The sequence below is a fragment of the Pezoporus flaviventris genome, unplaced genomic scaffold (genome assembly GCF_033815535.1).
Source record: "Pezoporus flaviventris isolate CSIRO_AGI_PZ_B2104156 unplaced genomic scaffold, CSIRO_AGI_Pfla_v1 ptg000002l, whole genome shotgun sequence".
NCBI classification, from domain to species: Eukaryota; Metazoa; Chordata; class Aves; order Psittaciformes; family Psittacidae; genus Pezoporus; species Pezoporus flaviventris.
The window spans coordinates 38,707,293-38,939,477 of record NW_026892550.1 but is presented as its reverse complement, the minus strand read 5'-3'; the positions used below and the strand labels follow the sequence as shown (position 1 = coordinate 38,939,477).

Here is a 232,185-nt window from a genome sequence, read left to right as displayed (position 1 = left end):
TCTTCCTCCAGAGTCTCTCCCTTCCAAAGTGTCCACTTTTCCATTCAGTTTGCATCATCAGGAACTTTATCAGGATACGCTTGATCCCATCATCTAGATTAATTACAAAGACACTAAACAGTGTTAGGCCCAATATTGATCCCTGAGGAACCCCAGTAGTGATGAATCACTAGTTTGAAAAGGAGCTATTTACCATCACCCTCAGGGTGCACCCTGTCAGCCAGTTCCCCACCCACCACACAAACCACTTGTCTAAACTGTAATGCATCGTCTTCTCTAGGAGGAGGCTGTGGGAAACCATACCAAAAGCCTAAAGAAATCCAGGTAGATAGTGTCCACCACTCACCTCGCATCAACTGAGCAGGTTACTTTATTGTAGAAGGTTTTATTAGCATGCACAAGGCACTTTGTAAGTTGTCAAAGATATTTCTGGTCCATTCTAGTTATATATTTTGTGAAGAAACACATTTTCTTTAAAACCTGCCTACTGCTAATTTCATTTTATAATCCCTTGTTCTCACACTGAGAGAGACTATGGCCGCTCATGGATGTCTGCCTTATTACTCCTTGACAACCTTTTGTAAGCTGAGTACTACTTAGTTATTCTTTGGTAAAGTTTTTTAGATTCTCTGATCTTTTTCAGCTATATCCTTTCTGAAACTGTAAGGATCATGACATAGTGTTCAAGCGTGTGCATAATATTAGTTTATAAGGGAGCATATTTATTACCTGTTATGCTCTGTTCATCTGCTTAATGTTTCTCAACCTTCTGTTTGTTCTACTTGACCATCCCTGAGCCTTGACCAGATGTTAGTGAGGACACTGAAGAGGACCAAAGCTGGGCTTGAAAGACAGCAAGACTGTATCATCTCCAGATTGAAATTATTCTTCATGTACTATTTAAGAGTAGCCAGGACTGTCATCCTGAACAGCTGGTATAGCTCTGCCTCTTTGAAAGAGTGCAGAAGTGGCAAGGGGTGAAAGCTGAGGTCTGGCCTTCTTCAGCCTGTCCAAGTTTTTCACGTGTTTCTGTGACTTCTCTTGGTTATCTTTTTGTAGAAAAACACACAACTGAAACCTTCCACCCAGAGCATTTACATTCATCACTTCTGTTCATTTGTTCTAGTTTTACATAGATACAAACATTCAACAGACTGGGTGACTACCTTAAATGAAAAACAAGCCTTGAATTTATTGGCTTCAGTAAGATTAAATCCACCTCCTGTGGCAAGAGCCTGCTCAGTTCCAGTTTCTCAGCCCAAATGTTCTTTTTGTTTCTTCCTTATGCTTCCTCTTTTTTCCTTCCTCACAAGAACACAAATCCTACTAATTGGCAGCCAGAGCGCACAGGTTTTCTGTGACAGTGAAGTGAGGCCACAGTACTCTGGTTGCCGTTCAGATTATTGGTATTACTTTTGTAAGGTGCTCTGGCTTGCCAGGTAGTTAGCTTGGCAGGGGTGCTCTACATTTACACAGATCTAATAACCATCACGGGTAAGGGAAGTTCAATAGATCCGTCTGAAACTTGATCATGCAATTTTCATGAGGATGCTGTGTGACTGCCAGAACTTCTCATTTCTTTGTACAATAACAAAATCTACCTGTGTAGTGCCTTTGTCCAACTTTTGCTCAGCTTGAAAAGCATGAAGCCTTTACCTTTTGTTTGTTTTGCAAGGAGCAACAATGTCTGTGTTCTGATGAACACATCTGTTCTGGAATAACCAGAAATGCTACTGTGCAGTGCATTGTACCTGGTCCCACAGCCAAGAAGCTAATAGCAGTGCCAGTTAATGACAATGACTAGAATATATTTTTACTATAAATACACTTATATTGATTAAAAATACTTTATAGTTGTTTATTTCTAAAAAGAATTAAAATAAAACTAAACTTTTTTAAGAAAAAAAAAAAAACAACACCCCAAAACCAATTAAAAAGTCTTACAAAAAATAGTTTTTTATCATCCCATGCTCTTGATTTCATTTATGACCAAATAAAATGCCTAACTGCACATTTCTTCGTATTGTTTCTCCTCATTCTGTTTGCTTGCTTACCTTCAGTCTCAGGAATGTACACATGTTTTTGGCCTTTAATCTGGAAGGTTTGGATTCTGAATTTGGCCGGGATAGTATCTGACAGGAAACAGTAGGGAGGAAAGAGAGATAATTTAAAAAAAAAAAAAAAAAAAAAGGAAGTAGTTATTTAGAACAGTTGGTCAAAGACTTAGGAACCAAGAAGCCTAACATCAAGATTTGATTCATTACTCGGGTGCACAAGCTCAAGTAACTACCCCTTTTTATTAGCATAATTTCAGTTGCGAAAGTGCTTCTCCTCCTGTTGCCAGTCTCCGCCAAACAGGCTAACTATAATCTTGGTGTTAGCTTGTTTCTTCAGATGTTCAATACAGACAGGTCAACATTGTATCAGCAGCATACTATTTAAAAAGTGAACACAATCGCTACTAAGTAGTTGCCATTTCTCCGTTCAGAGATTTAGAAATTTGGTCCATTACTGCAGGTTGCTGTATACTTAGAAGCCACCTCTCTCCAATGGCTTGCATAGATATATGCAGTGTGAATAATACATGCTATTAGACAAGTATTTGAGATAAAATCACATAAATAAATTCTTGTATGCATAATTTTTGAATCTTAAGGTCCCAGGAAGTTTACATTTATTAGCATTCTTTTGAATATGTATAATTTTATATAAATGCACACATATATATAAAATTGTAAGTATTGTTTCTACTGAATGGTAAATGAAGTATTCTCAACAGGTATACTGAAAAGCACACTTGGAGAAAATCACAAGTTTAAATATTTGAAGTGCATAAATATTTACTGTACTATTTAGAAATACATGACTGTGAATTTCTACTAGTCTACTTAAAATATGTATATAATCTTTATAGCAGTAGTCTACTTTTGTTCTCCTAGATTACACAATCTTTGGTTTGGTTTTTGATGTATTGTTCTAATTACTAGATTTACAGGTAATTTTTATAGTGAGAGGTTTTAATGATATAAGGAATGTTTTAATGAAGTAAGATTCTCTTCTGTTCCATCTCTGGAAGTTTTTCAGACATTGCCATTTTAGTGCTTGTGACTTGAATCTGCTTCTGAGGGCTGATCCAGTGCTGAGGAGTCTAAACCAGATTAAGATATGGCCTGTTCTTAGATTACTTCCTCTGCAACTCCATCAGTAATGGTAAAGGTATTAAATGAGGGTAAGGTAAACAGATGTGGTATGGCCCAATAATGTCATGCTATACTACCTTATTTGCCAGCTGCCCTTAAGCAAAGCTAACGTGGATTAGATACCCAAGATTAAAATCCTATACTTAAAGGCATAACCTTTTCTGTATCAGTAGGCCTAATACCTACTTTTCTTCCTCTCAGATTTATTTAAAATCTGGCATGAAGGGAAACAGGATTGGGCTCACAACCGTTTTCACATTCAACCACAAGGTGTAATTATTATTACTGTTTCTTATTCATATTGCAGGTACAATTAGTACTTAAACTATATTCATCTCTATGTAAAGAACACGCTCTCTGATCTGAGAATATGGGGTTGTGACAGATTCCCACATGACTAAAAATACATCTGGGAAGTGAAAAGGTAGAAATAACAGTAAAGAGAGTTTGATTTGCATTAATTGGTTGTAAGAGTTCTGACAGTCATACTGCATAAAAGCAGTCTGTATTCTAGCCTCAAATAACAGACACTTCACATGTACTTACTTGATTTCAAGCTTCTGTAAGTTTTTAAAATCCTATGGAGATTAAAAACCAGTTCACTGCTGAATACATTTAAAATAAAGGAACCTTAATCTTTCTCTCCACATATGGTTTCAGATTTTCACATTATGCAAGTGTAAGCTTTTTGTGGTGAGCAGCATGGGGCTGTTTGTACATGGTAATCATGTAATCAAAACCTGCCACTTGCTATGAACTTCGGCTTTCTAAGTAAAATTTCCATGAAAAATTCTGTGGCCTTTAAGTGCAAGCTATTGAAGAGAGAAGAGCATTACACTGGGATAAAATCCTCTCTAGGTCTTTCACCAATTAATGTACAAATTTGAATGCTGGAGACAGTGTGGCCATTGGTTAATTCAGCTAATCTATTAGTACAAATCATTTGGCAAAATCATAGAATCATAGAATAGTTAGGGTTGGAAAGAACCTTAAGATTATCTAGTTCCAACCCCCCTGCCATGGGCAGGGACACCTCACACTAAACCATCTTACCCAAGGCTTCATCCAACCTGGCCTGGAACACTGCCAGGGATGGAGCATTCACAGCCTCCCTGGGCAACCCATTCCAGTGCTTCACAACCCTAACAGGAAAGAATTTCCTCCTTATATCCAATCTAAACTTCCCCTGTTTAAGATTTAACCCGCTACCCCTTGTCCTGTCACTACAGTCCCTAATGAAGAGTCCTTCCCCAGCATCCCTATAGGCCCCCTTCAGATACTGGAAGGCTCCTATGAGGTCTCCACGCAGCCTTCTCTTCTCCAGCCTGAACAGCCCCAACTTTCTCAGCCTGTCTTCATACAGAAGGTGCTCCAGTCCCCTGATCATCCTCGTGGCCCTTCTCTGGACTTGTTCCAACAGTTCCATGTCCTTTATATGCTGAGGACACCAGAACTGCACACAATACTCCAAGTGAGGTCTCACGAGAGCAGAGTAGAGGGGCAGGATCACCTCCTTCAACCTGCTGGTCACGCTCCTTTTGATGCAGCCCAGGATACGGTTGGCTTTTTGGGCTGCAAGTGCACACTGGCGGCTCATGTCATTTTCTTATCGACCAGCACCCCCAAGTCCTTCTACACAGAACTGCTCTGAATCTCTTCTTTGCCCAAACTGTAGCTGTGCCTGGGATGGCTCCGACCCAGGTGTAGGACCTTGGATTTGTCAAGGTTAAACTTCATGAGGTTGGCATCAGCCCACCTCACAAGCATGTCAAGATCCCTCTGGATGGCATTCCTTCCCTCCAGCGTACCAAGTGAACCACAGAGCTTGGTGTCATCGGCAAACTTGCTGAGTGCGAACTCAATCCCGCTGTCCGTGTCTAATGTGTCCATAACAAAGTCCAGAGATAGGACTGATGAAAACAGATAGATAAAAGTTAGTACAGCTGTGTGTTAGTACAGATGAATTTTGGCTGCTTAATGCAGATGAGACAAAGGATGTAATGTAACACTGAATGGAAGAATTGTGAACAACCCAACGGGCACTCTTATATTCAAAACCAAATAAAATTACATTAAAGAAGGGATAAAATTCATCAATTTCATTTTTATTTTTATAAATATACATTAAAAGGATAAATCAACCACTGGAACTAAGCATCATGATATATCTTATTCACTTTGTGCTAAAGAAGAGTTTTAGAGTTTTAAATGGTTTAGGGCTTAAGCAAATACCTAATTTGCAGGGTGAAAAGTATTTCTTCTGAAGAATAATTTTAACTATGGATTTTTTTAACTTTCTTCTGATTTTTCAAATTTACATTTCTGTTTAGATTGTATTATAAAGTCATCACACTGTGACAAGCATTTACTTATATAAAGGGAAATGCAGAGATGTTTCAGAAAATGTTTGGGTTTAGGTTATATACTATCTAGGATAATTTTCATTAAAAAGGAGGAATGTTTGATAATTTAGCTCAAGAAAACTACTGATAAAATAAAGACAGAGAATGAAATTTGAAGGAAAAAATAGTTTTTTCCCTCTACCATTTTTTTTTCTCCATTTTTTCATTTACTATTTTGTCTGAAAAATCATATAATGGACTTGATGAGAACTAGCTGGAATAAGTTAACTTTTTAGCCTGTATGGTTAAATATTAGCACTCTGACAAGGTAGTCTTTTCAATATTTTAGATTCTGATGGTACCTATTTTTTTTCTCCCAGTATATTAGACTGGATCACAGTATTCTTCTTTCACATATTAAAACTGGCTTTTCCTGATACCAATGAAAATTGTTTTCCGGGAACACCGTAACAAACTACTCATTTTATGAGCATCTACTTGTAGCAGAATTATTGGACTAAACCTTTTCATGCTTTTGTCTTTGCAAATTTCCTCTTCATTTTTTTTTTTTAATTTAAATAAGTCCAATTTTAATCGACATTCTGAAGAGCTGTGTAGTGATCCTGAGCTCTTTCCTTAATCTTTACAATGAGTTCACAATACATTCTAGTCTTCCTTACACACAAGCCCCCCCAAAACACGCAACGAAACACCACTATTCCAAAAGAGGATTTATTCTATTTCTTGAACAGCAGCTTGTTATGCTTTTCACTTTTGATGAACAACCTGTCTGTGCAAAATTATATGCAGTAACTACGCCTCTGTGATTGTTATTGCTGTGACTCCCTGAATATAATCTTTAAATATTTTAATGTCTTTGATTTCATTGCCTCTTGGTACAGCAAAAGATTTTGTACAATGCATGAACTATACTCCACTTGCTTTTTCCCTGTCTACACCATACTTAATTTTTGCTGAATGCCCCCTCCACTGCTGTAGATTGCAAATACTTTTCCTCCAGTGTGGTTTATATGCATATGAAACAATACATATTCAGATTGATTCTTTCAGCATCATTTTCAGAGTGTAAATTGCCCCCAGTTATTGTTCTTAGGTAAGATCACTACATGCATGACTACATGCAAATTGGTGAGTTTAACTGTTGGTTTGCTGTAGGCCAATCATAGACCCCAAGAACTACTGCAGTCAGTAAACTGCTCAGTATGATTGTGCATTCAGTAAGCACTAGATGGCAGCATATCAATTGTTTAGTTTTAATGAATGAGCTGTATCTCTTTTACTGTCAAAAGGCTGTGTATTAGTTGATTGACTTAGTTAGGACTACTTTACAGAATTGCTGTTTGAGTGGAGAATGTGATGAAGAAGTGATGGAGGATGCTCCATCCCTGGCAGTGTTCAAGGCTAGACTGGATGGGTCTTTTGAGCAATCTGGTCTACTGGAAGGTGTCCCTGCCCACGACAGGGGGCTGGAACTAGGTGAGCTTCAAGGTCCCTTCCAACCCAAACTATTCTATGACTCTACGTGGACTTTGATGGCATTGTATTTGATATAGAATCATAGAATAATATAATAGTTAAGGTTGGAAAGGACCTTAAGATTATCTAGTTCCAACCCCCCTGCCATGGGCAGGGACACCTCACCCTAGACCATGTTGGCCAAGGCTCTGTCCAACTCAGCCTTGAACACTGCTAGGGATGGAGCATTCACCACTTCTTTGGGCAACCTGTTCCAGTGCCTCACCACCCTCACAATAAATAATTTCTTCCTTGTATCTAACCTGAACTTCCCCTGTTTAAGTTTAAACCCATTACCCCTTGTCCTATCTCTAGAGTCCCTAATGAACAGTCCCTCTCTGATATCCTGGTAGGCCCCCTTCAGATACTGGAAGGCTGCTATGAGGTCTCCACACAGACTTCTCTTCCCCAGGCTGAACAGCCCCAACTTTCTCAGCCTGTCCATACAGAAGGTACTAAGCCCTCTTACCATCCTCGTTGGCCATCTTCTGGACTTGCTCCATGCTGTTCATATGTTGAGGACACCAGAACTGCACACAATACTCCAAGTGAGGTCTCACGAGAGCAGAGTAGAGGGGCAGGATCCCCTCCTTCGACCTGCTGGTCACACTTCTTTTGATGCAGACCAGGATACGGTTGGCTTTCTGGGCTGTGCGATATAGTAGCTTCCAGTTCATACCTATGATGAAAACTACTTTTGCTTCCTTTTTTCAAGAAAATAATGTTTTAACAAGTGAAGTATGAATGAACAAAATAATAATTTACACTCTTTAAAAGTAAAATGATCAAGAAAAGAGAAAAAAAGCCAAACAAAAACCAGTGACTGAGATGACCTCTGTGAAAAAGGAGCCTACTGCAATGGTCCTGCTTATCTGCATGGTATGTTCTGTTAAAGACGGAATGTTGCAAATATTTTTTTTTTTTTTTGTGTGTGTGTTGTGTAGGCTGTACCCAAAGACTGTGCAGAATGTATTTATTAAGGTATCTGTGTTGAAGGGTGGAGCTCCACCATGAGCTTTGCCTGCTGTTGATTGGGATGGTGCAGCTTTCCCCAAGAAATCCCTGCTGCAAGTTTCTGCCGCTACGTTTGCATCATGATCACATGGCTACAAGGTGAAATCTATTTTTGATGGGTCTTCTGCTTCTTTCTGCTGGTTCAGTGAATGGAACCCACTCAGTATAGAGACATGATTGCCTTATCCAGTGCACAGGAAGCAACGCAAGTCTACAGGTTTTAGAGTAGGAGTTGGTCCACTTCTTTCATAGTCATCTCAGAGACACACCGCATGTGAAATCCAGACCTTCACATCACTGGGCCTTGGATCTGCTCATCAAGATCTCTGCTTTGCATCTCTGTAGTTTGAAGTACTAATATGAATCAAGGCCATGACCAACACTTGTTTCCATTCATAATGCTTACTCGAGCTAGAACTTCCTTTTTCTCTGGCACTAAAATGAACTTGTCATCTACCAGGAGCTCTGCACTGTTCAGAACTGACAAGAAGCACCTGACTTCTCCACTAAGTGGGACTCAGAAGTGTCACACCATTTGGTCCTTCTTTTCCAAAACTGTTTAAAGCCTGTTTACTAGACTGTGTGACACATCAAGTCTTTCTGGAAATTACACCATGTCTGGTTTTGAACACTGAAAAAACAGTTCTAAGTTACTAATTTCCATCATCATCATTATAAGGTCCGTGAATTTCACAGAGTATTCTGTGAAATTCACCTATTGTCATTAAGTGTGTATCATTCTTAGTGCTGCAGCAATTTCTTACACAGAAGAATAATGATAGAAAAGGATAAATATTTTTATCCATGCTTAATTGTATTTAAATGGTTTTGATCACTGTACAATTTATTTTTGATAGCAGCTGCTTTGCTATTCCTTATTTCACATTCCCAATTTACACGTCTTATTTTTTCTCTCACTGCCTACTCTCCAGTACATATTCCTCTGCAATCTGGTCCCTATCTCAATCTGCTGCATACATTTTCTTGCTTTTCCTTTTCACATTACTTTTCAGTGTAGTTCTTCTCAACTGCATTCATGTCCTTAGCTCAGTGGTCCTCTGAAATTTTAAAACAATCCACTCTTTTGGGGAAGCAGAAGTCTTTTCCACTAGAGTGAGGTCTTTCAAGATTAGTTAATGCTGGGTTAATGCTGATATTCTTATAGGTGTCTTAGACAAAAAATGCAGTAATACCTAATGTCTGTGTTGACCTCAAGTCCTGTCATGAATTCCACAAGGTCCTTGTGGATGAATTTAGATTCAGGGGCCTTAGCTATTTGCAAGTCTGTTGCTGGATGTAATGTTACTGAGGGTGAAACGCACAGGGAAAAATGGATGTGTGCCCTGAAATATTTTGGATAAGTACGTACTTATTTTTTAAGACATTATATAAACAAATTACCCACAACTAAATTCAGTAAGATGCAAATATAATGGATAATCTAAGAGCTAATAAAGTGACAACCTTATTTTTTTGTTTGAAGCAACAGGAGTAGAGTGCAGAGAGGTACTTACACCTTCAGTTCTGGCCCCTTCCTGTCTTCTTCCTCTTGCATGAGAAGAATCGCAGCCTTAGCAGCATCTTCTCATAAGCATTCTGCCCACATCATTAAGAAGGCATGACTTCTTAGTATCTGAAGAAAGAGTAAATGTTCATACAAATGTATTTTTGCCCTTTTTGGAGTGGTCTTTCTAACCTGCAATTGTCAAAAATACTAGTAAGAACTTATTCCAGTGTTCTGTGTGGCTAAATCTAATTCAGATTTCTTTTAACGTGATCACGTCGGCAAGGCACGTGATCCCTTAAAGATGCTTATGAACCACTGTGTATACATGCAATTACATTCGTTTTTACCAGAACTGTTTATTCTTTTTGTAGGACTGTGTAACTTGTGAAACTCTTGCTGAAAAGCAGAACTTTGCTGGCATAGCTTAATTTTCAGTAGATGTACTTCACTGACCTGTAGCATCAGGATTTCAATAGTAAAGTATTTCTAGTGTCAATATATCCAAAGAACCATGCAATCATAAGTAAGTGTTGGCAGCATTCCTTTGGAACTCTCTAAACAAGTGGGAAAGTACCAACAGTTGTTACAGTGGCACTCCTAAACATGACAAGGAATTTCCTCAGTAAATGCAGTGATCTGAATTGCTGCAGCATAAACAAAAATGGCAGGTGTTTCATCATAGTTAAGAAATGTAGCTTATTTCCTTTCAAAACTACATAGATACACACCCACACACATATGTAAATGTGTTTTTTCTTTGAAAGTTCTTTTCTAAGAAAAGGTGTTGGATCAGTCAGAAACCTGTAAAAATCCAAGCATTGTATTTAAAGGATGTGTTTTTTCATGGGTAGGTATAGAAGTTGTTTTGCCATAAATACATAACACAGTTTGGCTTCAGCCTTTTTTTGTTTGAGCTGTTCATGATTCTTTTCAGTGTTATTGAAGTACAAGGACATAATTTTAGAAAAAAAAACAGAACCCTGCCCTATTTTGATGTTCTCCATCACAGAGGTTGCTTCAACTGACATTAAACATTTGGCTCAAAAGTCAAAACAACACTGCAAGAAAACAAAAGAAGTCTCAGGTTGAAAATGCTTAATGTTTATTTAAGAATGAATGTTATTAAACAGTTCTACCATGTTAACAAGGGCTAGAATCTGCAGCTGCCTATGTGCCTGTAGGAGCTATATGCGAGTAGTGAACAAAAAAAACCCTCAATAGGTTCCAGACAAGTTTAAGATGGCCTCATAATCTAATGCAAACCTTTAAACACTGTTAGTAGTAGGATTCACTTGGGTCTTATGGATCAGTAAAAGCTAGGATCTTTGTCTTACAAAGTAACAGGCACTTACTGTAGGGCACAGAAAACTGAAATAGTGATGTGACAGTTGTCAGCAACTCTCTGATCTATCCAGGCTAGACCTGCTTAGGAACTCAGAATTTGCTGACAGGATGCCACACGGAGCCAGCTGAATTTTAAACCTCCATTTTGGAGTGCATTATTGCTAGCTGGCCCCTTTGGAGCAGACTGCCCTGCAAGCAGTTGCATCTTTCAAATCTTTAACAAATACTCTGTCTTCTCCAATACAACCTAGAGATAAATCTAATGGTCTCTTGAGAAGAGACAAATTTAGCAGTTACGAAGCACAGACTTTGTAAAAAGAGGCACTGACAATTAACAGTTATTTAATTTAAAAAAACCTCCAGTGGAAACCCATTGAAATAATGCTGAAGTGTTCCCAGATCAAACATCACAATGTATTGAAAGAAGATTGTTAAACTGAGAAAAATAAAATGACATTTTTCAAGGAAGGGATATTATTACATTGGCAAACATGAAAACGACAAATTAAAATACATTCAGTTTTAATAGCTTGTGACTTTATTAGAAACACTGGGGAAGGGTTTACATATTCGTCTGTAATATTTCTCACCTAGAACACACCCACCATTTTCTGTTTTGCCCTCTACTTAAATTTGTTGTTCTTAAACTCCTCTCACTCTTAGAAAAATAGTGTTGGTCTATTCGTGACAGATTCATTAGTTTCAGAGCTACTTTGTCAACATAAAATCTCTTATTCCAGTGAAGACACATTTTATTTTCACAAGGGCTATCAGATTTAAATGCCTGAATTGCATTCAGCTTGCTAAACACATCTTCCACTACACAACCCTGTAAGATTTAGAAAGTAACTTACAGAGGTTTAAGTACATTAAATTCTTCTTGAATGCCACAAGTCAGAAGTTGCTTAAGTAGTATTTTTTATTACTGCTTGAATTAGTGTTGCTTATAAAGGCACACATTTGAAATCCTGTTGTTTGTTTTTGCCATTCTGCATCACAGAGGATACTGAATTAAACATTAAAACACAACTCAAGTACTTAATGCTCAACGTCAGCAACGTTTGTGATAGTATGAATACAGACAGAAGGGCTGCTGTTCTGAGTGGCACAGGTGCTGTTCTGCTGGACAGGATAGAATAAAAACAGATGAGATCTAACAGGTCATTGCGAAGTCGAGCACCAGAGATGCAGCCTATTCAACTGCAGCATCCTTCCTCACCTCAATGCACGTTCAGGCTTTGCTTTGGCTTTGCCCCCTGCTCAAGCTGCAGCCATCTGCATGATCCGGTGTCAGATCAACTCCACGGCTGGCCTGAGACGAAGCTCAAGACAGTTCCTTCACAGTGTGCACCTGGGGATGGGTCTTGTCACAGAGGCCTGTGTCGTTTATAGAAAAGCACACGCCGCTGTTCCAGGGACTTAAGCATCCCTGCATTCCCACGAGAGTGCCCCGAGTCACCCACCCCGGACCGAGGTCCTTCTGGCCTGGGCACCCGGTGAGCCGTGGCCCCGAGTGAGATAGTGGGGTGCTCCCTGCCCGGCCGGAGCCTCTGCTGTCCCGGGCGGTGGGAGATGGGCCCTCATCTGTCTTAGGGTCGAGAAGGGCATCACTCCCAGGTTCCTGCCACTTGAAAGCCATGCTTCTCCCAACAAAGAGCAGCAGCACCTCATCCTCCTCTTCCTAAAGACCCCGGGACGCACCCGCCCCACAGAGGGGCAGCAAGCCACAGTCCCTAGGACACCCAGCGCAGCCCCCTGGCGGGAGGCTCCGGCGCAAAGCAGCCTGCCCACTCGGGACCAAGGTGACCAACACCACCTGAGCTGCAGCCACCCTCACAGAACCCGCGCACCTCCACTGTCCCCCACCGCCGCGCCTGCGCGCCGCGGCCCGTCCCCGCCGCCGCCCTCCCGCGGGCGGGAACCCGGAAGTGGGCAGCGCTGGCGGCTCCCGGCGGGTAGTGGGGGCTACGCCGGTCGGGCGCAGCCGGCACCCCGCAGCGGGGCAGCGGCAGCTGGCATGGTGCTGGTGGCAGCGCGCCGCGCCCGCGTTGCACGGAAGAAGTCTGAGCGGATCCGCGATGGAGATGTTGCTGCCGCCCGTGTGAGTGCTGCGGCGGGGTTGGGGGGCAGGCTGCGGGGCTCCCGGAGCCCGCCGGGACAGCCGTGTGGAGCACAGCGCTGTGCAGTGCCGTTGGGTTAGCGGGCGGGGCCGGGCCGGGCCCAGCCGCCTAACAGCGAGCACCGTGGCGTGGCCGGGCCGCCCGGGTCCCTCGGTACTGGGGGCGGGGGGAGCGATGCCAGCAGGCGGGAGCTGGCGGGAGAGTCGTGTCGTGTTGTATCGTGTCACGGCCCGGTGCCGGAGCCGGTGTGTCGTCCCAGCGGGACAGGGCGCTCCAGGGCTGGCACGGCCGCCGGGTGGTTTGCGATGTCCCGTCGTGCCGCTACGGTGCCCGGGCGGTGGGTGCGGAGCGGGCATCGGGGGACTGGGCCGGGGCCGGGGCCGCAGGCGCTGTGGCCCCCGCGGGCGGGCAGGCAAGGCTGCGGATCCCCCTTCGCCCCGCCGCTTTCCCGGGCGGCTTCCAGCGTGCGGGGACGCGCTGCTTTTTTTCTCTCCTCCCCCTCACTCCTTCTGCTTCCTCCATATGTGGTCCCGAATTACTCCCTGTTTGACTCAGCAGTCATGTTCATCGTGCTCTCGGTTTTCTGGTTATCTAGTTAAGCATCTTTTTTAGTAGCAGTGAGCTATGCAAGCCACGTATTTATAGCTGCATTTCAGTTGGGTCCATCCAGTGTTTTGTATGTTACTGTTCAGCGTAGCTTCATCCTGCGCCTTTGGGAGGCAGTTTTCAGGTATGCTGTGGGTTGAGGTGCTTGAGAACAAACCAGCTGCAGACAGCTTTGACCCAGCTGGTGAAATGGTAAGAGAGATTGCAATAATTTAAGGCAGACTAGCAGTTCTCTAAACAGAAGGCCTATGACTGATGGTCTAGTAGGCTTCATTACCTTAAGACAAAGTCATCCTTTGTGACCGACTAATGAAACTTCATCAAATGAATTTATGCTTCATAGGAGCTTCTCCAGCTATAGGTTGCTTGACAGCTCTTTACAGGGAACTCTGACCACTTTTTTTCCTTGCATATCTGAATGTGTTGTGTATATAGTCTGTATACATATGCAGATAGTATACATTAGTATCTGATGCATTGCTCTGGGATGTAAAAAGGTGCCACAGAAAATGTGAATTGAAAAGTCCATGGTATAAATAAAAGCTGGATCTCTTGCTCACAGTCTTAGTTTTGAATGTTTCCTGAAGTTATTAATTTCAGTATATAATTTATTTGAATGCTAGTTGCTAGATATGTCACATAATTAGAACAGTAATATTCAGTCTAAAGGTGTTTGCTAGATAGGTTGTGGGTTTGGTTTTGTTTTCAACCTCTGTAGTAGCATGTGTATGTGCTCTATAACATGTAACTTAATTTTTTTTTTCCTGATTGATGCAAAAATGCTGTTACTTGCACCCTTTCAGTAATGAGTTGTACAATTTTCAAAATTCAGCATGAAACTTTAATTCATAGCAGTTTCATAGTGCAATATTGTAAGTTGGTGGTACTTTGAGTTCTGTAGTTGGACCTTACTTTGTTAGCTGGTGTTTTACAGAGACTTTTTTCTATTCCTTTGTTGCTTGATGCAGTTTCGTGGTGTTTTGCTCCAGAACTTTGTAGATAGTTTTGGCATCGCAAAAAGTAGAACCAACAACTTTGCACGGGGTTCTATGTTAAAATCTTAATGTATTGTTGACTTTTTCTTTTAAGTTTCTTTAAGCATTCCCAAATAAAGTGGTTTAGGTATGGTAGAAGAGAGACTGGAATTATGGGAGCCAATGCATACGTTCAATTTGACTAGTCTTGCCTAAAGCAAGTAAGGTTGAGTTTTCATTTGGATTCAGATCTCTGATGTACTAAGAATCGGTTGCCAAGTCACCAAGTGACTTTAGAGACTTCCAGTTCACAGGTTCAGGAATAGAATTACAATACTGTAAGTGAAAACATCACTGATGTTTCCTTCTAAGTACTACAACAATGCATTTTGCCTTGTTAAGAATAACATTGTGATTGGAAACACGAAACTCACTGGCTTGGCATGAAAAGCCCGCTTGCTGTTTGGACAATCCTAGAGATGGAGGGGTGCACATAATCATTTTTCTATAGGAGTTAGTGTCTGTAGAACTTGGGTATTTCTTACAGAAAGTGGTACCTGTAGATAGAGATCATTATTTTTCACAGTGCTAATTTTTTCTCTTGGTATTTTGAGTGGGTTTTAGAGAGTAAGAAAAATTAAGAGATTGGTCACTTGCCTTTCAAAACATCAAGTGGATCTGCAAAACTACCCGGTTTTTCTTCTACTCGCCTGTCTTATGCTGCTGCTAGGGAAAGCCTGGAGAATTATAGTAGTCATCATGTGGTGTTCCTGTCAGAAATGAGCTAGGAGCTGCGTGAACTGGTAAGGAAGGTCCTGCTGTAAGAGTAGAGAGCAGCTTTCTTCTTGCAGGTAGTGAAGGCTGGGGTGATGGATGCTGTGTTCTGCCATCTATCTGTGTGGGCATCAGGCTAAAACTTCCCAAATCTCTGTTTCTGCTCTCACGTAATGGCTTGTTGGACATATTCTAGGGCATCATCTTCATGTTTTCCTTACTGGAGGTTACTGTTAGCCCTGAGTGCCTCTGTCAACCTCACTTGTGTTTTTTCCAGCTTATAATAATAGGGAAACCAAGATTGCTTGGAGTAAAGAATAAGTTGAAGCGTAAATCTTTTCCTCCTCCCCAAGATGAAGCTGGAGAAAATGGGTGACAGAACTGGAGATTAACAGAAGCATTAACTTACTACTTTATTTTTTTTCCCCTCTTTTTTTTTTTTTTTTCTCCAGATGTACCAAACTTTGCCATCAGAAGCCCTTGGATTTGAAAGATGATAACACTGAAATTCACTGTCCTGTTACAGTAAATCCATGGCACATGAAGAAAGCTTTTAAAGTTATGAATGAATTAAGAAGGTATTACTTCACTGCATTCATCTACCTGGAGTCTGTAATACATTTTTACTGTCATTTGCATTTGTTAATAATAATAGTTTGTTTATTAAGAGCATTCAGTTCCAGAAGTGTAGGTGATGAGATGGCTTGCATATACAATGAAGTGATAGCTGAATGATACTCATGTGATGATAGCGTTAATGCATGCAGTATGTTTTTGCCACTCATAAATTAATCAAAACCTCGTTTGTGAGACTTGAAAAATACTTTGAGGTTGTATTCAAGGAGTTACAGTCACTGATCATGCCTTGTAGTTGATCCTGGACAGATGAAAAGTGACTCTGTAGTTGAGCCTAAGGCTCTGTGTGCCTGTTGCTGATTTTTGTGGTAGGCTGCTAACTGGAAAACGTTAAAATTTTGTAGTCTAGAGACATAGGTCAGAGTCTAACAAATGTAAAACAGCCAACAGTACAGTATCATAGAATCATAGAATGGTTTTGGTTGGAAGGGACCTTAAATATCATCTAGTTCCAACCCCCCTGCCATGGACAGGGACACCTTCCACTAGACCAGATTGCTCAAAGCCCCGTCCAACCTGACCTTGAACGCTTCCAGGGATGGGGCAACCTGTTCCAGTGTCTCACCACGCTCATAGTGAAGAATTTTCCCCTAATATCTAACCTAAATCTACCCTCTTTCAGCTTTCTTAGTTATCCTTTGCTTGCCCCCTGACAGAAATTGATGAATTCCCAAGTCAAATATTGGAAACAATTTTTCTCAATAAAGTTTTATAAGACCTTGACTGATACTACCATCGGTTTCAGCAAAACTTGGGAGACTGGTGCTGATGCTGTTCTCCTAGCGCCCATATTGATTTATTTTCTACATATGAGTAGGTGAGATGGTGTTGAAAACTGTGACAGGTGGTAATTAGAGCTCAGTTGTGAGCTCTGGTAATTAGGACTCACAACTATTACTGACAATAATTCAGCTTTATAACTAACAGCAACAATTGAGAAATTAAATAAATAAAACACTTCAGCATGGATAGTACTAGAGGCTGTGAAAATCCCATAGTCCTCTGTTATTTCCCATATAAGATTAAAAATGGGAGAGGCTGAAAAAAAAGACAGTAACTGATACTCTGTTAAAGTATGCCTCTGCCTTTGATCTTCGCTCTTCCATACAGGTAAATCTTTAGATACTGTGATCAGATCAATGTATTTATCTGCCTGACAGTTTTTATTGTACTGGAAGATTGAAGAAAATTATATGCTGAATATAAATGACTGAAATCCAGCTTAAAGACTTCCACAGTGTGAGGCTAATGAGACAAGAGCAGAGTCTATTTGTCTAGTATGTTATCAGCCTAGTTACCTTGTGTTAAAAGGACTGATACTTGTTGCTTAATCTTACTTACTCCCTTGGTTTTTCAAGGGTCCCAGTAACCAGAATCAGGAGTGCAGTAGAGCCTGGCTAAAGCCAATAGCCATGACTTCCAAAGGGTAGGCAAGATTTTAGATGAAGAAACAATTTGCCAGAATGAATCTTGCAAGTTTTGGAAGTCAGAAACCTTAATCCACATTTTGTTGTGTTGTGAGTATAAGAGATTTACGGTCTTCCAAAAGAGTGTATTGTTGAAGGCTGTGGATTATTTTCAGAATATATTTTAGTTTCCATGGTTACTTAAATTTGAATTGCTGTAAAAGCAATTTGAGCAATTTTGTCTTACATGTGTAAGTAGTTAAAGTTGGAACAGGAGCAGTGCCATGCAAACCTTAACTCTAGTTCTTAGCAAGGTAGTTGATGCAGAAGTGTTTACTGTTTAAGCTGAGTACAGCTTTTAAAATAGTAAGTGCTAATTAGATAATATGATAAACATATTAAATACTTGCTTTTATCTTTTGGAAATAAACTGAAATATTTTAGGCTTCATTACTCTAAAAGAAGACCCAAAACTAATAAAGTAAATTATATTTTCAATTATGCTGACTACATTTTTAAAGTGGTTTCTCAGTTCTCTTCATTACTGTAGCACAAGCAGGTATTTGGCAGAGGTATACTCTCCAGAAAGTAGTTAACTAGTGAAGAAATCATCTGCTTAAGCATCTAAAATACATTTGTTTTGGAACGCTTAAGTCTGTGAGTTTATATTACGTTTTTGACAGCTGTCAAGTTGGCTGGTTCTGTGAGGTCATAAGAGGGTTTTTCTGTGCCTTCAAATTTGGACAAATTTGAGTAATTTTGTCCTGGGTAGTTTTTGTCATTTTGTTACTCACCATCACCTCAACACTGAGTCAGAGAGATCGTTAGGATAGCTAATTAATTCTTGACATATGATGAAATTACCCTCTGCCTATCTTTCCTCTTCATTCTAAATTGCTTTTATCACAATGAATTTGAGCCTACCTGTATTTGTTAAAATCCTCACTCTTGCAAACAGCGCTTTAACAAAATCTTCTGAAGATGTAGGTAATGACCTTTCTCTAGATAAACCAATAAAGAATAACCCAAAAGCTGGTAAAGTTTTTCTTAAACCTGTATTTTTTCTATCCTCCTTCCCATTTTCTCATTTCCTTTACCAACATGGTGTACCCCCTGTAGCTCTGTTCATTTAGTTGCTCTAAACAAATTACTACAATATCACTTCAGAACTCAAGGTTTGCTAAAATAAATAGGTATGCCCTCTTGAAATGAAGGTGCTGAGTTGCTGTGGAAGCTACAAGATGCTTGGAGCAGAGCACATGTTTAAGTTTATAAGCTTGTTTCTTTAGTAGTTCATTTAGCTTGCCAGCTTTGTAGTAACAGAGCATATTCATTCGCCTAATACAGTTCCAGACTAGAGATGTATCCGAACTGCATCTAAGTTACTATGTCTGTACCTGCACAGTGTAATTAAATAGCTGGAGTGTTTTGTCGATGTAGTTCTTTTGCTTCTGGCTTCATTGTTATCTTTGGTATTTCTGTGCAGCTAAGTATAGAACCTTTTGTTCCTGCTGTCAGGATAAGTGCAGGTGTCTGAAAAAGCTGGGTATCTGATGACCTCTAATGTGCAGCTTTCTATTTCAATTTCTGTATAATAAATGTAATGGTTGTTTCTAAGCTCCTCTGAATTGTGTGTTTCATTTGGGTATGGTCATTGCCTTTATAATATACATCTTTTTTGATAACCATATTGCAGGCTAAATGTAGATAGTTGCTGTAGGGATTAAGAACTGAAAGGGTGAAAACATTCTAATGCCAGAATTGCAGTACAGTCCCAAAGGTTACTTGTGGCCACCAGAATTGTTGGTGTGTGACCTCTGCAAGGCCAGTTTACTTGGGACTGCAATCAAAGAAACTGGGTGATTGCAGAGGCTGAGAGATCACAGAGTTTTCTTTGGACTGAGGTGAATATCTGAGCAGTTTTATCTAGATCTGTCAGAGCAAAATGCAGCTGCTCATCCCAGTCTCTGCTGCAACTCTGTGTAGTGTTGCAAACTCTCAGTAGTTGCACTCCAAGGGCAAAAGATATTCAGGAAAGGTAAAAACGTATCTTTTCAGAATTACGAGAATAAAAATTACTGTATTGATGTACAGCTGTGACTCCATCCTTAAGGAGTATGTTCTGTTAAATCATACTTTCCCCTTTTTGCTTTTTGTCCTGGCTGTGAGTTTTGCGATATGTATGCTGCTTCTACAGAGACAGTGCTAGCATGAGAAGGAAATAAAAGACAACTGTGACTATGGCTATTTCGATGCTGGGGAATCGCAGCCTTCTGGTGTTGTGTTGTGGTTTGTCTGTTTCCTGTCCCATGCCCATAAATTGGATCATAGACAGTACATGGTATGGTGGGTTTAAGTGGATGTAAACTGCACTGGAAACACCTGTATTATGAATGATTATAAAGGAGATATTACCTTATTGCAACAGAATAGGCAGGAAAAATGTATTACAGTCACAAAGAACAAGAATGCAAAGGATGCAATGAAGACAAAAAGTCAGGCAAGATATGAAGTTAACCACAATAAATTCTAAACTGGTCAGAGTAGAAAAAATAATTGCTATTGTGTGCATGGCCTGTGTATGAAAAATGCTTGGAAAACAGTAAACACAGAGTTGATCAAGTAATGATTTTGAACAATTAAGTAGGCATGAGCTTGCAGTGTAATGTGATACAGGCACACTTTAAGTTTGGCTTCTTTGTTATCTGTGAAATCTTATTTTTTTATCTCAATTTTTTAATGTTTGCATATATAAAATTCTTTTTTCTATTCTAGTTATTTAAAGAAGCCTAGACTTCCAGTGAGAAAAGCTTATAAATTGCACTGATAACAAATTTTGATTATTCAATGCAGAGAACTTCTGTGCAAGAAATCACAATTCAGTTGTTTGATGTTGAGAAACTTCTGTGTACCCAAGCACCATCTGTAATCTGAGTAATAGCCATGTGATTGTGTAACATCATTTAAAAACAATGCTTCATCAACATTGTCTGCCTGCCTCTTTTAGCGCATGGGGAAAGAAATTGTGTGTGATATTATATACTTTTCTGTTGTAGTTCACTTACGTGAAATTGCCTTCTCTGATATTTCTAAATAGTCAAAACTTGCTGTGTGATGTGACGATAGTAGCTGAAGACATGGAAATTGCAGCGCATAGAGTTGTGTTAGCCGCCTGCAGCCCCTACTTCCATGCCATGTTTACAGGTACCAAATGTTTCAATGCTTACTATGTTCTAATACAATCCAACTGTATAAAGCACAAAAATCAAATGACTTTTGGTTTTTAGGATTTCATTTAATTTTTTGGTAAGCCAATAGGAATATTTGGGTTTCTTAATTATTTTTTTTATTTCAGTCTAAGGATGTACTGGCAACCTATTCTTTGTTAGCATGATGAATGCTTTAAAAAGTCTCTTTGATTTAAACAAGTTGATCTCTTAAGCCAGGAAAAGTAGGGGGTTTATATCCTTTAGGGCTCTAGTAATCTCATGTGTCCAAATGAAGGTTAAAATAACTTTTGTGCGTTGTATAAATTATGTCCTTTAACAACTACTGCTGCTGTGTTCTTCAGACCCTGAGTACTCTAGGCTGTTAGATAAAAAAGCTTTCTGTGGCTTTGGCAGCCCATAGCTGGAGTGCATGTTTTGGTATTTTTAGGGCAATTCTCCCTGACAGATGTACTCTGCATCATTGCCACAGCTTTTCTGTGCAGGCTTGATTCTGCCTCTGCTTGCTGCATGCTGGCCAAATTACTGCTTTGCTGCTACAACAGGAATGCTGAGGGCTTGCAAGGCTGAGATAAGTTCAGGTTCATAGAAGCCTCCAGCTGAATTCCTGTGCTGTGGGTTTAGTTCCATAACAGTTATAAATCATACTGGAATCATGTGGAATTTGATGTCAAAGTGAGAATGCTACTAAATGCATGTTAAAATTAACTTCTCGAATTTTGTCTGCTCCTTTTCAAATGTTGTGCTGATTTGGAAGTTAATGTTAGCTGTCTGAAATTGAAAGAATTCTCTGCAACATATTTCTTCTGATCATCAGCTCAGGTGGAGGCAGAAATGTGACTCTTAGCCTGCCAGTACACAAACAAATTGGAATTTGAATAACTTCCACTGTATGCAACTGGAAAATTGATGAAATTTGAAATACTGCTGTGTCCTGGGGAAGCAGCTGATTATTCTTCATTTTACATGTAAATATATTGACTCAACCAAAGCTAGAAGTGGAGTCACTACCAGCAGCAGCAATGCTTTTAAAGTTGTATGTGAAATTAAATATCTATTCCTCTAGTACTTCAAGTTTGTTTTTGAGGCAAACATTCCAGGTGACTGATACATTTCCTTAATTTTTACTGCTGTCCTTAAAGTTAGAATGAAAACAGCTGCTTCTACAGTTCCTTTTCATCACCTTAGTAACTGAGACACACAAGTCTCTTTCATTATCTGCGTATTAAAGATTAGCTGTTGTTTACTGTCATATTGAAAATACTCTTTACTCACAGTATATATTGTGCTTTCTGTGGTTAAGACATTTCTGCTTGCCCTGACTGCCCTTTCTGTGGAGAAGTTTGTTACCCCTTAGGAGTGCCAGTGCAGCAGTGTTTGTGGCTACTCTCCAGATGAAATTGCTGAAATCTTGGTTCTTTCCTATCTTCAGTCCCTTTAAATTTTTTTTGCTTGTTTTATGTTTTTAAATGTAGGTCATCTTTGACCCCCAGCGATGTGGGAGGTGGGAAGGTTCAAAGTGTTTAATCCATCCATCTGTGGCGATGTTTGGGTAATTGGTGAACCAAACTGGTGGGAGTTTTAAATAGAAATCAGCTGTGGCTTCAAGATTTATCAACGGATCTTACACTGCTCTCACAGGTTGCTTTCAGCAAGGCCCAACTGTGGTTTTGGTGTATTTCAGCTATTCCTCACAGAAGAAAATCCTGAAGTTCATCATAATTGTTATCTCCGTGAACCTTCAGTTCACACTTCTTAGGTGGATTTGTATTCTCATCCAGTAATCTGCAAGTTCAAATAAGCAAGTTTGATCTCTTTACCATCTACAACCAAATGGAAAAGTATCTTTCTCCATTCAGAATAAAACAGTGACTGAAAAGACAGTAAAAAACACTGCAGTTTTATGCTTCAGGGTTACTTCTTAACTAGAAATTAGAAGCGTAAATTTAGACACGTTTGGAAGTTACTTCCATCTTTCTCTGAGTCATTAGGTACTGACTGCTGTGCAGGCTGGCATACAGCATTAACTGAGATCAAACCGTCTGCCTGGGTTTTTTTTCCCTGCTTGCACTTGTAATGGTAGAAGTGGCCTTATTAAATATCCAGAAAGTTACTGCTTTTAAAGTCACAAAATTTACTAAGTTAGTAAAAATTATCCTGGGAAGATGAAACTTCTGGGACTGTGTTACTAAGAATAATTCTTCCTTCTGTATACAGTAGAATTCTTGAGAAATATGTATTGTGATCTGAATTAAATATCCTTAAATGTTTAGAGGAAAGGATTATAAAACATCACTGAAGGGACACTTCTCTGGCTGTAGGGCCTGGCTTGGGACAAGGGTGACCTTGTTAAATAAATTTCTCCACCCTAGGTATCCTGTAGAAGAGTCTTCGGCTTTAAGCTCAATAAGGTAATTTAAGTGACACAGAGGTAGAAACAGCACCTGAGTTTAATTTTCTCTTATGTGAAGGCAGTTATCCATAGGGAATTGCCTGTTTTCCTTGCTTCCATTCTCCATTTGTAAAATTCTGTTTAAAAAAAAAAAAAAGAAGCCTCCTTACATTACTTTGCAATACTTTGTGTGAGGAACCATATAAGCCTTTTAGATAGCCTTCTAGGAACTTCAACTCAACTAGTACTCTGCTGCTCCTGCTTGGGAGGTTGGATCAGCTCAGTGCTTTCCTTTCTGCTCATTATATGCTTTTCATTCTGTTCATTATATGGTTTCCTGTCCCTAACAACTCTGTGGAGATATGGTGGTGCAAATTCCCAGTCAAGAGCTGAGATTTTCAGCAGGTTGTCTCTAGACTGAGACAGTGTTGCAAGTGAATCTGTGGTTTCCTTTCTTTGATCCGTCAAACAAGTTTGGATCACAAGAGGACTCCTCTAGAATTATAGTAAGATGGCATTTCTGTTTAGCATGGAAGGTAGAAACAAGGGGGGTGTTATTTTTTTTTTTATTTTTCTATTATTTATTTTACTTTTTAATATAGATTTCGGGTACTGTTGTTAAATGGAGAAGGTGCCTCTCCATGGCTCTAGAAGCCTTGACACAAATCTGGAAACAAACCTAATGTGCTTGCAGAATATCAAACTCTGCTCTCCCCCACACACAATTTTCCCAAAGGACCACCTCCACAGCAGCTTGCATAATAAATAACTTGCAGCATACATACTCTGAAGATCAATAGGTTTAATATGTGTCAAACTAGAAGTAGAAACTTGGAATACAGGGCCCTGCAGAGGACATGCAGCAATCATCCTTCAGAGGTGTGGGGAAATGTTTCAGAACAGCAGGTGAAAAGAGAAAATTCTGCAGGGGCTGGATTTTGCTGTTTTGATGTGGTCGTTCATCAGTGTTTTCTAGAATGCTAGCAGCCTCTGCTGCCGTTAAGTAGTATATGGCTGTAGATGGTCTTCTGCAATTCCTACCACTTAAAATGTTGATTTAAAATGCCATTCCTTACTTTTCAGCTCAAAAAAAGTCATAAATAATGCAACAAATTTCTCAGTGATGATCTCTTTGCCAAAAGTGTTGGGTGAAACGGTAACATTTGGGTAAAATTGGGTAAAATGGTAACGTTTGACACCAATCCTAGAGACCACAAGGTAACAAAAAATGAAAATGCATATGTACTTCATAAAGAAATATCAGCAGCGATCAGCATCTTCTTGCTCACTTTCCCATCCTGCCTGCTTCTGTTGTTGTATACATTAAATTTACTACCTTAGTAATACCTTTATTTCTGGATGCCTAGGGTAAAGAAATAAGAATACATCTGATATAGAAGAATGAGAAATTGATGTATCTAGAGACTGGGATATATTCTTCCAAAATCAAAGTTTATGTATCTAACAACATAACCAGTGTAGTTTGTGTTTCACTTCCCAGTGCAAGTCAGTGCAAAAAGGGTTAAAGGTCTGAGGTGAGCAGATGTGTTGTTGATAGTCATGGAGAAGGTTATAACCATTACTTCAAAATGTATCTTTGTGCAATTATTTCAGATTTAAACAAAATGTTTCAGTTTGAGAAACATCACATTTTAGAAGGCAGAAGCTATTTTGCAGTCCTTTCTGTGAAGATCAGTTGTGGCATATGGCCAATATGTCAGCCTCCACAAAATGAGATCCAACAAGTTTTCCCTTGCTTACCATTTTATCTTAGCTTGAGTTTTAACTGTGAAATCAGATCTGTAACAGAGGTGAAATTGCAAAGGGAATAATAAGTAGGCAGGCAAAGAAATATGTATGTTAATTCTTCTGTGGGAATATATTTTTTTCTTATTTAAATAAAATTACTCCAGACTGCATTTGGTGTGCTCATTCGATTAAGAAGTTAATAGAGTATTTTAGTAGCTCGCTTTTCCAGCAAATGTTTTTGGACACATTTGAAGAGTCTTCTTTATGTCGAATAACAATATTTTCCTAATATTGTACATTGGAGAAAATAGGTTGCCTGCAGTAAAAGTATTAACTCAGGTAGCAATTGCATAATGGAAACAAAGTCTTCCTTTCTCATGGGAGGGAGAAAGGAAAGAAATTGGATTATTATTGAAGTTGTTTTACTATCACAACTGATCATACACAGAGTTTGCTGTTATTAAACTTCTATTTTTTTATATAATTTACTTGACTAATAAACTGTATTTCTAGGTGAGATGAGTGAAAGCCGAGCTAAGAGAGTTCGCATAAAGGAAGTTGATGGCTGGACTCTAAGGATGCTTATTGATTATATTTACACTGCTGAAATTCAAGTTACAGAAGAAAATGTGCAGGTAAGTGAGAGTATTTTCTGCAGTGAAAGGGATGTAATGTGCAGGGTCATTTATTTTGTCATTGTGGTTCAACTTCAGCATGGCAAATCTCATCTGCAAACTGGAATTTTTTCAGACCTTTTGCTTACAAAGCAAGTAGTCATGCTGTTTAAATTCTGGGTCAAATTCAAAGACTAGTGAAGTAAATGAAGAGTCAGTTGGCTTTTAATGGGCTTTGCTACCAAACCTTATGTAATACAATAAAATAGATTTCCTACTCTGCCTAAAATTAATGCTGTCAGCCACCTCTTTACCACCCCCTCTCTGGTACTTCATTGCAATTTACAAAAACAAGGTAGATTTGCTCCTAAGTGTGAAATCATATTCTCTAATTGAGCTGTTCTGTTTGTTTTAATGTATTTTTTTTCTGCTTGCTTTTAGAATAAAGTACTTTCTTCTGCTCAGCCTATGTACCTTGCTGGTGGCTAGTTGTGCAGAAGATTTTAGTTACTGCTGTTTTTTCTTAGATCAGCCAGTATCTAATGTGAAGGTTTTGCCCATCCCACACAGAACTAATCATTTTTTATAATAGGCTGTATGTTAAGATGAAACTTCAATTAGAATAAACCAAACACAGGCTTAGAAAATGTAGATTCCTGCCCTTAATATTTTCTAACCACAGGTCCTGGAGATGGACACAGTAGAGTCTCCTTTTGCTATCTTTTAAGATTTGGTATAGATATTTGGTAAGTTTAAAGCTAGTTGCATAACGTGATATATTTAATTCTCATGCTTTTCTTCTTGCTTCTTTTCCCCTTGTTTGTGCTCTCTGCCAGTGCCAGATTACTAGCAGTTATTCTGCTACTTTTGCAGGGCATAAAACCATGTTGCATGTTTGGCATTGAAAACATCTGTTTTATTGGGCATTAGGCTTTTTGGGCATTAGGCTTTTTGTTGGCTGTTGAATCCAGTGGGTCACTGTTAGTTTTAGCTATGCTTGATTGAAGACCTAGAATGAGAAATATTACCAACTTGAAACAAAATATCCTACTACTAAACCTTTCATAGGTTAGATAATAGCATAAGTCTTTTAGTTCTGCAATATTCCCTTTGTAAGGAATTATTTCTCATCTGATGATGAGTGTACATAGTGGGAAAAAAACTTATGTTGTATCTTGTCAATCTGGTGGTTACACAGATCTGTGTATCCCTGTGAAAGACCTTGGGCAAAATCCCAGAGGTGTCAGAGTTTCCCTGATAGATCTCTTCTTGGTTGATAATGCTATTTTTTTCATCCTTAAAGCAGAATATTCTGTCTGGCTGACATACCCTAATGACCTTAATCTTGTACTTTTGATCCATAATATCAGAGCGGACTCAACAGGCAGCATACTGTGTTTTGGCTGTAGGTGCTGCCTAGGAAGGTGCATTTTAGCCCATTGTTATTAATGATTCTTCTATATTTATGTGGAAGAAAAGTCAGTGTTATTTTTCTTCCTCATACAGGACTCATTAAAGGCCCAAAATATCCAGATTTAAAGCTCCTGAGGCTGTTAGGGCTTTCATTTTCACAGCTCCAGATTATCTGTCTGAAGATAAATCTGATGGTGTTGGGAATTGTGATATAAATAATGTGGCTTGGTGAGTGATATTACAAGTTTGTGGTTACTTGAGTACTAAGAAGACAGTCAAGCTTTTAAGTAGATTTTGATTTATTGCAATATACTTGCACTTTAATGTTAATAATTAATATAATTTTAATATGACTGGTAATGAATGTAAGTGTAAAGCTATTCTTCCTTTGTCACTTTAATCCTTTTTGCATTACTACCAGTGCATATGTAGTGTTTATTTGCATTACAGCGCAATTGAATGCTGTAGATAAAAATGAATACACTGATGCAGGTACTTTTCCTTAAGTTTGAAAACCAAGGTGGGAAAACTGTTATTGTGAATTTCTGGAAACTTAAAAACCTAGCACAGACTGTCAGGCCTTAGTTAAAATGTTTTCTCTGCATAAATGTGTTGCATGCTCTTGAGATTAATTTAAACTCTCAATTTCCTGTCTATATGACAGGAATAAATATTGCTAGAAGGTATTGTGGAATTTTGGTAATGGTTAAGTTTTGATCTTGTAGGAATACAGAGCCATGAAATCCTAAGATGCTGTGTAACATTGTCTCGGTCAACTTTTTTTGTTTTTATATTTGGGCTAATGTGATAAAGTGGAGCTTCAGTTTCTCGGTAGCTTGTTATGATTCTCATTCTGGTACTCTGCATTGGAATTTGAGTGCATTCTTCTGCCTTTTCAGGTTATACATTGTAAAAATAAGTATAAAGTTAATTTTATTAAATAATTTTTAACGTGATGCAGTGTTTGAAAAGGGTGTGCGCACTTCATGTTTAAGTAATGTAGAATTGCTAAGTACTCTTTGGTATTAAAATAGTCACATTGTATATTTATGAAAGCTATTTACAAGTGAACACTTAGTCGTATAGCCAAGCTCACTGGTCTTTCTCAAGGGGAAAGTTGACTAAGAGTTTCTTTCATTAGTATCTTACTTGATCTAGATGTGGACAGGAGAATGCTTCCTTACCTTTGCAGCTTCTGAGTAAGAGCTGTTAATTTCTGCTCCCCACTGTTGTGATCTCACTTATATTTTATTTCTTGTTCTTTTTTTTGCGGGGGGAGTGAGTGGTGAGGAGAAGTAAACAAGTCACGTGTAATCAGTGATTGAGGAGAAAAACACATTAGTGCATAAACTGTTTGTTATCATTACATTAGTTAACTACAAAAGAACATTTGGTCTTTTCTTCAGTTCTTGGTTCATTAGGTTCCCCACCAGCCCCCAAGAGTAAGGCAGCTGGTATATGAATGTGTACATTCTTGGATTTCTTCTGGTATTTTTCCCTCATTTAGAATGAGTTATTTTATCATTCATCTCTAATGGCACACACTTCGCGTAATGCTGTACCAGTGTTTCTGTTGTATTTGCGTATGTCACGTTCTCCTGTGTTCTCAACTCTCTGCTCTTCCTTTCTCTCTTTTATTTTTTTTTTTTCCCCCAGAAATGCAATTAAATGCCAGACTTAATGGAATATCACATTTTTCATGTTTCAAGAAAGGAACATTAAAGTTAATGTTTTCAGAAGGCAAAGGAACTTTACTGCGCATCAGATTTTTTTCAATTTTCATATAGGTATTAACTACATGCAGTGCTCAATGTGGGAGAGTTAGTTACTATAAGAAGCTCATGCATGAGTAACTCTCCCACACTATGCGTGTGCAGTTCAGCACGTATTTAGTCAGCAGTATACCTAGACCTCTACTGAGCACAAATACATTGGAGAAAAAATTCCTGCAGTTGTTTGAAGACTGTGGATTTGTTATGGGCTTTAGAGGTCAGGCTGATAGAGGGAGAGATATGATTGCAGTAAACACCAGATAAAGATGGTTGTGTTCCTTTCTGATTCCCTGCTACAGTCCTCTGTTCCTGTAGTTGCGCTGATACAAGTGTTTGCTGTACTACTTTATAAACCAGGTCACTGAACGTATGTAAAAATAAAACCAACAGAAAAACATTCCTCCCTGCCCCCCAGCATTTTTTTTTGTTGTTGTTTGAGTTATTAATGGGATCACTTCAAGGATCTGGTTTGTAACGTGCTGCTACTGGTTGTTATGTTCACACAGTACTTTGGGTTAGTCTATTGAAGGGTCAGGAGCCAACACGTCCTTGTTGCTTCGGGAAGACATTACACATAGCTTCAGTTTGGACTTACTGATAAACATGGTGTCTTGCTTTTGTACAAGCAGAAGCTAAAAATCACAAATAATGGTATTTTTGCAAAGCTCTGTCCTGGCATATTTTTCCTTTTAAAGAATTGTGGTAGGTACAGCCAACACAAAGTCCGAAATCCTGAACAGAATCCTTTTTAATATATATAACTTTTTGTGTTCATTTTCTGAAATTATTCAAGAACAGTGTGTGTGTAGGACAAAGCGTATTATAAACACACAAGTGCACAACATGCATCTTTCCTTTGTAACTCATGCTGTTCATGCAGATTGCCATCTGAAGTATAACAGACATGCTTCTATTTGCATGGTATCTTGGGGTGACGGCTTAAGAGTTCACAGCACATTCAATTTGGGGTGCTGTCAAAACAAGATCTGAAAAAGCAGCTGATTTCTCTAAGGCATCTGCAAAAAAGAGGATGCTTATGTTGTCCAAACTTTTTACTAAGGCAGTCATTCTACTGTATAGTATTTGGTAACATGGGCTTTGACTATTTGTGGTGTATCTCTTCTGGCTCAAAAACTTTGCATGGTTGTGGAATCCTAAAATGTCCTCTAGCTTGAAAATGAACAGGTATCTCACACCAAACCCCAAAGAAGTCCTAAAGCTTATGGAAACAGATGTGTGCTTTTCAAGTTGGCCAGCTTCTGAATTTTGTTTGTGGCATGACCCACAAACAGTTGGACAGAGAGGACCGAGGGTATGTTAAGAGAGTAAAAAGGAGGAAGAGTGGGAGGTTATAAGGCTACCATAAAAGATAATTGCTATTGAACTCTGTGAAGTGAAAGTGACTGAATGTATCTAGTCTTGGCAGAGCATATTTAATCTAGTGAAAAGCGAAAACTTTGTAACAATCCTCATGTACTTTGTTGCAGTTGCTTTAATAGCTTCCCTAGTTTCCTTGGTCTGTTCTAGACCTTCTGATGTCTTGTAAAGCAATTTGTTGCTACTTTTGCTGTAACAGTCTTAAGTACTGAAAGACATTCATGTAATTTAATTTTTCTCCTTAGACTGCACATCATAGATTTCTCCTTGGAGGTAATGTTTTCTAAATCTTTTACCATTCATCTTGCTCTTCTAGACTCTTTCCATTTCACCTATTGTCTACATGCTTAACATGTAATGACCAAAACTGGACCCAGTAATCTACTGAGGCCTTGTTAATGCAGACTAGAGTGAAATTATTATCCTGTGAATAAATTATAGAGGTTGTTTCTTTATGTCATTGAGTGGGCTCTCTTTTCCAGTAACATGACATTGTTTCTAGCAGTCTCTCTTTATACTGGTAGAGAGAGAAGGAATGAAAATGTGAATATGATCATCATGCACTGGGAGAAGGAATTTGTGGTACCTCTTATTTTTGGTAAATGCCAATTTGAGTGGTGTTTTAAATACCTATCCTTATTAGCATAATACTTTTAATAAACTAAAATCACAGCCGGCAAAAGTCGTTACCTGGCTTATAGTAGTAGAGTATCTTTTAGTAAGTTTAGAGGGCGAGACTTTGTTTTTGCACCAGGAACGATCTGTTAGGAAAAGGTGCCAATTTGCAAGTCTGTTTCCAGAGTACAGCCACATATTAAAGCTGGTTTCAATAAAAAGTGAAAGAAATTGAACATTTCTCCAAAATTAAAGTAGTTAATTACCTTTTAAAACTTGGCAAGAAAAGAAAAGAATGGCCTACTGAAAATCCTGTAAACTTACATCTGTTTTGGCAGTGGAGGGCAGGGAAGGAGAAGAAAGGTGCATACAAGTCATTTAAAAAATACTTGGAGTATCTTTTGAGGATACTATTACACAGAATAGAACTCAGAAGAATTAATAAGCCAGGCTTGTTTCTGTTGTGGAGGACAGAAGAAAACCAAGAAACCACCAAGGAGTAGATATTAGTTCCAGTAAAGTGTAGTAAAAATATGTGCTATCAGTAACATGAAGCCCATGTAAACCTAAGGTCAACGTTTACCATGCTGAGTACACATTTAAAGGCAAAAATAAAATTCTGCACAACATGCGACATTCCTTATTTGTTCCTCTGCTGAACACTGGGATAAACTTGGATCAAAATATTCAGAATAAATTGTTATATTTAGAAGTGGTCTGCTTAAGATGCATCACAAGCAGTTTTATGTGGGTGTGATATGTGAAATGACCGCTATTTAGGTGTCACCAGCTTCGTATGAAACTTGTAATACTAGAATATCAGATTTGGTAACAAAGTTGTGTTGTTATTTTGTTTGTTTATGTCCTGGGTTCAGCTGTAACAGTTGTTTTTCTCCTTAGTAGCTGGTCCAGTGCTGTCTTTTCAACTTTAGTCTGAGAACAGTGGGTTGTTGTTATTTTTCCTTTTCCTCTTTAAACTCATGTCTGTTCCCTTCTTCAGTACCCCTTCTACTAAGTACACCAGTATACAGGAGCTTAATTAAAAAGTGAGTTCAGGATCACAATGGAATTCCCAGTTTAACAACTTACTGTTGCACATCACCAGAATAACAGCAGCTGTTTGTGTGTGCTTTTAGCTTGAAGAAAATGTAAAATGACTTTGTATAAATCAGTTGGTAAGACTCATCACTTAGTATTTGCTACAGTCTTTGAGCACTTACATGATCAAATTACTATAGCTTAAATTCCAGTAATCTTCAGAGCCATACTGTCTTTGTATCTGAGCTGAGAGTCAAAATTTTGATGCTTTCCAAGCTTTATCCTCAAAAGAAATAGATTGTGTATATGAACTGGTGACTAAACTAAAAGTCTTTATATGAGTTAGCAACAAATACTGTGATGTACAAAGAGCATAAAGCATGTGTTTTGTTTTTTTTTTAAACTAGTTTCATTTTAGATACCTTAGAGTGTTTTTCAAGAGTTTCTAAGCCTACCAATCAATTATTCCTTTGAAAACTAAAGAGCATCTCTTTTTTTTCCCCTTATTGGATGAAAAGATGTCCCTCACCTTTCAAAGGTTATATTCAGTTTTCTTTATGAACACAGGAAATTTTCTGTTTTCAAGGGGGTATTTTAAAGGACTTTTCCTTTTTAGAACTGAAGGCTTGACTGTCCTTTACAGATGTATGATTGGACATCGTAAGAGGAGAGAGTTCATTTCAGTACTTGAACAGACGTGCGTTCTGTGTCCTGGAAGTATGCCTGCTGCTGTGTAAGTGGGTGGGAGAGATAAAAGAAATATTTATTCAACTGAACTGAATGTTGTGAAGCTTTCACTAAATCCTATGATAAAGTAGGTCCTGTTTTAAATATAACATTGTATGTATATTATATACATATACAACTGCTCTGAGACAAAATAATGCTGAAATTGCTTCCATGGGAACTTGACTGTTCTCCTTAGGAGAGCCTATGAAAGACATGTCTGGAAAAAAAATGCTGCACTTGATTTAGGAACCTAATAAGGGCAGGAAGGGAACAAGTTTGATCTTGATGCATTTACAGATGTACCTCTGTACATGCTGAGGTACAGAGGTACATGTAAAGGACTTTTTGATAACCGGGGAAAATGAAACAGCTTACATGAAAGTGTATCTTGAGAAGAGGAGTACTGGGAAGGCTGGATCTAGGCAATAACAGCCCTACTGGTCATGATTAATGCCTTGCATATCATTTAGAGACCAACAGATAATTAATAGAAGTACAGTACCTCCCCAGTTGTGCACTCTACTGAAATGCTGGGCTCCTTAAGAAGAGTTTATCCTGAATTAACTGTAGTCACTGAATGTCTTTCAGAGTATTATACATAGACAGTGCAGTTTGGTGATGATAATATAGGTAATGATAGCAATTTTTCTGGGTGGAAGCAGTCACAATCTTCTAGCAGATGCAGGTAACTTAATAAAACTATTACTGCTGTACCGCAGGTTAAATTTGACATCCCTTAAGTTTGCAGGCTTGTGATAAAGACCTTTTATTCATTTGCATTTGTCTTTATTTACTGACCACAATTGCCTGATGACAGCATTTGAAAAACGTTCTTCAGAGAATAGTTATGTTTCCACCAGAATTCTTCACTATATTAGTTACTAATGGAATATAATTTTGAATTCCTAGGTGTCTGTTTTAAGCCAGTGGGGTTTTCCCCCCTCAGTTCTTTGTACATCAGTCATCTTGCCTCTCCATGGTACCTGCACAGCCACTTCCACAATCTTTTCTGCAACACATGGCTGCTTGCATATCTGGGGCTGGAGACAGAGCATTAAGCCATATGAGTACCTTCCAGGCTGGTTTCTTGCTAAACTCTGCATATTCCTAAAGAAAAATGAACAGACAACACCACTCCTAGAGATAATTTCTTGGAGTGAATGAGGTGAATGAGTTTAAGTTCTCTTACTGTCCTTAAGTAAAAAGAGCAATATTACACTGATTTCCCTGTCAGTAGCTGCAGTGTGGGTTTTTTTTTTTTTTTTTGGTTTGGTTTTTCCTTTTTTTTTTTTTTTTTTTGGTTTGGTTTTAATTAAAATAGCTCTGACTTTATGCTAAAGTTTATAAATATCATTGATGGCATCTTTAGAGCTGAAATCTGTGAATTTGTATTTCTTGTGACTTAAATTTAACTTGCCAGCAACTCAGCAAAGTATCCTGCTGCAGTTCATAGCTTTTTTAGACAGATTGTTAGGCCGAATCTTCATTAAAACTGTATAGCTATCTTTCAAGCTGTTCATTTTTTTTTTTTTTTTTCTGAGCTGATACTCACTCTGATGCCCAAATCATCTCCTTTAAGCTTAACATTTTGGACAGATTTGGCTGACAGCAATTGATACAGCTGCTCAAAAAATGGATTTTCTTTTCACATAATGTTAAATAACATGAAATGTTGAATTGTCATACTGCATAATTTGTCAGCGCTATTGAAAAAAACAAAAATGGTCTCTTTGCTGTGTTCTGATGCCTCAAATAGGTACACATGGAGTCTTGCTTTGATGTTTTTACCTGTTAAGACTTAATAATCATCTTGCATGCCACAACAACTTGTCATACCTGCCCCTGCAGCTAGTACATGTGTTTCAAATTTTTTTTAGCTGAAGGACCAAGTGTTAAGCCATATACCTGCTCTCTTTTTTTAACTTCTGTAGGTAGGGGATAATTTGTCAAGATATGACTTTTACAAATGAGCTACATTTTTCATCAGGCAAAAGCAGTTATGCAGTGACAGACTAAACTGTCAGCTGCATTAATTTTTAGATGAAATACCAGTTGTCAAAAACCAAGTAATTAACACTGTTGTCTGTAACTTGCTTTAAATATTGGACTAGACATTTAGAATAAGGGTTAAGATTCAGGAACACCAATGCAAAATGCTCTCTCTTAAGTGCACTGAAGCATTTAAAGACTATCTGGTGTGTCCCAGCATGAAGAGCCATGCAGCTTCGCTGGTGATTCTCTTCACTGTGGTTTACGGGTTATGCCCTTGTGAGAATGTTTTATGAGGAGAGACAGGTGTATATGTAGAGATTTTAAGGACATAGGGTATCTCAACTGATGCTTTAAACTTTCTAATTGATGTGATGGTTTCAGCGTCCTTTTAACAAGGCCCTCCCCCCCCCCCCCCCTTTAATATATGATGAGTAAGATGCTAATTATTGAACCTTGACGTGACAGATTACAAGCCTGCTTGTTTCTGAGGGAATTAAAATATTTGTTGCGATCTTCGGTTCCCTCATCTTCCATATCCTACACCAGTGGGTCTTTGTTGGACTCAGCTTGATCTTGGAAACCACTGTGTTTCCACTATCATATTTCACCTTTACCATCGCTTTTTACATGGCCTTCATGGAGACCTAAAACTTCCTATCCATAAACTCATTTTTTTTCTCTGCTAATAGGTTTCGGGTAACTGCACTAATTCTTGAAACCATTTTTCTTTACAAACTGTTTTATGTAATACAGATGTTGAGTGTCAAAAGCTATTGGTGGTCAGTGATCTTATTTCCTTGACACAGATTAAAGCTGTAGGAGGAAATGGAGTTCTTCACTGGATTGTCTTATAGAGGTTTAAAAATAAACAGGCCTTTGGTCTTTCTGCTGAACTCCATCATGGCTGCAGTGGCATAGCTACTAAATTCTGGAACTGTTTGCAAATTCTGAAGTTGTATTAAGAGTCATTCAGATTGAAATGTTTTATAAAACTGGCTCATCCTAATGATTTCATGATTAAAACTGAATTAAAAAATTTGGTTAATCTTGATGTGTATTTAAACCACTTCCTATATGGTAAACCAAACTTTCACTTTTATTCTTCTGTGCCAGCACAGATCTAATACTGTTAGGGTCTTGCTGACACTGCAGAGAGGTACCTAAATCCAGGCTCACGTCAGTTTTATTATAAACCCTATTCATAGAAACATGTTTAGTCTTTACTAGTAAAGAATTTAGTGTTGGACTAAACAGCCTGTTTAGTCCAATTCGTTTGATGTATAGCTAGTATGCTGTTTGATTATATGCTGAATGAGTACCGGTGAAGTACCACTGTTTAGCTATTGTACGTATTTTATACATTAGGCCTCAAGCAACCATCTGGTTACCTCCTTTGACCCATTTTTTTGTATTTGTGACAACAGCTTTGAAGATTTTAATAATGTGAAGGCACAACTAATATGGCTTAGCTGGAGGAGAGACAGTGGCACACTTCTTGAATTATTATGCATTGTAAGACATGTCAGGCAACAGCAAATGCTTTACTTTTTCCAGTGAAATAACCCTACTATGCAATCTTCATTTGCTTATACATGCTTGCCTGTCATGAGAGGGAGTATAGAAGGGAAGGGAACAGAGGAACGTGATCTTTCTACAGGTGTATTGTATTACCAATGCAAGATTCATTAATTTGCACTTTAAATGAGTAAGCTTCACATACAAGAGCTGCTGACCAAAATACTAAGCAAAAGCTTTGTGGGGAAACTAATATTTTCCTCTCTGTCAGTTTTTAAATGCAAAAATGGTGGTAGGGCCATCAGAATGAGGAAAAGCACAGTTTGCACAGATAAGGCAACTATTCCTGAGGTATTCACATTTTTAAATTCCTCCCTTTTTTCTTCCTTTTCCTCTTTTCTGAAGATACCTTGCTGTTTTCTCTCCATCTTCCAAGTGATGCTTTATTTGCATTTTGCTGGCATTTTCCAGTTCTCCAGGCAAGGAGTCTTGTTATAACATCTTTTTGTTTTTTTCTTTTACTATGGTCTTGCTGAATGGGCGATCCCAGAACTTTGTTCCTAGAGAAAATTGGGTAGGCAGAAGGCTATGAGCCTTGTAAAAATGAAAAGATACCTGAATGGAAATTTGAGCTGTTGTACACTGGCTTCTAGTTGCTAAAGAGAAATAACGGAGAAACAGAACTGAGATTGAGCACAAGAGATAAGGTATATCTAAAATGTGGATCAAAAGGTATGAGGAATGAATGAAAATTGTGGTGAGGCTGTAAAAGACTGTCTTGGACTATCAAACACCAGTGTGTGTGGGAGGTAGAGAGTCTTGAATCTCTTCTGGAGGGAGACTGAGGTCTTATGGACTGAATCACAGATTTACCCTATTTCAGAATTTTTGTTCCTTAAGAAGATATTTTGAAGGGGCGTAAAACCCACTCAATTTTGTATATTTAGAAGAGACACTTCTGGGCAAAGGCAGTAAAGAGTCTTGTAGCTTGGCTGTGTCAGCATGGTCTAAGCAAGAGCCAAGGAATGAATCAGAAACTCATGGAGGAGGTGATGGGGTGAGACAGAAGTGAGGTTGAGGCAGGAGTACATTATAGAAGAGATACTGATCTGTAATCCTTCGCTTCAGAAGCATGTGATTCTGATTGCTGTGGGAGGTGAATGGGAAGTCACTGAAGGATTTAAACAGGCACGTTTAATTTAAATGATAAAAAGAATAAAACACTTTCACTCAGCACTACAGCTCTAAATATAACAGCTGTTCATTTCCTGCATATTGTTTCTTTAATGAGTGATTTAGGAGAGAGTGTAGGCTGCCAAAGCCATGCATGAGCAAGGTGCCAAAAAATAAGTAAGGTAGAAAGTCCCAGTTATGCCGATGGACATATGTAAGAAGATGCAAAGTGCATCTTCTTACAGATCAAAGATGAGGCACTGAAGTAAATGAATAGGAATAATTCATCACTAGGGAAATAGGATTTTATAGACATATATATAAAAATAATTCTTGCATACCTATGGACAAGAAACTTAAAGTGAGGTGGCTGAGTCTATGAAAAAAATGTTAAATTCTCTAGGTGGCTATTCCCTGCAGTTTCGAATCATATTTTAGTAAATCAGTACAATGTTATTTGGTGATCCTGAGCATCAGAGATACTATAAAGAATTTTTTCTGTTGTTAGTGTCAGGTAACATAAGGGAAGCTCAAACTTTCCATATGTTTTAGAATTCTATTTGAGTTGTGCATAGCTCCTAAAAACCTCCTGTAATTCTTTGAGTGGTCCAGAAATAACCGTATCAAAGGCTTTTGAAAGTCAAGTTAGTTATAGTCCCTCCTATATTGTCACATGATGAGCAATAAATAGATCAAAAATCCCTAGGGAGCACAGGAACAAATAGGAATAAATAGTTGGCTTTCACTGTATCTGAATGGTTGTAATCTGTCACAAGCTTCCAAAGAACAGATTTTCTTTAGTTTTGAAAAGTAGGTAGCAAAAGATGTAGGTGATAAACTGATTTAGGGACTTTTTTCAATACCAGATAAAAATAGAAAATCTTACTGCTTTCTAGCTAAGCTAGATGTCGGGCTAGCAGACCAAATTTAATGTTGGAATGTGTAAAGCAATGCATGAAAAGAAAAATCTGAATTACTCCTACGTATTGCTATGTTTTACATTAACAGCTTTTCCCAGAATAGAATAACATACTGTAGTCACCTTAGGAAAACTTCTGCTCATTGTGAAATAGATGTTTTAAAAAGGAGTGTGAAAAAAGGCACAGCAGCATCTGTATGTCATTGTAGAAATCTGTGTTCTCACCTGTAACACTCTGCTGGATGATCTAAAATATGACGTGAATAGCACACTTTGGGGAAAGGCTTAAAGCTGTTAAAGGCATGGAAAAGCTATCATTTAAGAGAGGGAGAAGATTAAGGCCTTTTTTGGCTTGACTCTGAGATGACTAAACAAGGAGTCTATTTTTCTTCCAAAATTTATTTGTTTCAGAGACTCCGCATACCCTTTTATGGGTAAAAGAGTTATGTACTTATGCCTAAAGATAGTAAGTTTTTCTTTAAGATACTTATAGAGGATTGCACAAAGCCATACCTGTACATATGTATTATTGTTATTACACTTAGAGTGTATGCCTAATGAATAAAGTATGTTGCTGCAAAATGCATGAAAGGAGCTGTATAGGATGCAGAAGGTGAGCAGTGCGCTTTTTCCAGCTGTGCTGGTTAATTTGGAAATGACTATGTGAGAACCCTAGGTTACTATTAGATAGACTGTCTTTCAAAGCAGGTGTTTTCACCCTGTAAGGTTTACCTCCCTAATTAGGTGAGATCATATGAGGTCTAGGTCTGGGTTGGGTTCATCTGTTCTGCTTTCCTCCATCCTAGGTTTCCTCTTCCCCTTTTCTTTCGAAAGGGGGAAAGACAGAGGAAGACACAGTGCTGACAGAAGCATAGCCATGCTGTGAAGCTTTATTTCAGTGAATACTAGGTTTGACCACATACTGGGAAAGGGAGGATGATGTAACAGATTCTGTCTCGAGCCGGATGCCAAACTTGCTTCCAGCATGGCTGAGAGCATGGAGGGGATCCCTATCTGGTTACAGCAGAGCTAAACAAAAACAGTTCTAGGGGCAAAACTTTTGCAATTTCTTCCATTTTATCTTCTACCCTTCTACTCCCAAAAGAAGCCTGCATCCATGACCTACCAACCAGAACTGTAGCCTCCACCACCATGTTTTACTGCTCCCTTTCAAACCTGGAAGACCAGGCTCTTGTCCTGTTGCAGCCCTTACATTTATTTACCTCCAAAGCACTGGACACTGCCGATTTTTCTTAACTGAAGTTTGGTTTTAACATGCAAATGGAAGAGCCTGTAGAAGGAAATTTGGAAATTGTTTTTTTCATGCTGTTAGCTAGGGAGGCATGCATTGTTTTTTCTTGTTAGAAGACAGGGAATTTACCCATTTATTTGAATATATACTTAGGTGAAAAACTGTGAAGTTCTACGCTAGCCTGGAAAATATTTTTAACCCTTTGTTTTATGGGCCACCTGGGATTGGGGACTCCATTATGAGAGGTATTACAGCAACATGCTATAAGGATGATGTGGTCCAAAAGAGCTTACAGTCTTGAATAGACTATTTGAAAGAAAAAAAAGGGAAACTGAGATATGATGACCAACAGGTGAGTCACAAGTAATCAGGACTGAGATCACAAGTTTTCTGATTCTAAAACCTGATGCCTTCATCTTGCCTTGCAAGGATGTGGTTGCCCTTTACTAGACATTAATGAATAAGAACTTTTGTATGTAAACTGCCTTCCTAGACTGAGCAGCTTGTGCAACTTTTCTGAGTCTGTGATCTTTAAAATCATCATGCTGCTAGGCTGTGTTAGAGACTCTACTCTGTCAAGTCTGATGAAAGCAGCTCCTTTTGTCTCAGCTATGACCTTTACCATAGTCATCTATGTATCTATGTGTATGACTAAAAGGCTACCTGTAGCAAAACCTGAAAGACAGCCCTTTGCCAACTTAAAGTGCAGAGGTCATTTGCTCAAATAAAAGTGTGTGTGCCTGCCTACCTCCCTGTAAAATTCAAGGTGCTTATTACAAGTAAATTAAGCCACTTAAAGAAGAGACTCTCTGACGTCTCTTACTTGCAACTAGGTTCAGCAATATGTTGCCACATTAGATGAAACTGAATAAAGGCTTTCTTGAAAATGTTTGTGTTTTCTGGATACTGGTCATGCTTTAAATCATGAAACATAGGTATTAAACCTTCATCTGAAAGAAAAAATAATCAAATGGGAGCCTAGAGATGTATTTGTGTTGGGAATTCTGTTCCTATATACCCAAATTTTATAAGCACAGTATCTAGATTAGTGATTATGAAATCTGTCACTAAGCCTAATGCCCCCTTTTCCCTCCCCCTCCTTTTTTTTTTTCTTGAGGAGGAGGTATTCCTCTGACATTTCTAGGAGAATATAATTATGGTCTGCTCTACGAAACTGAGTAAGTAAAAGATTACAGAATCATTAGGGTTGAAAGGGACTTCTAGAGACCATCTAGTCCAACCTCCCCTGCCAAGGCAGGGCCACCTAGAGGAGGTTACATGGGAATGTGTCCAGGCAGGTTTTGAACGTCTCCACAGACATTATCTCAGTAAAATATAAAAACATAACTGTAACACTAAACGCCTGGAGTAATTGAATGTCTGAGTTTACTGAAGGGCCATTTATTGCACATTAGATGGTAATCTTGACAAAATTTTTGTACTGAAGGTAAGCACACAAAGTATTTCTATTTCATGCTTTTTCTATTGCACTTAGTTCTCAGGTTTGTATTACTATAAAACTCAGTAGTATGGATGCAGAGAATGGGATAACAGAGAAAACAGGTTCATAATCTACTATCCCAGTTATGCCACTATTTCCAGCACAGGATTTAAGGCTTTGCAAATGGTGTTTCAATCCTTCTCTTTAAGATTGCCAGAAAACATGCAGTTATACTATGAGAAAAATACTTGTTTGTTACAAAGCAGTCAGTTTGTAATATAGAAAAAAAACCCAGAAAACAATTTCTTCCTCAATGCCCTTCCCCTCAATCCCCCCAAAGTTGTATTTTATACTTTAGGAAACACAGAACATGAACATTTTTATCCTTTGTCAGTCTTTTACTTCTTTAGTTTTAGGGACTATTTGTAAAATATTTCTATCACAGTCATCTTTGGTGTAACCAAAGTGTATCTATCAGTGAGGTTTGAGACTGAGGGTGGTCTTGGTAGTGAAGGTGTGAGATGTTATAGGTAGATCTTAAAGCTGAAGTACATTAGCTAAAAGTATCAGCTGATGCAGCGATTCTTTGTGTGGGTCAGCCTTTACAGAAAGATTGAAGACCATATAGAGTTATGTTATCCTGCCTACTTAGTGTTTCCAGCTTCTTTTAATCCTTCTGCAGAGGAGCTTTGTGGATTAATTTGACTGGCTAGCACTTCAGCTCCCGTAGTTAAAGACTAAATTGTCCAGTTTCTGAGTGACAGACTATCACCAGCAATTGGCTTTGTTCAAACTAGTTAGTCTTGTTTAAATTATTCCAGCCCTAAGAAAATATAAGGTATTTTTATGCAGCTGTGTTATCTTTTAAGCACTGAATTACAGTATGATGAAGGATTTTGAGCTTTTATTTTAGATGATTTACTGAGCATGTACTTAAATTCAGTGATCAAACTTCATATCAAAACCTCTGTTTCTAACAAAGCAAACTGCCATTCTTTCACTGAAAAAAAAATCTAAAATTTTGAAGAAAATTATTTTAGGTTCAAGAGTGTTCCACTCCAAATGAGACAATGTTTCATTTCTATTTTCAGTATCTTTTAACAGCAGCAGAGGATATGAAAGGCTCATGACTTAAAAAAAATAACCATCAGAATAGAAAATCAACCTGTCTCTTTTGTGTGGAGGCTTAAGCCAAAATGCACTGTTACGTGGTGGTTAAGACATTGTTCTGATAGAGAAGAGTAGGAGAATCTTCAAGCCAATGAGGGTGGTTCAAGCATGGTTCTCCCTTTTAGAACAGATGGATACCATTAAGTGTAGTGTATTATGTGATTAAAGTGATCCTTCTGTTACTTTGTTTGCTTCATTAATCTTATTTCTGCAGTTCAGGAACCCCTAACTGCATCCCGAAACCTCCCAGAACTTCCACACCTAGCCCCTTCAGAAAAACCCAAGAAAATAACAACAACAAAAACCCATCTGCACCCCAAAGGTTTTAATTAAAATTAGTAGCTCATTCAGAATAATCTTTTATAGTGGTGTCTCTTCTAAAGCCAGTTTTTGAGCAAATCAGTTACTTCCCAGAAATTGCATCTCACTAACTGAAATAGACGCTTAAGTACAGATTATGAGCTGGTTAAAAAGCAGGTATGTAACCCAGTTGCTTCTTCCTTACAGTCCATTTTAATGTCACACTTCTTTCCAAGTTGGGAGCTACTTAGTTTTTTGCAGAATGTGTCAGTCATTCAAAATATTACATTTTCACAAGTATTTCATTCTTTCCAGCTGAAACGGTTCTCTACCAATTTTTGTCTAGTACTAAGGGGATGTGAAGGAATAGGACTGTATCTTGTTCAGCAGTCTGATTCTTTCCTCTTGACTATAAAACTGCCACCTGCAGCTGATTTTTAATTGGATGGGGCTCATTAAGCTAAAGGACAAATTTATATATTCACATCTTCACTGTGCTATAGCATATAAAGTTAAGGATGTTAAGATACCCAGAAGGTATGTTTTATGAGATACATGGTATCATGTTCAAAACTTGCAGCTCATGTGCATCTTTAAATTCAGTACAGTATCTTACTTACATATTTTAACACTGGAGCAGGGCAATTAACTTGCAAATGTGGTTCATATAGAAATGCTAACAAGGCTGAATTTTCCAAAATTGGAATGTCTACATTTTATTCCACAGATGCAAGTGTTAAAATGTTTGTATCTATTTTAGTGGGTTTGTATGCATACTCCCAAATAGCATAATTTCTATACAGTGCTGAATGATTTCACTAGAACTTAGACTACACTTCAGTTACAAGCTACAGTTTTAATTACAGCACAGATGCATGCAGATGATAATAAAAAAAAAAAAGAAAATGTAGATTATCTTTGACCATTATTTTAATTTCCTTCTTCCTTATGCCATGGTAGTATAAACAGTAAGTGAAGGAGTTCAGTTTGATTAAATGGTTATTTAAACCTCAGAAACAGAGGTTAAACTCTATTTACTCAAGATTTGTTTTATGATAGGCATTGACATAACTGCTGCTTTCTGAAATTTATTTCATTTTAATGTTGTAACTGCAAATATGGAATCTTTGCAGTTAGCAAGGATGTAACTTGCTTTCCTGTGCGCTTCTGTATTGCATTGCTGTGTTAGGATTTGCATACATCTATTTTCCTAGGTTAGACTCTTTTCTAATGTTACAGATTAGTTTTCTTCCCCCTCCATGTGATAAAGAATGAAATCTTTTGCTTTTAGACAGCACATTATTCAGTTCTCTAGGCATACACCGCTTTGATTTTTATTGGCTTATCTGCTTGCCGAGTACTTTCATGCTCTGAGAAATTTTGGGTTTGTTTATGCTGTGGGATGTTTTATTCCTAAACCCTGCAATATGTTGTTCATTATTTTCAAATGGGCCTTATACTGATAGTAATGTATTGTTGGTGGGTATCAATTTGAATTTGTGCAAGAATTCATGGCTGAAATCTTAAAGAAATCCAGGGAATGTAAAAAATAGTGCAGATCAAAAAATTGCCTTAGGCATCTTCATACTGCAGGTAGCACAATATGTTAGGAGAATCAGTCGGTACAAAGAGGAGTGGAAAGATGATAGCATTATTGATATAAAATGACTGAAACAAATTGACTTAAATCAGCAGGCAGAAGGCTTTAATAAATTTAAATTTTACTTTGAACTTTTCAAAATCAGATCCAGTGAAAGCAGGTTGAGGGGCCTGTCTGCTGAATTTTGAATATCTCCAAGTGTGGAGATTCTGCAAATTCTTGGGGAAACATCTTCCTGGGCTTAACCACTCTCATGGTATAAAGAAAATAAAATACACAAAATAAAATGCCAAACCAACATAAAATAACAAAAAACAACCTTCCTTTTTTTTTTCCAGTCAGATTTTCCTGTTTTCCTACTTGTGTCTTGTCGCACTGCATCTCCAAAGACAGTCCAGCTCACTCTTCTCTACCCTCCTATTAGATAGTTGTGGATGGTAAAAAAACCTCTCCTTTGTCTTCTTTTATGGATGAACAAATTCAGTTTTTTTAGCCTCTTCTTGTAATATCACATGCTCCTGCCCTCTGATCATCTTGGTGTCTGTTTTCACTGGACTTGTTCCTCCATTCTCAGCTAGCCGGACCGTTACTAAAAGCTTATGTGTGGTACCGATTTGTGGGAGTTGTGTCAAGACAATTGCAGCAATGAACTTTAGGAAGCGAATATACTGTCAGGGGATGCCTGTTAGGTCAACTAGCAGCCTTTGGAGAGGAGGAACCTCCTTGTCTGATGTGGAGGCACTCCAGGGTAGCTTCTTTGACTAGCTTCAGAGGTCAAACCCACAAGGAGGGTTTAATGTTTGATGTAAAATTTACTGACTTGAAGAGACCTGGTGCTGCATAGTGTTATGCTTTGATTTAGAGAAATAGAGCAATCTACTGAAATCACAACACAAGCACAATAAAACTATTGCAATATACATTTGAATTGCCATGCAAAAGTGATTCCCATTACTGGTCTCTGCCCACTGTCAGGATGTTGGGCATCCCCAGTTCACTGGGCTAAAACCAGCTCAAGCCCATTGTTCTCTTCAGAGCTCCTTCTGTTGGTTGGTCAGATTTAATAGTTAATGTTGGGCTGATCTGCATATATACCTCCCCCCCTCACTGGTTTGGCTAGCTGGGGAAAATTCTACACTCTACTGATAATCCTGGAGAAGGCTGTTTACACAACCTGATTGACTCGCTGGTACAGCCATATATCTAAAACAAAGGTTACCCTCCAGTCCTCTTGTATTGAGGTAAGTTGAGCTTTCTGTACACCACTTGGTGCTCATTCATTACATTCTTTCCTGAGTTCGTCACCTTTGCCCATCTCCTTTGAGCCTTCTTCCATTGTAGCAGCTTGTTGGTCACACAAGCTGTATCTCCCCAAGACTGTTGTGAATCTGTTCTTTGTGCATTGACAGGAGAGATGCCTGCCTGTACTGGCTGCTCCTTGCCTCGGAGCTCAATGCATATATGCTTTGGTCACATAAAGTAAATATGTCTGGCTGCACAAGAGTAAACAGAGTCATGATGCTGTCTGGATAAAAAGAGGGAAAAAAGCTGTAGGCAACATTAGTACCCTCAGCGCTCAACATACTCCTGGCATGTACCTGAAGGGCCCACAAGAGAGGACAGCAGTCTCAGATACAGGTTGATGGTCTAGCTGAATCATTTTGAAGGGCTTGAATCTACTCCAGTGAAAACAGGCACCCGATTTTAGGGCCTTAACTGGATCTCTCCTGACTATACAGGTGACACTGCAGGTGGATTTTAAAACAAATACTTGTACCTGGTCACAGTCCTTTTTGTTTCAGTGGGTTTGGAAAGGCATATTTCGCATGACAGGTGTACACAGCTTTGGGAAGAGGAGTATCACTGCAGAACCAGGAGGAGATAACCAGGGAATTGTCTTCAGAGACTTGTAAGGGTTAAATGATCTGTTCTAGGAAATCTAGCAGTCACTCCACAATTCATCATCACAATTTTGACACACACAAGAGTTCTTACTTGCCATCTGTAATTATAATCTGTTCAGTTTCTTTGATTATAAAAACAACAACCTCTGTGATGAGGATACATTTTCATAGAATAAGCAATTGGAGGTTATTTCCACCAGCACTGCTCCCCCCTGCATTCCTTGCAGTACAAAGCGGTATGCATATTAGTCTTTTTGATCTTTAAAGGAAAGTTAGGATACCCTCTACTGGCTATTTTTGGGAATAAATCTGAGCTATAGCCTACCAGTTTAGAGTCAGCAGCAGCTAAACTTAATCTGTACTGCAGTTTTAATAAAGCTTTTTATAATGTGTTTGAGAGGAGTTTGGGTTGTTCTGGTCTTTTTTCTCCTTTGTAGTTCAGCCCCTGGCTTCAGTAGAGTGAATCTGCCTGTGATGAAACTCTATTTTTGAATGTTGCAGCTTCGAGGCAAACAGTTCTATAGGTACAAATGAAGATAGCTCGATGTCATCCCAGCTCTTGTTGCCTAGTAACCAAAGCCCAATGTGTAATTTCAGTGGGATAAATTTCATGCACTTTGCCTCTCTTTTCTTTTTTAGTAATGATATACACATAACTATATTTAGATTTAAATGTATTATTGTCTGATAATTAAAATGTGTTGAAATCTGTAGCTGTACAAATTCAGTTACAATGATTTAAGAATTTCCCATAATGAAGAGTGGTCTTCTAGTCCTTGTAACACTGCTTCATTGTTCATATGAGTGAGCAAGTGTCTCAGTGTGACTGTGCATACAAATCTTAAATCCTTCTGCATACCCTTCTCATATTTCACCTTTCCATTTTGCTTACTGATTTGATCATGATTTTACATATTTTTGTAATGGATACATTACTGAATCCATTTAAGCAGTCAAGGAGTGTTCTCAGAATTATTTGCTAAACTATACAGATAAAATGCCTAAAATTACCTAGGACTGTTCTTCAATTAATTACCTGATTTGTAAGCAAACTGGGGCTAGTTCTATAAATAAATGCTTGTGTTAGATTTCTAGCCTTGATTTTTGGTATTTAATTTCATGATCCTATTTTATCCTAGAATTCACTACAAAAGGAATTATTTACTCACTGTTATAACTATTGATACTTTAGTTGTAATAGAAATTGTTTTACTGATATTATCTTTACATTTGCATAAACATATGCTAAAATAAAATTACTTCACTGCACTGTTTTAACCTTGTCATTAGTAACCTTTAAGCTTACTAATGTTGTTTTGAATTGTGTGCCTTTATGTGACATTTATGCTTATTACTTACAAATCTTCTCCATTTATTTTGTTAGACTGATTTGATATTTTCAAGGATTATCTAAGATTTAAACTAATTTTCAGGTATTTTGCTTAGGAGCAGTCTGTATGTCAGTGCAATCACATTTGTGTGTTTCCTTCATTTCTCTTTCATTAGCATTTGATACTCAAAGCAAACTTTTGTTAAACGTATGATCTTTCCTTTTTGCTGTCCACATTGATAGCCAAATATGCAAAATATACACTATAGTGGATTATTGCTTCAAATTAGGGATTAATATGTTGAGGAACAGAAAGATGGTTTTCAAGGAGGCTTCATATATGGCAAGCTCAATAGAGAACAGCCATAAATCACAGAAACAGGATCAAAAGTGAAGTGTAAAGCAGACATTCACTTTACAAGGGTTCATTACAAGGTATTATTTCACCTGATGTCCTTTTTGTTTTAGTTTGGGTCATAATTTTTAGTTTTATTTCAAGAAGAAAGTCTAAAGAGTAAACAATAATATTAGCTCTTTAGACACAGAGAAGATAGACGCTTACAAAGACGATAGCAAATATTTGATTCTACACAGTTACTAAAACATCTTCCAAAGAGTAATAAAGAAGTATATTCTGCTGCTTACATGTAGTGTCATATAGGTTTCTAAATTGTTTTATTCTGCTCTTCCAGACCTCGTTATTCTTCCAGTTTTCTTGTTTGACTCTCTTTAATTCTTGCCAAGTAATTGCTTAAATGAAAAGCAAATATTAATGAGTAATACGCCCATTTGGTGGTGTCTGGTGTGTTTTTTATTTCTTGCTTATTATTGATGCAGCCCTATAATATATGTTTTCTGTATATTTAAGTGAACAGCTGCAAGATTTCCATGTTAAAATCTTGCGTGTTGTCATCCACTAAAGATGCAGGCTAACATCAATTTCACACCTGAATGTTCTAAAATAAAAGTCTCATTAAAGTAACTGTTAAAGGCACAGAAATAAAAATATTATGAAGAAGAAATTGTAGATGGCAGTATGGGATTTTGCTCAAAGCACAATTATAGTTCACCTAAATCCCATAAAGTTTTAGTGGGTAAATGAAGTGTATGTTATAGGATTTTTTTTAATTATTCTTTAATTTTTACTTGCTTTGTGGAAGTTGAAGGGCAGTATGTAATTTACACTAATTCCTTATTAATATGGGTTTTTAATGAGTTAGAGAATGTTTTATATGTGCAGGCTTTTAAATGCCATTCTTCCAAAAAAAGTCCCATATAATGCTTATTATTGATGCTGAAAAATTGCAGAATATCCAGTACTTGCATGTAAACAAGATTTACGTACTCTGTCATGGTCTAGAAAACTTTGATTTTAAGAAATATCTAAACTGAAAATTTGGAATTGAGATTAATTATGGACTGTTTGGAACAGTAAGAAGGGAACTTGTGAAAGGATATTTGGAAAAGTTAACATGAAGTGTGAGAATTATAATCTATGGAATGATTTTACAGTGAACGTGGTGGTAAAGATTTGCTCATTATTTTAAATCTTAACTGGTATTTGCAAAATCATGTTAATATTGAATTTTAAGTTCTTCAGTCACATAGGGCTGCAGTTTTCCTCCCTGCTTCAGTCCTAGTTTTTTAATGGGTTATTTTGTTTTCTTTATTAATATTGAGAATAATACTCTTGTATAATCTCAGAATTGAATGGGGATGGTAACCACCTGTTGCTTCTTACAGGTACTGCTCCCAGCAGCTGGTCTCTTGCAACTGCAGGATGTGAAAAGGACTTGCTGTGAATTTTTGGAATCCCAGCTTCACCCTATCAACTGCTTGGGAATTCGTGCTTTTGCTGATATGCATGCATGCGCAGATCTCTTGAACAAGGCCAACACATATGCAGGCAAGTTATCATTAGTATAGCATATAGCTTGGTATCCTTGTGTGTGTAGGTACACACACAGGTTCCATTCCCATCTAACCCCACCCAGATGGAATTGAATTTTATCCAGGGTATTGCAGATATATCTTCTGATGAAGAGATATGAATGTCTCTAAAAGAAATAGTCTTCTGGCTGTAACGTAGTTATAATAAGCGCAAACAGGCAGCATCTTCATGGCCTATCAGGGCCATACACGGTTCAAGCAACTAGTAACCTAGAAAGAAGCTAGCTTGCTGTTTAAAATTTGCACTGTCATTTAGGGGAAGGTATCAGGAAAGAAGAATTAAAATTTTGTCAGCTGCCACAAGCCAAAGTCTGTAGGAAGTACATGGGGGAGGAAAGAAGACAAGTGCATGGAAGGATGGGCTGTCTGTAGTCCGTGCATTGGCTAAGAAACGAGGAATGTACCATGAGTTTTTTGTTACCGACTTGTCTTCTGAAAATCCTACTCATCTAGCCCAAGACTTGAAATTTCCTACTATAAAGGTCACCTGTAGTCTCATTCTTTTACCTTGACACAAAGTATATGGAGGTGCATCTTCTAACTAACCGTATAGCTCAACCAACAAAATTCTACTTTGCTTGTAAAGGTTCATGGAATTCTTAATTGTATTACTAAAAGTACATTGTCATGGTCATCTTAGAAGTTGTTATTCATATCTGTAAGAGGACTGTCTCAAATCAAGTCTTGACATATTTGAAAATAACGTTCTCATTTTGCTTGCTGTTGTGAATCTAAAGCAATTCTCATTTGGTGCTGAAGTAACAGTAGTGTTGTATGGGGGGTCAAGGAAGAACAATTATTCCCTTTTTCTTGATGCTGGTGAAAAAATGAACTGAACTGTAATATAAATGCACACAGGCTAAAGTGAATCCAGCAAAGTTTAACATGAACATATTAAGAAAACTGACTGACCTGTGACAAAGACTGTGAAAGAATATAGTCTTTTCAATCAAGAACTAAATGTTGAGGAGGATGAGGGGGAATGCAGATCTTCCTGTGCATAAAAATGACTGAGAGTGAGCAAGCTTGTGAGGTACCTTTAAAGTAATTTCAGTTACTAAGCAAAAAATCCAACTAAAAGTAGCACAGATTACGCAAGCTATCTGTGGAAGTTATGGACTCCCTGCTGTTAGCCAGCTGTAAAATACCCAGTTAGAGTAACTTGTCATTTAGGTTGATCTTAATCATGTTTGTGTGCAAAATTAGATGATTTGAAGTTCTTTCTAGCTAACATTTCTACAGTTCTGTGAAGGTTAAAATATTTGGGTTCTTCTTCTTTGTATTCCAAATACATTTTCTGCTGTTGGAAACTCTTATATACATGTAGTTTTCAGATAGTAAATCGGTAATTGTTAACAAACTGGATTAAAACCTTATTTGACTGCCCTTGATACCATTAAAGGTTGCAAAATGTAGATTACTAAAAAGTAAACAAAACATTGTATAAGCTTGTAGGTTTGTAACATAATACTGTAATCAAAACTAAGGCTTTTCATTTGTTCAAGTAGCAGTGATTTTACTGCTCTTTTGTGTGTACAGTGCCCTGGGGTCTTGATGTTTGAGTCGAGACTGAAGATGCTACACTGAGGAATTACTTTTGAATGGAAGCTTTTTGTAATGAACAAAACCACTCTTTTATAAGATTTACTTGCTAGCCACTGTAGTAGTATATTTTGATTAGAGCTTTGGCAGTGAATATTCAGAGAGTAGGATGAATTCATTTGGCAATACGGAAGTCATGGGCTGTCAGAGGTTGAGAGTGATTCTCAGGTATGCCTTCTTACACGCAGCTTGCACTAGCTGCCCAGTCACAGATCTTTTCCTGTCTTTTCAGTGTCTCTTGGATGTTTCATTTCTACTTCAGGTTCAGCAAAACTGAAGTGCTTTCCATCTAAACATCTTTCCCTTTTACCTGTCTTCCTCTGTCCCTGGTGACTTCAGTGTTCTCCCAGTCATTCAGGTTTGTAAACTTGACAACTTTAACTCTCCTCTGCCATTTTCTCTCTACTGCTTAGTTGTGTGTTCCTCTATTTTGTTTTTAACTTCCTTACCAAATCTGCTCTACATCATGTTTCACTTTTACTGCAATGTAAATCTCCCTCTGCCATAACTTCCTCTCTCTTTGCTAAGGTCAGTTACTGCTCTTGTGATACTCCTTTCCCCCCTAGATCAAATTCTAACCTCTCATCCTTGGCTTTTCCAGTTCTGCAGAATTACTTGAATTTTTTTTCTTACATATCTATTGCTTTTGTGCCTGGAACTAATGTTCTCTTTCCACTGTAATCAGCCACTTTCCATTTTTGTCAGATTCCTCCAGAAAGCAGTTTTCCTCATCTGTGCTTCCCTTTCTGTCTTCATATTATTGGAGTCCTGATGGCCTGTACCAGAAGCCGCCAGCTCAACTCCTACTATGTTTTTGCTATATCTGTGTGCTGAATTTTAAAGCAATGCACACTCTGTTCTTACTCTTGATATAAATATGCTGTGCATAGTCAGGATGTGAGCTACTTCATTGCATTGCAGACTCTGTGCTGCTTTCCTTAATCCTTAGCACTCTGTCATACAATAGCAATATACAGAAGAAAATTTAAAAATAAATATACTGAAAAGGCTGCAAAAAAACCCCAAACATGTGATTGTATTGCTTTTCATAACAATTCTAAAATATACAGTGACCAATTAGCATCATTAACAGTTAGTACAGAGTTAAAACTGAACATTTTCCTGAAATGGAGCACTAAGTGCTCCAATTCATATGTCTAGGTACAAGTAACAGGTTTTTTTATTGCCTTGAGTAATTTTAGACCTCATTAAAAGCAGGGTTTTGATGAATGCTTTAAGTGGACTAAGTCTGTAGAAAATCTTTATTCTGGTATAGAGTTTTTAGGTTTTGGGGGTTTTTTACCCCACTTCCAGGAGATTATAGTATTTTCTATCAAGACTAAATGATTCAGGAAAAAAAAGAAATGCAGTAAATTCATATGGTTAGATGTCTGTCAACAGAACCCTTGGTTGCTACCTTAAGTGTGAAACTGAGTATACAAATCAGGCATACTCGGAAGTTTTTAGTCCAGTGAAATTTTACTCAAATCACTTATGTATCAACTAAAAACAATTTCAAAAGCTATTCAGGTTGTTTTGAAAGTACTAGCTTTTGTAAAGCATACCTTACTTGAGAAGTTTTAATGTGTATGTGACTGAATGACTTTGTGATAAATGCATTTAGACTATTATGCCGAAAGTTTTAATTAAATTGATTTGTCTTTGAGCAATATAATATCAAATCCAGAAAGCTATTATATTTTTGACCTTTTATGCAATAGGAAGCAAGGCATACATTTATTAATAGACTTAATGTTCAGATATTTAATGTTTTAGGGAACACATTTTGATGTAGCTGTTGCCTAATTTTGAATTTTAGGGTTTTGTTCCACTTTCTATTCTGACTGTGCCTTAGTTACTTCTAAACTACTTCAGTTACTTCTAAACATCCTTTGTTCCATTTAGTAGTTGAAGCTAATACGTGTACAGATTACTTTCTAGAAATACAAGATCTAAGACCCTGTCAAGACCTTAAGTGCACTTTTGATTAAGTGTGTTTGAGAGCAGAAGAACTGTGTCCAACTTGTAGCCCTCCCTCTCTGGGTCATTTTGGTAAGGCATCCTTTGCTGTTCCAGGAAGCTATTTTTTGGTCCTAGCTGGGACTTGCAACCTATTAAGGAGAGCACTGGCATGTTCAGTATTTCTGGTAAAAGCAGGGAGGAAGGACTGGCTTCCATTTCCCCTTGCAATAGGCTGTTCATCAGCCTTGTTGGATTTCTGTCAAACTCCATGGTTTTGTTCTGTACTATTTCATACCTATTCAGGTCAATGCTTTTGCTCTTGAATTTTCAAGCTGCTTACTGCTGCATCTGAGCCATCATAGCTTCTTTCCCCCCAACCTCCCTTTCTTATCTCAAATGGCTGTTTTTACTTTGTCAAGGCTCTTTCTTACAACTGAAAACATTTTATCAAAAGTTTAAGCCAAATATGTGTGGCTTTGCTATTTCAGAATTAGGCCTTGTATCACAGACAGCTGAACTCCCAGGATCAGATATTTCGGGATTAAGGCTCCACAAACTAGAATGAGTACAGAAGAGGATTATTAGATTGAAAAGGCAGTGGAAATTTTTCCCTGCTAGAAAAAAAACGAAAGGCATTTGGTTTGGATGTTTAACTTCTTCCAGTCTTTATTACATTTGTTATTTAATATGTAGGAAAAAGAGGCAGGGAGATACTCTGCTAATAGACAATGACAGCATAAAAATAAATTAATGACAATGTAGACCAGAAGTTATTGGAAAAGTGAGACTCTGGAACTTCCTTCCAGTGGGAGAAAAACCCCAACTTTCATCAAAATTAGAACTTCATAGTCCCATGGTGGAGTTTGTTATCCTGTAGCAGAGTGTGAGATTTCTGTAATTCAGGAGATACATTTGTATGTATCTGTGTTGCCTGTAGGGACATCTGAAACTAGTGGACAGTTGATACAGATTACTTGGAATGAGCTTCTGTTGCAATTAAACTTTGAGATGTGACTTGTTCTCATGGTGTTCTAGAAAGCAGTCCTGCTCTGGCACTTGTCGCACTTCCACAGCCAGGGACTGCATTCAGCTGAGGCCTCTCATCCTTCTTGTGTGAGGATTCCTGCAAAGAGATTCTGGCATGAGCGCTGCTAGTCTGTCCTCAGTTTTAGTCTGATATACGTCTTACTTAGTCTTAGAGGATGCTCATGAAATAAGTTTTTCCTGAAAATATGGTGTATTTTATAGTTGTAACATTATGTACAACCTGAAGATAGATGCCTTTTAATGAAGAGGGGTATGCCATTTGGACCAGAGAGACACTTGCTTGGTGCTTAGGCCCTGCCCTGACATATTTCTTAGTCATAACCAGTGAATAATAGTGTACTTCCTCTCACAGCATAGGCAGATATGGGGTTTGGAAACATTGGATTACCTGTGGAAGTGTCTTTTGAGGACTAGTTTTACACAGCAAACCTTCTTGGCTTTTAGTATCATTGCTGAGGAGATGCTGAAGAAAGTTTTGTAAGGGAATCTTAGCATCCTGCATTGTATTTCACTGTGGGATACAGTGTTCTTGATTCTGGTGCTCTAAGACTTTGAGCCCCAACTAGACTTGGAAGCATGCATGTCTTAGGCTATTCTATGTACATTTGTATGCGTGAGATTGGAAGGATGTAGTTAGGAGACTCGTTCTTACGATTCTATTCTGAGTAGCAACGTCTGTTGCTATGCTGCTGTTACCTTGGCTGCTATGAATTTCATAGTGTTCTCAAAAGCAGTTATTTGAGCATAAAATTGACAAGTAAATCAGATTTTAAAAAAAGGGGGGGGGGGGGGAGAAGATTCTGCAGTGTTTAGCTTCTGCTGGTTCTCCAACTGGCAGAGCTTGTGTCTGTCTCACCATAGTAAGGCTGGGGTTCCTGCTTCACCAGTGCCTTATATTAGGCCACTAGCAAAGACCTTTCATCCCAAGCCAAAAAAAAACAAAAAAAAAGAAAAATCACAATCTGACATGGTGAATTGAAACAATAGTTTAAAAAACTAATTCTTGCTAATGTGCTAAGATATTTGTTTGAGAAATTGTCATTGTTCTCTTAAGTGAACATAAAACTTAGATCTTTCCAAGCTCCCATGCGCTGCATTGCTGTAAACCAAGAGGTTATCATTTCATTTCTGGAAGGTTCCAGCTGGTTTTGTACCATTGTCACATCAGAAGGATGCAGGTACTCACTCCATTTTGCAAAAAATATCATCGTCTGTTTTGTGGAATAGAAATAAATTGGCCTAAACCAGATGAAAGACACTTCTGAGACATGATATATTATGATTTTTTTTTTCCACACACTAATATACACTGGATTACTGTAATGAAAACATCTAGGGAATATGAAGGGGTTTTCCTTTTTCCCAGCTGCAGCCTCTGGCACTGATAAGCTCTGGCTATGTTTTTCATACGTGTTACTGTGGTTTCGGTAGGATCTTTAGAAGACTTCTGAAAGTGCACAAAACGTTAAAAAGATTTCTAGAAATTAAGTGTCATGAGCTGCTGGAACACCTCAGGAAAATGTTAACAAATGAGTAAAGCCAATTAGTGATGCAACAGAAATTTAGGCAGTTTTCAACGGTGTCATACACAGAGGCCAACACTGACAACAGCCACCACTGTCATGAAATGGAGTTACAGGCTTTTAGCTTTGTCCACTGTGATTCTCTGAAAAATTTTCAGTCTGAGGGAACTTCAATAGACCTTTGTTTATATACTTGTTTATTCCATTTAGTAAAGTTATGCCAGAAGAGGTCTGATTGTAGACATAGGGTTTGTGAATCAATCCACAAATGTTTATAGCAAAAATGCCCTGTGCAGACTTCAGATTAGTTATCCTTAATATGTAATTGAAAAAAATCAGTGTCAGTATCCTTCTGGCCAGTAAGACTATGTGCCCTTTAGGTAGAAGAGATAGGTCAAATTCTTAATGCCACTGTGTGTGTATAATACAGGTCTCCAGACTCATAATGAAACATACCAAAAAATGGTACTTTTACAGCTCCTATTGTGGTGCTGTGCTCTCTTCTGGCATTGTTTATTGTACTTACAAACATTTTATTACTAGCCCCTTTCATGTTGTTAAGAACTTCCTTTTTGTCCTTTTAATCTGTCACTAAAGCTGAAGTCCTGTCCTACTAGTACAGGGCAGACAAGGACAGATCTTTTAGCTATTCAGATAGAAACTGTCTCTATCAGTTGTGAAAATTTGTTTAACATGTGCAATTGGAACAGATATTTTAGAAATGTCCTAAAATGGAAGGGATTTTTTTTTTTTTAAGGCAGATTTTAGTTTTGAGAATAAAGAAGTAGGATTCTACTTGCTTAGGAAGTGGGAATTTGTGAGCCAAGCCTCGGCAGCTTTGAAGCCGGCTTGTTCCAGGCTGCTTGAATCTGGAGCCAGCTGGCTTCAGTGTCTGGGTAAAGTGGCAAGAAGTGAGGCAGGATTCCAATATAAATTTGTCAAAGTTGCACACTCGGTGGTTTGGAGGAAAAAAAACCTTTATGCTTTCATGAAAAAAATCCATCCAGATAGAACTATCTGTTTGGAGATGTTCATGAAGAAAGAATTATGTTACCTAATGCAACAAATGAAAACCAAGCTAATGTGAGATTTTGCAGGGAACGCATGCATGAAATATTTAATAATGTTATAAGTTTCTTTAATCATGTCTTCAGTTTTGTGATGTTTGATGTTAATATCTCCAGATTATCAAAGCTTTCAGGATGTGAGCAATTATATGGGATAATACAAATACTAACCCAGAAGGCAAAAAAACTGCACACCCCTCCTCAATATTATTTGGAAAGAGAGGCTCTAAGTGGGATTTTTGGAACACTCAATACTGGGTAATATTATTTTAAAGATAGTGATATCCTTTGTATTAAAAGGAGACAAAAAGTTTGAATTTCACAAGCATTATTTTAATATATAATAAAATAATGCCTTCTGCCTTCAGCACTTGATCAGCTTTTGGTAAATTGCTGTCAGCAGATTTAATTGGTGGTTTTGCATTTCCTTGTTCTTTTCCAGTTTCTAATTATTTTGAATAATCCATTTAATGGTAATTTCCATTGGTTTCTGTGAAAAGGTTAGCTATCCATCAGTTAAGATGGTCTCCTTGACAACAAGAGATGTGGTTCTTAAGAGACAAGTGATTTCACCTTACCTCTTTCTTTTAGATGACTAAAACTTATATATCAATCTACTCTCCTACTTCTCTTTTTATTGTAATTCATTCAGCTGAGGATTTGTTTCCAGGTATTGCTGGAGAACCTGAGCCTGTAGCTGTTGACTGAGTAGTTTGTATTAATTTCTCCTTTTTGTCACTCTTCTTTCTTCTGTTGGCCATGTGCCTTTTTTTATACTTTAAGCACAGAGGCTGACATCCAGTGAAATAAGTCTTATGCTTTGTTAAAGTACTGTCTATTTTATTTTTATTTCCTTTCACAATTCTATTTATAGCATGAAAACAGGAGACAGCCTCACATTCGTTGTATTACTTTGAAAATTCCCAACTTTTTTCTGGTTTAGAGGCTGTGTCCTTCCTATTTAGAACATGTCTTAAATCTATATCAACTTAAAAAGCAAGACTTTACATATGAATCTATAAAATCAACTGGGTTTTTCTAGTTTACAAAGAGTATCCTGTTGGATGCGATCCACTGTTGCATAGGTTTTTTCAGGGAAGATGAATAAGGCTTCTGAACCTCAGATTTGCTTGAGATCCCCTTTCTGCTTGCTTGCTTCCTAACTTGGCTTCTGAGTACAGTCGGGCATGCTGTTTTGTGGTGCTGTCACTTGAAATTTGGAGTTTATCATAAGACTAATAAATGCAAATTACCTTTCTCAACGTCTATTTGCCATATACAAATAGTAAAATTCATCAGATACTTCTTTCAGTAAGTGCACCTCAGAAAATTTTACTTCAGCTTAAGAAACTCTGTATTTGTAGTCTGAAAAGCAAACAAACATAAAGATTTGTAAAGAGTAGAAAAGTAATGGTGGTGTTACAAAAATCAATGCTATTTTTCTTCATCCTTTCTCTCCTATTGCCTGAAGTACTACAGAAAATACAACCCTCTCATCTAAGAGAATGCTGTGGAATTGGAGGAACTTAAGTGATGATGATTGCATTATCTAAAAAGGCTGGTAGGATGAGGGACTGAAAAGGCAAGGACTGTACTTAGAGATGAAGGCTAAAAAGGAATATAGCATGATGAATGATTTTAAGTAGACAGGTTGCAGTTTTGCCTGTCATCGTATTCAGCATTAGAACATGGGGATACTAATTGAAAACTGATTAATGGTAAAGTGGGTGTTAAATTTAGATGTGGAGCTTTTTGTTCAATGAGGATTGTTACTATAAGAAAGTATTAAAGTCAAGAATTTAACAGGATTCAAGGGGACTGGACTATATCTTACTAAACATTGTTTAGTAAAATGTGGCTATGGTAAAATATTATCCTTCTGGTTAGCAGTCTCTAAACTTTCATGGTTATAGTGAGACCTTTATGAGAGGAGGTTTTATTCTCATACTTTTCATATAAATTCTTGGACTTTTGTCTGGAGCAATTTATGCTGCCTGTCTCAAGGAACAGGATGCTGAACTACATAAAGGACCAGAATTATATTGTGTTAGATTCATCTTTTTATGCTTTCTAGTCTTCAGTACAGTGCAAAAAAGCTGTTTAACCCTGAAAAGTTGACCTGAAAAATTCAGACTTCTTGAGCTGGAAGCATTCAGCATTCTTTAGCTTTTTTTAGCAGCTTAAGACAGTTTGTCAAGCATGGAGTCTTAACTATAGTAGCACTAGTGGAGGGGTAAAAAAGGCTTAAAAAGTTCTTTAGTTTGAATATGTTTGATGGCCTTTTTCTACTTGTTCTAATTTTGAGTGAATTCTTAAATTCCCACGTAACAGTTGTCCCTGCTAACTTCTGTTAAGAATAGCTGAAGAGGGGAAAAATAACAGTCAACTGGATAGAGCCTAAAGAGCAGTTTTAGGAAGGGAGAGGACAACTGAACAACTTGATAAAGATACATGCTCTATATTAAAATAAAATGTCTGGTTCTACAACTAAAACATTAAATTTCATCAGTTTCTTTTATTTCAAGTTGAGGCATTTAAAAAAAATCTACACATTGTAGAGATAGTGATATGGAATGTTTTTCTGACCTTGGAGAAGCTCTGAGAGACACGAACAGTATCCAGACTTGTTTGTTTGACACTGCTGGTTAGGTCTAATGAACCAGCCATTGTTCATGTTGAATTACAGGTTTAAAATGTTTATCAACCACATACAGAGCATGTTCTTTTCTAGACTCTTTTTTTTTTTTTCTGTATTTGTAAATTTAAGTAATTGTCAAAGGCAAGTACTAAGATGAAGCAATATTGAAAGTGTTAAATTGCTGATTACTACTTCTAGTATAATGTGTTTTAATATTTCCACTATTTTCAAGATTTTTTAAATATAAAAGCAATTTGTGAGACTAGTCTTTATATCAAATATTTTAAGTTAAGGTATTGTTAAGGTATTGTTTCTAGATACGACAAAATAGCTTGAATATTGAATCATTTTCCTCTGTTTTTCTTCAGCTGCTTTAATGCTTGTTGTGGGATACACTTTGCACTGTATATTAGAGTATTTCTGTTTATCCAAACAGAACAGCACTTTTCTGATGTCGTTCTTAGCGAAGAATACCTCAATCTTGGTGTAGAGCAAGTGTGCAGTCTTATATCCAGTGACAAACTCACAATTGCCTCAGAAGAGAAGGTAAGAACATCTGTATCCCAATATTTGGTTTATTCTTTTGAGTGAGAGAGTGAGCTTGTTCTTACCGCTCTAGTACACTTGTTTGGATGTGTTCTTTGTTTCAGTGCAATGAAGCATGTATTCTGCTCTTGTTTAAAGGATTTTTTTTTCCTGAAAGTGTTAAGGATTTTCCCCCAAAATGTTGTCAGTCTGATGCTGAAAATTAATCTGAACTCTTAAAAATCCTAAAAATGTATTCAATTACTTAACATTTTGTTCTTTGAAAAAATGGATACTAAATTAAATGGCTATGCCTTCTCCTTTTTAAGCAAGACAAACAGAATACATGCTGTGAATCACATGCATAAGAGTTTGGTTTACCAAGGGATAAATAACTCCAAAATAGTAGGCTGAAGAGCAAGTGTATGCCATCTACTAAGTTTAACATCAGCAGTCCCACAAATGCATTAAACCTCTGTATGTATATGTGGGCTGTTTAGCCTAACTGAACAAATGTGGTTTGCAAAGGAGATGCCTAGGTAGCATAGTATAACCAAACTTCAGTTTAAATACGTGTTGGCTTATCTTCAGCAAGAACTTGCTCTTTTAAAGCCATTTTTGAAACTCTGTGATCTCAGTGAGCCCAATGCATCGCTTTGAACCTCTAATGGTTTTCAGATTGTAGATATAGATGGTTTTTGACCTTTTGAATTCAGTTGTGATCAATTTAAAATATCTTGGTTTTCTTTTTTTCCAAGGAGTATATAGTTATACTAACACCTCTGTTCAAATGAAGCTAAATTGTATTCAAAGGCATGTTTGAATACTGATTTGCATGGCTAGGTAGTGTTTTGTATTAAGACCTTTTTGGAACTTTGAATCTAGGAACTATCTGTTTAAACTGCAACTAGCTAAGTCACGTTGCTGTCCCCATAATACCCTGAAGGTCAGGATCTCTCACTTTGATACATGTGGTGCTGCTTCTGTGGAGTATAATTAAGGTTTTAATGCTTTAGATGTATGATCAGCTGCTGTGCAACCGAGGAGAAACTAGACATGGGATCGCTCCTCCTAGTAGGACCCAGTGATGCTAAGTCGTTTGAATGATCATGTGTCTGGTCAATTCTCCAAGAAAAGAAGAAAAGTATGAGGATTGTAGTATCATTGTTGCTGTGTTGTTTGTTTACCTAGTTTGATTGGATTTTCAGTATCAATGAAATTACTGTGTGCATTTTGTCAATGTAGCACAGCTAGCCTTGAAACACCAGTAGAGGAGTGATATAAAAAGAGACCGGTTAATGCATCTTGGGAATTTTATAGTGGATAAATAAGAAAATAATAGGAGTTGTAACTGCTGTCATCTTTTCTTACATTAGGATTTTAGTATAAGCAAAAGCTCTTTTTGGAGGCATGCTGATATATTCATACTTATGAACTTGTAAGCCAAGGGACTTGCATTTGTTTGTTTTCTGGAAGGTATTTGAAGCAGTGATAGCGTGGGTAAACCATGACAAAGATGTAAGGCAGGAGCTAATGGCACGCCTGATGGAGCATGTGCGGCTGCCTTTGCTGTCCCGGGAATATTTAGTTCAGGTAAGCAAAAAGGAACACTAATTCTTCTGCATGTGAAAATTTGTCTGTTTGAAGTTTTTTTTAATGCCTGAGTGATAATTTGGAATTTAAACAGTGGAGTGTAGTATGTTAGTGATAGTAAAAGTAAACAACCACTACCTCATATGCATGTGCACACAGACGCACAGAACCAAGTGAGGGATTGCCACATAGAAGATGACATATATAAGTAATTTATCCATTCGGTTGACTACTTATTATACCACACTAGTAATTCAGATTATTTCGTTCACTAAAATCAGGTTAGCTTTCATTTGTAATATGATCTTTGACACAAGATTTGTTTTTGTAAGTGAATTTTCAATTTCTGAATTGTATCTACTGTATAATTTGATTAGGAACTAATGACAAAGGAAACATTCCTTTACCTGGCTCAGATATAATACATCTTTTGAAATTTTATAAGCTCATTTTGAATATTTTTGTGTCAGCACAAGTATTTAAGGTTGAAAATGTGAGTTCACTTAACATTGGATAGTAGGTGTAGTAATAGATTGGTAGATATTTATTTTTAAAATTCTGGTTTATTATATAAATTTCCTCTACTTTGTGGTTTGTTTTTTTTTTGGCATTTTTTTCTGTTTTGGGTTTTGTTGTGTGGGGTTGATTGTATTTATTTATTTATTTTTATTGTTGAGGGGTGGCTTTACTAGTTTGTTAAATTAGTCTCCAGTGATCTCCCCCTTAAAGTGTTCTGTACTCTCTGTATTTGAAAAGTTGAGAAATGTGCCTGATTGTAAGAGAACTGATTTACCTTGCGTAACACTGCTTCGTCCCCTTACTAATTGAGAATCAACATCTTTCAATTTCTTTTTTTCTTTTTAGGGACTGCATATTGTAATCACATAAACTTGTGTTTAACTGGTTGAATGACAATCTAAAAAATATGATTAATCTGCATTTGTGTGATATAACAAGTGCTTTATTACACTTCAGATTGTGATTTGTATTTTACTTCCATAACATGCTCAGACCTTGTTAAACTTCTATTAATAGAGAGTTGAAGAAGAAATATTGGTTAAGAACAGCAGTGCTTGTAAAGATTACCTCATTGAAGCTATGAAGTATCACTTGCTGCCAACTGAGCAACGAGCATTGATGAAAAGCACTCGAACAAAATTGAGAACACCCGCTAGCCTTCCAAAAGTAAGACCCTTAGTTTTCTAATATACTTATTTCTTCTAACTCCACTTCAAAAGATGAGAGCATTACTGTCACGTGGGGTGTTCCAGTAAAAAAATTTATACCAGAGTTATTTATCACAAAAATACTTATCACAAACATGTAACAAGTGATTAGCTTTATGCTGTTATGATGCAGGTATTTTAGTCTCCCACCTACACACACCACTACCAATACCTTCCCTCCCCATATATCTATTTTCAATATGTGCTTCAGCATCAGAGAAATATACAGCTGTGGGAAAATAAGCCTGTTTTTAAAAAAACAATCACAACAAAACAAAGACTAAAGCTTCTGAGCTGAGACATTTTACTCAATTTTTACCTAAACATTGACTTTCATTCATTTTAGAAGAAAACAAACCAAACATTAGATATTATCTTGTTACCAGTGGAGTAAAGAAGTTTTCTCATAGTACTATTATAGCAACTGCAACAATGGAATAGGAGATTCTGTTCAGGAGATTTAGCACATTTCTCCCAAGGGAACCAGATAAGGCTGTTCTGTGATGGACAGTTACAATTCCATCGAATATCACAGGCACTGAACTCCCATACCTGACGTCAGAGTAGGAGGTGAAGACACAGCAGGATCTGCCTCATTCGTGGGAGCCTTACCTAGATTCTAATTGCTTCCTGCTTTTCTACCTCAGATATTTATTCTGAACACAATAATTACAAATTGCATGTGTATTGCACGTGTTTTGCCTGGCTTGGAAGACTACCAATTTCTTATTTAGGAGCCCTTTAATTATTTCTTGTATAGAAGCTTTCTTTATTTTTTCACATTTTTTGATCTTTCAGGTGCTTTTATATATGCAAATAACTAAAAAGTAGTATTCTCTTTCTTTTAGTTGATGATGGTAGTTGGAGGACAGGCACCAAAGGCAATTCGCAGTGTTGAATGCTATGATTTTAAAGAAGAACGCTGGCATCAGGTGGCTGAATTGCCTTCCAGAAGATGTAGAGCAGGTAAATGATGCCTAATTTTTCATTGCAGTTGGAAATACTGCAGAATGTAGGTGCCTGTATAAAGCATTGTATGTTCTTTGGAACAGTACTTCAGATGTTTACCTGACAAGGCCTAAGCCTTGACTTCAGTGTTCATTCTTAATGTCTGAATTATTTGCTAATCTGAAACAATATAAATTTGATAGCTTGATCTTAATTTGTGCTTCAGTTTGTAATCTCTAGAACAGACTGCTTTATTACCTCCTATAAATACAAAGGATAATGAAATTTAAATTTTATTGCCTTACATTATGAATAATTTTACTATTAAAATATGTTGAGACGAAGAATGAGAAGATTGAGATTAAAAATGTGAAGAAGTGACAGCTACTAAAAATGTGAAAATGTGATCTTAAAGCAGCTGAGATATCTAAGCAAGAAGAAATTCAGCAGGCATGATATTCAGAAGTGTAAGTTTACTAGTAACAAAAAGTGTAAGAACTTCTGGTGTTTAATCTGAATGAAGTGTGGTGCTAGGACACTGTCAAAAGCCTGATACTCTAGTGAGTACTGTAAATTGTATCAAGTATCTGCATACTTAGGACACTATACAATAAAATAAGTTGACAAAGAGACTAAAATGCTCATGCTTCCTCCCTGTTTCCCTGCTCTAGGAATGGTGTACATGGGAGGCATGGTTTATGCTGTTGGTGGTTTCAATGGTTCTCTGAGAGTTCGCACAGTAGATTCCTATGATCCAGTGAAGGACCAGTGGACAAGTGTTGCTAACATGCAAGACAGGAGAAGCACGCTGGGAGCAGCTGTATTAAATGGCCTTCTTTATGCTGTGGGAGGATTTGATGGGAGTACAGGTATTAGATTTGCCTTTATACAGTGTTGATTAGCTTTGACTACTTTTGATATAATTGTATCAAATTTGAATGTCTCTTTTCTGGTAGCAGTGATGAAACCAAGCATGAAGGTAGCTTGGCATCTTGAAGTGTGGAATGTGCTTTAGTGATCATATCTTTCTACCTGAACAGTGGACGGTCTTCTCCCATCTAGGATTTTAGGCTTAACGACTAGTGAATCTTTGACAAGTTGCCTTTCAGTATTCCTTTTATAGTCAGAGTCCTTAACTTATGGAAGATGTGAGCATAAAAATTACAGCTCCTTTGTCCTCTTTGCATATGAAGTTTATTTCTGCATTTTCAGGTAGCGTAAGGATTATAAACAGCCTTTTCTGACCTGTGGGAAGGCTTTGGACATGCAATTTTTATTCTCTTCACAGATCCATTAAAGCATTTGTGCAGAGATGATCCTGTTCCTCAATAACTATTACAGAAGCACATATAGGGTGAACGTTGTGACTTAATTAAAAAGAAAGAAAAAAGAAAGTAAATCCAGGGAAGAATTTCTCCAAGTTCCATAAAAGCTTTTATTAATTTGCCCATTTTCAGACACCCCATTTTCAGACACCAAGAATGGGTTGACTGTAACTGGTTATCTAAAGGTTACGCTTTTTGCACAGTAATAGTCCTTAAAATGAAATAATCTGAATTTTCAGATATGAAGAATTCTCTGGAACTTAGAGAGTTTGTGGCATCTAGATTTATAGAGAAAATAATGTTATATTATTTTCATAGGTTTATCATCAGTTGAAGTTTACAACTTAAAGACTAATGAGTGGTTTCATGTAGCTCCAATGAACACAAGAAGAAGTAGTGTTGGTGTAGGTGTTGTTGGAGGTGAGTTGACAAATTATATTAAAAAAAAGGGGGGAGGGGAATGCAATAATTTACCCTCATGACTTTACTCACTTTTGAAAACATACTTTCCATTTGTTTTTGCTCAATGTTGTAATTCAGATGGTATGAACAATACATAATTGTTCTACTTGGTTTTGACTAGCTCTTAGCATAGATGTTTTAAATTGTTTTCAGAGCTTCAACTGTGTCTGAGGCCAGCTGAGAAAAAGCTGGCTAAGCATGCATACTCTAAGTTATGCATGTCAGCAAAGCTAGAGAGCCTGATTACTGAAGTGGTGACCTTATAAATTGGTCTCTAGTGATGCAGCACTGCAACTGACAACTCTGTTAGCTGTGGCTGACCTTGCTGGTTGCATGCTGGCAATGATCTCGAGGACAGTGCCAGGAAAACTGCTGGCTTTTGAGTCAGCTTGGCGGTGAATAGCCTGGATGTCACTAGCACAGTGCAGACGTGGACCAGTACTTGGGTCTTAAAACAGCATTAGTTGTGTGTTTTAACTGCATAGGAACCACTGATGTTTCTGATCTGAAAATTCAGACTGTACAAGTAATTTTCAACTGAATTTTTGACATTTCTAGGAAGTCTATTTGTGAGCTTCCAGTATTGGACATACTTAAATTAGCTGGCTTTTGAACAGTTCTTGAACCAGGGTAAAGTACCTTTGTATTTTAGCTAGGCAATTTAAACTGACCCACATTGTTCTTGTTAGATGCTGACTGCCTTTTACATCCTTAGAGTGACAAGAACTATAGTGTACTATCTTGAACAATATAAGAAATAGAAACTCAATAACTGATTGACAAAAGGGACTGATTAGTAGCTAATTCTGAGAATGATGACTTCCCTTCAGCCTCTGTACCAACACAGTCTGTGTGGATTAGGAGTGTGTTTCTGCTGTTTACCCTTCTAGGTAAACTGTATGCTGTTGGTGGCTACGATGGGGCGTCACGTCAGTGCCTTAGTTCAGTAGAATGCTATGATGCTAATACAAATGAGTGGAGTTATGTCGCAGAAATGAGCACTAGACGGAGTGGTGCAGGTGAGTGGACAAGAATCAGCTATCCTTGTAAAAATGAAACATTTGTGGTTTTCAAATGTATCTAAAAATATCTAAGGTAAGGTAAAGTCTGAGTTTAATGGAATATGTTAGTCTCGAATGGCTGATATATTGCACGTTATAAATACAAAACTGTCCTATAGCCTAAGATTCAGTCTGTTAATAGTAAATATCTTTCCTTCCTTTTTCATACTTTTCATATTCTTCCTTTTCCCGTAACTTCTGATGTTTTTAACATACACACTAATATGCATGGATAGTGACAATCAATTTAATGTCACCTAAATACTGAAGTATCAAAATCTACATGGTCAGGATGAAAAAATGCCATTTCTTCAAAGATGTCTCTTTACCAGTGTACGGCTGATTTTTCTAATAGCATTTTCAGATTGACTACATATGTGAACTGTGAATAGATTTCCACCCCTTTGAAGGACTTGTTCTGCATTCTGGTTCACTACAGGAAATGTTATCCTTGCTCATTCTTAAGTTGTATTACTGGTTTTGTCCTGTTACTTCCATTTATGTACCCTTTGCTTCATCTTCATTAATTCTTCTCATCGCCTGGTGTTTACATCTTTTGCATACGTATAAGCTACTATATGTTACCCTTCCTTATCATTTAGACAAGGTATATCCATTTATATCCATTTATAATCCTAAAAGTCCCTTCTTTATTTTTCCTATGGATTTTTTTTCCTTCTTATGATTCTGAGGATGTATCTTTCTCTTTAAAGACATCAAAAGTGCCTGCAATATTTGGGTTTTATTTAATGAAATACTTCCACAGCTTCAAACTGACTTTAGCATTTTCATTATCTATTTATATTACAGACTGAAATCTCGTTTACTGTTCGCTGTCCTCTATTTGTCTTTTGTTATTTCAGGTTTTTTCAACTCGCAGAAGTTGTTTTATTTCTCTAGATGCATTGCCATGGACTTTTTCAAGTAAAATTACATGATATTAGTTTTCTACTTTTATTTTTTTAGTTGTTTAAGTCACCTTTTTGCCAAGTACTCAATGGTGCTTTTTAGCAACACTCCTGAAATATCTACTGGTGATCACATTAATGTGCTTCATAACTGGAAGAGATGTTCTTACAAATACAACTGGATGGATTTCTAGTATGCTTAGTAGATGATTAATAGTTATCCCAACTTTTCATCTTGCCTTCCATTGTTTCTTACAAACTCTGAATAGTTTTTGATCTGTTTAAATGATGTTTAAATTATGTCCAAATTATTTCAAAAGAAATATATATTAAAGTCATTGCTAAAATTAAGATACTTAGTTTCTGATACTTTCAGTATACACTTAGAAAAATCAGCAAGTTGATATGTCTCTTAATGCTAAAAGTAATGTTTTTGCTTGTGTTTGTAAACTAAAACTGTGATGCTCATGAAAGAAACATGATAACATGGTATTTCAAGAAAACATGGTTCTCTTGTGAAATTTCTAGTTACTGAGCCTGTGCATCTTTAAAGTAAACTCTGGATTAAAAACTGTCCAGAGTTGCAGAAAGGGTACTGTTAAATACTCCCATCTAATATTGGCAAGTTTGGAGAAAAATATTTATAAAAATGGGCAAATTACAAGTATTATAAAGACAAATAGTGTTGATGGGTTGTGACAAAGCTTCATTTTGCAATCTGCCCGCACACCCATTTTATCTCAGCATTTTTTTAAGTAGTCTGTTTTTAGTCTTTGTGCTTGTAGCCTGTTTATACACTAGGTATTTTAAAATTTTAAAGAAAGTTGAATTAACTTCTGCAACTTTGGTATTTAGTGCCTTTAGGTACACTAACTACTGGGATCTTTCTGCCCCTCCTCTCCCTCCCGTTGTACAGAGTTCAGGACTTGTGTTTGTTTACTGAGCTCTCTGCTGCCTTTTACCTTGTCCTCTGATTACAACAACAACAAAAGAAACAGTAAATGTAGTCAGTTATTTCAGATTCATATAATTGAGTAAAATAATTAACATTCTTCTGTGCCATTCTGTTAAATACATAGAAAATTATATTTGTGAGTGGGGGAGGAGTGGCTGGTAATGTGGAAATCACAACTATTAATTGATCTTGGCTGTACTGGCCAAATGTCCAAAACCACCAGAATTGTTTCAACTGGCCATCAGTCCTGGTAGTGGTGTTATGGATGTTAACTAAAGAGAATTTTGTTCCTGTATTAAACCTTTGGATCTCTGGTCATATCAAAGAACTTTAGCCTGTCTCTTCTGTGCCTACTGCTTCAGCTTCATTCAAAAGCAACTTCAGAGGTTTACCCTCAGTTACTTTTCTTTACTATCAATTGCTTCTTAGTTGATCAATATGGGGACAGATCTGATCCCAGCAATATATTGGGATGAGGAACTTCAGACCCAGATATAGGCCATTTGGGGGGGGGGGGGGGGGATAAGAGATAAAGGCAGGGTCCTGAAAAATGGGCAGGAAAGAAAAATAACAAAGAAAGGAGAACTCAGAAGATGGCAACAAGAGGATATAGATGGAAAGAGCAAAAAATAAGGTAGGACTTGGAAACTGGGTGTGGGATTAAGGGAAAAGGAAGCACCAAAGAGGAACTGAGGACATTATTAAAAATAAGGAGCTAAAGAAAAAATGGCAGTATGGCAGAGGGAAAACCTACGCACTGAATAGGAAGGTCGGTAACTATACAGAAAACCTGGGTGGAGGATGAATATCACATCACATTTTTAAATTAAAAATCTTAGCCCTCCTTCTAGCTCTGTAATGTTTAATTCCACAAAAGATGAATATTATATTATCCTGTCTAATAAAGTGTGATCAGAGTGGGAGAAAGAAAAGCTGTCACACTATACTGTGACATGATAGCTAGAATTAATAGTAACAAAAGAGGAATTAAATTAACTGGAAAGGATATGGGGAAATGTTAGTAGTGAATATCACTGATAAAGCATTAGATAGCATGATTTATAAAACAGTGTCCTATTAAGAAGCTATTTTTCAGATCTACAGTACCAATTAACTCTTCCATGTTTCCTTCCCCTCTTCCTTTCATTATTAAAATCTGTCTTTTTAATAAGCAAATGTAGTTATTTCAGCAGGAGTTGTCTCTCACCCTCTATAAGAATGGCTCTTACATACAAATAACTGATATGTTGTCAAAGATATTTCAGCTGGCTGTCAAGGTCTCAGGGTTCTCTTTTTTAACCCAGCTTGGCTGGGTTTTTTTTCACTCTGAAGGACTTAACTAATCTTTTTCATTCATATTTGCTGTTTCCCTTTAATAAAGATTGTAAGCTGTGCTCTTCCCATGGAGCCATTTAAAGACTATATTCACAAATCTGTATCTTAGCTTTGAGTTTCATAATCTTAAATGTGACATATATTAGATTTCCCAATGTACTTACATAGAAGTGTTTTTCAGTTGTATTTATGGTCCATCGCTCACAAGTTTTAATGCAGAAAAACACCTACGTTTCTGAAATCTGGTATGTTGGGTTCTAATACTGCATTATAAAGTGAAGAATGAACAACAGGCCTTCCTTTCTGCTTTCCTTATTACCATCCTTTCAATATGTGAAGCCTAAATAGCAACTAGATATAGACTAGCTTTATTTATTCCTTCATCCGAAGCTTATAGATGGATAAACTTTTTGTAAAGTAAAGGAAACCCTATAATATCCTTCTGGATATTTTGATAACTGAAGCTTGGTGTTTGGTTATGTGGTTCAGTTGACATGCTGGAGGGAAGGGATGCCATCTAGAGGGACCTTGACACACTTGAGAGGTGAGCCAATGCCAACCTCATGAAGTTCAGCAATGCAAAGTGCAAGGTCCTGCTCCTGGGTCGGGCAATCCCAGGCACAGCTACAGGTTGGGCAGAGAAGAGATTCAGAGCAGCCCTGCGGAGAAGGACTTGGGGGTGTAGGTCAGCGAGAAAATGAACATGAGCTGGCTGCAGTGTGCACTGTCAGCCCAGAAAGCCAAAACTATATCCTGGGCTGCATCAAAAAGAATGTGACCAGAAGGTCAAAGGAGGTGATCCTGCCCCTCTACTCTGCTCTCGTGAGATCTCACTTGGAGTATTGTGTGCAGTTCTGGTGTCCTCAACATAAAAAGGACATGGAACTGTTGGAACAAGTCCAGAGGAGGGCCACGAGGATGATCAGGGGACTGGAGCACCTCCTGTATGAAGACAGGCTGAGAAAGTTGGGGCTGTTCAGCCTGGAGAAGAGAAGGCTGCGTGGAGACCTCATAGCAGCCTTCCAGTATCTGAAGGGGCCTACAAGGATGCTGGGGAGGGACTCTTCATTAGGGACTGTAGTTGATAGGACAAGGGGTAGTGGATTTAAACTTAAACAGAAAGTTCAGGTTCAGTATAAGGAAGAAGTTCTTTACTGTGAGGGTCGTAAGGCACTGGAATGGGTTGCCCAAGGAAGTTGTGAATGCTCCATCCCTGGCAGTGTTCAAGGCCAGGCTGGACAGAGCCTTGGGTGACACAGTCTAGATTGAGGCATCCCTGCTCATGATGGGGGGTTTGGAGCCAGATGATCTTAAGGTGCTTTCCAACACTAACTAGTCTATGATTCTCCTCCAAATCCTGGAGGAGGAAGGTGCACACTCTTGTTTACTTTTATTTCATATATATGTTTACATGGCATTCCAACACTTCAGTGGAAACATCCCTGTTGTATAATGTCTATCCATTCAGCTTTTATCCTCCATTCTGAACAGTTTTTACTTTCTAAAAATTCACACTTTGTCATCTTGTCAGATTTCTGTTATGCTGGACAAGCACTCTGTCTCATTTACTGTCACTTCTAATTAGTCCTAAATTTCAACAGTCCTCATTTTCCTGCACATCACGTTTCATCCCAGATTTTCTAAATCTTCAGTTGCAGAACAGCTCTGGTCTTTGTATGCTGCAGTACAGTAGATGGGCATGTGAGACATTTTATCAGCTTCTTGATGTAGCTACCGTCTCTCTGCTTTAATGCATCCTGACCCAAATGTTGTTGGGTGGATTGGATGAAAGATTGGCTGGATGAAAGATTCATGTTAGTAGATGTAATACTTGTTGGTTTTGCTTTGTATCAGTCAAACTGTTCTCTGGTTAATTTTGAATATTTTCCTATGTTCACAGGTGTTGGTGTGTTAAACAATTTATTGTATGCGGTAGGCGGTCATGATGGTCCTTTGGTAAGAAAAAGTGTTGAAGTCTTTGACCCCGTCGCCAGTACGTGGAAGCAGGTTTCAGACATGAACATGTGCAGAAGGAATGCAGGTAGACACAACAAGTAGCTTAAAATGGTAGTAATACCATTTGGTATGAATGGCACATTCCTGTATTTCTGCTGCTTTTGTGATGTGTCAGAATAGAAATCATGCTTTTATGGGGTGAACAAGCCAATTGCTAATTTTCAGATTGGTTTCCTGTCTTTTTTTTTAGGTGTTTGTGCTGTAAATGGTCTCTTGTATGTGGTTGGAGGAGATGACGGTTCCTGTAATTTATCAACAGTGGAATATTATAATCCAACAACTGATAAATGGACAGTTGTGTCATCTTGTATGAGTACAGGAAGGAGCTATGCAGGTAATGTGTGTAGATATATTTTTAACTGACTTCTTGCAGTATAACTACTAGCATAAGAAATTTGTCAAAGCATCAAAATCAAGTCCTAAGGTAAAGCATAAGATACCAGAATAGATGTGAAGAAACTGATGGGTATGTTTTGAATGATGACTTCAAATAATTAGTCAGTACAATCTAAAAGGTGGTATTAAACTGTACTCAATAGGGATTTTGCACATAAGTGGTGAGTCAGAAAGACGATTCTGGTATGACCAGTCCTTTTTTATAACAAGATATTTGTGTTGCAATCTACAAAGGTCCAATTCTGAAGTTCTTTAAGATCTGGTATTTAGAAAACAAGAACTGATTCAGGAACCTTTTCGCTCAATAATTGCAATTTCTCAAACGAATTAAGTGGATGTTAATGATGTATTTCACAGATAAAATTAAACTTGAGTAATGGCAAATTTTTTCAAGTCACAAAAACTTTGAGAACTTTGTACTGATTCAGACAACATTCTGTCAGAAAAATTAGGGAAAACATCAACATTGATGCTACTGCAGTTTATGCTACTTGCAAGGTATTATATAAAAACTTTATTTTCATATTCTTGAATTTTTGTAAAATACTACCTAAAGATTTCTGCCTTTTTTTTTTTCTCTTCACTCCAGGTGTTACAGTTATTGACAAACCATTATGATCAGTAAAGAGATTTTCAACTTGATTATGCACTAGAAGCAGTCTTCAACAAGTGTATTTGAAGTGACTGAGTATCTAAGCACTTCTCTACTTGTAGCTGCACCTTGAGTCACAGAGGAAGATGTGACTGTCTACATTACAGATGACAAATGAAGATTACTCTAGGTAGAGTGTGTAGGGTCATTCTGCAGTTGTGCAGAAGCTGATTGAATTTTTGAAGTCTGGTGGACAATTTTTTTTATTGCAAGGTCTTCAAAAAGAAACAAAAAAGGCCACTTTCATAAGGACCGACTTATGTCAGTCACGACTGAGAAATGGATTGTCAGTGAAGAATGGTGTGTATTCTGGTGAAAGTAAATTTTTGTCTTATTTTTTCCAGAGACTAATGAATATATTTAAAGAAATGAACTGTCAGTCTTCATAGTAAGTATTGGATCCCACCTCAGTAATTCAAGCTGGCATGGGGTAAATTTGTTTCCTTTTATAAGACTTTTGTTACATAACTATACTATGTGCATATGTTTATGTGAGCATAACTTGCTTTCTATTGGAATTCTTCAAAACCTGATTTTACTATTTATAATTTGGCACAGTACTTTGAATATGTCGGTACTATGTTGTAAAACAGAGTTGTATTTTTTGATATGTAACAATGCTTAACTACTACTAATTCCCACTGAAGGAGATCAGAGATGGTATTAACATTGAACAGGTGTAATTTTGAGATCTTTTTAATAAAAATGTTGTCTGTACTTTTCATTTCTTTTTTCTGTTCAATTTTGGTCACATTTAGATGTTAATTCTTTCTTACCTTTTTATCCAAAAGGTGATTTGGCATGAAAATAACTGAAAATTTATAATGAATGTATGAAATTGCGTCGAACTTGCATGGTACTAAGGCCTATTTATGCGTGTAACCTTAGCTTCTATTAGCTAATATCTGAATATACTGTACGTGGCCATGCTTATAAAGCAGCTCATTTTTATTCGTTCTTGGATGGCCTCCTTTTAACATGACCAAAGTCATTGTCATATTTGAGATTTTCTTCAAATAAAAGTTTGTATATTGGTTTCCTAGTGCCAACAGGTGGCTTAAAACTTGTGTTTCTCAATACAAGTCTCAAACCAAAAGATCTTGATAGAAGTGAAGGGAGATTTATTCTTGGGGGGGAGGTGGGGGAAGGGGTGGGGGAGAGAGATATAGGGGCAGGCTAATGTTCTAAGGAACCAATGTGAGCCAATTGAAAAGAGCTATTAAGGTTTAGGAGCTGGTTATGTAATTATCACTGGTTTGCTGCAGGTCTTTCTGAAAGCTTTGGTTTTTGATCGGTTTAAGGTAACATCCACCTCATATAGTTTCACTGGAACTTAAGAGCTGTGACATTAGTGTAATAGCTGAGAATAACATTGGGGGGGGGGGGGGGGGCAGACGCTTGAATTAAATGAATGATTACATGTTGATGGAGATATTGTATGATGTATTGTGGGTCGAGGTAGTGGGTTGCACTACAAAACATTGTACATTTGTACTTATGTTATTTTACCTGCATTTACCAGCATCAGTGAATGGGGTTAGGGTCCATTGCTCTTACGCTGTACCCTTGTATTTCAGCCCTTTTACTGACTTCATCAGGGCATCAGGCTGCCGCCCGTCCCCGCAGGCACCGCTCTAATGGCAGCGCGGGTGGAGGTAACGGGCTGCGCGGTCTCCCCTAGGGAACGGACGCTTCCATCGCCCCGGCCGCCCCCGCCCCTTGGTCTGCGACCCGACTCCCCTTCTCCTCCTCCTCCTTTGCCACAGTGTTTCCAGGCAGCTCCCGCAGCCGGCCACGCCCGGCTCGTACGTGCAGCGAGCGGCAGCAGACTCCGGAGCAAGGATCGGACCGCGCCCTCCCCACCCACCTCTGCCCACCTGAAGCATAGCTCTCCGCTTCATCACGTCGTTTACGTCACCCAGCCTCCCTCCCTCATCATTGGCTGCTAGCCGAGGTCTCACTATCCTCACTCCACCCCTTCAGCCAATCGGTACGCAGGAGCCGCAGCTTCGACCGGCCTTCCTCACGCCTGACTCTCCGCCGCCGCATGCAGCCAGCCAATGGGCGCCGCGCCGGGAGTTTCTGCACGGCCAATGGGAGGGCGCACTTGAAGAGCCGGCGGTCCTGGCTGTTGTTGTCCGTGCGACGGGCGCTGCCGCTGCTACCCTGCTGAGGTGAGGGGCGCGCGGGCCTCGCCGAGGGGGAGGGCCTGACAGACGCAGCCTAGCCCGACCCGACCCGACCCGACCCGACCCGACCCGGGGTGCCGGGGACCAGGCGCCCGGTTTGTCGGTCGGTCGGGCACATCCTGGTAAGTGCGTTGCGCAGGGCCGCGCTGGGTGGAGGGCAGGCAGTGCGCGGGTGCCGTGACTGGCCGCCTCTCCTGGGCATTCCCCCCAGTCGCCGTCCCGCGGTGAGCGGTTTGTGCCAGCTGCCCACCGGCGGCGTGCGTATACCGCGGCCTCCGCTTCCTCGGAGGGCCCTTGTTCGGCTAGACGGGGTGGAGGAGCCCGACCTAGGCACAGGCTGGCCTCTGGCACCTCGGCTAGCCCGTGCTTCTCGGGAGGGTGAGTAGTCCGGTGTGCCTGTCGGGTTGGGAGCTTGGGTGGTAAGCCTCCCTAGCATTTGCTATGATATGTTTACATTAATAAAATGATATCTAAGATTAGGTTAAGTGATAATGAAATTTAGGGTGGATATAAGGAAGAAATTCTTTACTGTGAGGGTGGTGAGGCACTGGCACAGGCTGCCCAGAGAAGCTGTGGCTGCCCCATCCCTAGCAGTGTTCAAGGCCAGGTTGGACAGGGCTTTGACCAACCTGGTCTAGTGGAAGGCATCCCTGCCCATGGCATGGGGGTTGGAATTAGATTATCTTAAGGTCCTTTCTAACCTAAGCTATTCTGTGATCTGCTTTTAAAAAACAGTAGCATCTTTATGCTTTTGCTAAGAAAGAAAAATGGTAACTACTGTTGTTGGATACCAAGCTTGGCGAACGCTTTGTGTTGGACCTAGTCTGAACATATCAACTGAGGGCTAACTGGCATCCTCTGGCCTATGAATTGCACACGTGTTCTAGAGTGAAAGATGGGTGTGTTAGAGGGGGTGCAGAGGAGGCCCACGAAAATGAGCAGAGGGCACATTGCCCGCAGAGAGAGGCAGAGAGGGTTGGGATTGTTCAGGACAGGGAAAAGAAGGCTTAGTATATAAAGGACTTGTAAGAAAGATGGAGAAAGACTTTTTGCGAAGGCCTGTAATGACAAGACAAGGGGTAGTGGCTTTGAACTTGAAGAAAGTAGATTTAGATTAGTTCTTACGAAGAAATTCTTCACTGTGTGGGTGGTGAGGCACTGGAATAGGGTGTCCAGAGAAGCTGTGACTGCCACATCCCTGGCAGTGTTCAAGGCCGGGTTGTACCAGGGCTTGGACCAAGCTGGTCTAAGAGGTTGGCTGTCTGTCCCATGGCAGACGGTTTGAACTAGATTGTTGTTAAAGGTCCTTTTCAACCCAAACCAAGAAGGGACCTACTCTGTTCAAGTGGCAAAAGTTCAGAGCACCTGCAGGAATGCTGCCTCTATGCTTTTGGGAGCTGTGATGAAATCTCCATTAGTTACAAAAGGCTGATTATCTCAGTCCTGCTGCTGTTTAAAGGTAGTCTGCTGGGTTGATATATTTTCCATGGGTTCTGGCTCACAGCTACAAGAAGAATTAGGCTGGGTAATCAAGACACGACAATTAATGTCTAAATCTGTTTTGAACCTTTTTGTGGAGAATACAACTATCTTGCAGAAAACTTGGTATAAAATTGGGTAATAATTAACATTTATTTATCCTCTTGCTCCCTTGATGTAATGCCAAAACTTGAGAGCTGATTCCCTTCCTTTCCTTTTCCTTTCCTGTTTTTACTTTAAAACTAGGCAACAACTAAGGTAGGTAATGTTCTGTTTTGTTTTACTGAAAACTAACTCCTGCTTATTCAATTGTTTCTTAGATTTTCAGGTTACTTACAGACAACTGCAGAAGAGCGGTAATTGTGATGCTTGATATTTGAACGATGGCAGTGAACGACAGCGTTAACGTTTTGAACTCTGCTTATCTGGCAGTGGAATATATAGACTCTTTCTTGCCTGACAATCCCCTGCAGCAGCCATTTAAAAATGCCTGGAATTACATGCTGGATAACTACACAAAGTTCCAGATTGCAACCTGGGGATCGCTTCTAGTTCATGAAGTTTCGTACTTCTTGCTCTGTGTACCTGGGTTTGTCTTTCAGTTCATACCATACATGCAAAAGTACAAAATCCAGCAGGTAAGAAAAAGTTGTGCCACACACATTTCCTGATATTTTTTTTGAATGTGTAAGGTAGAAAATATAACTGCAGTTTCATAGTTTCCAGTTTATATGACCCCATTTTCTCTGTCACACGGACGCCCTGGAAGTGGCAGAGAAAAACTGCTATATGTATGAGGAGAAAGACAAGTGGTTTTTGGGGAAGGAAACGAGGTTTTGTTTTGTTTGTTTCTTTTTTGAGGGAGGATATCCTTTCCACCACGGTGGTATATGGAGAAAAGGGTCAATCTGACAGCAAAGGTATATACAGGAAGGTGTAATAAAACCATAGCATCTGGTGGTAGAGGTCTGGCTTAGTATTATAAAAGAAGTATGTGGTGTGCTTACTTACTAGCAGGTGTTTCTTTCAAAGTACCTGTAGGCACATCCAGTATCTAAAGATGATTAGTTTTCCCCCAGTTCATTGTAATATGAATTGGAAACTAGTAATTTCAGGAACTGGTATTATTAGAGGGATTGATGAAATGTCTCTCTGCAAAAACTGGGTGTTTTCAAGACAACTTATTTCTTCACAAGCTTCCGTCTTCAGTTTCTCTTTGTGTTATTTTAGCTATGGGAAGTACATTCTGTGGCGTGAAGAACAAAAACTTCGATTTGTGTTAAAATGTTGAATGTCAAATGTTCCTGCTAATGGCAAACACTGGAATAACAGGAATAATTTGGGGCAGCAGGCAAAGACAGCCAACCTCTGTTAAGGAGGCTTTAAGTTTTATGGAAAGCTAGCTTAGAAAAACAAGAGGTTTTGATGAAACTGAATCTAATACTATGTAATTTGTATTGCCTGATTCGATTTGTATTATTGAAGGACCTGCTATCTGTCTTCCAAGGGGAAATGAAACTGCCTCCAAAGTAATTTTTGCAGCATCTCAGTTACCTGCCGTAGAAATATGTAACGTAACTGTTTCTTTCTGCTTCTTCTTAGGATAAACCAGAAACGTGGGAAAAACAGTGGAAGTGTTTCAAAACACTCCTCTTCAATCACTTTTTCATTCAACTTCCTCTGATTTGTGGCACCTATTACTTCACGGAGTATTTTAACATTCCATATGGATGGGAAGAGATGCCTAGATGGTAGGCACATTTTTCTCTTGTGTTGATACTGAGTTGCATGTAGTTGGGGGCAGAATATTTAACAGATAGTGTCATCAAATCTAATACACAATGACTTTTGATGATGTAAACTACATTTGTTGATCTTGCTTTTGTTGATGCTTAACTGCTATTAGAACTTTCTAGATCTATCTTTTTAATGGCCCCAAATTGTTCTGATACTCAGAAGAAGGGATATTAGAAGGAATTTATGGGAGCAGTGCAAGATTCATGATGGCATGGGTTACATATTGGACATTGTGGGGGGGTGTTATCCAGATTTTTTTTATTTTTCCTGTTTCTTCCTTCTGCCCTGTTTTATACCATAGCAGCAAGGTGTTTGTCGAAAGAAAGGAGGTACCACCTTGTTCACATTCTTCTACTTCTTTTCACTAAACTGACATACAGGGGGAGGAGGTGCACTTAGAACTAATACAGTTTTGTTTTAAAGTATGTCAGTGTTCTGACAATAGCAGTTTTTTACAACAGAAGGTCATCTTTCTTGGAAAGCTATTTTCTATCTGGTTTGATAGCTGATGCAGCTGTATATGTTTATATTTAGGTCTTGCATTCTATGGATGTTCTCTATAGATGGTGTGTTTAACGTTGGAATGACAGGCTGTTGTATTGCATGCTAACTCACTTTGCATATGAACATATAAACATATGAGCTGATAAGCTCAATAGCTCTTCTATATAGTAATTAATACTTCCAGTATGTTAAAAAGGTAATGTCAATGTCAGTCAGTAATAGCCATAAACATTTCCCACCCTTACTAGCATAAAAATTATTTTCTCTTTCAAGATTATGCATCTGCTAGTGTATTCTATAACTAATATCTCTTCTGCTTTTTAAAGGTATGTCCTGGTTGGCCAGTGTTTTGGATGTGCGGTGATTGAGGATGCCTGGCACTATTTCCTGCATAGATTGCTGCATCACAAGAGAATATACAAATATATCCATAAGGTTCACCATGAGTTTGTTGTATGTACTCCTTGATTTTTTTTTTTTAATATTTTTTAGTATATGCAGTTTTATACAACTTATTTGAAAGTCTTTTTTCAAAGAATCATGGAATCATCTAGGTTAGAAAAGACCTTTAAGGTCATCAAGTTTCCCCCAGTCCTGCCAAGTCCACCACAAAACCATGTCACTGGGCCGTCTGAATGGTTTCTGAATGCTTCCAGGGATGGTGGTTCCACCACTTCCTGTGGAAGCCTGTTCCAGTGCCTGATCATCCTGTTTCTGAAACACCTCCTGTGATTCTGTTTCTTTTAATGGGAATGAAAGATTGCGTTCTTGCTAAAGTTTGATCTTATCTGTTGGGTCAGGTTTTTAAAAGTGTATTTATATGTCTCATTGCTAGGGGAGGGGAAGTGGTAGGTTTCTGGTTTTGATTGTTTGTTAGCTCTCCACCACCTATTATGTTATGAAAAGCATACTAATCCCCAGAACACAATCCAGCCAGGTGGCTCCTGCATGGCCTTCTGTGTTCATCATATATGTGGCATACTTGATTCAGGGAAGGATTATAACTTTGGATGTGGGCTTCTGGAAGCAGTATAGCCAGTTGCGTCATAATGCATTGAGAGCACAGTGTAGTACAGAGAGACTTGGGATGGTTCTGCATTGAGCACAAGGCTATGAGCCATGCTTGGCTGGTGATGGCACTGTTCTGAGCCAGGCAGGGTGCAGCAGTGCTTACACCTTAACAGTTGGTGTAGCTTACCTACTTGCTTACGGTTGGTATAACTGTGTTTAGATGGCACTGTCTCTGAGTCACAGAAGTCAGTGCTATTATGTTTGTGCACTGCTGTGTTTCAGTGTATAACCTATAGTGTGCCTAAGGAGAACTGCAAGCTACTGTGTCGCAGATGGTTTATATGGGCTGCAAATAGTAGAGAGGCTTGGTATTGACTAATGTGTTCAGATCTGTGTACACCTGCAGCAGCAGCTGCTGTTTTCCTCTTGCTTTTGGCAGCCACTCAGGTCTCCAGCAGGAATAGCTTTTATATGTTATTCTTGAGAGTGCTTAGCAGTTCACACATAAGTGATCTCTAGTCTAATGGGTGTTTCACTGAAGACTTTACCTGGTAGTAAAAAGTGATGATTTTAAAAATTGCCCTTATGCCAAATATTTTTTCTGTATAACAGAAATAATTTCCTAATAATCAAACTTAGAACCTTCAGCATTAGGTTAAATTTTTTTAAGCTGTTCTTTTTATACTACTTTTGAAAACTCTCTGTGGAATGTCATTTTTTGGTAAACTAGATGTAGGAATGACTGGTGTGAGTGTAGGAAAGAATATCTTATTTCAATCTCAAAATAGCATTTGAACAGTATTTTAAAATATCATCAAAGATGAGGGGTTTTTGAGTTTTTTATTTTTAAAATAAATTTCCAAGTGAATCCTGATTCTGAGAATATTTTGGCTTCCTTCTTTCTTCTGAGACTGGATGCATACCAAGGCTGATAGGAGCTTGCCAAATACTTTCATATTCCTGAAATAATGCTTTGGTCTGGGGTAGTGGTAAGCCTAAATAAAAGTTTCAAACTTTTCAATTAGTAGTGAAGTGTTTGGAATTGCTAATGGAATGATAATCCTCATGAGCTCGGAATACTTTTTTCTGTTTTCCCAACAGGGAGCTTAACACCTGTGTTAGGGCCCTTGCTCAATCAGTACTATTGCCTATAACATCATTCTATTTGTCCTATTGTAGTCTTGTGGGGTAATGGGAAGGGGAGAGTACCACAGAATGGTGATTCTGATTTGGAGCTATATAAGATTGAAAACGGTGACTGTTTCCCTGTTATCTCTTTCTAGTCTCCATTTGGAATGCAAGCAGAATACGCACATCCTCTAGAAACGCTTATCCTTGGAGCTGGCTTTTTTATTGGAATTGTTGTTTTCTGTAACCATGTGATTCTTCTGTGGGCATGGGTAATCTGTCGCTTGATGGAAACCATTGATGTACACAGGTGAAATCTTCATTACTTTCTCATCATTACTTTTTCTCTCTCCCTGAGTCTGTCTCAAACTTACCTGTCTGTTTCACTGACATTTACTATTTATTTTGCACTGATGTGCTTTTATGCATCTTACAGAGAATGATGTAAACTGCACACCTACCACTGGTTTATGTTTTGAGGTAGTATTAGTAATAAGCCTTGCTAATTAAGAGAGTGTAGACTGTCAGCTAGAGCACCTCAAGGAGGGTTTCAGAAGCTAGGTGCTTTAGGATGTCTGGCTCTTGATGTTTGGTATACAAGTGATCTTACACATATTAGAACACTGAAAATCAATTGCAAAAAGTGAAATTCCAGTCAAGAGTTCTTTCCATTTAATGCTTTGTCAGACATTTTTCCCAGAAAAGAAAATTCAGACTATACAACCACTGACTGTCTCTAAAATAAATATATAAATTGCTTTTATTGAAGATACAAAGGGCAAGACTCTTCTCTCTGTTGTAAAACTGACTTCCTTCAAATTTGGATCCAAAATGCTAGTGCAAATCTCAGTAGGCTCAGTTGAGTTCACCTGCAAATGAACGAGATTTTCCTTCCTATGCTCAAGAGGATGAGGACAGTAAGAGTTAATTTTTGAAATGCCTAGTATTATGCTTGACCTTGTATCTGTAAATTTATGTATTATAAGCGTATAGTGTCTTTTTGTAAGCTGAGTGTTAAGTGCTCTAGTGGAACAAAATCATTGTACAAATCATTGCTGGCTTAGTTACATATTGCTTGCAGACTGAGAAGTGTATGTTGTGACATATCATAAAGTAATTGATGCAAAATATGAATCTCCTTTGATAATTACTATTTTAGTTTGTGGTCCACATGAGATATTTATAACAAACTACCTTGTGCTTTCCCCACTAGGTGGTGGTAAGATGCTTTCCAGTACTATTAAGCTGAAGAGTTGAAATCCTAAAGCAAAATGTTCTGATTTTAATATTATCTTAATCACACATTTTGAATGTTAAACATTTGAAGAACTTGCAGTAAGCTGAAAATAAGAGTAGAAATACAACTGTAGTTGATTTGAGATACTGTTTCATGAGCACCTGAGCTGATGTTCATAGCTTGTTACTAAAAGATAGTGTAATTTCTTGTTCCTCCTCCCTAACATCACGCAATTGAATCAGTTAAAGCTGTGATTTTAGTTAGTTATTTATTTTTGGTGACTTGCTTAAATGTTTTTGTACTGTGTAGTAAACTGAGCTGAAAAGGTCAACGAGTGCCAAAGCCACTTCGGGATAGTTGACAGAAGCATTTGGCTAGGCTAGGAGGGATTTTGGTTTCATATTAAGCTAGTATTTCAATGAATACCTCAAAGCCTTACAATACCAGAGGATTCTTTATTTCATAAAAATCAAAAGTTAGTGTCTCTATTTTGTCGTTTATGTCTGGAAAAAATCCTTACTATATTTGCTTTTTTCTCTGCTGTAGTGGCTACGATGTTCCACTGAACCCTCTTCATTTGATACCTTTCTATGCTGGGGCCCGTTTTCATGACTTCCATCACATGAACTTCATTGGCAATTACGCTTCAACCTTCACGTGGTGGGACAGAATCTTTGGTACAGACTCTCAATTCATTGCCTATAAAGAAAAAGAAAAGAAGCAACAACTCATAACAAAGAAGAAGGTTAACTAAATTTCCAGTGTAAAAACTCTGATGCTAATACTGGTAGTCAACTTTTGCTTTTCTGTAAAGCAAAATAGTGATTGGGTGTTAAGCATAAATCTTGTTCCTTGGCTACTAAGTGGTAGGGAAAAATGGCTAATTACACTGCAGTATCTTCCTAATGGAATGCTTTCTATTTTATACGCAAGTACTGCATATATTTTAACTACAGATCTAAAGATGATGCAAAAATCTGAGAAGACTTGTGTCTATCCTTTTTTTTAATTATTATTTTTATTTTTTAAAAAGATAAATTCAATTTTATCTTTAATGTTGCCCACTTTGGATCAAGGTAGAATTGTATAGGAACACTGAAATTGGACTTAGTTTTATTGTATAGGAACACTGAAATTGGACTTAGTTTTTTAAATATATATTCTTAAATTTGTAATATCAAATAGCAGAACATATTAACTAGTATCAGCACTGTATTATTTAAATATTGGGTAAAAGTTGCTTAAAACCAAAATGTCTGTTAATAGGAAGCTTGGACAGGCCTTTTGCACACTGGATAATGCAACCTGTTAATAACAGAATATGTGGCTAAACATGAATTAGCAGAGACATTCCTGATCTAGATTATTATGTTATTTTAGATTCTAAGTAAAAAGAATAGAAGTTCTTATTTGAAGAAACTGGTTTTTTGCTGCTCTTTTGAAGTTGGTCTGTCAGTGTACTTAGCATTTACATTACATTCTTCTCTATGTGTTGTAATTTGCTGGACTGACTTGTTGCTATATTTGCACTTGTGACTGATGAAATAAATGTGGTTTGGTTTGATGAGTGTATTATACCTTTCATGTTTTCTAATACAATGTTGTGATAAAAACCATGTAGGATACAGCGTCTTACTCTGTTCATCTCTTCGATGAAGAAGCATTTTTTCTGTTAGTATAGTCTTAAAACAGTTCCATCTGTTGAACTACTTACAGAGACAGCAGTAAGAAATGGAGCACATCTTGTAAATTCTGCTGGTTTGTGTATTGAAGGACTTGGGATACAAGTGACAACTTCTGCACCAAGTACATTTTCAAGTTAAGCTGCAGCTTTTGCAAACTCGAGTCTCAAAATACACTACTTGAGTTGTACTAGTAATAGGGACAGACTAATATTGTTGAGTCTACTCTAAATGTTTGTCTGTTGCACAGGAAATAATTGGAAGTATTTGAGAAGGGCTTAAACCCTTATAAAGATCTTGCACTTTGTATTTGAATGTTAGCTGCTTTTCAGACTTAAAATACCACTTCATCTACCCTTTAAGTCCTTTAGAGATGCTTACCGAGTTTAAGACCACCTGAATTTTGATGCTGCTTCATATGTAGTCTTGTGTAATACCCAAAACAGGACTTCCTGTGAAAGTGCAGATGAAGGCCTGCTTCTAACAAAACCCCTAGGTGTTAATGACATTCAGAGTGATTCAAATGTTACTTGAGATGTGGGAGTGGCTCAGATTCCTCTTCTGCATGTGTTTTGTAGAAGCTTTTACTTCTCTCTCTGTATCCCTGTTGAAATCTGGTGTTCTTGCAGTTCCCCTTGCTTCTAAAAGGAAGTAAAACCGCTTGACTGTGGCAGGTGAATGGAAGCTGAAATCCCTGTATTGTTCATTTTTCAATAGAGTCTGGTATTTAAGACTTGTGACTCCATATGCACTGCCAGCCTGAACTCTCCATGGTGGAAGTGACCTCTAAGCAGATTTCAAAGATGGCCATTAATCTCTTTGCTTTGCCAGCTCCCACTCATCCTGTAGCTGCAGCTATACTTAGCTTTATTTTACTGAACCCGTAGCCTAAAAACACAAGGGGCTTTCAGTGCTTCAGATCTTCTCTGTGTACATGATCTTACTCACTATTTCTCAGTCTCCTGGCTGATGCCTGTGCGCACAGTTGCAAAATTGTGTACAACTGTGAGCCGATTGTTTAAATGCTCTAGTAAAGGAATTTGTAGAAGCTTGGTGTCTCCTCAGCTCCTGGAGAGCTTCATCAGAGCACTAAAAGCTTGATAGATGACTTAACAAAGTTGCAATGTTTATTCCATTCTTCAAGAGGTTTTGAAAATAAGGAATGTAATTTTAACACATTCCTTAGGCCATCTTTTCAGGTGGTGTGCATGGGGTGTTTGTTTTTTTTTTTTCTAATACCCATTGCTAATTCTTTTTTTTTGTTTGTTTGTTATTTTATTTACATCTTGAAGTGTACGATGTGCTTTTGATTCTCTTTTACAAATCCCTGGAGAATTATGCAAGCTGTGATTTATAGATTTATTATTTTCTGAAAAAATGTGTCCTCTGGACCGCTCTTAACACAGGTACTCACATTAGAAAACTACTAGCTTGTTTTGCTGCAGGACTCAAGTAGACCTATGTTTTTTTACCACCTTTTCAAATGCAGAACCTTGCATTCAGTATTGAAGATGATGCTGGCAAGTAAATGACCTGCCTCATTAATATGCATCTTTTGTGCATATGAGGAACTGAGTCAGGCAATTCTATTTTTTGATGGTTTAGGCCTTTATTAAATGACAAGGTTTTTTTTTCCATATTTAGTGAAAGTGACTATGGAATAAGTGTAGTTCTGAAAACTAAGAGTGTTTTGTGCAATGGAAAAAAATGAAAGCAAGATCTGGGTAACAGGTTTTGGCTCTTCACAAGGCACAACAGAACCTTACACAATCTCTTCTCCTTTATCCTTTTTAGCAAGGAGACAGATTTAACTCTTGAAAGTGGTAGGGTAGGAGAATAAGAGGGGGAGCAACATTTTCCACAACTTAATATTCTTGAAAGTCCAGTTTAATTTAAGTAAGGGTCGTTTGCTGGAAATAACAGCTTGTACTGTCCCTTATGATATGACAATAATTAAGTCCTATGGAAGCAATGAATTAATTTCATGGACTTTGTGTCAAAAACGCATGGAAACTTGAAAAGTATCATGAATTCTTAAGATTAGGATTGAAAAATAATCAACTGGTTTTGGCTGCTGCTATGACGTACTAAATAAGGAGGTTTACATTGCACTACAACACAGCTTGCCAGAAAATATTAATAATGATTGATACTATAATTATATTGGTAGATTAAGAGACTCCATTTGTTTTCCTCAGTGAGTTTATAATAAATGACTGCTGAGTGTTTAAAGGTATTTTTTAAGAAAATATATTTATAAATTTTTAACATTCATTTTTATTGAAAAATTATATTACTGAAACCTACATTATAGCTACAGGCAGTTATTGCTAACTACAGTCTGCTTCATTGGCCTCCTCTCTGTCAGCTGAAGCCTCCTGGTAAATCTCAGCCATTGGAATGTGCAACTGTCAGGTCCAGGGAGAAGGCAACCTCTCATCATTGGTTCTTGCTATGATTTTCTATATGTCAAGGTAATAAATACAGCAGCCAAATGGCTTTTCAATTGTATTTTTCACTGTCTAACTGGATTATATCATGTCCTGTTCAGTAAGGCATATCCTCTATTTCTCAGATCACTTCTGTGCCTTGTCTCTGAATTCTCAATGTCTTGTCAGCTGTATGTCTACACTATTCTCTCTAATACCACTTTGGTATAATCACATCCTTCCTCTTTAAATATTGTCTTCTGTCAACATTCAAAGACAAAATTAGCTGTTCTGCAGCATTATGCTGGAAAATATTGTCAAGTTACCTATCTATTGGGATCTCTCAATGTGTCTAGCAATACTGCCTGACAGACTATTGCAGAGTGGTTTATATTTCTTGCTTTTAAGTGTAATTTGCAATTTTATGCTCTGAAATATTTAAATGTGCTCAACTTACTAAGTAACCTAAGTCACATTCCAGAGCTTCTATATCCTTATTATTCACCATTCTTTGTCATCCATAAATTTTAATCAGTTTTGATCCACATGTTTGTAATCACTGAGTAAATTAACCCCTTGATTTGAAATACCAGTCCCTTTGGAAGACCACTGCTGTTAGATAATGACTCACCACTTTTAGAAACCCTCTCAGCCAGTTTTATAAACCCTCACAATGATCCTGCATAGTAGTTTCAATGTATGAGAGTGTTTGGCACTATAGCCACGCCATCGCTTAGAAGCAGCATTGCAGTTCAATGCCTCGGCCCCAGCATCATGCTAGGAGCTGTGGTTACTCCTGCAAACTGAAACAAGGGGCAGCAATGAGCCATCTGTGTAGGTATGGAGTATGTAAGTGCAAATGTCAGGTACATTTTGTATGAAATGTAAGTTGCAGGCTATAAAGAGGCTTTATGTACATGTGTAGGATGCTCAGCACCCCCACAAGAGCACAGTAAACTCTTAAATACCTGATTGGGTTGAGTTTCAGTAACATGGGTGAGTCATTTAAAAGGCGGAGACAATAAAATATTCAGACTTGCAACTGGAAGGTGGGGTGTTTTTTTCCCTTTCCCTTCCTGTAACCTTCTATGTAACTGCCTCATCTGTGTTTGGATTTTTAAAAAATAATTATTTTTAGTTTATATTTCCTTTGGCATGCCTTATGTGAAACCTGTTCTCTAGGTACTGGAAAAGCTGCAGCTTTCCATATCTCAACCCTGTTTTGCAAGCATCACGGAAATAGAGCCACTGAGTTGTGCAAGACATCTTGGAAGCTGGTAACAGAAAATTCTGTCTTGAAGACGTAGCTTCGAGTGACCAGAGCTGCCAGGTATGATATGGCTGTATAATCAGCATGCAGATAAGTTTTGTAAAAGCTTCTTAAAACTCACAAGTTATCTCTACCTAATTGTCCAGTAATCTGTCAACACAGATCAACTGTTCTCTTGTTGAAATTGATTTGAGCTATTCCTATCGATTTCTTGATCAAAATGCTTACCAGTTTTTACCTGGTCTCTGAGGACATACATGGTCTAGAGCTGTTTTTTGTGAATAGCTGTTCTGTGTTAATACCCTAATCAGTCTTTCAGAACTTTCCAAGCCTTGAAAATGTGATATAACTGGATATTAGGCCAAAAATAGCCCTTCTTAGAGGGGGCCTTAAAGACCACCCTAGTGATTTGGTTTTGCTGATCTGAACACACTTCTCCCTTGCACATTATGTTCAGTTTATTTGTATATTAGAAAGCGCTGTCTTCTTTATGCAGTGTTGTGCAAGCTCACAGTCTTTCCAAACATAAACCAGAGAAGTTTACCGAGTATTTCCACGGCACAATTATTAACAGTACTTTGTTATTAATAATGGAAGTAGTTTAAATATAATTTAAATATCTGACCTCCATCATAGAGTGTTTTGAGGTTTCTGTTGTTGCTAATGTAATGCTATTGTTTCTAATGGACATTTTGGGGTTTGGCTTTTTTTATTTTTGGGTTATAAAAGAAAATAGTTGCCTCAGCCTGCTTGCTGCACACAAAAAAAGTGCAGAGTTACTCAAGTCTTGTAAGCAGAAATCTGTGAGTGGGAGGGTTTGGTTGGTTTGGATTTTTTTTTTAAGATTTATTTATATACTTGCTGTTGAATCATGACTTGCTGAAAAAGACAAATTCAGGCAAGTCAAAAGTATGTGAACATTTGAATCACATTCAGCAAGTTGTTTTGGCCAAAAGAATTGAGTGATATGTAATTATGTATGAATGTTATATATATGTTTGTGTATATTTTTATATTAATTTGTCTATAAAAAAGTATTTTTTGGAAATGTCAATGAAATTTTCTTCAGCATTACAGAATTATTTAGGCTGGTTGTTAACAAAATACAGTATATTATTCTGTGTCATATACGGACATAAGAAAGAGATAATTCAGTTTTGAAATCTGCTGATCAGGACATTATTTGGACAGGGAGCACTTGGGCTCCACTCCCTGCTCTAATTAGTATAGCTTACAAGGCCATACCTAGGAGCATGGTTATGATATAGGCTGAGAATGCACTTGCGGTTAGGGTATTCTTCTGAGACTAAAGCAAATGCAAAACCTTTTTCAAAACCTGTTACAAGGACATTTGTGCTTTGCATGTGATGATAGTCATCATCACTGAACTATGAAAAAGTAGAGGAGGGATTGGTTACAAAGGAAGTCATCAGTTTATTCCTCCTGCTCAGTTCTGCAAATGCGCCTAAGATCTCTGAGAATCTAAGCAGTCTTTTATAATCCCTTATTAAAAAGAAATTAGTACATGCAAACTAAAAATGAAATATTTGATAGTATATGAAGTGCTCTGTTTTACACAAGATAAATACACGCATGTGTTTTTACAAGCACTCATTCTCTTAATTTTTTAGGAGTGGGGAGTTAATAAGGAAATTAATGTGATACCATTCAGATCTAGTTGTTAGACTAATTTTGTGTAGTGAATAATGATTTACTGCTTGCACAGATGAAAGAAATAGATGATTTCTGAGCCTACTTGTACCTTTCAGTGGTGTATTTTGGGAAAAATAAACTGAAGGGAAGCCAATGAGAATTGCTGCACTGCACAAAGGTTTTTTTCTGTCTGATCAGAAAGTTCTTCCAGAAAATGACAGTGTAAGTCTAAAATCACAGCATTAGCAGATTTGTTTACTTTGTGTATAAGGCGCAAGGGAAAGTGATGAAGAAAACAAGGAATATTTAGCCTGTGATGACTGTAGCCAACAAAAGTGATAAATCATGTAAATCTTTTGAATGCTAGGTCAGCTGCCTTTAGTTGCAGTTCATCTTGGAGCTCTGAGAGTGCTGCACATATTGCACATAATTCTAAAGTGGTGTGAAGCTGTAAACAAATTTATGATACCATTCCTGTCATTAGGAGGAGAGAAGCCAGAGGGATGGCATGCCTGTCATCCTAAGTCTGAGCAGTGATCTTGGGGAGAGAAAACCACATACCAGAAAGTCTCTGTACACCCAAATCTTGCAAAATCCTTAGAGTAAATTTGCATTTGTATTGCCATAACCCCAGAGCTAATGTGACATGATATGATAGGCATCTCCCAGTGTTTTCTAGCAGTAAGAACGGAGAGTTGAAGGCTCCACAAAGTGCTCTGAAGGTGCCTTTGCACATGGTTGCATTCTTGTAACCCTGGAATTAAACTAGACAGAGAAGCCTCTGAACTCCGCTGGCATTGAAAGATGTGAGAGCTGGGTAAACTGACCTTTGATTCTTGTTCCAAATAATGCGGTATGTATTTATATATAGTAGTTGCATTTTCAGGTTTGAGTTGCGTATGCTGGATGGGTTTCCAAGCTGGTTGGTGTATCATGAAGTGTCAATGAAGATGTTCTCTTAGAAGGCATTATTTTCATTATCTTATTGGTTGGAACTAGATGGCCCAGAATTTAGGAAAATATCCATATAATCACAAGGGATTATGAACAGATCTTCCTGAAAATTGATTCAGTATAAACTGGTGATGGAAGGGGATACAGGTTCACTCTTTTCAATTAGAAGAGTAAGGTAAAACTTGTATTAAATTATTGAGGACAAGAATCTATTTGTATAATTATGAGTTGGAGGTGTGATTTTCTGACTTTTCAAAATGTTGAACCTCTCAAAATTTTGCAGTGAGGCTTTGTGTCCTTTCAAAGTAATAAAAACTATTGATATGGAAGTTGCTCTTTAGCATTTGGCCTTGTTTTTTTATCAGGTGCCCTCTATGGGCTGTTTCAACATAGTCTAAACTCCTATGCCTATAAAAATAGGTTGAAAAAAACAGATGGTTTCAGAGGTCCTCTGGTATCTGCAGTCTAGAAGAGACTGTGATTTATTAGTGTATTGCAAATAGTTTCTCACATGAGCATTCGTTCCCATCGAACACAGTGGGATGTGCTAAATCAGTATTCTCAGTAACACTAAGTCTTGCTTTATCCTTTGCTGTGATGCAGCAAAGCTACCTCACAGATGATGAGCAAAGCAACCTTATAGACGATTATTTATAGTGTTCCTTGCGAGGCCAGATACATTTGTGTTATTCTGCAGTGGTGCTGAGTCTTTCACGGAGCACTCAGGTTTGTGACCGGGTGAGACTGTCTGCATGCCCCGCATGATAGAAAAATAAAACCATGAAGCAATGTGGAAAACGCGCTCCCGAATTCTTGCAATGCATTATTATGATGAGGACGGCTTCAGAGGCTTCCGCCCGCATCGTGCGGCTCCGGTACCGCGGAGAGGGGCGGAGCGGCCGGTCACTCCCTGTCCCTCCCCATCGCCTCCGCCCGCCCTCCGCTCCCTCCCTTCTTGCTTCCCTCCCTCCCGTCGGGACGGGCGGCAGCTGCGCGGCCGCGGGCAGCCGTGCGGGATGGCGGTGCGGGTGCTGGCGCTGCTGCTGGCGCTCTGCGGGCTGCTGGCTGCCTGCCGGGCAGCGGAGACATCGGACGGGGCGGGGGGCAGCAGCCGGCGGCGGCGGCTGAGTTCCGAGGAGGGCATCTCCTTCGAGTACCACCGGTACGCCGAGCTGCGGGAGGCGCTGGTGGCCGTGTGGCTGCAGTGCCCCGCCATCACCAGGATTTACACGGTGGGGCGCAGCGCCGAGGGTCGAGAGCTCCTGGTCATCGAGGTGTCCGACCGCCCCGGCGAGCATGAGCCCGGTAAGAAGGGGGGGGGGGGGGGGGGGGAAGGACGGCGGTTGGCGGCCCTCGGCGATTCCCGCACCTGACGGCTGGTAGCGGCGGGGCGGAGATGCCCGAGGCTGCCGCCTTGGGAACGGGTCCAGCGGCAGCGGGCAGGCGTTGTCCCTTAAAGACGCGCTCCGGTAACGGTACCTGCTGTCAGCGACAGCCTGCGCTCAACGCAAAGCGTCTGTGTGTCCCTGCCGTTGGACTCAACGCCCTGTTAAAGAGAGAAACACGCTGAATTCCCTACAATAGATGAGGAGATTCAGCAGTGGGGAACGAACGCGCTCCCGAGGTCACTTCGCAGGCGCGCACCTGGTGCGGCGGTGCTGGGAGGCCGCGGCCACGGCTTCCCACTGCCCCGACGCGAACCGAGCCGCCGGGATTACGACGGTAGGTGTGAGTGTGCCTGGGGGAGCCTTGTGGCACGGGCAGACTGCAGGCATTTGCACAGCCTCCTCGGAACGTGCAGTCATGTGTACCTGGGGTTCAGGGCGGTTTTGGTAAAAGGGGATGTGATTTGTGCTGTCCATTTGTTTCACGCCTCTCGGTGCGCATTCTTCATGTTTTCCAATCTCTCAATTGTTAGTATCACATCTCTGTGTGAAAAGGCTTAATCTTGCAAGGTGCTCAGCACCAGAGGCCCAGCTGTAGGCCACATACAGTTATGTTTTCACATTTCTCTTTATAGGTTACATATCTGGACTGGAAAGCTGTGATTTTTAGGTGGAGATGTGAGTCCTGGGGATTTGGCCTATACAATTAGGGCTTAACATTCTGCTTCATGACCTGACTATAACCTTGCTTGCATCCTCAAGGGATTTACATTTTTTTTACTCACTACATTAGGACTACCAATAAAACGTAGAGGTTATAGGATACTGGACATTAGGCAGACGAGAAAGGCAGGGTAGCAAAAGCATTGTCTGAAATAAAAATGTAGGAATTGCAGTGGAATTTGAAAAAATTCCTTGTGGGATGTTGCCATCTTGTTATGAGGGGTGATCCTGATGCTAAGAATTAACCTATTGCCACTATGTAATTTGCATGCTAGAATGATACACAATTATTATTGGGACTTCGCATTACTGTCAGGGGACAGTAGCAACAGCTCATTTATTTGGTACTTGTGTCAAGCCAGCTGAAACAAGGACAAAAGAGCACCCTGTGCAGTATGAGATGGAGCCGTAGCTCTTCCTAGAGATGCACTGCTTCTCCTGATGGTGTCAATGATGTGAGAAAGTGTTTGTCATTGAGCCCAAGCAAATGAGAATCCAAACATGTATTGATGAGCAATAACAAACTGCAGGAAAAAAAAATCCTGTGGATTGCATCCACATATAAGCCACAGTGAATGTCAGGCATTTCCTAGAACTAGAACGTGCTTGGTCCCTCACAAAGGGAGCCCTATACATGAAAATGCCACATGCTGTAACATCCAAATCGCATGTTAGGGAATGTGATGAGTCCTGGCAATCTTTAGTGCTGGATGCTGAAAATGCCCTTTTTTTTTTTTTTTTTTTTTTTTTTAAAGGATTAACCAGGGTTTGAACCAGAGAAAATTCTTTGGTTTATTTCAGTCCTCAGTTTCATTCTGTGATGTACTGAGTGTTTCTCACAAAGTGCAGAGCTACTGCAGCTTTTGCCATCTGCAGTGGCACATGAGAGAAACTCGGGATCTTTTTAGGAAGGGCAGAGAGCCAGATCCCGCACCTAGTTATGTTTTGCTCCTTTGGAAGAATTGCAAATAACATCCCTACTGCTTTGTTGCAGAGCCTAAGCACATACGTGTTATCCTAACCGTTGCATTAGAGGTGTTTTCTTCTTAATAATCATGCCCTTTATTCTACTGTGTAGTAAAAGGTAGCACTGTTTATTTTTCTATGCGAGCTTTTTTGAGCTGTGCAGTAAATGAAGTGGAGCCTTGTACCAGCACTGGCAGGAACTATGAGGCTGATTCTGCAGCTGAGGGGGGATCCTTGTTCATGCTGAACATCCACAGCAACAATAAGAATAGTGACATTTTGTGCGATTAAAGCTTGCAGGATCAGGATCTGATTTACTATCACCTAGTATTAAAAAGTGATAGAGATTCACAAACAAACACATGCATATGCTTATTTTTAATTTTTTTCATGACAGGCTAAGAAGTTGTTATTCCTGAGCATAATCTGTCCTACAAGCTACCCTGAGTGTCACAAGGTTTAAGCTGAAACATATATATATAAGTATAAACAAAATATATGCTGTGGCTAATAGGTTTATGGTCTATAGAGAGCTCATGCTTCTAGAAGCCTGGTGAGTATGCAGGGATCATGACTGAATTATCTAGTGAGCCACTGTGAAAACAAAAAGAAGTTTCTGTTCACTTAGTGAGCAAGCTGATGACAAAATAAATCAGGAAAGTGTCAGCAGAGCATCAATAAAGACTCTTTGTGCTGAATAAAGAGGCTTTGTACTGAGTAAATCAAATACTGCACGTACATGCATACATTGATAATCACGCATATTGCATGGCTGTGCAGTGTTGTGTGAATGCATTTAGTCGTACGTAAGCGTATAAACTTTAGAGTATCAGCTATTTCTTTATTGAATTTGTAATATATGTGCAATATTTGGAAAAAAAAAACATGCATGAGAAGTAGGAAAATTTGAGAAATATGCTTTAGACTTCCAAAGCAATTGGAATAAATCCTCAGTGAGCGAAGCAATTGGAATGAATCGTTAAGGCCTCATCTTTGGCTGGGATAAATATACTTTATGAGGATTTTTCTTTTTAAAATCCTGATACTGTATTGGAAACCAGAATGACTCTGTATGAGCCAGTCTGGTTTCTTGTATAAACACACAAAGAGTCTTGGTAAATCTTGGAAACCTGGATCAGTAACTTGAAGGATGCGAACTGAGCCCTCCCTGAGCGTTTCTTTCCCAGGGACATGCTAACCACCATAAGTGTGACTGCCTGGCAGTCTGATCCTGCATGAAAGACGCAGAGAATGTGCTGCCTTCTCTGCAAACTTAATCGCCATGCTATCTGTGCTTCCCTTGTGCTTCATCCCAAACAGAGTTTGGTCTAATATTTTGCAGTTTTGTTTTTTTTTTGTGACAGCAATTTCTTTAGGCCGATACTGCACCCAAATGGGAGATTAGAGCCTGCAATCACTGATGGAAAAGAAGCCTTTGAATAAGGGGAAGCAAAACCCAGAGATGGAGACATTTAAACTTTGACAGTTTTATACTGAGGCACCTGTTCCATGCAGATAATCTCACTTTGACTCGGTGGGGACTAGACGGTTAAGGCAGAAGAAGACTTGAATATCAGTGGTCAGGCGTGGAAGGTATCGCATGAACCTAGACTGGAAGTGATCAAAATGTTTTGAAGTAGGTTTGACTACCTGAGAAAATACAGTTTTGTCCCTGTGCTTGCCAGAAATTAGCAAATGTGGTGGGTGGCAAGGTGAGATAAAGTGAGGAATCTGTGGGAAGCTGATGAACCAAGGAAAGCAGAGGACAGTTGATAGTGAAGCACAGATTATTTCTGGGACAAATTAACAATATTTTGCCTTAAATCAGATGAGGAATACTGACTACTCCTGAGAGAGGAAATAGCTCTTGCTTTGGATATCTCATGTTCTACTGAACAAACACCCAATGGATGCTATCTTTTGAGGCTTCTTTTTTATTACCATAACTCAGCTTATTTTGAGCATAAGTTTGTATTCTTTAACAGCGATGATATATATTTAGAATTGATTAATGCCAAAAGCAGTTCCTCCACCGTTAATGTTCAGCCACTTGTCTAGGCATGCTGCCGCTTCTGACTCATTTGTACCATTGCTTTTGGTGGTGCAAGATCGGTCGCCTCTATTACCGCTTCACTTTGAATGTGACAATGAAACATTCTGACACTTTCAAGATTCCTAGGTTGATTTTCTTTTTCCTGTTTATGTGAAAAAAATGCAGATAAAAAATTTCTTCTAATTCATACCTTTTTTTTTTTCAGCTGACTGAGATTTTTATAGTGGTTATTTTCCATGTTTGGTTTTGTGAAGAAATCCTCAAAGCAAGGCTTATTAATTGACTGGTTACATATGTTACAGATACACACCCTGAAAATTACTTTGGCATCAGATGAAGGGGGGAGAGGCTGGATGAAAATACAGATTTTTGTGACAACAAAATGATCTGCAAATCCGTGACATTTTCATCAAATTGTTCATGCTAGACAAAAGGAAACAGGAATGCTAAAAATATCAGAATAATGGCATTTTGGAACCAAAATATTTAATTTTTTTTTTTAAAGCAGCATTGAATTTAGAAGTTCTTTTCAATTTTAATGAGTTTATTGTTCATCCTTCTCCCCACAAGCATCTTTAAAAATACTTCAAACAGAAGAAGAAGCTTTATTTGCAGTTGAGTGAGACATCTGATTGTCTAGAAAATGACATACTTTGTACTTTAGAGAATCAACCAAAAACCAAGGCGCTGTGAGCTGGTGAGGCAGGAGCACATCGTGCGTGGGGCAGGCAGCCCAGTTGCAACTCGGAGTATTTACAGGACCTCACGGGTGTGACTTTGGTTGATTTTTATGAGCTGAGCTCAGCTACATTTATCCTTAGACCCCTCACTTTATCAAAGACCCCATTTGGCACAGTGAGGAAATGGGCCGGGTGGGTCAGTGCTGGCACTGAGCCTAAATAAGCTACTTGATTTCCCAAATTGCAGCTCCTGTACTGGCCCCCCCCCCCGGAGTCACTCAATGTTAGGCTCTCAGTTTCTCACACTTCAGCCCTGCAGTGTTGGAGCTGTTTCCTCCTGCAAAAACATAATTAAAGGGTGACTGAAAGAGAAGTGAAAATCATGCCCCTGCTGTATATTAATGAATGGGGAAATCCAAGACCTGTCCACTAATACAGAAACCATACCTAGTTTTTTTTCCTGTCATTGAAGTGCTCCCTCGCTCAGCAGTGACACCTGCCATGTGAGCTGATACTTTCTATGATAAGAAATTCTGATAAGTAAAGCTGACAAAATCAGTGGGGGGGAAATGTTGTTTGTAATGTTTGAATTTCACCATTGCACAAAACTGCAACAGCACTTGTCAGGCCACACCTGGAGTACTGTGTTCAGTTTTGGTCCCTGCTATACAGAAAAGATGCGGACAGGCTGGAGAGAAAGCCACAAAGATGGTCAAAGGACTGGGAATCCTGCTGTATGAGGAAAGGCTGAGAGAGCTGGGGTTGTTCAGCCTTGAGAAAAGAAGGCTCAGGGGAGACTTTAATCACCATGTTCCAGTATTTAAAGGGTGGCTACAAAGAAAATGGAGACTCCCTTTTTAGAAGGAGTCGCATGGAAAAAACAAGGGGTGATGGGCACAAGTTACTCTGTGGGAAATTCCAGCTGGACACAAGAGGAAAATTTTTCACAGTGAGAGCAATCATCCATTGGAATCATCTCCTCAGGGAAGTGGCGGATTCCCCAACACTGACCACATTGAGGATCTGTCTGGACAGGGTGCTGGGATATCTAGTCTTGGTCATGCTTTTTCCAAGAAAGGTTGGAGCAGATGATCCTTGAGGTCCCTCCCAACCTGGCATTCTATGATTCTATGAAACATTTTTTAAATCACTGTCATTTAAATGACTCTGCAGCCATTCCAGAGAGCCATGAGCCAGTGCTGCTCTTTGACAAAGAGAAACAACTGCAGCAAGAAGAGACAAATGTGTAAGAGGCTGCTGTGATTTCAGCTTGGAATGGGCAGGAATCTGCTGTGCTGCCTTAGTGTCGTAGCCCAGGATGGGAGGGACCACTCCGTATAACCTGTGGGTCATGTGTGCTGCCCTGCTTCAGAGGGGTGAATGCAGCACTTGGGTCAGTGGCAGGGCGTTTCAGCAGGGGTGATGTCAGAAAGCACTAGGCCTGTCTCTTGGTTAAGGTGATGTCACCAGGTGCAGCTGTTCTAATTTTATCACAGTTAACTGCACTCGATTTTCTAGAGCTTCTTTTCCTTACACTTGGAATTTGGAAGTAGAAATCTTCTGAGCAACTTGGGCCCTAATAATATTTCCCAGTTTTGCAGAGCATTGATGCAACTTGTATACATCAAAAGCTTGTTAACAAATCTAGATATTAGAGAGCAAACCTGATTTTGGTATGCCTGAGGTTTAAGCAAACACCAGTTTTTATCAATGGCTGCTTGTTTAGCATTCCCTTTCTGAAGGGAGGTGTTGAAGCCTATGGGGGTGGTTGCTGGTAAGCTTGAGCGCACCAAGTTCATCTTTATCCAACTGCACTACATAAAGGTAGGGGCTCTAAATGAATGGTTGTAAGCAAAACACGTACCAGGAGATGCTGTGCTGACCACACTATGTCATTTTTTGGTCAGCTGTGGCTTAGCTTCTCTGCTCTCATGGCTTACATTTGCAATCCTCTTTAGAGGTGAGCTGCTCTTTACGTAGCAGAGCAACAAAAGCACCCATCACACTAAACTAAGAGAATAAGCAGGGCAGCAAAGGCATATATAAAATAAAAGGCAGAACAAACCGTGGTGGAACCTCTTATTCATGTAGCAGCCTGCATTTGGATTTTTTCTTTCCTTTGTGCATCAGGGACCAGCTTTTCTTTCAGAGCTTGCGAGGACATTCTGGCTTTCCCATCAAACACTGCAGGGGATATGCTACTGACTTGCCTTCTGGGAGGGCAAATCTGGGGCTGGTTATACCTCACTCATTTTGCAGAAGACTGAGAGGCTGTAATTAACTTTTCAGCCATATCCCTTATGGGCTGTAGTGCCACTTAGAGCAGTCCCCCAGGAGTCTCCCATCCAGGATTTGGCCTGGGGTAGTCTCTGGCAGGATGATTTTAACGCTGCCTGTGTATGGAGTGCATGTCCAGTGTCCTTCACGGATTGTGCAGGTCTCAGGAGGGCTGTAGGATTTGCTGGCAATAAGATGGCTGTCTTTATGTGCTGAGGGAGTTTTTAAAATGCATTTATTTTGTTGTTAGGAGCCTTGAATAACTTCATGTTGTTTTTTTTTTTTTAGAATGTACTTTGTAGCATGCAAGTTTTTGAAAAAAGATTTCTTTCTTAAATAAATATTTCCTTAATATTTTTTATTTCATCCTATCTCAGTTTTAATGTTCAGCTAAAAATAGAGGTGCAGAATACCAAGAGAAAATGTGTTTGCAAAACTGGTGAAAATCAAAGAGAGGTAGGCATGTTTATAGATCTCATTTGCAGCTAGTTGTTAATGCCATCCACGTTCCCATTGAAGTCAATGGAAATTCACAGTCAGTGTGGTTAGGCAGCTGTGCTAGGCGGTCTCTGCAGTGCTTCCTAGAGATGTAATACCCTTACTCCAAATTGCTTCACTGACTGAGGTATTTAAAGGCTTCCCTTTTTGTTAGACTGTTAAGAGAGGCTGCGTGCTACCTGTGAAAACACTGTAGATCCCAGCTACTTTGTCTCAGGAGTGTCTCTTTTATTTGCTGGAGCGACACAAAGAGTAAATAAGCTGTGGTGAAAAGGGTTGTAATCATTAAGAATAAACATGACTCCAGAAGGCAGTTTTATTTTTCAGGCTTAAAATTAGTCTGAGTATGCAGAACTTTCAGAGTTTGTTGATCTGACCCAGGCTGGTTTTGACAATCCCACTCTTTTCGAAAGAGTTGATTAATTTCTTTTCAAGAGAGGGGTTGTCATCACCTCCCACATCTGTAGAATGCCTTAACAGTTCCCAGTGAAAGCAGGAGGAGAGCCTGTTTTATTGTTGGCTTGGATTAAAGGGATGTTTTATTATGGTGACATCAGTGTGAACTCCAGAGAATTAGCGAGAAGTCTATAAAGCGCAGGGATTTCCTAAGATTTTGTGAGACATTTTGTTAAAGGCACTAAATTGTAATTGTGGTTTATCAAAAAGTGACCTCATTATTATATTAAGTCTTAATTTACTTTATTTATTTTATTTTTCTGTAATTTAGTGATCAATATCTCAAGCCTTTAAATTACAGAGGGTGAAAAGTGCAAGACAGGTCTTTGTATTTCAGAAGAAACACAGATTTTTGGTTGTAACAATGGAGGTGCTACTAGGCTCAGCCAATAATTATTAAAACTATTTAGCGTTAGTTCTGTGTCTATTCAACCTAATTTTTGTTTTCAAAGGTGGTACGTGATTTTGAAGCCTACGTGCTATGCATGCGTATTCATGCTATAATCTTCCTTTGCTGGATAGCAGGCAGGTATTTTGGTTGGGCTACAGCGCATAATGAAGATGTCTGTTTTCTCTGCTCTCTAAAAGGAGCTGACATTGGGTGGATTTCTGACTTAGAAACAGGTGCAAAGCTTATGATTAAGACCCAATGAACCCCAGCCTTTGTATGTCATCATCTGAAGTACCTTGGGCTTTACATGCTTACTTTGTGAAACATACTAGAAACATACTTGCAAACACTACCTGATCTTTTCTCAGCAAGTTAATTTATATTGTCAAGTTTTCATAATTATTTTAATTCATGTTCCTCCTAAAACATAATGTTGTGTCATGTTATTTTTTTGTCTATATTTTCTTTTTAAACAAAAGTCTCATGCATGTATTAACGCTTTTTTTTTCCATTGAGTTGGGAATTAAACTGAAAAGAAGGTTTATAGGTGAGTTCTCTTAACATTGTGTGGAATCAAGGAAAAGTGAAAACGGCAGTGTGTACTTTAAGGCTTCTGGGTCAGTTAATTGATAGGTAGGGTTACAAGCAGTAAAAGGGTCTTTACTTCATACACTTTGTTTTGGAGTAAGTTGCACATCAAAAGCCAAGGGTCAGTGAATTCACTGGGATCAGGATGTTATATTTGAAGCTTACTTTTTAGTATGCTGAAGCTAAATGAAGACACCAAAGGTCTTTGTAGTTAAAAGGCTGAAAAAAAATATCCTTATCAGTAAAATGGTAGCAGAGTGGGCAGGTTTGTTTTGCCGTGTGACATGAATCTGAGCTCCTTTGGCTGCCATAGATGTGCATATATTATCTCAGGTTTAAGGCTGAAAGCTGTTGCTGTATTGCAGTGTTTTAGGAGTTCTGCAAAACAGCAGTGCTGGAAAAAGCAGCTCGTCTTGCTATGGTTTGGGATTTTGGAACTGGAGTTCTGACAGATATATGAAGAAACTACCGCATGTGCCATGATGTGATAGCCACCCTGTGGCACTGAAGTTGTCACCTCACTTGCTGCTTTCAGGGGCACTGTTGGGGATGAGGACGCTAGACTAAAAACGTGGTCTTGGTCCAGAGTGACGTTCCCTTTGCAGTGCAGGTTTCTTGCAGTGTGCTAACGTTGTGCTGGTTAAATCAGCACCAGCCACATCTTCCCATGACTCTACCAGGTAACAGCAGGGTTTGGGTCAACACAGAGGCACACATTACAAGTGTGCCTGTGTAGTTACAAAGGCCAGGTAAAGAGAGAATCTTGAATTATAAACCTGTAGTTGGCAGTTCTAAGGCAGTAAACATTTGTTTTTAATTCTTTGTCAGAAGTGAGACATTTATAACTGTATAAACTAGTAGCTGCTTCCTGGTAATTGTCCATATTGAATTATGAGCAAAACCTGACATCCTCATTCACTCACAAATTAAGTCCCACGGAGCAACCAGAGATAGTCAGTCTTTGGATGGAGTTGTTTATGACTGTGGAGTGTGAACTGCTTGATTTACAGCCAAAGAAAGATACTGCCCTGGCTGCAGAGCCTGCCTATGGCGAGAACAGACATCATATGCCATTTTGAATACTTATTCTTAGGTGTGGATCTGCCTTAAAGCTGAGTGGAAAGAATTGTTTAATCAGGTGGGACATCTGGCTGAATGAGCTGTTTTCTTAACAAAGACATCCTTGCTAGTATACCAGACGAATGATCTGGTACATTTTTTTGGTATCCAGCAAGTACGACCCTGAACTTTGCCATACGAGTTCTGCAAAGAAAAGAGAAATCATGCAGTACTGTCCTATGAGAAATACAACTAACAGTGGAAAGATACAAGGAAAGTGGAAGGACAGTGAGACATTTTAAAGATCAAAACTTTTTGTGTAGTTGTGTTTCCTGTACCATCACATTAGAGATAAATAGATGACGTGTGAATTATGGCATGTTTTGCCCCTGAGATTTCTAGCTATGAGACATGTCATTTGAATGTCCTTTATTTTTATGTCCCTCAAAAGTAAAGGGAGCTCACAGTATGAGTGTCCTTCAGTTGCACATTGCTGTCCTTCAGTGTTACTGATGATGTGTTGCTTGCACAATTTTCATTCAAAATTAACCTTTTTCCCTATGTTAAACTAAAAGTTTTGTGGTTTTGGCTGGCTCTGCATTTTGGCTTATTGCACTAAAGCACAGTTCTAGAAATGCAAGCAAAATTGGGGTGAGTCTAAGACCTAAATATACATGTTTCACACATGTAAAAAATTGTTACTTCAAAGGGAACTTTATGACTATGGTAAGCTGGCTCTCCATGTCAGATCCTCACCTGATATAGACTAGACAATACTTTTATTTCTCCTTCCATCCAGCTGCTGACCATCCACAAATAAAACTGAAGTCAGTGGGAGCTGTACATCTGAGTCTTCATTATAAGCAGGAGGTTTATAAATCCTAATGTTCAAGCCAACTTGTGGGTGTTCCCTTAAGAAAGAAGGCTAAATGTGGCTTTGATTCTGTAATAGCCTGCACTTAAGGAATGAGGGCGAGGGATCAAAGTTTATGCCTTTCTGAGTGAAATGTCTTCTTTCTTTTTGAGACATCAGTACGCAGTGGGGTGGAGAGAGGAAAAAACTCTGGGGTTCAGAGCTGGGCTATGATGTGTTTAAATGTCATTGTAGGAAGTTGTTTCACATGGAAGAAAAGTGGTTTTGTGATAAAGGATGTCTGGTTTCTTTCCTGGCTCTGCCATGTATTTTTTAATTTTTGGATAAGAACATTCTCTTCCCTGTGCCTAAGTTCTCATCTTCCATACTGTGGCTATGCCATGAACCCAGTGTATAAATAGAATATAGAATCATGAATAGTTAGGGTTGGAAAGGACCTTAAGATCATCAAGTTCCACACCCCCTGCCATGGGCAGGGACACCTCACACTAAACCATATCACCCAAGGCTTTGTCCAACTTACTCAATAGACAGAACGTAGTTCAGCATTTGATATACCTGTAAGATATGGTTCCTAACTGTTTCCTGTCAAATTTTTCCTAAAGGCAAATAGCCCTTATATTTGTGCTGACTTAGCTATGGTAACGGACATGTGGTAGGGAGGCATCAAGAATCTCTCTCCCTGTTTACCTACTGTACATGCGAGTTTTCTTTTTAATCTGCTTTGCTAGCAGAGGAGTGTGAAGAAGGTAGCGATTCTTCCTTTCCTTCCAGAGCTGGTAGGTAGAGTCACAACAGACACATCTGTATTTGCAAGGTTTACGTGTGTCACAATTAGGGGTACAGAACCATAGCGGAAATAAATAGTACCACTCTTTAGTGGAAATCTTGTATTACAAATATTTAGTGGAAAAGTCTACAAATAAACAGAAACAGAGGAGCATCTGTTCCTTGATACTCCATGGAGCAGCTGATAAGAATAAATTCTGTATTGTAACAGTAGCCAATACAAAGTGAAAAAGTACCTGACGAGGGAAGACCCCCTGAATAGAGAAGTTAAGGGCCAACAAGCTCATCTGACTTGAAAATTGAAGAATTGTCTGAAATAGATGTTGCCATGGAGACAGGGAGGATTAGCAGCCTGAGACAGATTTCATTGGCCTGCTGCTAGCACAAGTTGCTTGTTTGAGTAGCATTAATATGTTGTCTCATGCTGCTTTATATGCTGAGACCATCTGGCATGAGTGGTATTTAAAGGTGCAGTTCTGTTATGGGAAGAGTTGGCCAATGTGGTTTGATTTATGCTTGTAAGACGGGTTATAAGAGTCAAGAAGTCTTTGAAAAGCTGCCTTGTGCTAAAAATATTCTGAAAAGTCACAGCCCATACAGAGATGAAATGGGGCTTTGGGGAGTGGCACAGAGAATTTCAGAAGTTTGTTTTATGCTCACTCAGTGCACATTTAAAGCACTAGCTGCACAAACGTGCACTTTTACACGTTTCTTCAGGTGTGCGTGTGGAGGCAGCCATGTTTCTCTTTTCAAAAATAAGACTTTTCAGTGTGTGCTATGAACCTGCTTCGGAGCTACAGCTCTACCTTCAATGAGATCATAGGGCTCATCATAACTTGTATTAAGGGCAAGCATTTGCAGAGTTAAATGAACAAAATAAGATCTAACCAAACAGAACCCTCTAGGTTACTTCAGAGTCCATGCTTGCCAGAAGGAATGTTTTATTTTAATTTGACTATATACCATTGAAAACGTATTTTGTAGCAAAGTATTTGATAAGAAAAACAGTCTATAGAGACGAAGATAAAGCTTTATCTTTGATCTATTTATAGCTGTGAGTTCTCATCTGCTTTCCTTAATACCACTCTAGAGTGGGAGTTATCTTCCAAAGGAGCTTATATGACAGTGCTGACATTGTTCAGATGTTCATAAATTTTCACTGTATTTTTTCTTTGATAACTATTATCATGGTACTTAATTATTGTCAAGAGTTTTTCCCCAGACAGTGATGAATGGTTAAAGAGTGATATCCATAAAATGTTCCTGTCTTGAGTATAAGTTCATAACTCATACGAGTTCCAGTGGAGAGGTCTGCCTGTGGGCTGAGCATCATAGAAAATGTGGCTGGAGGGAGAACTAGCTGGACATATTGTTCTCCCAGACAGACTTAAAACCAAACTGGATTTGAAGTTAGATCTTAATAAAAAACACTTTGAAAGCATAGGAACAAAACGTTTTTTACATTATCAAGTTACTGATGTTCTGAAGTTACTGGTGGAAAGCATTCATATGGTGTTCTGCAGCTGTGACCACAGATATTGATGTGATATTCATTGGATATTGAGGTACTACATAGTACAGTAATAAAATCAAACAAGGATTTGGGATCTATTTCATGAATCTTTAGGTTTTAAGCTTTTATTCTGGAGCCTTGAGTTCAATGCCAAAATAAATTCTTTGTATAATTTCATTTCAAATACAAGATCCAAGAAATACATAGCTGTGGATGTCCTAGCTCCTTTAAATAGCTTTAAAATGATTACATTTGATGCTGAAAGTTTTTACAGCTTAGCCGTGTTTTAACTCTGTCAGAATGGATATAGGGCATATGAAAAAAGCCAAATAACTCATCTCCCCAGCCCACTGCCAACCCCAATGAAGGAGTCAGTTTGCTCACTGTTAGTTTTCTTTTTGTTTGTTTGTTTGCTTAAGGTGGTCATCTTGTTCTCTCTAAGACAAAACTTGGTTACAGTTTGGGGATCAATTCACCCCAAGACCCACCTCCTGGTGAGATGGACAGGGCCGGAGACTGCTTACTGCTGCTATCCTTGTGCAGTCTTCCAGTGTTACCTTGTCATGTCTTTCAGCACTGCGTACATCTACCTACTCTCACAACACAGCCAGGGTATGCCACATGCTTTCAAGGGGCTGTGCTATTAAAATCAGCCTGAGAGGCTGTGATGCAGCCCTCACATGCTTGTAGACACCTTGAACTAGATAAATCCATAAGTAATTACTTCTTAAAGACACCCATTGTAGCTTTGTCCAGCCTTGGGGATGATCAGAAGGAACCAGCTGAGAGGAGCGAGGGTGCAAGCCACCTGCACTGGTTGGCATGAGGGGTCTCCCGAGTGCCGTTAGCAATGTAGGCATGGCCATAATTGTTAGTTTCCAGTTTTATAATCAGAATTTATAGTTTCTTGAAAATTGTTTGTACTTAAAAGCTGAATTTTTGCAGCTGCTGATTTTGGCCAGATGCTACTCCATTCCTTTACAGTATTTGGTTTGTTTCTGTTTTTCCAGATACTGAAATGTGACATACCAATATTTATAGTCTGGGAATTAACATTTTTTTCTATCCCGTTAATTTCCAAGGATGGATTGTTACTTCCAGTCTTGCTGCATTCCTATAGACTATTAAATGAGCCTACTCCAGCTGATTATTCACAGATTATTTCAGTGTAAGGAAAGATGATAAAATTGAGAAGCAGTAACATGCAGAATAGTGGTTGGGCTACATAATGTTACACTGAGTTGCAAAGTCTGGTGACTTGGGCTGCCTGAAATTAAAATAGATGCAGCTAGGCTTTCTTCCCTGGAGTGTTCAACATAGTTCTTTAAATTTACCATCAATGTAATGAGCATAGGTGAATTTCCCATATATTTTGTGTCCTATTTTACTGGTAGCCCTGAAACCTAATTACATGGAAATGTGCTTCTGAAACAACCAGCTAATTACAAGACCATTTCAATAGTTCTGTAGATCAAATAGATCTATATTGATGGCACATTTTCTGTATTCAGTGGATTACTTTAATACAATTCCATATTATGGGACAAGTTCAGAATCCTGTAGCTAGAAACAACTAAATTGTCAGAAAGTAAAATGTCCCCTGTACAAAGAATTAATAAAAGGCTTCAGAAGTACTTTGTTTACATGTAAATAGAGCTGTTATTACATTTATGCTTCCTACGCTTTGTTCCAGGTAAATTGCACCTTTGGATAGCATTACAGTGCTATTCCTGTAATCCCAGTGGAATTACTATATAAGGGCACTCAGGAGTGCTTAGGTATTACTCTAAGACTTGGCAAAGATTTAGTGCCCATCTATGCCTCTGACTTCCTCTGCAGCTTTGAGAAGGGTATTTGTTCTGCCTCCCCCTCTGGAATCCTGGCGCAATAGCACTTGTGCAGCTTGTGGGAATGTATGAGAGGGAATTCTCTGACGTCTGTGCTGCCCAAACACCACAAAACCTGGAGATCTTGGTTAGCTCAGTCCAAGCTATTTCCTGTTTTCTCTTTTCAAGGAATTGAAAGGATCAGGGTAATCTAAACATGCAAAGAACAATCCTATTACTTTGACATGCTCAGAACAGGTGGAGTCTTCTGTTGCAGGTCCTGTTTAAGGGTTCTTTAGTGTTCTCTCAAATGACTAGTGGCATTCTTCTGCTGTTATTCATCCACTGTGTAAGGACTGGCTAACACAGAACATAGTGTTTCTATAAGTTCCTTATCCACTTGGTAGCAAAATTTACTTTAAATTTCTTTAAATACATATATCACAGATTTCATGGCTTTTTCCAGTGTAGATTGTTGTGAGGCAGGACCTTGAGCATCATGCTATTAACCAGAGTTAGGAAAAAAGCTATATTTTGCAAAGGACAGGTGATCATCCATAGCTGAAGAATTTACAATTTGCTTATTGCTGGTGCCTGTTGTCAGGGAGCACTTCCCAGATTATTTCTATTAAAATTAATTGTATGGACATTGAGTTAGATAAGCCTTACCCTATTGCTGATATAAAAACATGCAGGTTGAAACCTTCCTGAGCTCCTGGTTGTAGTTTAAATTCATTGCAACCTGGAAAGCTGTGAATAGCTTTTTTTGTTTGTTTTTATACAAGGATTCATTTAAAACATTTTTCTCTTTTCTTTTTGTCACCTTTCTTGTCACTATTGCTATTCTTTTTTACTCTTTTTTTTTTTAATCACTGCAGTTGTCTTTTAAAAGCAGCCTCTCAAAGTACAGCAAAGGTGAACTAGAGGAGGAAACAGAAAAGACTGAAGAAAATGTGGGTTTGCTACAGATTCTTTAGACTTTCAGTTTTCTCCAGCCTTAAGGCTGTATTGTAGGGTATATGAAGATTGTACTATCTAAAAGAAAGCTGTAGCTGTAATTTACAACAAGAGCATGGCACATTAGTCAGCAATCTGTTTATAAAGTTGTGGTTTAGAGCAGAACTTGCCCTTTCTGTAGGAGGGTCTCCAGCAGAATCTCAGGAAAATTGAAGCAGCTGTGGCTGTAAAAGGAAATGTATAGTGAAAATGCCAGGGAGAAACCACAGGCAGGGAACCTCCTCTGCCATTTATAGCTCTGCCATTAAATGTCCCTTTCAGAGCTTTGAACGAAGATAGAAATAATGTTTGCATTTAGGTACATAAAAGGAATAGACAAATAATGACCTCAGTAGTTCAGCTAATGATGAGATGATTGCTGCAATCTGCAATAAACTGGGATATGTCATTGCAGTTAGTGTCTGAATGGAAACCTCTTGAGAATAAGAGCATGGAGTACAAGAGGCAGTAAGTGTACAGCGTTTTACCTAGTGCGTAGGAGTGGAGGCAAGCAAGCAAAGTGTTGTGGTAATTTCACCGTTAGTATTTTTACAGAAAAATGCAGGTTTGGTTATTGAGATTTTCATGATCAGAGTCAACAGGAGTGTAGATCCAACTCTTCCCTCTGATTGCTTTAGGTGAGGGATAGCTTGAGTTCAAGGCAGGCATCCTCCTTTTTTGTTACTTTGCCTTTGGTTGCTGTTGTGTTACTTTCTGTTGTTAAAAATATATTGAAATTAATGCAGCATAATTTCTCCTTGTGTTTACTTGGCAAATTCGGTAGTGCATGTTTAATTTTTGAAACAGTGTATCAGAAGTGCACTACAGGCATTTCAAGAAGTCTATGATGAGAGTTATTTCTTTCAGCTTTCCCATTAACTGGTTTACAGTGATGAATGTATCTTCCAGGAAAGCAGTCAAAATTAAAGAGCATGAAAATCTGTATGGGTTTCAGTTCTGCACATAATGAAGTCCACTGAAGCTTTGCCAGCAATATCAAGGGATTCAGAGTTTAATGTATTACCTTCACTGTTAAGTACTATGGAAGTGTGACCAGGGACTATATGTGTCTTCATAAGCCATTACTAATGATATGACATAACTTATAATAGGTTAAAATCATACATGACTGCATGTGCATATTCATGTGTATGTGCACATTGTATACCAAAAGCCTTCCAAAAGGTCCTTCTAGACAGGGAAAATCAAATGCCTCAAACATTAGCTGCGTAGAGGATCCATGTTTTGGAGCTCCAGCAGAAGCTTATCCATGTGGAAGTGAGGGTGCACCGATCAGTGGAGTAATTGCTGAGCTGATCTTTAAAGCTCACTGAATACTCAAAAGGAGAAAGTAAATTTAAAAGACTGGAAAAACTTTACACTGGTTGTTACCTTAGATAGGAGTCCACATTAAAAACTAGATACTTTGCAAACTTTCTATCCCTTCATATTCATGCCGCAATTACCTTCCATAAAATGGTTATATGAAAAAGCAGAAAGAAACATGGCATATGTTCTATTTTAATGTTATTAAAATAGCACTGGTGGCATGCATTGCCCATGGCAGGGAAACCCCATGACATCTTCTGAGTTATGGGCAGAGCAAGCCCCGAAGCAACCAGTAGTTTTGAGATTTTGTTAATTCTGTCTGGTAAGTGAATGAATCCCAGATCACCTAAAGATAATATACAGATGCAAACCAGCACACGATTACGCCTGATCTTGTGTTGTAAATTGGTTTATAGTATTAACAGTGTGCGCAAAGTTTAAACAATGGATGCAATACATAAAGCTATGCTTTGCCCTCATTTCTACCTGTTATATAGCTAATCTGTAACATTCTGCCTTTCCTGATGTTTTTAAGAAAGCTTTCATCGTCATCAGTGTGTACAAAATTGATATTCCGATTGATTTTCTTTCCTGTTTGCTTAGCTATCTGTAGCAGCAATTATAGATCCAGACTACTTCAAGAAAGTCTTTTTTTGCTAAGCTCTTTGGGGAATTAAAAAACCCAAACAACAACAAAAGACAAAAAGAGAAGTACCAAAACCAGCCAAACAAGAAACTTTCCAGAGCTGCTTTTTATGTTTTAAAGCCCTACAAAACAGAAATGTATTATTTTATTTTTTTTTATTCCTTTGGGTTTTGCTGTGTGAAAAATTACCAGAAAAGAGGAATAATATTATTAAAATTACAACAGTATTGTGGGTTTAAAAAAAAGCCAAAACGACCCCCCCCAAAAAAAAAAACCAACAAAAACCCCAAAACCATTTTGGACTTCAGAATGTCAAAAGTCATGAATCTTTTGTCTTTTATTTGAATTCCTTGATTTCCTGGATCAGTCAAGACTCTGTGGAGTAGTTTTTCCTGCAGCGGTCATAATTCTCCAGTAGCAAGGTTTCATCTTGAAAAAAGTGTTTGTTTGTTTGTTTGTTTGACCAAAAATGAATACAAATGTAAAATTACCCAAATATGAATCAGAATTTGAAGCATGAAAGTATGGTTGAAATTCAGGTCTCAGTTTGCCCTTCTTGAATGGTGCATCAAAATTCTCCATTTGTTTATTAAATCTTTCTACATGTAATTTCCTGGCCTATGTTGACCCATCTTTCAAAACTTCAAGCTTTATTACATGTTATAGAAAAAGATCTTTTGAACTTTGTGGAAACTCTATAAAAAGTTACAGTGCATTTGGGGGGGTGGGGGTAGGTTCTCAGATCATCCTGCTCCGCAACTTGCAGGAGGCCATTATCTGTAGCACTGCAGACACAGTGGTCTTGTCTCGCCATAGGATGAAGGCAAACTGAAATAACATTTGTAGGTGGCAGAATGAAAGATACCCCCAGAAAATGGAGTTTCAAATGTTCCCATTGGGCTCAAAAGCCTTTAAGATCCATTACACCTAAACTGTGTTCAAGTCAAGAGCTTGCTTGTTTGCCATTCGGTAGTTTCAAAGGGGAAAACCACAAATAACTTTAAAAAGGAAGTGGTCTTAGAGAATGGGAACAAAAATATCAAAGGTAACTTTTTGAAACTTTCTTATGTGTGTGGAAGGGGTAAGAGCAATAGGTTAGAGGAATATGGCACATCTCAAATAACTGTTTTATTTATTTCTCTACAAATAGAGAAAAGAAATGAAAGAATCTACCTAATGTCAAAAGTCTGTGAAAGCTCTTTAGACAAAAGAAACAAAATTCTCCCAAGAGTGTCAGTGTGTTGCTATGTGAACAATTATAATGTAGTAGCAGAAAATGTTTACTGAGTGCCTGCTGTTTTAGGGAGGATTTTCTGTATGCTGCATGAAAAGGGAAAGAAGTGTTTTGATGCCAGTTAAAAAGATCTGACCATGTCGTGAAATCTGTTCAGTTATGTTTACTCTGAAGATTTGTGGCAAACCTATTTACCAAGACTCAGTCTCGAAAATTGCCAAAGAGTTAATAAGACATTCAAGGATATTTTCACTATTTTTTACTTACTGATTTATGGGTAATATAGATGTGTAGAGGACAAATTTATTCAGGAGAGAGACACACAAACCCATCGCTTTATAAGGAGTTTAACAAATGACTAAAAGTGCAGTTGTACCAGAAAGTATAATTTGTTTAGTCAAGTGGCTGAATCCAATGGTGTGATGAAAATAAGTTAATAAAGGTTTCCTCTATGTCAATAGAATTTTTCCTGAGGGTGTTTGGAGCTGTCTGGGGTTTCTGGGAGCTTATTTTTATTGCTAGCCTGTGCTTAAACCTGCATCCTCATCACTGTTGTCACCCATGTAGGCAGGTGAACCTTGTTCATGCTGCTGTCATACCTCCATTTACAAGATTTCCTCATGCACTAGGATTGTTGAAATTGAAATCTGGAGAGAGGACCAGAACAAACAACCCATTCATTAAGAAGTGTCACAGAATTTTTAACAAGGACAGGCAGGAATTTATAATGTTTCCTAATAATCTGGAGGTGGTCACCCTCAGAAAGAGATGAACTTGAAAAATGCGAGGCATTCGATCCTGATGGGATTGGAGGAACTGTAACATCCAAGTATTATGTGAAAATAGCAAGGAAAGAAATCTTTGTTTAAACATGTTGCTTTGTCAGTGCTGATGGTATTACTGTTTTTACATATTCATTAATATTTTTGTGTGAAATAATGTCCCTAGCTGGTATCACAAAGATGATGATGAATGTTCACATCGTCTTGTTGACTCCACTGTGGGTTTTTTTAACATTCTTTTAAAATGCATATTTTTCACATTCCCCTAATTAAAATAAATACTAAAGTAGTCAAGCTGAATATAATTATACTCACTATTATTTAGTTCATGCTTTCTTTCTTCAAGGAAAACTTTGGAAATTAGTATAAAACTTCACTACAATTTTAAAGGTTTTTCTTTCTTCCTTCCTTCATTCTTTACATTGTCATTATGTTATTTTTCTTAATCAGAGCTCTTGAAGGAAATCCCTGACCTTTTGATTTTCCCATGTAAGTGCTGAACTGCATTTGATATGTCAACTCATAAAGCTGTCATAATGTCATGACTATGGTTTCAAACCTGTGTCTCTGTGGGGTTTCCTCAGGAACATGGAATTATAAGCAGTGTTTGTAGATAGATTAAATGGAATTACATTTCACTGATAAGTGGAATGTAAACAATGAATTAAGAAGTGTTTTTAGTTAATTATGGAGGGTGGGGGTGGGGTGGAACCAGATGACCTTAAGGTCCTTTCCAACCTAAACTATCCTATAATTCTGTGATTATCATTTTTAGAATGGTCAAAAGAGAAAGAACTGGGCAAAAGTCTTCATAATTCTAGTAAGAGTGATATCACAGTTTATTTTTTTTTATTAACTTGACTTTAGAGAGTGATCTGTAATTGCAAAATAATTTTAGTCCCTATTATGGACCAAAACATAACTATTTAGAGTACTGTTTCCTTAATTTAAGTTTATTCTATTAATAATAAATATGAATGCATTGTTCTTGTGTTGTAAAATCAACACAACAGTGGAAAAATGAACTGGCTTTTGTACAAACAGTTATTCACTGCACAGCTGCTTAAGTGAAAGTGGTAATTGGTTGCAAGACTCTTTTCAGGGTAAGAACACTGTGATAGTGGACATAATGTGAAAATGCAAGACAGGAAGGTTATGAATGGTTCACAATGAGCAGTGTGTGATTTCAAAGCACCAAGCTTGTAGAGGTAGCAGCTAGAAGAATTTCACCTTTTGACACATGCATTGGGACACTGCGTGTCCCATCATTATCCCGATACATGTGATATTCCATCAGTTCCCAGCACTTGAAAAAAAACCCAGAACAACCATGGTCCTCTGGGAGGCAAACCACTAATTTTACTTTACCACTTTGCCAAACCCATAAATAGAAAAAATGCAAATATATTAGTTTGGCAGTAATTTAGGAGACTTAGCTGCTGCTATCTTGGGTGTCCAACAGATCTCCAGTGAATAGATGATAATTACTGCGCCAAATGGAATATTTTTCAGGGTGGATGAACAGAAACCAAAGGGTAAAGATCAGGATTAAGCTGTGGTGAGGTCACATACAGAAACTACTTGTCAGTGTGGAATACTTCATCAGAAAGAAAGTAATAAACTGTTTAAATTTAGTGAGGAGATGGTTTATTGGGAAAAAGGTGAAAACATGAAATAAGAAAATAGTCTGGTAAAAGAGACAAAAATAATCTAGTAATATTCATGTCAGGAAATTAAATTATGAGAACAAATATGAGCAAATTCCCAGAAGCATTCTCTCCCTGCTTGTCCTTAGGCCAGTGCTGTTGGTCTTGTTAGGTCTATGGCATAAGAAGCCACGATGTCACTGAGCCTGAGTGTGGCACTTGGACAGGCCCAGCCAATGTCCCATCTCCAGGAACGTGCAACACTGAGGGACTGCTTATTAGAGGGCCATGTGTCTGAGTTGCTCAGCACCTAACATCTCTGTTTCTCTGGCTCTGGAAGGGAGCCCCATTTGGGCACTTGCTGCTGGGTTTGCACCTTCTGCCTTTTGTACTAACTCTCTTTTGAGCCCCATGCGGTGTAACTTCCTTCTCCCCCTCCTCTACTTTAGAAGACCTTCAATTTCTTCAAAGTATTTCTTTGCTGTTCTCAACATCAGCTTGAATAATGGAATAGCCTTCTGCGTAGGTGACTGAATTTCAAAGTGCTGTTTTCCAGCTGCTGAGATGTGAGACTACCCCCTTTGTTCACTTACAAGCCTTGTGGCAGAGCTGAACTCATGCCTTTCAGAGGCTGTTATAGTGTGTTATTTCTTATTTCATTTTATTGTTTGCCTGGGGTAGCTTATCTTGGTCTTGTATTCTTCTCTGTAATTGCCTTTATTAATTGACCTCTTATGGCAGCTTAGCTTAACTCTTCCTGAAATCTGCAATAACTTCTGAAATATTTTGACTTAGTGGAAAAAGTCCAGTGTGATTATCTTCTGCATTGTATTTTAAACTCAGGAAATCCTGGCCTCCCATTCCCCAGAATGAAGGACATGTAATTGCTAAAGGAGTACAGCAGCATTTGTGCTTCCACAGTGATTTCCAGGGGAAAATCTTAGCATGTATTACTTATTTTCTTCATTTTAAGAACTTTTTAGAAGTGTTTTCTTGCTTCTCCTCCAAGTTAGTAGTTTAAATATGCCTCTCTTTGCTTTCCATTTCTAACATTCTGTAAAAGGTAAGATAGAAAACTACAAGTGTTTCTAAAGGAAGATGAGTGCTTGGAAGTTCTTGGAAGAAATATACTTTGTCTTAATGCAATTCTCTATATATGTATTTCATATATATCCAAAATGGTTGATGAAAATAATGGTAATACCATAGCCTTACAATTTTTAAAGGAGGAAAAAGCATGTTTTTCTATACCTACTTCAAGCCCATTATGATGTGAAATTAAATTTGTGTGCACTGTGGTGTAAAGTAGGATTTATAGCTATAGGTTTAAACCTTAACAGGATGCTCTTGGCTTGCTGAACTGTCTCGTACTTGCTTCATTGCTTTTTGGATAGTTTCTGCAATGTACAGATCCTGTGGAGAGAATTGAGGGCAAATTAGGCATAGTACATTAAGCATGGTGATAAGAAGTCATAGATTCTTTTCCTACTGTCTGAATCTTTGTTTTTCTAGTAGGTAACCATATATTCTGTCTTCTTACTGCTGTATTTCAGTGTTCATTACTCTAAAAAAAATGAAGGTATAGTGCAATTCCTTCTGAAGGCAATTGAAGTGCCCCATGTAACCTGGAATAGAATAGATCTCAAATCCCATACCTAGCAGGGGTACACAGTTGTCAGGGTATTAAATGCCTGTTGATAGTATGACAGTGTAATGAATTGAACAGGCCCTCTTAAGAAGAAACGGAGCTCAGCTTGGTCTGCTACCAAGTATTCTGCTTCTAGAATAATTCTGTGAAATTACCTACACAGGGTTTGTGTAAGGAAAAAATAGCATTAGCAATTTGTGCCAGCAAAATGTGGCAGGTTCAGCATCCACTATTCTCAGGCATGAAACACTGATGCCAAAGTAAAATCTGAATCTCCTGTATTTGACAAAAGAATACATCTAGCATAGAAAATGCGCTCTGAGGGGAATCTGTCTTGCCTCTTCAGCGCTCTGAAACGTAGTGTCATTGAAAACAGTGTATCTTCAGAGTGAATTATTTATGGAAGGCACATGTGTTACATGGGTGCTCATTAGACCAGTAGGGTACTGCTTTTGCGGATTGCTGCCACTCACATTCAGCTGTGCCCATCATTTTTACACCTATTATTCCTTTATAGCTAATAACAAATTGCAGTCAGATCTTGGAGTAATAGAGCAATCCCATATCACAAAACAGAAAGAGTGAAAACACCACACTAAACCATAACAAAAACTGCAGCCTGGCAAAATTCTAAAGAGCAAAATCCTCTTTCTATAGGAAATAATATAGCTAGCACCACATGTAATGAGGAAAACAAAAAAGTAAGCAAAAGGTTTTGGTTGGAAGAGACCTTAAAGATCATCTAGGTCCAACCCCCCCCCTGCCATGGGCAGGGCAGCTTCCACTAGACCTGGTTACTCAAAGCCCCATCACGCCTAGCCTTGAACACTTCCAGTGATGGGGCAGCCACAGCTTCTCTGGGCTGTCTCACCACCCTCACAGTGAAGAACTTCTTCCTTATATCAAATCTAAATCTGCCCTCTTTCACTTTAAATCAGTCCCCCTTGTCCTATTGCTACTTGCTCTTATAAAAAAATCAGTCATGTATGAATATTCATGGGATTTAAGTGAAACTACACATGAAGTGCATAATGAAAACACAGTCTCTTTAGTTTTGTCTAATTTACGTGAAAAAATGTTATAGTCACTAGGCATGGCATTATTTTTCACAAGACTTGTGTTTTTCTTAGTAGGTGTATTTCTGTGGGTATAATCCTGATTCAGCAATCCCAAAATAAAACAATAAAATAGCAGATTTCCTTCCTTCATTTAACTAGAAGCATATAGCTGTATAGCCCAATGATAACCAAATAGCAGTTGAAGATCACATACCATCCTTCTTTCTTTCATGAGCATCAATGCGGTACAGAATTGACATCTATTAGGGCATTTTTGCAGTGAAAATCCATGAGAAAAGAGCTATTCAGTACAGCTGCCCAGTCTTGCAAAAAATGTTATAACACCACTCTTAAAGTTTTGTTTAGTGGAAACATATTAACAATTGCAGTGTAATGGCAAGTGAGTGCTTGAGTCAATATTCACTTGCTTTTATACTGGTTGTGCAGTGAGCTTTCATTTTGTACAGTCTCATTTCTCTTACACAAACCTGTCAGTTTCTTCATTTTGTTATTACATAGGGAAATGAACTTTTCTTTAAGAAAAAATGTACTCATATTTAGTTTCCTGCTTGAGCTAAATGTTGCTTATTCTGCCTGTTGGAACTAGATGATCTTAAGGTCCTTTCCAACTCTAACTATTCTATGATTCTATTTTGTAGGTTTCTTTCAGTCCAGATGCTTGGAGCATCTTTTAGGGTTGATACTCTATTTTGCTGGTGTTAAGACATTAACTGCTAAAATATTAGTAAATGTTAAAATATTAATTTGTACTTCTGAGTCATTAATGGTCACTTCTGCTGCCCCCTTAGCAAACCTTCAAACTACATTCTTTGCATTTGCTCCTGTGGTGACGTCCGTGATAGCAAAAAAGTTCTCCGCAACAGTGTCAGAGGCCATGATTTGATGACCTTTTTCAAATCTCTCCATAATATTTACTTTTGTCACTGCAGTTTCTAATGATAAGGGAGGAAAAGGGGTTAATGAGGTCTATGGTAAGCTCATCACCTGCCTGGTGCTTGCCATATGCTTCTATTCTCTTTTCTTTTGCTTAGCTTGCGCCTTCTCGTGGAGCATTTGCTATCTTTGTTTGTTCAGTGGCAGCACAGTTGTGTTTGTCCTGTCATGGAAACTGTTCAGGATTAGTGATAACAGCATTAATCCTCATATGGAAAGTCTCGCACTGCTGGAGTGGCAGCTTTGAGTAACCCTTGCTTAAGATCCCTTGCATTGTGACTATCCCTTGTAATCGTGCTTGTGTATATGTTGGGAAAGAGGGCTGTTGGCTCTGACAGTTTTATAAAAATGCTTGTTGTTAAGTGATCAGTTCTGTAAACTGTACAGATTTACCCATATTTCTGTTTAAGACTCAAGCCACTCAACATTGACAAGCAATATAAAGTAGGAATCTGTCTTTTTCTGGGGAAAAAAGAGTTGGACTATTTTTTCCTGGTTGAAAAGAGCTGTAAGCCAAAGCATGAACTGCTCATAACTGGTGTAAATAATGCCTAGCTCAGAAAGCCTGATAAATTGTGGTACACAGTGTTATGTTTTAGCTTGACAGTCCGTAAGTTATGACAGAACATCATCTTGATGGAAGTCTAGAAGCTGTTCCTAATAGGGAACTTACGGTTCCTGAAATTATAGTTTTTTTTCTTTTGGTTTGGGTTTCGTTGGTTTGTTTTTTCTTCTTGTCATAAAAGACTTCGGTTTGCCCTTATATCCTGCTTTGCTTGACATGTTGAGTTGATTATTTGGATCTATCACGGGGCTTCTGAATAGTGTGGGATGTGGTAACAGCATTGTTCCCAGTGTGAAATATTTTATGAACAAACCTCGGGTTCGAGTTTGTTGCTTTCATGGGGTTGCAGCAGTAGGCTACTGTGTCCGGTGGGGGAAATCAAGATTACCCTGAGAGCCTAGCATACATTTGTTCCCATCATAGCCTTATTGCCAAGGGCTGCTTTGTTTTCCCTCTGTGAAAAAAATGTCATTCTCTAACACCAAAGAGTTTGAAATAGTTGTCTTAGCATAACAGAAATATAATATAGATATAATTTTACTTTCTATCTGCCTTTTTAAGCAAAATAAGAGAAAAAAGGTTTACTGTTGTACTAACCTTGGTGTGCTTTTCTACAGTTGGTTGCCAGATAGGAGTCTGCACAGTAAACAGTTAAGCACCAACACCTCACTACAACCGTGCTTTATACACACCTTTTCTAATAGCTTTTCAGGTAGTGTCATGATCCTAAATTTCATACTGCCTGCTGCAAGATGGAATTCTTGAGCTTGTATAAATCTGTTGGTACATACCTAATTTGAAGAGGAGGCCTCAATGAAAGCAAGCCACTTGGAGAATTTTGACATGAAAAGTTCATTTGTTTTCTAGCTTCCACAACTGCAAAGAAAATATCTTTGCAAAAAAATGTCTTAAGAGCACCTATATTTTTTTAACCCCCAGATAATTTATTAATAGGTGAAAAGCTTTTGCTTTAAAAAAAAAGAAGGAAAAAATAAAAGCTAAATGTGGACAGAAAGCAAATACGGAAAAATTGCATCTACAAAGAAATTTTTCCTTTTTCCTTATTCTGGCAAACTTTTGAGCATATACCTTCCAGACTAACGCCTCTGATGCTAATATGCTGTAAGTAAGCATATACTTCATATATAGTTAAAGTCCTAAATAAAGGGAAAAGATGATAAAATTGGGCTCCCAAGGGATTTTCAATGGTAGGTTTTGCTACTGGTGAAGTTAAAAGGGAAGATGTCTTTATTTTATAAATATAGAAATCCTTATGGTTAGAAGAGCTGTATCATGTCAAGTATCACTGTGATGTTTTGGGGAGAAAAGTATTGTTCCTACCTGATTGTTTAGTATCCTGTCTTGGTGAGTATTATCTGCTGGCTGCTCTCTCTCAGATGTGTTGCCTTTTGTTAGGTACAGTCTTAAATAGGCAATATGATAATCAGCCCCTTTGCTTTCCTGTTTCTGTGTTCCTATAACCTGAACATAATTTTTTAGATTATTTTACTTTTTGTAATTAACCTTTCTTTCTTTATAGCTTAGCAGACCACTGGAAAAAATACACTAAAACATGCTTTTGGCAGTCATCACACTGTGATCGTGAAAGTTAAACCGATAAATACATGTAAAATGCATTTAAATAAAGAAGTAGAAATACATATAAAATGAAGTAATAGAAAATATGGCAAAGACTGGATAGCTAATATTTTATGAAACAATCCAAGCAGCTTTAAGTTTGTATTTAAATGTGAAAATAGAATAATTTGATAAAAAAGGCTCTTCCTTCAAATTGTTTGATTAAATAAGAAAACTACTGAATCAGGCTAATATAGACAGGGAATTCCAGGTCACTTTCTAAAGGGTTCAGTTTCTTTCTCCCTTGAAATCATACGGGTTTGATTTTGTTTGGGAACTGTGCCAAATCTGTCTTCTCATCCGATTTTGAATATCTGCCAGTGCAATTTCTTTAATTAAAATTAGAATCATGCTTTAGATCTAAGAAGATGTTAGCAAACAGAAATGGGAAAAATATTTTCATGACCTGGGGCTGACCTCCTAGGTGTCCGAGTCTCTTAATGAGGGGTGTTGGTTTGGGTCTGTAGGATGTACATGTCCACATGCGCACACAGTAGTAGGAAAGTACTTATATGCATCCAGAAAAGATTTTGCATCCACACTAGTTAGTACTGTTCCTTAGTTGTTTGTTGAATTACTGTCCTTGAATTAAGAGCTCATCAAATGCACATTGGATCAGGCACCACGTCATCTTCCTATTCAATTGGAATAATTATTTCCTAGATTCCCTTTCATCTTCATTAGAGAATTTTTTCTTTCCAAAAAGCCTCAGATGTCTGAAACTTCAAAGAGAAAATATTGTTGTAGGGCTTCTCAGGAAATGCCTTTTGGCTGCATTATGCTCTCCTCTGTGGGCTGGCTAGTTAGCTGCTTCATGGAGTCTCTAGCCATGAAGAATAACAGTATGTATGAAAAAAGTAATATCAATCATTTGTTAATAAAGGTACCAAATGCATGAAGCAAGCTTTTTTTAAAGTGACAGACTGTATTATACCTCTTCATTGTACCTTGCCAGCCTTCTACACCTGCATAAAATGGAGATAAAAGGCAATACATCTGGAAGATAGGGCAAAGTTTTTCTCCCTTTCACTGCTTTAATATTGGTCTGAATTACAGAAGTACGGCAAAATATTTCAGCTCCTAGTATTTTATTACACATAATGAAAAATATAAATGACTACACAGGATTCATGGTGAATACACTCAGACTGATGCCAGATACCACTGGTACGAGTAACAAAAGACCTTTGGACTCTTATTGGAGGAATCCAAGGAATTCACCTTTGGATAGCATATACATTTTCACTAACATGATGTTTCCTCCTGCACTGGTGGGAAGGAGCTTGTCTGATGTGCTGCTAGTAACATGAAAGAGAAATAAGTTTCAAGTGAGATGAAAGGGATCACAAAAGATAGATTTGCTGTAACTTTTTGTATTGCTCAGAAGAAGCGATAATTAGACATTGCTAGGAAGAGCTACTTGCTTTCTGATCCTGCTGGTCATTGCACTTTAATGGGGTATACCAGAAGCACGGTGGGTGTAATTGTAGAAAATGGCTATTTTTCACCCTTTTGTGAGGAATGTGCCTTGTTGCTTTGAACTAACTTTTCTGCTTGCACTTAGAATGAACCCCAGGTAGGTTCATTATACATCAATCAAATAGCGCAAAGCTCTATTGCTATACATAGTGCTCATTATAAAATAAACACTTAGTTGCTCAGCCGTTGGTTCACTGCTCTTATAGATCATGTTCAGGGACAGGATTGCAATTTCTGTTGTCTTTGACTGTAGACCACATGGACAACAGGTACCTCTCTCCTTTCTCCTAAAGCAGAGATTTCTATTACTCTTTAGAGAGAAAATGCAGTGGAAGCTCTAAGGAAAGCTGAGAAGATACCAAGCTTTTGTATTTGTTCCCCATATGAGGAAATAATCTGTCTGGTTTTAGGACACTAGGATATGAGGCCCTGAGCAAACTGAAAAGCCATTACGGATTGTTAAATATTTGTTTCTATGTTATAGAGGCTGTTCTGTATCTCACAGCTATACAGCTATGCTGTGGCTTGCAGGGGTGGAGTCAGTATCCGTATGAGATTTTTTGTTTGGAGCTGCCTCATCTAAAGGCAAAACATCTCTTGAATGCCTTCCGGATTCACTCCCGTCTGCTGTTGAGACAAAGGATTTGTCTGCTTCGGTCATTTCCATAATTATTCTCGAGTCAACAAGCTGTTAAATGATTCAGTTCTTCCTCTTACGCACCAAGCTTGATTTTATTTGCCTCTGCACCAGTTTAGCTTCCTCTCCTTATACTGTGTTGCTAGGAATCATCAACTTATTTATTTATTTTAAATGTTTAAGATGATGGGGAGGGGGGCGGGCATTTTCTAAAGGGTACCTATATTTCAAACATATGTGAATGTGAAGGGATAGACCCCCTCCAAACACCCAGGCTTGCATTTCTACCTACACGGACTATAAATAAATCACTAAGGTACAATACCAATTTTAAATAAAATTTTACATATCACTGAAAACTTCTGAAGTTAAGTGTTCCTGTGCTTGGGGGTGTAGTGTTGCACTACCAATCTTGATCATTCTACCCACTTTCACCGTTTTCTTCTGCATCATGCTGACCTAACTATTGCTATCTCAAGAACAAGTACAATCAAGATTTACTGCTGGTTATCACATAGCATTTATATCTTAAATGCAGCAACTTGAGAGAGTATTAACTGCTAAAATCAGGCTGGAGGTGAAGTACAACAGAAGAACAGATCTCAATAAGCTATTTTTTCATCAGGGTTTCACGAAGTTTGCCAGGCTTTTAAACCTACAATGCAGCTGCAGTTTTTTCTGCAACTCCCCCAACTTCTAAATGCTGAAATTATTTTTTCTAGTTGGTTTTGTTTTGTTTTTTTTTTAACTATTTATACCAAAAGGGTGATGCTGGTATAGTACTGGGGCTAAAAGAAGCTATTTGGGTATTTGTCAGTTTCTGAGGATATTGACATAAATCAGCTCATTTATGTTCTGACGTAAATGGTGTCCTTTGTTAGTCATCATAAGTCAATATTCATTATGGTTTTTTTTTTGTTTTTTTTTTTTTACCAAAGGAGCAAGGTAACAGCTTAATTTGTTAATTAGCTTTTGCACTCTGCTTATGTTTTTTCTTATGTAATTTATTTTAAAAGGGCATTTTATAACACTTTGAAATCCATGGAAAATAATCTTAGATGCTAAGATCAATAAATATTAGGGCTCATCTAAGCAAAAGAATCTAAATAAATATGCCAGTGCAAAAGAAATTCTGTAACATGCTGTCTACACAAGGGACTTGTTACAGATGTACGTTTGTAGGGAGATTTTATCCATCTCCATCTGTTAGCAATGACCAATATACTTCAGCGTCATCTGTCTGAATCACAGATCTGCAGCCCACAGTGTTTTCTCATACAGTGTGAGATTGTGACTAAACAGGTGTGGAATAAAACAATGCTCCAGTTACCAATAAAGGAGCATGAAGTATGTGTAGCCTTGGTGAAGTAACAAGTGCCATTGTCATGCCTCAGAAAGACTCCTGGAAATCGAGGGAGGAAGTCTGGGGACTTACTACTAGTTATTCCTAGACCCTTCAGTACAGAAAGAGTATTTCCCAAGGAGCCAGAACATCCTTGTGATGGGAATTGTAATCCCTTTCATTCAAATAGCTCCCCTCTATGGAGGAAAAAATGAAGAGTTTTGCTAGGTGAAGATTAACTCTGTGAGTGCGCTTCCATTGCACACACTGGTGCAGCCTAGGGCCCAAGGTAGTGCAGCCCCAAAAGCTACCCTAGCTTGATTTCCTCTTGAAACATGGCCTTGCAGTGAACACTTGGTGCGCAGTGCTACAGAGTAGAAACTGTAGCCTGACTTCACTCCCTCAGCCTTTTTAGTATTTGCTTTGTGCCCTGGGCACTGCTGGGGAAATCACAGTGAACATCATTTCCAGCTTGGAAATAGTCCCTGAGCAAGCTCATGTCTCTGCTCTTGTGCTCTTGGCCACCCATTTAGCAGAGGGAAGCCACATGACAATGTCAAATTGAGCATGTGTAACTTATTGGAAAAGAATTAGCTTTTCATTGACTTTTTGTTTGTTTCCCGTAAAAAGAAAGAGCTTACTTCTCTTTTTTCACCTTAGTTGTCCAGCATTTCTGCCTACCCTGTTTGACTTTAGAGTCTTGGATCTGGGTATAAATGGGTTATTTCTGACTTTTATTTCTTCTCTTCAAGAAATTAGTATGAGGAAAAGCAGAACCCAAACGTGTCTCCTGCTGGCAGCAGGCATTTGAACTAGTTTAGTTTGAAATTTTCCATATAATTGTTGCATGCAAAAGGAATAAGATAGATGAGTTTAGTCCTTTTGAAGTGCTCTGATGGTTGGCAAGAACTTCCATAGTTGAAGTGAAAAAGCTGATTCTGGAGTTTGCTGAAGAGAGAAAGCTTGTTAAGTGAACTTGATGACGAACCATCATAAATACGTATCTAAATTATGTATCAACTTTCCATTCATTAGAAGGTCTACTTGATATATTGAAGGATTAAAGAAAAAAATATCTTTGCTCTATATGCCAACAAAAACTTGAGTGATACAGTGAGTGCCTTTGAAATGAAAATTCACTTGGTTGCACAGGGTTATAAATGGAAAATCTCCCACTCTTACTGAGCATAGTGGAAAAGATGAATTAAATCACAGCGGACATAGAGTCGCTCATGACATCTCTGTACTGTCAGTGTCATTCACAAAGAACCCCAGGGTATGTTTTGGTCTGTTTTTTTTTTTCTAGCAGTGAGAGAAAAATTGGGAGGTGAAAAAACTGTACCCGTCTTGTACTCTGCCACAGGCTGGTAAGGGTGGTTGTGGTGGGTTGACCCTGGCTGGACACAAGGTGCCCACCGAAGTCACTGTCACTCCTCTGCTCAGTAGGACAAGGGAGAGAAAATATAACAAAAGGCTTATGAGTGGAGATAAGGACAGGGAGAGATCACTCACCAGTTACCGTCACTGGCAGAACAGACTCGACTTGGAGTAATTATTTTATTACCAATAATGAGAAATAAAACCAAATCTTAAAACATCTTCACCCCCACCCCTCCCTTCTTCTCAGGATCCACTTCTGATTACCTCCTGCTAGCCAACAGCACAGTGAAACAGGGAATGGTGGTCGTGGTCAGTTCATCACACATGGTCTCTGCTACTTCTTCCTTCTCGGGGGAGGACTCCTCACACTCTTCCCCTGCTCCAACGTGGGGTCCTTCTTCCCACAAGCCTTCATGAATTTCTCCAACGTGGATCCTTCCCATGGGCTGCAGCTCTTCACAAACTGCTTCAGCGTGGGTCCCTTCCACAGGGTGCAGTCCTTCAGGAACAGATCCTGCAGGGTCACAAGTGCTGCAGCAAACCTGCTTCAGTGTGTGCCCCTTTCTCCATGGGGTCACAGGTCCTACCAGGGCCCTGCTCCACTGTGGAATTCCCACAGGGTCACAGCCTCCTTTGGGGCTCTTTTCCCTGCTCTGACGTTAGATCCTTCATGGGCTGCAGGTGGATATCTGCTCCACAGTGGACCTCCATGGGCTGCAGAGGCACAGCCTGCCCCACCATGGCCTTCACCACAGGAGAATTTCTGCTCTGACACCTGAAGCACCTTGTCCCCTCCTTCTGCACTGACCTTGCTGTCTGCAGAGCTGTTTCTCTCGCATATTCTCACTTCTCTCTCCAGCTGCAATTGCTCATGCCGAGTAACTTCCCCCCCCCCCCCCCCCCTTCTTAAATATGTTAGTCTTAGTACCGTTGCTGATGGGCTTGACCAAAACCTTGCCATGCAAACCCAATACATTGGTTAAGGACAGTTCATTTCATGTTTGGTTTCTTAGTATAGCTGAGCTATACTTGTTGCTGTAATTCTGTAATGAATTCTGTAAATGCAAAGTCCTATTTGGTTTTCCTAGAGCCTGAAAAATGCAACTGGTCATAAAACTAATCTAGTTAATACAGTTGTATATACAGATGGTTATTTGTTACTTTGAAAATTCTGTTTTTTTTAAGTCTGCTTTGACCTTCAGAGAGGTTTTTTTAACACTTTACACAAAATGAGAGTTTTGTGCATATTACCTTTCAGTGATTCTTATTAAGTTAAAGGTTTTGATTAAATAACTAAACTTGTTTCGCTTTACAAATGATTTGTTATGATTTAAAGAATCATCATCAATTCAACTGGATAATGCCATCAGCTTCTGCGCAGTAACACAAATCCAGAGGCAAAACCTGTTCTACTCTGGTAAAGCAAGTGGTCTTTAGCTGAAATACTGATCTCTGTGCCACATTGTGCCACGCTTCAGTGCGAGCGCAGGGTATTGTGGAAAGATCAACACAGAGATGTGCCAACAAAGTGTTGTAGGTGGGGATGCAGGAGATGAGCAGATGCTTTGCCCACTTCTCGTAGGAGGCTGTGCCAAGTTCTGTCACTGCAGGGGTGAGAGTGGGCTGTTGGAAACATGAAGAAAGCATCAAGTCACACAGAACTTTTTGGTGGAAATAACTGTCTTGAGCATGAGGTTATCTGTCTGCAGAGCTGAATTTCCAACACAAAGACATATAAGTTCCTAGTTTGAAGTCCAACTGACAGACTTTGTACTTAGTAGAATGGGGATTGCATCTTTGTAGGTGTCAAGGCCAGAAGAAACATAGTTGTTCTTTGTGAACGTTCACTACAAGTTTAATGTGCTGTACAGACTTTGTTGTTAACTTTATTTTTAAGCAGTACTGTACAAATAATTATGAAAATTTCCAGAAAGAGCTTGAGGCCACTCTTGAATCATGGCTGCTCAAAAATGCATGCATTTTTTTGAAGCAGGAGATTGCTGAAAGATCCTTGATTTTCTTCTCCTTGTTTTCTTCTCAGTGTATTTTCTACCAGTTGACAGCAAGAAAGATTGGATTTTTCAAAGGCTTTCAGTGTTGACCTGTTTCTGCTTTCATGTAAGCCATCTGTGAAACTTCCAGTAGTTTCTCTTTCAGCTAGGTTAGACCAGTGATGCATCTTCGTCCTGTCACCCTAAAATTATATAAGGCCTATACAGTACATTGTGGTTCTATGTTTCAATGCCATTTTCACACAAGTTATGGAGATCAACATTTCTGTTGAAATGCTGTTGAGGCAGATTCCAGATGTTTAGTTTACAGGGTGTTAAAATGTATTTTTTTTTAATTTCTTCCCTTTCCTATCTCACCTCCTCATTTATTTTATTCTTTCCCTCTTTCTTCTTTCATATTCAAAGGAGAAACTCATTTTCTTTGGTTTTCCACATAGCTGATCTCCAGAGAATTTCTTTTTAAACTACTAGCAAAAATGTGAAGCATCAGAAAGTCTTCAGTCACATTTAATGAATGAATTTCTTGCCAGCAGGGGTTCTGAGATTTTCCATGCCATTTATCTACAAGAAAAATTTACTTATTGCCATTAAAAATGGCAAGCAACTGTAAATAGTCAAAACCACTTAGTCTATTCCTTCAGGAATATTGTTGGCTTTTCCTTAAAGAAACACAGGAAAGCAGAAGTTTTTAAGGGTATTTGATCCTGATTTGCAGAACAGTTCATTAAGCACTTAAACTTCCCAGTAGTTAATTTTTTTTCTTACATACAGCTTCCATGAGTGAAGTACTGTGCATTTTAAGGTTAACTGCTTGACATTGGACCATGAAAAGTAGCATGACATTATCTTGACTACTAGTATATATGATTAGTAGGTGCTAAACTTTTTGTCCCTATGTTTTAGAAAATTACTGTCTTTACCGCATAAACACAGCCTGACCTGAAAATGGCAGTGGTTTGTCATCTTTAATTGGATGATCTGTCTAGTATTAGTGATGTACATACTGTTCCTAAGAAACTGCAGAAGACCTTAGCTGGCACTAACTACAGAAGCAAATGGTGACATTTCACAATGTTTGTCAGGAACCAGAAAGGCATGACATTTTAAAGTACTTTTTCCTCAATCGTTCATCTGGTTGTAATGAACCACACAGTCCATCTAAGGGCAATGTAAAAGCCTTCTAAAAGCCATAATGATGCGATGGCTTAGGTTTCACCAGAGTTACTCTGGTATTTATAAACTTGGTTGTTGTGTTTCATTTCTTATGACTTGCCCAGAAAGGTGGTAGCATCCACTATTCATTTGTTATCACATACCTCTGAGCTGAAATTACGTGTAAACATTTGTAAATATCATACATTATTACACAAGACATACTTTTGCTGTTGTGGATGTGATTATCACTTGTCAGTATATATTGTCAGAAAATTAATAAAACTCATTGAATAAGAATTTTAAATATTCAACCAACAGAAATGTTCATTTGTGTTTATCATGTCTTGGACCATGGGAATCCATTAAAACAATTTTACTTTTTTGTGTGTGTTTCAATTAAATGAGAAAAGCCAGTTACGTTTCTTCAGTTCTGCAGTGGTACAGAAGTGTTTCTACTGGTTTGAAGAAACTGTTTAAAAGTTCTTCATCAAATTGACATTTACAGTCTTTTTAATAATAAAAAAAATAAATGTAAGGCAATTACAGTGTCAGAATCCTATGAAGGGTGATTAAGGTCTGCATTAAATGGCTCATGTAGAATTAATGGGAAGAGCTGCTCTTCCTCTTGCTAAGTAGCATGCTAGCAACAGGTGGCCAAAGGCTGTTTTTCCAGTGAAGTAGGCCATTTGCCAGAGAAGCCGGAAGCTTGTAGAAGCGGTGTGGCAGGAAGTATTCAGTGAACAGACCAGGGAACCCAGAAAGTGTTAAGACTTAAGGACCAGGTGACTGGCATCCTCTGTATTTGAAGTATCTTTGTTAGTGATGCAGTGGAGTAGGAGTTGGTTCCATCAGCAGCCAGAGTTGGCCTGCGATGATGCAAGGCTGCATTGCAGTCATTCACTGAAGCTCAAGCAGCTGGGCTTGCTTAACTTGGGCAGCAGAGTGGTGGGTGTTTTTCTATTGGCTTCAGCTAGCAGTCTGCCCTCCAGCTTTGGACATTGTCCTGCATAAAGAGATGATTAGGAAAGAAGTTAGGTAAAAGCAACTCAGAAAAAAACGTTTCCAGAGTTGCAGCCTTTACAAGAAAGGCAGAAATAAGGCTTCATTAACTGCAAAGTCATACCAGCAGATAGTAGCCTGTGGAAGATCTCCCAGCTTTTTGCGCACTGTGATGGTAACTAATGACTTTGGCAGAATTATCCCTTTTTTCAGAATCAATCCTCTGAGTTTGCCCATGATGAGCAAGGACATCTAATGAGTGAACTGCTAGCTCCTTCACAGCCAGCTTGTAACTGCTGAAATAAACTGTAAAAGTGTAGTTGTTTCTCTTGAAGCAGCTCCAAAGTTTAGATATGAGAAAGTACCATTTTTCCATTGTTCCTTTAGATGTAAATCACACTGACAAAACGATGAAGAGTTTTCCTAAAATTGTCAGATACAGTCTGAAATTCAATATCTTCTGCTATTGAGCAGAAATGCAATATTTCTTTGATTACTGTGCCCACAAGTAAGAAAATGGGCAGGGCTGGGTGGGGGCTGGCAGAGAATAGTTCTCGTGTATGGACTGCACAGCCTTGTTTCTGCAGCCTTAATATTATTAGGAGATGCAGTTCTTTGCTTCAGAGAAAGGTATAAGAAAATGCCTAGGGTAGCTAAAACATGAATACAGAGTTAAGTTTTGAAGCAGGGTTGTTACTTGGCTCTCTCTTTCCCTTTTCATTAGGCTGCATTTTCATTTAGACCAGTATTTTAGCTTTTGGCTTGCTAGCAGAACTTGGAGTTCTGCTGACACCTTGCTGCCAACTGGATTCTTTGAATACTGGTTTCAGATTCTGTGTTATAAGTAATGTTTTTGTTTTTTTTTATCAGTCTAAAAATGGTCATTGTTCCCTTTAACTGAAAATAACTGTCTCTTGTTTAGTGGTGTAGGGAAATGCTGCTTTCCAGTCCAGTTCCTTTGTGCCATAATGGTTGGTGTATTTGACTGTCCTTTTTTATTCTTCCTAAGGAAAATGGGGCTGATATCTTCAATCACTTTTCATAGGAAAAACTTTCTATTTTCCAGTGACTCTTTTTTTTGCATCTTCCTAAACCCCTTTTATCTTTTAATGCTCATTTGAGATGCATCATTACCACTGAAGGGATGCTGTAGATGAAGCCGTACTCTTGGTTCACTATAGAACCCTTCTGTAATTTTTTCCATGAACCCTTCTAAACACTCTTAATGATTCTTTGGGGAGGGGTCTAAGCAATGCCCTATGTCAAACATGTGTTTCTATTTCTTAATTTGAACCAGGCCTCAAAAATTAAAGTGGGAGAGAAAAATAGGTGATTAATGCACAGGGCTGGGAATTAGGAGAAATTATTTCTCTTTCAGGCTTCCTTAGTGATGTCCTAGGGAAAACCACAAATACAAAATGCAACCATGTTCATATTTACCACAATAACACATTTACCTGTTAGCTTGTGAGCTCTTTTCCCATAAGTAACATGCCAATATGCATATGCATGAGTATTCTAATTATGAATATATGTGATGCATAGTGTTGTGTATTTTATTAAAAAAGATCTATCTATTTTAATGGGATCAAGTTGATTGCATGGTCTGATCACTCTTGATGATTAGACATCTTGCCTTCCCTAGTATTAACAGACAAGAAGAAGCATAAACAGGAACTCAATGCCAAAAGAGAAAAATGGAGGTTTTTAGTCACAGTGACAGCATTGTGTCTATCAGATAAAATGAAGCTATTTCACTGAAGCCACAAAACTTCTCAACCTATCTGGGAAAAAATTTCAGGGATGAATCTATATGTACAAAGCCATATTAGCTGGAAGGGAAGAAGTTACAGTATTAGCACTCTGCTAGCATCTTACCACCGGATTAAGGTTAACAAGCACAGACTGAAGAGTCATAAGTAGATATGGCTCTGTGCTTGATTAACAGTTATTTAGGTCTCATTTGTGTAACACTCTTCCTGGCTTCAATTTGTGCCCGCAATAGCGCTAAAGGCTATCATAAAGTGTGTTTAAAACCTAGTCAGAGAATATTATCAGCAAAATGTTTGATTAAAGCTGTAACTGCAGATAAACTGCATTTAAGAAGGAAAAGGATAAGGAACAACTCAGAAAACAGTATATTCTTTATTGTAGATCCAGGACACTCCTTTTAATCTTGTTCAAGTATTTACATGTATCCTAAAAGTTCTCTGGAATCAGGGCTCAAAATGTAATGTTTTAAAAGGCAAATCCTTCACATCTCTAGAAGACATATTTTGTGTGGTTTTTATGTCCACGGTCATGAGAATGAGACTAATGAGCAACTGGGAAAATTGGTTAACATATTTACATATGTTCTCTCAACATAGAATATATATTGAATGCATATTACACATTGAATATTATATATATTACTAATACAGTATATATAAAATCAACATTAAATATATGCATAAATATTCAATGTATTCCATTAATATACTGGGATATTTATGCATATATTTAATACTGGACTGTTTATTGGAGTGTTAAATGGGAATGGTTAATTGTATGAGTTAAGTTATCGCACTTACTTCACAAGTACTGTATTGCCCTCTGGTATTCTTTCTCTACCTTTGCCAAACAGGTGAATATAAATTACTATTTGTTTCGCCAGAGTTTATTAAAACACTAAATCTACTTTTCTGAAGGAGGTTTGTATCCTCCTGGGGATCCTGTGGCCAGTTGTAGTAATAGTGGTACCCACATCTCGCGTGTGCTGTGTGATCCAGTCAATGGGTAATTTTTATATATTCTTCTAAGACATGTTCTTCCTTCTTCTTGCAGGAGAACCAGAATTTAAATATGTTGGGAATATGCACGGAAATGAAGCTGTCGGGAGGGAGCTGCTCATCTTCCTGGCTCAGTACTTGTGTAATGAATACCAGAAAGGAAATGAAACTATTATCAACTTGATCCATAGTACACGTATCCATATCATGCCATCTTTGAACCCAGATGGCTTTGAGAAGGCAGCATCCCAGGTTTGTAAGGCTACATATATAAGAATTGTTATCAACATCTGTACCAACCTTAGAACATAGTAATGAGAATTTAAATTAGCAGTTTTACAGATAACGTGAAATCTTGGTGTTCATTGAATGGAACAACATAACTATTTGCTAATAGTACAGTAGGCTTGTTCTGTTTAACAAGGAGGATTTTATGCTTGGATTTTCAACAAACACCTGACTGTCTTGTGAGTTTACTGTATTTTAAAATACATGATGTTTATGTTTCATGCATATTCTTTCATTGACTGAATTTCTATTCAGTTCATTAACTGAACTGCTTCCTAAACAACTACCTTCTAGTAATACATGATGCTTCAAAAGTGGTAAAAAAGGGAAAGTTGATCTTTCCTTTAAAAAATTCCTTGTGTAAATGCACATGCATGGATTATTCACACTCATCAGAGCTTGATCCCAAAACAAGTAAACTTTGAGAACCATCTTTTTAACATGAATAACTTTGATTCTAAATTTCAGGCAGGAGGTACTTTAATTGAGATATTTGTCAAGAAAATTTAGCATGTATTTTAGGATGATGACTCAGTCAGGAAACGCGCAGTGTGCTTAGTATATACTTAGCAAATAGAGGGCAAATAGGACCCTGTTATATACAGCTTCTAGTGTGTATTGTGTTCTAAACAAAAATGCTTCTTGTTTTACAAGGTGTATTTATTTTTTTCAAGAATATAGAAATGTTGAATCTTTTTATGTGACTTATTTATGATCAAATAAGTAAAATCTTATTAAGAACTTTATCAAACTGATACTCGTGAAGTCTTAAAAAACCCACAAAACCAGACCTCTTTTAAGCCATATTTGGTCTTATGTCTCCCTCTCGTGGCAGCAAAGCCGAAGCTATCATGAAGTTGGTGCATTATTTTACTTTGAAATCTCTGTAGAGATTCTGTAATAATATTTGAAACTTCTTCTCCTCAGTCAAAGTACACTTATTTTTACATGGTTGCTTTACAAGTTACATATTGTTTATAATACAATTTGGTTTAATGCCACTCTTATTCTAACTTATAACTATCTTGATCCTCTACACAGTGTGTGACAGTAGACTCAATATACCCCAAGATTAAAACCAGTAACCAAACTAAACCTACTTTAAAGTGTACTGAAAGCTTACAGAGACAAGTTAGGGAGAGCTATGTTCTCTGAAGGCATTTCCTTAACGCAACCCAAAACCATTTTAGAGAATCAACTTAAAGAAAATACTTTGCAAAAATTGTCATTACAGCTTTCTTCAGTGCTACCGTTTCAGTGAACATACCTGATATTCACCATAAGAATAAAAATCTCTGGTAAATAAAGATTAAAGTACTTCTTTACCCTGAAGCCATTTAGAGAAACTTTGAAATGAGTGAAAATGGTCTTTGTGGCTGGCTGATAAACCTACAGCTGTTCTGAGGCTCACTAAAATTAAGTCTGTAATTCAGGACCGTAGGCATGATGCAATGGGGAAAAGCCAGCTCTCAGGGGAAAAACTCAGAAGACACTGAAAAATCTGGTGTTGCTGGTAATTTTGCCCATCTTTAGTCCAGATCTGCCACTATGTGAATGATCCTCTCCCCCAAGACCCTCAGTGAAACAAAGGTTTGTTTTATTCCCACAGACCTCTAGGAAGAAATAGGAATGACTCAGCTCTTAGTGCTTCAGAAGTTTTTACTGTCGCATGATCCCTTCTAATTCTTGAGAACATGGGAAATAAACCCATGATTCAAATTTACATGGCTAAATACACCCATACAAGGCTTGATATGTAATCTCCTGAATGTACTCATCTCCCTTCTCTTTTTCTTTCTTTTCCTTTTTCAGCCCGGTGAGCTTAAAGACTGGTTTGTTGGTCGAAGCAATGCCCAAGGGATAGATCTCAACCGAAATTTCCCTGATCTTGATAGAATAGTCTATGTTAATGAGAAAGAAGGCGGCCCAAACAACCATCTACTGAAAAACATGAAAAAAGCTGTGGACCAGAATCCTAAAGTAAGTAGGGACTGAATAGTGGATCACTTATATGCCCATCCCTTATGCAAGTAGGCGTGTAACCACCTCTAAGAGTTGTGTCTTTATGATTCAAGTTCTAAATACTTTGTTCATTTTTTTAAATTTATCCATCTGATGCTTCTGAAAAGTTTTGTCAAAATGAATTACTGCAGTACAATCTTTTGATCTATATTGCTTAATTCTTAGAAAATTCCTCACTCAGAACATGTTTTATTTTACGGCCAGAGATTATGCAGCCTTCTCCCTTGATTTGGAGCAATTCTTGCAGATATTCTGCATTTTTACCATTCCCAGAAACTCTTGTGTATTGTCCTTAATTACATGGTTGGCCATATAGTTATCCTCACATACAGCACATGCATTTTTGTTAAGCTTAAGCCTTAAATATGCAAGTGTGTTCCTGGAGGGATTTTTATCTTCTTGTGTTTACCCTCAGAGGAGGTCCTAGAAAATACGGTGTTGTGACTGCAGTACCATAGGTTTGTGGCCTTAATAGCCATATACTGTCTTCAAATTATAAAGTGAAGTAATTTTACTTTCTGCGCAGACAACACACTGCATCCTACCAACTTCTGTTTTGAATTAGTTTATTTTCCTTGGTTCAAAATTCGGTAGATTTTTTTAATTTATTTATTATTTTTAGTAGAAGATTGAGATTGCTTTATTTGTGCTCTCATTCTAAACTAATTTACACCAACTTTAGACATATTAATCTACTTAAATAATTATAAACCTGATGTAAAGGACTGTCAGTTCTCTCTGAAGCCAAAATAAAACTGCTGTTCTTTTAAATGTCTTCACAATATATGTGATAATGATTAAGGCCACAGTATATAATTGGGTAATTTTCTGTGTTGAATTACCAATTTATGACTGCTGGTAATTCTCTATTGTTATAGCTTGCTCCTGAAACAAAAGGTGTCATTCACTGGATTATGGATATTCCCTTTGTGCTCTCTGCCAATCTTCATGGAGGAGATCTCGTTGCAAACTACCCTTATGATGAGACTCGGAGTGGTATGTAATAGAAGTTAACATGAAATAGTAGGAGATAGAAATTACATTTTACACTTATTTCCCTGCTACCTAAGGTCCCCTTCATAAATATCTTGTCCTTGCATTGTAATGACTTATTTTAACGTAGTAATCACGTTTGCAGCTAGTCACTGTATGAGCATGTTTTCTAGTCGTGAAGATTATAGTTCGCTTTGGTAGAGTTACACCACAAAAATAGTGGAATACCTGAGGGAATCATAGTCCTTCAGATATTTTAATCAAGGCAACTTACCTCTTTAATTAGCGGGGGCTGTTCGTACCCTGTTAGCTGAAGTGAGAGAGATGTGGCTAGGCTGCCTGCATGACCTAAGGTTTCTCTACTTGCACCTTTAAAAAATGATTTTCTGGAAGCAGTGGTGTGTTAATAGAAACAGCTACTGTTGTCTCAGCTTTCTCAGTATTGGTCCCATATTAAAAGGATGACATTGTGGCTGAGATGTTCTCATTTAGCACACAGCAATATTAATTTGCTTTTTCTTCTGCTAGAGAATGTGCACATGGTTTAAATGGTCATGATATGATGGTATTGTTTGTGATTGTCTTCCTTCAATCTACTTTCTCACAGTTTACTTGCAAATCCTTTTAATATCAGACTGTAAAGCTCTTTAGGGAGAGACCTTTGTCTGCATACTGTGGTTTTGTTTTTTTTTAATTAAGAAAATATCTAAAGCCTAAAATAGCTTAGATTTTTTTGGTGCATTTTTAAATTAATATTTTCAGAAATATTGACAGATACTAATGGTCACCTTAAGTAATGGGGCAGCCTGCTGCAGGCAGTTGATGAAGTACTGGGGAAATGCTAACATTATTAAGATAATGCTATATTAGTTTGTGATGCTGTAAGACACTTACCCGTGTACAGAGAATTTCCAGGCACAGTCATACAGTGCAGAATTGATAGTCTAGGTTGTGAGACCAGTTGGTATGACTGCCCTTTTAATAATCCCTGTTCCTGAACTTTTTTCTTCCCTAGGCAGTGCTCATGAATACAGCTCCTGCCCTGATGATGCTATTTTCCAAAGCCTGGCTCGCAGTTATTCTTCTTTTAATCCCGCTATGTCTGATCCAAACAGACCACCGTGTCGTAAAAATGACGATGATAGCAGCTTTGTGGATGGAACAACTAATGGTGGTGCATGGTACAGCGTCCCAGGAGGTGAGTCCCACTGCGTGGGGGTTCTGTGTTACTGGTGGTTATTTTAAGCTTGAATTTTCATTGGTTTAATTGTAGTTTGGAATACCACCACCTTATCTAAAAGTTTTTGTCTGGTTAATGCTAAATATAAGGCAGATCATTCACCACAGTACATCTGTAAAATCTCATAAAACTCGTTGTGATGTCTGTTAAAATATTCCTCTTTCATTGTTTTTTCTACAGTGTTTTGTGCAGTTAGGGTTCAGGTTATTGCAAATTTAATAGTTCTTCAGTGGGCAAGTGATTGCTATGTTATCACATGAGCTTAAGGTTTGTGTGTGGGGTTTTATTGCATTAAAAACTCCCCTAACAAACCCTTATCAGAGAGAGCAGGCTACTGACTATTCATTTTTACCTCAATAATGAAAGCATCCAACATTGGAGGAAGTGGTGAGGCCTGGTTTTGCAGCATTATAGACAACAGCTTTTGATTTCCATGGGAACAAAACCAGATGTGAAGATACTTGCATCTCCATGGGAGATTTAATAGTTAAAATTTGTTTCAATTCAGTTAACAGTTACCTTAATTGGTAACCTTATTGGGTATTAACTATAAAAGCATAGACATATTTAACTTCAGCTTCTTTTCCCGTAGGAAAATGCATTGAAAAAAAGAGTCTTTCAATTGTTTTGATGAAATGCTTTGATTTTACTAAACTGCACATGCCAAAGGCACATTTTTCCATTGGAAAGACTTTTTTGGAAAGTTGGAATTATTTCCTCCTTTTGGATCTTATTTTAATTTAGACCGTAAATTCCCTGGGACCTTTCTTTTTCTCATGTATTTGTACAGAAGCTAGTGGACAGAAATCCTAGTTGTAACCAGGATCTATGATCCTAATATGGCTCAACTAATAAAAAAACAGAGAGATGGCATATAGTTTGAACCATAAAGCATGAATCTGTTTGTTGGGGTTTTTAGTTTTTTTCCCAAGTGTAGAAATCAGCTGTCAAGCTGTGATTTTTGAATGAAACCTCCATGGTGATGTTTGCCACAGGCTGACTTAAGAAAACAAAAATAATTCAGCAAAACCAGTTCTGTTATATCCATGTCTAGTGCTAAGGAAAATAACGAAACATTGCTTAGTTCAAGTGAAAATTTTCTTGGAAGCTTTAGTCTGAAAACTTTTCAGAGGCAACATATATGAACTGTGGACCAGATCAGAAGGTAGAAAAAAACCTATAAGATATGGGTATCGTGCACAAAACTAGGAAATATATTGCTTCTGTGTTCTGTTCTTGAGAAACCAGGGCATTCCTCTCTTTGGGAAAGGGAAGGGGGAACTTGCTGAGAATTGGGGCAGTAGAATTACATCGTGCTCTTCAGCTCCCAGTTCTCCTCTTCACAGAACCTTCCTTTCTTGTAGAAGAGAGGCAAAAATCAAGAAAAATAACATTATCAAATGCCTAGAACAGATGCCTGGCAGTCAGCACTGCTGTCAGGATTTTACTTATGACTGCTGCTCTATCGGTGTGTACTGCTGAATGGTCCATCTTGTACTCTGCCTGTTGGGATGTCAAAGCTGTCCCTCTCAGGAGCACCTTTGGCCTCTATGTCTTCATTTTTTAGCCATCTAAGAAAGATTTAGAAACAAAAAGGTTCTTTTAGGAATCTGAAAAATCCCTGTTCTTACTGGTAGTTAGGAGTCTCATTGGTTGGCAGAAAATATATTCTTCACCGTAGCGTGTTGGCAAAATCCCACCTGACTCAATCTGTTTGCTGCCCTCATGCTTCTCTTTTGGATATGACATCAGCTCTCTGGACATTTCTGGACTGGTGAATAACACTGGTGCTTCAGTAAAGAGACTGCATTCGGTCTCTTATGTAGCTTGCATGGGGAAATATAGGGCTGAATGAATTAGCTGGGTTTGAATCTCTTTTCAATCCCCCATTGACCTCCATGGGGATGCTCAAAATGCTAGATAGCCTTTTTCTTTTCAGTCCTCCATTTGAGAATCCAATTACTCTGCTAGCTAGGTAGGCTGGGAAGCAAGAGCTTAATTCTTCATCATCTTCTGCAAAAAAATATAACTCTCCTGGGGACAGCTACAGTCCCTCCCTAGCTGGTTCATCCAGTCACAATGCTAGAAATTCCTTTGGTTACCAGTACAGTTTCTTTTTTCTTCTTTATTGAAGGCTGTCCCGTACTGATTTTGTAGAAGCATTGAATGGGTGGGAAATACTTCTACCCATGGAAAAATATCCATGTAAATAAACTTTGTACGAAGTTTGCTTTTGGGTTTGGTTTTTGGTTCTTTGTTTTTGTTTTTTTTTTTTTTAAATGTTTGGAATCTATGCAGAAAAGCTAGAAAAACAACATTCCTTAGCAAATTTATATTTTTAGTGTAAAATGTAACTAAGTTGAAACTTGATATTTTCACAAAAAAAAAAACCCAAAGCAATATGTTTTTATCCCATCTTTATAAATCCCTTTTTCAAAGTCACTTTAGCATGTTTCATTTGCTTTATAATTCATTATCATTCTTCTTGGCTTACAAAGGTTATCATCTTTTACTTTCATATGGAAATATTTTAGGCAAAATCGGAAATAATTTTCTATTCCTGAAGAGATTAAAAAATAATTTGTCAGCTATCCAAAACCATGTGTCAGGTAGAAGTGTACCAGCCAGGTGCAGCATCAGGTAGAAGTATACAGGCAAGGTGTCAAGTCTTTTCCAAACTTTATCTGGGAAGAAAATTTTTTGGGATTTAATTATCTATCTGGTTTCTCCAGTTTAAAGCTTCTGAATTAAGAACTGCACCAACAGTATTTATACCTATTCTTTTCTTAATAGGTGTATTAAGCATCTCATGTGTTCCCCTTTATTTATTCCAGAAGAATGCAAAATGCATCACTAATTCTCTTTCTTTTTTGGCATTGCAGGGATGCAGGATTTCAATTACCTCAGCAGCAACTGTTTTGAAATCACAGTGGAGCTTAGCTGTGAAAAATTCCCACCTGAAGAAACTCTGAAGGGCTACTGGGAGGACAACAAGAACTCTCTCATCAATTACATTGAACAGGTAACAGAAAAGAGGATGGCAAAACTCTACCTATTGTGCATAAAATTTATAAACATTGTGTTGTGTGAACATTTAATTCAAAATTTCATATTAATCCAATTGGTACTCCATAGTTCTTGTATGTCTCTAAGGTGGCAAATCCTATGTAATCTTTCTAATTATGTGGAAGAAGAGGGGAAAAGAAAGAAGATGTTATTTAAGCTCCTGCAGATATTTAATTTAAATGATTTGTGTTAACTTCCTCACTGAAAAGAAATACACATCACCAGAGAGTATAATTCATTCTGCCTCACTAGTGTGTGTACTAAGAGAGACGGATTGCCTCTACAGATATGAAACCGTGTGTACAGACGTGGGATGGATCACTGTGGATGTGTAGGGGGCCTAGACAGCTGGATTAGACTTCAGATGCCTAGCAGTTCAGTGTAGTGTTAGGGGGCACCTCTAATCCTGGTTTTCTAGATATTCTGCTGCTCTCTGATTTAGATAATATTGTGCTAATGGGTTGTTAGGTGTTAAGACTCTGAAATAAACTTGGGGGGATTTGTGTATGTTGTTGTTTTTTTCTGTTGGTTTAGTTTTGTTTTTAATCATTTCATGCCAGTGTAACAGGCTGCATGGAAATGATGCTTCCAAGCAGTGTGGGAGTATTGAATTCCTGAGACCTGGATATTGTACTTAAAGGATACAAATATATTTGATATCGTTAATGGCTGCACATGTGGGATTGTGAAATCAGAAACATACTTTGTTAGCAGAGCCAGACACTTCATACATTAACTTCTTTAAGAACTTATTTGTGCAGAAATGCTTTAGCTAGCCAGAAATCTGAAGTATTTGAGTATTTTGAAATGTTTGAGTCATATCATTCTGCTAGTGATTTGTATGTGGGCTGAGAAAAAGGCTCTACCCACCCTGCAAGTTTTTACCCATTTATTATGGGGTCCATCTCAAATTGTTCAGCTCCTTCTCATGTGGATTAATTTTCTGACTCATGGAAAACTATGGTGTCAATGCATTTTAAAAATTACGAATGTGTAAGAGATTATTTTGCCAACTTCCTTTGCTCCTGTGGAGCTGCTAGCTTTAACCTTGAAGTTCAGATGATCTGTCTGGCATTGCTTTTTATCCTCTTACACAGTAAGAGGTGCATCTCTGTGCTTCAGCTCCCCTGTGATTGCTGAGAATGGTGCAAATATGTACTTTCTGCTTTTCTAAGCTGATCTGTATCAGGCTTCTGATGGGGTAAATTAGAGGATTCTGGTGAATAAAATTATAGCAGCTGAATACACTATATAGATTCATAAAGGGGAATATCAAAATCTCAAAATAAACTTTGTTATCCACAAATCTTTTCAAATATCACAGAATCAGAGAAGCCTAACTCCACAGTACTTCCACATTTATTTTCCAGGCTCCCAGTGAGATGCATCTCTGCACAGGTTCAAATTGTCACATTCTCTGGGGCTGAGAGCTCCCTATCTCAGGCCATGAAAAAGTAGTTGAACTCAGCTTCTTGCCTTTGAGGAGCTCTGCTTTCAGATTATCCTTAAAGAATACAAGCAGGACTGGTCTCCACACACTGCAATTAAATCAGTGCTTTAAATTCATATGTGCTGGGAGCAGGAAGGCTAGGTACTGCTGGTGCTGTTACGTGGTGTATGTTGTCTAAGAGGCAAGAAGAAACTAGGACATGATGCACCATCATCTTTCTGTCACAGGCCTTGTAGGGAGTGTTGTGATTCTATGAGGTCCCAGCTAAAAGATCTGGATGTTTTGGGTGCACAGTAGGGAGCTCAAGCATCTCACACAGGGATTGCCCATCAAAGTCCAAGTGGCCTCATTTAACCTTGTTAATGCTTCTCTTTTAAGAAGTTATGTCCATTATTACCCCAAATTCTTCCATCTGATGAAACTTAAAAGAAAAAAAAAAAAGTTTTTTTTTTCTATTAGGCTGTCTTTCCAAGCACAGTGGTTAATCCGTAGTTAATCCGCAGTGACAATGACTTTCAAGTCATTGTTCATATATATTATTATTTGATGCGTATTTCTGAGAAATACTTTCATTGCACAGAGGAATTAGTACAATTACCATCTGAATTATTTTTCCTCTTCACTGTTTGTTCTATTATGATGTTTAGTAATTATCCTTGGTAGGTGTCGGCATGTAGACCATGGGATTCGTAATGTGCATTGTTAGATATATCAGTAGGTATCTCGCTGATGAAAAGGCCATCTTTCTTAATGAAATTTTCCTGTGATTTTGCATGTATTTCTGATTTTATTTATTTTAGATTCATCGAGGAGTGAAGGGATTTGTTAAAGACCTTCAGGGCAATCCAATAGCAAATGCTACGATTTCTGTGGAGGGGATAAGCCATGACATTACATCAGGTGAGCCTCAGCAAAACAAGAAGTGATGGAATATACTGCTCCTCCCTCTGCTTGGCAACATGGAACCATTTCAGATCCTACTATCTGAAGCTTTAAGGGAGCAAAATTTTGATGCCAGGAAAGCATGTTGTGCCTCAAGCAGCTTGCTGCCTGCAGGATTTCATTTATTTTTCTCTTGTATCTTGCTCTCAGACCAGCTGAGACTGATTGTTGGGATTTCATGGATCTCTGGAGTGAATTGGTTCTGGTGGCTGCTGGTTATTTGTGCTGAGTTTGTTTTCTGATTTGTAGCGCAAATTTCACAGCTCTGTCAGGATTTGAAGTCCTATCGGCAGTGCCATTTTGATTTTGAAGGCTAAATTGTAGTCCAAAAGTGTTATATTACTTACAATGCAGTCAGACCCTTTGGTATGCAAATTCTTGTCAGATTATCAGTTTACATAACTTACTTCTGTGAAGATAAATTCTCTCTGCTGTTTACAATTATGCAACCTTGTTTTAGAAGAGCAGTTCTAAAAGAAGAAATTATTGTGCTGCTGTTTGTAGAAAATTATGTGTCACTTCTTCGGTGGTGGTCCTTTGTTCTAAGAATGAATTCAAATGTAGCTCACACAGTGTAAACTTGCAGTCTTCTTTGTAGACCTGTTTTCTTATTCTGAATGACCATTTTGTTTTATTTGCACAATACTCCTGGGAGTATTGGTAGATGAGAAGTTGACTATGAGCCAGTAGTGTGCCTTTGTGGCCAAGAGGGCCAATAGTATCCTGGAGTGCACTAGTAGGAGTGTGGCCAGCAGGTCGATGGAGGTAATCCTTCTCCTCTACTGGACCCTAGTGAGGCCACATGTGGAGTGCTGTGTCTAGTTCTGGCCTCCTCAGTACAGGAAAGACAAGGAGCTACTGGAAATGGTTCAGCAGAGGGCCATGAGGATGATCAGGGATTTGGAGCATCTTTTGTCTGAGGAGAGATTGTGGGAGCTCTGCCTGTTTAGTCTAGAGAAGAGAAAACTGAGAGGGGATCTCATTAATGCATATAAATATCTCAAAAGCAGGTGCCAGGAGGACGGTGCCAGACTCTTTTCAGTTGTGCTTGTGACAGGACAAGGAGCAATGGCCATAAGCTAAGCCACAAGAAGTTTCACCTCAACATGAGGAAGAACTTCTTTATGTTGATGGTGGCAGAGCACTGGAATGAGCTGCCCAGGGAGGTTGTGGAATGGAGACATTCAAAACCCGCCTGAACACGTTCCTGTGCAACCTGCTCTAGGTGGCCCTGCCTTGACAGGGGTTTAGACTAGATGATCCCCAGAGGTCCCTTCCAACCCTAAGGATTCTGTGATTCTATGAAGATGCTAATTAGATTAACAATAATAAAGTGTTACTGCTTTATGCATGAGCTTTCATTATGGTAATTTTCTCAACGTTATGTGCTGTTAGAGATGCATAATACTATGAAACAGGACTAGTAGACCCTTCAGTTGGCTTTAATTTATGGTTTTTCTCTTACCACCTGCAAAGAGGCCAGTATTTCTGCCAGGCGGAGCAGTCTGTGATAATATTAGCCACCTTCTTTCACTATGTATAAGAAGGCAAAAAGTATAGAGGCTGGAAATCAATTTTCAGGAGTAATGAAAAGAGAATAAGCTGTACAAGGAGGTATTTTGAGGTATAAGGGAGTAATGGATACAGTACTACAGCTCATGCTGTGGTACAGAAAAGCGTCTAACCAGGAATCCTCTCACATCACTCTGTGTGTATAAGCCTGAAAGTCATGTACTGTCAAAACACTGAGGAAAACAAGTACTTGAGTTTTAGCATATTCAAAAAGAAGGATAAATATTCTTTGGCTTTTTTTTTCCCTTCCCCCACTCCTTTGTTCATGAGTTAAAATTCAGCTTTGTTCCAGTGCCAGGAATCATTAGATCATTATCATAGCTCAGCAACAGTACTTTTTTCCCTTCTGTTTTATGAAAACTCTGGGAACAATTGGACTGACTACTGACGTTTTTAACTGTGTGAATTGCAGACATTTAAGTAATGTTTCCCTCTATGAGCTGTGTAGCTGTAGATGTGCTGAAAAAGCATTTAAGCAACTGGCAGTAAGAGCATGGCCAAGTCTTTTAAATGGCCTTTAGAACAGCTTTGCGACATTTTCTGGCGATAGAGAAATTCAGAGTATTAGCATGTAAGAAATTAAGTAATTGCCCACTGCAGGTACAGGGAGGATCAGAGTTGGAAGACCATTTAGTTCCAGTCTCCTTCCTGCCACAGGCAGGGATACCTTCCAGTAGACCAGGTTGCTCAAAGCCCCATCCCACCTGGCCTTGAATACTGCCAGGGATGGGGCAGCCACAACTTCTCTGAGCAACCTGTGCCAGTGTCTCACCACTCTCACAGTGAAGAATTTCTTCCTAATGTCTAATCTAAATCTCCCCTCTGTCAGTTTAAAACCATTGCCAACTGTCCTGTCACTACACGCCCTTGTAAATAGCCTCTCTCCAGATTTCTTGCAGGTCCCCTTTAGTCACTGGAGCTGCTCTAAGCTCTCCCCAAAGACTTCTCTTCTCCAGGCTTAACAAGCCCAACTCTCTCAGCCTGTCTTCGCAGGAGAGGTGCTCCAGCCCTTTGATCATCTTCTTGGCCCTCTGGACTCACTCGAGCACGTCCAAACCCTCTTGTGTTGGGGGCCCCAAAGCTGAATGCAGTACTGCAGGTGGGGTCTCATGAGAGCAGAGGGGCAGAATCACTTCCCTTGACCTGCTGGTCATGTTCCTTTCAATTTAGCCCGGCATGCAATTGGCTTTCTGGGCTGCAAGCACACACTGCTGGCTCATGTTAAGCTTCTTGGCAGCCAACACCTTGAAGTCCTCCTCAGGGCTCATTTCAATGCAGTCTAAGCCCAGTATGTTTCTGTGCTTGCGATTGCTCTGACCCGAGTGCAGGAACTTGCACTTGGCCTTGTTGAACTTCATGAGGTTTGCACTGAGGTTTGTCCCATGTTACCCTTTTCTTCAGTGTGCTGGAGAGCTTTCAGCCTCAGCAGGCAAAATCTTTCATGTAGGCTACAACACAACTTCAGAATTTAAATCTGTGTTTTGTTTACCTGAAAAGAAGAAAATCTGTAATGACATACTTATAGAGCTCTTACAGAAGAATACTTTCAGACAGGCAAAAAGAAAGGGCTAACAGGAATACAAAAGGCTCTGACAAGATATACAGTCCCTTTCCATTAGCTGCATAATTAATTTTATACTTATTTATTTGGATTTTTTTTTTCCTTGTTCTTTACAGCCAAGGATGGTGATTACTGGAGATTGCTTGTGCCTGGAAATTACAAACTTACAGCCTCAGCACCAGGCTATCTAGCAATAACTAAAAAAGTTGCTGTGCCCTTTAGCCCTGCAGTTGTGGTAAGTGCTCACATGTGTATTGCTTTATTGACTATTATATATGAAAAAGTCTTTTTTTTTGGAAATTTTGCCCACCTATGTGCATTTTCACATAAGTTTATTGTACTGATACGCTAGTATTGCACATATTTAAATCAGCCTTGAGACACTTTGGAATAAACAGCCTAAAACTGAAGGTATCTCCCTAAGCCCCATGTCTGTGTTAAACAACTCTTACAATAAATGACTTATAATAAATTACTCTTAAAAGCCTACACTCCTTTCTTTCTACAAGTCTTACCAATGTTTTTGATTGTTTCTCTTAGGTTGATTTTGAACTAGAGTCATTGTCTGAAAGAAAAGAAGAGGAGAAAGAAGAATTGATGGAATGGTGGAAGATGATGTCAGAAACACTAAATTTTTAAATTAAGATTTTGGCTTTACAGCTTTTAACTATTCTATGTTGATTTAGTATAGTGTACTGTGGAAAATCCCTATATTCTAGATTTTGTGCACTTCACAATAATTAACTTTGAATTTTTCAATTATCTTTTGATTAATATGATTGCAAATAACTACTAGCCTCTTAGCTAGTAAATAAGCTATTAATTTTCATTCATATTATTACAGAAAATTTACTCTTACATACGAATAATAAAAAAAAAAGAGTGAGTGTCACTGCAGCCGATATGGAAGTACAATCTGTTGTGTATTATTTGCAAGTTCAGAATATGTAGGTTAGCTCTTGATTTTAAAAAATAAATATGCTGTAGTCAATTCCCAATACTGCCAGAAATATTTGACAGTGCATAGTAGTAAAAAGTGCTTTTTACTGAGTCCTATAATGGGTGTTATTGAAAAGATTTATGTTAAGTGTGTTGTGTAATTATGTTTTACAAGGATTAAAATTCAATATAACATTTCATATGTGTCTGGTGTTGGGGCTATTTAAATATGTAAGAAAAATATACTGGCTTAATTTTAGTAAGGAGAAGGAATCTGCATAAGCTCTTTTATTAAAGATGGCATGGAGTGAATTCAGGAAATAACAGAGCTTTATTCCTTAAACTGTTAATGATATTTCAGGGTCAGGTTTTAGTTATTTCTCATTACTTACTTATTAACCAAATAAAAATTCTGAATGGGCGAAGAAGAAGAGCTTGTGCATCTTGTTAATATACTGCTTGTAGTTGTTTTACAGCAAGAAAAAAATTTGTTTCAGGTGATGTCTGTTTTAAATAGATAACCATCTTTTCCAACATTCTTTCCATGTGTCAGTGGTGTCTAGATGATTAGCTGAAAGTTTGTAACTTCACTGAAAGCTACCAAAAGGTTACAGTTTAGACAATGAACTGGAAGTCTTCTGAGGACATGCATTTAGCCAAGAATAGTTTTGCTTCCAACTTTGTTTCTTCTGCTGATTAGTCTTATCTAAAACTGGAAGTATGATGGATAAGTAATTTTTTTTTCAGTGTAGTAAATTTTTTCTAAAATGCTTGAAGAGGGTACAAAAAAGTAACTTTGAGTAAAAAAGATCCCCTTCCCCCCCATTTTTTTAGTATGTTTGAATTAACTTGTTTCAGTATTTTTGCCTAAAATGAGTGAAATTTATGGAGTCAGAGAATACATGTGAACCGTAGCGGGTGCAAGTTTGATATAATTCTCCCAAAACCACTGCGGGTATGCTACTTGATAGCAGCTAAACATCTCATCTGTTTGAAAGATTACACACTATTGCTGGTCTATTTTAATTCAAGATCAGATGTTTGATATCAGTTTCCTTCCTCTGTTTCTTTAGTATCACTGTCTGTGTTTTAATTAACATATTATTTTAGTTGATGCTGCAGGAGATCAGTACCACTCAGAACCAACCAACAATACACTGTCATGCTCCTGCCATAAGTGAAAAATCACATGTTTAGGAGTAGGATCCAAATTTACCTCCTTTGGGTATTTAAAAATTTACTGAAATTAATGTTTTCTGAGAATTTGAAATAAAAATAGCAGTAACAGACTTAAGGTTTTACATACAGAGATAAACTGAACAACAATAAAACAAAGTTTCTGTCTCTGATCAGGAGTTTGCTATGTGACCTGTAGTTCATTCGGGTAGTAGATATTTAACTTCAGACTTCAGGGGAACTTCACTTGCAGTAAGTTGTTATGCAGTGATAAATTCAAATTTCCATTGCAATGAGGAACCCCTTTGCAAATGAAAAATCTTATCTGAACATGTCTTGATAACAACTTGTGGCTAGCTGGGCACAGGAACGTGCTTAAGGGATACCCAGTTGCACCAACACAGGTGTTTATGACAATTTGAAAGGCTAAGACACATAACACAGAGCACACTCTTTCTGGAAATAACAATACTGTTTTCAGCTGAACCATGTAAAATCGAAGCAAACCATCTAAAACCAAATTGTAACAGGAGACTGCTGGCATGTGGGCAAATGGCTGCAGGAGTGTTTCTGACCTGTAAACTAATGTAATAAGGCAAGTGTATTTTTGTACAGAATGCCCTCCTCTGCCTCTTTCAAACCTAACAATTTCAATCCAAACAATATTACTACATGGTGAAATGCCTGTCATGCATCCCGTCTTCCTGTGTGATGGATTGTGTGGCATAGTGTAGACATTACATCAAAGTGATCTTGTAACAGATTTCTAATCTGTACTTGTATACACGTGTGAGATCCTCTGGTCTACTGTTTCACGCATTTGTGATCAAATGTGGTGTCCCCTAAATGATCGCTTAGTTTCGCTCGATGACTTCTTGCTATTGCTGTGCTGAGAACAGGTTAAAGTAATTAAATGTTACAACACCAGAACCACTGCCACTGTCCTTGCTGTAAGTAAACATCCTTAAGAACACCATAGCCAGGACTCTCAATAAATCAATTCATTATGTAGCTTTCCTAGCTGAACTGAGCTGTGTTGTAGGACTGTGTATGTTTAAGTGGAAGATTAAAGTGTTGTGTGATGCTGAGCTTTTGGTTAAAAAGGCACATGCTGTACTATTGTACAATAAAACTACAGGTTTATTTAAAGTGCAAAATGTGTGAGTAACTTACCAGTTCAAAACATGACTGCTTTGGCTGTGTATGACTGCAAAATATGCCATAAACATCCTCAGTGAGGTGTTGTGTGCCAATCACTTTGCTGTTTTGAACAGAGAAATGAGACTGGATTTAGTGCTGATATCCCATTGAAAGCCATCTATAGCCCCATAATTTTGTGCCAGGACATACTCGTTTTGGATTGTATGGTTTTCTGAGCACTTTTCCCATGCAGGCTTTCAAGTAAAGTAATGGATATATATGAGATGCTCTGAATTCATACAGGGTCGGTGGGGACAGGGCATACACTTTTGCATGTCTCTCATGTCCACAGCATTTATAAGTCTGTTCTTTTTCCATATCAGTCCTTAGGATTAGGTATGGAGGAATGCTTGGTTCTATGCATTCCTTATAACTACAGTGATGAGGATTATAATACCAAAGTCAGTCAAATAAAATCACTGTGTCTGAATTACATTTCCTTTTTCCTAAGTTTTGGTGTTCATGTCGATACATGTGAATTCACATATAGCCCTAGCTGTTTGAGCTGATAATAACATACATTAAAGTGTAAATTAAAACTGAGATGGTATGTAGGAAAGAATTGCTACCAAGTTGCTTTCTCTGAGTTTTTTTTAACTGATCTAACAGGTGTAGTAGGAACACTTAGTAAGCAGCCCGTGAAAGGAAGAGGATTTAGAGAAGGATGGTTTTAGAGAAGCTGAAATTTGAAGTTAAAAGGTACAGTTCCCATATCTGAGCTTAGTTTGACTCAGGCCTGTGGAGGCTGTAGAATAGCAGCAGTTTAATGGCTGCCTCTCCTAGAAGTTAGAGCAGCCATCTAGAGCTTCTCAGTAAACCTGCTCCACTGGAGGAGTGCTTTGTTTCTTACTTGTAATTAGCACTGGAAACACACAACCCAGAAATATCCCTGCAACACATGCTTTCTACCTTCCTGAATCTTGTGACAAGCTCATTTCTCATTCTGATTGTCTCCTTGAGATATTCTATCCCCCCTGTATGTTTCTTTTACGTAGAGTTAACATCTGTTGTGAATGATTTGCTGCTTGTTAATTTGACTGATAAGTTTGGTCATTGACACAGCCTCTGTTCCAGTATTTCTAACTTCTGTAATTAAACCCACAGACAAAAACACTCAGGAGATTTTCTGAAAACCATGGCATAAAAAAACCAAAACAACCCAATGGCTTGGTTAGTCCCTGGCTTTTGAGGGTTTTGAGTGAGTTTGCTTCATGTTCCCATTTTTAAAGCCTGCTTTAGGAGGACAAGAAAATGGCAGCTGGGAAGCTGATATAATCCTATGCTTCCAGGGGCTAAGGTTTTGAGCCGTATAGCAAGTACTGGAATAGGTAGTATAAGAATGAGATATTTATAAACAACTGTTGTTTACTTTTACTTAACTGTGATAATGGGAGTATACTGATTTATTTAAATGGCCCTTGCAGTGCTGATCTTTCTTCGGCCCTCCTTATTTTGCCTCTTCATGCCCCACGCATTAAATTTCAGCAGGCAAACACATCCATGATTAGGCACTGTTTATCATAGTGCTAGATTTTGCCTGAATTAATGGTTAATACTTCATGGTATTTTATCTTTCTCCTACTTTCATATTCATTTAAGCCACCACACATTTTTGTAATCATGCATCCCTTTGTGCACAGTGGAAACTGTAAAAGAGAGAAGACGAAGAGTTTGGCTCCTGCATTGGGAATGTAGAGGGAATTTGACATCTGGGAATGCACTGGAACCAGTTTAGTATTGTGAAATAGCTAGATTTTGTAGACCTTTTTGTTAATCATTCTGTAGTAAAGGGATGAATAGGATTATGTTCCTATGGGATTCTAGGAGTGCAGTATGTCCATGCCTTTTAGGTAATGCTGCTCTGGAAGGATTCCCATTAGTTTCACTGAGTTTTTTTATCAGACCCTTAAGCCTGGAATCTGAGTAGACAAGACTATCTGGTGCCAAGGCTGCTCATTTTGCATTAGCAGTAATTGTTCTTCATCTTTTCCAGGAGAAAAATGCAAAATAAACAAGAAATGAAGTCCACTTTCACAAAGTGTGGAATTCGTTATGGAACTTGTTAAGAGTCATTGCAAAACCTAAAGTAGAAATAATGGAGATTAGCTGAACCAGTGGCAACCTACAGCTCACTAAGCCTCTGGACTGCTGCTCAGTGTGAAATAGGAGGGTAAATCAGGATGCCATTTTTGTTACATTCACCCACTGAGGATGTGGTCAGTGCCATAGTTTGGAGACAAAATACAGAGCTAGGGGAGCATCTCACCTGACTGTAGTAGGCAGCAATAGAGGTGTTTACAGTGTTGCAGTACCATCCAGTAGGATAAGATTCCAGTTGATGGACTCAGAGGAACACCTCTTGCACAAAAGGTAAGTTAAGCACATTTCAGAAAATACGGACAAGATTCAAGAGAGGAGTTGGCTGCCAAGAGGAGCACAAAATTACAGTCTGACTTCCCTCCCTCCATCTCACCAAATATCCACTCATGTGGCTTTCCTCAGCTGCTTCCAGTTCTCTCTCTGGGTGTGTCAAAAACTAGCCCAGCCTAAGCAACTCAAAGATCATTTGTGCCAAGACCCAACAGGAGTGGATTACAGAGCTTTCTTGTGTCTAAAGATCCTAAGTTTGTGCTTGCACTATCGAGCAGGTCCCTGGTATGGCCTGGCATCCTGAATATTCAGGTGTCCAGAATGGGAACCCCACCAGTAGCTTGCTTTTGGCCAGCATACTTAGGTTTCTTCCAGTGGAGGTGGAAGGCAGCTGCTATACCTTCCTGGCGTCATAGAAGGAAGGATTGGGCCTATACCTCTGACTTCGCATCAGAGCATAGCAGGCATACATTAAGAGAGGGAGGCTGGGAAGTGCTCCTGGATCCCATAAATTAGACGTGGTCTGAGACATGGTTTCTGAGCCATGGTTTTAGAAAATCTAAGAAAGAATAGCAGTAAAGGTAATATCACCTTCCTTCCTCTTCAGATTCGGGTAATTTATTTGAAAGTTTATTATGGTAGTGATATTTATCCTGTATACGCATATATCAGCATATTTGCTTTGTGTTTCCTATGGAGGCTGAAACACTTTTTAGTTTAAAGAAGTCTTGGGTAACAAACTCTTGGATAAAATACAGAGAGGGATTTCAGAGCAGGAGCAAACTGAAACACAACTGGCTTAAGCAGCGTAACATTTATTATTACTGAGTGGCAAATGAGGGGCATTCAACTCTGGTCTTGGTGTTACTAAGGTTTAACAGATGTAATAAAAACTGTTGGGAGGCAGTTTTTGGTAGATGTTTATTGTATAAAAACTCAGGACTCAGAAAGATCTTATTGCAACTAAAAAGGCTATGTGTGAACAAAGGATCAGGGCAAGAAGTAAATCAGATTATCTAGGCTATTTTAGGTACTTAATTCCTCAGAAATCCTTGAAGGCGCCTATTCTGTTTGCCATAAAGGAAACACAGACTCTTGGTTTTATGAATCATGTCTGAATTAGATGCCTATATTAGACAAGTGAATTCTGGGCAGACCCTTGTGTTACGGGGCTACATGCCCTCAGAGGGCAAAGAAGATGCCCCTTGGTGGGAAGGGACAGGCAGCCAGCTTACCAAAGAGCCCAGGAAAGCCTGGGGTCCAGTTCCTGCTTACAGGAGTATTTAAAAAAATGTTATTTACAGCTCTAATATAGCCAGTGACTATGTCAGAACAGCAACAGTGGATGCAGGCCCGGCATGCAGGCTGCCCTGCATCATGTCTGGTCTACCAGATACCCTTCATGCACTGTGCTGGAGCCTGCAGATTCAAATCTTTCACTATATTTTGACTTAACCCCCTTATTTGTTAACTGTTTTAGTAGGGCTTTTACGAAAGAAACTTCTCAAAGGAATGCTTTCTTGTGCCTTCTTCAGGAAACTGAAAGATTAATAATACAGGACATAACACATGCCCTTCCAAATAAACACAGTGTCTGTATTCAGCTCTTTATTTCCACGTGTCTGACAGGACTCACCACTGGATACCCATTGACATATGCGGCAATATGCAAGATGTTAAACATCTGGAAAATCTTCTGTTAATTTTTGTGATGTCTCAGAATTATAGACATAGCTTGCAGGAGATTTCCACTGAAAGGGAACAAAATTTGGAGGACATTCTAAATTAAGTCATTCGATATTTGTTTGCCAATGCACTGGATGGTACTACAAGGCGCCAAGATAAATTCAAATTAACGTGAAAAATATTCAGTATTATTGGTTGTGGGTTTACATAACTTACCGGCACATTATTTTGAGAACTTTCAGATAAATAGTTGCCAGGAAAACAAATTCCAAATGAAAAACATAATGATTACATATAATACACTTGAGCAAGTGTCACAGAATAATGACATTTTTGCCCAGTGGGATTTTGCTTCAGCAAAGCAATTAAACATGGAGACGTGTTCACAGGCTGTATAAAAATTAATTGATCTCAAACCCCTGATTTTAAACCTAAGAAAACTGAAGCTAAGACAAAAATAGAAAACACTATGAATTCCAAATCAAAACTCAATAACTACAAATGTAAAAGATTGACAGAAATTTACAGTGAGTGTTTGTGTACCAAAATTATTCATTTGTGATAAAAATGCATAGATGCCTTGGGTGCCTTCAAAAACCATAGGTTAAAAAATCTCATTCATTAGTTCCTGGCTCTATGACTGGTGTCAGCACCAAAATTCTGGGGTTTTTGACCACAGGTCAGCCTACACAGCCCCAAGCCTGCTGGCAGTAGGCGGAGTATGCCTGTCCCAAAGGGGGAAAAGGATTCTAGCCCAGGAGCTGGCAGGGCTTATAGAAAGGGCTTTAAACTAGGTTTGAAGGGGAAAGGAGATAACACCAGGCTAACTAGACATGAGCCATGGGGTAGTGTGCCACTATTGGAGTCCAGATCCACAGGGCAACTTAAATGCATTTATGCCAGTGCCCTAAGCGTGGGCAACAAACAGGAGGAGCTGGAAGCCATAGTGCAGCAGGTAAATCACGAGAGAATCACCGTCACAGAAACATGGCAGAATGATTTGCATGATTGGAGCGCTGCAGCGGATGGCTACAGGCTCTTCAGAGGGGATAGGCAAGGAAAAAGAGGTGGTGGGGTTGCACTGTGTGTCAGGGAGTGCATTGACTGCCTTGAACTCAGTGTTGTGAATGAGAAGGCTGAATGTTTGTGGGTGAAGATTAGGGGAAGGCCAACCAAGATGATATCCTGATAGGAGTCTGTTATAGACCACCTGGCCAGGATGAAGCTATGGATGAAGTACTCTTCAAACAACTGGGGAAAGTTTCACAATCGCTTGTCCTTGTTCTTGTGACGTGGGGGACTTCAACCTACCAAACATCTGCTGGAAGTACAACACAGCAGAGAAGAAAATCCAGGATGTTCTTGCAAGGTGTTTAAGATAACTTCCTAACCCAGCTGGTTAGTGAGCCAACTAGGGGAGATGGCTGCAGAGGGATCTGGACAGGCTGGATCAATGGGCTGTGGCCAATGGTATGAGGTTCAGCAAGGCTCAGTGCTGGGTCCTGCACTTGGGCCACAACAACCCCATGCAATGCTACAGGCTTGGAGAAGAGTGGCTGGAAAGTTGCTCAGTGGAAAAGGAACGGGGGGTGCTGATTGATTTCTGAACATGAGCCAACAGTGTACAAACAGCATCCTGGCCTGTATCAGGAATAGCAGGGCCAGGGCAGTGATCATCCCCCTGTAGTAGCCACTGATGAGGCCACACCTCTGGCCACACCTCTGGGCCCTTATTATAAGAAAAATATTGAGGTACTGGAGTGGATACAGAGAAAGGCAACAAAGCTGGTAAAAGGTCTGGAGAATAAGTCTTATGAGGAATGGCTGAGGGACATGGGGTTGTTTAGTCTGGAGTAAAGAAGGCTCAGGAGGGACCTTATCGCTCTCTACAGCTACCAGAAAGGAGGTTGTAGTGAGGGGAGGGTCAGCCCCTTCTCCCAAGAAATAAGAGATAGGACAAGAAGTAACGACCTCAAGCTGTGCCATGGGATGTTTAGACTGGATATTAGCTAAAATTTCTTCACAGACAGGCGTTGGAACAGGCTTCCCAGGGAAGTGGTGGAATCACCATCCCTGGAACTGTTCAAAAACTGTACAGATGAAGCCCTCAGTGATATGCTTTATTGGTGGTCCTAGCAGTCCTGTAATAATGGTTGGATTTGATGGCCTTAAAGATCGTTTCCAACCTGGCTGATTCTATGATTCTTTGATTCTAAAAAAAAATTTATAAAAAGGCTATTGAAAGTGAAAAACATACTATTCTGCTTCCACTTGAATCTTTCATTTATAAAAATGTCAATTTAGATTTTTGATATTTTGTGGTGTAATACTTATACTTGAAAGCATTTTTACTAGTTTCAGTTTTTATTAAGGTAGCCACATAATAAACCCACAGTCTACCAAGAAAGACTTAACAAGATCAAACAGTTGGCAGCTGAAACTTAGGCAAATTCAGAAGCAGAACTAATGCTCAGTATTTTCTTGGTGAGATTAATTCACCTTTGCAATAGTTCATAGAGCTGTGCAGTAGATTTTTCATCACATTAATTTTCTTTAAATAAGGCTGTTGTCCTTTTGAAAGCCTGTTTAGATGCTGTTTGTGTTCCTTGGCTGAACCATTCCATTATTCTTCATGGGTACGCCCTTTCAGTTGATAGTCCCATCTGGTTTAATTGTTTCCTGAGGATTTAAACAATCACACATCTCTTTGAGCTTCTGCTTCATCAGTCTAAGAGCGTTTTTGGATGCATTAATTAGAGGATTCTGAGAATTCAGGCTTGGATCCCTTGGACATTATCAGTATGCCATAAAAAATATCTGGGTATTGCTTTTCCATGTTTGCTTCTGGGTTGTTTCCCCTATTCTCTGTGCTTTGAATGACGCCAAGTGAGATTTTTTAGCTTTGATTCTGAACTGAATGTTCAAATATAATAAAACCTGTTGAAATGTGGTAATGTGTTTGATTTTAAGATCAATCAAAATGTTTAAAAAGGCTTTCTCTCCTCCATCAGTCTTACATGTTTCTCAATTTTATTGGAATTACACTACTCCTAAAATTTATTAATTAAAGACTGTTGGCTTGCCTGATATTTATAATATCAACAGCTTCAGCTCCCATAATATCCTAGAAAATTATTTGCATTGCAAGTCTCCATTTTTCTCAAATACATCTGCTTCCATGGGGAGGGACTGGATGTCAAAACCATGCATTTTTTCTTCCTCTCTTCAGCAGTTTGTAAATGTTCTTTTTCTGTTTTTCTTTTCAACAAACCTGAGATGCATGCTAAAGTCCTGATATGGCCTGTGTACTGCAGGAGGTGCTGCTTTCCAGGTCAGTAACTGTGAAAGAGGTTGTGATATGACAGAATACATTATCTAAAATGTGAAACTAAGCTGCTGGTGGTAATAGAAGGTCATGGAGTCACAGAACACTCACTGTTTTATGATTTCTAATGAACAACCTCATTTTTCTGGGTCTTTGGTTAGAGATTGTTGAAGGCAATGAGTAGTCTTTATACTTCATGTCCTGACAGATCTTCACTCAGGAATTCTCCTTGAAGATGGAGGAGAAACATATGAGGCTAGAAATGTGATCATGAACTGAAGTTCAGTTCGTTGTCTGTTTCCTTTTACTCTCAGTTCCTTGTTGGGTTAAATTTATTTTATTAGAGAGAACTACTCCATGACAAAATGCACTTTCTTTTAGAGAAATTAATACTTAGGTGGATATTGTACAAACAATGAAAAAGGACTCACAAGAGGGAAACAAAGATTAAGAATGTTTAATTATATACATACACATATATAGATATATACATCTGTATACATCTACATATATTTAAATGTACTAATGTATTTAGTCTTCCGTGAATGTCAATGCTTCACTTTAAATGTTTTCTTTACCTAGTCTTTCATAAAAGAGTAACAATAGGGATTATCTCAGACCTCTGTATTTCTTGGGCAATAATAAATTAACAGCTTTTTCTCTCACTAAACTAGTGGGGAGCACAAGGGCGAGCGTTTTCCTTGGCATAGTACAGTCAGCAGTAGGTGACTCAGACTCCATGACTATCTCGTAATTGTATTCATATTCTATCGCTCTATATTTTCTATTCTACACAATATATTTTATATATTATATATTCTAGAAAATATATTGTATATAGAGAATATATTCTAGAATATATTCTATATTCTATTCTCTATTCTATTTTCTCTATATTCTATATTTTGCCTTGCAAGGCATATGTTTCCTCTAAGAGAGGATGGCCCATGAGATGAATTTGTTTGACCAATCCTTACCACATCAATTTCAACATATGAAAAACTTGTTCATCCAGATAGTTTGACCTACTACTTTATTGGTTTATAGCCTTGGATTACGACCTGGATAATCTTTATCTTAAAATTAAGATCATGCTTAGTAATCGTAGAATTGTGGGAATGGTTTGGGTTGAAAGAGAACTTAAAGATCACCCTCATAGTAAAAAATGTCTTCCCGATATCCAATCTACCCTTTTGGGATTGGGACTGGGGGAGGAGGAGGGAAAACTTGAAAAGGGGATTCTGTTTGATTTACTCTTCTCTGCACTTCCCTGTCATCAGCTACACAACTAGTACTCCTTAGCAATAATTCCTCTAACATGAGTCACAATTACCGTTACTGAGATGGTGTCAATATCAGTGTATATTTCCCTTTGATGTTTCCCAGATATTTCTTTTAGATACTGTGTTAGAAACCTTGAAATGTGACTATGCGTTGAAACTTCTGTGTGCTGAAGTTAGGCTGAATGTCCACAGTGGCTGTCACTGGAATTGCTGTAGGAAAGATAGTATGTACCAGCTGTGACTCTGTTCTTTGTGCAGCCTAGCAGTAACTTGCTGGAATAATTTAGTCAATGGCTCAGATTCATTTTTCATATACCAACAATGCCTTTTCTACCTCTTTGTAATGTATATGTCCACAATGATTTGCTTACAATGAGGTTACAGAGAGGGACACGAAAAGACATGATGGGAACAAGCTGTGTAGAGATGACAGGCCTTCTCCATACTGTCTTGCAACTTTCATCTCTGTTGTAAATTCAAGGAATGTATCTATCTCAGTTGTTTCCTACTGGCAGAGTCAGAACAAGATATATCAGAGGGGACTCAGCTATGACCATGTAGAGAAAAATAGAGTAAAATCTGTAGTCATCTTCAGCTGTTCAAATATTCTGTCTTTCTACCTAGGAGATGGGAAAAGAACAAAACAGCCATCTGGGTCAAAAACTAACCCTCTCATCTTTTTTTTTTTCTTTTTTTTTTTTTTTTCCTTTTGTGTGTGTCTGGAATGCACTCGGAAGCCTAAAATGGGTGAAAAAAAAATCCCCATGTCATAATTTTTCCAAAGAATGTTTTTCCTTTAGAAAATTGCAGATCAAAATAACCAAAAGATAAAAATCAAGTTGTGCAAACATTTTATGTTACAGCTCTTTTTTTCCCCAAAGTCTTTAGTATTTGGTAAACTTGTTTTGAAAGGTAACAAAAAAAAAAAAAGCTACAAAAAACTTGAATTCCAAGCATGTGGAAAATCTAAGCATAAAATCAAAACTATGTAAATGCCCTAAATACCCTTTAATTATTATAGGATGACTAAGACTTAAACCAGCATCTGGACATCTATGCTACCTATTACTGCCAAGACTACATTATTATGTTTCAACCTTGAATTTCTGTCAAGTGGGAAGTGTGTTGTGACTCAAACTGTCCCTGCTGCTGAATAGTATCCTCTGTCAGAGAGACAGGACAATGAGATTTTGGCTGTTGAGGTGACCATCCTCTGTACCACACCTAAATCAACCACGTTTTTTTGTAAATCAGCAAATCCAGGCATTTAGGTACCTGTCTGGCCCTTACCCTAGGTGTCCCTAGAGAGGAGACTTAAAGATGTACTGAACTGACTCCAACTCCTCTTGTGCTTAGAAAAGGGTAACAGCCAGAGTCTATTTTCCACTCTATATTTGAAACCATTACCTTAAGTGGAACTACTCTGGATTACAACTGCCATCCTTGGGAGCATAAAATTACTTTGTGTCCTTTTTCTTTCTACCACAAAGATCCCCTTTTCCAGCTTTCACACAGTGCAAGGGCAGTTTGGCATGAGCTACTACTGCGCATTTCCCTCCCAATTACTTGTTTCCTCTCCTGTGTGTGTTTTTGGCATAACGTGTCATGTTCTGAAACCTCAGATACCTGAAATATTTGGAAACACTGAGTTCTGGACACATCTGGTTATTAGATTCGATATGGCTGCCCCTTTTGTGAATAAAAACCTCACACTACCATAGAAAATTCCACCATTATAATTTTGCCGCCAATATTTTACTGCTTCCTTTATTAACAAAGAAATATTATAGTAACAATGTAAAGCACTGCAGAAGCTTAAATGGAAGATGTCATTTTTTAGGACAAGTATGTAAAATCCTTTTCTTCCAGGTAAGGGCATACATCTGTCACAGCTAAATTCAGTGGTAACTTTTGCCATCCACTGTGGTGAATGCTCAGTAACAGGCTATGGCCTTTGGGAAACAGTTCTGTAACTGAATAGCTAGAAATCCCGTTTTCCCATATACATTTACTGTGAAAAATTATGTGTGGCTGTATTATTAACAAACACTTTCTTGTGGTCTGAACAGCTTCAGAAACCCCTTGACTTCAGCTAGCTATTAATGCTTGACATCAAACTGGCAGACAGAACTGCTCTTAGTACAAGCTGCTTCTTCTGCCCTAGCTTAGACATTAGCAGGACAGTGTCTTCAAATGTTTCTTGATCCTCCTTTACTTCCTCAGACTAGTATGTTTCCAATGTTAGTAGAGTTCAAATGAAAGGCTGGCTGCTAACTTAAATGATGAATAGCCTTGCTAGGGCTGGCAAAAAACCTGAGGCTTGTTAATAGGATGATGCTGAAATCTCTATGTTATCAGGCATGTAACCAGAGGAGTTTTTTTCTCCTCTGAATTTTGATGTAAACACCTTGCTACATCCACTTTGGATTAAAAAAACCCTAACCCATTAAAAATCATTAGTAAAGGGTTCAGTTATATATATTCTCTTTGTTTGGAACAGTTTTTTTTTATTTGGTTAACAAAAAAAAGTTCATTTAGAGAAATCAGGCAGATACTATCACTTGTTATGGAAAGAATTACATTCTTTTTATATCTTGCTCTTTGAAGAAAAGAAAACATCCACTTATTCTATTAACTAATCATGTAGTTGATGATCAGGTAATCGTTTATAAGTGCTTTTATTTTAGTGCTGGGAAAGTACTAAGCCCTATCTCCATTAATGGCATCCTTTTGTGACTACATACTAAAAGGCTACAGATATTCCTGAACTTAGATGCTGCCATGTCTGCCTAAGAAAAGTTGTGATTTTAAGGCTGAAAGAAGTCTAAGGATAGTGACAGAATGAGGGAGACAGTCCACAGGAGGGGATAGAAGAGGTATATTAAAATATCTCACTAGTTCTGTAGCTATAGATTATTACATTAAAGACTCAATTCAGTAAGCTACTTAAGTACTTTATTTTTGTATCTGAGTTGCTGTCTTATTCAAGAGAATGCAGTTGTTTACACAATTGGTAGGTACAGGTATCAATATCTTGCTGAATTAGTGTTCCACACATCTAGAAAGAAAGGAATTATAACCACCCTGGAACTCTATTTACACTCGCTACCTTTTCTTTTGACATAATGCCCAACAGCTGCATTACTGAGAGAAGTTATCAGCCCTAATCGTCCTTCACCTCCCTCTCTGCTGGGAGGGACTGACCTCTGATGTGCTGACAGAGCCAGTGCAGTGTTTCATTTAAAATGACATTGTTCAGCTTAAACAGTTGGGGTTTTGCTAACTTGACTCTTTTAGGCTGAAATAAATTCAGGTGCAAGCTAGCTTCCCCCCTAGCTCAGCTGTTTATGGGCTGGCTGCATGCATGTTTGCATCATGAAGCACAACGTAAGTAATACGTGTGGGTCAGTAACAAACCAAGACTGAATTTGATAAAGGTTGTATTTTGAATATTAACTGTAGTAATAACAAATATGAGTGTGTAATGTAGTGGTCAAACAAAAGGCTACAGGCTATTAAATACATTTTTTATTATTACACCCTGTGCAATATATCATATGGTAAGGTCAGCACAGTCAGCAAATGTGTTAACAAGAAGAACCATTAATTCAGGTCTCAAGAGCTAGCAAAAAGAAGGTAAAATGTGCTGGTCACACTTAACATTAGGTCTTTGATATATTGTTAAAATGATGAGCTACTCCAAGGAACAGCTGTAGCTAGTTCTTGTAGAACATGGTATTTGTAATTGATGTTGGGGCTTAAAGGAGCTTCTTTCAGTTTTGAAAGCAGAGGCATGTTTTTGAGATACCGCTTCCCTTTCTAAGGATTCTTCCTTGTTCTTTTCCTCTCTCCAGTGGAGACTGTGTTTCTCAGGTGAACTGGCAGATGGGGTGAGCGTGAAAAACATGGTTTTTAATTTTCACTCAGCAGTGAAAATGCTCTGCAGTACCTGGAGCCCAAGCAAGAACTGGATGGGAAGGAGGGAGTGCTCAGTGCCAGAGTGACCTCCCTGTGAACCTGCCTGCCAAGGCCTCTCTAATATAGTGCAAGTGCATTTACTCATTCATTTGCAGCCTTCAATATGTTACGAGCATCTTATTCCAGATCTGAGCCTGTTTGTGTTTTGAAAGAACTCTTCTAGAGAAGATGAATCTTACCATAAAGATTGGAGAGGCATATGCTTCAGAAGTCTTGGTTTAAAAGCTCGAATTCTGAAACTGGATTGAGGCCTGTGTGTTCAAATGCATGGTGGGGCATTGCTCAGCACTTGGTGTTGCAAGAATTCCAAATGGCCAAGCACCACTTTTACAATCATTCAAAAGTCTCCTGTTCTTAAGTTAGGCGTGCTGTGCCTGTGAATGCAGAGTTTTAACATGTAATGCAGGGAAGTATAATACTCGAGGGTGTACTGCTAGCAGTCCAAACAGGGTGGTGTGCTTGTGAGAAACCCCAGTCTCCTGAGCCTATCCTCTTTGAACAGAATTGGAAGAGCACAACGGGAACATCCCACTGTGGGTTGCGTGGAGCAATCCAGTCTTTTGCTAGTGCAGTGTAGACTGTGACTCCTTGCCATCCAGGGCCTTGTTGGTGCAGCTTAGCCACTGTCCTTTTCTTGATCACAGTTTAATTAGTTACAGAACATGTTACGAGAAAGATTGGGATTGTTCCCTTCTTCTCAACACTGTGTCACTCCAGAGCAGGGTGGCTATGTTACTGTTGAGGGAATCACTGAATTCATAGCACCCTTTGCTGCATGAGAATGGTTGACATCCCTAAAACTTTCAGTGTATGTATGCTCTGAATGCATGCACTGGGATTCAGCGCAGTGGCTGTTTCTAGAGTAATGCTTTCTTTATGGTGCTAAATTTCTTGTAACACCAGTTGTATGTTCCTTGAGATTGAGTAATCGGAGGAAATCTGTCTTTCTGCAAGATAAAATGCACTGAGGAAAGCCAGCTAAGGAGAAAGTTCAGCTGCTTTATGCATCTGTTTCCCTGGGTTTGCAATACTGCATACACTAGATGGCAATGTAATACCTGCATGAAGAGGTTACCACTGACTTCAACAAATAAGTACTTTCAGGTAGGTGCTACAAGCTCTTTAACTGTTTTATTCTTATTGTGAGCAAGCATCTAACATCAGGGAGAAACACCAGTTTAGATCAAGAGGTGTCCACTGAGTTTAATTCTTGCTTCTTCCCATTTGTTTAATTTTCAGAACTGTGTATATATTTGTCACATGCCGTAATAATTATTTTGTAAGGTAAACTCTGTTGGTGTGTAGTTTAATGTTCTTCAATAGGTTTTGTATGCCCTATTCCTGTCTGACACTAGCTCAAATAGCTTTGAAACATCCTTCCCGCATATTCCCTTTAGAATACTATAGATATTGCAGATGTTCCCTTTTCATTTCCTCTCTCTCTGATGAGCAAAAGCCTGTGTAACAGCTTAGTAATATTTCTGGGACACAAGGAAGCTCTGTTGTGTGTGTGTTTTAGGTCCACTTCTTTCTCAGGCTTCACTGTGGCATTTTGGATTTAGCTCAGGCATAGATAAGCCTGTAGTAATATTTGATTTAACAGGCACTGTACTATTCTTTACTTTTTCATATGTTTAGGTGATTGCTGCATTCAGATATAGGCAGTACAAAAAGGTTAATACATCTGAATATTCAGTAAAGTCAAGTAATATACGAATAAGCTTTTTCCTCTACATTTTTTTAATTATTATTGTTATTTTTTTGTTTCCCATAATATACAAATTAAACTTACAGGGGATCTTCTGTCCTGAGCTCATAGCAGAAGTTCTAGTTAATTATTTTGTACTGCTCCTTTAATCAAGACTCAAACATGTAAATTGCTGTGTTGCAGCTTTAATGTTGTAAGGCAAAAAAGTTAATACTGAAATTATACCATGTTGAATTTAACTTTAAACCTAAGTTTTGATTCAATTCATCCCTTTTGCAGCTTTTTTTTTGTGTGTAATCAGAAATGCTCCTTTGTTAGTGAAATTCTTGGTTTTGTTTTCAGTCAATGAAGGATTAGTTGGACACTACGAATGGTGTTGTTCAGTATTTCTGGTGTCTAGATATGAAGAGCTGCTGTAAACAAAGGAAACAACCAGTAATCCCACGTCTCTCAAGAATCCACTATGTCAGTTACCTTCCTGCATCTTATATAGCTGCCTAACTTTGTTTCTCAGGCCTTCATTTTCTATCTCACAGTTAATTACATAGTATTTCCCCAACTAGAGCAGTCTCTCTTTCTCTGTTTATTGTTTCCGTCCTGTCCACCCATCAGCTTTTTTTAGCTACCTTTTCCTTCCTCCTGCCTTGCTTCTGTATAGAATATACTCACAGGGAATAGGAACTTATACATTGGCTTACAGGGAATTAACAGAAATATTTAGATTGTTTTCTCATGTAATGACTTTATTTAGTATTACTATTTTCTTATACCCATGCTTTGACTCTGTCATAAGATCAATTCATTATTTGGTTTCTCAACAGAGAATCTGAATGTAAGCATGTACATTAAAATTATAGGAACGCTTAACACTGCATTTCAATGACTAATTGTTGTAAAGTCTTTATCCTGACGGTACCTCTTCCTTCTTGTCTACTAATGTGATGAAATCTCCTGTGCTGTGCTTCCTTCTCTAGTCCTTTGTGTTGTAAGGACCTGTTCTTGCAGCTGAGTTCAACAGTGGAACTACCCTTGAATACAACCCTCTTACAAGCCGGCATGGCTTTGCATTGTACTGCAGTATTGCTAGCCTCAGGGTTTTCTTTTAAAGTGAAACAGAAAGCAAAAGTGAAAACTGAATTAAATAATTTGTGAAAAATGCCTTTCCTAGCCTTATAGTATGGTCTTAGATAACTCAGTTGAAAATTCTCCATGAAATCCATTTGGTGCTTTTGATTGCCAAAGGGATCACAGGATAAATTCCTCCATTCCTAATGCAACACATACATCTTGCATTTGAGACATTTTATTATGTCATATTGTCAGCAAGTTAAAAATATGAATTTTAGAATCCTATTAAATATATAACAAAAATATCTGTACTTCAACTCTAGCTGGTTAGAAAATGTATTTTAACATCTGTTGTTGGACAGTGTTTTGACTTGACACTTTGACACGAAGATATTTGTCCTTTTGGCTTCTGAGTGGGACGTTATTTTGAGGTACAAGGTTAGCAGCCTCAATTGAAAGATAACTTTACACCAGCATATAGAGCAACAGATATAATAAAGAGATTAATTTTATGCAATTAACTTTTTGGTGCAAGTAAGGAACCATCTTCCCTTGAGTGTAGAAAAGCTAGACCTATTGTTTCACTCTAATTTTGGGGCTATAGTCTTATGTCAGCAGAATATTATCTATTGGATAATTTCCATGCTCTATATGGTACTGCACAGTTGCAGGTGCTGGATAAAGCAGGAGTCATTGCATATGTTATTTTATTTTCACATATAAAGAATGTATATTAGGTAAGTTGTGAAAGGCCAGTGTGAGTGGTTTAGCCTCAAGACAGAAGTCTTCCATATAAATAATTTTCACAGTTCTTGCTAGCAAATTCTGCGGAGTGGCTTTCTCAAACAAAAGGAAATTAAAGAATTGAAATTTGCTTCACAGCTAAACTGATTGGATTCCAGAATGACTTATTGAGGTAACAAATGAAATACTGCACATATCTCTTTTTCATCAGAAATCCCCCAACATAAACAAAAATTAAGAAGCATCTTTTAAGTCATGGGTGAATGAAATACGAATATCACTGTTTTGCAGTGGAGTGTCGGCTCAGTCTCTGTGGAAGTTACAGAATCTGGGCCCCCCACTGCGTTGCAATTTCCAGCCAAAATTAATTTTGTTGCTATTTACAGTTTATTAAGTGAAACATAACAAATCTGATATTAATTTTCTCTTTTTTTTTGCTTTTCTGTAACGTAGACATATAGTCAGACTGTGGTGATGATTGCAGTAGCATGTATTTGTTTTCTGGTTAGGCTGGATTTACACTGGCCCATCAAGTCTTTGGGTGGTGATGTAGTTCCTTTCCTTTTCCCCATAAGGGTTTTTCTTTAATTATGGGATTCTATTTCCAAGAAGGAAAACAGTTATACAAATAATTCCCACTGCATTTTTTTTGCATCTGGCTAGTTAACTAGACTGAACAGCTTTGCAATATGACTTTCTGTTTTCCAGGGTAAAATGGATTAACTGTGGAGTTACAAGAAAATCTTTTAACCAATTTAGTAAGAAATGTGCATTGTGCTAAAGGTGGTCTGCAAAGCTATTAAGTTGAGAAGACACAGCAGCTGACTGAAATTCCCAGATAGAGACAAGTGACATGGCTATTATCTTGAAAACAAGACAAATAAAAATCTAAGTAGTCATAATTTTTGTCTCCACATTTCCAGTAATTTGACCTGCCTATTTAGGAGAAAATCCTGGAAGTTAAAATGCAAAGATAAGCAATAAAATATTAACTGTTGATAAATTGTGATGTAGTATGTATGAATCAGGTGCATAGAGCATTTTTTTTCCCTTTTTTTCTCCCCTCTCTAAGAAGCCACGTTTATTTCTCATTGCATTTCAACACTCTCTTTTGCCATCTTCTACAGAGTCATTGCAAGAATTACATGGATGAGAAAGAAGTTGTGGCAGCTGACTACTGTTGAGGAATGAAACAAACATTTGGGGAAGATTAAATAATGGAGAGCACCTGGGAAGGAAGCTCATGTTTAGGAAAAAGCTTCTGGTGGGTGGTAAGGCAAATTGCAAAGTTAAGATTTTAAGTTTGCAAACTCAAGGAGATACAGAGAAGAAATTATGGGATTAAGTTGGCAATGGAGTACTGATGTAGGAAGGATGAAAGTTAGCAGAAATTTGGGAAGGGAATAACAGATACTGGGTTTGGGGGTGGAGGAGGAAGAAGCTGAGGAGAGTGAATGGAGAATAAGCAGCTTTTCATAGCAGAAGGAGAACTTGAAAATTTAAACCTGCAGGAAACCCAAGATTAGTGGCAGGCACTGTTGCACAGGAATGATAAGATCATGAGATGAGACAGACTCTGTTCTCATTCCATTTGCTGAGCTCTTCTGGCAAAATTGCTGTGGTAGCCTGTGAAACAAACATGGTACAGCATTGAAGGTTTGGGGATAGTCTCCCAAAAGTGCAGTCACAATTCTGGTGAATAACTCCTGAAAAAGACAAGACTGTAAGCAGACAAGCTTGTGGGGAAACCAGAGTGGCAAAGCCCTCATGTAGCATCATGTAGAGCTGCCTAACTCAAGCAGACACATCTTTAGAGTGGCCTTGTTTGCACTTTGCCTGGTTTCTGGTGCTGCTGGAGACTGTATCCTGCTGGACTGGAATGGTGTAAGGCAGAAAAAAGTAGAAAATCTCCAATCCAGAGTGCCAAGATGGCATTTAAGGGAAGTGGTTAAGGCAGCACAAGGTCTGGTGATTAAAAAGCTTACTGCAGCCTCATGTCTTTGATCTTACTGTGGCGCTTGTCCCATTGATCATTCCAATTTATTGCACTATCTATGCAAGTTTGCTCTTTGTGGAACTATTTACACAATCCATCCTCATTAGATTATCAGGTGATTTACTCCCTGTCTACCCAAAACCAATCCACAATGGGTGATTCCATTGATGTGCAAGTGGGTTTTGTGTATTTCATTTGACATTGAAGTAAGTTGTGCTACCATAAGCTTGTTAGTTTATAACATGCGTGTGCGTGAATGTGGGTTAAAGGGTTGGCAGAATATTAATTACAGTGATGTTGATCACTGAACAGAACAAATCCTCAAAATAGAAAAAAAATTAGATGAGAAATATTTTAAGAAGTACTGGTTTACAGCATGGTGACACAGAATAGAACTTACCCTGAAGCAGATCTTTCTCTCCATGGTTTAATAACATCTAAAACTGAATCTTGTTATTAATCGTAAAAAAAAAAAAAAAATAAAGGGGGAAGAGGGGGCAAAAAAAGTACTGGTTTATTTTTTCCAAATTATAAATAAGAAAAAAAAACCAACCCTAAAAAAACATAATCTTTAACTGTAAAAGACTTATTTGGATAAAATATAACAATAAAAACCTGTTTCCCAATTTCTGTGCCCATAAAATTACTTGAATGCTGCCCAATGTACTTTTAAACATCCCAAGGGCTTAAACCACTATTTAATTTGAAGCATATTGGTTACTGAAAAGCACCAGGTGCTTAACAGAGGACTGAGAAGAAGAATTGTTGATAGAAGTGAAGATAAAGAAATAAAACCAACACAGAATACACATGTAACCGCATGAGGGCAGCTGCAGTGAATGCCTCCTGGGTTTGGATGATGGGGAAGGGATAGCAGCTCTGGAAGGCAGTGAATTATAATGGGGGTTGCTGTGAAAGTGCTTTTATCACTTTTATGTCTCCAGTCTGCTTGTGCTGCTCAGGAGAAAATACTCTTTTCTGCATTTGAGGGCAGTGCTTTAGTACTCTGCTCTTACCTCTGATGGAAATTGAAAAATAGCCTACTTACCTGAGTTTCTGTTTTGTGAGAACGTTGCTGTTGAAACCCTTAGCTATGGTTTTAGTGCTTCAGAACAACTTTATTTCTCTTGGTCTTGAGTCTGATCTTCAGAAGAAGAAACAATAATGATGTTATTTATAAGTTGACAAAAAATTAAGTATGGTACAGTGGAGGCAACAAGATGGCGGTGCAATTTCTTTGATGCATCAGTTCAGGTTACTTTATCAGAGACTCCAGCAATCTGGTGCTAATGTTGGATTAGATTAAGCTGCTTGATTTTTTTTATTTGGGAATTAGTGATAAAGAGATAAAAATCAGCTCTAGTGGTACAATTATTAAATATTTGGTGTCATTGCCTTTCTTAGGCGGTGTCCTAATTTTGAGGAAAAGCAGTGATTGAGCAATGAGCATTAAGCACACTTATACTATGTGTTTAGCTAAATTTTGAATGGACATACAATATTTTGCTATTTACTTAATACTGTAGCTGCTCAGGCTTTATTTTTCCCAAGAAAAAATGTGGGAGGGGAAAAGGATTACATCTTATAAACTACCAGGAGTAGAAGCCTGGGTTTCACAGAACAGTAGGGGAAGATAAATTCTCTGACAATGGCAGTGTACTTTGTCTCTACAGACAGCAAATTCAAAGAACACTTTAGAGTAAATATTGAGCTATACAATAAATCTCTTGGGATAGACATTAATTGGAATGCTGAATGATGTATCACTCTAATAAAGTCAAAGTCAGAAGGAGCTGAATAAAGGATGTCCTTCACCTGCTGCTTGGCTTGTCACGCATTTTGGAGATGAAGTAGTGGATTACATTCACACAGCTAATGAAAGGTCTTAACAAATGAGTGGATATGCTAAAGAGACAGAGCAATAGGTCTTGGTTCAATAGGAACCAACTGTTCCTAAAGTGCTCCCCCCCCCCCCCACCCCGTGATTAATCTGTATTTGAGGTTGTTGACTTGAGTGATCATTCCCAAATGATCGTCTTTGCTTTTGCTCTGCTTAGTCACGATTAATCTACAGCTGAAGCTCTATGCTTTCCTAAGATAGTGTCACTTGTTCTGCTTGTCTCAATAGGTGTTTTTAGAAGACATGTCTTTAATTAAAATTGGGAGAACTTAAACTAAAAATTCCAAGGAGGGTTTTAGCTCAAAGAATGAAGAGCTGCTAAAGTTTAAATATTGAAACATTCTGGCAGAAATAATGAAGTACATTCATTACATTTGCTAGGAAGAAGGGGACTGGAATTCAATATACTGAACAATGGCAAAGATTTAACACTTGGGTATAAGAACATTTTAGAAATAAATGTATAGGGTGGGGATTTTCCAAGTGGGACTGCAAGTAAAATTAAAATCAAATCAAGATGCATGAAAAGATATTGCATACCATTTTGGGCTTGTGTTCTGTGATGCACTGACATTATTTTGGCAGTATGAAAAGTAGCACTTTTATAAGTAAGTTCATGCTCTCCTTAGTAAGTCCAGGCATAGAGCTACAACAACATAACTGGTGAAGAAAGATGAACATGATGGATTAGATACAGTGCATGGATTAATATGTGTCAGGGCAAAGAAAAAACGTGCGATGAAGAGCAATGGGGCATGGGAGGAGAAGGAAAACAGGTGTTGTGGCTTACTAGAAGGTTTATTGAATTTGGCACAGAGCATGATCCCATGTTCATTGAAGCTGATGGCAAAGCTCCCATTAACTTTAATCATGCAGAATCCAGACATTTCCCAGGGTATCCATAAGAAAGTAAGAAAGATTACAGGGGAGCAAAATAATCATGAAAAGATGGGCACTAGGAGAACAGCAACACTGAAAAATACAAAAAGCTTGTCAGGAGCCAGCCAAAAGAAAACAGTGATTTATTAATTATAATCTTATTCTAATTGACCAAGTTAATACAACTTCAAACAAAGGTAGAACTGTCATCTGCATTTATCTAAACAAATGTCTAAATGTTAACTCCTGTGAATTGTCTTGGCTTGTAGCTCTGTGTCTGTTACTTGTTGATTTACTGTAATGATCCAGAAAGACTGTGTAATTCTGTATAGGTGCTTCTAGCAATGACAAACATAAAGCAGGAGTCACTCATTCTTCTTAAGTAAGAATAGCTTGTTAGGCAATTTTAATTTAGTATATTCAGCCTGTTTGTGTGCCCTCAAATTTGGTCAATTCTCTTTGCTATCTAAATGAATTTTTTAAAGTGACTGAAGGACATCTGAACAGGACTGGTGGGGTTCACTACAAGACACCCATTTTGAATACTGCTACTTCAACAGGAGAAGTTCTTCAGTTTTCCTGCAGAAACAGTTCTCTCTGTCTGTTCAAAGCCACCATGCAGCAGGTCTTAAACTGCTGGTTTTACCACGTACTGCCAAATCTGCCTTCAAGATATTTTTAGCCTCTGATCTGTGTCTGAGAGTACTTGAAAGTTATAGACTGTAAATAATCTATACACATTATGTAGCTGTCACTCTATTGTTTTCACTAGAATGAACTGAATCACAGAAAAGGGTGAAAATTAAAAATATTCTACTGAAGAGGTTATAAAACAAGATGCTTGATTGTATCTTGAGAACTGGGACTGCCTAAAGGAGGGTTTTCTGAATAGTGGAGAAAGTGATATTGTCTTTACTGTTATTACTTATTCTGTGGTATAGCCACATCCAGTGGTGTATAGCCTTTTATTAGATTGCATGATTCTGGAAGCGGTGATCTACAATCAGAAAAAGTCTTGGATTAGTTTACTTCTAAAATTCAGTTTTCTGTAGTCACCACACTATGTTTATAATTTTTTTTTGAGAAACACTTAGAAATAGAAAAGAAGTTTTTACTGGCTGGATTTTTAATTCTGAGCAGCAGTTCCTGGAGTTATTTTCATAGGTCATACCTAATAGTTCAGATGTTTGCTAAGTGCCTTATAACAAAATCTATCTGTGCCATGGTACCTTTTGTTCATTATCAGTTACAGGATGCACTTGGTGTATGCAAGCTTACAACTGGGGAGAATTCAGCACTGTTACTGACTGAATTGCTGAGAGGGACTAATGCAGCTGATGTCTCTAACAACTATTTCAGACAACACAACTTTCTGTCTCTAGCACCCGGATTTGCTATTCATGAGAGCAGCCAGCGGATGACAGACCTACCCAATGAATCCTCTTTTGGCATAGAGGTGGGGAACATTTTCCTATACCTGTATAGCTATGTTGCTGTCACTGCCAAATACTGCTGGTCATCCCCTTCTGCATCAGAGAGCTGGCAACTGGGCTTTTTTGACTGCCTGTGTTTGGTTTGCAGGTTGTGCATCAGGCCAGGTTATCTGTTATCCCTTTCTGGTAAAGAGTAGGCTCTCACTACCCCTGCTGATGGATGCAGTGTGATACTTCTGGGACTGACCATGGTGCAGTTCTTAATTTCTGGTGTCTCTGGGGGGACTTTGGTGGCTGAAGCAGCGGGTTCTGCTGAGGACTGCCATAACTAAAAGGCTGTGTATAAAAAGAATTTGAAGGTTGCAGTTTTGGCAGCCCTGGCTTTTGAGTAGTAGGAGATTATTTAGAATTAACTACTATTTAATTCTTAGCTTCAAACTTGCAGTGTAGTATAATAGCTTGCACCAGTTTGAGGACTAGGAACACTGCACAATTAACCATAGCAAAAATGCACATATTTTGCATTAATGTTTGTTCAGGATCAATGATTATATACATTTGTCTAATTATCATAACTATAATCCAGTTATTTCTCTGCATCTGAAAAACTTGTTCTTCTTGCCTCAGTTATTGAAAATCGAAATGCCCAATCATCACCACCTTTACAATATATTACTTGCATATACTTCTGTCTTGTTCTTTACCTGGTTTTTATGTGCCCATCCACATATATTTATTTTGTGAAGAGTGCTTAGTATTGGATATCAATTTTATAGGCTGTTTTCTCATAGGGAGATCATGGTATTTATGTAAATTTAGAGCAATAAGAAGCAAAGGACAAAGGCAGTGCATGCATCAGCCTGAACATGGAGCTTGTTGAAGCAGTATTTGCTAAGGAGGTGCAGAGCCCTGGGGGCAGGAGATTCTGCTGGTAGCCGAGCATAGCACTTGGTTTTTGAGAAAGTGATTGCTGGACCAGAGTAATACCTTACAAGACAAACCAGTTAATCCAGACAATTATTTTTACATTAAAAAAATCCCTTATTTTCTGATTACTTATTCTGTTTTTTTTCTCAGAACTTTTCTCTGCAACTAAACATGGACTACGTAGGTCTACAGTTTAGGTAGGTAGACACATCCATCCTTAAATCTCCTTAGGTGTTACTTTCTGCTTGTTAACATTTACTAAGCACTTGACCTCATTAATGCTAACAGAGTCTTCAGCTAGCTGAGTGCATGCCAGTACTGACAAGACACTGATTATGACCTTTGCTGGTATTTGAATGAGCCTTAAATCACAAATCATAAAGGCACATATGTATTGTCAATGTCTGGGATTGTGTGTCTGGATGATTGTAATGCCAACTGTCCCCAGCATATTCTGTGGTCTAGGACTGGAAAGCTCAGCATGATGAGTAAGACAGTTGCAAAATTCTGCAATAAAAAATAACTATAGGTTTAATTCCGTGTTTCATTGTGACTGTCTTCAATTTAATTCTGTAAGGCTGTAGAATTTTCCTTATGAAACTTTCTGTGATATCAATAATCTTCAGCACCCAGAATAGATATTTAAAGTAGGTTTTAATTTAGTGATAGGATGAAAAGTCTCTTGATCATAGTAAAGCAGTGAGTTTCATGTGATTTTTGACTCTTTATATTATTTCATAACTTTCTGAATAACTTCTTGAAAAAACTGACAAGAAACCTTCAGAAAGTTTGTCTGATTTGAAAATTCTAAAATACCTCTTGGATATAGATGTCTAAATGTATGGAACCAATGTAATTTCCTCTCTGTAGTAAATTAAAAGGTTTAACACTGGCATACCACTCCCTTAAAATTGGCTCTGTTAAGGTGCTTCTGATATACTGTGTATAAATAACTTGGGATCATGTACTATCTTCCTTTGCTCAGGAGCATGTTTGAAAATTTGCTGATGGCAGGTGTAACAGCCACTAGTTAGAAAGTGCTGCTCAAACACTTTACGTTGTCTCTACTTCTCCATTGTGAAGTAAATGCACTGCTCCTCTTCTGTCTGCCTCAGACCTTATTTCACTGATTGTAGTTGAAAAACAGTCCAATAACTTCAAATGACATTAAAGGGCAGTACCTGCTGCTCTGAAGTGACAATAATTGGACCTTGTATTCAAGACCTATGGCAGGGCAAACATGCCCATCAACTTTGATTTCAGGGGCTATTTAAATCTTTAGTATGAATATCTGTAACTCAGAAGCACTTTTTCTTTACCTGCAGTGCTTCATACCAGCTGAACAAGTCCACCCTGCTGAACATGTTACATCTGCATTCAGTGCAGTATGTAAAGATACAACAGGTAGTTCTGTCTGGAAATAACAATGTTCATATGAAAGTGGTATAAATGAGTCCCCATGTGTTATTCTCATGTTCAACTCTGAGCCATTTTTCTTCTGCTGTCCAATTAATCTACTAGGAAATGATGGGTTTACTCTTCTTGTAGCTAGGATTTCTGAAGTCTCCAGCTTAGATTTGTATGCTATTTTGCTAGAAGAAACCGGTATTCTTGAAAATACTGGCTTTGAGAGAGTAAAATATACAAATTACGCAAAAGCAGAAGGGAGGAAATATTATTCTAATCTCAGTATTAAGTAGATACAGAAGCAATCTGCCAGAACTGAATGACTTGCCCAATGTCATCCAAATATTATTTTTTTTTTATTAAAGCCAATGAGATGACTTTGGTTTCCCTAGTACTTAACCTCAACTGTCCTTCACAATATCCTTTATTTTAAAACAATCCCTAAATCCTTTTCATATCATGTGAGAGTAAAAGAAATTTTTGCATCTTGACATGGACATAGCATTAATTTGCAAAAAATGCTCAAAGCAGCTACGATATAAATCCAGCAATACCAAAAAATTTATTGATGTATTCCTTGTCTCCAGGGTCTTTTGATACAGAGATTTTCTAGGGTTTTGTTTCTTCTTTGAACTACATGTAGAATGATATCTATATGTTAAAATGTTCAATCTGCTTGCTCATTATTGGCAAGAGAAACCCATTTTGAACCTTTTTCTGGCACATCTCCATCCCTAAATCTGCTGCACATAGCTGTTCTAACATTTCCTTTTTTCTCTAGAGTAGGCACAATCACTCTTTGTCCTCTACAGAGCAGATCAGTGCACAGGGAAATCTCATCTCCGCCCCAGTACAACTTGACTCCTGTGGTGTTTCAGTGCTGAATTCTGGCCATCTGTGTCTTATTGCTTCAGCAAGTTTCCTCTTAGTATTGTCATTAAGCATTTTCTGCATGCAGTCTTTGCACTTGGAAATGAGCAATGTTGTGTTAATCTAATTCTAGTGCATCAGCTAGACTTTTTGTAAATTTGTAGGGACATGTTTTTTGGACCAGCATACATATTTCCTTTCCATTAAATACGTTTTTCCCCCTTGCCACTAGTCATCCAATCATTTTTTCTCCAGATATCTGTGCTATTGCAGACTGCTAGTTATTTTACTCAGAAAAGAAATCCTGGTTTCCTCAGGAATATAGTGCCTCTTTATTATTGAAAAGTATTTGTCAGACGCTTTCCATTATAAGACACAATACAAAGATATTTATGCAAGAGGAAGGGGTCATAAAGCAGTTTAGGTTTTGGTGTTCTTCAGTTTGGATCCCTGTCACCTGGGGAATATTATGTACATAATGTCCAGTGGTGTAAGACTATAAGTGTGCTTTTGAAGGGAGTAAACAAGTTTCTTTCACTGTGGCTTTTCTACTGCCATTCTGCAAAGGTGTGTCATTTGTCTCATTAGAGAGCTTTAAAAAAGCCCACGGAAACAATGATCACAAAACAAAGGAAAAAACAGTAACAACTTTTCTATTAAAAAATGAAAAACAAGATTTCCTCTTTGGAATTTACAGTGAAGTAGCAACCAGATGTCTCAGTTGATGGGATACCTATTTCATTAGCTATTCTTTGCAACAAACAGATGGTTCCTTCCAAAACCCACTAAATATCTATATACATAGGGAAAAATGAACAGATACGGCAATCAGGAAATGCAAAGAAACTCTGTACATCGAGTGCACAACCAAGGTTGCTTGTATACAAAACCCAGCGTATTCTTTGATTACACCTTCAGCGGCAGTAACAGTGGGGGAAGATGGGAAGTGGACAGTTCAGTAAAGCAAATTGATAGCTTCTGTGTAGACAGAATCATCACCTGGCTCAGTATGACATGTGCGAATTGAGAGCAGAGGGCTTTCACACACAGGACGTCTACATTTCCAGTGCTCCTGGGTCCTAGAAATTGCTGCCAGTGCAAAGTACTTCCTGCTTCTGGAAAGCCAGTGGTCTGTTTTCTCTATATTATACAACATGTTTCCTCTGTTCATTGAATTTGAGTTCAACAGAGGGGCTTTATTATTCCAGAACCATAAACCCATCGCTTTTCGAACTTCTGAAGCCTGGTGCAAAGAAAGACACAGTAATGAACGTGTCCATCTATGGAGCACACTTTAGTTTGCAAAACAACTGTTTTGCAGAAAGAATGTAAGAGGGTCCACTCTAACTGCTGTATGGGGAAGTGGTGTCACATTGTGACAATGAAGACAGGTTTTGTCACACAGCCCAGCTGTCACGGCAATGTTCCCAGAAGCTAGCTGGGTTGGCAGCTGTAGTTTTATACCTTTTTGTCAATAGTATGGCTTCAGAAGCTTATTTTGTTGTTGCTTAAAAAAACAAATTTTGCTCAGATTCATTGTCTTTGCTTGTCTGCCTGACACTGCTTAGTTGCAGGATTAAGCTGGGAGACTGCATACTTTTTAGTAATTTGTGGGCCTGAGATAATTGAAGTTGTTAAATGACCAATGGGTTTTTCTGACTGAATGTGATGTATAGAAGCTGCTTATTTTCTGTTATCCTTTGCATAGCTGATAGTGACAGAGACCCCTGTGGTCGAGAGTAAGCAATTCTTAGCCTTATTTAATAGTTTTCATGTATCTGCATCATATAATAGGCTACACAAACTTACTGTGTAAAAACAATTTGCTTAACAAAAATAAAGTGAAGCTGCGTCATGGGAAGGTAGTTCATAATGATCTGAGTGAGATTTGCACAGAATTATTTAATCTGGTATAGTCTGTTCCTATTAAAAAAAAAAAAAAAAGTCTCTCGGATAACTGGAAGAATTTCCCCTGATCCTGCTAGATTTTTCATGACAGCATTTGTTGACAGTTCCTAAAACTTGTTTAGAATGTTATAACCGGAGTATTCGGTGAATCTCCTAGAATAGGAATTGAATTTAATTCTTTTTGTTTATATTTTAACTCATATGAATTTGTTTATATATATATATATATATATATTTTTTTTTTCCCTTGGAGGATGAATGTGAATGTCAGAAGAACTAAATTGAGCATAATGGGTGCTCCACAGCAGCTGAAAGTCCTTGGGTGAAGGACTCCAACTGCTGGCTTGTGTTGTGGTCTGGCAGCTGTGAGCCAAGTGTAGTGAGAGCCTTGGGTAATGAGAGAGGTTGATGAATATAGGATACTTTGAGAAAGGTTTGGCTTTTTTTCTTTCTTCTCCTCCTCCTCCTTCCCTCATAACAGCACAGCAATTCTGAAAATATACAAATGCATTTTGAATGTTCAGCTCTGGTTGTCAGATTTATTATTCTTTTCAGTTACTGCAGATGGAAAATTCTTTTTAATCTTACTTTTAATGTTTTTTACATTTGTTTATAAATTTCTTAATTTTAAGAACATCTGTATTTTGTTTTCTCTAGTATTATTGAAGTTGTCACATGCATCAAATGGGCTTTCAAAATATCATTATGTGCAGGAGTGCCACCAGATTAGAGATGATTATGATCATGAACTACTTATACATTTACTTCAAAGTTTTATGCCCTTTTGTAAGTCGGGTGACTGAATCTGAATTGCAACATGGCTGTTTTTTGCAATATGCAGATGATTAAGACCTATAATTAACTAATGATCTATACATCAATTTGACAAATGCTTTTGCTCTGACTGCCTACTCCCCACAGAAGCCTTTCTGTAGCCTCATGGAAATTTCTGTTCCTGGCTCCTCCAAACCTCAGCAATGAAACATAGTTTAATTTATAAAGGAACTTAACATTCCTCTATAGTGGTGGAGGTGGCTATGCAAACCTCACAGCTTAACACGGAGCATGAGGGGAAATGAAAAGCCTAACAGTCATTAAGTAAAAGAAGAGCTCTTTACAGCTATCCCTTAACTGCAGACAGCAGTGGTGTCAGCCAGCGGGCCTCCACAAAAGGTGAAGTTATAAACACCACTTCTGAGGGCACAGCGACCTGGCCTTTCTGAAGTAACTGTAAATGTAACATCTTCTTTAAGTGACAACCTGAAACAATAATAGCATTTAGGGGAACAATGGCCTGTTAAGAGCAAGTGATGCTGGAACATGGGGAGCGTTGGCTGTCCTTGACTTTACGACAGCCTGGGAGCCGGTGAGGAAGCACAGATGGAGCCAGTCTGCATAGGCCTCTTCACAGTCACTTTTTTTTTTTTTCCAAACAGCAGGAAAATATTGAACAGTGCCAAAGTCTGAATGAGTCACTCTGCATACAATAGGAAAAATCTTAGAGCACTGAAGACCACCTTAGATGTGAGTTCAAAAGCAAGATGTATACACATCTTGCATGTATCATTGATCTTCTTCCTTTAAATCCCCACCATGAATTTTCCAGGAAAATGTGACAAAACAAAGAGAAATTTCTCTGATTTATGTTGTATTCTAGAATGGTAGAAGAATATGTTGGAAAATAACCAGGGTGATGTTTAAAAAAACCTAAATGGGGGCATCTCAGAAAAGTTGATTTAGAGCCCTATCAGGCTCCTCAGTGGCAAATGTCCAAAAGGCCTCAGAGAGAGAAGGATTCAGCATGGAGAAAAACAGACTGTGAACATATTTTTTAGCTTAGTTTACCCCTCCCTCCTTTTAAATGATCGAAAATGTAAACCACATTTAATGCATAAGGGTTCTTGCAGGTAATATGGAAAGCATGAAGTGTTGCTGCAACTAAATATTTCTGCTTTGACAATACCAGAAGCTAAAATAACTACAAAAAAGAAAAGTACAATTACTATGAAGGATGGGTTTCATCTACTAGAAATAAACAAGAAAGCTCATATCCTCAATTAGAGGAAAGGCTTGGAAAAAAAAATTGCTATGGCAGAACAGTATGAAAGGCAAGTAAAACTGAGGTTAAAAGCAAAGACCATCTGCAAGAATGGCAAGTAAAGACCTGGAGATTTCTTTGGGCCAGCAAAACCTTTGACATTAAAGGAGATGTTCTGATTGATTTCAGTGACTTTGAATTAGGGCTTTTAATTGGATTGAAATTATTATGCCAGAAATCTGTATCAGCAAAGGGCTAAAACTAGATTTTTCAAAGCTGGTAGGCTAGTATGTGTGAGGAAGTCATGGTGAATCAACAAACTGGGAGATGGCTGTATTTATTCTGCATGTTGGGTCATATTTCATATTTTGGTCTGTCGACTGTTTAGTTACACCTTTGTAGTCTCTTAGCATCAACTGAAAAGATATTCATCATTCATAGTAGTTGGGCAAAAATTGAATTCCATCTGTTTCTTCCACAATAAGTAACTGGAATGAAGGTTTTAACAGAGAACTCCTTGGTAAACACCACATCAATGCTATTTGTGTTTTTGTGTTTGAAACTTCTGCTTAATATATTTGTCCAAAGAAAAGCTACTTTCCTACGTAGTAGTCCACATAATCAGATGGCAGTGGCAGCCGATCATCCAATCTGGTAAAAAAACCTACAGCCATTTCTGATTTGTGACAGCTTATGAATTTTTGATGGATACATAAAGATAATTTTAGTAAGATAAGAGTTTTCTATGGAAAATTAAATGAATGAGAATTCCATGTGTCTCTAACAGGTGTGTCTAACTAACAAGCACTTTAATTGTGACAAACTCATCCAGAAATATGTATAGGTTTATTAAAATGTTACTCATCCTATAATAAATTAGACTTTTAAGGTTTTTCTATCCAACTTTTTCTTGTTTTGTTTTAAATTGTGCTTACTGCTGATTTGCAAGCCAAGAGAAAAATCGTTGCTTTCTGCAAGGACCTAAATGTTAGCATTTGAATGTTGAAACCTATCTGGCATTACAAACTCGATTAAGTAAAATAGTTCTATTATTTGGATATAGGTAGAAGAGTAATGCAGAAAATAAACCATGAGTAACTGTAGTCATAGTCATTAAATACTCACAACTCTAGCAACCTTTGGGCCAGGGTGGAAGTAGATCTGGGGATTATCAGCAAAGACAAAGGAAGTTGGTAGTGAAAATTATATTGAAATGGGGGGTTTTGTCTGATATAAGTGAGGAGAATGTAAGCTGAATCTTAATTATTACTGCATTTCAGCCACCTCACCTCAGCTTACTCTCTTATGTTACAAAGCTTATTTCTTAAGTTATAAAGAAATTGTCACAAATTCACTTACAATTTGTTCTGAGTGATACTGGAAATGGATAACAGTCCATAGGTATCTGAAAGTAAGCACTGGCAGCCCATATTGACACAGAACCCAGCAATGCAGTTCTTATATCCTTGTTGCTCCCTAATCACTGCCAGAGATACATAGCTATCCCTAGGGCAAGTATTAACTTGGTTGCTAGATGAGATGTTTGCAATAGATAAAACAGAAATTACAGCTGAGCTGAATATAGTTGTTCCTGACTAAAGGAACTGAAAGGTGGAGTCCAGAGCTCTGCAATATGCTGTTTTATTCTTTTCCTTGGAAAATAATGGATTGGAAACTATCACATTTTAATCGGTTTCATTGTATTTCCTTTCTGTCTCTCTTATATGTCCTTTCTGTCTAGTTAATGACTTCACATACAATTATAATCTAAAGGTGCAGGTCACCATGTTCAAAAAGTTACACCCGTTTCTGGCAACAACCTCATAAATAGCCTAGAGCATATGCTTCCTGTATCGTCCCCCTCTCTTAGGGACAAAGGCTGTTATTGCTGATAACAAATCAGCTCCTCTGTGATTCATGGGAATAAAGAGCCAATACAATCTGAAATGTTTCTGTCTCACCCACAGTCTTACCACTTGATACTGTGTCCTTACTCAGGACTTCCTAGAATGGTGTGGTCATCACCCCCTGATGCCTTTTGGCACAAGGGAAGTCTACAATGTCCTTGGGTAAAATTACTTTACTTTTTGGAACAGAATTTTATTTTCTACGTCAGTAGTTTTCACTGATTCCATGGAAACTACTTTAGGGCCTTCATGTGTTTTCTGTTTGAATTTATGGATGATTTGCCATTCAGCATTAGAATTATTTTTCCAATCAAATGTCATTTCTCTGCGTGTATTTAAAAATAATAATATTTTAACTAGCTGCTAATTGACGGAGAGAAGACAAAAAACAGGCTATTTTCAGCACCTAGCTCCTCTGCCACAGCTTGCTTCTCAGATTAAGTGCTCTGGAGATGAAAAATAGTGAAGGAAAATGCTGTATTTAGAACATTTGATGCTTCTAGAACATGAAGGACTCAGGCTGAGCTTGTAAATGTTTCTTCAGAGAGATTTCACCTGTCAGTTCTGCTCAGTGTGTTTTGTAGATCCTTTACTACAGGAACTGGCTATTACAATGAAGATTTCTTTTGATATTTTTGGCAGAATCTCACAGATTTAGGGCAACCCTTTGAAGCTCTCTTTGTTATACCTATAACTTAATGATGCAAAGCAAATAACATTTTAGCTTAAAGCATATTGCAGGTCCCTTTTTCACATAGAAAACAGTACTGTTTAAGCCTGTGTCTTCCCCTTCACAAAAAAGTAAAACACCCCCCCCAACCAGCTGTGAGTCTGATCTTGAAAATATACAAAAGGAAAAAAAAAATTCTTACAAAAGTAGCATCAGAAAATTCTTGTAATACTGTACTTGAAAACATCCTATGCGCTCCTTTCTCTTCAGATTCCACCTAAATATCCAGTTTGAGAACCTACACTATCATTAATTGCTGCTTTCAAGTAGAACTGGTATAATACCCTTGCGTTTCTCGATTCATTTAATTGAATGATCAGCCTTACCTTCTGAAATCCAAGGATCATTTCATGTCCTGTTTCCACAATGTTTTCCATTTGCAACTCAATAAATATATATACAGATATTTATATATTTATAATAATGCAAAGCAGGCTGAGAAACATAACTTCAGTGAAGACAGTGTTTAAGAGGTCTGTGACTAGCTGTGCTAGAATCACTTTTTTAGCTCACATAATCTGTTTTCTAGTAGCTGATTTGTCAAAGTTTTTTCCCATTCTCAAAAGCACGTCTGTGTAGTCGTCTGCCTGCTGTGGATTTGTTAACATGCATACTGCAAAGTCCAACTGAAACTGGTTGAGTCTGAAGTTATGTAACTTTTACACTAAAAATGTCAGGTCATTAGTAGATATGTTGTAGCTATGAAAATATCAGTGCCTGAAAGGCAAGGTCACTACTCTTTGCTTCAGATTTTTCTTTTCATATCTTTTGGACTTGATTTTATTTAAAAATGTCAATGGAACCAAAAGAAAACCCCAAAACAAAAAGAAACCCTCAAAACCAAAACCCCACACAATAAAATGAAAACCAAACAAACTAAAAAAAACCACAAACAAAACCCCAAACAACCCTGGAACCTCCATAATGAAGCCAAGAAAGTTTTAATATTTACAGACTTTTGACTCCTCTGCAGATAAAAGCATTTGTCCATATGGACTGAAAAATGGCTAATTTAAGACCTATTTAGGCTCAGTTTATCACATTCTCAGTGTTTTGCTGATTAATTAAAAGACCTTGCTGTCTCCAAAGTCACAATAAATTTAGCACATCTAGGAAAGACTACTAATATTGGGTTATTTTCTACCTTTCTCTGATAGCAGCCCTACTTGCTGTGTTATTTTTTGAAAGTTGTGTGTTATTAAAAGCTCAGTAAGGATGACCTTTGAAGAAGGCAGGATGATACTTTTCCCCTCACACAACAGCCTCCCCCAACTCAATCCCATCTCAAAGCAGACACTTCTGACCCTTGATATTAAATGGTGTTACTTCACAAGTAGAATTCACTGACTTGATACTGTTATTTTCAGTTTTCTAGGGATTATAGGAAGCATCAGTCATTTATGTGTAGTATATTTTTCTGTCGTCTGTTCTATCCCATGGATTTTTGTTTCTTTTCTGACCAGAAAGCTGATTTCCACACTGCGGAGCTTCTGGGACAGGGAATAATAAAGCTTTGAACACCCTCACTTCACTCAATTTGAAAGTAAGCCTTAATGAAACCAAAGTAACCAGCAGTCTTTCTCCACTGCATTAGTGTGTCATTTTACTTACTTATTTTTTTAGCTTCTGCTTAAATATCCTCTCTCTTTACCTTTAGTGGGAGGGATTTGAAGCCCTACCTCTTTAGTGGGAGGGATTTGAAGCCCTACCTAAGCAGTTATTGGGGTATCCAGTAGAGCAATGCAACCTTTTTTCTTCCCACTGTACACAGAGGAAGAAGCAGACTCTAGATATCTGGTTGTCAAAGTAGGCTCTTAGATCAGCAGGGTGAAGTAGGCAGGAGGCATTGGCAAAGCCAAAAGATAACACTGTAAGTCATGGTAGGAGAAAACTGGTGTGCTGCTGCTGGGGTGGAGTAGGCTCTGTGGAGCAGTAGCTTAGGGGAATGGATAGGAGGGTTATTCGGAAAACACCATTCAGTCTGATCCCGGAAGGATCTAATTGTGGAAGCTTGTCTAAGCTTTCCACAAGATGCCTGAGCATTCAGCACCTCAAAGTGTCAGGGCCAGAAAAGGAAGAAAAGAGAAATGATTTCTCATGATGACTGCCAACTCTCCGTATTTGTACAAATCTGGCACTTTATAAATAGCATGCTATGTCCTCGTTACAGTTTAATAAGCTATAAACATTCATTACAATGTTTTCTAATCTAAATGTGATGATTAGTTGGTTTTTGGTTTTTGGTTTGCTTATTTGTGGGATTTTTCCACTTGAAAATGGGACAGACATTAATTTGTTAAAATCTTGATGGAAGCAGAGAACTATTTCTCTGCTTATCTCCCCTGGGAAACTGGCCCATCAATTTTTAGCTCCTATAAAAGGGGATAGAAGAGAGTTCCCAAGGACTAGACTTGGAAAGCAGATTGTGGAGGTCCGTCTCATCCTACTTAATGCAGTTCAGATGTACAAGGCTCCACCTACTCTAAAAGAGAGAAACTCTAAAAGTTTCTAGTGATTTTCCATAACTAGCATAATTAGATAATTTTTAATGTTTAGTGTCTATCTGCTGTGAAATAGCTCTGGTGAAAGAAATGACACAGATTGTATCACAGTGTTTCTATTTACCTATCTTGACCTCCTTCCTCCAGAATTAAAGATCAGACACACCCAAGTTTACACTGATCTTTTAAAACCCAAGCGATTACATTTAAATGGAGACAGAAAAATTGTTCTGTTTTCATCAAACTCTCTGACACAGACTGGGGGGTAATAAGCTTTGAGGAATTGTGGTGTGAGTAATTCCAGTAAGAAGATTTGTAATCACCGGCTGTGTATCCTGTTAATTAATTTGAAGTACAGGAACAAAGTTTCATCAAAAGTGTGTAGCAGCAAAATGATTTGTCTCCCTTGGAGACACCCAGTGGAATGCTCAAGAGAATCTGAAACTGGAGAATTAGTGTAGAAAGTGCATCTGGCAACCCTCAAGCATTTGTTTGCCTCAGGACGCTTACCACACAAAGTCACCACAGTTTTTATTACCCTAATGGCAACTTTTCACAATCAGTTTATAGAGTTTTGAGATTTCTTCACACTGTTTCCAATAGTGTAGTAAAAGAGATTTTCATATGACTTTAATGCTATTTAATCTTCATCTCAATTGGACATAATGATTTGTCTATGTTATCCTTTTTGTTGCAATCAAACATATGCTTTCACAGAGAACGTTCTAGTGATCCTCTCCTTTTGTTCCGTTTTGGCCCTTATTTGGGAGTGCATGAGTTAGACTGTAATGCTTGCTCAGTGCAAGCACCCTGAAATCCATATAGCACTGATGGCAGGTCCACAGTACTGCTTGCTAGTACATAGATATGTACACTGGATCACATTTCACATAACTGAGCTGATACACTGCTGCAGTTTTTGGTTCTCCAGAATTACTTGGGGTTTAGTCTATTAGGCTGGTGCACATCAAAATCACTTAAAGCATCTTCATTTTGCAAGCATGGAAGAATCATAGAATGGTTTGTGTTGGAAAGGACCTTAAGATCATTTAGTTCCAATCCCTCTGCCATAGTCAGGGATGCCTTTATCCAGTCATATGTTTCTCTTAATGAGTAGCACAACGCAGGAAAGTTGCTAATTCAACTTCTGTTAGTAAATGCGACTGATTTATAACTTTTTTTTCAGGTCACATTAAAGTAATTTCATTGTTTCTTAATACTTGTGAAACTGAACATAATGGAGGTAATTTGGTTGATATTGTAACATCCACCTCAAAAGCCGAAGATTTCTGTGCCCACCCCACCCCTTGAGTCCTCAATATTGAATTTGAACAGTGAAGCTGGTACAGGTGGAAATAGAGAAAGGGAAATGTTGATATGTAAGAACCTGGAAAATGAACATTGCCGAAGGCCTTTGCACAATGCCAAATGGAGAAACTTGGTAGTAATTAGTGACCATCCCATCTCTCTGAGGATTAATAGTGTCCTTTTAATTATTTCTCCTCAGTGGTACTCCTGTTCATACCACTTTGAGGCATCGTGGGGAAATCATCGCATAATTCAGGACCAAGTGAACTGGCTGAGCAACCAGTCATTTCACAGGTTTTCTGTGTGACCTTGTATTGTTTTGTTTCTGTGAAATATTATTCTGCCCTCTCCAAATTTGTTTTAAAAATAAATTTTTCATGAAGGATCCTTGAAGTGTAATTATTATTTGCAGAGGACTTTATTTCACACAATAAAGCAGTGTAACAGCATCATGACATGACATATTACTTGGCTTTATGAATTTATTATTTGCCTGCAAATAGCTTTTTGGCTCAACCAAAAGCAGTGCTGGATGCAAAAATTCAGTGTCAGCAAATTCATGTCCTCCCTATCGCTTTATTTACTTATTTCTTGAAAAATCTCACTTGTGTTCTTAATTTCACTGAGTGCTTGCTAATCAGTTTTCTCATCACAGCAGACAAATGGTGCTCTGCAGACAATACTTTCACATTCATTGGTAGCAGGGATGGAACCATATCGTTTTATCAGATTGGCAAATGTGTTCTAGGAGAATTTCAGTTTATCTTCATAATCTCTCTTTTCCAATTATTGTTTTATGTTTCCTTAACTGATCTTTTAAAGAGCTGCTTTTCCACATGATTTGGATTCTGTCTTTTCTTATTTGTTTATCAGAATAAGTAACATCAAAAAAAAATACTGTTCTGCTTGGCACTGCTGTATCTGGGAGTGAGGATGGTACAGGGCCACCCTCAGAGAGAGTGCTGTATCCCATTGTCTCTGGGATACGTAGACACTGCAAAAGTCACTGGATGATCTTCAGAATACCAACAGCAATGCCAGTAAAGATCTGCCAAGTACAGTGACTGGGAACTGTACAAAACTGTTTTAGGATGACTGGAAATTTCCATGAAACACAAGGAGGTATGGGGGGAAAAAACCTAATCACCTCTTCACACAAAAAACCAAAACAAACCAACTCAAACCCAACCTGACAAACATAGCAGGTGGTAAGCTAAAAGTTGTAAACTAGATGTTTTACTAATGATTTGTGGATACACATATATAGGTTTCACAGCAATTTGGGCAAAGCTTTTCACAGGAAGAGATAAGATGATGATACAGCATCTGATGGCTGAAATATGTGAAAGAGTTGGGGGGTTCTATGCATAATTATTTTTACATGCATATGTCAACTTTCTATTGCATATCATGTGTTAAGTGTAAATCGGACAGTGTCCCTTGTTCCTGATAAGAATTTCCTGTATTTTAAATATGTCTGCAGCAAATTAAAAAATCAGAACTTGGGTTTTTTGGTTGTTTTTTTTTTTTAATTTTTAATCTAGCTTGGTTCTCCAGTAGAAAAAGGCTTTGTAGAGTTGTCCTTTGCTTAATGAGAAGCTAAGCAGAATATTTCTGCCTGCTCTGCAGGTGTAAGGGATTCAGCAGCAGTGTGTAGCCAAGGAACATAAGGAAGAGTGACCTTGGTATCATTAAATCTGTTTCTTTTTCTTTTCCGTTTTTATGAAACTGTGGGGCATTTATCTTACTGCATTCCAAATGAGAAATAATATACTAACCAAAGCTGCAAAACAGAAATTAAGTACTTTTGAAGTTGCTATAATGATTTTAATCACAGTTTCAAATATTGTTATTAGTAGTTTTACCCTAAAGAATAGATTTTGAATACGGTCACATTTTCAAAGCTGCTTTAAATCCAGATTTAATAATTGGTTATATTTATTCACATTTTTTTCTCTTTTCCCAATGTTTTTCCTTTTTTCTGATGTTCTTCCTTTTTGGATGCTTTTTCTGGTTTTTTTTTTGTTTGTTTGTTTGTTTTTCTGCTGTAATAATGGGATTGAAGTTATTTCTGTTCTGTTGCCTGAATGGCTTCTTATAGAATTTACTACTTGGTAATACCTTCTGTTTTCTTTTTGATTCTGTTTTCTGTCAGTTTTGGCTCTCCCTACAACCCCCCATTTTTCTTTTTCTAGCTTGCCTATTTATACCTCTTTTCCAATACTCATATTTTTTGTCTTAGCTGAAAATTCCTAAAATATACCTATTGTACCTGTAGAATATATGGAATTATGCCCATATATCTAATTTTGATTTAAGTGAAAAAATGAATATTTTTTTTTTTTTTTACTTTCTCTAACAGTACCAAGCAGAGAGTTTGTTAGTGCTTGCTGTTTGCCTAGCAGTAAAAATGAACAGATTTTTTTACATCTGGGACATTAGGTGTTACTTCAGAAGGGCACAAAATGATAAAGTTAGTGTCTATCTTTAAAGTGACTGCATAAGAAATATTATCGATGAGTCAGCTTTGCTTCAATGCATGGAAAAATACTGGAACTAAAAATCAAGCCAAGTGTTTGTAAACTTTAAAAAAGGAGAGTAACAAAAGCAAATAAGTTCTAGTCAACACATGCCTGTCAAAAAATACCAAATCTTTTTAATTTCCAGCCAGGACCAGCTAATAACCCTTGTCAGTAGAGAAAAGGTATTTAATATTGTTGCATTTGTAAAGCTATTTAAAGCAAAGGAAATACAGTCTAGACACAAGATGAATCATTAGAAGATGAATTCAGACTCAAAGATTATACCCAGCAATTTTCAATGGTTCACTGTCAACTATTTTAACTAGCTAGCTGGATACTATTTTGGGGAGCGTTCATAATAACTTGGTAGATGACATCCTCCTGTGGGAGTCAGCAAGAGCTTTCAAGATAAGCATTAGCCTGGGGAGCATCATGGTATTGCATTTCTGCCCCAGGGCACAGCACAGGACATCATCAGTTTGGCTGATACTGATCACAAATAAGCCTAGTTTGCAGCTAATGTCATGCTAAAATTTGTCAGTGCGGAGTGCTGTAGGTGCGACAAGGTATGCAATATCTTCCATTCAGAGATGCAAGTGCCTTGGACCTGGTTGGTGGTGTCAACCTTGGGGCACCATTCTTTCTGGAGTGACAGGATCTTAGAGACAGTGGTTGGGTGAGAGGCCAACATGATCAGAACATAGGAAACTGGGAAAGAATTGTATGGATTAAATATGTGTTGAATCTAGAGGAGACAAGAAGGAAGCATGTTAAGTATTCAAATACGTAATGTGTTTCCTCTAAGGCCTTTTGCTGTGGATAAAGCAAGAAGCAATGAATTAACTGCAGCATGAAAGTTTTTTGTTAGATATCAGTAAAACATGATGGCTAATCATAAGGTTAAATAAGTATTGGAATAGATTCTTGCAAAAGGGTTTCATTACTAGGGGCTTGAAGAGTGAATTGAGAGAAATATCTGCCAGGAATAGCTGACATGCAGTTTGATCCTGCTTGGTGGAGGTAGAGAGCTTAATGAACGACCTTTTTATTCCCCTTCTAGCTTTATTTTTTAAGACTTTATGATCAGAAGAAAACATTCCAGAGAAAAAAAGATAGCTTTATATTTCAGTCCTGCTGCTCACTGAGACTTTGGACATGGAGAGTGTTCTGAAGAGCTGAAAATCACATTTTGAAAATAGGTACATGTGAGTTTGTTTGACAAGATACAAGAAAATTTAAAGATGGGCCCATGTAACCTCTAGAAGACCTCTATCTCCTTTACTGTAATATGCTAGCAATTAGGATGAGTCTTCCTTTCTGTAATGCCACAGTGTCATTTGATTTATGGACTGACTGATATTTTTCAAAGGTTCCCCCCCTCCCCTTCATCTATAAAAATGGCTCTCTTGGAGGCTTTTGATTAACAGGGAACAAAGAAACATTATTTCACTTGTGAGAATATTTCTGTGGTACTAGAAATATTCTCAAGGGTGTGAACTTTATGGTTAGTGTTTAGCAGCACAGATTCCACCTATTTTCCCACATTTACTTTTTAATTTGAAGTCTGAGTTTAAAATTCAAGCATTACCACTCAACGTTTCCCCTAGTAAAACCCTATTAAAACCATATTTCTGAAACAGTATGACGAAAACAGTCGGAATGTTCTCACTAAGGCGTATCTGCAATTCTTGATAGCTATTGGCATTTTAGATTCATGAAGGCCCAGCTGTGAGACTTTTACAAAACCGAACTTTTGATTTATTTTTTATTAATTGTAAGCAGAAGCAGGCATTGGAAAACATTGCACAACGTGATAAGTGAATGAAATGTTTATTTCCGCTCTAGTAAATTCTGTCTGTCAAACATGTGATTGTGCATTTGCATAATGACTTTACTCAGAAGTGGTCAGCAAAATTCCCACCCCCAATACAAAGTTATTTCTTAGTTTGTGGTTTTTTTTTTTAAAGATTACAGGATGAATAAACATGATGAAACTGCCTTTGAGCATGTACCAGGAATTACTTTTGTTAGTTGCTAGTAATCCTCTACCAGAAAGCTATCAACTTATCCATGTGATCTCTAACTTTGAAAAATATATTTTTTTTCTTTTTTCAGTTATGTGTAGCTAATTGTTTTTTAATTGCTTGCAGAACTACCAGGAGAACTACTGAAATTTATTCAGTTGTTCAAGCGAGCTTGCCAGCACATGAACAGATATTGACTTCCATCCAGTTTCCCACTCTAGAGAGTTTCCTTTCTATTTCTCACTGGTGTTTAGTTCTATTAAATATCTACCTTGGCTCCTCATTGGGATTTATCTAAAAATTTAACAATACTGTTTTAATAAATCATTGTTTCTATTTTTTTTTAAATATATCTATAGTTAGGATGAAAAAATAGAGCATTTTATAACATACTTATAATAGCCTAATTCTGTACATGGCAATGCATTATTATTGGCAGTATGGTGAAGCATAGTTTATATGTACGTCCATGTAAGTCCACTTGCTTTAGGGAAGAACCATTTGGAAGACCAAAGTACTTGCAGGTTTCTGTTTTCTGCAATGCTACTGGCTAATCTTGACATGGTTTCTGTAGTCAGATTTATCCAAATATTCTGTTTTGTTGAGGGAGATCCACTGCAGTTCTAAGTACCAGGGGCCCAAATCACACATTACTGAATATATAAAATAGATTCCATTGACTGACTGCAGTTTAAATTCTGAGACAATATATAAAAAAATCCTCCCCATGTTTACATACTATGTTAAATGACTAATAGAACTGGATTATATTTTTAAAATGCCTTGTTTGTTAGAGCATGCTGCTTAAGATTGTGATACCAAAGTATAATACTATCAATGAATATTTTATCACACAGATATAAACCACCAGTAAGACCATAAATTTATTAATTAATAAAAATTGCTGTAGATTTGTAGTGGGAGTTAAAACAGTACTATTATCTGAAGCAAGTCTGTTTTCCTACCACTGGTGTCCATTGACATGATCTCTTGTTCTTTGTTGTACTTCTGGTTTAACTTTAGATTAAAAGTGGGAATCCTGGTGAAATTGTTTACATCAGTGACACAGCTCCCTTTGATGTCAATAAATCCATATTTCATTATCCTTATATTTGTCTTTCAGGTCCAATGTGCAAGTATGACATTGATAAGTAGTAATCTCATGCAGGTCCATGCTTACTAACTATGGAAATGTAAGCTTACAGTATAAAATAGGGGTTTAACTAATGCCTATTTGAAATAAAATTAAATTAGAACTATAGTCATACAGGACCGTTTTTTCAAAACTGGTAATCTAGTTTGACTTTCCACATTTGAACCTGCAACATCAGTAAAATAGAGAATAAGTGCTCATTCTGATTCTTGTCCAAAACCATTTCAGTGAATGAAACACACCTGTTAAGATCAGTGGGCTTTTTCTCACACTCTTTCATGGCTATAGGGGTTTAGATATGTAAAATAGATGAATATGTAGGCCTAACAGGCAATCAGGTTAGAAAAATTTCACTCTGCATGGTTATTATCCAGCTCTGGCTTTCTCACATAGTCTTTAGATCTCTAAAACCCTGATGGAAGTGACGTGAAGGATGCAGATCTTTCAGTTTTTCAGCAAAATGATTAAATTCAGTAAATCTGCACAATGTTGTCTGACAGTTTTGAAACCCACCTAAAAATCTTTGTATTTCTTTAATTTGGATGATAGCAGATGAGGCCCTTTATTAAAATGGACAGAAAAGTTAAATTTGACTTAAAGCCAAATTCAAGAAAGCAGTGAAGAAGTAACTTCAACTCTAGTTTAGTAAGCATTCCCGAAAGTTAAATAAACATCTAGTTTTGACTGTTTTTCAAAATCTGATATCCCTGTTTGTGAAAAATGTACTAGGAATATTTTTGTGAAATTCGCGTTCCTATTTCAGGCTTAGTTTTTAATGTCTCTCTTGCATGCTAGGTCCTTAACATTAAGTGCTGAGCATACTGTCTTTCATCTACCAAAACTCCAAGCTTCTTGCTTAACTTTAAAGATGAGCAAATCAAGATGTCATTTGTGATAGGGCTGAGAATTTCCCAACAGCAGATATGTCTGCCAACACAAAAATTTTATCTTCCTAATATGGGCCAGATTCTGCACTAGTGGTCAAATAAAAGCATGCGATGACACTGACCTTTCAAAGATAAAATTTTGCTAGAACTGCTGATGAATATTTATTATAACTTTTCTTTCCTGACATGGTATCAATAGTCACATGAGTCAGAGTTCTCTCTCTACAGAAGGACCTAGTCTGCTGCAAGCCCCCTTGAGATTTTTGGAAATTAGGCATGCCTCTCTCTTGTTTTATTTCTCCATTTCCTGTCTTGGAAAAAAGTGATCTTAAACAGGTCACACTGCTTTTCTGGAGGAAAAGCAGTATTCTGGGGAGCAGGGAACATCTCAAGGTATTTTGAAGCTTAACTTTGTAGACATACTCTGTCCTGGGTGAGGAATATCTTGACGCTAACTACTTGCTTGGAAATCACAGTAGTCCACTATAAGATAAAATGCAGATCAAAATATGATATCATATTTTACTTATGATACATATTCATACTGAATATACACACTTCATACATGCTAAACAATAACATTCAAAAATTTTATTCAGATAGGCAATGAAGTGAAAGGAAAACTCACGGTTACAGTCTACTTAGAGAGAGATCAAATCAAAAAGATGTCTCATGCAGTCTAGCTCTCTGCTAGATTTTTTTGTGGCTGTTTGGGGTTGGGGTTCTCTCTGTGTCTGTCTTCCACAGAAGCATCTCACTCCCTGGGAAATGTAATTGTTTTTATAGACAGATTTTTCCTTGGAGCCTTCCAGGGATTCAACCCAGATCTGGATTTTCCTTCTTATTTATCTCTAATTTTTTTGTGGAAAGTTTTGCTATACCTCCCTATAAATTACAAAGAACCTTCCCTTCCTTGGGATGTAGAAGTCGTGTCTGCAGACCAGCCTTCATCCTATGTATTTGACTAGGTTGCAGATGATTCCATTACTAGAAGGAAGGCCTTGTCAGCATCAGTGGCTGTGGGTATCTTAACTTTTCAAGGAAAAACTGATGTGAGAGGCTTTGTTTGCTTACTGGAACTGTTCAGACAGGGCTTTCAATTTTGTCATCTCAGTTGCAGTTACAACTGTTTGTTATAAACTAGATCCACAAAATAATCATGGTTAAGAGTAAAGTCCTCAAGGCTGTTATTCAACACTGTAATTTCTTTATAAAGAGCTTATGTTTCAGTGCTGAGTGCCTCCATCCTCTGAGACTTGTAATTGCTCACCTATAGACTGTCCAAAATGTTCATATATACATTTAGATGAGATTAACACATGCCGCCCACAACAGGCTCTTGACTGAGCCTAGACGTATTAGTAATTAAACACTTCAGGATCATAATGTGTACGAGGCAACAGCAGCCAAAATCTAGACTGGAGGAAGCCTTCAAGAATATTCTTGGCAAGTAAATTTTAACACTGATTACATCTGTGATGTAAACCTAAACATCTAAATATAAAAGGGACCACATATCAAATAAATACGAATAAAATAGAAATTATATTATGTTCCCATTCAGTTGTTTGTCTGTTTAAGTTTTTTTAAAGCATCAATGACTTTCATCCAGATATATAAAAAATATAAGGAATGACACCAAGGTGCTGATAAGAAATCCCAGATCAAATTGCTTTTAGAGCCTGGAGAATTTGCATCAAATCAATACACATCCAATACTCTTGATTTTGCCTCAACAAAAAAGAGCAAATGCTGCTAACAGTCTTTGAAAAGCTTTCCAGTTGGCCCAATATGGAATAAATTATCCTGAAAAAGAAGTAGAGCCCTTTTCCAGCTATGCTATTATTGTAGTACATTCAATCAGCAATACATTTAAATGTTTAATAATACATTACAGCACAGAGAAAAGGCTAATGGAAGAATCTATCTTGATTACAGCAAAACTGTACTTTGTGTCTCCTGCTTTTTCTAAGAAAAGTACTCCTCAAAGCAGGACCTGTGATTTTTGTATTGTAGCTTCAAGCATTTGTTCCTTAAGAAGTAAACATATTTAATGTAAACTACCTGTGTAATTTCCTTATAGATTTGACTTCCTCTTCTGCCCTTCTTAGCATTTATCCACTTACTTCTCTGGAGAGGTCATCACACGTATTTTGTTGATCACAAATTAGATGCAATACTAGCTTTGGTAATACCTGTTACCTTACCACTATTCCCAACCCTAACTGTGCTCCTCTTCAGCAATGCCAATGCAATTGTTTGTAGTGTTCTTCAGTGAAAACAACTCAGGGTGAAAAAACATAAACAGAATTTAACAGGCCCTATTCAATAAATTCTGGTTTCAGGTTAATCGTCCCGTTCATAGTGCAGCCTCAGATCTGGCTGATTGGCATGACTGAGTTGCAGTTAACCGCAGTTAACCACTGTACAGCAGCAGAAATTAATGGGCTGTCATGGAAAGGGTCAGGGCTGTCATGAGGTAGTTCTTAAGATGGTATATCTGACAGTGCTTCGTGCCTCAGAATAAGGCCTGAGAGCTACAGTGCTTTAAGGTCCACCAAAAATTAAGGTAGCCTGATTTCCAGATAAGTTGAAAAATCTATGGAGTAACTGTAGGGTTTTTAGTTGAGGACAGCTAACGAGTTGAAACTTACACAGGGGAATTTTAGATTGGATATAAGGAAGAAATTCTTTCCTGTTAGGGTGGTGAGGCACTGGAATGGGCTGATCAGGGAGGCTGTGAATGCTCCATCCCTGGCAGTGTTCAAGGCCAGGTTGGACGAAACCTTGGGTAAGATGGTTTAGTGTGAGGTGTCCCTGCCCATGGCAGGGGGTTTGGAACTAGATGATCTTAAGGTCCTTTCCAACCCTAACTATTCTATGATTTAGGAGGAAACTCTTTGTTTAGAAATAAAAAATCAAGAGGTTTTTTAATTATTAAATTCATAAGACTGCAGGCTATAAACAAATGGACATTGCTTGTTTTACAATATCTTTAAACTTTTGCCTATAAAAAGTTGAGATACAACTGTACTTACAAAACACTCTTTGAGATCCCATGTGAAGTCAATCCTTGACATTGTGATGCCAAGCCACAGAACTGTATTGAAAAGTCTGGGGACTGGAAGAGATGGTGTATATCCCATATGAGGGTAACACTATTATCCTATTCCCAAAATGAGCATTTCATCAAACTCAGCATCATGAAGTTATAAAAGAGCTGAGAAACAACAGCATTGATCAGTGATTTTGTGTGTGTATGTACATCTTTTTACAGACAGGGTTTTTCTTCCTACTTTTTTTTGTATTTTTTCTGATTTTATAGTGAGTCCATCTAAATGTATGCAATGGCATTCATCTGCAGCTTTTCCTAATAATACTCTCTGCACTGAAGTGTAATGGAAAAGTCTCAGATGTTTCAGAACATCTTTCAGAGTGAAACTCACCAGATAGTTATGCAAAAATATGAAAACAGATTGTTCCTTGTTAAGAGTCAAAAACTTTTCCCACCAAAATGTACAGATTTTTTTTTAATAGGAGTTGAATTTTATTGTTTGTATGTTATCAACAAAAGGATTATTTTCAAATTTTTGTTTAGTTGCATGTAATGAACAGAAAACATAAGCAGTCACAGGATCAACTATTTATACTGGCCAATTTTCAGCTAACATTATTCCATGTATTTTTTTAAAATAAGAGAAAGATTTTTGTAAATGTTCTCTTCTGTGTTTTTATATGCTGTTGGCAGGAAGGAGAGCCATAGAAAAGATGTTCTACACAAAGCTCTTTGCTCTCAGATTTTACCATTTGTTCTTAAGAGCTAGGTATACAGATTGGGAGAGCAAAACAATAGCAGGAAACAACCTGAACCAAACAACCAACAAAAATCCCCTAACAGGATTGTTTGTCCTGGTTGTAAATCAGATGATAGACTACCATAAGCAAAGAGCTATTATTCTTTATCAGTTAGTGGGTGGCAAATGTTTAATTTCCACTTGTCTAGCATTGCTTTTGTTTTGCAAGCAGACCATGGCTATGTTTTACAAGATTAGAATTCATCTGGGTAATTGCACCTATTAGCGAGGTTAAAAGGGCAAAGAGAAAGAGATAGAGTGGGAGAAATAAAAAGCATTGATAGTGTTTTAGTACCAAGAATGGATGGGAAACTGCATGAACTTTACAGTGAAATTGGGGTATAGCCAGGGAAATAAAGACAATATTCCTTCACTTTTCCCTTATTTGGGATAAATATTTTATTTTTTTTTTCTTTTTTTTTGTAAAAGGAAGCTGAACTGCAATGGCAAATTCATTCACTCCATTATTTGCTTGGGTTGATAGTTTATAGCAAGGATGTGTGAAAATGAAAGGATGAACACCTGAAAGAACACTAGCTATACCTACTTGACCATCAGCCTGTAAATGACCAGAGCTCTGGCAATTTGCTGAAATACATGGGAAAATTTCTGCTCAACCTTTTTTCTCATCATTCTATCAAAACCATCCCCAAACTCTACTTTTGACTGGCAATCAAAAAACTGGCAATGAATGAAAAGTAAGGAAAAAGGAAAGGAAATATAACTAGAGAGCTGGAAGAGAAAAGAGGGAAAAGCTGGAACAGAAGCAGTCTCTGACTTTTCTTTCTTATGTGAAATTCTCTCAGTTTCAGTTTTTCACCAAGCTACTTTATAGGACTGTAATCATGTTGCATTTGCTAAGACATATGTTTGCCATTTTCTTCTTCTTTTCTTCTGCTTAGCTATAGATAGGAAGTACAATCCATCTCCTCTGTATTTGGTGCTAAAGTGAAGTTACAGATCTAGATGATAGTTTACTGTTTAGCTTGGTGCTGATTGCTATCTTCCGTTTCACCCAAGAAGAGCTGTTCTCAATGTTTTCATAAATTACAGTTGTTGCCAATGGATCCTTTCTTTCCTTTTCTTCAGCACTGCAATCCAGCTGCCTCTGGAGTTCAGGGGAAATAGCTGACTGCCCAAGGTTAAACCAAGAATGCCATTTTGCTCTTGCTGGAAAGCTAAGTGAGCAGAATAACTCTGCCTGAAGAAAAAGACTTATCCAAAAGACTCTTATTAAAGGGTCTTTTCATTCTACCTTACATGAGTCATGCATCTACTGGTGATAGCTATGTTAGTGTATAACTCTAAATCCAAGGCAAGCATTTTAAAACAAATTAGTGAAAAATCAATGTTTTGGGTTTTTTTTCCTGGCATTTTTTTACATTGTTTTAAAGCATGTAAACTTTGCCTTTAACAGTACCTATTAGACATCATCTTGGTTTAGAAAAGAAGTTTTTTTTTTTTAAGATAGGTACAGTCACATCTCTGTAACAAAATCGTGTGTCACCTTATCAGGAAAAACAAACCTGAGATTAATGCTCTTGAAATATATCTGAAGTTTGATTCTTATCATCTAATCTGTACTCAATTTAAGGACCTTGTTAAACACTGAATACCAACACTTTTAGTTATAAAACTGTAATTCAGACTGCAGTACCTCAAGACACTGATATGTATGTTTTGACTTGTAAGAGAGTCTATAAAAACAATTATTTACATAGGAAAGAAGATTAAAGGGTCACCAAATACTTGCTCAATATTATTTCAGCTGGTGAGTTTCTGGATGCTAAGCACTTGCTAAAGGTTTATGGCATTGTTAATCTTGAAGAGTTTTCTCAAGAAAATGATGAGCAACCTTTAACTGCCAGAGCAACCAAGAGGCAAAGAAAAGATTCCAATTGACTCCTTATAGAGCTGCAAATAAGAGTAGCCTGTCTTTGTGCCACTGGTTCAAGCTACACCTTTGTGCTGTAATTTTGATCTTCATTGATCTGTAGTCAAGAAAGGTTAACTTTCTAACGCTGTTATAAAGTTTCCCTGCATCAAACGTATGGAAGCAAGTTGCTTTAAAATCATGAGTTCCTTTAATGACCTTGCTATAAGTTCTTTGGTCTAAGATCTTAAAATATCTGCCAGAGCCTAACCACAAGCATTCACAATCCCATATGACATTTTTCCATTCTCTTAAAAAAACATTAAAATGAAAAAACATTTTGCTTAACTCTACCATTGTCATATGAAGAAATCAGGTGAAGAGTAAATGCAAAAAAGGGAAAAATATAAATCTAAAGAAAAGGCTTTTAACGTGATTGAAGAGTATGCCAGTTAGTGAAACAAGGTTTTAATATGGAAATAAGATCAGAGTAACACTAATTCCTTGTGGTGAACTAATAAACCTTTTCCTGCACTCCCAGTGGCTTTGCATGCAGTTGATTTAAAGATTAGCATCCACATCAAACTGAAATTTGACCCTAAATTTAGGCTTGAACCAATGCCTATGGTATTTGCTTGCTAGTGTTATACCTGAATTCAATCCCAAGTGGCATATTAGCTGCAAAGGCACTTCTGAAAATATAGTCTTTGGAAGGTAATTCACAAATTTTGAAAGTAAATCACAATGGCTGGCCAGTATCATTTTCTGACTGTATTCTTCTCAGAGTATACGTTTCTGAAGTTGAAGGATGACAAAGGTGATGATGGAAGACTCGTTATCTTTACACACTCTTACCTTTACACATAACTATGGACATTCCTTTTATAGACTGAAATCTAGTCTTTGAAGAATTCAGATTCTTGTCAGAGGGTAAAGTGCTAACCTATGTTTCTTCCACATAACTGACATTTAGACATGGTTTTAAATCAAAGCCGGTTTCAAAAGCCTCTACCCAATATACTGTGGGTAGTAACTGTGTTATGAGCAAGCTTTCTTCCAGGAAAGTATTTTTTTTTCCTTGGTATTATTCAGGGCTAACTCTACACGGGTGGTATATTTCTTTAAATCTCAGTTAAATTTCCGTTAAAAATTAGAGAATTAAGTGTCTTTTTCCTCCACTTTTGCTGAATGATGGGCTAAGTACTAAAACTGTTGCTCTTGCACCAATGCTGTTGGATCATACTCGGGTTTCCTTCTTGAGCAGTACATCCAAAAACATGTAACACTGTACAGCTCTTATAATTAAAAAGGGTTCCTTTTGTAGCTCATGATCATATCACTTGGCTGATTTTTTAAAAAATAAACCGGATTTATTCGGAGAAGATTAAAGACTGAACTCTTATGCCAGAAGAGCTATATGTGAACCTTTGCAGTAGGATGCTTCACTTTGCCCCATAGCTATCTGTGTCTACTTAAATTGCCTGCCACAGAATAAATCCAGTTCTCATTTGTTACCATGAAAATGGTAAAAAAAAAATTATATCTTAGCCACTGCTTCATTTCCATCACTTGCTTGAGGCTCCGCAAGAATAAGATATTGCCACATGCCACCTTTCCTTACCTTGTATCCTGGAGAAATTTGAATATCTTAATATTTAAGCATGAATGAAACATAGTGGGAACAAATGGGTCAGGCAAGAGTTAAACACTTTTGAAAATAAAACTGTTGTGGCCAGTGAATCATCTTCATTTAGTAGCATTGGTATTGATTTTAAGGCAGCTGTTGCCAGTTTTACATGATCAAGGATTGCTGAGCAATATAGCAGAATGACTAGGTATACTGCCTTTTAGAAATGCAGTTTTTAAAATGTGATAATGAATCCTTTAATCATGGCAGAGGCATAAAATACTAGTGAGTCTGGCTGCTGGCACTGAATCGTGACCCAGGTACATATCTGGTCTGAGAGGTGGGTAACTAGCTTAAAACTTGAATTGAAATTTAAGAATTTAAAAGCTCAGTAGATTCTTTCTGTCTCCTAGAGAAATAATAAGAAAGCCCCCAGCATTTTAAATGCAGACTCTGTCACCAAGGACAAAATTTACACAGTAAAGCTGCTATTTGCTATGTTTAACAGAGAAGAACTGTTCCCTCAAATGGGTACTGATGCCCAGTGACCGCTCTCTGGGTTAGTAAAGCCAGAGAGTTTTTCCTGCTCTCCATCCCTGCACTGGTATTTAAAAAATGTGTAGCTAGAAGCAGAAAGAAAGTCCCGTGCAGTGGTAAAAAAAACCTATTGAGGTCTTGGACTCAGTTTATCCACCCAGGTCTTCTGTGTTTGGCACAAGTTTCCCCCAGTTGCACTGTGTTGTTGGCCTGGCGCATCCCTCAGTGAGATGTGATGGGCTTTGTCCTTGCCCTTTTCCTGAATCATGGTTGTACTGCTTTCAGGCTCTACTTGCTCATGCATGACTTACACCTGTCTCTCACCACACTCACCGTTGCTGAGTTTATGTGGAAGAATCACAGCCACCCCACCACTTGTGGGGTTGTCCTGGGTTCATCCTGGTGGATGTGCCAGAGGCAGCAAAGTGCTGTGAGAGTCCACACAGCAAACTGCTAAAGAAAAAACTCCATAAAAAGAATAAGTGATTATAGTTTTAGATATTTCTCCCTGCAGCCTTTTTAAAAATGTGTTTAGTATGAAATAGTGTTGTTAATATATATATATGTATATATATATAGTGAACAGGATTAATTATTGATGGGAAGTATAAATTTTTCACGTTGAAGTTTTAACAGTAGTAGCAACAATTGTTTTAGGTGTATGTAATTGTATAATTTCACTGCAGAAACAGCAAGTATGCTTGTATATTCAAGAGACATTTGTTTCTTTGTGCATTGAATGCAAGCTTATGTACAGCAAAATGTTACTTTAAGACAGTGTGATTTATTCTTCTAACTAAATTCAGTACTTTATTAGAAAATGCCACTTTGGTACCTCTGTATACCTTTATATTTTCATATGAATTTAGAAATAGTTCCATAAGGGAAAAAAATATAATTTAAAAAAGAACTAGTTAATGATGCTTTTTGCATTTCTTACCTTTATTTAGTATAGTACAATAAGGGGGTTTGGGAAATATGTTCCTAAATGTTTTTAAATCCCAGAAACTGCATAAGAAACAAAACAATTGAACACATTGCTACTTAGATTTTAATAAATCAACTATTTTTTACTTGAAGAACATTCCATTTAAACTTGATCATAAATGATAGCTTACTTAGCATTACATAGCATTATTTTTATTTAGTCATGTAAAGAGATTTAAGATTTTTCAAAGTTGTCTCTATTGAAAAAGTCAGCAACTTTATTATTAAGACTGTTCACAGAAAGCTGAAGTCATAAATGCCAAGTGAGCTCATGCTTCTGCTTCAAATACCTTTTCACAGAGCTTTTTGTGCTGTTCCTGCAGCTTTAATCTGGACCTTAAGACTGCTTGCTGCTCACGCCTTAGCTTTATTTAGTCTCTTGAAAAGAAGTGGTGAGAGAAAGATCTGACTTTCCCTGCTGAGTATATAGGCTTGACTCGTCTCTTTTCATCTTGCTGCCTTTTGCAGAACTGGCAGAAAGAATCTACCCTGATAAGGGAAAACAGGTTTTGATATTTCTGGGTAACATCTCCAGTGTTGTCTATGTTGTTCTTTTATCCAAGGCACTTTTATTTTCAGAATGAATGACTGTCACAGTGAGTAATCTTCACAAGTTTCAGGGATCATTATTTGCTCTGTTGAATCTCCTCAATGACCTTGTCCAGATATCAAAAATTTTTCATAGAGGTGGGAAAGCCTTTCCATTCGCAAACTGAGGAAACAATTTTGGTGGTAAAGCAATCAAGCCAGGTTTGCTTACAGAAAGGAATGCAGTTCTCCAGTGGCTATGGTGGAAAAAAATTACCAGTCATTTCTGCTGTCATTCTTGTGTCTGTGGCTTCTTTTTCATGGTTCTGTTTCAATCTCTGTGACCTTGCAGCTGCTGCAGCTATGTTGCTTGGTCTCAGAAATGAGACTTTAGCATTTTTTTTCCTTTATGCTGTGAAGACCGTGACCCATTGACTTGTTATGATTTTTTAAAAGCTCTCCATAGAATTTAATCCAGTTGTTCACATCTGGAAAGTAGAAACAGAACTGTCTGATTTTTTATGTTTTCTTCAGTGGGGGGAATAAGAAGGGAGGAGAGGTGAAGCAAAATATCGAGATTTGGATTTTATTTACTTCTACTGCTTGCTGAACTAGTGTTAGTGGTTTGTAGAAATTTAACCTAGACAGAAAGAGAGGCCCAGTTTTATTCCTCAGGCAAAGTCTAACCCCCGGAAAACAGTTTTAAGATGATTTTAACTGCTGAGATATAGAAGCACCAATACAGAAAACAGATGAAAATCTAGCAGAAGATTCAGGGCCCAGACAAACCCTTTATAAGCAGTCTGTCCCATTGGCCCTCCATGCACTCCAGACCTCAGGGCTGCACAGCAGTGGCATCCCTCTCCATGATAGAGGTGTCACAGCCTTTCCGAGCTACCTGTCTGCCAGGTTTGTTGCCATTTCCTGGGGGACCAGGGTAATAGTTGTTGCTGAGTTTATTTGATTTGACTCAGTGCAGCACATTATCTCTCCCATCAGTGTGTCTCAGCAGTGAAGTGCAGCTGATAAAGAAGGAGTCTGTGCTCTGGTATCAATAGCTGCTGTCTAATCCATCAGCCAAGCTGAATTTTTACCAAAAAAATGCAACAGAAAAGTTGACATTCAATTATCATACCATAGCAGAGTGAAATCCAATGAAGATGAAAGATAGGTACCCTTTAATAAATAAATTTTGAGGTTTCTTAAGTGACTGAAAGAACTTTACCATACAGAAATCTCCATAGCAAGATATAAGTACGGCTGACAGCTATAAAGAAAATACTCCTACATTAAAGTATGCCTTCATCAAGATTAAATACAACTTTTTGAGGTTACTAGGTGTTCTTGCTAAAGTAAAATGGCTCTGTCAAAAGTGGAACAAACATCTCCTTAGAAACTTCTGTTGGTGGGAATAGACTTTACAGGGGCTCAGGCCTTCAGTGGCTGCACTCCAGCCAGTTAGCTCCTGGTAGCAGAAAGTGAACCTTTGTAGGGTTTTTCATTTCTTTCTTTTCTTCTTCTTTTTTTTTTTTTCTTTTAATTATTTGAAATAATTTGTTCATTTAGCAATTAATCAACCCCTTTTCCAACCCCTTCTCCCAGACCCACACTCTTACAATAAAGAAATGAGTTGCAGTGGGAGCCAGTGAGCTGGACAGCAAGACAACGTTTTACAATCTAGATGTTTTCATTGTGCTAATTTGAATTTAAGACATGATTGCATTGCTGATTGTTAGTGTGTTCAGAATACAGGACACCGTCACATACTTCTCCTAGTATTATGAAAAGCAGAAACAAGAGAGACAAATATAAACTAGAAATCTTGTGGTTGAAGTTTATTGACTCTATCTACAAGACCTATAAATCTACAATGTTGATGAAAGCTTATATATTGTTGCGCAGTCAGTGAAATTGGTAATCTTCTGGACAGTAGTTTTTGTACTGAAGCACTAAGAAAATTCAATGGTTTTACTGGCAAACAACCTGGAATACTAAGGAGTTAGTTATGCAATGAGATCTAGGAAATTTAACAATTTGTTTGTAGTATAGAAGTGGTGGAGCTAATCTGGGGAAATTAAATTCAACAAAAGTATTTCTAGTGAAAAAAAAATTATGATACAATTAATTCCTGTATAATTAGGTATAATAGCTACATGAATACATTTGGTTCTGAATACCACAAAAGCAGAAGAATACCTTAAAGAAGTAAAGGTAATGGTCAAACATAAGAGTATTGGTAGATATGGATAAGTGACTGATAAGGAAAATAAGGTCTGTACAGCTTCATGAAAAATGACACAGCAGAAAATATAATATTCTATTCTATAATATTATAGAACTTTTTGTTATCATATTAGTCCTCTGAACATGAGTGAGTTGTGATATTTCTTAGCAAAAATAAAGTGGCATAATTTAAAACAGTGCGATTAACTGGAGAGAAAAGTGTAATATTTGCAAACACTTTAGTAAATTAATAAATGAAACAATTGAAAGCATCTTTGGAACCATTGTATGTGTTATACTTTGCATATTTTGACAATTTATTCATTGTCATCATTTCACAAGTCAGTCTTCTCCACTTAACATTTTTGTGGTTAGATTGCTTAATATATTTTTGACTTGATAGCCTATATAACAAGGTCTGACGCTAAAATCTTCTACCCATTTTATGTTGTAGGTATAGTGAAATGAGGCATTATAAAATACATTTAGAATACGTGTCCTAATGGCTGTTTGTCTTTCCATTAATATATTTCATTAATTCTTAATATCTTGTAACCTGATTCTTTCCAATACTTCTCTCATATTTATTCTTGCATTCAGAAGAAAACTTACGTATAATCTGCATTTAGTCTTACCCCACCCCCCACGTACTCTATAAAAACCATTTTACAGGGCCAGACACCTTGATCGTATGCTGACTGTGCCTGAGCTGTAAATAAGGATCTATGTGAATTCCCTGTTTAGTCCAGAACAATAAACATGAGATCCGAATCTTAGTACAAAGGGTGAATAGAAACAACTTTAGAAAGAGGGAGTTAAAGTCAATGGAAAGAAATTGCAAGCCAAAGATTTTCTTGTTATTTGGTTGGGGTTTTTTCGGTACTCTTGATGGTGAAAAATCTGTCACTAAATTTTTCAATATTAGTATTTAATCTATTTGGACAGGAAAAGCTCAGAAGTGATATTTCCACCCTGGCATTTCAAAATCATAAAAGGCTTTTTTGGTTGTGGGTTTTTTTATTTTATTTTTTGTTTCCAGCAGTGTTCACTTTTTTCAGTAAGTTGGACATCTAAAGTACTGTAGCTGCAAAACATGATAAATATAGAGAAAATATTTTATTTTCCTTTAAAATGTATCAATAAAAAGTGGGTTACAGGATATGTTTGAATGTATCTTCCCGGGTATTACTGGGAGTATAGGTTAAGTTGAGAGCACAAAATTTCTCAGATGTAACATCTGCTATTTTAAATTGTATTTTTATTAATGAGAAATTTGCTGAGTAAAGATTTTGAACACAGTTTATATAGCATGGTCAAATGGGACCTCCATTCATTCATTTTCCATTGGTATAAATACCAGGCTTGAAGTTTTGGGGTTGATTTTGTTGGGTTTTTTTTTGTGTGTTTTCTTCACTGGATCAGCCCTTGTTTGAATTACACACAGTAGCTCTATAATAACAGGTGTTGTCAGAAGTGTCTCTGAAACATCACATGATCTTATTCAGATATGAATAAATTTCTAACGTTAAAGCTAGGAATATTTCCTCTAAAGCCAAGTTTGTGTACAGCCATTGTATTCTTAGCAATCTGGATACTTTATACTTTGAAGGAAATTAAAACCGTTACTAGAATTTGAAGTTTTGCCTTATCACTACTGCTTCATAACAGCAAATTCAGATTTAGTAAAATCATGGTGCTCAATAATAGCATGGAAAATGTCTTTGTGACTTCTGGGGCAGTAGGACAGGAGTGAGCTGTGCTGCTGGCTGCAAAAGCTGTGCATTTGCTTTGTGTGCTTTTGGAACACAATAATAAAACATTAGAATAGTGTCTGTGATGTGTTAAGAATAATAAGAAATTCTCCTTATTTCAGGTAGTTCTACATCATTACTGCTTACTAAACAGAAAAGGTCATTGTTATTTCATTGGTATAGAGCCAGTCAGTGAAATTCAGTTGTTTGGGAAAGCATTTTGCTCAACATTTGGTTTTGCTCAAAAATAATTGGGAGCTGCCAATTCTAAAGGGAAAGGGACTGTGTTCTTTTATCCAGGATTCTCTATAATTTTATTTTAGTAAAGGAGTAAGTTAATGAGTGTTTTATGCAATCCACAGATGTGAATTTTAAAATGAAATTCTAATCTAAAGTATATAAAAGCAGACAAACACCGGAGTCTCAGTCTTTCAGATGAAAACTGTTATAATTGAAATGAACAAAACTAAAATTATTGTTGCTAGCATTATGACAGCTTTTCACCCTTTGCAGAATTTCTAAAATATGTACAAGGCAAACACTTGTACATTTCTCATATAAAACTCTACCAACACTTTAAAGCATATGCATGACTCACACTGACATTTTCATCTCACATTTGCATTATAACCGTGGCTTACATGAAAAGTCTCAGATGTAGAGAGATGGTTTGAGAATAGTGGTGGAAGTGGCCAGGAAGACAGGGTTTTGAACTGTCAGTGGCAGTTGTCTTTCTGTGAGTTTACTAGGAAGATGGATTTTGATTTTCCAGATTTTCATGCAGACAGGCTGGAGACAATATTCTGTTTAATGTTGGAGAAGACTGCGTTGTTCACACAAGCAGGTAAACCCAGTTTGACAGAGTCCTTCCAGAATAACCCAATTTGCTTAAAAATCAGATCTTTGCTGCAGAAATATTATAGTCTCTTTATTGTCTCCTGTTTTTTTGTTAGGTTTCTTGGCTTCTAGAAATTTCTCTTGAAGGGTGAGGTCTCAGATTGGCAAGGGTTGGGGGTGTGGTTATTTTTGCTTTGTTTTGTTTTAAATAAAATCTCAGATTCTGCCATGATTATGTACTTCCTGAAGCTAACTATTTGCAAAATACTAACCACTGTTGCAACATGGCAACTCTGGCAGAAGGAGGAAACCCTCCACTGTGAGAACTCTGCAGCCAAAGGAGATGCTGAGCACTACCTAGGGCTCTTCTCTGTCTGGGAATAAGTGTTCCTCCAGTACAAAAACAGGGATAATATTCTTCCTAATAAGACGAAGCAATTGCAGGAAACAAAATGATGTCTAAATCTTTTCGGTTGCACTGTTACACACACAACAGTTTATAGCCCTCCCCCCCCCCCCCCAAAGGAAGCAAATGTACATGTTATCTGCTCCTGTATGGATGGAAAATGGAGTAACCAAAGTGAGTTCTTCCAGTCTGCAATTCTCCCATGACTAGATAAATAACAATAACAAAATTAAAAGCAATGCTGGCCTGGGGGCAGTAAGTCTCTCAAGACTACTAGTTTGTATTTTTACTGCGTCAGCAAGGATGTAGATTTGTAAATATCCCAGACTACCCAAAAGGGCAATAACTTATTCATCTTTTGTTGTTTTCTTACGTAATATACTTCCTTATTTTCAGTAGAGAAGGAAATATAAGGCTGAGAACCAGTGCTAGAAGTTGCCTACTTGGAGTCTTTCTCATAAATATGAGTGAGTCAGAAGTTACCACTTTGCTCAGGAAAAGCTAAGTAACACCACCACACAGAGATGAAAGAAATATATTTTCTTAAGGATGTACTACCAGAGTTTTAAAGGCTGATTAATTATAAAGGTCGGAAGTTAATGTTTGTTTTCAGGATAAAAACTCTGCTTTGGGAAAAACTCAGGTCAGTTACTGTAGTCAATGAGCGTTGGATTTCATTAATTTATAGTTTGTATTCTGCCATACACTGTTGTAACTAACGCCTCTGCAATATTATGATAATGTCATAGGAAAATGTATAATGAAGTCTGTGCTAGAGGGCATAGGTATCATTCTGGCCTCATTAAAGTAAAAAGAGTTTTACTGTTGACCTCAGTGAAGTTATGATTTCCATCCAGCCTATCTCTACTAGACAGCTGTCAGTCTTAAACTGGCAGATCAGGAAGGGGTTTCCAGTAAAATCTTTCTCACTTTCTAGCTGAATTCCTTCTTTGGAATTTACAGGTACAATTTGCCCTTAGTGAAGCCATGTTGTCTGCCTATCACCAATTACCTCCTTGCTGTCTGTGTGCCTTAGCATAGTTTATAGGAGGATCTACTCCATGATCCTTGCCAGGAACCACGATGAGACTGCCCAGCCTGTAGCTCCCCAGGTCTTCCTTTTTTCCTTTTTTTTTTAAACAGGAGTTACATTTCTCCTTTTCCAGACAGTGGGAACTTCACCAGACTGTCAGAGCATTTAAAATGCAATGGATAATGGCTTAGCTACTTTATCTTCCTCTTCCCTCAGGACCTGCTTCTCATCAGAATGCTTTTCATCAGGGCTCTTGGACTTGTGCACCTTTAGGTTCCTTAGACTGTCTCAAACCCAATCTCCTCCTACAGCAGGTGGTTCTTCATTCCCCCAGTACCTGTCCCTGCCTTTTGTGAGGCAGCATGACTGAGCACTTGCCAGTGAAGACTGAGACAAAAAAGTTATTGAGTATCTCAGTTTTCTCCACATCCTGGGTATCCATATCTGGATATGGATATCATTCTGGAGAGGGCCTACATCTTCCCTTGTCTTCCTTTTATCCCCAGTGTACCAATAGAAGCTTTTCTTGTTGCTCTCGATGTCCCTGGCCAGATTTAATTCTATCAGGGCTTTAGCTTCCTTGCCTGATCCCTGGCTGCTCAGGCAATGTCTCTGTATTCCTCCCAGGCTACCTGTCCTTGCTTCTATGCTCTGTAGGCTTCCTTTTTATGTTGGAGATTGTCCAGGAGCTCCTTGTTCATCCATGCAGGCCTCCTGGTGGTTTTGCCTGACTATCTTTGTTGGGATGCATTGCTCCTGAGCTTGGAGAAGGTGATCCATGAATATTAACCAGCTTTCTTGGGCCCTTCTTCCCTCCAGGGCTTTACCCCATGATACTCTACCAAGCAGATCCCTGAAGAGGCCAAAGTTTGCTCTCCTGACGTCCAGGGTAGTGAGTTTACTGTGCACCCTCCTTACCAGCCTAAGGATCTTGAACTCCAGCATTTCATAGTCACTGTAGCTAATGCTGCCCTTGAGCTTCACATTCCCTACCAGCCTCTCCCTCTTTGTGAGAACAAGATCCAGCATAGCACCTCTTTATTGGCTCCTCTGTCATGTGTAGAATAAAGTTATCACCAATGCATTCAGGAACTTCCTGGGTTGCTTATGGCCTGCTGTGCTGTCCCTCCAACACATATCAGAGTGGTTGAGGTCCCGCATGAAGACCAAGGCTTCTGAACACGAGGATGCACCTACCTGTCTATAAAAGACCTCATCTGATTGGTCTTCCTGATCACTGACACAGAGGGTAACATCCCCTCCTCATCTTCCTCCTCCTGTGCTTCCTGAATAGCCCATATCCTTCTATTCCAATGCTCCAGTCATAGGACTCCCCCACATCTCTGAGAGGCCAATAAGATCATAACCCTGTAGGAGTGCACGTTTCTCTAACTCCTTGTCTTTATTCCCCTTTATATCTGCTTTTTTTTTTTTCTTTTTTTCCTTCATAGAGGCATTTATGCTGTGTTCCCAGTGAATCCAGGTTACTGGCTGGGGTGGCTGGAATACCTTTGTGCTGTTCTTCAGGTGTCCTGTTTGCCTGCCACCCCTTTCCAGGCCCTGGGCATTTCTCACTGGCACTGGCATCAAACCGGTAGGCGTGGGATGGATTGAAGTTCCTCATCCTGGAAACTTTAGTTTAAAGCCTTCTTCACCAACTTGGCAAGTTTATAACTGAAGGTGCTTTCTCTTTCTCTGGCAAATAGACCCCATGAGCCCCCAGTAGACCTGGTTTCTCAAAGTGATTCTCTGTTTAGTGCTGTTTGGACTGCTCTGATGTATCTGAAACACTTGTGTAAAAGAAAGGACGTATTGAAAGATTCAAGAATGTATGTAAATTCAGTTCAATGCTCCCTCAGTTAAGGAGTGTGGCTAATGAATAAGAATATTAAAACACTATCCCACAGAAATATGCAGTTCCAGTAAAGCCTTTGTGCTTTATTCTGTCTTATTTTTGGTTTAGGGTCCTTCATATATTTGGTTTGAAAGTACTTTTTTCTTTTAAACTGAACACAAATCATAGCAAATAAAAAAGGGATTTAAAGTCTATACATAATACTGGATTCATGGAAGACAAATTCTGCTTTTTAATTTTTTTAAAAATATTGACTTGGTTTCAGCCTGACCACATTTCCCACACAGTATTCTTTAGTTCAAGGCCTGAATTAATATAAATCCACCATTTACTCAGCCCTTGACTCATGGCAATTACTACTTTCCCACACAAATACTATCGCAAGGAGATTTCTTTTGGAATAATTCTCTTACACATTCTTCCAATCTGAAGGAGTGATGGGATTTAAATCATGGTGTTTTCTTTTGCATCTTCTCAAGCTTAAAGAGAGTAGTTAGAGCCAGAGCATTGCCCCATGGCGTTGTCAGAGCTCTGACTCCTCTCCGGCATTCCATTAGTAACCTGGGCTTCTGGCAAAGAGCTGTGGATTCCAGGGTCTGTGCAGTAGCTGAAAATTGAAAACAATTCTGAAGTGATATTGAAGTTCTCATCTCCAATGTCGTTAGCTCCTACTCAGCTCTGAGCGCTTGGGTTTTAACTGTGGAATGAGCCCTGTTGTCAGAAAGTGAATGGCATATTAGAATTGGTCTGCTCTGGATAATGACATTTCTTCGCATTTTATGACCTTGGTGTAAAGTTCTGATGCTATTTAGTAACATTTTTGCCTTCAACCCAACAGGTTCAAGATTTTCTGTAATTTTTTCCCTTGCAACTGGAGCTATGTTAGCTTATCTGTATTGCTGCTACAGAAATTTTTATCAGCTTTCTGCCAAGATAAATAATTCCCTTACTAATATAAATTGAAAAGTTTTCATCTCATTCTGAATTTAAATGAGCTGTTTATCTAACCAGCCCACTTTCTTTCTAATCTGTGTCACTGACATCTGAATTCGAGTCTGTTATATGATTTACATAACTTAAACTGTCCTCTAACACTCTGGTATTTTCTTAAATTTCTGTTTCTGTTTCTTACCTACAATAGATGTTTCAATAGAGGAGGTGTAAGTGATCCCAGACTGGCTTTTATTATTTTTTCATTCAAGCTACAGGTTTCCAAACTATGGCAAATTCTTCCTTTACTAAACACCTCAAAAAAATCAAGTTACATTTTGATCAGTATTTTCAACTAGTGATGTTAAATTGTAGAAGCACTCACATTATTAAATATTATATTCAGATTTTTATATTAAAGACTATTTTCCTTATTGATTTTATTTGCAAAAATCAGAATTATAGCACTCAGTCTTTTGGGGAGAGGCAAAGTTATAAGAAGCACAACAAAATTAGAAAGAAACACATTTTACAGTAACAAAGTTCTGTTTTCTTAGTGTCGTTTTAGCACACATTATTCACACTTCATCAAACTTTCAGCTAATGCATGTTAACTGAAATGACCCAGAATTACTGTCCAATAGGTATATCATTCTTATTGTGTGGTTTTTATCTGTTAGGTTAGACATGTTAGGTTTCTCCTTTCTGACTATTTTGCTGTTCACTATGTTAGAAGGATCATCCCTCTCTAAGTTACTCATATAACTAATCACAGTTTAATCCTTCTAGACTGCTAGAATACCTTTTTTTTTTTCTGAGTCTATAGGTTTTACTCTGATTTTATTTTTCTGAGGAAGTAAAATATCTTCATGAAGAAATTACAGTTCTCCAATTAAGATAAGGTGTAAATATCACTGTAATGAATTTAGACTCTGTAATACGTTCTTGCACCATGCTCAGCCAAATTCCTTTCTTTTTTTGGAAGGCCTAGAAGATCTTTTCTGCTTTGAAAAGCAAAAGTTTTACATTCTTTCTTTTTTTTTCAGTTTTCTATGACAAATCTGTAGGAATCTGTATATCCTACTTTCTAATCTCTCAGAAAACAGGGTAGCAATCAACTGAGGTACTGGTAGTAACTTCAAAGAATGAGTCCCTAGCACATTTTAACTGAGAAAATAAGCCTTTCTGTGTTCCTTCTTGACAGATTTCAAACAGAGCTTGGACACTTGTGGCTGTATTTACTGTATTTAGTGTGCCTGTATCTAATTTTTCCATATAAAAGGGGACGATTCACACGTAAGATTAATATTAGTAAGAAATCCAAGATGAAAAGATGCCATTGAACCAAAAAAACTTCCGATTATATTTCCAAAGTCCTAATTTTTGTGTTTTTTCCTTTGGATGTGAGTGAATTAGATTTTAACTAGGTCAATGAGTAGATAATTTATTCACATATCGACAAGAATTTTTTTAGAGTTGTTGGTTTCACTGTTTTTCTTCTTGTATATCATTATGTATATATTTAATGATATTGTGATATGTTTAGCTCATTTCCATTGCCTACTACATATGGCATAGTTAACCACTGTATGCATAGAAAACTGGGAGCAGGTCTTGCAAGTTTCTGTGTGGTGTCAATTTTACTTGACCCCAGTAAAGTTCAGCACTTTAATTGCCTCCCAGTACTGTAATGGAAGATATTAAAATATTTTATTGCTCCATTTTAGTATTTATAGTTTTGCCTTTCATGCGATGGGATTTGAAACCACACTACAAAGCAACAATGAAATGTGAAACTTCCAAGAGTTTGATTTCCGTATTGAAGACATCATAGTGTTCCTGTTGGGAAAAGTGGTAATGTGCAGCAATTAGTATCTGGGCTGCAGAGAAGCAGCAGAATTATTCTTCTGAATGCAGAATACTCATAAAAATATACAGTCCAAGGAGTTTTTATTGTTTGGCGGTCATAGAAATTCATTTTGCCTGGATCAGAACTGTTGGCTTTCTGGTATTTTTTCTTAATGCTCTTTAACAGTTCAGTTTAATCTATTTTTGATATTTAATATTCCTTTGTCTACATAGTATCTAGTTTTAAGGAAAATATATTAAAGAGTATAATTGCACTCTCAGGTTTACATTAACATCCTGTGAAAGAAGATACATGTTAAATTAGTACTGATCAGAAATTAACTACTACTTGCAGCAAACCTGATCCAGTTTCAATCAAAATACTGAAAAGCAATATTACGTTTACTGCAATTAATAGCAGAATGAAATACATCTCCTGTTGAAAACTTATACGTGAAAGCAAAAAACCTCCATCTTCAAAAGCACTATATCTAATATCCTTCTGTCAAGCCTGTAGGATTTGTTCATGGAAAATCACAGTATCTTATGACAAAAATCAAAAGTCTGAGATATCGAAGGAGGTGATCCTGCCCCTCTACTCTGCTCTTGTGAGACCTCACCTGGAGTATTGTATGCAGTTCTGGTGTCCTCAACAGAAAAAGGACATGGAACTGTTGGAAGAAGTCCAGAGAAGGGCCACGAGGATGATCAGGGGACTGGAGCACCTCCCGTATGAAGACAGGCTGAGAAAGTTGGGGCTGTTCAGCCCGGAGAAGGTTGCGTGGAGACCTCATAGCAGCCTTCCAGTATCTGAAGGGGGCCTATAGGGATGCTGGAGAGGGGCTCTTCATTAGAAACTGTAGTGATAGGACAAGGGGTAACGGGTTAAAACTTAAACAGGGGAAGTTTAGATTGGATACAAGAAGGAAATTCTTTCCTGTTAGGGTGGTGAGGCACTGGAATAGGTTGCCCAGGGAGGTTGTGAATGCTCCATCCCTGGCAGTGTTCAAGACCAGGTTGGACGAGGCCTTGGGTGATATGATTTAGCTTGAGGTGTCCCTGCCCATGGCAGGGGGGTTGGAACTTGATGATCTTGAGGTCCTTTCCAACCCTAATTATTCTATGATTCTATGTGAAAAATCAGGCTCTAGTTTTGTGCCTGGTTATTCTGAGGCCATCTAATTCATCAATTAGCTTATTTGCCACTGGCTATATGCTTATATTCTCACCATATCTTACCCACCAACCACCCAATCCTTACTTGCCAAACCTGCCTTCTTCCCCTCCCTTTCCTTCAATCCTCTGAACTAAATAATGTTCTTCCAGGATGTTAGAAAATATTTTTAAGTTATCAGTGGAGAGTTTTGGACTGCAATGAAAGCCAAATAAGAAATATTGAAACTACTTCAGTTTTGTCAAACAGATGTTTCAGTTTTTTGCCAGAAATCACAAAGGAACTTAGGTGCCATTCAGAAGGTAAAATGTGAGATGTATCTTCTATAAGTTGTTAGGCAGTATATAGGCCAGAGTAGATCTCCGAATATAAGCATGTGAGGAAGGTGTTCCAATTTCCAGATTTAGAGTAATACAACACTGCTGTTTTTTCTATTAGTATTTCTTTACTATTCAGCCATTTTTCAGAATTTGATTTTTATTTTCTAAGAATATGTTTTACCTTCCAGATTACTATTCTAACCTCTTCAATTCAAACTAGAGTTAATAATGAATAGTGTACCTTTTCCATAGATGATGCTGCTAGATAAAGAATTTTTATGCTGTCCTTCATCTTCTCCCAAATTTTTTTGGAAGGTGAATCATCTTAATATGTTTTCCTGCATGTTCATGACAACATAGAAAGAATGAACATCCAAGCCTGGATCAGTTTAATAAATACACTCAATGTTTTCCTTTCTGTGCCCTCAGAAAAGAACTATATATTAAAAAAATAAAGAGTAGACTGAGAGACTGATTTTACATTCTTACACATGTGCAATTTCCATTGGAACTGATAGTAATTTTTCATGTAATGGGGTTTAAAAACAAAATTAAAACCATTCAAAGGTAATTTCTCTATAGCAAGCTCTAAGTCCTCTATTTTTCCTACAATGTATAAGAAAATTCTTTGTAATCATGTATGAAATAAGTCCTTTCAAACAAAGTGGTATTCTTTTTAATCTCATGTAAATTACATTATAACATGTTTATAATTGAAGAAAGAAAAGTAATGGCAGACATATTGTGTTATGCAAACCAGACTTTTTAAACATGCATAGAGTAACTGGAACTTTTAAAAGTGTAAAAGGATCCTTTGTTTTTTATTTGGGTTTACTGAAGAGGTCAATATTTGTAAAGCCTAGTCCTATCCAAATTATTTGTGGACTAAATGCTCCTCTAGAAAGAAAACTCTTTTCCCTCATTTTTGGCCTCTCTTTTTTCATTAACTGCTCTCAGTCCTTGAAGCTGCATCTCTTACTCATAATAACACTTCCACATAAAAACTCAGTACTCTTTAAAAGCAGTGATTGATTTAGCTCTGCATTACTTTAGTGAGGACTGCAATTGATGGGTGGGAATCGTGACCTGGCATAATCACTGGTGTGTGATCCTCTGCCATAAGAGGCAAGTCTCTCAAACCCCAGCTCTGCTCCTTGCCACAAATTAAGGATGGTAGGTATTATAATGAGTTTACAATGGTAGGATCAAGTAGGATGTAGAAGATTGCATATTAGAGTAGTGCAATTCCTATAGTTTTATGGGGTTGTCTTCAACACTTGGGACTTACAATACTTTCGCAGTATAAATATTCAGGTTTGAATAATATTTATACTTCATCTTGTATTCTAATCTTCAATTTCATATCAGTCTTTTGACTAAGATGTATTTCTGCCTCATTCTTCATCTGAGAAACATGAGCAGGTACTTAATTCTTGTACTAACACAGAGGTATGGAAGTGTACTAATATTAAACATTTTGAAGATAAAAATCACTGCATTCTTCCATCCGTACCTGATTTGCTCAATAGAATAGTCTACAGAGACTAAAATACTAATTTTTTACATTACATTTATAAAGTAATTTTTTTTCTGTTTTAAAAGAACAGTGCTCTTAGTTTAAATATTACCGACTCAAACAAACAGATGAAAATGAATTTGTCATAGATACTCTGTGGCTAAGCAGGCCAAGCTTTTTGTGAGTTCAAAGGCTAAACTATTGCCAGAATGAAATTTAAACTTGTCTCTGTTAAACATCTGTGCTCTAAGAGTTACCAGTGACATGTTCCTTTGACCTGTTTCATTGGAACTTTGCTGAAAGTGAATTTTCAGACTACTAAATCTAACTTCAGGGTGTGAATCACTGTTGGTGATGATAGGTAATTGGATGGTGAACTCATAAGGGGCATGAGAGTACGGGAGCTCCAATGTTCTCAAAGGAAAGAGCTAAAAAATTGTAAATGCAAGTTGCGAATGGGTAAGGGTGGAGTTTCTCTTTATTATAAAGAAAGCAGATTTTGCAGTGTATTTGTTTTATGACAAATTTATGTCATATGATGTGACAAAACACATGATATTTTTTATAGCAACAGGTCAATTATTTTTGTATATCATAGTAATATAAGTGATGATAACACAGGAACATACGAGGGTGGATGAAGCATTCTTATTTGTAACATGCAAATAAACATATTTGAGCAGAAATTTAGAGCAGATTAAGCATGAATTTATTCTGCTATTGCAGGACTTGTAACATTCAAAAAGCATCAGGAATTCTGGATGGCTAGACCTGGGAGAGGGCAATCCTTGCCCATAAGCTACTTGGCAGCTCATCAGCTCTTGTGTAAACAGTGGCTAAAATAGATCCTACCTTGACCGGCAGAGCCTGGGATAGACACAACCTCATCAAGGATGGGCTCTGATAGTTCTACTACCTTTATTCCTGTGTGAAAGAGGCAGGATTTGCCTGTGTGCACTGATTAAATCTGCTTTCAAAATCATTCTTACTAGAACTATATAATTCTACTAGTGAAATAGGTTCCACCTATATCTAATTCTACTAATAAAACCAGTTTCACCTATATTTTCTGAAACTTGGGAAACCACATCAGCCTTGGGGTTTCTGGCATTATAGTCACTGCATCAAATTCTCCTCTTGGTAATAATCCTACTGATGTAATGGGTTTGCTGCTGTTTTGAAACATATATGTTATCTGCTAAACGTGTTTGTAATCTTGTTTCCCTCTGAAACGACTTGTGTTAGTTATTTTGTCCCTTATATGATACAACAACTCTCTGCTGGGAATGTAATATCAGTGTGTTTCTGCATAGATATTAGTTCTTAAGTAAAGTGTGTATTGCTCCACTGGGAGAAAGATGGGTGAGAAGTGGGTGAGGTATATTGTTGTAGTGAACTATACTAATGAGGATTCAAAACATAGCGGAAAAGGACACTTTGGGATTCATTCAGCAACTTTCATAACCTTGGCACCGATCCCAGTGTATCGGTGTTGAACTGAATAAAACAAATATTGGATTGCTGAACAGAGATTTCTGAAGTGTTTTGCATGTGTTTCTGCTTTACATGGTAAATATTTGTGGATCTGTTTTTAGTTAATATTATTGACACAGATTATGTGAGGAAAGAGAGACCCAAACTCAAAAAACATTCAGAAGCTTGCTTAAACTATTAGTTTATCCCTTCTAATGCTCTTGGTACTACTTCAGTATGTATTTATTTCTGTAGAAATACCAGAGTGTCTGATACATGTTTCCTAACCCAAGCACATTTAATAGCACTTCTGAGAGAAAAGCTTACTGTATGGTTGATATAGTTGACTGAAGACACAATGAAGAACAAAAGAACCAAAAAGTAATAAAATCCTTAGTGATTTTTGAAATGTATTTCTTTAATAATGGATTGCATGATTAGAAGATCAGGAGGATGAGCAACTATTTTCTGTCTTCTAATTCAAAAACATCTAAATAATATTGCATTGAACCTCTTTTTTAGAATATTTCCTTTTGTTTTTTTTTTATTTTTTTATTTTTCCCTGAATAAGTCTGCTGCTCTCTGGACCCTGAAAACTATGACAGTGCAGGTTTTCCCATTATGGAATCCCATCTGCACAGCTTTTCAGCCAGTAACTATATGTTCTTTTCTAACTGAAACAAAATGGCTTCAGCAGCGCCTCACTTTGTTACCCTCACCCACACACAGGCATGCTGGGCTGTGATAACTTGGCATTTTTTTCAGATGTTTCTCCATAATTACTTGTGCCTGTTTTCTTTCTCATGTTTGTGAGAAAGGCTTACAACTATGTTTATAGGAACAATGCTCCATAGAAAAGGCCCAAAAATAACATAAATATTATGTTACTAATTTATTAGCTGCTATTGTGAATCTGGAGGTAGAGTTTTATTAGGAGCACTTGTGCAAATAGTCATGGTTCATAATATGAAGCCTGAAACATGATGTGTTTAAGGGGCCTGAATCTAAGTGGCACAAATCAGCCTACCATTTCAGACCATCCTTGGTAGGTTTGACAGCAAGTGGCTTTTAACATTTTCTTAACATGGACAACAAGTAGGCTAATAACAACACTTGCCTCAGCCCATATTGAAGTTGAGCACTATAGTGTCATACAGAAAGGCAAAGGCAGCAAAAAAATAATCTCAAACACTAAGCAGAGGCCAGAATTTAGTGTGTCCTGCCCTATTTTCCTCAGCAATCTCTGTGCAGCTGTGAAATCAGCACTGTTGGAGTGGTAGTCCCACCTGGACACCAGTGCTGGTAAATAGTTCACAGGGAGATCTGCAAAAGGTGGAAATAGACATCTCTTCTCTGTCTCTGGATTTTCTCTGCAGCCACTCTGCAGGTAAGACACAGCTGTGTTCATGGAGTTTGAGCAAACATTACAGGTGATGGATGGATGTCTCTCTCAAGGGATGTACACAACAGCATGGGTTGAAACGTGACCCCTCCATTACTATACCTTCTGCCTAAGTGTCTAAAAGTAATCCCTTTTCAATCTTCTGTGTGGTGAAACATGCAGTCAAAACACAAGCCAGTCAGTGAGCTGCCAGCCTATGTTTCACTTCAATTGTTTCCTTGCAACTAAAAAGAAAATATCCCAAACCATCTGATTTTATGTTGTAAGTGGAAAGGCTTTTCATTTTGTACTGCTCTCTCAGTTGAAAATATGCAGCAAAATATACAATAATACATAGAAATAAAACCAGCCTAAATTCACTTATTTCTCTACCAAGAATACTGGGCCAAATATGTGGTAGAGGGAAGTTGTATTAGAAGGTGTTCAAGTAAGAATAAATACTAAATAGAAACCATATTCTCTTCTCCATCTTGCTAAGGTTGCTAATGAGAAATTCCTGTTAAACTTCCCTGTTGTTACATTCAGAATTCTTTGCTCTATAACTATATTTGATGAAATATGTTGTTCTGAGGTTTGCAGTCCAGAAACCAAGCGTCCCGAGAGACGTATATACATGCGTTTTTCTGGAACAGAACACAAGCAACAAATTACAGGAAAGGAAGTATGTGGAATAGAAAAAGATAACGCTCACGAGGAGAAACAAACAAATGTGGTAGGCATATGTGACTATCTATACACGTTCGCAAAACTTAACCTTGTCAAACTGTGCTCTCCTTTGTGGAAAACCTACTGAAATGAAACCTAATTTTAAAATTCAGTTGGATATGTGTGATATTGCACCTTTAAAAGATGAATATTTGCTGTTTCTTAAGTTGATTAGTCTTGTAATGGCATTCATGCATTCAACGTCAGACTTGGCATAATAATGATTTCTAGCCACACTCAAACTGTCAGAGTTTCTGGCATATTCTTGCATATTATTGGCATATTCTTCCACCAGTACAGAATCATTTTAGAAATCAGAGTGTGACTAATAGTGATTCTGGCCAATGGCCATAGCCACAAGAATATGTAGAAAAGGCTGATTGGCTAGCTAAACTCTTGTCAGAATTTCTACTGTACATTATTTTGCTGGTAGAGTTTTAAATACTGGTCTTAAATAGTTCCTTTATGGCTAAAACCTGTCATGCATGAGTCTTGTGTTGTTTGCAGTTAAAACCCAGTAATTTGGGATCTGCAGTGCCACATTTCATGATTCGAGTTGCATTTGTACCTACACAGTCGTACCTATGCAGTCTGAATATTTTCTTTGTTGATACAGGTTTTGGCTTTGATTTGAAATTTGATTAAGACCCACTGCAACTGGAAAAATTATATACCTGGTTGGTTTTTTTTCTTTAAAACCCAAAATCACCAAAAGTAATTGTAAGATCAAATTTGAAACCTCAGTAAATTCAGTTTCCAAGTCATTAGTGTATGAGGAGGCCATTCACAGAAAGCTATCTGCCAAATGAGTTATCTGAGGAATAGTTTTCTTGTTGAAGTATCTTCCCTCACAAGGGACAACAGTAACCAGTGAAAATCGGTATCCTTTTATATGATAAATTAAGAATATCCTTTCTTTCCCTTGATTCTATAGTCCCACAGCAGCAGTGGAGATCATTGCATGCACCTCAGCTGGGCCTGAACTGAGCAGTACTTGCTTTCAGCAGGCAGACCAGAACAACAAGAGCTCAAGGATGTGTATGGGAGTATATCTTCAGGGCCTGATGAGCCCTGCAGAGATTGGCAAGGCAGTGGGAGAGCCAAAGGAGTCCCTGAAAGCCACATTTTAGTAGCTCAGGATCCAGACTTGTGGGGCTGTCATGCTTTTGGCTGTCAGCTTTCTTATGACTTCCGAGGAGTGGGGTGGCAGGAAAGTGGTTTTCTAACCATGGAAAAATGTAACTTCTGGTTCAGTGGTGAAATACCCATAGAACCCTGGCTTTCAGGCACTGATGTTGGCATGTGGACCTCTAGCCAAAGCACAAAGCATCAGGTATGGTGAGAAGATGTATCTATCCCACACCACAGGACTTCCTGGAAAATCTGAGCTGTTCCACAGTGCTGGCTGATATCCCTCACCCTTCTTGTCCTGTATGTGGCTTTCAGTTTTAGACATGCACCAGCATTGTTAAGTAGCTTGCCTGTGCCAGCTCTGCTGATGTCCTCTCATTTTGCTGCTTGGAAAATTCTCCTAGAAAGAAGCCTATAGGTGCAGGCATGGCCCTAGCGCTGTGAGCCAATACAGGATTCTGGTCTCTGATGGTCATGGCACGCATTGCATGCAGGAGAGGGACCCTAGTAGATGTGTCTTTGCATGCTGCTGCATTGAAAAATGAAGTCAGGTCATGAAAGGACTTAGCACATTATAGGCACACTGGCATATTAAGTTTCGGGAGGCTGGAAAAACAGGAATTGCAGGAGGTTGTATTAACAGTTTCTGTATATTTAGGACACCAGTATATATTGTCTTCTTGTTAGCATCTCATTTCCTTAACACAATACCTCTGTACTTCCTCTTAGAGTGGAGTCCAGGAGAAAAGTAGTAGAGATGTACTGGGTGGACATGATACTTCACTATGGCAGTGTAAATGTAGCTCAAAGCTACTGCATTTCAGTAACTGTAGGCAGAAGCAGCAGCTGAAGAGTGGTTTCCAGGTCAGCACTTGCAGGATCCTGCTTAGTTCTTCTGTTGCACCAGATGCTTAGGAAAATTTCATAGTTAGGAACTAGTGAACTTTATTTCACCAGCCATTTGGTCTTAAACTGGAACAAATCCCACAGCAGTCAGTTTGACAGTAAGCATTTGGCCCCACAGCATACTGCAACAATCTAGCCATGTCAGTGGGGTAGTCAGAGGTAACAAGCCTGCATGAAAAACACATGCCAGACAGGAACAAAAGCAGGATACACTTCTGGTACAAAAATGGTTTAGATAATCTCCCGTAACGGTGCAGATATGCTCAAAGCATCTAGGCCAGCACAGGCATTACCATTTTTAGTGCTTGGTAAATTAGTCCCTCTATGTTTTGACCGGGAGAAAGAGTGCTTAAAATGCTGTGGGTCTTTTGGGGTTTATTGTACTATTTAATCTTATGAAGTATGCTCATTGAAGGCAAGTATTGCTGTCAACACTACAGATGCAGTTCTCATCACTACATCATTGTAAGTTTCAGGACTAGTATCTGAATTATTTTCTCTAACTCTTTAATAAGCAGAGAGACAACCTGACTCAAAATCCCTCATTCTCAACATCTTTAGACTCTTTGGTACCGCTTTCTTAACATCACATATAAAACGAGTCCTCTTTGTGACAATTTTCTGTATTTGCACATTTCCAAGCTTATATCACACTTAGTGTTAACTTTGTACTTCAGCATCCAATCAATTTTAAATGTATTTCACAGTCTTATTTTTCTTGATCAGAAGCATCTAGCTGCTGCTAGAGGCACTTATACATTATTCATAAAAGCACATACAAAAATTATATTGGATCAATATTCGCAAACTAGCAAGGTTTCAAATAACATGTAGACATTTAGCTCTAAGCTACTAAAGTCTGTTCCAGTTTTGAAAGAACTATTACTTTTAAATCCTCATAAATCTGTGGGAAATGATAATATTGATCCTTTTATTTCTGTCTGGTTGCACATTCAATTTGTATCCTACAGAGTGCACTATGTAACTTTCTGTGAAGCAAAATCATCTACACAGAAAGCAGCTATGATATATTGCATATATAAAATAACTTTATAGTTAGACAATGATTAAAAATAAAATATGCATTGAATTAATCTCATATTTCTAGGTTCCTACACAGTGTCAAGAATTTCTAAGTAATGTGCTTATCAAGAATTGACAAAGTATTATGCAAACATTGACTTTTTATTGCAGCTTCAATCTGGATTTATGCCAAAAAACCTCTGTTATATTGTTATTCTGAGTAATGAGAGCCATTTATAATGCATTGAAGCATGAACAAATTTTGGAGGCAACTTTTATATCTCTCTGAGGTCTTTACTATACTGAGACCCTGAAGCTGAAATCTTCCAGGCCCCAGGATTTCTAAAATAGTTACATTTAAGTTTTTTGTTTGTTCATTTCACTTATGAATTAGGGATTTTTCACTGTATGGAGACATATTTTAGGCACTAATAGTCATTTTGAAAATTGCCTAGGATTCTAGGTTGATTCAGAACCATAATCAGAGTTTCCTGGGAAAATAAAAAACACACGCAAATGTTCACAAAATCCTTCTAAATCATAACTGTGCACTGAGGTGGTGAAATTTCAAGTGGATTAGAATGTCCAAAATTTTCTTTAGAATAAGCCATAGCAAAATTTTCAGCTGCTTTTATAAGCTCTCTACAATATTGGGAAAACAGCAGCAGTACAGGAAGGGTTTCAACACTGGTTCTTCTGAGCAACTGTGGTATTAGAGTGTCTATTTGGTGAGCAGTTCTGGAGCTCCAAAGCTGGAAGCTGGTTTTTAGACTTCTGATTCCTGAGCAATTTGCCAGAGGAATTGCAGAGGAATTCACCTGCAAGCTATAAGGAAACCAGGTACATTTATGATCATACCTCTCTGGTTTTCATAGGAATTTTGTTGGAATTAACATATATTCCTGGGAGGCAGTTAATTTTCAAGGAACTGGCATTCTCATTTACAAAAACATTCTATCAGAAAATATGGAGCTATCTCTATCACTGGGTTTAGCTGCCATTGATAGAAACGTTTGGTGAAGATCTCAACATTTCCGTGTAGAGAACATTATAGTTTTCCTTTGTAAATGTAAGTCACTGAAAAAAGCTCCTTTATGACAGTCTGCTTGTACAGCCTGGTCTCCCTCTGTAGCTCACACTCATGCATTTGGAAAATACAGTTTTCCCCACATCTGTTACAGGGGGAAAAAAAACACGTTAGGCATTTATCTCATCATTTCAAGCAACAGCAGCAATGGCGGGGTTTTGTTGGTTTGTTGGTTGTTTTGGTTTTGTTTGGGGATTTTTTTGGATTTTTTTGAACAGGAGGAAAACAGCTTATCATTCCTCTATTTGTATAAATAGTTCCAGAGATGCTGATAGCTCTATGCCCTATAGCAATGACTGGTTTTGAATTTAAATCTTCTGTACAAATGAGGGCAAGCACTATCTTCTTTTAATACAGTTCTCATTTTTAACAACAGAACTCTGGAGAGAATGAAAATGAGTTTAGTATTGCTTCACTTTGGGCCTAGGCTGACAGGATAGGACGTCCTCTCTCTTTTCTTGGTAATTTTATTATTGGCTTGGCTGATGACTACAGATGTTGCTTTTTCCTCAATACAGCTTTAATAACATATAGACAAATTTGAAATTCTTTACAGCAAAAATAGTCTAAGTTACCAGGATTTTAGGGTAGGACCTGTATGGTTTCTGTGTGTACACACTCAGGTACTTGCAATGTTCAAAAAGAAAATAACACATCTGTAACGGTATGCAGGTGATAAAAGTGTATGTGGTGTCATATCTGACTGTCAAAATTCTGTGCTCTCTCTTTTGAACAAAACCCATTGTGAATACTTAATTGCAGAATGGACTGATCACAACATGAAGTTCTATATTGAATTCCTGTAAAAAAGGCATAATGGTTTTCAGCAATGGAAATTAAATGCCTGGCAGATGGACTGTGTTCAGTTTACAAGCACAAAGATGAATATTTTCTTAATTGCCAGTAGTGCAACTGAAGCTGATGCCTCAATATTCAGGAAGAGCATATCTGGTCATAAGCCATATAATCTGGTCATAAAGATACCTTTAGAATTAAAGTAAGGGATATTTTATGTACAGCTAGATCATAGAATCATAGTATCAACCAGGCTTTATCGTCAAGTCCAACCATTACCCCAGGACTGCCAAGTCCGCAACTAAACCATGTCACTGAGGGCATCTACACAGTTTTTGAACACTTCCAGGGATGGTGATACCACTGCTTCCTTGGGCAGCCTGTTTCAATATCTGACCACCCTCTTGGTGAAGAAATTTCCCCTAATATCCAATCTAAACCTCATCTGATACACCTTGAGGTAGTTACCTCTTGCCCTATCTACTAATAGAGGCAAAGATTGTTTTCTGTTGCAATTGAGGAAACATTAGTTGGTTTTCTTTGGTCTTATCATTGATTTAAGTAACTGAAACTGATATTCAAATTGTGATGAGATCAACTGCTCAGTTTGATCAACTGCTTGACTGAACAGCACCTTCTTCACAGATTAGAACTGCATTTTGACACTGACCTAGTCATAATTTCCAATTCTGGTGGAACCTGATGAGTTTGATTTTCACAGCATCTCAGGAGTCTTTTCCTGATATGACTAGAAAAGGAATACTTCAGGTAAAATTAGATCTAGTTAAAAAAGTAACTGCATTTTTCTCATGGAATAGTACTGCCTTTTTTGGAAATATCTTTTCCCTTGATAAATACTGCTTTCTATATCCTTTATTTTTCTTTTTTTTTAATGGAAAACTACATTAAAATGTAGAAAAAAGGGCCTTGGGTTTTGTTTGTTTGTTTGTTTGTGTGTGTGTTTGGGAGTTCTTTTGTTTTATTTTAAAGCTCTATACCTCCTGAATTTTGTTTTCCATTTTCTCCCTCTTTTGAGTATGGAATAGAAAAAAAGCATGTAAACTGGGACTTTCATGTGTACGTTGCCTTTTATTCTAACTTAAAAGATTTATCAATCTTAGAAAAATAATTATAGGAAAAAGAAAAAAGGTTTTGAAACTTTGCCACTGTGTACTTGAAGTATGGAGATATTTGGGAAAAAAAAAAAAAAGCAAAAGCAGAGGGAAGAGGGGAAATATGAACTTTATTTTTTGTTGGTTTTGGTGTTTTTTTTTTAGCTAGTATCAAAACAAAGGGGGAAACAACACAAGTTTAAAAGTCTGATATTTGAGCATTTGTGTTTTCAATGTTTTGTGATGATTTTCAAACTTTTCTTTGTAAAGTGATACAGAGCTTTAAAATTTGCAAGTATTTGCTAAATATCTTAATGAGCTGTAGAAGAACAGGAACCATTTAACATCATTAGGTATGAGCTTAACTTGGTCACTTTCTCAGTGCTGTCGCTGTCAGGTCCAATTCTTCAGGAACCAGCAAGTACTCAGCAGTGACTGCTCAGTAATGTAACTCCATTTATATCAATTAAGCTATAGGGATCTACCCCAGCTGCTGGTCTGACCTACATTTACTGCCTGCCACTAACAGCTATGAACAGGTTCTATTCTTGTTATCACTGAAGAACCTTACAGTTAAATTAAATTAGTTGTAGCATAGAACACCCAAGAAATGAAATTGCTTCCATAGCTGAAAACTTGGCCGAATAATGGCTTATAAGGCATTAAATAAATTATACTTGGCTTCATAGCAGAACAAAGAGATAAATAATTCTTCCAGACAGTCTCAAAAACTTTGAAGACAAAATTTTGTTTTGGTTTGGTTATTTTTCACAAGAGAAGACCACAAGGAGCTGTGTAACTTGTCCATGTCTCATTTTAAGCAGCCTATTGATGTGGTGTACTGATACTTGATACAGCTTTTGAAGTGGTGTTAGCGGCATGCTTGGGAGGAAAAAAGCTTTTTCAGTATCTTATTTTGTTTTGCAAAATGTAAATTATTTTCACTGAGGAGCCAGGCACTTTTGTGTTTTATTTTTCACAGAGATAGATTTGCTCATTCAAGCTGACAAAAACGATATATGTATATATATATATATTTTACTTTAGTTCAGTTTCTAAAGTTACCTTCTATTTAGTCTTAAAAAAATCTCTGTTCACAGTTAGGTATTGTAATGTAGAGTACTAGAAATATGACATGTTATTATAAACTTAAATAGAATATGAATGTTCAGTGGTCAATATTAACAACTTATGTAGTGCTTAGTTTTGAATAACTAAAAAGGTTTCCCTTAAGACATTCAAAAACTGAAATGTTATTGAGCTTGTTGAGATGTTTCCATCATATTTTTAGGAAGTATGGATCAAAAGGTGAAAGCAGTCATAAAACTTATGCACAATTGTAACACCTTTCTCAGAATTTCAATACCAGTAAAGTTTATCTCTTTCTGCAGACTCCACTAGGGCAATCTTCCTGTGCAGAGCTAGCTCCACTGTGGTGCAAAAGTAGTATTGTGTATATTTTAACTCCACCCCACACTAAAGTTCCTTAGTACAGTATTCTTTGGCTGTCATTCACTAACCAGAAACCAAATCATCTGTGTCTGTGTAACTTGGTAAAAAAGGAACTTTTAAAGTCTATTCAGTTTAAAGGAACTTCAGCTTCTAGGTCAGACAGACAATGAATCTTCTCTTTATTGTAAAGCCTCACATGCTGAATCAGTAATTCTCAGCCATCTGAACAATAATATTTGAACACCATGGTATCATTTATGTATTCCCAAAGAACTCAAATGATTGCCTAAAGGGTGTTTTTCAGTCAGTCTTCAGTGAGGTCAGTTTTTCTTTTTCTCCCTTGAAAATTTGAGGAAACGTAAATGAATTGCATATGTAAAGACTGAGATTCACATATCAGCTTATCTCAGCAAACACTTAAACCTCTGTTCACTGTCCAGCTGTGGATATACAAATGTAAGAATTCATTTGTCAATACAGATGATCCAGGAAAAATGTGCCTACCATCTTTAAGTTACACATAACTCACTTTGCACTAACTTTCTACAACTAGTAAGCATGTATATGATTATTTCAGCAATCACTTGCTGACACTTCTAAATTAAATATTCATACTTCATACAAGTCAGGTGTTCTTTGCATCTTGGGTGAAATAAATTGTCACCTTTCCCAGTCAGGAATGTCTAGGATATTTCTACCTTATACTTGAAAGGAGCTTTGCACCCCTAACAAATTCCCTTCTTTTATATCAGTTATGCCTCCCCATGTTAATCTAGCATGTGATCAGGCTATGAAGTAGAAAACTGAGACCCAAAAGGTGATCACAAGGTATTTATCCATGTTATAAAAAAAGATTTTCCATGGATTACATTTTACCTATCCACTAAAATTTTGGTCAGATGTTTTTAGTCTGGACTGGACAGATGCCAGGATTTTTCTAATTTCTGGTAGAAATTAGCCAGAAGTTTCAAGAAAACTTTGTTTGGAAACATCAGAGCATGCCTAGTCTTCCCTAAAGGAAATTTGCTATACATTCTGTCTGTCCAGTCATGTGCTGCAGTTGTGCTATTAAATTTGCAGGCTTGACTGGTTTATCTCTGTGAATGTAATTTTCAATGGGTGGTAGAAGGAGGTCCTAAAATCTTTCACCTTAGGTCCTGGGTGACTTTACTTGAGGAGAATTTGCAGCATGTTCATTGTCAAGCAAAGATTCTCACTCACCACAGCTTCAGGCTGATCCTGGATTTTACAGACTGAATCTTAGCTCTGCAACAGGTAGCACCAAGTGTAATAACCCATGAAAAATAAAAAGAAGAAAGCAGAGAAGAAGGAGTGGGCTGCCCAAGATACAGAAGCCAGGAGCAGGCAAGGTTTATTTGGGACCCGTGTCTCTTAAGTCTTCAGAGTAAAACACTGTTTGAAAAGTTTGTTTTGGGGTCCTTTGTTTAGTTGGTTGGTTTTGTTTGTTTTTTTTTCCTTGCTCATTATTTAAAGTCTTCCTTTTATTTTTTTTTTCTGCTAGCCTCTCAGTGGAGTGAATTAAATTGAAGTGATGTGTGCTGGTCCTGCCATTGGTTAGAAGCCAATTTTCCTTAGATATTCTGTAAATGTTTGGAAATAATTTCTCTGAATAGAAAATCAATATCCACCAAGATGTTACCAAATGCTTGATTTCACTCAGGAAGATGGTAAAAGAGTTAATCACTGACTTAAAACTAACAGCTGACCAGGTAGTAGTGACTGCATTTTGTACAAATCAGTCTATATATTCTGAACTTTAAAAAGACTAATTTCCCCAAATTTAATGCCTTGTCACTGTAAGTGACAGGAACCATAAATTCAAAAGAGGAAATGTTTGTGGAAACAAAACAACCCACTGGATACTCAGATGATTTCATAGACAGAAATAAGTTATACTGGGCAGAAAATAGCCTGGCTGTAAGAAAGTGTTAGAATGATGCTACAAAACAGAATACAAAATAAAACAAGTTTTACGATTAATTTAAAAAATTGATGGCAAACAATGTAACTTAAAAGTTTAAAAATGTTGCTGGCTAACAAACTTGGACAGATTCATAGCAAGGCAAGCAGAAAATGTTTAAAACACAAAGAACAAAACCAAGAATACCATTTCTATTAATTAGATGGTCAAATAGACAATAGATAATTCTATTCTGTATTTGGAACTAAGCTGTAGCTATCAGAAATTTATAGAGTAGAATTGCATTCTCAAACAATTTGAAAATTTACCTCCTGCAGTAGAGGGGAGAGTGAAACAAAATATTTCCCCCATCGCTCTCCAGATCAATAGACTTAGATAAATCAAGAACATTAGGAGAACTAACAAAGTCTTATGACAAGCTCAGTGTTTGTTTTTTTACAAAACTTACACATTATTACACTACTATATAGTTTATTATTTAGCCTACTGCCTGACTCTACCTACTTATTTCTTTCTTAGGAGAAATTACCCTAAAAAAAATTCCTTGAGAGCTACAAAGTATGCCTATTTTATGGATATACCTATCCCATCCATTCAGGCGTATTCCTCCACATGTTGAGGGGCTACTGGGTTAGGTAGGTCAGTTTCATGAGTTTGTCTTCACCACCTTTCATTAATTTTCATCTTAAATTATTATTCTGTTCTAGGAGTATTTTGGGAGGTATGAATTTATATTCATTCTTTGGTCTGAATCTGAAGCATTTCTTTCCTGCATCATTTCAAAGCTGACATTGAGTTCCATTGGCCAGTGGACTGTAGCTAGTTAGCAGATGTCAAATCACAAACCTCTCTTGTAAAAGTTGTGGAAGTGCTAAATTGGAAAAGATTGAGATGAAGTCACTGTATATAACCGATGCTTTGCCATAACATCCTTAAAATCCACGATCAAACATATCCCAGTGCATTATGCAGCTGCTCAAACATATCACTGCTTAGACTGCAGTATGTTTTTATTGGATTCAGCCCATGCAAATACCTTTCCTAGGGGTAGCATTTTGCATAAATTATATTAATTTCTTCCATGAGCTGTTAGGCTGGAAGTGAAGTCTCCTGTAGGAGAAATAAATATGATCTAAGATCACAGGTTTTATTTACTACATTTTAGTCAGAAGAAAAATAAAAAATATGTTTATTGCATTATTGATTAAAACAAATAACTTCAGGAATATTGATGCCACAGGAGTGTCCTCTCTATTTCTGCTAATTTCTGCCAGAAACATCCCTGTTATTTTACGCTTAGGTCCTGACTTTCTTATATTTTATAATAAAAGGATGTTCTTGCCATCAAGCCTCTATACAGCAGGAACTACTGTTAAATCTTATTTCCACTGTAGAGTTTCTTTTCATGACTGGCGGCCATGTCCTTTTGTAGCACTATGATATATTCTGTAACCTCTTGTGGCTCATTCTTTATCACCAGAAAAAAAAAAAAACAAAATAGGAAGGGACCTTAAAGATCATCTAGTTCTGCCCCCCTGCCATAGGCACGGACATCTTCCACTAGACCAGGCCACTCAAAGTCTCATCCAGCGTGGCCTTGAATACTTCCCAGGGATGGGGCATCCACAACTTCCCTGGGCAACCTGTTCCAGTGTCTCACCACCCTCATAGTGAAACCTAAGTAAGTAAAACCATTTAGATTCAGTTATTAAAAGACTATGAAAAGCTTTTTTCATGATGTAGAATAAAAATGAAGGTGGATGGTGGCAGTGTCATGAGTTGGTAAGCAGAAGACCTCAAAGCGACAGGCATGGAAGAGAAGGAACCTAAAAAGAATATGCTCCCTTGCTTGTAAATGCTCACTAGGAGTGGTAACCTAGTGCAGGCTGCTGTGTTCTATCCACAGCTTTAGCTGTCTCCATGTGGAACACGTGTTATTCACAGCCACAGGCATTATACCTATAGTGGTGCTTGCCCAACCAGGATTTATGATAGTTTATGATATCTGAATGCTTCCAAGCACCTTGCAGCTGCACTCACATATAGCTGTTATTTTTGCATCATCTCAGTCATATGTTTTACAGTAAGGTGTTTCTGCCATTGCTTTGTCATAGATAAGTAGTAGAAAGTTGTAGGGCAAGAGAAGGAAATGAGCATCTGAAGATGGAGAATTAAAAGGTGTAACTTAGGAAATGCTTATAGGATCCCTGTTGCTGAAGAAATCATACTGTGGAATTACACTCTGAGCATGGAATTAAACGTAGCTGCAGGGCACTTCCCTGAACACTGACAGACTCCTGCGAGAGGAGTTCACCTGTAACCAGAAGCAGACTATCAGCATGGAAGCGACTCTGACTTGCATGTAGGGCTGGGCTGTGGCAAAACTGAAAGCAGTAATGTCTTTTCCAGCTGCAGAAGATATGTGCTCTTCTGCTAAAGCTCCTGTAGAGAGCCACTCTGCTGCAGACAGGAATCTTACCAAACGCTGAGATACGACATAATATATATTTGCTTTCATAAGAGTAAATTATGCTCAGACATGGAAATCTAATTTATATTTAAAAAGGCTGAAAGAACATTGGCACAGGGAAAAGGTTAGTTAATTATTTAAAAAATAAGTTATTTTATTATCTTAGTTACCACTACACAATGTGGTAAGCATTATGATTTAGCTGGTTTAATGTTTCACTTTAAGAACTTTCCAACAGAGTCCCTTCCTGTCCAACACATTCAGCTGAAGGTCCCCAGGGTTTCTTGATTCATTGTACCTATGAATTGTACTGCTTCTCTGACATGTGTAATGTCCCTGGTGATAGGAAGCTTTGGCATTAGCAGGTAGAATTCCTTCTGAAGCCCCTGAAATAGCCACTGAAGTTGGGAGCTGGGTTTTACTCCTGAACTGTAATAGGATCAAAATGCTCCCCATATAGTGCAGCTGAGAATGTGCTGTATCTTGAATCATTGTATTTGCAGCTTGCTGTGAATATGGTATCATGGAACAGGAATATAATTGCAAAGAAAAACATGATGAATGACCTTGAGTGCTATCATCTTCACTACTGTTTCGCTTTGATGGCTTTACATGTGTTATTACTTTCTCTCTAACAATTTAATCTTGTATATTTGCCCTTGAAATTGACACTAATATATACAACATTTGTTGGGGCTTCTTCTCCCAGATGGGAAAAATCTTTGTTACTGAACAACAACAACAAAAAAATCAATTTCTTAAAAAAAAATATAACTTGGCTTTGATCCAGTATAAAAATTCAACAAAAAAACTGCTGTCATTATTAGCAGACCCAAGAGGACCATAAAATTTTCACTGGTGCCCAAATGAAAACATTTGCTTTCCGCTCAAGCTGTTATTTTAAATCTGTCTAAACTTTAAATTTAAATAAGATATGTCTGAAAAAAACTTGTTGGAGTGATGATTTATTTAGATATTCTTTATCTCCTACTGAATAGAGATTCTCCCTATAAATTAGGCATATGGGAAATAGTTTGCTTTTGTCTCCAAGCTATTTTGCATTTAGGACAAAGAGTAAAATCAGTGTCAGTTCTCCTGTGAAATACCTGTTGCAACAGGGCCTTATTTTATCTTCTACAAGTCCTATCAATCAGTACTTTCAGGATTTAATTTCTAATTTTAAAAGGGGAATAAGCCATTCATAATAACTTAATGGAATAATGATCCTTTTCATTTAGCATTAGGAATTCAGCATTGTGCTTCTCAGAAAGCTACCTCAATATAAATTGGATAAGAAAGAAACAGAAATAGAAATTTTCAGTGAACAAAAGCAGAAAGTAAGGAATTGTCTTGCTGAGCCAATTGCCAAAAAAACCAAAATATGTTTGTGAAGTTCAGTAGATTAAAACAAAACAAAACAAATCCAAAAACCCCAAACAAGAAAACCAACCCCAAATCAAACAGAATTAGATTAGCTTGAATGTTTTCAATACTAATTGCTCTCCTTCTGCCTGCAGAATATATCTGTTGTCCTTTTCTCCATTCTCTGTCTACAGCATCTTAGGTTTTGCTCTGTCACTGTAAACATCCCAAGCTGGTGTTTCTGGAAAATGTGTTTTTAGAGCATCTTTGCTCCCCTGAGCAGTTTCTCTCACTTGTGCTCTCCTGACATTCTGCTGCTAACCTGGAAGACTGCACACACATTCCCATCCAGTTTTTTTTTCCTCAGTCTTTGAGGATATTAGCATGATAAGTTTAACTAGAAAAGACAGATAAGATAGGATATTATTTTGTTGTGTGGATAACATCAGTCAAGACTATAGAAGGTGGTATTTTTTTTCTTTCTTTTCCATTTTTCTCTTGAAGTTTGTAGGGCTCTGCTCTAGAATCCTATCATTGATCATATGTTCATATGTTCAGTGGGTGTCATGTGAAAGGCTAGTGACTAATCTTTGATTAGATGTCCATTTTGAAAATATCAGTGGGGAATTTAGCCTTTTCATGTTTCATTATAGAAACTGAGGGTGTCTGTTGTCACTGAAGAGTAGCTAGGTAGGAGAAAGAAGGATTTTAAAGCTGGGTGCAGAGAGAAAGGGCCTGGATGTTTTAGATATTTAGCTCTAGTTTGATGTAGTATCATAAACACAAATAATTCCTCTAAGAGGCAGCAGGTTTTAATTAAATTAGAGAATATTTCTGAAAGTCAACCCATGCTTCTAAGTGATTTTCCAAGTAAAACTGTTTCCATGAATGAGGGCCTTAGAATGCAAGTCAGTAAATACTGTGCTTGTCTCTGCTGATACATCACTGTGAAGGGTAACTGTGACAGAAAGGTCTTTCTCCAACCTCAGGATGTTATTCTTGCCTCCTTGCACTGGAAATGGATGTAGTTAGGAATCACTGTGATATGTCCTACTTTATGAGCTGGGAACTTCCAGTTTCAAGAGACAGTTTAATATTATAAAGACTGCTAAACAATGCAAATTATTTTTCAATATGCTTAGAAATTGCAATAAATTTTCATCCTATGGCTCCACTTAAAAATAATTTGGTTATTGTACATAATTATTTTAGGTAATGACACATATCCAAGGATATCTCCATATAATATGGATATTTTCCATAGGGCATCTTTGTAAGTGCTTAGTCTATTCAGTGGTGAAGATATTTTATAGAATATACATTGTATGTAGTGTTTCTCAGATATGGAAATTAAGCCTCTCTTATTCTTGTTTAATTGCCCATTGCTATATTTTAATAAGAGTTTGTAAGGAAAATCTTGTTTGAAATTGCCACTTAATGAATTCATAAAGCTTGAATCAACACAGCTAAATCCTTCCTTTTATTTAAAAAGCTTATATCTAATGTGATTTTCCAGAGGAAACTGAATACAAATAAACAAGATCCATGTTCCTCATGATTGTTTTTCATTATGGTCTTTGATGGCTATCAGGATTTTCTTTTGGTGATTGCTAAAGCCAAAGCTTTAAATAAATCTTTTCAAATAAACAAGTATCTATTGTTATGTTCGAGTGCTTGTGTGGTCAAACCCTTCTCCTGAATAAGCTTCGCTTAAATTTCTGTCACTTATATATGTGGAATTTTATTCTGCTTGAATATTTTATCTGGTGTCTCTCAAGTTTCAACAAGTTCAAAACCTACAGTACCAAGTATTTACAATTGTAGTTTATAAATCACTCTGATGTGTGCAGAGACCAGATAAACGTACATCAGTTCAGGTTTCTCATCAGCATTTCTGATGTTAGATATGGAAGCAGAACCACAAAATTAGCATTGGCTCTCTGCAGGGGTGCCTTTGAAGAGGAACTGCAGACAACTCTTGGATCTTATTTTTCAATATCAATCCTCTTCATACATTAGGTGGATCTCTGTTTCCAAACAAATATTTACCAGGAGCATATGTTACAACAGTTCCTCTTGCGAATATGAATGTGCTTTGGGAAGTTACGCTTTCATTTGGTAAATGACACTCTGTAAGTGAAAGAAACTTGCCCAGTAAAAATAAATAATTTAGTCAGCATAACTGTGCCTGAAGAAGAGTTTTTAATACAGTTGTTAAATTAAGGCCTTCTCTTCCCATCCCCGAGCAACCCAGGCCTGCCAGAAGTCAGTAGTATAAACATTGCCTAACATTCATTCACACTGCACTACTTTGCTGGTTTTTAATATCTGATCATTTTACTCAGTTAGCCTGTCCACATTTACTAGTCAGGAGGTCAACCAGCAACTTTCCAGATATACTCATTAGTTGCTTTACAACAATGTTGATGGTGAGCACAAAGGTTAGCAAACAATCTCTCTTCAAGAAATCGGTTAATTTCTTTTGGTTTACTGTTATGTAATGACTTGTTTAAAATGTAAAAACCTCATTCATAAGTAATTTCTAATATTTCTCACACTTCTGTAATTTTTAGGTTGTTACATGTTTTGTTTGTTTGTCGGGATTTTTTTTTTAAGGTCTATGGATTATATTAATATTGATTTGTAAATCAGCACTTTCATGCAAGGGTCCTGATAATGCAAATGTTTTCAGAAGCTACCCAGTTTACAAAGGGGAGTTTTAAGGGCAGCTAGCAGAGAAGTTAGCAGGGCCGTTTGATGTTGTGTCAGAACACCTTGGTTTAGCACCAGCATAACACTGTCATATGGGAGCAGTATATTTCCTTAAACTGGCATTTGGCCTTGTTTTACAGAATTCTTATTACAGAATTTATAGATGATACTAAACCTAAAAGGTCTTTACAGTTTAGTATAAAAACCTCTATATGGTTTATTCAATATATAAATTTATCTTCTTGCTTGTTCTCAAGTTGCTTTAGCAACAGTTATGGACTTCTGTGTTAAAACATCAACATTTTTTAAAAAAATTATTGACTGTCAATTAGAGTTGTAAACTGTCCACTGAATTTTTCTACTTGAGATTAAAAAGTCTTGAAAGTCACTGTTTCCAGGAGTCATGCAAAGCATAGGCAAGAGGTGAGTTGTCTCAGTGCCCTAGAGATGTTGTCAGTA

General features: G+C 37.8%; 3 protein-coding genes across 3 annotated transcripts; all 3 read left to right on the top strand.

The window, feature by feature from the left end:
• Positions 1–12,841: 12,841 nt before the first annotated feature.
• KLHL2 (kelch like family member 2) lies at positions 12,842–73,221 on the top strand. The gene is made up of 15 exons (XM_061475486.1): positions 12,842–13,044; positions 15,870–15,995; positions 20,557–20,663; positions 25,341–25,462; positions 48,725–48,887; positions 59,207–59,316; positions 60,772–60,888; positions 61,924–62,073; positions 62,963–63,080; positions 63,734–63,931; positions 64,706–64,807; positions 65,740–65,868; positions 71,009–71,149; positions 71,315–71,458; positions 72,110–73,221. Exons 1-15 carry the CDS (start codon positions 13,022–13,024, stop codon positions 72,136–72,138), a joined length of 1,779 nt encoding a protein of 592 aa, XP_061331470.1. The 5' UTR covers positions 12,842–13,021; the 3' UTR covers positions 72,139–73,221.
• A 2,947-nt stretch (positions 73,222–76,168) lies between these two features.
• On the top strand, positions 76,169–83,081 carry MSMO1 (methylsterol monooxygenase 1). Its single transcript, XM_061475471.1, has 6 exons — positions 76,169–76,478; positions 77,443–77,591; positions 78,468–78,594; positions 80,436–80,590; positions 82,064–82,593; positions 82,629–83,081. The coding sequence occupies exons 1-5, from the start codon at positions 76,224–76,226 to the stop codon at positions 82,269–82,271; spliced, it is 894 nt and encodes a 297-aa protein (XP_061331455.1). The 5' UTR covers positions 76,169–76,223; the 3' UTR covers positions 82,272–82,593; positions 82,629–83,081.
• Positions 83,082–90,448: 7,367 nt separating this feature from the next.
• CPE (carboxypeptidase E) lies at positions 90,449–146,252 on the top strand. Its single transcript, XM_061475496.1, has 9 exons — positions 90,449–90,810; positions 129,910–130,106; positions 131,955–132,122; positions 133,043–133,160; positions 134,173–134,355; positions 137,280–137,419; positions 139,714–139,813; positions 143,105–143,223; positions 143,529–146,252. The coding sequence occupies exons 1-9, from the start codon at positions 90,522–90,524 to the stop codon at positions 143,625–143,627; spliced, it is 1,413 nt and encodes a 470-aa protein (XP_061331480.1). The 5' UTR covers positions 90,449–90,521; the 3' UTR covers positions 143,628–146,252.
• The last annotated feature ends 85,933 nt before the right edge of the window (positions 146,253–232,185 follow it).

Excerpts from the sequence above, each read along its gene's own strand:
- MSMO1 (XM_061475471.1), top strand. The coding sequence starts at position 76,224 with ATGGCAGTGAACGACAGCGTTAACGTTTTGAACTCTGCTTATCTGGCA. Across the intron at positions 76,479-77,442 it reads AAAAGTACAAAATCCAGCAG|GATAAACCAGAAACGTGGGA; the intron begins GTAAGAAAAAGT and ends GCTTCTTCTTAG. Across the intron at positions 80,591-82,063 it reads GAAACCATTGATGTACACAG|TGGCTACGATGTTCCACTGA; the intron begins GTGAAATCTTCA and ends TCTCTGCTGTAG.
- KLHL2 (XM_061475486.1), top strand. The coding sequence starts at position 13,022 with ATGGAGATGTTGCTGCCGCCCGT. Across the intron at positions 13,045-15,869 it reads GAGATGTTGCTGCCGCCCGT|ATGTACCAAACTTTGCCATC; the intron begins GTGAGTGCTGCG and ends TTTTTTCTCCAG. Across the intron at positions 20,664-25,340 it reads CTTCCATGCCATGTTTACAG|GTGAGATGAGTGAAAGCCGA; the intron begins GTACCAAATGTT and ends CTGTATTTCTAG.
- CPE (XM_061475496.1), top strand. The coding sequence starts at position 90,522 with ATGGCGGTGCGGGTGCTGGCGCTGCTGCTGGCGCTCTGCGGGCTGCTG. Across the intron at positions 134,356-137,279 it reads ATGGTACAGCGTCCCAGGAG|GGATGCAGGATTTCAATTAC; the intron begins GTGAGTCCCACT and ends TTGGCATTGCAG. Across the intron at positions 143,224-143,528 it reads CCTTTAGCCCTGCAGTTGTG|GTTGATTTTGAACTAGAGTC; the intron begins GTAAGTGCTCAC and ends TGTTTCTCTTAG.